Here is a 237,999-nt window from a genome sequence, read left to right as displayed (position 1 = left end):
CAGATAGGTGCATAGTTTTTCAAAACTTTTTTCTTTAGTTTGCATTATTGTTTGTATTCTGATTATTCCTGGGTTGTGTATTTTGTGTTAAATAAACCAGGGACACTGCACAGCTTTTGCATTCGTCAAGGATTTGGATTGTTTACACCAAGACTAAATTGTTTTGATTACCTACAATATATATATCTAGAATACAGGCATCAAATTAACATCTAATTGTGTGTTAAACTGAAATCTAACAAAGGTCTATTTTAAACTGCAGATCATTCAATGTCTGTTATTACCCGTCCTACTGCCTCCTACTGGCTTGTTTGTTCCAGAGAGTTTCCATGAGAGATTGATGAGCTTATTTATCTGAAAAATCCTGTACGCCTTAAAACCCTGCTGATGGAGAGGAGGAGCTTTGGATGGTCAGTGTATTGTGAGCTGCAGAACTCTGAGTGGCTCAACTTGGTATCAGTCCAACCTTTATTATGGGCAAAACAGGAATCCTCCCTGAAGCCACAACCCATTTTAATACTTAAGGATAAGGAATTTAATTTAGATTCTGAAAGTATACAGAATTGGATTGGTAGCTATAACAACAACATTTAGATAAAAACAGGTGGATCAAAGATTTGGATGACATAATGGGAGTTGTGTTTATGTTAGGTTTAAATTACCTAAACACAGACACAAAGAAGAGACAAGAGTCAGAACTTAAGTTTTACATGCAGGGAGAACACAGTTGAAACCCAGTTACAGATTTCGGCCTATGCTCTGAAGTTTCAACTGAGTCTTTCCCTGCTTTTATTAGAATTAGGGTCTCCCTAGTTACATGTCAGTGTGCAGCCCAGAAGGGAGGGGCAACAAAAAACAGCTGCACACTCACATGAACACAACTCATTCATCCAACCTTCAAAAGCATATTTCATAAGATAAGAGTGCCAGTTTGCAGTTTCTCTAGGCCATCACCGCTGGAACGTCTCGTTCATGGTACCCTCCTCTTCACTCCTCAGCAGGCTCGGTCCCACAGTTTCCTGCAGACGTCTCTCACAAAACAGACATAAATTCCAACAGTCCTCAAATATAATGATTAGTATTTATATAGGTTATTTTAATTCTATCAGTTTATTTTTCCAAAATTTTCTCAAAGTAATGTACATGAGAAATGTTGGCAATACTATTAATACAATGTCAAAAGGACGTTAGATCACGCATTCATTTATCCAGATTTAAGTTCATCATCGCAAAGTAACATTCACTCAGAGGGGAGATATTCTACAATAGAACACTGTACAGAATACAAATGGGGATTGAAGTAATATTTTTGTCTATACCAGTACATATTGGTATAAATGAAAACTGCAAAACATTGAAATATTGGCATGGAAATTAATTTCAGTATATAAGAAGTTAAACGGATCATCAAACAGAAGGTGAAGGAAAAGTGGCAGAAGTAACAGGAAGAACAAAAAGGAAGACACAATGGAAAGTAGATAAGATGAGAGGTGGTGGTGGTGGGGGAGGGGGGCAGGAGAGAAGATATGGTAGACTCACATTTGGTCACCCTGAACAGCACATTTAGAATGGGGGGAAATAACACAAGAAATTGTGGACTTTAGCATGAAAAGACAGTTGAACTGCACATTATGTTATACTGTAAGAAATACAATGTTGCCAGTCCTGCAATGGAGTGGTGACTGGAGACCTGCCTTTGACCCGTTGACCACTGGAGACAGGCATCCTGCAAGGATCAGCATGTTAGATAATGGATGTAACAAATATGACAAGGAAAGATACTGTATATTTCTATTCAAAACCTTAAAAATATTTAAGCAATGAAACCATTCTGAACTATTTGCAGCATTAGAATACCAAATAGGATTTTCAGGCAAAGACTAATTTTAATGGTTCCAAGTTGACAGTAAAAGTGGAAACCATTATTCATTATTATCTAACAGTTATTGTTAGTATTATTGATACAACGGTTGATGAACATTTATCTGACTTCCTGAACAGGTATGGGGAAATTATAAAACCCTGAAAATAGATGACCAACAAAAATGCCATTGTAGAGTAAGAGAATGGATCTGCTTTGACAGCACTTGAACCTTTACTTCCTTACACACCCAAACCAAGTCTCTTATCAGATCAGAGCCCTGTCAAGCGAGTTTGTATCTGATATCATAGACTGATCCACCCACTGATTTTTCTGTGAACTGCAAGAAATTGCCTAATTAGGTGAGAAATCTTATAAAGCTGTCCTCCATGAGCATCTGTCCAACTGCTCTCAATCAGTCATAGGCAACCCTGAGACACAAAGTGACCTAATGAGCCCAGTAGCCAGACCAACACAAGAAAATTACCAACTTTTTCAAAGTGAAAATTTAGAACAGTCTTAAACTACTCTAAGCAACTCTGACTCTGACTCAGTCAACCAACCTCAACCTAATCTGTCCTCCAACCTGCCACAGGGATGTGTGATGCAAAAAGTGATCGTAGAGGATACAGTCCGCAATAAAGCTCTTGTTTCACAGATAAGTGCCTCTTTTTGTTTGAGGCAGTTTTCAGGCAAACTGCATTGTCCTAGTCATGAGGCTGATTTCAATACTTTGCGCAACAGCTTTCAGCATACTCCTCTCTAAAGCTTAGAACAGAAGTGGTGCTATCCCTAGTGAAGCAGACCTGACACCTTATGCATCTGCTTCACTGGGGAAGTGAGTGTTGGGATAATGCTTCAGCTCAAAAACAAAAAGATAAACCACCTTCATTCACTGAGCTACTGCTATAGATGTGAGTTGCAGAGGACAATCATATTGCAAAAGAGAGCAGAATGAAAAAACACTTTGCTGCTGTCAGACCAAGAGTAGCCCCTTGCACTATTGCTGCAACCTCTGACCTCTCTGAGCCGACTGTGCAACAATCTGCATCTGTTCTAATGTAGAAACATTCTAACATAATTAATATGCTGTTTTCTGTAATCATAAACCCATGTGTAGAAAATAACTAACAAAGTTCTGGGTCAAACACTCAACTAATGTGGAAAATGAAAATGTAAAAGCTCCATGGTTTACTTCAGAATGAAACAGGAAACCACTGATTTCAGAGTTTCCTGTTGTCTTGTTTCATGCAGATCATAGAAACAACAGAATCACCCCACCTCTCACTTTCCTACTCACTGAAGAATCTAAGGTCTTACCAAACAGGTAAAGGATTGGAACTTTAACAGAAATCCTGTGTCACCTTGTTATACAATTACCTGCACAATGCTGGTACTTTCTTTTATTCCCAAAAGCATCACATCATGCTTTTTCAAATACATATGGGTTAAGGGGGATTACTGAAATATGTATAAATATAATTAGTTGTTTTTAGCCCTGCGACAACCTGTCCAGGGTGACCCCGCCTCTCGCCCGGAACATTAGCTGGAGATAGGCACCAGCAGCCCTCCAGACCCCACTAGGGACAAAGGTGTTAGAAAATGGATGGATGGATGGATGGATAGTTGTTTTTAATACATAGTTTTAAAGAGATCAGATTAAGAGATTCTTGCTCTTTTTTACTGTAAATTAAATTATTTCTGTTTCACACAAAATTCTAGAACTGAGAAAGGACAATTCAGTGTTTGCTGTCAAGAGATAACAGAGACATCTATGCAGTTTTAGTAGTTTTTTTTGGGTGGGTGAGGGGGGGGGTGTAAATATAACCATTAAGATCTCATTAAATCATTATTTTATTATTTTTCAGCTTTTGTTATATATTAGAAAATATGACACATTTCTTGACAGCAGTCAGCTTCTGTCTGACTGCTGCCACAGAACTGAAGAAGTCTTGTGACTTTTGCAGAGGAATCTTCAAAAAGTCTCCCCTAACTGTTTGTGCTGGTTTACACAAACATTCATGTGTAGTTTGAACAAACCCTGAAAGTTTCTCAAGCAATCTCTTATGAAGTCCTACTACACATGAAAAGAGTTTGTGGAAATAAACATACACATTGTCAATTTTGTCTTTTTCTTATGACTTACACATTGATGAAATATATGTTAGATCAAACTGACTTCTGTTTCATTACTAATCATATTAAGATTTAAGTATATTGGACTGGATGTCGTTGGAGTTGACATAACTGAGTTCTATGTCATTTGAATTCCTTGAAGCCAGTTTACTTCCTGTGTAAGGAAGTCAACAAATGATTCACTGTCATCTGGGCCATTATTAGCCCTGATATCTCATCTGGTATCTTGTGGGTGAAAAAAGTTGATACTATGGAGAAAAGCTTGACTGCCAAATTTATAATTCTGTGAGAAGCCTGAGGACAGATGTATAATTATTATTATGTCATCACTCTAATGATTATCTGCCTTATAAAGCTGCTGTCACCTTATGGTTTTGATCAGAATCATATTTTTTTGCTCTTTATTATTTCAAAGAGAATAAAATCTTGCAGGAAACACTTGGGGTTTTCCTTATCTGCACAGAAGTCTACACTGACCTGAAACCTTTCTTTGTCTGCTTTTATGTGGTTGGCATTGTTTCATGGTAAATGATTCATGACTGATTCCCCTGAATTGTCATTGGCAATGAGTACAAGGAATAAAATGTAAAATCCCTTAACCTGAATTAAAAAGGGCAACGTCACTCTGACCAATGAGGGTGTAGGATCAAAGAACCATTTTTACCTAGAATACCTCAGAGTTTCATTCAAACACTTTCTACATTTGAATTCCTGTTTCTCAAGATCCAGAGTTGCTTAAGCAAAGCAAAACAAAAGAAATGTATCATCTTGGAAGTTTTTGAGATTTTTGTTTTTTTTCTGTGCTTGAATATTTATCTGTGCTTAATTTTTTTGTTCGGTTTCTGCTTAGTTTATTTTCTTATTAGATTAGTTTACAGAATAGAATAGAATGGACTTTTCCCTCCAATGGGAAATTGTAGCACTGTTGCCTTGCAGCAAGAAGGTCTGGGGTCTTTCTGCATTAAGTTTGCATGTTCTCCCTGTGCATGCTGGGTTCTCTCCGGGTTCACCGGCTTCCTCCCACAGTCAAAAAACATAATTGCTAGGTTAATTTCTCTCTCTAAATTTCCTAGGTGTGAGTGTGGGTGTGCGTGGGTGTGTGTGTGTGTGTGTGTGTACATGGTTGTTTGTTCTGTCTGTCTCTGTGTTGCCCTGCGATCGACTGGCGACCTGTCCAGAGTGACCCAGCCTCTCGCCCGTTGACAGCTGGAGATAGGCACCAGCACCCCTCCTAACCCCACTAGGGACAAAGGTATAAGAAAATGGATGGATGGGCAAATTAAATTGTTGATTTTCCGAGTTAATGTTTAAAGCTCCAGTTTATTCTCCAGCTTCTTCCTGTAGCTACACCTCAATAACTCCCTCGTTCCCTAAAGGCTCTTTTGTTTTGCTTAACAGTTCCTTTGGTGATTCAGGGTTTGTTAATTGGGAAGCATCTCACTGTTCTGGTGGTTCTGTCCACAGAGAAGTTTATGTAGTCAGTCACACACTCAGTCATGGCATTGATGTCATCTCCATGTGGCTGGCAGAGAGTAACCCAATCAGTTGCTTTAAAATAAGCCTTGAGTTGCTCTTCTGGTTCCTGTGACCAGTTCCTAACAACCATCTTTCTAACAGGTAGATGCTTCACCAGAGGTTTGTATTCAGAGCAGGGGAAAATAAGATTATGATCAATCCAATCCAATTCTTGGATGTGGTGTATGAGTGCATATGGAAGTGTTGAAGTGCAAAAAGACAGACAAACTCAAATGTGCAAAAGGAGGGGAGCTGAGACCTGGCAACAAAACACCACAAGCATCAAGCGGCAGAGTGGACGCTGAAGGCGACCCAGAAGGTGGAGACGGCCAAGTTTAAATGTTCTGTGCTCCAAATTAACAAATCAGCAGCACCTGTAAAGGGGAGGAGAACAAAGACAGACAGCAAGACACCTACAACCCAGCCCATAGGGCCCAGGGCCGTAACACCCCCACCCTTAAGAAAAGGGCCCCAAAGGGGAACCTTTAAAAAACTCAAAACAAATATGAATTAAAAATGTTTGGGCTGGTAATATCAAAATTTAGTGTTCAGGATAACCGCCGTCACATTGTCAGCCTCCATGTCCCACAGCCATAAGTTGTTGTGTCCGTCATGTCTGTCACTGGTTAGGAAGACTGGCAGAGAATGGTACAGCAGCTGAAACAGGACTGCTTCAACACCCTCAAGGTACCTTAAGAGGAGAAAACCCACTTACGAACACAGACCTGACACCCAAGTTACCTACCACAGGTTCACAGCCAAATCAAAATGGATACACCCAATTACCACTCGCCAAAGCAATAACCAGCAATCCAACCAGATTTGAACTGGTGTTACCCGACACAAAAGGTCACAGCAACAAGTGGTCCACTACCACAAAACGTTGCTACACAAGCAAGTGACCAACACAATATGGAGATCGATACCCACAACACAATCACCCTCAGCATGGTCCAGCACCATACTTGAATTTACTGCTGTCTCTCAGCCACCAACACATCACTGCTTTACAAAGTTTCTCCAGGATTCTCCTCATCACATAATGACCAACAAAACATGGACAACCCCAGCAACAACACAACAACCACAACAACCCCAGCATGGTCCAGCACCATACTCTCATGGGATTCCAACAAAAACGTGGGCCAACTTCTCCACCAGAATGGTCATTTCACAACCAGGAACAAAACACACTTCTTCCTTCCACTGAACTTGAAGCTCGAACAAGTCCATTTACTGCCCACCGGACAATACAGTAACACTCGCCATTAAAGGGGGAGACGAATTTAGACAAAGCTTCAACACACCAACCTCAAACAAATTTAAAATTTCTAAAAGTGCCAATCACATTTCCATGTGACACTCAAGGCAAGATCTTAACTGCTGCTAGCACACATATCCAAGATGTTTTAACCATTAAAACCTCAACCTGATCCATGGTTTATAACAGCAAACAAGTGACAATTCAATGCACAATAAAAACTTCAAAAGCGACCATCCACAGTGTGTCCCCGCTAACTGCCTAGCGAAGAAGCTTACAAACTCATCCCTAGTCTTCGGGAGGCGTAGCTCTGGGTTGCTATGCTTTTAAAAACCAGTGGCACAATAAAGGTGACCAGCAGGCCGTCACCCCCTCGAAACCATGGAATGCTCCGAGCCGATGAAGAGAAAGGGGATAGGGAAGCTCTACCCGCCGTACCTCCACACTAGGAAATAACCAAATTAACAAATCAGCAGCATCTGTAAAGGGGAGGAGAACAAAGACAGACAACAAGACACCTGTAAACCAGCCCATAAGGCCCAGGGCCGTAACAAACATAGATATAGTTGTACGCCAAAAGTAAAAAAAACAAACAATAAACAAATTCAGCCAGTCCACCAACTTACCATCCAGTAACTAAAAATTCTTTAGCATCTATTATATGTTTTATGGGAGCTTCAATCCTTCAGTGTTTATAATAAGATGCTGCAAATTGTCTTTAATTTGTGGTGGAAAGAGGAATATCTTATGCCATTATCTGTTGGGTCATTAGAGCCAGTAACTTCAAAAATCTCAACAAACTGAAAAAGAGGGCAGGTTCTGTTCTATGGACTTTTTTTATCCTCTGGAGATGATTGCACAAACAAGGATTTTTAAATGTTTTTCATTGCCAAAATGCAAAATTGTGGCAATCTGTGGTTAAAAATGCACAATAATTAGTTTTTGTTTGTTGCCAAAAATGCCACCAGAGACTTCAGGATCAGTTAGGATACTAACTAACTAGCTAGGACTCTAACTGATTAGGATACTAAACAGTGAAACAGAAACAGTAGCATGTTTCAACAGACAAACTCTTCAGAGAAATGCGCATGAATATTCTAATCCAGGACCTCCTTCCTGCAAGGCAACAAGGCTAATGAAAGCCCCACTGTGCAGGTGGAGTATACAACAAATACTAAAAGACATGTTTACCTAATGGACTGTATGGTTGTCCATTTGATAGAACTGTTGCCTTGCAGCAAGAAAGTCCTCGGTTGGAATCTGGCTTGTGGTCTTCCTGGATAGCGTTTGCATGTGCATGTGTGCTCAACAACATAACTGTTAAAATGGATTGTCACTCTAAATAGTCATTAGTTGCAAAAATAAGTGGGGATGGACAATGGATCAATGGAAGTTTGCGTGAATTTAGATTTTAATTTTGATCCTCTCCCCAGAGCCACACAAGACGTAACAGGACATTCTCACTTCTTTTTATCTTCTTCACAAAAAGATTCCCTTTTTGGTCAATGTAAGGTGTCCTGAGATGATTTGCAGATAAGCTGTGAATTGTTTTTGTGAAGAGGATGATGAGAAGAAGAGAAAATCTGCTGCAATTTCCTGTGTGACTCTGGGGAGAGTATCAGGTCTTTTTTTTAAGATGGTGGGACTTTACTTGTACCATTTTTAGAAACAGGAAAAAGCAACATGATGTGGCACAACAGAAAGGGATTTTTTATCAAGTCAACTTAAATCCTAATTTAAAATAAGGAAGAAGCTGTGTTTGAAAGTGAACTGAGACCACAAGATGGGCAGATTCTGGAAATAACACATCTCTTTCACATCCTTCCTGTGTTGCTCTCAGGTATCCCCCCTCCTACTTACATCAGTAGGAGGGGGGCACATCACTGGAAAAGTATGTTTACTCAATTATACACTGACATTTGAATTCATACAATAAAGGAATACCAGTGTTTTATGATTCATTTTGATGGACTTCCTACACATCTTCTCAAAAAGCTCCATCTTAGTGTAACTTTCATGCATGGATCACAGCAATATATACTGTATATTTTAAAGCTTAAAATCAGTTAGGATTATGTGGACAGTGTGTGTGATTCCAGTTTACAGCATTTTAATAAACCCATTGATGTTCTTTGAAGAAATTTTTTTTTTTCATCAATAGGAAAGAATTAGTGCATTATCTTGACATTTTTGACAATGCTGATGGTGCATCATAAGATTTTACAGTGGGACATTTATGACTAAAATCACCAAACTAAAATGAATTAGCATTTATAACAGTGAGGTACAGTATGTATGGAAAGTATTCAGATTTTTTTAAATTTTTCACTCTTTCACTCTGTAAAATCCAGCTTCATTAAAAGCAGAACTCACATTATACTCAAAGGAGATCTGTCACAGGAATTAGGTAAATATGTTACACCACTTAATTTGATAAGAAAATAAATATCCAACCACTCAATATGAAATTTGTTAATTTTTAGCAACAATGATTTATAAAACAAATCACAACACTAAGAAATAATAATAGTTATTCTGATAAATACATCAGTAACCAAAAATCCCTCAAAAAATAATTATAGGTTAGATTTAAATCACTCAGTATATATCAGCAAAAACACCTAAATAATAAAATGTCCAAAATTTCCCGTTCTTTTTAAAGAGAATAATGTCCACAAAGGCGTTTCATATCCTCAAATAAACAAAACAAAGTCCTGGAGTATTTCTCAGTTTTAATCCAAAGTCCCAATCCGAAATGAAAAATCCAAGACGTCAACACGCCCCCCCAAAAAATTAATAAATAAAAAAATTTTAAAAAAGAGTGGTACCACCAAAAATCCCCAAATGGAAAAGTAAAGTCCTGATCTCACCAGGAGCGTCTTTCTTTCCCCTCGATTGCGTCCTCTTGCACCGGGCGGCGTTTCCTGGGTGCGAATCTAGGACAAACTTTGATTGCTGTTTTATCTCTTTTCTTTAATTTTTTTTAACTTGTTTTAAACATCTAATCAAGTTAAATCTCCCGCTGCACAGATCTGACAGTGTGCGTCTTCCTCTCCGGCCGACGCCACGCCCCTTTTTATTCACTCATTTCAACCACGTCTAAAACCAGCATGAAGCTGCACAAAATCAGTTTTAAACAGTAGAGATTTGGAATAATTTTAACAATGAAATAACAGCAACTGTTCTACAAAACAGTTCGATACAGTTTCTCTTTTATGTATTTATTCAGAAAAAAATAAACAAATTTTTTATCTTTTTTTCATTGCAGACATTTATTAAAATCAAAATATTCATATTATTTTCCATGAATATAGACTCAACATCCCATCTTGACAGAAAAAACAAGAAACGTAGAAATTTGCAAGGATCAATACTTTGCAAATTTGAGCAAAGGGTCAGTACTGACCTTCAGTCAATACTGACCCTGAGTATTGAGGGCCAGTCTTGAGTAGAAGCTCCCTTTGAGCTGATACAGCCATGAGTTTTCTTGGGAATGATGCAACAAGATTTTCCACACCTGGATTTTGAGATCCTCTCCAGTTCTGTCAGGTTGGATGGTGAACGTTGGTGGAGCCATTTTCAGGTCTCTCCAGAGATGCTTAATTGGATTTAGGTCAGGGATCTGGCTGGGCCAGTCAAGAATGGTCACAGAGTTGTTCCAAAGCCATTCCTTTGCTATTTTAGCTGTGTGCTTCTGGTCATTGTCTTGTTGGAAGGTGACCCTTTGGCCCAATCTGAGGTCCTGAGCACTTTGGAAGAGGTTTTCTTCCAGGATCTCTCTGTACTTTGCCGCATTCATCTTTTCTTCAACTGCAACCAGTCGTCCTGTCCCTGCAGTTGAAAAACATTCCGAAAGCATAATGCTGCCACAACCATGTTTCACTGCTGAGTTTGTATTGGACAGGTGCTGAGCCTGGTATGTGTGATTTCCTCCACACATAAAAACCACATGCGTGGAGAAAACCACACATACCACTTAGAGTTAGCACCAAAAAATTCAATCTTCGTCTCGTCAGACCAGAGAATTTTATTTCTCGTAGTCTGGGAAACTTTTATGTATTTTTTGGCAAACTATGCAGGATTTCATATGTCTTACACTGAGGAGAGGTTCTGTCGGGCCACTCTGCCATAAAGCCCCACTGGTGGAGGGCTGCAGTGATAGTTGACTTTGTGAAACTTTCTCCCATTTCCATCTCTGGAGCTCAGCTGCAGTGACCTTTGGGCTTTTCTCCCATGATTGCTGGGCGGCCAGGTCTAGGATGAGTTCTGGTTGCCCCAAACTTCCTTCCATTTAAGGACTATGGAGGCCACTGTGATCTTATGAACCTTGACTGCTGCAGAAATTATTTTGTAACCTTGGCCTGATCTGTGCCTTGCCACAATTCTGTCTCTGAGCTCCTTGGCCTTCCACCTCATGATTCTTACTTGCTCTGACATGACCTGTGAGCTGAGTTTATATATAGACAGGTGTGTGCCTTTCCTAATCAAGTCCAATCAGTTAAATTAAACACAGCTTCTTCATTGGACTCCAGCTATGGTAGAACCATCTCAAGGAGGGTCAGAAGAAATGGACAGCATGCGAATTAAATTTAAGTGTCACAGCAAAGGGTCTAAAAATTCATGACCATGTGATATTTCAGTTTTTCTTTTTAAATACATTTTCAAAACTTTTTACATTTCTGTTTTTTCTGTCAAGATGGGATGCTGAGTGTACATTCATGAGAAATAATATGAACTTATTTGATTTTAGCAAATGGCTGCAGTGAAACAAAAAGTGAAAACTTAAAGGGATCTGAATACTTTAGATACCCTATGTTACAACATGAACATAATATGTGTGTGTTACTTATGAACTGAGAACAGTCTACCATGTATGTGCCTGGTCACGTTTTGTAAACCATGTTTCTTGGACTCTCTTTTGACTTTTTAGTGTTACAGCTACTGGTGCATATCAGAAATCTGTCCGTCCTGACCAATTTCTTCCCGATATATTTTTTTATGACCTTTCTGTGTATCACTGTTCCTGCTGTGAGCCCTGCATTATAAAATGACAGATGTAAATCTCTGGATTGTGCAATCATATTTGCACAGCTCATTGTGCCTAAACTTTTAAAGTTGTGCAAGCAGTCATCAGCTGTTTTATTGCGGTTCTGAGTTATTTGGTAAAATTTCTGTTCTCTGATGGGGACTTTTGAAAGGTCATTTGATTCTTGGTTTCTTTTTTCACATGAACTAATAGAAAGCTTAATAATATGGTCACCTGAATCTTTGTTGCATGTAAAATGTTATTTTTCCTTTAACAGCAATGCTTTTGTAGCTTTTCTGGTAACAATCACCATTTTATTATCATATCCACTAAGAGTAAATTGTCTAAAATACTGACTGAAGTATGGCTGTAGAATAACAGTTCACCCTGTAGTCAGTAAGATTTGCATTCGTTCTGCAGACAGTTGTCATGGATGTAATGTGTTTTACTAGAACTATTTCCAATGTCTGTTACTTTTATCCATGTATTTATTTTATTCTAACTCTGTTTTGAGAGCCATGCAGTCCCTGTCAGTTAACAGTTTGGTATTCCATGTTTTACTGAAGGTGACTTTGACGTGTAGACATGAAGCTGACCAGAGAACCTGTGAGTGACAACTGTCTCTTCTTTAGATCTTGACATATTAAGTTAAATATGTCAGGACAGAGGCAGGCCTCGTGATTGATCAAATTGATCAATTATCAATTATGAAATGATCAATTATCAATTATCAAATTGATCAAAGTCTTGACAATTGCCAGTGATAATAAAAAGATCAGCAAAATACAAATTCTTATTCTTCAAATTCTTATTCTTCATGCAGACAGCATTAAAATGCTGTCTACATCGTTTTAAACTGTGTGATTGTGAGCGTGAGTGGGAATAAAAATAGCAATAGGTATTTTGTTCCATATAACACAGTAGGAGTGTAACAGGTAAACCTTCTATGCATGCAAACTCAACTAAAAACCCACCTGTATAGGATTGTATTTGAAATGCAGTCAATTACAAATTTATTGCTGGAATCTGACTTAATGTTGTGTTTTGATTGTTGATTCTGTTACATTGTGCTTCTGTGTTTGATATGATGTAAAGCACTTTGAAATGCCTTGCTGCTGAAATGTCTATATAAATAAAATTTTATTGATTGATTGATTTAAACATTTTATCTTATAATGTCTCCATAAATGGATTTATATATTTAAAAAAGCACAGACATTGGACCATAAATGCAGAAAATGATTGGTCCTACCTTCCAAAACACTCACTCCTGTGAATATGAAAGATTCATACTCACCTGATTATGATAGACTCATGACGTTTTCTGTCAAATATTTAAACTCCACAGCTGACCAGACCAATGATAAGAACTAAGTTTTGCTCATAATTGAGAAACTTTAGCCTGTACCCTTAAGTTAACCTTTCACAATGTAGTAATTTTATTCAGTGTTTGCCTGTTACACATTAAAATCAAATTGCTCACCTCACAAAATATTTGTACTTTATGGTAAATAAAGAAAAATAAATAATCATAAAATGAAGCACAACTTTACACTTTTGTTGAAAGTCACAGGTGGACAGATGAACTGTTACTTCAAATGTAATATCCCTTTTCTTAAAGCTGCTCTGATCCCTCAATATGCTGAGGAGAATCATGATACATTTGAGAACTTTTTTGGTCAATTATGAAAAATATTTTGATTGATAATATTATAGTTATTTCGTGCCATTTCAATGTGATTCAGATGGAATACAAGCGACAACATTAAGCACAAATTAAACTTAAATTGTTCTGTGATCACAAGTACCTGAGACTTCATGTAGCACTGACCTCACTGAGTTTCTATACAACCGTTCTCAGGGTGTTTCCCCCTTCACACACGGGGAACAAGTGCTTCCTACAATAGATAAAAGTATTTCCTACAATAGATAAAAGTATTTCCTACTATAGAAAGTACTTGTTCACTGTGTATGTGTGAAGGGGGAAACCCCCTTCACACATACACACACACAACTTGTATACTGTATACAGTACATATTATACAAATTGAAATGCTGAGGTTTTTTTTCTCAATATCCATATGATAAATAGTGGTAACTAAAATGTTGTTGTATTATCTGGAGGAGTGTTTCAGGTCTCTGAATTAAAGGAAGGCTCTAGATGAGTCACAGTTTTACATTGAGGTCTGTCTATTTTAAACTTTGGGGAAGTGACATATTTCTCTCTCTGAGTAGAACATCAGAAAGAGTTCATTTTTACTACTGTGATAGAATTTATGCAGACACGAAGTTTTTGTGATGTTTTTAAACACCTGTTGATGACGGTGTGCGTGTGTGCGTGTGTGTGTGTGTGCTCGAGAAAGAGTAAGTGTTAGATTCTGCTAATTGTGTGTGTCTGTTTTGTGGTGTAAAATGGTTGCGACACAGGTCTGTGTGTGTGGTTTAGGTATAACTCAGTCAGAGGTTTGTGTAGGCGTGTTCTGGTCCACATGAGCCTCCCAGGTTCTGGGTCTCTTCCTTATCAGCTCTCCACTTATTCACGATGAGTGACATCACTGGAGTTTCCACCAACAACAGCTTTTAAAAGAGAGTCTCACAATATCAGGTAAGTAGAAGAAGAGGAGTCCTGTTAGCATACATTTACAGTTTGACTTGGACTGAAAGCAATAACTTACTCAGAACAATGGAGAGTGAATTCAAGGTGTTACTGGATGCAGATGCCAGCACAGGGACAAGTGATCAGACTCAGACATCCACGAGAGTCAAAACATTTCAAGTGTCCAGACTTACCTTGGCCCTGATGGCTTTCACTCTCTGCCTTGCTACTGGTGGTGCTGTTTTCCTCTTCTCTAATGCTCGTGTCAAGGTGAGTGTTGTCTTCAAAAAGGGTCAGAGGCCTGCATCAAATAGTTACTACATCATCTGATCCCACCAAAGCTAACAGTGTCTCTTTCTCTGTCTTCTGACACAGAGTGAAGGATCAGACGAGGGAAGCTCTGGTGGGTAGTTCTCCTTAATTCTTTAACACATTGAACTTTTATGAAGTTGAAGTTAACAACAGCATCTATTGTCTAATCTATGTTTTACAAGTAAATATTATATACCTGAACTTTTATGTATTATTTTGTTACGTAGAGATTTGTTCCTTAAAGGGATAATGTCCCAGAAAAATGCTATTTTGCATCCAGAAGAGGGTTGACATTTTTTCCTTTGATTTTACAGCTTTTCATCACGCCTTAAGACAAATTTCAAACAGGAGAGCAGCCATTCATCTAGAAGGTAAGGACCAGGCACCTACAGGTGTGTGTGTGGGGGGGTGGGGCTGGGGGGGGGGTGGTCAGGGGGGCTGGAGGAGGCTTGATCCCATGCTGCTTTTACCCTTGATGCCCTAAGTGCTATTTGGGGGGGTTTTTGTTTTGTTTTATTTTTTGTTTTCTTTTCAATAATGTATTTATTTTTATTACATTTTTAATCTGGACAATAGTATTTAGCTAAACAGAGCAATTTAGCTAAACAAATTACTCTGGCTGCCATTGGTCTAATAATGACTGAATGGATTCTCAGTTCCTCTGCCTCCATGTTGTTATGACACCAGGTCAGAATGAGGGAGGGGAACTGTGCCCTCTGTCAGATTATGGGCAAGAATATATTTTTCAACATACACTTGTTTGTAAATTAAAACGTAGGTCTGATGTTGAAGTTTTCCTTTATTTTCATAATTGTCCTCACAATAGCAGGACAAAATCCTCGTCACCCCTAAACATAGAGATGGCTCAGCTGCAGAGAAAACTTCTGACTTTAATGTTATCATTCTGCTCCAGTGCTGGACCAAATGCCCGGTTCGCTCCAGGCAGCCTGAGTCAGTCTCACTGCTGTGGGTCAGAATCAGATATCCTGATATAAAGAAACAGTAACATGACCATCACCGCGAATCCGACGCACCTTTTAGTTCTCTGCTTCACTTTAATCTAACGTTACTATCAGGCAGGTTCGCAGTTTGCACTGCTGCTGAGAGATCATAAAAAATATATCCATGAAGCTTGGGCAACCAAAACAGTCTCTGTGGCACTTATTACAAACTGAACAGTCAGTAAACAGAAAAGCTTCGTCTGATGATCTGTCCCAGTTACTGCCTTATGAATGAAATCTCCATAGGTCCCTTGCATCCAGTAGAGAGATGCACAGCGCAGCGGAGCAGTTCTAGCTCCACCTTATTTACTGTGATGTATTTGTGAACAAACTGAGCTCAAACATAAAGATTAAAGATAGCATCAGATTGTAGCCATGGTAACACATCAATCAATCTATCAATACGATTTTTTTGTACATAGGTTAGGGTTAGACAAAGTAAACTTCCTAATTAATTCCTAAATGTATGTTTTTTTTCTCTGCCAAAACCATTAAATAAAAATTAATAGCATTGTCATTCTCAATAAACAAATGCTAAAGTTTTAGACCTACGATCTGTGTTACAATTCAAGCATTTATAGGGGCCCTAGACTGTACATAGACCTTTGACAAAATTTTTTTAGGTCGACCAATGAAGACACTGTAACAGAAATTTCTCTCAACCTTACAATTCTAGATCTCTTAGAGATGCCTACATAGAAAATTATGTAGAGTTAACCCCTCTGAGCTTTTTTTGATCTTTAAAGCAGCCTGTAGCAAAGTTGCAATGAAGATTAAACAGTCAGGTATTAAGGTCTATTAAATAAAATAGCAGTAAAATTACTTGTTTCATAACATGCTTCATAACCAGCAACCTTCTCTCCTATGGTCTGTCTCAGATCAACACAATCCTCCAGCACAGTCAGCAACATTATACCAGTCAGGGAAAACATAGACTAAATTTGCTTTGATTATCTCCACATGACATTGACATAATATGATCCAAATAAATATTAGATTCTTGATTAATATGGGTTGTTGTTATTTTGTTGTACGGTGTTTTGCTCAGTGTGCTCCTGCCCATCTAGGTCAAGGGCAGGGGCACAGCCTGGTAAGAACAAACTGCAAAGTGCAGTCTATAGCTACATTAAAACCAGAGGCAAACAATATGTATAATTCTGTTTGTTTATTTATATAAATGATACAAAGGGATTTTTTTATGGTTTTATCTCCATAATTAAATTTATCTTTGGTAGTTTTTCACTGTCTACAGGAGGGTATTATAAGTGCAATTACCTGATATTCATGTTCATTTTCATGCCTGTGTTTTAAACAGGAGAACACGACCCCGCCATAAATACGTCAGTGAAGTGGATGAGCAAAGTGAACCAGGCACACTCTCAAGGAGGTCTAGAACTAAAAGACAATGAGATTTTGATTCCTCATAATGGCCTCTACTTTGTTTACAGCCAGGCGTCGTTCAGAGTAAGCTGCAGCAGCAATGCTGATGACCTTATTTCCAATCACATGATCCACCTGAGTCACACAGTGAAACGCTGGTCCAGATCATTTGGCTCTAATGATGAGAGTTCCTATCGGACCCTCTTGCATTCAGTTCGTACCGTGTGCCAGGGTACAGCCAGTAAGGATCCAGACTCAGCTGGAAGCCGGTTCACTGCAGTATATATGGGAGCAGTATTCGACTTAAAGAGTGGGGACAGACTGAAGACGGTTATGGAAGAGAAGATGCTTGAGAAACTTGAGGAAGATGCAGGGAAGACTTATTTTGGTGTCTTTGCCTTGTAAAGAGAGCTTAAAGAGGGCAGTAAATTATGACATGAACATACATGTGGTGGTAGAGTAGAACTGACCCTGTTGCATAGTACCAAAAGAAACTTTTGTTTTGTAAGTTTTACATGTACAGATCAACCAGTGAGTGACAAAAAGGCCTATTAGAAAAATAATGACTGATATGTTCAGACATCCAGGCTACAGAACTATTTATTAAGATATGCCATTTTTGTATCACTTATGTTGTGTGTTTTTGCTGCTAACTAATTGTTTCACTACAGCCTGGCAATAATGTGTAGACATATTTATTTATTATTATAATTATTTTATTTATTTAAGTATTTATTCTTTTTTCTCTTATTTTTGTAAGTTGGTGTGTTTTTCTGTTGACTAAATCTTGATATATATTATGGTGTTTGTGGTGCAAAGCACTTGAATAAATTTTTTTTTTAAGATTACAAACTCTGATGATTAGACTTTGCAGTAGTAGTCTTGTTCTCACCTGTTTATCGCTTGATCAACCAGTCAGGATGAGGTTTTTGTGCTTTTTTAAAACAGAAGGATTTCTGGGAAGACTGCAGAGGCTGCTCTTTTCCCAATGAAACCACTAAGCTGTCAGAAGAAAAATGCAGTTAACAAAACACCAGCTAAAAATACATAGACATATAACAATACACATTTAACTTTGAAAGCACTGTGATCAGTTGTCTTATGCAAACAACACTGCACTCGATTGGTCAAAACATGTAATACAACAGACAAACAATGTCATGATTCTCGTGGTTGGCTCTGTATATTTCTGAGTTTTTTTGCCTTCAAAACGTGTTTGATAACATTTGACAACAATAATTAAAACTTCTGACCTGCCAATATATATATATATATATATATATATATATATATATCAAAAAAATGGCGTCGGCTCAGCTGGTTGCCTGCAGACATAGCTCCCGTCGTGTGCTGTAACTGCGAAATAATTTCCCTGCTGGGATGAATAAAGTAAAAATTATTAATTATTATATATATACAGTGGTGCCTGTGGTCATTGGGGCCCTCGGGGCAGTCACCCCCAAACTGGACCAATGGCTACAACAGATCCCAGGAACAACATCAGACATCTCAGTCCAAAAATGTGCAGTCCTTGGCACAGCTAAGATACTGCGCAGAACCCTCAAGCTCCCAGGCCTCTGGTAGAGGACCCGAGCTCAGAGGATAAGAACCACCCGCGGTGGGTGAGAAGGGAATTTGATATATATATATATATATATATATATATATATATATATATGTGTATATAAATTGGCAGGTCAGAAGTTTTAATTATTGTTGTCAAGAGTAATAAACACAGTTAAAGACTTGTTGGTGAATTAATTTGTTCCCATGTTATGGAGGGGGAATGGTTTATTTCAGGCAGCTGAAATATCCATTTTCTCTCCTCCTTCCCCCATAACTCTGGCATATACAGAGCAAATGTTTTCGAACTTACTTGATTTATTGTTGATGATGAAAGGAATGAACACAGTTAAAGACTTGTTGCTGAATTAATTTGTTCCCATGTTATGGAGGGGGAACAGATTATTTCAGGCAGCTGAAATATCCATTCTCTACTCTCCTCCCCCCATAACGTTTGGGAATAAAGAGCAACTGTTGCCAAATTCTCAAATATTGTTATGTGTGATAGCCTGTAGTATACTAGAAATTTCCTTACTACAGTAATCTGTCATATTTTACATTATAATGGGATTTACCAGAAAGTCCACGCTCTCGTCTTTTCAGGAAGTCTTAATTTTTGTGCCATGCTTTCAGCCATCCTCTTATATCAGCAATGAAAAATTATAAATACACACTACGTGTTGAAAAACTGTGTTTTGGTGACTGATTTTTATCTGTGTCAGTCGTAAGTGACAAAAGTTGGAAAAAGACCGATTCACTTTGCGTTTAAAATAACACAAAACAGCGTAAAAAGACCTCGCTTATTTAATTATTTTTCAATTTTGTAAACAAGAAGAGATGATCCTCCTCTCTGGCTCCAGTGCGCGCTCCCGACACACGGGAACAGAATTTCGCAGGAATGTCGCTAGGTTAGCTCACGTTCAGCTTCCGTAGCTCCGTTTAACCACCTGTTCGATTCGCTCTAATGGGCAGTCCGCTCCAACTCACGATATTGATGACGTTGCTAATGTCAGCTCAAAATAGGCTGTGACGTGGCTAGATACGTGAGCGGCTTTACATTGTGATGTCAATTCTAATTTGTTATTGCAGTTGGCAACATTTGCATCGACTTCTTCACCAAGTGAGCAACTTGGGTACATTTACTTTGGAATATTTAAGATAATTTTCTCTGCCCCAGAAAGAATTCCTGAGGTGAATTTAAGCCAAAGATCTGACAAAATGAGTTACATATCTGGAGCTATAAACCTCATTGGAGCTGGACTGGGATTTTACAATGCCACTGAGTTCAATCTAAGACTCAACACTGACTTCAGTGCCTTAAGGAATTATGGGGTTCAGCAGAAAATTGGAAGCTTGACCTCTTTCTGTCCTAACACGCAGCAGGATAACTGCTCCACAATAACCAGGATGGGCTTAGTGGAGAAAACCAGAAGATTTGCCCCAGGAGGGCCAATGACTGACATAGAGAATCAGAATAGAGGACATATAGGATCTGAAACTAGATCACCTTTGACACAAACTGAACTTAATGCTTTTGAGATCAATTTGCCTCCAGTCTCCTTGGCAGATTTCATGAATCCAAGCTGGAACCGGTTTCGATTCAGACAGAAGCAGGCATGTCCACTGTTATTGGTTGTGAACTCTGCAGAGTTCCTTTCTCAACAAGGAACCAGGACATGTCCAAACCAGGCTGCTAGATGCCCTATCACTTCTCAAACTTACAAAGAAATAGATAGTGGGAATAAAAAAATAATGGGTACTAGTGTCAAACCAAGGGATGGAAGAAGTTCATCAACAGATGATGTTGTGGTGATTAATTCCTCTTCTTGTGAAGTAAATAAAAAATCAGGAAAACAGAAGGACCAACAAACTACAGCAAAGACCACAAACCACAGGGATGAGCAAACTGACAGACTCACAGTTATACAAAAGGAAAATGTGAAACAAGAGTATCTGGTGTCCAACCTTTCTTCTAACTTTATGTGTGCTGCTGTTTGTCTAGATGAGTCTCAAAATGATGATGATGACCAGCAAATGTCCAGGGATCAAACTGAACCAGAACCTCCTGCTCAGAACTTGAAATGGCCATGGAAGATTTTCAAATACATTGAAAGTATTTTTGGCAAAACTTGCAAAGAAATGTCACAATTTTTAAACCGAGCAAGAAACATTATTGTGGCCACATTTCAAACAACAAGGATCAGATTTGCAAGTTTTTTAAACACATCTCAAATGAGAATCAGAAATGAGTTGCTTGAATGGACCGTCTCTGCTGCAATAAAAGAATATTTTTCTTTTGTAGTTGAGAGAATCTGTCACCTTGGTTCTGAGATCGCTACATCATTCATTTCTTATTTAAGGATCGTTTTCAATGACATAGAAGAAAGATATTCAAGCATTCAAAACAGAGTGGTACAGTTCTTAAGCAGAGTCAGAGATAGAATAGATGCTGTCAGAACAGGACTCATTGCTTATACTAACATTGCCCTAACAAACATCATGGAAATTTCCCAAGCAGTCAGAGACAGAACTGAATTGATGTTCTTTAGGCTACAAGATGAACGAGTTCGTTTACTTGACAGAGTCCTTGAGCTAAGTTTTGACTTCAGTCTGGCAATAGTTCAAGGTTGCCAGGATGGTTTCGATGTCTCCTTCACATTTGTTGCTGAAGTATTTCAGTCAATTGGGAGATATCTTGCATATTTTTTAAATCAGACCTCAACAAGAACCAGGATTGCCTTTGACACAACCAAAACAAATATTTCCACCTGTGTCAGTTCATTTCGAGCAAAAGTATATGCTGCTCTGTGCACACTTAGTGTTTTGAGCAGCTGGGTCAAATTAGTTTTCAGTAGGCTCTACAGATCCGTTTTAAATACATATCTTCAAGTTAAGGCGGCCTTTGACACAGCTAGAGGGAAACCTCCAAACACAGATGAAACGCTAAATGATGACTCTCCTGAATCCTGAATTTCTTTTTCCAACAGTTCTTTAAAAGAACACTATATCTGGGGGGCAGGCTATATATATATATACATACAAACATGCATACATACATACATACATATAGATATATACAGTACACACATATATAGACATATATATGTCTATATATGTATGTATGTATGCATATATATATACATATATGTATGTATGTGTATATACACGTACGTGCATATACAGTATATATATATATATATATATATATATATATATATATATATATATATATATATATATATAAACATGCATACATACATAGATATAGATATATACAGTACATACATATATATATATATATATATAAATTCCCTTCTCACCCACCTCAGAGGTTCTTATCCTCTGAGCTCGGGTCCTCTACCAGAGGCCTGGGAGCTTGAGGGTTCTGCGCAGTATCTTAGCTGTGCCAAGGACTGCACATTTTTGGACGGAGATGTCTGATGTTGTTCCTGGGATCTGTTGTAGCCATTGGTCCAGTTTGGGGGTGACTGCCCCGAGGGCCCCAATGACCACAGGCACCACTGTGGTCTTCACCTTCCAGGCCCTCTCCAGTTCCTCCCTGAGGCCCTGGTATTTCTCTAGTTTCTCGTGCTCCTTTTTCCTGATGTTGCAGTTGCTTGGTATTGCTACATCTACCACAACGGCTTTCCTCTGTTGTTTATCCACTACGACAATGTCTGGTTGGTTCGCCATTACCATTTTGTCTGTCTGGATCTGGAAGTACCACAGGATCTTAGCTCTGGCGTTGTCCGCCACCTTTGGGGGTGTTTCCCACTTTGATCTCGGGGTTTCCAGTCCATATTCTGCACAGATGTTTCTGTACACTATGCCTGCAACTTGGTTATGTCGTTCCATGTACGCTTTCCCTGCCAGTATCTTGCACCCTGCTGTTATGTGCTGGACTGTCTCAGGGGCCTCCTTGCACAACCTACACCTTGGGTCTTGTCTGGTGTGGTATATCTGGGCCTCTATTGCTCTGGTGTTTAGGGCCTGTTCCTGGGCGGCCAGGATGAGGGCCTCTGTCCTGTCCTTGAGTCCAGCTTTTTCCAGCCATTGGTAGGATTTACTGATATCAGCCACTTGGGTTATTTGCTGGTGGTACATCCCATGTAGGGGCTTGTCCTCCCATGATGGTATCTCTGGCACCTCAACCTCCGTTCCCTGTTGTCTGAGACATTCACTGAGCACATTGTCTGTTGAGGCTTTGTCCCTGATGTATTTATGGATCTTAGTTGTTTCGTCCTGGACTGTGGTTCTCACACTCACTAGTCCTCTGACTCCTTCCTCGCGGCTCGTGTACAGTCTCAGGGTGCTGGATTTGGGATGGAACCCTCCATGCATTGTTAGTAGTTTTCTAGTCTTAATATCCATGGCTTTTATCTCCTCCTTTGGCCAGCTAATTATTCCAGCAGGGTACCTGATTACTGGCAGGGCATAGCTGTTTATCGCACGGATTTTGTTCTTGCCATTGAGCTGGCTTCTCAGGACTTGCCTTATTCGTTGGAGGTATTTAGCTGTGGCTCCTTTCCTTGTGACCTCATCGAGGTTGCCATTTGCTTGTGGTATACCTAGGTACTTGTAACTGTCCTCTATGTCTGCTATTGTTCCTTCTGGGAGTGAGACCCCTTCGTGCGGATGACCTTCCCCCTCTTTGTGATCAGCTGACCACACTTCTCTAGTCCGAATGACATCCCAATGTCCGTGTTGTAGATCCTGGTGGTGTGGATCAGTGAGTCGATGTCTCACTCACTCTTGGCATACAGCTTGATGTCATCCATGTAGAGGAGGTGACTGATGTTGGCCCCATTTTTGAGTCGGTATCTGTAGCCAGTCTTGTTGATAATTTGGCTGAGGGGGTTCAGGCCTATGCAGGACAGTAGCGGGGACAGAGCATCTCCTTGGTATATGCCACATTTGATGGACACTTGTGCAAGTGGTTTGCAGTTGGCTTCAAGGGTGGTTTTCCACAGCCTCATCGAGTTTGCAATGAAGGCTCTCAGAGTCCTGTTGATGTTATACATCTCTAAGCATTCAATGATCCAAGTATGGGGCATTGAGTCATAGGCTTTCTTGTAATCAATCCAAGCCATGCACAGGTTGGTGTGTCGGGTTTTGCAGTCTCAGGCAACTGTGCGGTCTACGAGGAGTTGGTGTTTGGCTCCTCTGCTATTTACACCGATACCTTTCTGTGCCGTGCTCATGTGTTTATCCATGTGTTTGCTTATCTTGGCCGCTATGATGCCTGACATGAGCTTCCATGTTGTGGAGAGGCAGGTTATTGGTCGGTAGTTGGGTGGGACTGGACCCTTTGATGGATCCTTCTGGATTAGGATTGTCCGCCCTTCAGTTAACCATTCAGGGTGAGTCCCACTTTGTAGCAGCTGGTTCATTTGGCCTGCCAGTCGCTCATGGAGGGCAGTGAGTTTCTTTAGCCAGTAGGCATGGATCATGTCAGGCCCTGGTGCTGTCCAGTTTTTCATACCTGTTTTTTTAGCTAACTGGATAGCTCAATAGATAAGGCATCAATATATAACCCGAGAGGGCGGGGTTCGAATCCAGTCTGGGTCCTTAGGCAAGACCCTTCAAGCTACTGCCTACCTTATACCATGAGAGATACTAAAATGCATAACATGCCAGCTCAGACGCCCGGCCAAACAAGGTCTGCGTCAGGTGTTGGGGAACCAGAGCACCTTGATGACAAATGGCCTACTGGAACAAGACGGAAATGGGCGAGAGATGAAAATGTGGATCTGTTGGAATGCCACTACCCTAATCAGAGAGTTTACATGCAAAGACTGGTGAAGGAATGGTTACTTCGACATCCCCAGTCAAGCACTAAGCACTAAACAACTAGCAGCTCAGTGTTCCAACATCCGCAAACGGCAACTGCTATCACAACTTGAGATTGACGAGATACAACACAAATGCTACGGCAAAAAGGAGGAACCTGGATGTCAGAACTGTGGGGACTTAACTACAAGTCCCCACCCAGTCAGGGGATACACGGCCCCATTGAGCGAATCAGAGCTGAACTCCCATCTCCGGCAAAACTTCGAACACGTCCCGGGGGAGGTGGGGGACATGGAGTCTGAGTGGACCATGTTCCGTGCCTCCATTGTCGAGACGGCCGATCGGAGCTGTGGCCGCAAGGTTGTCGGTGCCTGTTGCGGCGGCAACCCTCGAACCCGTTGGTGGACACCTTCGGTGAGGGAAGAAGGAGTCCTATCGGGCCTTTTTGGCCTGTGGGACTCCGGAAGCAGCCGATGGGTACTGGCGGGCGAAGCGGAATGCGGCTCGGGTGGTTGCTGAGGCAAAAACTCGGACGTGGGAGGAGTCTGGAGAGGCCATGGAGAAAGACTTCCGTACGGCTTCGAGGCAATTCTGGTCCACCATCCGGCGTCTCGGGGGGGAAGCGGTGCAGCACCAACACTGTTTATAGTAGGGATGGTGTGCTGCTGACCTCTACTCGGGACGTTGTGGGCCGGTGGGCAGAGTACTTCAAAGACCTCCTCAATCCCACCAACATGCCTTCCATTGAGGAAGCGGAGCCTGGGGACTCTGGGTTGGGCTCTCCAATCTCTGGGGACGAGGTTGCCAAGGTGGTTAAAAAGCTCCACGGTGGCAAGGCCCCGGGGGTGGATGAGATTCGCCCGGAGTTCCTTAAGGCTCTGGATGTTGTAGGGTTGTGTTGGTTGACGCGACGCTGCAATATCGCATGGACATAGGGGGCAGTTCCCCTGGATTGGCAGACTGGGGTGGTGGTCCCCCTGTTCAAAAATGGGGACTGGAGGGTGTGCTCCAATTATAGAGGGGTCACACTCTTAAGCCTCCCTGGCAAGGTCTATTCGGGGTTCCTGGAGAGGAGGGTCCATCGGATAGTCGAACCTCGGATTCAGGAAGAGCAGTGTGGTTTTCGTCCTGGTCGTAGAACACTGGACCAGCTCTACACCCTCGGCAGGGTCCTGGAGGGTGCATGGGAGTTCGCCCAACCAGTCTACATGTGGACTTGGAGAAGGCGTTCGACCGTGTCCCTCGGGGAGCCCTGTGGGGGGTTCTCCGGGAGTATGGGGTACCGGGCCCTTTGATATGGGCTGTCAGGTCCCTGTATGACCGGTGTCAGAGTCTGCCGGCAGTAAGTCGGGCTCGTTTCAGGTGAGAGTTGGACTCCGCCAGGGCTGCCCTTTGTCACCAATTCTGTTCATCACTTTCATGGACAGAATTTCTAGGCGCAGCCAAGGTGTTGAGGGGATCCGATTTGGTGGCCTTAGGATCTCATCTCTGCTTTTTGCAGACGATGTGGTCCTTTTGGCTTCATCAGATCGTGATCTGCAGCTCTCGCTGGAGCGGTTCGCAGCCGAGTGTGAAGCGGCCGGGATGGGGATCAGTGCCTCCAAATCCGAGGCCATGGTCTTGAGCCGGAAAAGGGTAGAGTGCCTTCTCCGGGTCAGGGGGGGTGTCCTGCCCCAAGTGGAGGAGTTTAAGTATCTCGGGATCTTGTTCACGAATGGGGGAAGAAGGGAGCGGGAGGTCGACAGGCAGATTGGTGCAGCATCTGCCGTTAAGCGGGCATTGTACCTGTCCGTCGTGGTGAAGAAAGAGCTGAGCCAAAAAGCGAAGCTCTCGATTTACCGGTCGATCTACGTTCCCACCCTCATCTATGGTCATGAGCTTTCGGTCATGACCGAAAGAACGAGATCGCGGATACAAGCGGCCGAAATGGGTTTTCTCCGTAGGGTGGCTGGGCTCTCCCTTAGAGATAGGGTGAGAAGCTCAGTCATCCGGGAGGGACTCAGAGTAGAGCCGCTGCTCCTTCACATCGAGAGGAGCCAGTTGAGGTGGCTCGGGCATCTGGTCAGGATGCCTCCTGGACGCCTCCCTGGTGAGGTGTTCCGGGCACGTCCCACCGGGAGGAGGCCCCGGGGAAGACCCAGGACACTCTGGAGGGACTATGTCTCTCGGCTGGCCTGGGAACGCCTTGGGATTCCCCCGGAAGAGCTGGAAGAAGTGGCCGGGGAGAGGGAAGTCTGGGCCTCCCTTCTGAAGCTGCTACCCCCGCGACCCGACCTCGGATAAGCGGAAGAAGATGGATGGATGGATGGATGGATGGATGGATGGATGGATGGATGGATGGATGGATGGATGGATGTGGATGGATGGATGGATGGATGGATGGATGGATGGAGCGAGCTGAACGAGACAGCTGCTGACCTGAGAGAGAAAATCATGACCCGAATGACAACCAGACCTCCTCGGTGCCAATTACAACGGCTGAGTGAAGTACCATCAGAAAGCCTCATTGAGAATGTGAATGCAGCATTGAGAACGATCCCTACCAACACCATAACAGAAACCAATGAGCTGATCTACAACTCAGCATCAGTGATCCTTGAGATACTTGGCTATAAGAGCAGCCATGAGACCCAATACCCACCATGGAAAAGACGGTTAGAGGCTAAAATCAAGGTAACAAGGAGGGAGGTGAGCCAACTGTCAGAGCTCCACAAGGGTACAATGAAAAGACCAGTACCCAGAAAGTACTTCCAGTTTGCAGTTGGCTTCAACCACCCTTGAAGCCAACTGCAAACCACTTGCACAAGTGTCCAGTTTCTCATATATATATATATATATACACGCATACATACATATGTCTATATATGTATGTATGCGTATATATATGTACGAACGTACATACATACATACATACATACATACATTTATTTATTTATTTATAGAGTCCATCCCCCAGCAGTGAGGAATGTGTACAAAAACCATAAATAGAATTTACACCTGTAAGATAAGAAACTCCTGACTGAAAATTAATGCTATATTGTCAGCCTAACAGCATAATTGCCTAAGTCTTTAGGCAATTATGCCGTTAGGCTGATGATAGTCATATCATCATGTTCCATAGATTTGGTTGTGGTGTTTTTTTCATTTGTCTTTGTTAATTAACATTTTGATTTAAAAAGTAAGAATGTGTGCTTATGTAACAAAACAAATACATATAATTAAGAACGTATAAGACTTCTCATATAGGGAACAATGAATGCAAAAGGATTTACCATGCAAAACATTGATATTTGCCAAATTATAGTAAAATATGAGGCTGCAGATGATAAATTAAAAGCCCAAAGACTTCTTCGGCTCCTAAAGAAGCTGAGTCAGCTCTCTGAGAAGAACCAAAATTCTCATCAACACAATAGAATTGCTCCATTAGCTCTATGTTGAGGGCATCCCTACGGTGGTCCTGAAGTTCAAATTACTAAACACAACTACAAATTGAAAAAGTCCAAGTAGAAATTAACTGGAATGTTACTCAGTGGTCCAAAAGTCTCCACAGTTCCTGATGACTGGGTGACATTTTATTTAGTGGTCTTGGTCCACTGGGATTTCTGAAGTCAATGCAGCTGTCCTAAGACATTTCAGAGCACTTCATGCTTCCCTCTGCTGACAAGCTGGATGGAGATGCTAATTTGATTTTTTCATACTGGCCCACACAGTGACCATGGTGTTCCTGTGTTTGGTTGGCCAGCAAACCCCAAAGAGAATCTGAGGTATTGTCCAGTTGATGTGTCCGTGCCACTCCAGCCACGTCACTGTGTGTAATACATGTGAACTTCATTTTTTAAATAACACTGTGAATATTTCACATTCTTAGTTTGGTTAGATTAAGAATGTGAAATCTTAATCTAATCAGACTAAGATTAGATTAATCTAAATCTTAGTAAGGTCAATTGTAAAACTGTTTAATGACAATAATTTGCTTTGCATCACAAGTGCCAGATTTTGTTTAACATGATTGCAATATAGTTTTGAAACGGCCAGAGAGTTTCTTTATCAAATAGAGGCACGATTTAATAATAGTGCAAAATTATTTGCTCTATTAAAAGCAAATAAATTGTCATTAAACAGTTTAACAATTGTAAAATTGTACAACTTTACAATTACCGTATTTCCCGCACTATAAGGCGCACCACATTATTAGGCACACCTTCAATGAATGGCCTATTTTAAAACTTTTTTCATATGCAAAGTACACCGCCTTATAAGGCGCATAGAATAGACGCTACAGTAGAAGCTGGGGTTACGTTATGCATCCATTAGATGGAACTGCGCTAAAAGGAATGTCAACAAAATAGTCAGATATTTCAGTCAAACTTTATTAATAGATTACAAACCAGCGTTCTGAAAACTCCGTTCATTCCCAAAATGAATAAACAGATGTTTTATTATTTTCCCCAAGGTAAAGTAAGTGACGTGGTATTTTCTTGACACAATTTATCCTTTAACAACAGCAAGGTATAACATATAGTGGAGGGGAACTTTTCCTCGATTCAATAAACACGTAAAAAACAGTCTGATACTGTTACGGTAAATCAAACGTTAGTGCAATCACAATATATATCCACTTCCGAACCATTGATTCGTTCATGTTAAATTCTCTCGCTGCTGCTCTATTCCCATGTTCTACTGCGTGACTGATCGCCTTGAGCTTAAACTCTGCGTCGCAAGCTTGTCTCTTAATAGGAGCCATTTTAGGGTCTTTACACAAAACCCAGCATGCACCGCGCGCTTCTTCTTCTACGGGGGAAAATGAAGTCGGCGGCTGCTTACTGTAGTTGCGAGACCTGTTGTGGCTCAATATTGGTAAATATATAAGGCGCACCATATTAAAAGGTGCACTCTCGGCTTTTGAGAAAATTGAAGGTTTTTAGATGCGCCTTATAGTGTGGAAAATACTGTATATAGTTTTACAATTTTACAATTGTAAAACTGTTTAATGACAATAATTTGCTTTGCATCACAAGTGCCAGGTTTTGTTTAACATGCTTGTAATATAGTTTGAAATGGCCAGAGAGTTCCTTTATCAAATAGAGGCACGATTTAATAATAGAGCAAAATTCCTACAACAGAAATCCACAAAAATAAATCAACAAATATGATTAATTTATTTAATAAAAAAAACGTGAGAGAATGTACAAGATTCCAAACTGACAGTAGTAAACATATGCGGGGTCACTGCTCGATGAGCAGCTTCCTCTGGCTATATGTGAGACCTCTGTCGTTTCCAGAACCTCTTGACCTCGCTGTGTCCTTGGGATGTCACCACCATCACCCTGTGAGCCACATCCTGCCACACCAGACAGCCCAAACCCTGCACAATGACAGCTTGATTAAACAGCATCAGAACAGCAGAAAACCAGGATGTTACAAATCAATCACATTCAATCAAATTGATTATGAAATGGTTTTATGAAAAATTTACAAAAAACCCTTAATGTCAAAATGAAAACTAATTTCATTTAGTTTTCAATATAATGAAACTGACAGCCATTTTTTCTATTGCATTCAGGTCTGTGCTTTGACTGGGACATTACAGAATATATACCTTGCTGTCTCAAATCATTTCTGTGTAGTTTCAGCTAAGTTTTGAGATTGGAATAACTCATTACAAACAGTATGTTGGTCTGTGACTATGGGGGAATTTTTCTGCCATTATTTGAGAGTACACATTTTCAGTCTGAAAGCAGGATTACATGTCTTTTGTTCTCAAAACTTTTAATACTATTGCTTACATTTTCATTTTGAAAGCAGGATTTCATGTCTTTTTTCTCAAAACTTGTAATGTACTCAAAACTTCTCATACTCTTGCAAAACTCTCTGCTTGCTTGCGAAACATTTTCTGCTTGCTTTTGGAACAAAAATGCACCGTCAACTGGGAACCTATCAACCAATAGAATGAAAGTGTTGCACTGGGTGAGTTTGTTTAATTCTAGCAGGTGTGCGTGTGTCGCTACTAATAATTGTAGCAACCTGCGCCACCCACTGGAGAAGAGAGAAACAACAATCTCAGCTTTCTGCTCCGTAGGACACTAAACATCTGCCAGCAGTGTGCTACTGTTAGCTACTGATCGCTAACAGCCTTCTGATCATCCAGGTTACAACATCTATCTAAATATATATATTTATATTTATGTAAATATAAATATCTAGATAAATATCATTTAAAATTTATCTGGATAAATATAATTTAAGCTTACATTTTCATTTCCTGAAATGAAAATGTAAGCAAAGTATTAAAAGTTTTGAAAAGAAAGACATGTAATCCTGCTTTCAGACTGAAAACGTGTGCTCTCGAATTATGGCAGAAAGATTCCCCCATATGTGACAGTTGACTAAATACCCAGAGGAATACTTGTCAGCTGCTGAATATTTTTCAAGCTGAAAAAGGGTGGCATTATTTGTCAGAAAGTACGTTCCAACCTGAGCTCTGTCTCGCAGCACCTCAAAGTCTGCTTGGGACAGGAACTGATTGTAGAGCACTCCTGAAAGAGAAAAAAAACATTCTGAGCTAGTTGTGTCCAGGTTATGAGCTCAATACCATCCCTTGTTCTCTTACAAGAACTTAGAAGAGGAGTCAGCATACAGTTGGATAAATAGTTACTCTGATAGTTACAAGTTTCCCCATTAAAAACATAATGTCAAGGGTAGATTTATTTTACCTGCCTTGAAAGTATTCTTAAAAGCTTGTCTTTTATTCTGCAGCTCATGTGACCATACCAAGTGGGGAGTTGAAAAGTTAGAAAACGCTCAACAATTGTCTTGTACACAACCTCTAGTTGGCATACTCCAAGGTCCCAGGAGAGGAACAGAATTTCACACAAGACCAGAGTGCAACGGTCCCATTTCCAAATATGGTATTGGTCAGCCATGTGCTCTAGCCCCGCCCCTTACCGTTTGCTGCAGCGAGGTGTACTTGGAACTCCGTGCAACCAGGTAACAGCGGTATGGGAGCTGCAGCTGCCATCACACTACTACGTCTACTATATTACTATGATAACTAGCTAATTCTAGAATTAGATAAAATTAGCTAATTCTATCTGCAATAGAATTGGTTCAGTTCAGTCCAGACTGTAATCCAATTTCTTCTTTGTTTTTATGGCGGTATAGCCCTATTTGCCTTCATCTTTACAACTACATCTTTACTAGCAGGTTTTTGATACCAGTATCATTGTGAATGACATAATGTGGCCCAGCCCTAGAGCCCAACAGGGCAGAATCACGATTACAATTTTGTCCTGGCTATACAGTATGTTAACTTAAAAAAAATCTTTTTATCTTTGTGTGACTCTACATGCTTTGATTATCTGTCACTTTTCTGCTGTTCCACTGAATTTTCCAAACTGTGGAACAGTAAAGAATAGTTCCATTTTGTCTAACAGTTCCCTGGGCTCAGACAGGTCTCACACTCACCCTCTGTGAATTGCAGCCGATCTCTCTCAAGCTCCCACAGTCTGATCTGGTCTGTTATAGTTGGAGGCAGCACTGGGGTCTGAAACATATGCATGCAAAATAAAGGGCCTGTGTGGTGCCTTAAAATGTCAGCAGGACATCATTTCTTTCTTGAAAAGTGAGCCAACAATACCTGTGTGAGCAGGACAGGGTGAGCTCTGGTCCTTAGAAAGTGGATGATCTAATAAAACACAAAGTACAACACATGGTACAAAAGATGTCATGTGCAGCTGCATGTTTTTTTCTGGTATATAAATTATACATATATTTTTTATTAAAACTAAAAATATTTAATCACATATTTCATAATATGCACAAATGCAATTTTGAAAAATAGAAAAATGCCCCTCTAATGTGGAAAAATATTCAGATATTTTGCGAATTTATTAAAAATAGATATGAAAGAAATCACAATTTTCTAAGCAGGGTTTCTCTGCAAGAAAACTTGTTAAGCCCGGTAGTTGGGGTCCGAGGCAGTCCACTGGCAGCCCAATGTGTTTTTGTATTAAAAGATGTTAAGTAAACAAGAAATGTAAAATATTACCAGATAACATCACCAGTGAAATACTATTTAAAACCACAACTGTAGTCTTAAAAACAGCCAATCAAAAAAGTACTATTAAAAAAATATAAATTATTTGCATTTCTGTTAAATCCAACTTGAGTCAGCAGGTGCTTAAGGCCCCCAGGCCTTCAGGGGCCCCATAAATGGTAACATTTTAACACAGGTATAGAAATTTAACATTTGTTTATTACAGATACCAATGCTGCTAAATTTGATTTAGATTTAATTTATGTGGCTTTAGTAGCTTTCCATTTTGTGCCCATTGAATTTTTAATAAACGCCAAAGAGACCGTTTTGGTTGGCTGAGCTCTATGGGACGAGTTTTTCTGATCTCTGCACAGCAAGCATTTGATATGTCACAGTTTGATGCATCGTGTCACCGCAATAATAATAATAATAATAGTAATAATAATAAAAATAAGAATAAATAAAAAAACCATGTTGCTGCGTGACTACAAGCGCAAAAGCTCCTCCACAGGCTGAACCATCGGTCGACTAACGTACTGCCTAACTGAGGAACACATATATAAACTTTATCAGTGCAGACACAGAGCCACACATTGGGCAGGATGGTTAAGAAACCTATACATTATAGGTACTTTTTGTTTAGTACAGCCTCTATTTCTTTTGGATTATGATCATCTTAAATTATCTACTAATTAAAAGTCATCAGTGTTTTGTGACTATCTATTTTCTTATAGAAACATAAGTGATAACCTGATAATATGTAGGAAATTTCTAAATGCATCATTTTTAAAAAAAAAAATTTAAAACCATTATTAAGTGTATAATTCATATGCAACAATAAATTTTATTTCCTGTTTATTTAGTTTATTAGTACATTAAAAATGGAATAGAATTCAATCTATTAGTGGGTGCATTACCAAATTATGCCAATAGAAAAAGGATTATGAACTGCCTTGTTTCTGAAAATGTGCTATATAAATAAAATTACCTCGAGAACAACTGGCAAGTAATAAGTAAAAAAGGGGAGAATATGGAGAACTGAAGGGCTTTTGGTTTGGTTCTGCATCTCTTCTGTTTAATTTCCCTTCCCTGAGTCATTACTGTGCAGGTCTGCCTGACAGTCCACACACCTGCTGAGCGGTAATTCCATTAGCGATGGCCTGCTGAACGGATTCTCTTGTAAGCTGAGCGACCACCACGTTGGGAAAGCGATACAACATTTCACTGAAAAGAGCCACCAGAGCAATTTGAAGTTCTGAATCTGAAAAACAAAAGCAAGCGAGAATATATTCCGTAGGGATGAATGAAGTTTTATCACTTGAAAAAAAGCAGCTGTGTTACTAAAGGTCTGGACCTATTGCTTCCATATTAGTGGTGTGACATCTTCAATATGTTCAGTTGAGAAGTAAAAAAACATTTTCTTTAATAAAAATGTATTCGGCTAAAAAGAACAGCTGTGGCAAAAGTGTTGGGTGAATGAATTGGATTTCTATGGCATGGAGTCTTGACATGGAACATGGTGTTATGAACTCAACAGAAAGTCCATAACTTTATTCACTTCAGATTGTGTGACTGCTTATAATCAGTTTGAATATATGTAATGTTGAATTTAAAGGATTGTTTGTAAAGTGGCATGAGATGATGTTATGAATTGGTTCTTTATAAATAAACTGAATTGATTGCTACATATGCCAGTACACTATAAAACAAAAGAAGAAACAAACGCATTCTGGAATGAGGTGGCCTTTTTTAACCAACCATCCTATACAAATTTTGTTCAGTCATACCTGTGTAGGCGTAGAGACGATAATTGGTTTCCACAACAATGAAGCCACCATCTTTAGTTCCAGGAATGGAAGCAATGTTGGTGGAGGAGGTAGAGGCAGAGCTGGTAGTTACTCCAGCAGCCAAAGTAATTGCCAGTCTGGTGGGATAGTACCGCCGGGACTTCCTCTGAATATACATAGTGGAGGAATTATATTCTAAAAATATTTTTTACACTACTACAGACAGATTACACTTATTTCTTTTCTTTCACGTCACCTGAAAACTATTTAAGCAAACACTACCAACTCCTCTTTGTGAATGTAGAAAATGATCATTACATTCATGACAATAAATGACTTGTAAATATCATAATTATGTAGTTAATTAAAACGATGACACCTCATCTGATATTTTCATTCTCCTTTTTGCATCAATGGATTAAACTGGGGAAAAAAATAAAGAGCTGGTGAATTAAGAGGTCTCACCTTCCTCTGAAACACCAGTCCAAACTCCCGAAGGTGCTGCAGGAAAGTTAGCAATGACTCACTCATCCCCTCCACTGAGTAATCCTGAAGCACCGGCAGTACATGGTGAATAACAAGAAAGACAAAAATCAGTCTGGAAATACCAGGCCACAAGGAGGCAGATCAGAATGTGTCAGTTCCAGCAGGACGGTGAGTTTGACTGATGCCTCTAAAGCCGCAACTACTAGGGCTTAAGGAGAACCTGTGGTACTACGGGCCAACAAACAGTTGCTTTGATAAAAAGACACTAAATATGAGAATCCAAGCAAAACGTTTCCACTCACTCTCCCCAAAGTAGAAAAACTGAGCTGGAACAAGAAGGATAAGATCTCCACAAGGTCCATCCCTCTAGACTGCAAGACAAAAACAAGAAAACGGCAAAAATGTATGTACATATACAAGAGAAAAAGAGAATTATCCAAATTGTTTGTCGCAGTAAAACTAAAAAGGTTGAAGGACTTGGCCAACTCTACCAATTTTTTTTTTTTATTTCTTCAGATTTTCATTACAGGATAGAGCATGTTGCGTTTTCCATCTTATGGATTTGAACTTGGATGAGAGTAAACAAGGCAGTAATGGAGTACAATAAAAATACATTTGGAACTTTACTTTGCAATGTTTATGGTTAGAAATCCCTCAGAATAGAGTACAACAACATGACTATAACTATAACCTGAATACTAAACATTCAACACTTCTATTATCCAGCTCCAAGTTTAGTGTTACCTGAGCAGTTTTGAGGTACTGCAAAGTGAAGTACCAAAGCTGAGAGGCTGTGTCCAGAAGGAGGAACTGAAAACCAGCGGAAGTGATGTACGGTGCTTCCCCTGCCTCACTTATATTGAAAGAAAATGAGAGAGCAAGATGAGAAACAGTTCTTCGTCTTGACCTTTAACATGACCATTCTGCATGAAAGGTCTTTCCAGTTGACAATCTTGTGTTAGCGTCCGCTCAGACAGTAATTTATTGAACAGAGTATCTATTTGAGTCACTAAACTAAATGTTGAGAGCTTATTCTAGAACAAGTGAGCATATGGATGGCCAACTACAACTTCATATTAACCTTTCCCACTGTAGCAATGAACCTTTTAGTTAATGAAATAATTTGAACTTGAAGTCTACAACTAAAACAACCACACACTTACATTCTTCATGGGATTCATTCAGCCAATGACTTTGTTAAAATACACCAAACTCATTAACGTTACAGAGATGTTTTTTGAAGATTTGACTGATGGCTGTTGATATTTTCTGTTATGAAGATTACACCAGAAAAGCTGTTTTAAACACTACCGTTTCAATTATTGATGGTTTGTATTATGAGTAAGTAATTTTTGTTTCTGACTTATGCATAGATTTTCAATCCAGTTAAATGTCCATTAGCGCAGTGGAGATAAAATATGTAAAACTTAACGGCCACTGATCTTCAGCATTCGCTGGAAGTCCTGGCAGTGATTTTAAAATAAACTCAAATCTCTTCTACTAGTTTCTTTATATGTTGAAGTGACATCCAGGCTTTCAATACTTTCAGTATTCTGGCCTGTTTGTGGTAACAGACGGCCCCTTCTGCTACTTTTGCCTGTTTTCTTATCACTTTCTTATCACTGCAAAGCAAATATAGTAAATGCAATTTTATCATATTGACATCATCGTCCTGTTCAGTGAAACCTGAACAGGCAATATGGCAATTACAAAAAGTCTACATAAATTTCACAGTAATTGGGAAATTAAATTGGTTACCATCTGATTTACAATTAACTCAGGTATTTTTCTTTATATGGTGGTAAAGCATTAAGTGAGCTGGATTTGTCTGTACCTTCTCATGAGGCCGGCTTGAATCAAGAGCTGAGCCAGGTCTTGACTAACAGCACTAGGTGAACCCACCATGAACTGCAGGATCACTTCCCAGCGTTCCATAGCATAGCGGTCCAGGCTCTCAATGTCGCGTGCATGGCGGTCAGGCCCCAGGCTGCTCCCCTCGTCCGCCCACTGTGCACCTCTGAAGAGCAGAACAGCATCCCGTCATTTAAAAGAGCAGAGAAATTCTAATATTTTGAAGCCCATAGCATCAGCCAGTCAAGTTCTGGCAGAATAAGAGAGAATTTTTTATTTTATTTTTTTTACATAATATGACATTGGTTGGATTACAAAAGAAATTCAAGCTGATAGATGAAGCCGTTTCTCTCACACAAAGACCCTGCAGACATGGTGCTGTCAGAGCTAGCTAGACATTAATGTAGCCCAGATAAAGAACTAAACATGTTAAAGGCATCCACCCTTATGATTTTAAAGTGGAGCCAGTTTCACCAGCTGAAACTGTGGCAAATTTAAAATATCAAAGCTTGTTTCTGGATGGTCATCTTATCTTTGCTGAAAATACTGATTCAATTTTTAAGAAATCTCAGAGACTCCATCTTAAGAAAACTGAATGGCCTTGGGGTGAGAGTTTATTGTCATTCAATTGCACACTTAAAATGTACATATTGAGCAAAATTTCATAAGAAGACCTCAATTATATCAGATTAGGGATGCGATGGTGGCGCAGTGGGTAGACCCCTGTATGGAGGCCTCAGTCCTTGTCACGGGTTCGAGTCCTGGCCCATTGACCTTTGCTGCATGTCTTCTCTCTCTCTCATTACCCACTTTCCTGTCAATCTACTGTAAAGTAAAGGTCACTTAATTGTCATTGCACAGTAAGCAGTACAACAAAATCAATGATACAACTCTGCTTAGGGCATTTATAAACAGTCAAAACGAATAAGAACAGACAGAATTATGATCTGTGGAAGTAAATGTGTTTTTCGGTCTCTGTCTGGCTCTATACTCCGGTGCCGTCACCACGATGTCAATAGAGCCGGTCAGCCTGCAGACAGTTGACTTCTCTTGTTTGCCAGTTTGTACTTCTGAGCTCAGTGAGGTGCTGTAGGGTTCCTCATGGCAGCTAAACCATCTATAAGAAGCCATTCACTCCAGTGCAATAACTTTTTTTTTCTGTGAGTACAAACTGTTGACATTGTGATTGTACAAATGCATTTTATTTAATGTTTGGAGAGTCAAAGTAAAACTCTCACCTCAGTGGAGAAAGTTTTATCTCTTTTTACATATTTTTACACCAAGAGCAGAAAAGAAATCAAAAACATAATGTCAACTGACAGCTTAATAAATCTGAGATTCACTTTAAAGGGTTTTGTGATGAAACAGCATATGTAATTTGTCATATGCAACTTGTAACGCAAGTCTTCTATGTTGAAATAAAAAGGTCATAACTTATAAAAGAACTTATTAAAAAGCCATTAAAATGTTTAGAAACTATCTTGTTGCAGCTACTTTGGAGAGGACATAAAGGTGGTAACTTTATGATAATCTAAGAGTTTTTCTCCACAGTCAAATACGGCATGTATTTAAAGATTGACTTGTAAGTCAGTTATTTTAAATAAACTGCATCCCGATTTTAATTCTGTTAAAATTCTGCTACATATTTATGTAGCAAAATGTAGGCAAATATTTCTATGCCTAAAGTTAAATCAATTTTTTACAAGTGAGGTCCATCGTGCCATACGGCAACATGTTGTAAAAAACATTCCAAACATGCCAGGCAACTGCACAGAATGACAGTAGCTTCCTCTTTTATAAGTTAAAACATGTTACCAGAGAATATGACCTGCAGTGGAGATTAAACTAAGATGACTGAAACATAATAATTCAAAAATTTTACTAATCCAAAATGTTTAAGACTATCTCCACTGTGCAGCTCAAGGTAAATCAGGGTCATTTTTAGTGTACATTTCTAACATAACAAATCTTATTTTAGCCTGGTAGATGCAGTGACAATGTGCCTACATTAGCCTCTGCCACGTCACCCAGTCTGGAGTACAAAGAATGAGTGAGGCCATAAAAATGATGATGCTTTTTCAAATGCAGACATACCCTCCAAGCAATGCTGTTCCCAGGTTGTCTTTGAACACTGGATTTAAAATGTATCCTTGAAGCCCACCTTGAAGGTGCTGACTGTGCCAAAGGCGAAGACCGGTCAGCACTGTGACACAGTCATCATGATCCCTGCAGGAACACATAAAATAACAAATAAATACAATCAGTTCAACTAAAACCAGTGAGAAACACAATCAGACAATCTTTGTTCTGTTGAGAGGGTGATAGAAAGGCTTCGGGTTCCCAGAGTCATCTTATTATTTCCACAATCACAATGTTTCATAAAACTTGTCCATTTGTCTACATATGAATAAAAATAAACAATGTTAATACATTTCAACGACTTTGGACTAATTGTTAATTGATAAGCTAATTTGAAAAATGTTCTCTTGGAAGAAGAGAAAAAGCAGAAAAAAATTATCTCCAACAGGTGCAGTGTTGTGAAAAAGCTTTTACCTCTTCACAGATTTCTGTTTGTGATTTTTACACTTGAATGTTTCTGATCAACAACAAGGACAAAAAATACCTAAGGAAATAAAAAAGGTTTTCACATGATGGTTTCATTCATTAAGGGAAAAGAGAAATACAAACAAATAGGAAAGCTGAATTTAATTCTTAACCACAACGAGGGTTAATTAGTCGTTTAGTACTCTCTGTCTGAATGGTTTGATTTGCAGAGCATGTTTATCTCCAGGACACAGAACCAATCTCCATGATGATAACTGGATGTTCCCATATTATACTTGTTTATACTTATTATACAGATGAAGATTGCATCTCCAAGAATTTGTACCCAAGGTGGGATGAAGCAGACTTGTGGAGATCCACAATTCTCTTCCTGATCTCTTGGTTGATTATTAAGATTTTTTTTATTATTATGTCACACAAGGAACCAGTGTTGGATCAAATATTTTAAGTACAGTTACCAGTTGCAAAGCCATCATACCATCATCCTCTGAGCATTCTGAAAATGTTTAAAGGTGGTGTACGCTTAGTTCTGTATTCTCAAAACAAATTCCCTTACTTTTCTGACACTGAGCATATAAAATATACTGGGTCCTATTCAACCCAAAACAAATATAGTCTACTTTAACCCCAAACAGTAAAAAAAAAAAAGCCAGTATATCTTTTTATAAATTATAAATATGGAGTCAGCTTAGTTTGTAAGGAGTAGAAATGCTCTTTGTGTGGTAACACTTTTACTAATGTAAGATAAGGGACTCGCTCACCTCTGACTATTTTTTTGTACCCAAAGTGCCACAGCTGCCTGGGGGAGAGGCTGATCCAGGAACAGCATCCGCATCACATAGTTCTTAGCTAGTGAGGGAAGCTCCCTGGAAACAGAACATCTTGGATTTAATATTACAGGCAGAGGCTGGGTATACAGAATACAAGTCCAACACAGGGTGGTACATACCTGTAGACAGCCAGACATGTTGCTGGGTGGTTATACAGTCTGTCCAGTATCTCAGGATTCAGTTCTCTTAAGTATTCATGGAGATTCTTACACTGCAACTGGACCCGCAGCTTCATGATCTGCCACAGAACCGAAATATTTCAAAAATCATAACTACATGCTGCTGGTCGTCTCTACATACTACTCACCTCTAAAATCTGTTAACAGCTGCTCTATCTTCCTTGCATTAGTATAATCAGAACATATATATTCTGTAAAAAAAAAAAAAAATTAAGGCAGGATGACCCTGTCGACCTGTCTTAAATTGTGTTTAAATTGGTTGTGTTTCTCGTCTGGATCGGACGAGAAACACAACCTTGTCAAAAAAAACAAAAAACACACAAAAAAACCCTTCACGGTTATTTGGCAACGAACCGTGAAGGAGAGTAAGACAGGACGACAAAACTCTTCGTTGTAGAAATTTACTTTGAACAAAATAACATGGTCACAGTCCTCTTTTTCCTTTTACTTCTTCTGCTCTTTGGCGGTTTGTAACCTCCTTAAAGGAGCATTACCGCCACCTACAGCATTGATGCTTTCTAGCTTGTCTGTTGATTTCCCGCTTACAGTTAACGAAACTACATTTAAGATATAAATATTCTTCTTTTGTATTTTATTGGCGGATGGCAAACTAAGGCAAGAATTTTACATGTAAGCAATAAATATGTGTCTATTTAAACACTATAGAAAAAATTATTTTCATTAAGCCCGCAGTTCAGTACAAAATGTCTCCCCCAATATAGTTGTCATGTTGCGTGTTTTTTTTAAAGTGGACCCAAATGCAGAGAGGTAAAGGCAGCAGGTGATTTTGAAGATTTAATAAAGAATGCTGAGAAAACAAACATACAAACACACAGGACACAGTCAAATAAAAATAAGACACAAGTAGAATGCGGCGAAACCAGGGAAAAAACAGAAGGAGTGAGGAGAGTATGAAAAGGGTGAGATCAAATACTGGGAGAGTGAATGCTGGGACAATAGACCTGGGCTGATTAGCTAACAGGTTGCAGATGTGAGGGGAAAGAGCAGAAGGCAAACTGAGAAAGAAGAAAAAGAGACTGAGAGAGAGATATGAAGGTTTGGGCACATGGGGCCAGAGACAGTCACAGAGGACTAGGAAATGAATCTAGCAGTCCTGCAAACTAAACATTATTAAACTAGAGTAGCTAAAAATAATTAGACATTCTTGGTTCAATTGTATTTTTCATTTAGACCTCATCAACTGGACAGGTTGGCCATCCTTGTCCAGTGTTTGTCCCGTATCAGTGACTGGCTCTCCAGTAACTTTCTGGTTCTAAACACCAGTAAGAAAGAAACTATGATTATTGCTCCCAGTCACTTTCATCAAGATATCAGCCAAACAATTGCATCCTTCTGCCTGCTAGTGAAATCAAAGGTAAAAAATCTAGGTGTCACATTTGATTCATCATTAGGCTTCGACTCGCATATTAAGGCACATTCTTTCGTTTAAGAAACATTTCTAAAATTAGACAAATAATCTCCAGAGAGATTATTTGTTGACCTAGAGAAAATCATTCATGCTTTCGTGTCATCTGGTCTGGACTGTAATGCCCTTTTTAACTGCCTGGATAAATCCTCAATTTCACATTTGCAGTCAATACAAAATGCAGCACCCAGACTTCTCACCAAATCCACTAAATTATGTCATCACTCCTGTTCTAACTGGCTCAGTTGATTTTAGAATTTTGTTTTAAAGTTCTTGTGCCGACCTACAGAGCATTACATGGCCAGTCTCCTGATTATCTTTGTCATCTTTTAACTAAACATTCTGCTGCTTGTGGTCTTTGTTCTCAGACTCTGAATCTCTTGGTTGTTCCACGAACACGGTTAAAACCTAAAGTGGACCGGGCCTTTCAGTCGGTGGCCCCAAGGATGTGGAATAGCTGGCCCTTGCAGCTCCGTTTTGCTGACTCTGTGGAAGTTTTAAAAAAGCAAACTAAAAACATTTTCATTTTCCCAGGCTTTTATCTCTAGATTTTATTGTGCTTTATGTTTTGTATGGTTTTAAGGTTGATTTCTATTGTACAACTCTTTGTGATTTTATGTCTGTGAAAAGCGCTTTATAAATAAACTTACTTAGGAACAGAATATGCTTTGGATCATTGTAGATCCAAAGCCCCTTTAAAGGGGTTTTGCATATTTTCCTTATTTAAAGAAAGGCAACTACTTTACAAATTTATTTTGGGCTTGACTGAAGAAAAAAGAAAAAAATATAGTCTTAGATTCTGTATAGTCGGGAAAACTATGTAATACTGGCAAATACTGGTTACCAGCCATAACAGCAAATATATTATAAGATGTTGATATTGCCACACATTTTTATATCTGTACATCTCTACATTTTTGTTTATATTAATTGACCATCTTTACTAAATGTTCATATTTAAAACAATTTAGGAAACATCATGTGAATTTTAACTAACTGTAAACTTTATTTCCACCACAAACAAGTCATACAAGAAAAGTAGAGTTTGTTGAGTCTGGTTCACAACAATCCTGACAGACTTCCTCTGAAGTGAGATTCCAGGTACAGAACCCAACTTGGATCTGACAGCAGTGTTTTGTAGTAAATAGATTTGCCTGTAGACACTTGGAATATTTTTGTCAGGAGTCTTCCTTCTCTTGATACCTAAAACATAAAGATAGAAACTGAGGAAAGTCATCACATAGCTGTAAAGAAATGTAAAGGTCTCTTGAAGTCACCTGCAGTTTATGCAGGTGAAGAACACGGTCTGTCCTTCATCTGCAGATCTCATCTGTCTAGTGTGGTAAATCATCCCTTCTTTATTGCAGCGAGCACATCGTCTGTCAATCTGGAGGATAGCAGAACGCCTCATTATTAACCATTTCCAACCATTAGCACCACATGGAGCTCTATGAACTGGCTGGTCTTACCACAGGTCCCTTCAGCTCCGAGCCATCATCATCCTTTAGAGCCACTAATGACTGCTGCTCAGGGTTAAACACCACAGCTGAACACACTTCCAGGCCAGAGAAGTCTGGGTAATGAACACAAGGAAGCAAAATCAAGTCTATTTTTCTCTCTTTATATATACATGTATATATAGAGAGAGAAACGAATGTATAGATAGATAGAATGTAGTTGGTCAGAATCAGGAGGACAGTACCTGTTACAGGGATGCTGAAGGAGCAGCGAGGGCATCGGACTGTGTCGGATATTCCGGGGAGCGGGAGAACATTCCCGCATTCTTGACAGAAGTTTGGGTCACCAGCAGAACAAGACATGTCTTTCTTTGGAAAGATAATGCGAAGTAGCTGTTTCCAGGAATCTAGGGAACAGAACCAGAGCTCCAGGTTTACAGGGCAGGAGCGCGTTTGTTCAGTCACAAGGCCAACGTTTCCAGAAAACACAACTGTTTCTGTTTTAACAGCTTAGAATCAAGTTAAGTTCTGCTGCTGAACCACTGAAAGTCTTCTTCTTCTACTATACTACAACTACTACTGTATTTTATGGGCGGATGGCAAACCGACTTAAGGTGCATTTACCGCCACCTACCGGACTGCAGTGTGATCGTAAATGATAGTCAGGGAATTTATCAAAGCACACATCAAAGGTGTGTGTGAGCGTGTGCATAAATATGTTTAATGTTTAATACGATTAAACAACCTGGGTTTTTTTAATCTAACTGATTTCGAATAGATTTCGACACATCTAATAGATTGATTATAGAAAATACTTTTCTTCTCTGTTTAACTGACTTTAAATGCTGACGTTCCTCTAAATATTTGTTACATTCTAATAAGACATGTTCCACTGATCGACAATAATTACAGAACCCCGTTTCGTTTCCCAATCCGAAAAAAAACAAAACACCGGAAGATGTCTGCTAATCTAACGTTATGCTACCATTCGTGGTACATTTTCTTTCAGACTGAAGTTTGCATCATTATCTCTTTAGAAGATGTATAACATGAGAAGGTGACAGGTGTTCTCTCTGTGATTTTGCTATAAACTTGTAAAACTTACCTTTTACACTCAGCAGCCGCGCACAATCACAAGTTTCTGCTTTCACATGCCGGACGTCTTCTTCTTCGGCGTTTAAGACCGGCTAGCTTCCCTTGTCCCGCCTTACTGCCTTCTTCTGGTTTGCAATACTATTGCAGTTACTCTAAAGTTTTTCCCATCTTTAACGGGCCTAAAACGTCACATAAATAAAAACATTTACTTGAAATTTACAAATGAAAAGAGTATTACATATAGTTAGAGTTTTACAGCTTCTTTTGAAGAACTAATATACAAAATGATAAAGTTATATGTGAAGTATAGTTTTAGATTCATGGAATTTAAATGTATTCATGGAAAAAAAGAAAATAATTACATTAGGAAATATATATATATATATATTTAATCAATCAAAGAGCACCAATCATAATATCTTTTTAGAGAATCCTGAGACATGAGGAAACCTGACATTAAGGAAATTAGATAATCTTAGAAAGCTTACTGTACATTCAAATTCAAAAATACTTTATTAATCCCAAAGGGATTCACTGTATTACAGTGAATCTGAAGAAGCCTCTGACTGAAGATACTCTGTTTTCTCAAGACAGTCTCATAAAGAGGATGATCTTCATGAGACTGTCTGATCTTTCTTGATTTTATGAAAAATCCTTCATTGCATAATCATCTTCAGAGGCTCCACAGTCATCCCCAGAACAGAACCAGCCTTCTTTATCAGGCTGTTGAGCCTTTTTAGGTCTCTGGTTCTGATGCTGCTGCCCCATCAGATGACGGCAGAAAAGATTAAACTCAACAACAGACTTATGACTCAGCCTCTTGTCCATCAGTACATCAGTACAGTTCCCTGTGGTGCTCCTGTGTTGCTGACCACCTGGTTAGAGACTCAGTCCTTCAGTTTCACAAACTGTTGTCTGTTTGTTAGGTAGTCATATATAGATCAACGCGATGTTGAGGCCTCCTCTTGTGTCTTCTAGAGTTTCACCCAGAGAAGATCAGGCTGCATTGTGTTAGATACACTGGAGAAATCAAAGATCATGATCCTCATGGTGCTGCCTGCTTTGTCCAGATGACAGTGGGGTTTGCTGAAGAAGGTGTATGATGGCATCATCAACTCCAACTCCAATTTGATAAGCAAACTGCAGCGGGTCCTTGTATGTGCTTGTCTGCTTATTCCGATGGAACAGAATTTGTTTGATTGATTCAATGACGTGTCACAGGAAAAAATATCAGTAATAAAACAGCAGTACAGAGAGCATCCTAAAATAAAATACCTTAGCTTTTGGGAAAAGGTGGGATAGAGACGGATTATCAGTGCTGACTTATCCTACATCCAGGACTTGTACAGGTCAAAGTTCAGGAAAAGGAGCAACTGAAATCACTGCAGACCCCATACATCCTGGACACAAACAGTTCAGGCTTCTGCCTTCATTTTAGAGCTGGAGATTACTATTTATGGAAACCAGCTTTGACCAACAGAGTTTCTTCTCCCCAGCTGTTTCTCTGAGCACACACACAGAACGGGATGGTCTCCTGCAAGCTTTAGATGTCTCTCTGCTTCAGCAGCTCATTAGCAAAGCTCTGCAGAGTATTACCAGTATACCAGTATTACTAGTATACTAGTAATACTAGTGAAGCAGTTTCATCACTTAATATAAAACAAGGGACTTATCAAAATGTTGCAGGACTCTGGATCTCAAGGAATGCAGCTCGAGACCACTGCTCTAATGTAAACATTAGAACAGTGACAGTGTATCTTTGGTTTTCTTTACCTAAATCCAATAATCATTAAAACTGCAAAGAACAGTTTAAAATGTGAAATTAATCTCTATAGTGACCTCTTCCCTTTCTGAAACAATTGGCAATAAATATTGCATTTAAACATAATATATATAGATAAATTTGCCTGTATACTTGCAAAGGAAGAAATACTCTGCTGCATTTGTTTTTTGCTGTGTTGACATTGTATTGTTTGCACAAGGAACTGATCCTCCCAGTTTAAATTATTTGCCAAGTCACTGGTTAGGACCGTGTGACCTGAAACAGGCAAATTTAGCACTTTTGTGAGCCTTCCTGAACATGTTTGTGAAACAGGATGTAGAAAAGGAAGCAACTAATCAACGAGGAAGCAGAGGTATCTGCTTACTTTGCATAACAGAGATAATCTTTTCCACTTTAAGAAACTAATGTGTATATTCCAATCTTTCTGGGAACACATCTTAAAAAAATAAATAAATAAAAAATAAAAAAACCTTAGATTTTACTGAACTGCCCTTTGTTGTGTATGGCTGCTTGCTATACAAACCCAAGACAGAAGCCAGTCTAACATGTCCAGTAAAGTCACACTGCTCTGAATTAAAGCCTTATTCATACATTGAATAACTTCACTTGTAGCTGCTATAACAAAAACAATTTCCCCACATGGGATTAATAGAGCATTTATCTGTCTGCCTGCGGTCTCCCTTTATTCTCCACACCCATTAGGAGGTAATTAGGTGCCAGGTGTCCTCAATCCTGGGGCAGGCTTCATCCTGCTACACTTGTAATGTGTTTGTATAAAAGATCAGTGATTTTCTTGGCTACTGCATCTTTCATTCAATGCTGATGTTTCTGAGTCATGGGGTAACAAAAGGGAAAATGCAACTGAACTGTATAAAACAAGAAAGGGATATAAAAAGACATCCAAGGAACTGAGAATACCAACCAGCAGTGTTCAAACTCTAATTAAGAAGTAAACAGTTGCTAGGATCATTGTTCAAGAGGAAAAGAAAACCCCACAAATAACTTCAGCTGAAGTAGAGAATTCACTGAAAAAAGTGGTGTAGCCATTTTAAGATGCATACTAAAGAGGCACTTGAAAAAAATCGGTTGCATGTCCGAGTTGCCAGAAGAAAGTCATTGCTATGCAAATGCAACAAAGTATCCTGTTTACAATATGCAAAAACAGTACAGAGAAAAGCCTCAAATTTCTGGAGCAATGTTACTTGGAGTGATGAGACCAAATTAAACTGTTTGACCACAACCATAAACATTACAATTGCAAAGGAGTCAACAGTGAAAAGTGCACCTACTGTGAAGCATGGTGGTGGACCACTGATAGCTTGGGAATGTGAGAGCTACTGAGGCACAGGAAATACGATCAAAAATTATAGTAGCATGTCATTAGAAAATACTGGAAGAAAATTTGCACTCTTGAACCCAGAAGCTGCACATTGGATGTACATGAAGTTCCAACACATTTATATGTAGGAATGACAATGATCCAAAACTCAAGGCCAAGTTGACTTGTAACCAGCTACAAAAGAACAAAGTGAAGGTTCTGGAGAGGCCATCTCAATCTTCTGGCCTCAACATCATTGAGCCACTCTGGGGAGAGGTCAACATTGCAGTATAATCTAATCCATTCTGCTCTGCCTTCTCAAATCTCCAGCCCATAGTGGCAGATGGCTGATTATACTAAGCCAGATTCTGGTTCTGGTTCTGCTGGAGGTTTCTTCATAGGCATAACTTTCTGAAGTGTGGACATGCCCTCACCTGTTTCAGCCTGACAGAGACAGTCCCCACCAATATTTAGTACACCTTTCTGCCTTAATATGCCTGCATCTATTTGTGGACACTGTGTTCAAACATTAACAGCCAGTGAACGACCACTTTTTTAAATTCCTTTGTAAAATGTAAATGGCAAGTCCACTGAGTGATCTATATTAGTGACTTATTGTGCGCAGCAGTGCGCCACATGCACTATTGCTTTGGGAATATCGGCGACCTGGAAAATGGCACAAGCAAAGAATCTGAAAAAGGGACACAATGTTTTACTAGTAACTGTCAACGCTATGACAGCAAGGTAAGGTCCAAGAGATCCACATTTCACAGGTCAGGAAAAAGTTTTAACTTAAAAAGAATGTATAAAGAAAGTGGGGAGTAGACTAACTACTCCTCAGTGGCTTAACTACTTTGACAACCTTAATACCTGTGTCACAGTTTGGTGTGTTTCGGTTCAGTTAACACAAAAATAAGGCGACCCACACATTTACTTTCTGACATTTTATCATTAGAGCAGGTGTTTATTAGATAATCAACCACCACTAGTGTTCAGGCTATCACTTATTAGTGATTACAAATAAACATTAAGTCTGAAAATTCAAAAAACATAAAATTGTAAAGGGGTGAATTTTTTGAGTGTATGTTTATGTACTTTAGGTGTGGGAAATATTTTTGTGTTTTTTAATATTAATTTCTGATACACTTGAACGTAATCTCTGCTCTGTGGGCACCTGGATCTGTTGTTTGTCGGTTGCCAAGGCAACGGGTCTGCGTGTGACATTAAGCTGACATGCACTAAGAGAAAAAAAGAGAAAACAACTGGTTTTGTAAACTTTTGACAAGGGTCACTTGGGTAGTTTCTGTTATTAATATGATTAAAAACAAGTAAATACAGCAAACACAGTTGGATAATAAATGGCTCCATCCAACCAACCACTAGCCACAGGTTACCAAACAACTGCTAAAAAAAGAGAAATCTGGACAAATCACTACTCAATCTAAAACCTCCCATTCATCAGCAAAATTATTGAAAAAGCTGTTTTAAAAGTTAAGTAACTCCCTGCTCAGACTGCATGAAAGTAAGCTTCTGCTCATCTGCATTTATGTGGAATAAATCAGTCTGATCTTTTGTTTTTTTCACCGTGACAACATATGAATATGACAAAAACAGAACATTAAGTTCAGTAATATTAATTAGATGAGACTTCTTCAGTAAGTACACAAATATCAAAATATTTGATTTAATTTATTCTGTAATAAAGTTATAAACAGTTCCGGCAGTGGTTTTTCACATCACTGTACAGAAATGGTATTCTAATAACCCAAAGTTAATTACAGTACAGTGATAATAATCTCCAGTTTGCTGCAGGACAAACATAACATTTGTTGGATTTACATGTAACCTAAAACAGCAAAAACCAGAGTTTAGATGTCATTGTTAAAATTCATCCCATTCCGGGGCCTCAGGATGTACATCATCAGGATGATCTGATCCAGCTTGGTTCAGTCTCATGTGCAGTTTTAAAAAATGTATTCAGGACATTAACTTAAAAACTTATTTCCAGCACCTCATTTAATTTATTCATCCAGTGACACACTCCTGATCTAATATGGTATTTCATTTCAACAAATAATTCCTAATGATCCATCTCAGTGGTTTGAAATAGATTATCACTGCACCAAGAACATCCTTTCACTTGCTGCTGGTCGAGTGAAATACATTTGAAAAAAAAAATCCTTGTAATTTTTATGGCATAAGTATCTATTCCAGTAGTTCTCAACACTACTGCTTAGGTTACCGCATTAGTGTCCTTTGTGTTTTTTAAGTTTGCCAGCTCCAACACAAAGGTATCAAAACAAGCTTGTCATCAGATCTTAAAGAAGTCTCCATCACCAACTAAAGTCATGCTTGTTGAAGCAGGAAAACATTTGATAAATATTTGGGAGTTTGTGCTAAGAATCAGGGCTGATTCTCAGGGGCTGGCAGAACCCCTGGTCCTGGATCTTCCTGCTTCAACCTACCTGATTTGAATGAAGGTGGTATTATCTGTCTCCTGTAGAAACTGGTAACAGGCTGAGACAATGTCCATTTGAAAAATAGGTCTTCAGATTTGGAACTACTCACTAGCTCAATATATGAATGTGTAGGCCTGAAATAGGATCAGATACTTTATATTACAGTGTTGTTTTCATACTGGAATCTGAGCAAATTAACACAATTTTGGTCAGACATATTCATCAAAGGCTATGCCTTTGTGTTTTCAATAGTTACATTTTAAAGTACTACTTGCCTCGTGTGTAGAATTCCAGAAGAGTGCAATATAGGCCTGTTGAGTATTTTTAGTCCCAATTTACTGCTGCTAGATGTGATTAGTGTTACTGCTTCTTTAACACATTCCTTTATGTCTGGATATAAGTAGTGTAAACTAGTGGACTTCAAAAGGAAAAATAGCTTTGCTCAACACTGAATTTTTTTATAACCTAAAACCTTGCTGAGTTACTCCATTTGATTTTAAATTAAAAATTTTTATAATTATAGTTAGTGTCAAGGACTCCTGAAGTAACAGAGTCTTAATTGGATCATTCTGTCAAGAGAAAAAATGAGGAAAATAGAAGTCATTTCAGATATTTTCCTTTTCCAAATGCTGACCTTTGAGTTTACCTCTCGTGTCTCTTCCCACATCAAGAATTATTTGCGCTGACTTCTTCCTTCTACCTGCAACTACTGCAAATAATATTGGTAAGTCTTGCTGAAGTTCCCATTTAGAACGGAACACAAAAACAAACAGGGTCCAAAAAGCAAGGCACATTGCCAGTAAGTGTTTTTAAACCAGTTTAGTTTTTTTCCCCTAAAGGTTTTCCCTTATTGAAAAGGATCACCACTACCTTATTTCATTGATGAGCAGTCCCATTTGTGTTGCCCTCAATGTGTCAAATATTCTTTGGTCTCAGAGAGCATTAGTCTTTAATAAAATTTACTGTACACTTTGGGCGACTCTCAGCTCCAGCTGACGTCATACTGCGTCCAGCCCTCTGGTGGGGCCAAGAAGACCCTTCGGCCACGGTGTAAGAAGCTGACTACTCCTCTGTAACCTGTGCGAGGAACTCCAGATTTTAAGTCATCCATCACCCCCAAATTTCGAGCAAAGACTTTAAAACTATCTCTGCTGGAGTACTGCACCCTGTACGGTCCAGGTCCTTTTAAATTACCCCCGTGCTGAAGATCTTCAATCTTCACCAAGGTGGCACTATAAACCTCTTGAACAAAGATTTCATCGTACTTCTCCTTTAGCAAAAAAGACAAATCCTGTTTGGTGAAAGGCACAAACTCAGTGTTTAGCCTAATATAGCGCAGGTATTGGTCAAAGAATTGACCTAAACTGACCCCTTTCCTGCCAAAGGTAATAGTCCGGGAGATTTCCGGTCTTATACAGGAGCGGTTTTTGCGCTGTTCAGGTTGACGCATCCAGTCATCCCAGAAGGCTGAAGGCCATTTTGGTTCTAGTTCATCCCACAACTCCTTCAGCAGCATCCAGCCCAGACCAGGAAAGAAGTCTGTTCTGTAAAGGAGCTCAGCTTTGGAAGGATCAACCAAAGCGTCTCTGCCATTATCATTCCAAGCAGAAACACACCATAGGGTGGGGTCAGAGCGTAAAATGGGATACAGGGCTTGGAAATATTCAAAAAAGTCTGGTGCCACCTGAATAGGAGAAGAGATACACATTAGCTTTCTCAGTTTAGGAATGCAGTACAAACAGATAAATACAACCAGCAAAAGATTCTGTTTAACCTCAATAATTCTAAAGCAACACCAGTTCTACTTTTACAATCAGTTAAATTCTGAGACTTTCTTCAATGATCATAATTACTATGGCATTAACTTTATATTTGTATTAGTTAGATACACTTCAACTATGTAGGTTATTTTCAGTAACTCCCAAATAATCAATACAGGGATTGCTTGGGCTTCAATTTGGTCAGTAACATTAAAGTTGTACAGAAGTAGTTTGGAGTATTTTTTCCAACAGTGCTTGTGCAGAATGTGCAAGTTGCAGAGTTGAATCATTCAAACATAACGTCTACTGTACCACACCTGTAGGTTATGCGAAAATATGTCAAAATGCTCACCTCTAAGTCATCCTCCACTATGACCACTGTAGACTGGGAAAAGGTGTTGAACACTTGGTTGAGTGCCCATCGATAATGTCTGGCGATTTTGTAGTAGCCCTGGAACTTCCTGTGTTCTGGCCTGACCTTGATGTCAGCAAGGTCTGGCTGTTTTATATGCGTCACTTGATCTCCATATGAACCAATCACACGAGCTGTGTCTGCATGGCCGCAGTCTTGACTAACAATGATTGGATATAATTCTGTGGAAGGACGGTACGATATGAGTCGGTCAAGGCTCCGCTTCACTGTGACTCTGTCACAAGCAATAACCAGGATGGGAATAATGAATTTTGGGCTGGGAATGGGAGTTGTCACTTTAATGTTTCTGATTTTCTCACTAGGCTCTTCCAAAGGTAAGCTTGGTGCTACCTCATGAACAGGCCTCTGTGTATTAGTTTGGTCCACAGCATCCACACTGTTTCTGAGAGGTCTTAGAGTTTTCTGAGGTTGCTGTTGGTCTCCTGCTTCTTTGATATTAGAACCAGTTTCCCTTTTCCCAAGATCCTTCTGCCGAGCCCACACTTCTCTGTGAATTTCAATCTGCTTCAGTAGCTTTTTCTGGGTATCAAGATGAACTTCAACTTCTTCTGCCAGCCGAATCATCTCTTCTGCAAGGTTGATTTGGCCCATTTTACCCCTTCCAGCACCCCACTCCTCCTTTCCCCCCGGTTCGACTCCTCCACCATCTCCAAGACGGCCAATGGGAGGTCGACCCCAAAGATAAAGCAGAAGCAACGCATTCCAGGCAACAAACAGGAAAGCACCACATAATATGAAAGAACTTTTCTTGCGAACCATGGCCTACAAACCAGACAAAACGGATGATGTTGGTAGGGAATCTGATAACAGAATAGAAGTTCAACAACCCAAGGTTACAATACTACACAAACAGGGATAATATTTCTGCTCACATGGTTTTCATTTCATTCTTTTTTATTATTTGTCAGGAGTGTATCAGGAGGACAGAAGGCCAAATTAAAACAAACTTGCATGATGTTTCTCTGGAGTTTCTGCAATCCATGAAATCCTGACGAGCTCATTGAATGAGAGGAAAAATGACTTGGCTTTCAGAAAAAGGGAAAGTGGGTTCACTTAGGTTGAAGAAATGTCAAAAGGTAGAGGTTATCTGCTCCCCATCATCCTGAAAAACAGAACAGGAAGAGGACAGTTCATATCACATTTTAATATTTGACTACAACAGATCACAAAAAACAATAACCGGTTCTAAATAGTGTCCTTTTGTTTTTATGATCCGATTAGTAACTATGATATTTTTGAATGTAAAAACTTAACATTTTGTCATCAATTAATGCATGCCTCAGGGGAAGGTTACACCCTGCAGGAAGTGGGAGTTCTCAGAGAATTCACACATGCATAGGAAGAACATGCAAACTCGAAGCACAAAGAGTCCTGGCCAGTTGAAACGTTGGACCAAATGTTCCAATGATTGAACATCTAATGATTTGTTCTCCAGATTCCCACACAGTGGGAGCCAAACTCGTGTCTTGCAAATAATATCAGCTAGTCATTCAACTGTACAAATCAGAATACTTAATATGGATATCTTTCTTTTAATGATTATGCATTAGTGGCATTCATTCACCAGTAATTTCAAAAGATAAAGGACAAGGATAGAGTAAAAGAAGCAATTTGCCTCATTTACTCTATGAGTAAATGAGGCAAATTGAATATTCAATTCAATTTGAATATTCAATTCTCAACCACAGGTGCATGAGGATGCACAGGAGGAACTGGTGCATCCTCATGCACCAGTTCCTCCTGCAGCAAAAATGTTCCAGAACATGATGATGCCACTGCCTCCACTCAAAAAAAAGACATTCTCACATTTAAATAATAAAATAAGAAAGAAAATACAAGAGATTGCTTTTATTCCCCATCAGACACTACAATAAAAAAATACCAGAACTGATCATCTGTTGTACCTCTTCAGGATTTTATTGTCCAAATTAATGATGATTAATTGTCTGCCTTGACCAATGCAGATGAGTCAGTTCCTCCTGATTAATACAGATTCATCACAGAATCCCCATTTCATTTACTCAGTAACAGCTGATGTCTGCTTTCTCGTTAGCCCACTGGAGCCATCCTTTCTTTTTTCAAGGTGGTTTTCCTTCTTTAGTTAATCAAACATTGTTGCTCCTGTTTCCACTCTTCTGGCTTTTGTTTCTTGTTGCACATTTTTGACATGACATGATAGCACACTTGATTTACTTGGAAGTCACCTTTAACATTCTTCCCATTTTGTTTGTACTTACCCAAGTTTTACAACCAGCTGATGGGGAAAAATACTAACTAATACCACAAAGAATTTTCCTTTTTGAAAGTAGTTTTACAATTCTATTATTTCAACAAAGAGCTCTCTGTTATATGCTATTAACAGCTGTGAAATTTGAGGGTTTTTTCCCCAAAACTAGAAAGTTGAGCTGTTAAATAAGTTTATAAGAACAGATTCTATGCAACGTGGAACACTGGCCAGTAGATCAATAAATCAAGCCCCAGTAAGTTATCATTGAAAATATTTGGCTAAAATAACAACTTTAGGACATGGCACATTAGGCTTTCCAACTTTACATAACATTCAAGACATACAAACCAAAGGGTTTTTTATGTGATAATGCTGACAAGCAATGGCACAAATCTTTTTTAAAATAAATTTTTCCTTTTGTAGCACAATTCCAGCAAGAAGACTCAAAACAAAGCATGTAGAACAGTCCTGACTCAAATCTGCTTTTACCTAAAATGATTTAAGTGAGTGGAGGAACAGGTTAGACTGACTACCACAGAAAGCCTCTCAGCATTAGAAACACCTAAACCTATTACTGTTGACAAATATAGGACAGCAATAATCTTGTACAGAAGGACGTTCGGCAAGAATAATCACTGCAATCAGAATATGACAACTGAAGTGTCTTGCTTCTGTGATAGGACCAATAAAATTATCTGTGAACCATCAGCCAACAATATCATTGTCACTTCTTCACAACCACAACTTACTTTCTGTAGATAAATTTAACAATTCAGAGTTTGGTCTGTTAAACATGACGATTTCCCCAAAATTCACATCAATTACATGATTAACCAGTCCTTTTTTTTTTTTAGATTTTCGTTGTAACAGAAATTATCCGGACATCCAAAGAGAAGCTCATGCTTAAACACTCTGGTAGGAGTTGCTCTTTTCTACTTTCTCGCGGAGAAACAATCGAGTAAATAATTTCTATCTAATGTAACAAAAGCGTCTATAAAAACTGACGGACCAGAAAGTAATTTTTCCTACATCTTTCCATACATTACAGTTGACTTCATGTTGCTTAGACCCATCCACATCTAATTTATTAACACGAATTGCCAAATTGAATCGTTGGGTGAAAATCAGTCTAAAACCACATGTAACAAAGAACAACTTTGTTTAGCAACAGAGCATCTGAGCAATTTGAAGGCAAAAACACGTCAAAACCTCTTAAGGTTAGGGGAAGTTTACGGCTACGAAATAATAGCTAGCATACCTGAAGTCTGTAGGACAGCTCTCTCCTGATGCTAATAAAGCTTCGCACAAAACAGAAGACAACCGTGAACGGGGTAGGATCATTACTCCTCACTCAAACTGTACCAGCTGACACTGTTGTCTCCAGTCCGCTCCTCCCTCCTTCAGACAACAACGTGGACCTGACCGGTTGGATCCCACAGCTGAGTTCCAGTTAGTCGCTCACTAACAGTCCTGGGTGATTAGTACTGACGGCCGACGTTGCTCACTTTGTTTGCTCCACTTATGTACCATAGCAAGCAGCCCATCCGCTTGCTATGTTAGCCTCAAATATAGAACTGGGACTATCACATGGTTCAGTCAAACACACATTGACTGCAGCGCTCTTTTCAGCAGGTATGTCAGGATCGTCAAACCTCACCTGCTGTTAGCTTGATAAGTAGCAGTGAACAGAGAGGCAGAATTTTCTTCCATTCCAAACCTGTTCAAGCTGAAGACATGAATGCAGCAAACTCATCCCACTTACATCTGGCTTGTTGTTAGAGAGGATTCTGGAGCTCGATCTAAGGCTCATTCAGCTGAAGGACCAAGAGGCTAGCTGTTTAGCTAGCTATCAATGAGTCGAGCCGCCCCTTCCCAATGTCTGCCTTCAAATCACAGCACATATCTGTACGTTGTCACGGAAGCTTTCAGGTCACTCGCACCTTCACAGCCCAACACCATTATTGCCCGAGGTTCCTGGTTCCTCGTCCTAGAACTGTTGCTACTACAGTGTCTGCCCAGGGACTGACGCTCCACTGCTACTGTGTTTTAAATCCAAAAGGACGCAATGCAACAATTTAGATATATTAAAAAAATGTTTCCCGTTCTCTCTTGCACCGGTTCCTTTGCTTTTCTATCCTAATGCTCTTTCACAGGCGCCTGTCGCTGATGTATGGTGACAGCATCTTTCAGTTCTTCCTAGCCGAAACTACACTTCCGGATTGATGACTGGTTAGTACCGAATTCACCCGAGTAGTCCCGAATGGATGAATCCTTAAAAAAAAAAAGAAGGAAAAAAAAGGCCAAAACAAACAACAAAAACTCACAAAATTAAACACCAACATAACACATCCTAGAACTCGAACATTCTCGAGTTGAAAAACTTTATCAACAGTGGAATTGATTGTGAACAAAAATGATCAAAAATCCTAAATTATTACACCATGGAAATCTGGATTCATACTCAATATGAAAGTGGAAAATAACATGACTCAACGTTACTGAATAGTCCTCAAGACAAGTCTAAATGAGGCTCAGTAATATTTGTAACCTCTATGTGTCTGTATAACCTCCCGACAATGCCTGGGCATGCTCCTGATGAGACGGCAGATGTTCTGACTGATTTCTTCCCAGGAGACCTGGAGGCCCCTCTGGACACAGAGGGTCCTCTGTCCAGGATCCTCCACAGAGGTCCTGGACAGTCTGTGGTGTAACGTGGCGTTGGTGGATGGACTGAAACATGATGTCCCAGATGTGCTCAATTGGATTCAGGTCTGGGGAACGGGAAGGTCAGTCCATAACATCAATGCCCTCATCTTACAGGAACTGCTGACACACTTCAGCTACATGAGACCTAGCACTGTCATGCATAAGAAGGAACCCAGGGCCCATTGCATCAGCATATGGTCTCACAATGGGTCTGAGGATGTCACCTGGTACCTTTTGGCAGTCAGGGCACCTCTGGCTAGCACACAGAGAGCTGTGCAGCTATCCAAAGAAATGCCTCCCCATACCATGACTGACCCACCACTAAACCGGTCATGCTGGAGGATGCTGCAGGTAACATAATGTTCTCCACGGTGTCTGCACTGTCACATGTGCTCAGTGTGAACCTGCTTTCATCTGTGAAGAGCAGGGTGCCAATGGCGAATCTGCCAATTTTGTTGCTCCCTAACAAATGCCATTTGTCTTGCATGGTGTTGGGCTGTAAACACAGGCCCTATATGTGGACGTCAGGGCCCCATACCACCCTCACGGAGTCTGTTTCTGACAGTTTGAGTACAAACATGCACATCATTTTGTAGGGCCCTGGCAGTGGACCTCCTGTTCCTCGTTGCACAAAGGACAAGGTAGCGGTCCTGCTGCTGGAAGCCCTCCTATGGAATCTCTCCACGTCTCTTGGTGTATTGGCCTGTCCCCTGGCACCTAATCCATGCTCTGGACACTGTGTTGAGAGATGCAGCAAATCTTCTCACCACCGCTCGCATAGCGGTCCATCTTGGATTAGTTGTACTACTTGAGCAACTTCAGTGGGCTGTAAAAAACACCTCATGATGCCTTGATGCCAAAATGAAAATGTGACTAAAAGTTCAACAAGAAAGGATGAGAACAGAGAAATGATCTTTGGTCACCACTTGCAAAATCACTCTTTTATAAAAGTTATCTTGCTAACTGACTCTCATTTCCACTTGTGTGTTCCATTTGCACAGCAGCGAGTTAAATTGATTCAAAAAAAGTGTTACTAACTATCTGGTGACATTGATTCCACAAAGGTGTGACTGATTTGGAGTTGCATTGTTTTGTTTAGGTGTTCCCTCATAAAATTGTTTGTTTTTAAATCAAAATCCAACTGTGTTTATGATTCTCTGCAGCTGATCATCTCATTAGCATGCTTCTTTAACATCTTTGACTTAAGCACTTAGTAAGTTGATGCATCATCATGAAATCTAACTAACCTAGCAGAAGGATCAGTGCTGTTTTTCTGGAGTTTTATTTTATATGTACACATTAACATATGATTTCAATGTAACTGACTAAAATATTTTATACAAAAACTAGTAAAAGCATAAGTTCAGGTATTGTAAACTTCAAAAAGTGCAAAGCACAGACAAATTTGACTTCTCCACAGTGATGTGAGAAAAAGTAATTAGTTACTTTCCATCTCTGCATAAAGGCCATGTTCAGGCTCATCCACTAGCTGCAATAGGCAGTGAAGAATCTAATTACAATGAAGAATGACAAACTTTTACTATACCATCTAGAATGGATTGGATATTTATATTTATTTACAACTTATAGTAAGTTCCTTAGCATGAGAGCTGTTTTTTTACACAGTATCACATTATAATTGTACGAACCCATAATTTTCTTGCTGTATTTTGCAGTGCTGAAATGCAAGATGCTTTAGACATCTTTGACTCAAGCAGCAGTATCAATAAATAGACAAGCTCTGATGTCTCCAAGGTTCCAGTATGGCCTTCAGTTGTAGTTATCCCGTCGACTGTTTCTCCTGTAGAACTTTTATCTGATCTTCAATGGTCTTTAATTCCTGCTTCAAAACTGAAACCTGAACAGACAAGGTGATAGAATATACATAAAATTAACTATTATCACAATCACAACTCAAGTACAGACATGTCCACATGATAGAAAACAAATTATTTTAATGTCTAGGGTTTTAGATGTTAAGAAATTGACAAACAAATTAGGTGTGAAAAATGTACGCACTTTTGTGCGTACATTTTTTGCGTTTGCAAAAAAATGTGTGGTGCAAAGTTTTACCCACAACTTGGGATGTATAAAAATGAACATGACGTGACAGTAAATGTTCAGAAGCTAATTACCTTCTTCTTGAAAATGTGTGGTGGCCATGCAAAAGTTTTCTGTGGGCAATAAACTACGAAGCTCCGGAACTCACCTAAGTACACTGAACGCTGACTCCATTCACTGTTACTTAACATCAGTATCATCAAAACCAATGTTTTTTAAAATAATTTTAATCTTTTACTATTGAAACTTAGAAGATTAAACAGCCATATTTATCCTAATACAAGTAACACACACATACACACAAATATATAAATAAGTAATACAATGTTTGAAAAATCTCACTCAAATGTAAATGGTAATTTTTTTGTCACAAAAATGACCATTTAAAAAAAACAACAACAAAAAACTGTTTTTTTATTTTACATGTAAACATAATGAGTTCAGTTTTGTTTTTGTCCAGGTGGAGAAAGTCATGGCACATCTACACATTTATCTGTTCTTAGCATCTCTTTGGAGCATGGATGTGTTCAGAGTCACCTAGTGATATTGTAATAAAGAGCTGTGTATCATCTGCATAGTTATGGTAGCTAATCTTATCTCCTGTTGAACCTGAGCTAATGGGAGCATATAGATTTTGAATAAGCGAGGTCCTAAAATTGAACCTTGGGAGACCTCACATGTGACTTCTGTCTGCTTTGATGAGAAGTTTCCTATTGAAACAAAGGAATCCCTCTTCTTTATGTAAGACTCAAACCAACTGAGTACTGGACAGGAGAGTCCTACCCAACTCTCCAGGAGTTTCAGTAATATGTCATGGTCAACAGTGTCAAAAGCTGCACTGACGTCCAACCAACCAACCGAACCAGAACTGTGGTTCTTTCACAGACCACATTCAATAAATATCTTATTGGTTAAGATATTTATTGGTTAATATTTTAACCAATAAATGCACAACAGTTTAATTCTAACATCTTACATTTTATTTGTCAAATTTTCCTGTTCTGTAGAATTAGGCAAATCTTAAGATAGGAAGTAAGGAAAATAACCCAATTTAGATGAAGTGGATTTTTTTTTGTCCAGTTCTCACCTTACTTTCCATCCGTTGCCTGATATGTGCTGGAGTCTTGGTTTGATTGTTGGAAGACTGAAGTTTGCAAAGACTTTCTTCCATCTTCGGAAGAAGCTTATCTTTCCGCTGAGAGAGATGCAGGATCTGTTGCTCAATGTCAACTCCACTCTAAAAAAAAAACAAAAGGAAAAAAAAAACAATCAATCAGACTATCTCTGTTAGACATATGGTAATAGAGAGGGGTGAACATATATCATATTGTCATTTATTGTGATCAATTTTTTATTATGATACAAATTTGTATTTATCAATGTCACAACAAATTCTAGGCTACACAGTGGCGCAGTTGTTAGCCCTGTTGCCATGCAGCAAGAAGATCCTGCCTTCTGTGCAGGTGTGGGTTCTTTCCAGGTACTCCAGCTTCCCTCCACAGTCCATAAACATGATTGTCAGGTTCATTGATCTCTCTAAATTCTCTTTACGTGTGGGTGTGTAAATAGAATAGAATAGAATAGAATTCAACTTTATTGTCATTGCACTGTTACAAGTACAAGCAACGAGATGTAGTTTGCATCCATCCAGAAGTGCTCTACGAGATATAAATATTTATATACAGATGTACAAGACTATGTATGTATGGACTATAAGGGGTTATAGCAAAGAGATATAAATATTGTGTATAAATATATATAGATATAAATATAGATATTGTGTATAAATATAAATATGGGAGCTATATGCACAGATTATACAGAATATACAGCATATACAAGAATGTTAGGGAATGGATTATATACAGTATGTATATAATATAATACAAGATAAATAATGGCAGATAAAATTTACAGGTTGTATGTGTGTGTGTGAAGAAAACAGTCCGTGATGTGTGTGTGTGTGAGGATAGTCCATGTGTTATTGTTGTATGAGAGGATAGGGGAGTACAGTCCTTATAGTTTATGTTTTATGTCAGGAGGCGTTCAAAAGCGTGACAGCTGTGGGGAAGAAGCTGTTCCGGTGCCTGGTGGTTCTGGTCCGTAGGCTTCTGTAACGCCTCCCAGAGGGCAGGAGGGAAAAGAGTGTGTGTGCTGGGTGAGTGAAGTCCTTTGAGATTTTCCCAGCCCTTTTCAAACACCGCTTCCTGTAGATGTCCTTGATGGCAGGGAGCGGTGCCCTGGCGATATACTGGGCAGTTTTCACCACCATCTGCAGCGCCTGCCGGTCGGAGACAGAGCAGTTGTGCAGCAGTAGAAGTTCGTGAGGATCTCTGAGGACAGGTGGTTCTTCCTCAGGGTTCTCATGAAGAAGAGGCACTGATGCGCCTCTTCTTCAGGACAACCAATGCATGATTGGTTGTCCTGTTGACCTGTTCAGGGTGACCCCGCCTCTCGCCCGTTGACCGCTAGAGATAGGCACTATCCTTTGCAACTCCATTAGCGATAAGGGTGTAAGATAATGGATGGATGAATGTACAATAAAGTCCACCTAGAAAATTTCCTAAGAAATTTAAAAGGGGCCCGTTAAAGTGTGCCTGTCTGTTGGAACCCAGTATTCTGATCTGACACAAATCAGGGGTACAGATGCTGAAAATTAGCAACAATGCTAAGATTAACCAAAATGTAGTCATTGTAAAGACACTGTTGCAGTAATCAATCTGACGAAAGATAAACACATGGATGAGTTTCTCTAGATCTTGCTGAGACATTAGTTCTCTAGTCCTGGAGATGTTCTTCAGATGATAGGCCGACTTTGGAACTGTCTTCATGTGGCTATGAATATTCAGGTCAGAGTTCTTCACTACACTCCGATTTCAGGCTTGATTGCTGGTTGTTAGTTGTAATAACTGAAGTTGTGCATTGATTCTAGATTGTTCCTCTGTAGATCCAAGGATAATAACTTCAGTTTTGCTTTTGTTCAGCTGGAGAAAGTTATGGCACATCCACACTTGTATCTGTTCTAAGCATGTATTCAGTGACTGATTGGGTTTGGAGTCACCTGCTGACATCGTAATGTAGATCTAATGTAATGTATGCATCATTTGCATAGTTATGGTAGCTAATCCTATCTCCTGTTTAACCTTAGCAAGTGGGAGCATATATTAAATATTTATTTAATATTTTTAATATTAAATAAGAGAGGTCCTAAGATAGAACCTTTGGCACCCTACATTTGACTTCTGTCTGCTTTGATGAGAAGTTTCCTATTGAAACAAAAAAATCTCTGTTCTTTATGTAAGATTCAAACTCTAATATGTCATGGTCAACAGTGTCAAAATCTGCACTGAGGTCCAACAGAACCAGCACTGTGGTCCTACAACAGTCTGTGTTTATATGGATGTCATTGAACACTTTGACAAGGGCAGCCTCAGTACTGTGGTGAGTGTGAAAGTCAGACTGAAAGACATCAAAGTGGTTGGTTACTGTTAGGGAGGTAATTAACTTTTAAAACAGATTTTTCAATAATTTTGCTGGTGAATGGGAGGTTGGAGATTGACCTGTAACTTTGAAGTAGTGATTTGTCCAGTTGGTTCTTTTTTATCAGTGGTTTCTAAAGCCTGGGGAGAGCACCTGGTGAGAGGGAGTAGTTTACTAATTTAATCCAATAATTTGCAATGACAGTGAGGACTTTCATAAGAAAAGGAACTTGAGCTTAATTGATCTATAATTTCTTCTAGGCGTTTATGGTCAAGTAGTTGAAATCGAGCCATTTTTTCTGCCTTTTTTTTTTTTTAAATGTTCTCTGCAAAGAAGTTGGCAAATTTATTGCAAGCCTTGCTTGATTGCAGGTCAGGTAGTTTAGTCAGGAAAATTTGTGAGCCTGTAAACTGTTGCAAACATTAATGAAGCTCAAGCATCATTAATGTTTTTGTTTATAATTTCTGCAAACGTTATCCTTGCACGTTTTAGTGTTGAGTGATAGCTACGCAGTCTTTCTCTATAGATTCCATAATGTATAATTCCATAGATTATTATAGATTTTTCACCCTATAGCGAAGTTGTCTCGCAGATCTGTTTGCACATTTCTCCACGCAGACTTTTTTCTACCAGACACAAACCTTCCCTTTAATGGGAGCACTGCAATCAATGATATCTGAAATTAGAATCTATCTATCTATCTATCTATAAACTCCTCTTCTCCCTCTATGTAGGAGGTAGAGTAGATTTGATTAAATGTTTCTACTGTGTTGTCTATGAAAGAACGTTTTGTTATAGTCGCTGTTTTGCCAAATGAGTCAACGGACATTGTAGTTTCCAAGATAATAGCAAAATGATCCGACAGGGCGACATCAGTTCCAGAGACATTGGAAATATTTACACCCTTACTGATAATGAGGTCCAGTGTGTGTCCTAGAGTGTGTGTTGCTTGTTTCACATACAGAACAAAATTATCAAGACACAGCTTTTTTGCCCCTCTGTCTTCAGGCTTGTTAACCTGGATGTTAAAATACAGACAATTATTAAACAATTCTAATCAATGCAGCTGAGCGATAGAAATTAAAGTCAGTAAAGAAGTTTTACACATATATTGGAGTTTTGTACAGAGTTAATGTCAGAGTTTGTTTATGGCCTTTTACTTTAACTCCCAGATATTCAAAAGAGTTAAAATGACCTAAAAGGATTTGGAGGCCACCCCTCCTCTTATGTTTTCTAATCTCACTTAAAACATTGTAATTAGGAGGCACTGATTCGATTAGTACAGGTGATTCAGTATTGTCATTTAACCATATTTCTGTCAGAAACATAACATCAATATTATGCTGAGTGATGAAGTCATTAACTAATATGGCTTTTATCAGATAGCAATCAGATATTTAAAAAGAGCCAGTTTAAGTGACTTGGTGCAGATGGTTCATGAGTCTGAGGTTGCTTTAGACAAAGGAGATGAGTGTGAGGTTTGGATTAAGACTGCTGTATTTTGGATTTCTGTTTTTTATTAATTTTCTTTTGGTCATGTCATGTGCAAAAGGTCAATATCACACAACAACTGCACTGGTCACCATCTTGGTCTCTAACCTTTAGCTCTATCCTCCTCACTGTTCTATTGCTAAGGTAATTAATCCTCTCTACCAATTGGGTATTTTGTCTTTTTACCAAAGCCGCATATGAATAGTCCTGAAATTGTTCATACTAATGCAAAAGTTAAGATTGAAGTAGCTTTGAATTTTACCAACATGTTTCTTCTGCCTGGAGTTAATATTAATGTCCTTAATTAATTAATTTATGTCAGATAGCTGGAGATAAAAATTAAGGTAATTGCAAGAAGGTTTTCCAAACTCTTAAGACTTGGATTTCAGCATCCAAGATAAATAATCAAAATACCAGCTCAAACATGCAAAAAGCTGTTCGGCCATTATAAAGGGCTTGATTGCTGTAGCTTTAATAAAGTTTATATAATATAAGATATATCAGAATGAGTATGATACACACTTGGATGTGGAGGTGTAGCTGACATGTGTGGTCCACCACAGCAACGAGGCATCCCGTAGGAGGAGGAGTGGAGTGGATGGAGGGAAGGTGACCATCTTGATCTGGACAGTAGATCTGGAGGCTTAAGATTCGACTTAAAGTCCAAACAGCTGAGCCAAAGCGAAGAAGTGTCTGGGCCTGGCTTGGTGAACACACTGCCCACACTGAAACCATGTATAAACATGTAGATATATTAGCTACTGTTTTTTACCCTTTGTCAGGAAGGGCTTGAATTGAAACATACCAAGGTTTACATGTAGAAGTATGCAAGTAAACAACCACATTGTTACATGATTATTAATCTGTTGACTTACTGACAGGTTTTTCTTTAGTTAGGCCACACTGGGCTCGCAGAGAACGTGCTACTCGGATAACATTCTGAACCAGCAGGAAATCTTTTTCCTCCTCCGGAAAATACCAGTGAGCCTGGCAACATGGAGAAGTTAAACAAATAAGAAAACAGTTGAACTACATATTTACATATACTGTAAAAAAAAAAGACATTTCGTCTTTTTTAGACATTTTAACTTCCTAAAAGTTCTATGTTTAAATACAATACATTTTCACAGTATCTGAAGAAATGTATTTAAATTTTATGACTGGATCATGTCTACATAGTTTTTAGAGTAATACATTTTTTTAGAGTGGCCTGAAATAGCGATACATCCCAATGGTGTTTATACTTGAGTATCAGATGTCTATCATTTTCAAAGCAGTGTTTAAGGTGTGCAAGTGTGGAGAAGTTGTGGCTCATGGGGTGTATAGTCATCTTGCAATGAGAAAGTTGTGGCTTTGATTCCCGCTTCCTTCTTTGTCAGGTGTTGATTTACCCCTGAGCAAGGTACCAAAGGCCAAGATGCATTTTGCGTGCGAGTTTGTGAAAGCGGTGCTAGTGTAAAAGCTTTGAGTAGTCTGTATGACTAGAAAAGTGCTACACAAGTTCAATCCACCAATTACCTTAAAATACATTGACAGGTCTGGGAATTAGCCTTTCAGCAGCAAACAACGCTATGGTATCATCATCCGGCCTGTTTGAAGTTGGGGTGCACCGATTGCAGTTTTCTGGCTGATCGCCGATTACTAATCTTTTAAAATGTCTAACTTACCTATTCTGATTTGGGCCGATACCATTTTTTTGTCTGAAATGTTGCTCAATATATCAAGAAAGTTGCTGAATTGGCAACAATGGGGTGACTGTTGTTAACTGTAAATGTGCAGACATGACCTGGTCAGTCAGTTTGTCAAGTCAAACCTCTCTAACAGGAGAAAAGAAAGCACAGTGGTTGATTTTTAGACTTTTGCAGAGGTTGATAACATCAGTGGATAGGATCACATGTGAAAATCGTCCAATCACCAATCTCCCAAAATTAAGGAAACTGGCACTGATAAATCAGCTGGCCGATAAATCGGTGCACTCCTAGATTGAAGGTGTAGTAATAAAAGTTAATGTAAACTTCTACATTTGAAGAATGTAACAAAAAAATCCTGCTTTCTCATTACTCAGGCTTTTAGAAAATATAAATGATTTTATTAATCCTAAACAGAAAAGGTTTAATCTGATTTAATATGAGACTTTTATGCAGTTTAAGTAAATATCAAATTTTAGCTGCACAGTTAAGTCCAAAAGTATTCACACCAATGGCAAATTTAAATTTGTAATTATTTTATTACAACCAAAAAGTTTCTTTTTCATAGGAAATGATACATTTCTCAAAAGTAGTGTTTTTATTTTTTGTGCTTTATTAAAGAATGTCATGTTGGAAATGACACATTAATCAAATTACTCACTGGCATTACAGCAGTCAAAGCTTACTGAGCAGCGTTTTGCATGCTTTAATGAGTATTTGGATGTTTTATCTTTGATGATGAGCTCCAAGACTTCAAGGCTGGAAGGCATCCTTGCTATCACCCTAATCTTTAGCTCTGTCCACAGATTCTCTATCAGATGAATGTTGGTACTTTGGTTGAAACACTCCAAAACTTTGCAATATTACTTCTAGCCAAGAAAAAACATGTTGGTAAAATGAAGGCATTATTTAAACTTAAATCTGCCAGTGATATGAATAATTTTGGGCTTTACCTCATGTACCGTATTTACACATCAAAGCAAGTTGTCCTTCTTTATTAAACCAGGTGTTACCAGATGTCTGAAAATACAATCAGTAAGATCTCCAGCCACTAGCATTTACATTACATTTAAAAGATAATGTTCTTTTCTTGCAAGCACTGACTTAAACTGTTGCATATAACTGCATCCTCCCAGGCTGCAGAGATAAACTCTATTGCAACCATAAATATATTATGTGAACCATGTAAAATGTAAGTATTGATTTTGAGGCAAGAATAATAATTAAAGTTTCACCAGCTGAGTGGATCGGGGGTAGGGTTGCAAACACAAGCTGGTTTGGGCCATAGCTCCTGGTCTGAATGGTTGCAGTCTCTGCCACAACTCTTCGGTGATGAAGGGCATGAAGGGAGAGAGCAGAGCAAGAGACAAAGACACACAGTGATAGAGAACAGTGCTGGCCACCTGCGTCGTGTTGCTGCTGTGGTCTTTGTCTGTCAGGACCTCAACTCCCTCATTCTGCTTCAGCAGCACTGGCTTTACATATTCCTTCAGGACAGAAACACAGAAATGACAAAGATTACATTGTCATTCTGAAACAATGTGTAGACATGTTTGCTATACCATTTTTAGGGAAAGCAACATGTCTCAGCATTGATTACCAACAACCATAACAATATTAGTTATCAATCTGGCTTTTACAAGCTAAGCACACACATCTGTAATTGGTCGATGTCACCCTGTTTGGAAACAGAAGCAGAGTGGTTACACTCTTCAGCCTACTTGGCAAGGTCTATTCAAGGGTCCTGAAGAGGAGGTTCCAGCAGATAGTCGAACCTCGGATTCAGGAAGAGCAGTGTGGTTTTTGTCCTGGTCATGGAACACTGGACCAGCTCTACACCCTCAGCAGGGTCCTGGAGGGTGCGTGGGAGTTCGTCTAACCTTAGTCTGCATGTGCTTTGTGGACTTGGAGAAGGTATTTGACCGTGTCCCTCAGGGAGTACTGGGGAGGGTGCTCCGGGAGTATAGGGTACCAGGCCCTTTGATATGGGCTGTTAGGTTTCTGTAGGACTAGTGTCCTACAGAAACCTATTTTCCGCATTGCCGGCAATAAGTTGGGCTCGTGTCTGGTGAGACTTCGACTGCCACCGATTCTGTTCGTTACTTTTATGGACAGAATTTTTAGGTGCAGTCAACATGTTGAGGGGATCCGTTTTGGTCGTGATCTACAGCTTTCATTGGAGCAGTTCGCTGTCGAGCGTGAAGCAGCTGGGATGAGGATCTGTGCCTCCAAGTCTGAGTGCCTTCTCTGGGTCAGGGAGGATGCCCTTCCCCAAGTGGAGGGAGGGAAGAAGGAATGAATGAATGAATGGGTGGGTGGATGGATGGAAACAGAAGTTGAAATCTTCTACCAGGATGAATATCAAAAATATAAATATGCCTTCATTAACCATACCCTGTATTTAGCTCTGCAATGCTCAAATAACAGGGTAGATTGTGCCTCACATAGTAAAAGTCATTTCCATTCACCTGTTTCTGATAAACATAATAAGACAGACCTGTTCTCCCATATGAAAATCGGCTCCTTACCATGTAAACATCACACAGGTTGTGCACCCAGAAGGAGTAGAGAGCAGATGTGACAATATGCAGCTCATAAGCTTCAAACGCCTGCTCACATTCTACAATTGTGCTGTAGAGTCTGGAACAGATCCACCGCTCCATGCTGTTCAGAGGAGTTGTCTAAAAGAAGGAAAAAGAGAAACATTCTGAAGGCAATGTTAGCACAAGGGTTATTATCAGCTCCATCTCACTCCCAGTTGACCTTTATCCATTCAGTGTCCATGAATGGAATGGAACACCAATGGAAAACCTTTTCCATTAATAGACACTGAAAAGATGGAGGAATGAAAATTCCTCAATCCTTGCTAGAAGGTAGCAAGGAATTACAAAAGTATCAATGAGTGACCTGCAAAATCCAGCACACACACACATCACACACAAGAAAGAGCAAATATGTGCATGAGAACTTATCATCTAGTTTAAATTCAGCACAGCAGTACATAATTGGTTGAACATTTTAGAAGCCATTTTCAGAAAATTCTCCATTTTTCTGAAACTCTTCCTAATTTCTATTACCTAGCACAGGAGGTTTTATGTAAAATAGAACAACACCACACTAAATATGAGCTGAGAGATGTTCTCAAAATATATGATGAAAATGCTTAATAACTGTTGCAGTAACAATTAAGAATAACTATTTCTGGAAGCCAGTCAAAAATATTGGAAAACATATTGGAAACCAAAAAATATTCCGAAACCTGAATACACACAGCAGTCTCTTTCTTAGTCTTTTGCCAATGAAAAACCTTTTGCTTGGTAAACAAAGTATTGATCAACAGATTGCCACACCGGGAACTGTGCTTTTCTGGTGCAAAATGATAGACACTTCCATATGATTGTTGGGATAAATTAAATGTTTTTCTAATAGCATTTTATTCATCTCTGAATATGGGTTTACCCATAGAGTTTGACATAGCCAGGGTTTTTTAGACACACCACAACAGGGACTGAATTGCTGTTGCTCCGGTCAATATCATTTTTAAAAACTTTTCAGCAACCAAGCACAAGGGAGAGGAAAACAGGAACTATGATTGACATTAGGTGACATAAACACAAAATTTAGAAATCACCATACCCCTTCAAGTGTTCCCACAGGTGTTATGTTATCACCAACAACTCCCAATGTGAATCTCAGAGTCTGCCACATTTTATTACAGAAGTGTCTGAAACCAAGAACTTCAGATATGGACAAACTAATGTCTTCACCTAGTAAAGAAACAGACAAATATATTTATTAGTCATTAAGAAAGCACAAACTTTATATTGTGTATGTCTTCCCTCCTCGTGTTATTAGAGTAGTTTCATGCAAATGGACATTTGTGCACCAAGTTATCCTTACACCAAGATGAATACAGTTTAATCTACTTTGAAACTGAAACAGTTCTGAAAAACAAAAGAAACAATATTTTGTAGAAAAAGAAACTACAACTATTCTTAATGCAGGTTTGCATAAATGTAAGCAATATAGTATATATTAAATCATAGTTTCAAAATGTAAAGACATCCACAATTCAAAAGAATGAAAATGAACAATGGAAAAAATATTTCAGAAAACTGTTCCAAAATTTCCAAATTAGAGACACACAGGTGGCTAATCTTTTTAAAACAACATGGAGTCATGTTGTGTCTTTGAACCAATCAGCTGAAATTAAGAAAACTGCATTAGCACAAGTAAAATCCAGATGTATGACATTGTGTGCCAATGCCAATCAGTGTGGAATTATGAGCAAATGTAGGATTAACAGATTTTTCATTCACACATGAGGTTTTTCTGTCTGCACAGTCAGAGTTATATATTTTATCTGGGGATAAGAATTTCCCACATGTCCTGTTGTGCACTCTTCAGCCATTTCTTACAGAGAAGATGGTTGACAACAAGTGACAGGGAGGCTTTGAAAAGAAAATCTCCAGAATATTTCCTAATTTAAGATGACTGTTTGTATGACCCTTAACCAATTGGATTAGTTGTTTTGATGTGTGGGTGTAGCCCTGTGTGTGTAGGGGTGTGCGGGGGTGTGTCTGTGTATGTTTGTGCTTGCTTGTCACTTGGAATTGAAAAATGTTGCAATGGTGACAAGAGAAGAAACACCATAGAAGACAGGAGCAGAGAGCCTCAGCTCATTTGTTCTGGACAATGACAAAACATATTAAAACACTAAATTTTAGTAAAAGTCAATCTCTTGTGACCCATTTGAAGTTTGAAAGGTGTGTACTTAAGAAACATTCTTTTTACAAAATGCTAAATCTCTAAATGAACAAATGAATAAACAATAGGATTGATAGCCACTATTTCGTGAATGCCTTCACGAGGTGTAAAAGTTGAATGACAAAGTTTACTGAAGTAGTTTTACTTCAAATACATGGAGTATCCTTTTAGAGATAAGGATTGGGAATTGAAAGCGTGTGTTCTACCTACAATGTGTGTACTGACATGCACATAGTGCATAGTGTGTCTCTGAGCTTTCAAGGACATGACTTCTTAGGACTGAGGTTATGGATAAAGAGTCCAACAACAGTCAAAATACATTGCTTCACCTGAAGAGATTCATAACCTGCCTGTCAGCCAGTGAAAGTATTGACTAAGGTTTTCACTATTTCCTTAAAATGTGACTTTATCTCTCTAGTCAAAACAGTTTTTTCTTTCTGTAACACTACCTTAATTGTGATGACGACTCTTGAGAAGAGATGAGCAACTTACCCTGCATCTTGTGGGAGCAAAGGGCAAATCTCAGAGCATCTGTCCCACACTGGGGTATTCCATTAGGATAGTCTTTACTCTGTAGGGAAGCAGATAGATCAGACAAGTAAGAAAAAGCAATGACTGTACCCAGCCAGCCAAACAGACTGAAGAGTATAGAACCTGTGCTTTCATAGCAACTAGTTGCTCCCTTGGATCTAGGTTTCCTTCCTTCACTTTCTCCTGAAGTCTCTATAACAAAAACAAAACGCAAGGTGAGTTTTACATTATAACACCTTAAGAGAAATGGTAAAGACCTGTTTTCTGTGATAACCTCAATATAACATCATTGTTATCATGTTGATAACAATGAGAAATACAAACTGCATTTTCCTCAGTGTGTATTTCTCATTACAGAGTCATTTATATTTAAATAGAATTCCAAAATTAGCACTCAAGGGGAAAAGAAAATACAGTCCCAGAAGTGCATAAAATTGCTGTTTGTGGCTCATTTTTATAGAAAATATTTTATTTTACTGGATCAGACCAGAAAAAGGATAAAAGGATGGATGATGACCAATTGAAAGACTGGCAATGTGACAATATGTGTGGAGCAAGTTTAACAATTCTAGTTTACCACTTAAATAAATTCCTTCAGCATGTTCACACATTTCTGAAACTATATAAGAAAAAAAACAGTAGAGTTATATTAACAGCAAAATCTGGAATGTGTGTCTCACCTTGAGAGTGACTCCATGTATTACATCTAATGGGTCAATGACATTTCCAAGAGATTTACTCATCTTCCTGCCATATTTATCTCGTACTAAGGAGTGAAACAGAACCTGAAAGGCATGACAGAAAAAAAAAAAAGTGAATCAGTCAAGTCACCTCATCCGTCACAGTTAATACTAGGTTTGCTTTGAGTAACTCAGTATTCTTGTAAAACCAACCTGTTTAAATGGTAGTTGTCCAGTCAGTTCAGATCCCAACATCACCATCCTAGCAACCCAAAAGAAGATGAGGTCACTGCCAGTCTCCAGAACAGAGTTGGGGTAGAAGCGCTGGAGGTCAGGGGTCTGTTAACAAATGGGATTTCCATAAGAGATTTAAACTTTTCAGGAGTGTATGTTTAATTCTGTTGAGTGGTGGGACAGGAAGTACCTTTTCTGGCCAGCCAAGCATGGTGAAAGGAAACAGGGCTGAGGAGAACCACGTATCTAGAACATCTGGGTCTGATTCAGAGATTAATTCCATTGTGAAAACATTAAGGATTAAGGAAACAGCTGTATGCTTTTAATTAATTTGTTAAACTTCACTTAATATAGCAAGCTTTTATAAAGCAAGAGTGGCCCAAATCGTGTTCTTGTTGCTGAAAACGGAGTGAAACTGGGCCCAAAAGAAGTATCTTTTAAGAACGTGAACAACTCAAAGGTATGGATCTACAGTGATTTACACTTTCCTTAAAAGTTGACTTCTTTATTTGTTTAATTATAATTATTGTATGCTTAGCTCACTGTTGAGCAGTGAAAAACAATTCCTTTTTTTGTGGTTTTAAAAAAATTTTTTGGTCAGTGAGTACTTATGACTTGATGATTTTGGCCCATGTGACAAAAAGTTTGGACTTAATTTTCAGCATTTATACAAAAAAAATCTAACAAATGGTTGTTGGTGCAAGACAGGCTAGTCTGTATACTTCAGAAACTTTTGATCTATTGTGATTTAAAAAAACATCTTAGATTTGAGGGGACATGATGTAATGAAAAAGAAAGAAAACGGTCAGAAAATGTGAGATTATTCATTTTCAACAATAGCATCTTGATTACATACTGATCTGATATTGTGATATCCTACAACAAAGGTACACAGAACAAAATCCCTGAACAACAAGCAGAATCTTAAAGCAAAACATCACAACAAACCTGATGCGTCAGTATGTGTCATGCTTGTTTACAAGCAGTGACGTTTTTCCATCCCCCCAATAGATTATGTTGTGTGATACAAGAAGTGTTGGCCTAACCGTGCTGACTGTCCTATGGGCCTACATGTGAAGGGGGCCCAGGTATAGGCCTATTCCAGAGTGAAACCTGGAATAGGCCTGCTGCTTTTACAATGGAAACAGACAAAATGGGGTGGTGTGCCGATTTCAGTAGAAACAGGGCATAAGAAGTAGATGAAAAGAAAAAGCCTTCAATAATCATGGGATAAACTGAAACTTTGGGAATGAATGTAATGCTTCATTCAAAGCTGCTAAAAAAGCAGGAAAGTAAAAGGGTGTTACCCTGTCGCAAAGTGATGTGTTCTGGGTTCACTCCATATTTTACGGCAGCTCTTTGTCGGGCCTCCTCTTCACTCTTCCCCCAAACCCAAAGCTCCTACCACAAAGTAACAGTTACTCCAGCAGGAGACAGACTGACACTGGCAAGAAATATGGCAAATGATTATACTATTAACACAGAAAAACATTACTACGGCTTTTACAAAGCTGTTGTTTTCTGTGTGTATGTGGGCCAAATCATACTTTCAATATATTAGTGCCATTTTTACAAATAAATCACAGACCTACCTCTTCTTTAGTTGTTGAATTGGGAAGCTGTACTTGGTAAGCAGGGATCTGATGACCCCACCAAAGTTGCCTGGATATGCACCAGTCACTGTAGTGTAAATAGCAAACAAACAGTTACAAGGTGTTCAATTGTTCAGTTACCATCAGAGTGGAACCATTTCATGTACATCAGCACGTAGACCTAATGTTTTCCAAATGTGTACTGGAGTTCATCAAACTTAAAAATCAGGACATCTGACCTGATGCTGGACAGCCAGTTCTTCCACGTCTTGGTGTAGGAGTGAGGAATGATTTCTAATTGGCCATCCTCTACAGCCTGCCATTAAAATACAAATCGTTCTTTTTAATATTTAAATATTAAATGTTTGTAAATACTTTCACATTATGATGACACGACCTCATTATCATAAACATAATCATCAGAGGCTTAGTAAATTATCAGCATTTCACATTCACAAACCTACCTCTATAGCTTTCATAGCCATTGTATCACAACGGACAAACCACTGCTTTTTTAGAAGTGGTTCAATGATGTCTCCTGAGCGACTAAGGATCAGAGGACAAGAAATAATAGGCACAAAAAGTTAGGGACATTATCACATTAGTGATGTTGATATGATCTGATAAAGCTTCACTTGTTTTTGGTCAGCTGCAATTGCAATATTTACTAAATCTCACCATAAGAAGAAAAACAATATGTCAGAGATTTATCTAATAAAGTCTTCAAAATCAGATGTTTACTGGCAGGGGGATTACTATCTCTTTAAATAATGAGAGAAAGTACAGATGATGATGTCATGGCTTTGGAAACTTCTGATAGGTTTGAGTCAACTGGAAGAGAACAGACTGTAACACACTGCTTTGTTTTGCCCTATGGGAAAGACAGAAGAAATTAGCACATATATCAGGAAGAGAATCGTGGAGCTCCAACAGTCTGGTTCAACCTCAGAACCAGATGCCTGAAGGTACCACATGTATGTCTTTAAGCAATTATAAGTAAGTTTAATTGTGATGGGAATGTCCAGCCATCATGTCACTTAGGAAGGAGATTGGTTCTCCATCCCAAAGATGAGCAAGTTTGGAAAATGTTAAATTTGTCTCCAGAACAAAAGCCAAAGACTTTGTATAGATGCTAGCTGAAGCTGGAAAGACAGTCATCATCCACAGTGAAACACGTAGGCTGAAAGGTCACTCTGCCAGGAAGAAGACATTACTTCAAAAAAAAAAAAACATGAAAAAGGTAGATTCATATTGGAGACATGTCCTGTGGTCTGATGAACCAAAAGTGGAAGTGTTTCCATAATGACCATTGTTACATCTGGTAGAATAAGGGTGATGCTTGTAGGCCAGAGAAATATTGAAGCAGTATCTAAAGACATTAGCCAGGAATTAATGCTTACAAATTCAAACTCAGCATTCAGCCAAACTGATTACAAAGTGACATTGACAACAAAATCTATGTTTTAGCGCGGCCATCACAAAGCCTTGATCTCTATGACTTGTGTACAGATCTGAGAAGGTGTGTGTGAGTGAGGCATCCTACAAACCTGACTCAGTTCCATCACTTCTGTCAGGAGGAGTGAGTAAGAATTCCAGCAGACTATTAGAAAAAGCTTGTAGAAGGAAACCCAAAACATCTGACCCAAGTTAACTTGATCAAAAGCAGTGATACTAAATTTGTAGGGAAATGTGTGTTATCTTCTAATTTTGAAGACACTAATAAATAATTCTCTTGTTGTTGTGCCCCCTCAGTGTTTAGTTCAGGGGAGGGACGTCCTGCAGCTCTGTGTCCCTGATTAAAGACAACTGAAAAAATTGGCTATACTGCCTCCCTTAGCGTGTAGTAAAGTTTTTCAAAGACCTTCTATTAACATTAATATTTTTTTCAGAAAAGAGACATCTAAAATTTCTACCACACCAGCCCTCATGGACTGGAGCTTGGCACCAATGCTTTTGATGATCTACTGAGATAAGACAGCATTGTCTCAGGACCAACTTTCATGTCAGGAGTAATAAATCCAGACAAATGTTCAGACTTGTTGAGCATCCTGTCTTTTCTACTACCTGCAGATGGGTAAAGTCATGGCGTGATTCTTCTTTCCTCTGAAAAGGTTTTTTTCAACAAGACCATTCACAACCAGCTGCCTGGCATCAAACCGCTTCACACCCTTTAAAGAAACAAAAAGGAACAATGTGTGATATGTGACAGAATAAAAATAAAAGTGAGATGTTCACCACTTCTTTGGAAGCATGAACCTAAGGTGACTCAACATTTTCTAAGTCTTAGTACTTCATTATGTTTAAACTGAGATAGCTAAGAAATTAACAATAATCATACATGCTCAACACTGGTATCGATACATATCTAGCACACTGATTTTCCTGCACCTCCAACCACTGTCCACACAATGGCTCCATAGTTCCATCTCCTCTAATAACCGAAGGGCGGGGCAGAGAATGCTTCTGTGACAGATGGAAGTCCATAAAGTCATGAGCAGGAGTCACCTTCACAGCACCTACAAAGTTAATACAAACAACAGATATTATTCCACAAAAGCATACATATGATTTAATGCTCTTAGTTTGATGAAACTGTTAGGGTGTTTTTACACCTGGTAGACTCAGTTTGATTGGGGACCAAAATTGCAACATCTGCTACATTCTTACCTGGTGCGGTTTGTTTTCACACTGCACTGAGTCAAACAATCCAAATTAATTGGAAAACTTGTTCACCCCCTGACATGTGGTGGCGCTGCACCAAAACTACTGAAGGAAATGACATAAAAACCTACCAGGTAAACTACTGTAAATTTCCTCTTCACAAAATGTAAACTAAAATGGAGTGGCATCAGATCTAACAGTGTAGGATTTCTCTTTTGTCTCTGGTAAGAAACCATGATTTCTCTCTGTAGCGCTAGATTTGTGCATTTATTTTGGCTCTAGTGACCCAGAATGCCCTGTGCTATAGTTTACTTCCTGCTTTTGGAGTGTTCTTTGGTTCACTTGCATCCACATACCGTATAAACATTTGAACCGTGCCAGATTTCACTTCAACCGAACTGAGAGCAAGGTTTTGAAGTTCGCTTTTCTGGTCCATATCAGAGTTCAATTACGCATTCACACCTCCCCCCAAAAAACTGGACTTTAGAGACAATCGAACAAGAGTTATATTGAAACGGACTAACAGGGCTGGAGTGAATGCACACTGGTACCTGTTCCCATATCCATGTCCACCATTGTATCTGTGATGATGGGGATGAGTCTGTTGGTGAAAGGATGTTTACACCTTAGTCCATGGAAAGTCTAAAACAGAGAGAAAGATGTCCATTGTATCAATTTGTCAATAATGATTAGGAACTCCTAGCTTGGATTCAATACACATAAGGCAGGCAAAAGACTAAAACAGGGGCAGAGTTCAGACTGGTCCAGCCTGGAGAGTCCAGGCATGGCCCAATGAAGAGGGAATTCAGAAAGGTTTCAAGCAGTTCATCAGGCAAAACAGTTATTGCCTAACAACAATGTCTGTCAGAGTATAGGTGAACATGGACCACATCAGCATGCTATAGATGCAAGTCATCTGAATTTTATTTTATCTATTACAGTGGGAGCATAGTGAAAATGTGGCTTTCAATTAATGCCAGTTTTATCAAATTTGTGTTAGACAAATCAAATTTGGAGAATAAGAAATAACTGAGTCCAAGTTAGTTTTAACTGCTGTGCAATTTAGAACCCATTAGACATATCATTTAAAAAAACTGACTGTGTTGCTTACTTTCAGGAATAGAATAGAATAGAATAGAATAGAACAGAATATACTTTATTGTATATCCCAAGGGGAAATTGCGTATTCGTTGACAAGCTACTCCACTCAAGGTGTTAAATATTAATATTAAGTGATGTAAGTATTTCAATATGACTGAAAATAAATAAATAAATAAATAAATAAATAAATAAATAAGCATGCACATGCAGATATGTTCATCTATAAAACTATAAATAAGTGCAGATAAAATGCGATTTTAGTTTAGTTTAGTTCCCCCGTCGCTCTGTGGCGCATTTTGGTTTAATAAGTTTCTGGTTGAAGGTGCTCCTGCAGCTAGCCAGCACATTATGAAGTGGATGAGACTCGTTGTCCAAGACGACCTGCATCTTGGACAGGATCCTTGTCTCTGACACCTCCACTGCACTCCAACAACGTCACTGGCCTTGTGGATCAGTCTATTCAGTCTGTTGGTGTCCTCCACCTTCAGCCTGCTGCCCCAGCACACCACAGCATACAGGATGGCACTGGCAACCACAGATTCATAAAACATCCTAAGCAAGGTCTGGCAGATGTTGAAGCACTTCAGCTGCCTCAGAATGTAGAGACCAGTTTATTGTTAATGTGGAGACCCAGATATTTATAATTCTCCACAAAGTCCACACTGACCCCCATGATAGTAACAGGAGTCATTGGCGTCTTGGTCCTCCTCCTCACATCCACCACCCGTTCGTTTGACTTTGTCACATTGAGCTGCAGGTGGTTCAGCCCACAGGTCTCAGTGCAATAAAAGTCAGATGGATAGAGCATTAAAGTGCACGAACTGTGGTCTACCAAGGGGGAATCCACCTGCATCACTGTCAGTAGAGCCAGACAAATAGTGTTGAATGCACTGGAGAAGTCAAAAACATAATTCTCACAGTGCTCACCGGCTGGTCCAGGTGAATGTATACATGGGTGAGCAGGAAGATGATGGTGTCCTCAGCTCCAAGTTTGGGCTGGTAGGCAAACTGCAAGGGGTGGTTGGACCAAAGGCCAGCGCTGCTCCAGGACAAGTCTCTCCAGGGACTTCATGATGTGGGAGGTCAGAACCACAGGGCTGTAGTTCCTGGAATCACAGGGTCTTTGGCACCGGAACAAGGCAGGATGTTTTCCACATCATAGGGACCTCCTGTAGGTGCGAGCTCATGTTGAAAATATGCTGGAGGACTCCACAGAGCTGGATAGCACAGGCTTTGAGCACCCTCAGGCTCACACCAACAGGGCAGCCTTGACAGGGTGGAGTCACACTTGCTGTCTTCTAACACCATCAGTGGTGATGTTTACCACAGAGGTGGCCGGCTGAGGGATGGGGGCATGGTCACTGAGTAGAAGAGGAGGTGTGAAGGTGAAACTCACATGGGGATGAGGAGCGAGAGGGAGACTGAGGCGCGCAAACTGTGGGTGGAGAGCAGCAATAGTATTGATAGGATATGGGAGGCAGGTGAAGGGACCACAATGTCAAATCTGTTAAAAACAGGTTGAGTTCATTGGCTCTATCAATGTTGCCCTAAACCACACTACTGTCTGCTGACCTTAACTCAGTGATATTCCTCATCCCTCTCCAGGCCTCTCTGGTGTTTTCCTTCTGGAGTTTCCTCTCTAGCTTCCTCTTATAATGCTCCCCAGATAGCAAATAACGGTAATTCAACATTGAATTATGGTCAAAAAGGTTGATTATTCATTGAGGTCGACAATTGATGGTGGATCAACCATGAAAAAATGATATTGTCCATACAGGACAATATCATTTTTTGTCATTGGTCATTCTTGTTTGAATGACCAATGTAGTTCTTTTATGGTTTTGTTTTCTTGAATGACTAAGTTCATATCTGTTGCTAAAGTTTAGCTGTGTCTTGGAGTGAATTATTGAATGTCGGAGTTTTTCAATGTGATTATGTGTGAATTCCAGACTTAACCAAAGGTCTTTTATTTCGTTGCATAATGTAACAAGAATATTCATTTTTTAGAGAGAGAACATGCAAAGTCCACACAGCAGTGACACCAATGATACTGTATTCAGCAACATAACTTCATATATCTTGTAAGTACTCACCTGATATCGAGGATCATCAGGGTGAACAGCTACAGCCACATCTCCAAGCATTGTCTCAGGACGAGTCGTGGACACTGCCACTTCACCATCTGATACACACACACACACATATATGTATATATACATATATATATACTGTATATGTATATATGTGTATGTAATATTAATGTAACAATATTATAAATGTGAAGTTTGTCAAAATTTATTTGTTCTTTGAATTTATTTTATATGTTTCTTCAGTCATCTATTTGTGTTTTAAGTTCTGTTATGTTGCTCTTGACAGTGGGTGGTTACCATAGTAACCAGTAACTGACCGCTCGTCCCCTTTTTCTGTTGCTGCCTGTAACTGTGGGAGTAGAAGCTGCTGGACTGACAATAACCACCAACTTGATTTTCTCTATTCTTAGAACAAATACAATGAACCTGAATGTGTCTGTCATGAAGTCAGCCTACTGGATCTGAGACGAGCAAAGAAGGGTTACATCTGGTGCCATGACCTTGTGACTCCTGAAGATCAGCCTTGAGCTAATTAACATCCTATCAGTTGAAGTCAGTCTTCACATGAACATTCAGGTTTTACTGCGTACAGCAATTAGTGGATCAGATGATTAGAACAGCATTTGAGCGTCATTCTGCTGACATTTATTGATTGCTGTATTAGTTTATATATATATACATATAAATAAGAAGATAGATAGACATATAGACAGAGTCTATTTTCTGAAAAGGTTGTTATTACCACCAGGGAGAGAACTACAACATACAGGATGCCGTCAAGAACTGACTTTGGGCACTCCTGCTATAAATGTACTGAAAATCTGCCTCTTCAAACAACTTCTCAGTTTGTCTGGCCCAAACATACCTATTTGTGAAATTTCAAAGGAAAATGTGTTTTGTTAATCTATTATCTGGCATATTAATAAAACTTATTCCACAATCTGACCATATCTACGATATATTTAACTTCACATGGTTCCCAACCCATATCTCCATATAACATAATTTTAGGAGTATTTCTGTTCACACCTTTATTTATTACTGAACCTCATGCTCTTCCAGTCTGACTGAACTTTAATACCTTCTTCAAATGTAACATATTCATCCACAGTAAATCAAAAATATTTATATGTTTTTATAATAGACAAAGTAGTAGACCCAAAACTAAAAGTAAATATTGTCAATACATGACACTGTTTTCTGAAATGAATAACTTGAGTTTTATCACAATTTATTCTTAACCTTATATCCCTATGTATATGTATGTATAGAGATATACAGTATATGAGGTTAAGGATAAATTGTGATAAAACTATATGGATTTCATGTATGTATGCATACATATACATACACATATATCCATACACATATCTATATCGATAAATCGATCGATCGGTAGATCAGTAGATATATTGATATTTACAGATATCAATATAACACAAAGCAGATGAAATTAAAGACCATTATTAATGTTTCCACCCACCAATACTCACCAATGCCTTCAACAGTATATGCAAAGGTGAACATTGTTCCAAATTCCACCTTATTCTCATATCCAGGGACAGACATTAAGGTTGGCCCAGACACATCCTTGGTCTCCACCTAAGACAAATGAACAACTTCAAGTTACTCTTTGGATAGAAAATTACAAAAGTGTTCAATCTTAACTGAAAATGTGCACCAGATGAGCAAAATAAAATATGTTAACTTATGAATGTAAATTATAAGTTTGGGTGTTTTCCCTGCTGCTACCTAAAAAAAATTAAATTTTATAATGACAGCACAGTTTCCACAGTTCAGCATAACTTGCCATAAACATAATAATTCTGCATTCTGAATTTGTCAACCTGAAAGAAATAGTTTTCTTTTTAGTAATTTTCTATATATATATATATAATTTTCTATATATATATATATATATATATATATATATATATATATATATATATATATATATATATATATATATATATATATAATTTTTAATATATATATATAATAATTTTCTTTCAACTCATTTGTTATTGACTAAGACCGTGAAACGGTCATTTAGGCATTTCAAAAATCTTTTAAACTTTCAAAATTGGGTTTGAAGTTAATATTATGAAACATCCAGTTGAAACCATAAAACTTAGGCAAAATAAAGACAGAGCAAAACGTCTGATATAGGGAGTTTCTTACCTCTATGTCAGAGATTGCAGACTGAAGAGCACAGCTCCAGTTGACCAAACCCTCTGAGCGGTAAATAAGACCAGAATCACACAGTCTGACAAAAGCCTCAGTTACAGCTCTGCTAAAACCCTGAAATCATACAAAAATAAGACAGTGAAATATGTTGTATTTGATAGATATTGAAACAACGTACAAATAGAAATTTCTATAGTAAATGGGTTTGCTGCTTCCTACACAAGGAAGAACAAACACCTCTCAGTAAGCTGACTGAAAAAAAACCCAGAGAGCTGATCAACCCTGTTCATGACACAGCAATTGAATCAACTGAATTGAAGTCAGCAGAGCCGCAGAAAATATTTGCATTTACAGTAAAAATCAGTATTTGCTATTAGTAGGAAGGAAAAAAACTGTCTACAGGCTCTTACTATTTTTGTTTCTCCAGGTTGCCAGACAGATGCAAATTTTACACACAAACATTTTAAACAGTGGGTGATATCACAGGGTAGGAATAAAATGTCATTAAAAGCCTCACTGGATCCATAGTGAAACAGGCTCTGCTCCAGTCCAGAGAAGCACCAAGCCTCCTCAGCTGGTGATAAATCTCTTCTCCTTTCCTGGGACATAGGAGAAGAGGTCAGGGAGACTGAAGCAAACGCTGAGCACATCATTCAACCAAACTGGGTAACACTTTATTTGAAGGGGTGGCAATAAAGGTGGCATGACACTGTCATAAACAATGCACAACACCTGTCATGAACATGAAAGAGTGTTCATAAATGTTTATGACTGTTGTAATTTACTGTCATTCAGTAAATAATGACACCTTTAATGCAAAGTTGACATTGTTTAAAATGTGTTTGCTATCACAACTTGACACTAACCAAGAAATCATATGTCCTATCAGAGCTCGTGTTAACGGAATATTTTCCGTATTTGACCGGTTATTTTCTTAAACGACCGGAAAATTTAAAGCCCGTCCATCATTTGACAGATTATAATTAACATCCGACTGGTGCACATGGGGAGACATTACAGACTTTACGCAAAGATTTCATCCCAGAGGCAACTAAAATCAATTAATAAAAAAATCCTTTCTGAATATCATCTCAAGGACTCTGAACTAAATGCGTCTTTCTGACTGGGAGTTGACAGCGCGTTTTAGAGTTATGGACCGGACGCTTTGGAGAGTCTGGTTCAAACGCGCATTCAAAACCTTTGGTAGAAATGGCACGTTTAATTCCAGTCTTCAGTACATACAGATCAGAGAAAACAAAAGAGAATGCAATGTTGAGCTAATCCATTTATAGTCTAAACAGAGGAGCCGGCAGTTTAACTTGAGGAAATAAATAATGATGCAGAAGTTACAACATGGGCAGTGTGCTGCACAATCAATGCGGACGCGACTCCGCCGCTGCGAAGAATTAAACTTAACTCATCCTGTGGTTTTAACAAATGGAGCCTTCTCGGTGCACGTTACCCTCCCGCACCCAGGAGAGCGGCGTTCTGCAGGAGCTCGGCAGACGCAACATCTGTCTTTTTCAAAGAAGCGAAACGGCGCAAAAAATAATTCAGAAAAGGGCTCACAGGTTAAAAAACTTGCAGAGTTCAATTGATCGGTTTGGATCAGACAGATCCAACTGACTGATTTCTCTGCGGATGCAACCAGGAGGAATTTGTGAGGCACTGTGCGTTCAGACCCCAGTGGGTGAAGTGCTTGTAATTTGTGGAGTCGTTTAATTTCATTTATTATAAGTTATTGGGGCCACAGTCAGTGGTTTTTGTCACTACAGAGAAAAAGTTAGATGCGTTCATCTGCTTTAAGTGTGATGGGATCTGGTTGTGATGTTCAACTAGGTTAATATTAACCAAAGCGCATAAATATGCGGCTGAATAGCCGATGTTAATATGATTATAATTTGACGGGTAAAAATAGGACATGACCGATTTTTAAAAATGTTGTCGGTCAAGATGACGGATAACAAAAAAGTCTAGCGCGACCTCTGTGTCCTTCATATATTGTGACATGTATTAATGATCAAACTTTACAAATTTATGTAACTTTATGTGTTTATATTAAATTACTGTGTCATTTGTTGTTAGTCTTAACTTTCTTCATCTAATTAATCCTGCAGTATTCCAGCAAGATGTCTACAAAGCACTTATGAACTTTGCATTTGAAACATGACATTATTTAAGGCTGTCTCGCCATGTCCACCAGACAGAGGCAACAGTGCACCAACTTACATGCAGTCTGCCAAAAATATAAAGAAGTCTTTATCTTGCCCCCTACCTATAACAAGTTACAACAGCCATCCCTCCTTAGTAAAAGGAAGCAGAGGTATTAAGAGATATGAGTATGCTTTGTATTAAATTTAGATTTTCTTTTAGAAGAAAACATTGACTATATTTCTATTTCTACGTAAAGTTAGCTTTAAACAATTTAAGCTATTGCTAGCTGTCCTGGATTCTGATCTACTCCGTCGGATTTGGACCTCCTGGCTATTGACCCTCCGTCTGACCCTGAGATCTGGACCTGCCTGACCTGGATTTGGACTCCCTGCCTCTGATCCCCCATCTGTCTGACTCTGAGATGTGACAGGGTCAGACAGACAGGTCAGGAACTGCCTGACCTGGATTTGGATTCGCTGGCTCTGACCCTGGCCTGTCTGACTGTGAAAAAGCCGATCCCTCAATAAACACCAGTTCTGAATTCACTGCTCAGTCCCTGCATCCATCAATGCCTGAAACATGCCAGACGTAGAAGTTAGATCATCATACACTTTGTTATCAACAGCTAGTTGTATGACATCCCGACTTAGCGGTTAACCAGTCAGACCATCATAAAGGAACAGGAAGGCAAGTTTTAAACGGGGCTTGTTTTGCAGCTTATGTTTGGGCCAGCAATGCAAACAAAGTGAAATATCTCGGTTTATCCGAGTTCATCTGAAAAAGAATCTCAAGGTTCTCCTTTGTGTCACTGCAAACATCAGCAAAGAATTGACCACAGTTGCTGCACGGTCACGTTACGCCCGCATTAGCGAGGAACATGTGGACTATATGATGGAAAAGCTCACTATCTGGGATAAAACCGAACCGGATATTAACCAGTTATAACGCGACTTGCCATTGGAAAAGTGCCTTTAATTATAACAGTCATAAACATTGAAGACTCCACGTTCGAGACAGCTATTATGTCATGTTTATGACAGAATCATGTCAGACTTATGCACACCCCTTCAAAGTAAGCGTTACCCCAAATTGGTTTGAAGAAATATAAAAAAATAAAACTCACTCATTTTTCCATTTCCAGACTTCCTGTAAAAATTCTTCTCTAGAAAAATCTTGTCTCCGCTTCCCTTTTTCCCTCAGAAGTCTTCTCTCCACCACTGTCTAATGCACAAAAAACACTTACTGGAGTGAGAAAAACACTGCAGCATATAGTACATGTTTCAAATGTTTCAACAAACAAAGATATAGCAAGCATGGTCAAGGTTTAGAATATGATGAGTTATGTCAAGCCAAATTTCAAATGTAGTTTGATTTCAATTGCCTCTTGTTATTGTTTCCCTAGTAATTGTGTCTCACATGATAAATTTTTCTGCCTCCTAGATAGCACAAGGAGAGATATAGAGCTAACAATTTATTTCTAAGAATATTGTCCATTCCCTCTCAACAGAAATCTGGGGAAAATCATACAACCTATGACCTATTGGACAAACTGAAGTACGCCAAGAGATCTCATAACAGAGACACCATGTTCCAATTTAAAAAATAATAGCGCATAAACAAAATCAATAACATCTATAAGTTTGTCTTAGGTTGCCAAGACATTTCTAAGGCTTTATGATTCAATCAAATCACAATGGAATGCTTTATCCAAAATTGGAGAAAACATGGAACATTGGTAACCTTTCCTAGGTGTGGCCAGGATACCAAACAAAAGTATTAGTTGGTTTTGTAAATATCATCATATTTATGTTTATATTTATTATATGGATATATTTATTTATATGGATATATTTGTTGTTGGATTGTACATGTTCAGTGACAAATTCTAATTCTATTCTTAAAATCACCTGACAAACGCCATGCGACAACTGCTAAGACACAAAAAGTCTCCAGGCTGCAGACATACAGTCTTGCTTCTACTAGCACTACTGCCACTTCAATATTTGAAATTTCCTCCATTTTCTCAGCCTCAGAGTCTACTTCTGTAATAATCTGTAACTTTTACAGATTGGATGGGGTGGAGACAACAGACTGTACAAGTAGCGCAGTGTCTTAAGGAACATGAGCAAATCCTACATTTACAATCAAAAAGGACAAAAACAACTCTTAATTTTTTAAAAACACCAAAATTATCTATAAAATGATGTCAGTCTTTGTCATAAATCTCGGTGTAGGATAATTTTCGCCCAGGCTTATGCCATAGGACAAAAAAAAAGACAAAGAAGACAAAGTTGTCATACCTGAGTTGCGATTCCTGCATGGTCACATCCAGGCACCCACAGAACTCTGTGACCCTGCATCCTTCTCCTAGCAAATGGCAAAATGAAAGCTTTTCAAAAATATTTTTGACTAAATGTTAAGCATCAGATTGTTAATGAAGCCTGTTTTTGACTGTTACCATCGAACCAGAGCGTCTTGTACAGCTACAGTTAGAGCATGGCCCAGATGAAGAGTACCGGTCACGTTTGGCGGAGGAATACATAAAGAAAACGTCTGATCCACACGATGAGACAATCTCTCCTGACCAATTTACATACATCATAGATAGAAATCAATAACAAAGATTAATGAATGTATTAACAGGCAGAAATCCAAAACTCCAATATCACTAAAATACAAAGTTAGTCCAGACTAAGTTGTATTTGGATCATTTGTTGTTGTGAGATAAGACTGAACAGCCTAAATTTATGACTGGAATGTGCTTCTAGCAGTGTCTCTGTGGATACAATAAAGTCTTACTGAACTGATTTGAATTACACACGTACACAAAATTGTTGGTACTTCCTGGTTAATGAAAGAAAAACCCAATGGTCTGACAAAGGTAATAATGAATAACAATTTTATGAAAATGAACAAATGAAAGTCAGACATTGCTTTTCAAACATGCTGCAACAAAATTACGTTACAAAATAAACTCATGAAACAGGGTTGGACAAAAATGATGGCATCCCTGAAAATAATGTGACCAAAAGGATATTTTAAATCAATTTAACAGGAATTAGCGGGTTTTTCTTTCATTTACCAAGGGGTACCAACAATTTTGTCCTTGTGTATATTAAAAAAAAAAACCTAAGGTTGCACCTAAACTGTCACAATATAATTTAGACAGACTGTAGTGTAAGGAAACTATAAGAATTTCAAGTTTAATCATGCTTGCCTGTAACCATTGGGCTTGCAAAGTGTTGGATAAAATTGTTTTTGTCATAAGCAAGGAGTGAGTGTGAAAATTTGTTCATGCCAAATATAAAACAGGCATCCTTGTGAGTGTTATGATGTAGGACTTATTTTTTTCCTAACAGAAGAATATTGTGTTGTCATCCCATATAGACTCAATATTTGGAAGGAAAATCAAATTTGCTGAAAAGAAAAAAAGGTAACTTATCAGAATGTGTTTATGTTTATGAGGTATCTGGATTGTTCTTGGTAGGATTGAGCTTTTATTTTTCAAAGTAACCTCAGCAAATATATGACATGGACTTGTGTTTCTACTTACTCTTCCCTAAAACTCTTCTTTTTTTGTTCAAGTCTGTATGATCATGGTCACATAACATCAATGTGTACTGGTGGGACTATTAAGGAAATTATGTTTTCTGATGTTACTTCACAATATGAAAAATGAAATTACATATCCATTTTCTAAATACCCAGTCACAGTTAATAATATTTCTGATAATTACTTTGTTGTACAATGGAATTTTAACTTCTAACTGAAAATTGTTTGAAGATACTATGAGCATAGATCAAAAATTGGGGAAATCTTGAACTCTACTCGGGTTTGCTTTGTTATATAATTATTTTATATACTATTAGCCATTTGTTGGGCATGTTAATAGCAAATTTGAACATTTACAAAGATACAGTTGAAACTAGAAGTTACACTATATAAAAAGACATACATTTTTTTCAAAGTGAATTAACGTATCTGTTTAAGTCAATTAAGATTACCATTTTTTATCTGTTTGTTAAATGCCAGAATAATGTGATGTGAGATAATTTTTTTAAGGCAATTTTTATTACTTTCTTTAAAGTCAAACGTTTATATGCACTTCATTAGTATTTGGATATCCTTCCACAAGCTTCTCACAATAGTTGGCAGGAATTTTGGTCCATTCCAACTGTAGGTCACCTTGCTGGCACATGTCTTTTCAGATAAAAAAATATCTCTCTTATTATCTGCCATTGTGCAAGTAGAAAAAAATTTTTGGTAATCCAACTTAACTTAAAACAAGAAAAGTTTATGTTAATTTCACATCACAGTGTGAAAAAAATGCAGACTTGTCTTTCTATATTGTGTATGTAAACATCTGGTTTCAATTTTGGAGGGTACAATAAAACAACGTACAAGTTAAATATTAGATTGTGCCACCTGGGAATTATAAGTAAACTTAGAATTTTGGGCTGCTTATCTTTTGGGTCATCTCGACAGGGCCACAAATAATCAAAAATTATATACAACTGCAAACCAACTGATTGCATACAAGTAGTTTACGCAACAGGTTGCCTCACCACACATTTGTCCAACAATTTTTCCTTTACTTGTGCACATGAAAAATTGTACAGAAATTATGTTTCTCGTCCAAAAGTCACCACTTTACTTAACTGAATCAATACTTTTTTCAAAAAAATATTTTAAGATTTCTCACATGTTGGTAAGGATTGAAAAATCCCTCTTTCTCCCACCACTGATACCAGCAGGACTCCACATAATCTGGACTGTATGAAGATGGGAAAGGCAAGCTGGTATCTGAAAACAAGTGCATAAATTGCCAAATAACTACATACAGAACAAATTACTACATAAACTAATACAATGTGTGCATAAAGTCACCTTTCTTTGTCCCAGGAGGTGTTTGAGCCGTGTAAGCTATTTTCTGTTTTTCACTCCAGTTTAATGTTTGATCTCCAACTTTCTGAAAGTAAAAACATGTATTCAGCAGCCACTATTCCTTCTGAAATAGTGATCATATTTAGGTAGCAATCATGTATCCATCAATTCATGCATGAGAAGTTTAAACAGGGGCCAAAGAGGGGCTAGTTCCCTTGTCGAACTGTCCCTTGCCTCTACACAGAAGACAATATAAAGTCAGTTTGTTACATTAGATAGATAAATAAGATCGATAGATTCAGACAGACAGACAAAGTGAAAGCACCCAGTGAGAGAAAGCACTGATATCTTGCTCTAAATTATCTAATCACTGTCAAGTGAAAATACTTTTATAAAGTAGTTTATTTTTTCTGGTCTGTATGTATGTCAGTTTTTTGAGTATGTCAGTTTTGCAATAACACAATGCTACAAAGGAATGAAACCACCAATGACATTCGAGAAGCAACTGTAGTTTGAAAAGGGGTATAAGGCAATTTCTTGACAATTTGAAGTCCATTGTTTTACACCTAGAAAGAAAATAATTAAGACTGTGGCCATTATTGTGTGTTTGCTTATTTATACTGTATATATTTGACCTTTTGCACGGGAGCTGCAATGGAAATTTCGTTGAATTCTGTTCAATGACAATAAATGCTATCTATCTATCTATCTATCTATCTATCTATCTATCTATCTATCTATCCTTCACACGAGTGTGCCAGTCTGATACTGCTAGGTAGTGGCACTTTTCTCCTAATCTATGTTTTTTAATTTATGTGTGGCACACACCTGGTTCTCATTGCCATTCATTACACCTGCCTTAAGTGAATAATTTGACCTTCAGTGAAGTTTTTCAGTTGCAGCATTGTTTTAAGCTTGCCAAGTTAAAATAAAGTTGGGTCATCTTGACTCCTGCATCCTCCCTACCTGGTACCTTCTGCATTTTGGATCCTGCTCTCAATAACCATTACATGACTAAGATTTTAGATTCAGAATACTTTAATAACCCCAATGGACAAATCATCTGTGAACTAAGGTCCATACATACACCTCTAACAGGCATCTCTTAACTAGAGAGTAGCTGTCTCTGTCTGTACAGCTACCTCATATTAGTGCCACTAAGGGTGCTTCCATAAACTGTTAAATCATTGGGATGCAACTTGTCTATTAGCATAGACTAAATTTAATCTGTTGTGCATTTTATGCACTTAAAGTTAGTTTTCTGACTATTTAAAAATTTGATAGACTAGATAATATTAGTATTTCATCCCAAGAAATGACACTTTATAAAGTCTTTGCTTTTTAGTAGTTCAATCTGTGTGCTTAGTCTGCTCGGCTTACATTATGTTGAGCTGACAGAATAGTCTTTTCCCGTTCTTGCCTGCGTCTGCGTTTTTGGACTTGTGGCCGCGGCTGAGCAGAAGGGACAGGGCGAGAAGGTTCTGGAGGCTTGCTGGACCACAGTTTGGTGGCTGTCTTCGCTACCAGCCTCGCCTTTGGACAATGACCTTTAGTCCACATCCTCAGCTACGAAACACCCTAGAGATGAAAAATATAAAGGCATAACCTGATCAATTCTAACGTAAGTTTCATTGTTTAGAGGTTCGAATTTTTAGTTAATATACACGGAATTAAGGTCACAAATTTAACTTCGTGAATACATGTATTTTCAAAGTACACTACCTTTAACTTAGCTGACTTAGTATTGTAATACCCCTTCAACGTCCTTAAAAAAGGTCTGAAATAGTAGAGCTAAACATAAATCAATATCGTAAGGCTTCTTCTTCATACTTTTAATTGCAAATGTAATAAATACCCTCAAACTGTCAGTTCACACCATTGGATTGAGATTGACGGGCTGCTTTAACCTGACGGACTGAAAGGAAGTCCGTCAGTTAATATCTTCCGCAACATCCGCCGCAAACCGGAACCATACACAGGAAGTTGAATTTCATTATTATTATTATTATTATTATTATTATTATTATTATTATTATTATTATTATTATTATTATTTATTTCACAAAATGTGGCAGGGGGAGCATACATTAAAACATAGGAAGAAGAAAATGACAGTCACATTATTCTTGCACAAAGAAAATAATAGTACAAACTGTGACATATGTGCCAGAGAGTCTCATGTCATAGTAAATTAAAACAATAAATCGTCCAAAATTCCAAGTTGGGTGCAAGCCCATATTATTGTTTTTGCTTTTTGATTAGTTGAAGGTCGAATTGTAATTATATTAAGTTCAATAATAATAAAAAAATAAATAAAATGTTCTTTTCTCTTGAAAAATTTGCATTTCTGCAAGTGAAATTTGGCTGTAGTGATTAATAATTTTATAAAGAAACCCTGCAGATTTATTTGTCAATTTTCTTGAAACCCAAACAGGATATTTTCCCAATGTAACTGGAAGCCTGCTGATATTTTTGAGTCAACATAGCTACAAAAATGTTGCCAAAATACTTGAGGACACTACCAGAACAAATGAGTGATATACTCTGGGCAAAGGTCACAAACGTACAGCAATGCTAGAGTTGAACTTTTTAGGTAGACCTTAACTGGGTAGATTCCTAGTTTAAAAGACATTTTACCTTGTGGGTGAGAAGAAAGCGATTTGGGAGCGACCAGGTACATTTCCATGACATATTAATATAAGAGTGATTCCATTATGGTACAACAGCAGAAATAGAGGTCACGTCCTTTTGAAAAATGGATCTAATTGATTTATTATTATTACAAGGAAGAGAGTTAGAACATATTTTACCAACAGGAGAATGTATGGTAATAAGAATATGGGAATAAAATTAACTCTTGAAAATAAAATGAAGGAATATCAGTTATTCCAAAAAATAACTCATGGCTCCAAATAGACCTTTCTAATTTAGGACCAATTTACCCATCAAAAATGGAAAATTTGTCTAGAATAATATATTCAGCTTGTAGCATTGCTGTCTCAAATAGATTAAATAAAACTATCAATCAAATGAACATAAACTTTATTTGGAGAAACAGAGCACACTACCTAGGAAAAAGTCACATGGTCAAAGAAAGTAGAGATGGTGGTCTGAAAGTAATTGACTTTGAGTGCCTTATCAGAACTCTTAAGATTCAAAAATTCTCCCGAACCCAATGGGATAAGGGCATAAGGAAATGGATGGATTCAAAAATTCTCAATTGTTTTGGTATTGTGTTCCCAATTATATATTTAACAAATAAATATATAGTTTTGTTAAATGACTTCATAAACTGCTACTTCTAGCCGATTTCAGTATATATAGATTGCCCATTTAGCTATCATGAATGATAGTTGTTATAAGCAAGTGACACTTGTTTATGTGTCACTTGTTTATAGTGACACATAAACAAGTGTCATACTAGAAAATGAAAATGTATATAAATACTCGCCAAACTCCACTGTCATATGGAATAACAGATTACTACTTCACTATAAGTCATTATTTTACAAAGAATGGATGGAAAAGAACATTTGGTCTTTTCCATCCATAAGCATACACTTAATGGATCATAATGGCTGCATGTTAAAGTATGAACAATTCTGTGCAAAATATAAATTGTTTTCCCCCAAAAGTTGAATTTACCAGATTGTTTAACAATTTATTATTCAGATTAAAAATATAATATCCTATAACCCCACAATTACCAAATCTATCTATTAATGGAATATCATTCACTGATCAAAAATTCAATAACTACACAATTAGAAGCTGTCTAAACAAAATTTTATTCCCTGGGAAAACAAAATAAAAATAACATTCTTATTATAATAACTGCGATGGAATGGCGACCTGTCCAGGGCGACTCCGCCTCTCACCCCGTGACAGCTGGAGATAGGCACCAGCACCCTTCTTAGAATAGAATAGAATAGAATAGAATAGAATAGAATAGAATAGAATAGAAGTACTTTATTCATCCCAGCAGGGAAATTACTTCGCAGTTACAGCATAGAGACAAGACACAATAACAACTACCACTGAGTAGTAGTTGTAGATAAAATAAAAAATGAAAAGTAAAATATAAAATGCTATAAATTATAAAAATATAAAATGCTGTTAATATAAAAAGCAAAAGATGCAGATATGTATATGTAAGTATATGTACAGCAAGTGTGCCACATTGCAGTTGTGCAAAATTGGACTGATTAGTGCAGAACAATGATTTAGCTTTTATTGTACAGTGAGATGTGGCAGGAAGGATTTCCTGTATCTGTCCCTACCCTTCTTCTTGACCCAATAAATGGGATAAAGGTGTAACAAAAGGTGTTGATGGATGGATGGATGGATGGATGAAACATTTATTGCAAATTTGAAACAAAAAATCAATTGAAAGGTTAAGAACTCTATATCTGAAACTCCCCATACAACTAAAGGCTAAAGAAACACACTTTAAATTTTTTAATGCAATTTCCCCCTCTAAAGAGCTACTAAGAAGTTGCTTTAATATTAATGAAAATAAATGCTTATTATGTGAAAGTGACATTGAAACAATAGACCATGTCTTCTATGAATGCAATTAAACCAAAATATTTTTGGAATTGCTTAGAAAGGTGGATCAAACCGAAAATTGTACTTCCTGCATCTATTTCTAGAGATGTGGTAACTTTTGGAGTGCTATTAAAAAACAAAACAATACAACTCTGTTGTAATCTGACATTTAGTCTGGCAAAATTCTTTATTCATAAATAGTGCTAAGATCCCCCCAGTTTAAACATGTTTTAAATCTGAATTCCAATTATATTTGAAATCTCTGAAATGAGTTGAAACATATGAATGCCTGACTGAAATATTAATGGAATTGCCCACCAATGCATGTTAATCCATCCATCAATGTTCTTACACCCTTATTCCATTGACATCGGGAGGGGGCTGGTGCCTATCTCCAACTGTCGACTGGCGAGAGGTGGGGAGATGTGGTCCACACTCCTTACCGGTTGGTGGCGGTAATGCTCACCTAATGTTTTTTTGCCAACCGCCAATAAATTTCAAGAAGAAGAAGAATCTACATCCGGTTCAAGTCAGGTTCTTCTTTTTTTGCAACTTGTGTAGTCTCAAACGTATATCTGTAGAAATCCATAGTCTTCGGGTTCATATTAATCGTTTAATTGGCATTTTGTGAGTTTACCAAGTAGGGTCATTCCCAACTTGCCCCTTACCTACAACTTCCACCTCAGAGAGGCCGGATTCCAGTTGGTTTGGATCTTAAAATAAGCTAACGGCAGCGTTAGCAGAGCAGCTAAAAGGATGGCGGAGGTTCCCGGAACATCCAGTGAGACGATAACGGAGACAGTTCAGACAAATACACCGCCGCCTCCACAGCAGGTAAATGCTTAAAAACGCATTGGGTAATTGATTTGTAATGTACCTAACCACCCATTACTGCTAACAAGGCCCGTCTTCATGTTAGAAGGTGACAAAAGAAGCCATTAACTCGCCGCTCTTTAGTAATTTACGAAGCCTGATGCTACCGTTATTATTTAGTCCTAATTACTAAACGCTAGATACGTGTTAAAACCAGTGACCATGAATTAAGGTCGGTATGCAACATAGTGAGGGCTGCACAGTGGCGCAGTTGGTAGCACTGTTGCCTTGCAGCAAGAAGGTCCTGGGTTCGATTCCCGGCCGGGGTCTTTCTGCATGGAGTTTGCATGTTCTCCCTGTGCATGCGTGGGTTCTCTCCGGGTACTCCGGCTTTCTCCCACAGTCCAAAAACATGACTGTCAGGTCAATTGGTTTCTCTAAATTCTCCCTAGGTGTGAGTGTGTGTGTGCATGGTTGTTTGTCCTGTATGTCTCTGTGTTGCCCTGCGACAGACTGGCGACCTGTCCAGGGTGTACCCCGCCTCTCGCCCGGAACGTAGCTGGAGATGGGCACCAGCAACCCTCCCGACCCCATTAGGGACAAGGGTGAACAGAAAATGGATGGATGGATGGATGGATGCAACATAGTGGGCATGAGCAGCTTTACAGGTTGCTCATGCGGTTCTGTGGGTGTGTTCGGACGGATTTCATGACTACCCTGGTCATAATATAAAATTCTGGTACTGATACAATTTTGTCTAATGGTATCTGTACCCAGCTAGCGATACCTCAGTCCACACGCCTTTCAGCCGAACCGCCAGTAAGAGAAGGCCTATAAGCACTGTTGTTGCTAACGAAAGATGACTTTTTACTATTGGTCAGTTAATAAAAATATGGTCTCTCTCATTGTTACTCTTTATTAATATATTTTCAATGTCACTGTGTGATAGTCTGTTCACAACATATTAAGATCACAGTTAAATTGCAGCACAGATTGATCTAGTTAGAAAGAAGTGTTATATTACCAAGTGATTAACGTTTTAAAGTATCTTTTACTAATCTATTTTAAATTGCATTGACACTTATGTAATTTTAAAAAAACTAGCGACTATTCCTTACCAAAGTAATATTTTGTTTAAAATATTGTTTCTAGTTTGAATTTGTTGCCTGATTTTAAAAATTAGTACTGGAGTAACTGGACATTAATATGGAAGTTTATTTCTTTTTTACAGGAAGGACGAAGCTTGACAATCAAGCTGAGGAAGAGGAAGACTGAGAAGAAGGTGGAGTGGTCCAGTGACACAGTTGACAATGAGCACCTGGGAAGACGATCTTCTAAGTGTGAGTTTAAATAGCTTATGGGAAACAGCAAAGTGTTATTTGGCAGAAATGAAGGATTTGATGGTCTAGTATAGTCTAATGGTCTAATATAGATTAACATATTTCCATGTACAGACTTAATATTTTATTTGATTTATTTTTGTCACATCTAGGAAATATTTAAATTACATATATCAAACTAATGTATATATATGTATATATATATATATATATATATAAATTTATACATTTTACATCACTTATGGTTAAATTTGTATTTGCTTATACATAACACTTTGGATGGAGTAGATAGACAACAAATAAGCAATTTCCCACTGGGGATCAATAAAGTATATTCTGATTCTCATATAGAAGAATGAAACGAAGGAGAGCAGTGTTAATTTTGACAGCAAATGTTTTAGTTTTAGTCTTTTGACTAAAATGTAAGTTAAAAATATAAAAAATATGGTACTCAGTTTTTTCCCAAGGGCTTTGGCTCACCTGTTTTAACCTCATTTTTTGGACTTCTTGGTTGCAGAGGATTATGAAATTCTTGCTTTGTAATTAACAAATGCACCGACTGTTTTTTTTGTGCCATTTCTGGACAGAAAATTTCTAATTTTAGCAATATTCTGGGTGGATTTGTTGATGCATTTGAAAAGTGTGTTACAGTTATCTAGGTAAAATAAAGTCATAAATAACCATCTAGAGTTTCTGTTTTGAAGCCAGCTTTTCCATCCATCCATTTTCTAACACCCTTGTCCCTAGTGGGGTCAGGAGGTGCTGCTGCTGTTTTTGAATAAATATTTAAACGTTTTGTGAATGGCTCCTATATAAATGTACTCAACATGTAAATAGATGTGATGAGAGACACCAGAAACATGTAGTTCAAATGTGATGGTTATGAACAGTGGAGCTACATTCCAAGTGACGTCATTAATGTGGACGATAAAATCACCTACAATTAAACTGTTTTTTTTATTTAGTAAATTATAATTAAACCAATTACAAACTAAGAAAGAAAAGGCCTAGCTGGACCAGGGCATCAACAACTTAGACTGCATTATGATACATTTTGCAAATCTATTTTTGTGACATTCAAAAGTAAATTAGTCATAGTCCACCAGGACGCAGATGTATTTATGCTTAAAGGCCAGAACAGGATCTCCACCACAACCTGGCAGGAATAATATTGCAAAAACAGGAATTTGAAGAACACATTCCATTAAAATGACAATAATTTCCATCTTTTTACCATTTCTCAGCAAGAAATAAAAAATCCCAAATCCCCATGATTTAAAAAGTGTATTTATAGTTAAGGACTTAAAATGAGAACTGGAGCATTTACTGGCTGCACTAGTATGTCATTTCAGTGATTAGTCAGAGGAAGATGTTGGCATTTGATTCTCTGAACACATACAGATTGTGGGCGATGCCAGCATGAAGGTTGTAGAAGCTGCTGGCCTTCTGACTGATGTGTTTAATGTGTGATGAGAGAGGTGTGGAGAACCAGGATATCATCTGAACATGTGTAGCCATAGAAAAACCACTAATCAGTGAGACTAACTGGAGAAAAAGGCTTCAATTTGCAAGGAAGCATAAAGATTGAAAGAAAGTCATGTGGTCTGAGTTCAGATTGACCTTCTTTTAGAATCTTTGGTACATCAGGGTAAGAAGAGAGGCAGATGAAGTGATGACCCATCATCCCTAGTGTCTACTGTAGCAGCCTGTGAAGGCAGCACGCTCTGGGGTCACTGCACTTGGTCAGGTTCAGCTTCAGCAACATTATGAGGTCGTCTGACTACCTGGAGATCAGGAATGCCCTGGTTGTTCCGTCAGTGGTTTTTCTTTTGCCTGATGTCATGACCATGTTCCAGGAAGGCAGTGGTTCAGGGAGCAGGAACATCAGACTTCACACCTTAACCCAGTGAGAATCTCTGGGATGTGCTGAAGAAGGTTTTGTATTGTGGTCAGACTCTTCCATCACCAATATAAGACCATGGTGAAAGATGAATGCAACACTAGATGGAAATAAATCTTGTGATGTTGCAAAAGCTTATCAGAACAATACCACAGTGAATGTTGTCCCAAGAAATTAATGATCAACCTTGGGGGGGCTTTTTGGAGAAGGTGAGGGGTATTTATGTTGTAGTGATGCTAAATTTGTCACTTATTGAATGTTTATATGAGCACATCTTGGCTGTAAAATGTGGAATGGTTGTTTTTTATATCCATCCTGATCCAGCTGCATGTTGTGTTCCAGGTTGCTGTATTTATGAAAAGCCCAGACAGTTTGGAGAATCATCCTCTGAAAGTGAGGGAGATGATGACGACGAAGGGTGTGGAAGTGCCAACTGCATCCTGGGCCACGGCAGGAAAGGACATGGACAGAGGCCTGATGAAGGAACCAGAGCACCTCCAAGTGCTGGAGGGACACACAACCATTAACGTGCAACACAAAGTGTGTTTGGGAGGGTTCCATATTACAAACTGCTCTGTAGTTTTAGTTTAGTTTCCTCAGAGAGTTACAGACAAACTTGAAGTCAGAAAGTTCCAGCTGCTGGAGCACAGCTTCAACTTCTTACTGCTGTTCTGCTCAAAAGCAGAGAGCATCCTGAGTGGGGCGTTACTATTAAATCATCTTTCCCTCAGCAGCTCAGGGGTTTGAAATGAGCTACTCATAAAATAAGCAGCTCATTTTATGAGTAGCTCAGAGTAAATAAATGTTCCATAATGGATTGTTTGTGTTTCTGTATGATTTCACTCTCGAAGACAAGATTCCTGAGACTTGCTCAGTTTAAACCAATGTCGGCAGGAACAAAAGGCACATCAAAAACTGCGGCTGCTGCATTTTCATTGCATGAATATACTGGTAGAATGTTTTTTTTCTTTTCATTCCTTTTCTTGTTAGATTCTCAATCCACTGCTTTTAAACATACATTAGCCTCAAATGTTGTCATGTGGATGGATATAAATTGAGATAATGAGAAGAAAACTTGTTATTCTGGCAAACTTTTATGTAAAGCAGTTGTTCTGACTGTAATATGTTAGAAAACAGAGAACGTTCAATTGCTGTTCAGCACATTAGTGCATTCAGTAATTTACTTTTTACTGATTAAACTGTTATAAAACTGCAGTTGAGTGCAAAAATGTTGTTTTTTCAGAGATTTAGAAACAACTTTTAACACTAATGGAAAGTTATTATAATAAGATCCATGCAGATCGAAAAAGTCACTTTGTCATTTCAGCAAAATATTGAGCTACGCTGCATATCTCCAGCAGCTCATCGGACTTTCTGACTGTAAGGTGTCTGAAACAAACCATGAAGAGATAGATGGGCTGCAGGTTGCATTGTACACTACTGATGGCATTATAATTCTATTTATTTGCTGGTCTCAGTTTATGCTGTTTTTTCTTGGGTTAACACATGCAATCCATTATATTTTGATGTGGATTTGCTTTACTATCTTTCCGCAAGTACGGGAAATTTAACAGACTGGACATACACAAATCTATAGTATTGTGAGCAGTATTTACCGTTTCTCTGATTGAAACCAATGATAGCTTCTGTTGTCTCCACCTATCATAAAAGCATATTAAACATAATTAAAAGTCAGTTTTTAATAATTTATTTTTGGTTTTATTTTAGAAAGCACTTTATATTTACCTACACATACAGTTATTTCATATCTTTAGTTCATTTAAGTTCATAAGATGACAATGAGCAAAGTTGGTTTGTTTTTCTTCCCCTGGTCAAACCCGTCTGTAGAGCTCTCACAACATGTAAATCTTAAGTATTCTTTGTTCCACAAGGCATGATGTAGTTTGACAATATTTACTTGATTCATTTCTTATTAAAATCAGATTTTCTTGGACATTTGTCATAGCAGCAAGACCTGAGGGGAAAATACCTTCTGACTCAAATAAAGGTCGCTTTTTATTCCCATTCAACCACTGCACTGAAAAAACACACACTTTCCATTGGCATCAAGCAACTCACTGCAAGCTTAAATTTTGAACTGCAACTGAAGAACTTTCAGAAAATCAAAATTATGTTGGTAAGTTGGACTTAATCAGACCGGAACACTGGCCTTCCCATACCTGATGACAATCTATTTTTTAGTTTTGCAATAATAAATAAAATTGTTTTTGGGAGAGAAAAATGATTGAAAATATCTTTTTTCTTTTTGATTGTAAGCATATATTCCTGTGATTGTAAACTGATAAAAGCTACCGTTAATTCCGTTTTACCTACTGCCATATAACCTCTGCTCACAGAGCTACCAAATGCACACATCAGTTTTTATGTTTGTGTTTTATTTTTTATGTAAATCAGTTTTTATTGAACATGGCATAAGCTTTGTATTTATGAAATTCTGAATTGTGATATGCATTGATCCAGAAATATCCAGGGAGTTTCTGAGCAGTTTTCATTTTTTCCAGCCCTTGTGCTTAATGTATGTCTTGATTTCAATTCTCAACTAGTGGTCGTTATATTTCTAATAAAGTTCAAAAAGAATTTAATTTGAGCTCCAGTGCTCATGTTAGTTTCAGTTGGGTGCAGGACGATTAGTTGAATACTTCTGTTTTTTTAGTCCAACTGTTTCTTAGGGACATGCAGTTTGGGCTTTGAGTTGTCATTTTGGCTCAATTTCATCAGATGCAGATGAACGGATCACTGAGACGAGCAGCTGATTGCTTTTGCTTACATTCTAATAACCATTATTTCTATGTTTTAGTTTGTTGATAATAGTTCACTAAACATAGTGTATATGGCTCATCTCTTTCGAATATGAAAAATGTTTTAAACTAGCATGAAGAAGGGAGGTCTGACCTAATACATTTAAACAATGAAAAATTCTAACTGTAAGGTCTGTCAGTAGGTAATCATCAATAAATTCATGTTGAATTTGGATTAAATCTTAGGAGAACTCATTGTGTCCACCAGTTTTACAGGATTTTAATGGAGCAGCGATTGTGAGAGGGAGTTTGGATGTTTACAAATAATATAAAGAATGGGTGACCAGGAAGTATCTGTCGTGTTTGTTTCACTTCTAAAATGACAAACTTGCAGGCTGCCATCAGAGTATTTCTCTACCACCAGCAAGCAGTAGAGAAATACTCTGCACTTGTGTTTTTAGTGCTGGGCTTTACAGGTTTTCTGAATTTTATTACTGTGACTTGAACAAGCAAAGATCCTTCACTGAACTAGTGGAACTCTTTCACAGATGTCTGCATTTAGAACAGAAGGAAAGGTCTGACTGCTTCTTTGTTTCTCTGCTGTGACTACTGTCATGACTCACCATTTTCGTCCTTGCACAGTTTGATATGTGAGGCTATATCAGCTCATTTATATCACTTTGTGTACCATCTCTACAAACTGACTTCAGTGCATACATCGTTCTTGTACTGGTGACTCACCTTCCTGTATATATTGTTAGTATAAAGGAGGAGATATAATGTGAAATCAAGTTTTGAACTGTGATTAAAGTTACAACCTATGTATCAACGTGTTCCCTCTGGTATCATGACATAAGTAAAACATTTTCAACTTATCCTAAAATGGTGTGAAACATGATGAACCATAATAAAATTGTTTCAGTCCTCTGACTTTTAGTATCAATGTTACAAAGCTTCTGCATAAGATAAAAATACAGCAGATAAAACTCTTTATAGAGGTACTTACTTATTAAAACTAAAATCATCTCATAATCAACAAGGCTTAAGTGTTTACATTTTTTGGTTCCAAAAGAACTTGTCTAGTTCATTCCTGAGCTGAAATAGTTCCACAGCATATACAGAAGTATTCACCTTTTCACTTACATTCAGCATAATTTCTGTTGTCCGGTTTACCTAAATACAACATCATCGTACCATGAAAAGGAATGGTGAAGATCTTCTCACCTACACCTACATTCTATAAACCACCAGTTTTATGGAGGGATGCTCCAGTAGGCTTGCATTCTAACAACACGTTCATGCTATAAATTAAGTCAACTACCTAATGTGTACCATTTTGAGGTGTTCCTGTTGTCAGTATTACAACATACAGTGAGTACGAAAAGTCAACACACCTCTGTTCAAATGCCAGGTTTTCATGATGTAAAAAAATTTCCGCAAGACAAATAATTTCACAACATTTTTCCACCTTTAATGTGGAAAAGGTACAAAGAAATAGAGAAACAAGCTGAAATCTTTCAAGGGGAAAAACATAAAATAAAAAAATTTAAATAACCTGGTTGCATAAATATGGGTGCTGGTCATAAAATTAGAATATCAGAAAAAAGGTTGATTTATGTCAGTAATTCCATTCAAAAAGTGAAACTTGTATATAATATGTATTTATTACACACTGACTGATATATTTCAAACGTTTATTTATTTTATTGTTGATGATTACAACTGACAACTAATGAAAACTCCTTATTCAGCATCTCAGAAAATTAGAATATTTTGAAAAGGGGCAGTATTGAAGAGACCTGGTGCCACACACCTAATTAGTCCAAAACACACATAAATGCCTTTAAATGGTCTCAGTCTAGTTTTTTAGGTTATCGTGGGGATGACTGCTGATTTGACAGGTGTCCAATAGACGGCCATTGACACCCGGCACAAGAGGGCAAGTCACAAAAACTCATGGCTGGCTGTTCACAGAGCTCTGTGTCCAAACACATTCATAGAGGGCGAGGTGAAGTGAAGGAAAAGGCGTGGTTGAAAAAAATTTCTACCAGCATTAGGAGACTGCATTCTGAGAACTTTGAAACAAAAACATTTAAAAATGTGGAGAAGATTCACAAGGAGTGAACTGCAGCTGGAGTCGGTCCTTCAAGAACCACAGGTATATGCAAGACATGGGTTTCAGTTGTCACATTCCTTTTGACAAGCCACTCTTGAACAAGAGACTGGACTACTGCTGAATGATTCAAAGTTATGTTCTCTGATTAAAGTAAAGTAAATTAGAGTCTGGAGGAAGAGAGGAGAGGCACGGAATTCAAGTTGTTTGAGGTCCAGTTCAAGTTTCCACAGTCAGTGATGGTTTAGGGTGCCATGTCATCTGCTGGTGTTGGTCCACTGTGTTTTCTGAGGTCCAAGGTCAATGCAGCCATCTACCAGCAAGTTTTAGAACACTTCATGCTTCCTGCTGCTGACCAACTTTATGGAAATGCAGATTTAATTTTCCAATAGGATTTTTCACCTGCACACAGTGCCAAAGTTACCAGTACCTTAAGGACCATGGCATCCCTGTTCTTAATTGGCCAGCAAACTCACCTGACCTAACCCCATGGAAAGTCTCTGAGGTATTGTGAAGAGGAGGGGTTTTTTTCTGCGTTATGTAACTTTAAAAGCTATGAATTTGTTTTTTTTTTAAAAATGGTCTGAAATATAATTTTTTCCACTTTGTGCATAATTTCAATAACAGAAAATCAGAAACCAGAAAATAAGTAAATCTAAAGCAAGATTGACTTTAATTACAAAGTATTCACATCTTTCATATGCAGATATTACAGAACAACATAAAGCACATATTGTACTTCTCTAAGGTCCATCAGTTAACTTCACAGTGCAGCCAATAGTGAGGCTCTCCCTATAGTGATCTACACTTGCAAGGTGCAATGGTGCTCATTTAAAAATATCTTGGGTCTTAGTTTTACTGTAAAAAAAAAAGTTTCACAACCACAAGCAAACATAAAAAAAGGTTAGTATAGACAGACCCTTGGATGTTGTCGGTCCTAAATGTACTGAAACAGTTGGGAGAAATTTAGGTGGAGAAAAGGCTACAATAGGCTTATCTGTGAGACAAATTTAAAGGTTTACTTTAAATTTTCCTTCCAGTTTTACTCAGGAACATTTACATTCACCTTTGGAATATTTATAGAACATGAAAAATACACTTTCTATAAGCAAGCCTTTTTGTGATTAAAAAAAAAAAAAGTCCAACAAAAATTCAAGGTACAGTGTATAGCTAATAGTTTGCTACCACACATTACAATAATTTAATCCAATTACTTTTGTGCTCAGGAAAATACTGAACACTAGTTTTTATTACCAACTTTATTGTGTATTATTGGCCCTGAAAACAATGACGTATAACTTTCACTGGACAGGCTTCAATGTCTTGCAAGCATCAACACAGTTCTAAATAATTCCATATCCTCGGGCTAAACAAAGGAAAAGTGCTAAGAGTGGAATCATGCAATAAAACCAGATTATATTATTAATTTCCATTTTGGTGCCTTCGAGTCAACATGAAGAATCAACAATACTTTACTGTGCTGCTTGTTAGTTTAATAATTCTGAAAAAGACAATTGCTTTAACATTCAACAGTAAAAACCTGTTTTGAAAAAACATGTGAAAATGAAACATTTAAGAACCAATACTTTAATATATTCAAAAATTAAGTTCAAGGCACCCTTTAAAATGTTGAGAAAGCAGAATTTATTTCAGGTAAAGCTAGTTTCTCTGTAGCTTGGAAAACAATGAACTAATCATGTATTTCCACATAATCTATATTGTTATTATAATCCAAATATGTAATCAATGGAAAATAAAAGACATATTTAGATTATATGAACAGTATGTTTTGGAATGTATGTACTAGATGCTCCAAAAGCCTCATAGGTTTTCAATTCCTGAACTAAAGTCTGAAATTCACAACAGCAAAGGTACCTTTACATGAAACCGCAGTCCAACAAAATACATCACAAGAAACAAAATCTAGTTTGAAGTGTGTAGTGTTAAAGTTCTAATACCAGAGTGTAATAACAGGAAAAAACAAGATGTTCAAGACTAAGGCTCTACTGGATTGTCGCCTTTTGTTAAACAGACTTTTAAAGCAGAAATATGTAACTTTCATTTTTTTCTAAAAAAAACAAAAAGTTTTGTTTGTTAAAATAAAATAAAAAAAGTTGTACATGTCATGACAGTAAGACAGATAATCTGTGAAAGAACTGATCTCCTCCACCTCCTTCCTGTACTGCTATTGGCATCTGAAGAAATGCACTGCTTTCATTCAAAACCAGAAAGAGGAGTGTTTTAGCACTGTCAACCATGCTTGTGTATGCGCAACTCAATGTGCAAATGGTGGAGAAACAACTTAACATTAAAGGAAAACTGTTTATCTGCTGCCATGAATGCTAACAAGCCTTGGCATTCATGGCAGGCTGTGCTCTTGAGAAGAAGATATAGCAGAGAGCATTACATGCACATGTGTGATTGACAGCACAGAGACCCTCATCCAGGCTGATTGCTTGTTTCTGACAGAGTGGTGTTGGAAACATTAGGAGAAGGCAGAGGAGCTCGATATTTTCAGATTATTTTAAGATTGTAGTTGTACAAGTTGTGGTGCTTGTACTACAATTTGTACAAAATACTCAACTTGTAGTGAGTATTTAGTCTCACTACAAGTTGTAGTGAGTCTAAATATGCAGTTAGTGCTTCCCAAATTCACCTTCAGTAAATCCTTTGCTTAGCAATCCTAAAATGTCTTAATTGCATGTCACTTTGGGGAAAGTAAGATTAATAAGAGGCAAGGTGATGATTTACATTTGGAGTGTATGTTGGCGTCTTATGAATTTTTCCTGTTAATTTGTTTCAATTTCAAATCTTACAGCTGATTCATCACAGTGGCTCTTAAAAGTCTACAAACCTGTTACATCAGCAGGGTTTTGTGATGTAAAGTGAGACAATGATAAATAATTTCAAACATTCTCCACCTTTAGCTAAAGCCATAATTTGCAGAGGAGACAAAGGATTTAACTGTGCAAAGAAAAAGGTGAAACAAACACACTTCTGCAACTGGGTTATTGCACCTTTTATACTTTTCCTTTTAACACATTTGTTTATTATCCACTTGAACTGTGCAGCACATATGTCATTATGTGGAAAAATTTAAATGATTTACCATGATCATATTTTTCACATCACAATAACGGTATTTTAATAAGTGGGAGTAGACTTTTGAGAGCCAATGAGAATAGTAAACGGCAACAAATTAAATGTAAATATCAGTACAAGCACCAAGTCCTGGCTATTTTCTAGACTGTTATTTGACATACAGTAGCATCTCCTCAACACTCATATACCCAGCATTCTCAGCATTTACAGTTGGATTATAAACATTCACGGTGATGAGTAGATGTTTGCAGAATACAGACACTATTTCAGGCAAAACAAAGAGAAACAACTTCTCCAAACTAAATCAAAGTGAACTATGATTATAACTAATGAATTTAGTGGTATACACAATCTGTCAGTGTCTGTGGAGTCAAACATTTAGAGAAAGGCTGAAGCAGCTGGATTCCTGCATCACCTGTGGAAAAGACAAATTTCATGGATGAAAACCCAATTAGTCTGCAGCAAAGAGTCCAGAAGAGTTCAAGACAGGTATAAAAGTGAACATCCTTTTCAGCATTTAAATCAGGAAACCTAAACTGATCACAACCGCTGACAGACTTCAGTTCTCTACATATTCATTTGTTGCTTTTGGTACATTAAATAAATCAACAAATGGTTTGCAGAGTCTGGGTTTAAAATAGCTTCCGTAACTAGAACCATACCACATGGTTACAGCTAAAAGACAATAAACTGAAGGACCGTATATGTTAAACAAATTTATAAGGATTTTAGAAGCTGAAGTTTAGAAAACTGTTTTAATAAACGTTTACTTAGTTGTTCCTTTGTTTTTTAGACCAACTGTTACTAAAATGACCACTTTTCTGTAAACCTTATAGAGAATTTCCAATTCTTTAAATTCTTGATAGACTGTCAATTGCTCTTTATAGTGGGAAAACATGAGATAAATATAAATTATGTATAACATTTCCACAGATGTTTGTAAAGTGGTACCTGAATGCACTATGATAAGCAACTTGATTTTTACTCTGTTCAACGTTTTTGCTCAATTTAGTTTAATAATGCCATCTGTTACGGTTCCACAGTAATAAAGTGATGATCATTTTAAGGTGTTTGGCCACACTTTTTACTAATTTCTGTTGTAACTTAAATACTTTAAAAATATCAAATGATCTGGGCTACAACATGAGAGAGACTCTGCCCACAGTGATTATGCAAATATGATGTATTTCAAATACATAGGGGTGGGATAAACCTCAAAAGCATCTGTATAAGCCAATCAAGTGAAAGAAATCATGTACCTGGAAAAATAGTTGGACATAATTCTGTCTGTTTTCTTATCCATCACTGAGCACAACTGATTCAACAAGAACTACAGTTGATATGTTTCTATCAGTTTATCAACTCCACAGGTGCTGGTCATAAAATTAGAATATCATGAAAAAGTTTATTTAAATCAATAATTGGATTCAAAAAGTTAAATTTGCTTATTCATTCATTACATACAGACTGATATATTTCAAATTTTTATTTCTTTTAGTGTTGATGATTATTACAGACAACTAATGAAAACTTCAAATTCAGTATCTAAGAAAATCAGAATATTGTGAAAAGGTTCGATATTGAAGACCACTGGTGCCACAACCTAATCAGATAACACCTGCAAGCACTTTTAAATGGTCTCTGAGTAAAGTTCTGTAGGTTACACAATCATGGGGATGACTGCTGACCTGACAGCTGTCCAAAAGATGACCTTTGACACCTGGCACGAGAGGGCAAGATTCAAAGGTCATTGCTAAAGAAGAAAAGTGTGTACAGAGCTCTGTGTCCAAGCACATTCATAGAGAGGTGAAGGGAAGGAAAAGATGTAGTCGGGGGGAAAAAAATGGACAGGCAATCTGGATATGACCGCATCCTGGAGAGCATTGTGAAAAAAAAAACATTTAAAAATGTGGGGAAGATTCACAAGGAGTGAACTGCAGCTGGAGTCGGTCCTTCAAGAACCACAGGTATATGCAAGACATGGGTTTCAGTTGTCACATTCCTTTTGTCAAGCCACTCTTGAACAAGAGACTGGACTACTGCTGAATGATTCAAAGTTATGTTCTCTGATTAAAGTAAAGTAAATTAGAGTCTGGAGGAAGAGAGGAGAGGCACGGAATTCAAGTTGTTTGAGGTCCAGTTCAAGTTTCCACAGTCAGTGATGGTTTAGGGTGCCATGTCATCTGCTGGTGTTGGTCCACTGTGTTTTCTGAGGTCCAAGGTCAATGCAGCCATCTACCAGCAAGTTTTAGAACACTTCATGCTTCCTGCTGCTGACCAACTTTATGGAAATGCAGATTTAATTTTCCAATAGGATTTTTCACCTGCACACAGTGCCAAAGTTACCAGTATCCAATAATTCAGAAGAACTGAAGGTCACAATTAAAGCAACCTGGACTCTCATAACACCTTAGCAGTGTCACAGACTGATCAGCTCCATGTCACACAGCATTCCCACAGATCCTGGCACAGAAGCTCTCTTCTCTCCAACTGAGTTCCACTCTGGGGAACTGGATTCTGGACTTCCTGACCAACAGTCCGTCAGAATCCATAACACCGTCTCCTCCTGGGGAGAAGCCCAAATTCTCCTCCTCCAGGAAGAGACGGTGCTGTGGATTCTGATTCAGCTGCACTGGAGCACTGGGAGCACAGTGTTCCAGTGCAGCTGAGTAGGGCTCAGCACGCAGCCCTACTCAGCACGTAGGGCTGCGTGCTGAGTCCCCTCCTTTTCACTCTGCTGACTGGCGGTTAAGGCTGCACAGAGGACTGTGGGGAGCACCTTCCCTCCACCTCGGACCTCTACACAGCATGATGCTGGAGGAGGGCCCTCATGAAGGACTCCATCCATCCTGCACACAGACCGTTCCAGCTGCTCCCCTCAGGCAGGAGGCTGAGGTGCAGACCGAGCAAGACCACCAGGCTGAGGAACAGGTTCTACCCATCAGCCATCAGACTGCTGAACTCAAGCTGCACCTAATTGAGTGTCATCTTATAAATTATTTACCACACACACTTTCTTTTAATAGACATATCCATATATCACATAAATTACTTTATTCTTTATTTGTGTAGTATGAATTTCGTACCACAAACAAGCAAAGGTAATAAAAACTCCTTGAATTGCTGCAGTAATCTGGGGACAAGGAACCCCAACTAAGTACTGAGTGCTGTACATGCTCCTACTTTTCAGTTGGCCAATATTTCTAAAATTCCTTTTCTTTGTATTGGTCTTAATATTCACATTTTCTGAGATATTGAATTTGGGCTTTTCATTAGTTGTGAGTTATAAATGTCAACATTAAAAGAAATAAACAATTGAAATAAATCAGTCTGTGTGTAACAAACATCCAAGTTTCACTTTTTGACCAGAATTGCTGACATAAATCAACTTTTTCATGATATTTTAATTTTATGGCCTTCACCTGTAATGTCTTCATGTCTGATGACATGAAGGCAGACATTAGCTGCTACACACGTTGCTTGTCACACGAGTCATGTGTCACATGAAAGTTGACTGGTAAGTCTCACTGAAACAGTAGGGTGTGATATATATTTCTTCATGTGAGAAAGAAATGATAGTGTTGTACTGCTTCAGTTTTACTCTGTGTATTAAAAATAGACCGATAGGTAACATTTATTATTAGGCAGGATTTGAAGATTTCAGAAGAGGCTCACCTTAGGCTAAGCTTGTCTTCAGCAGTTCCTTAGAAAAAAGCTTATCTCCATTGTCTGCAGTGTCTTGCTTTTCACCAGTCTCTTTCACCTCCTGGCTATTTTCTTTGTCTTCTTCCACTCCAAGGATTACACTTTGTCGTACACTGACAGAGATCACCAATGCTTGTATGATGCCATAAATCAAAGCAAACTGAGGGAGATACTCCTGAATCAACCACAGCAATCCTGCCATTCCAGCTGTTGAGACAAAAAACATGGCCATGCCATGAAACCACAGCCTCAGAGCTCCCTGGACACCAAACACCTCCAGGATCAGTTTGGCAGGAGGGGACACAGTCCACAGGAAGGCAACTACAAATAGGTCAAACAAATGCCGAAGGAAGTTGAAGCAAATCTCATAGTGCTCTGGTATAATCTCCAAATTCCAGCTATCTGTGAAAAATCTGAATGGAGAGGTCAGCTGAGAAGGAGTGGGAGACGGGGGAGGGGTTCCATAATCAGAAAAGTCCCCATCAACATCACCTTTCCTTTGTCTCAGGCTGCTTTGAGGAGGTTTTCTTGACCACAGATATGACGTGGGGAGATATTTGCTCCACCAACTGGACACCTGTAGCTCCGTCTCTGGTTTTCCTGAGCCAAGATCTTCTATTTCCATGGGTTGCAATTTCTCCTGTGCTTCCCAGTACTCCTCTCCTAGAGCACTCTGGTCACTTCCTTTTCTCCACCCTCCCCATATCCAAGATCTCCAGTTACCTTTAGCAAGCTGCTTTTGGCACAACGTTGGGGTATTTTGTGAGGAACAACTACCCCAGAAGCGCACCCACCCCCACGCTCTTCCCACTATAGAAGACATTACTTATTAAAAGTTTAACCAAAACGAATTGGAGAGATAATCGCCCCCTGCAGTTTCTCTAATGCCAATATACCTCGAAGATTCAAGCCAGGACAAAAGTAACGTTCCCGGCTAGACACACCCGTAAGGCGTGTTGAACCCGTTCAGCAATTCAAGAGGCGACTTGGCCTCTGTACATTGCTAAATCTGCCCTTGACAAGCAGTATCTCTCCTATACAAAGCCATCCGTCATCAGTTATCAGTTATAAACCTAGCATTTTGCTATGTTTATAGCACTGTGGGCTCTCCAGGTTGTTTTCAGTAAATCAGTATCACACCTAGCTAAGCTTATTTCCAGCTACTGTTCAATTTTGGGGTCTCGAGACGAACTTCCTGGACTCCTGGTATTCCGAAAGGCATTACTCCGAATCTCACACCTGGAAAAAAACAGGAAATATTTGTAGTTTTAATAGTTTTGTTGTCTAGTACCACGTCAACATCAGAGCTACCAAGCTAGCGGCGTAAAAGACTTAATACCAACTAGCAAGAAAGTTTTAACCAAAAATGTCGAAGTTATGTCAAATTTCCTCTTAAACTTTTTTCTCTCAGGTTTTTATGTTCTTTAAGTGTAGCTAATATGTTTATAAAGCGCCAAATCCTTACCTTTTCAGCCAGGTTAGCTTATCACATCTGCTGCTGCCCGTGTACGCTTTCCCTCAGATACCTCAGTTACATTCTTAACATATGGGGCGTGTAGTTTTAAAGTGCCTGAAGTCGAAGAGAAACTAAACAGACAACCTGAAGAAGACCGATGCCACGCATTTCCAACTAGAGGTCTACTGCCTTACAGCAGAAAGGCTGTAAGGCAGTAGACAGATTAACCTTCAAAATAAAAGTCACCGGAAGACTGTGTGGCATGAAATCCAGAAGACAAAAACCCTTAACCCCAAATACAAAGATCACAATTTGGCCAAAGGTTGCGTTGAAGTCGCTATTGACATGACGTCCTACAGTTTTACCAAGACAGCCTCTCATGAAGAGGAGGGTCAGAGTTGTCTATAATCGCCTTGATTTCATGAAGGATTCTTCTTTTTATCATCATCTTCAGAGGCTCCAGTCATCCCCAGAACAGAACCAGCCTTCTTTATCAGGCTGTTGAGTCTTTTTAGGTCCCTGATTCTGATGCTGCTGCCCCAGGTAGTTAACTGCATTTGTAGTTTACTATATTGCCTTTGTTCAACTTTATAAGTTTGTGAACATTTAGGTAAATGCATCAACTACATTCCAAATCACACACAGAGAAGAAAAATATAGACTTTAAATTATGTCAGGCTATATTTCAGACATACTTTGCCTTGAGCAAAGTATGCACTGTGTGGTATGGACATTTAAATAGTGTTTATTTGACATACAATCAACATACACTGAAAAACAATTATGTTGCTTCAGGGACAACAAACCATTAACAACTCTGATATAGCTAAGTCAACCTGATTTTAAAAATTTCCTTTTCATTTTTGTTGCTTGCTGCCTGAAGGTTGTTTCACAAAGGTAGGATTCAGAAATCCAGGAGAAGAGAGATAGCTAGGCCTGACATAGCACTATCAGTTCATTCTGGCTCTATCCGTTTCAAAGACCAAACCAGGCTCAAGAGGTGCAGCTGTTAAGCCAGGCTTAAATAATTCAGGTGAATGTTTGTCAACAGATTTCTTCAAGAGACCAATGAAATCCATCACAGATCCACTAATGCTACGCTAAATAAACTGCGTACACCAGACCTCACACCAAACAAACAGCATCTTTTTATTGAGGTTTATGAGGAATTGAAGTACATCATACAAAAGAAAAATTGCCGTTACAAGAGCAAACGATAGCAGATCAATTGAATACGTAACTATCCTAAAATATATATTTCCCAATTATTCTCATAATCATACATGAGATTTTCACAAATGAAAAACTATAAACCTAATAAATTAACAGTGAAAGTCAATATTATAACATGTTCAACTAACAGCAAATTCCTTTGTGTTTCTCTGTTCTGTTCCCCATTCTAGATATTTATACAGACCAAAATGAAATATAACAATGTGCAATATCTGGGAAGTATTGTCTTTAATTTGACCTGTAGTTAACTGCTCCTTTAAGTTGTGATCCTTTTGTTCTGCGTTGTCACATATGGCCTACATGTGATGAGGTCGATTAGCAGTTGTGCCAGTCTGTTAGAAACAAACTCTTAAACGGCCTATAGTTCGATAATGGATATTGAGCCGTGCAGCTACTGCTCTGGTGGACGTTCCTACATCCAACATGCCAAAGGTATGCCCCGCATAACTTGAGACATCTGAGGCATTATGACTTGTGACAAAACTTTCCATTTTCGGTTGGCGTTTTATTGTCCCCAGTCCAAGGATTGTCCAGCTGTTGCTCATTTTGTCTGATCACCCACTGGACATGCCTCACCCATGCACTGGGTAATGCTCACTGACAGCAAGTTGGATTAAAAATTATACACAAATCAGGAGAAATATTACTTTTGTACAATAAAATGTCAGCAAATGCTCATTTACAATTGTTAACTCCACATGTCAACAATATTTGACGTTTATATTTTTGTTTCATATAGAACAGCAGTCTTTAGAAACTCTTTCTTCAGAAACACAGTTTGACCCATGCAGAGTCCGTATGGGTCATTTTAAAATTGATAATTGTGTTTTCTAATGGTATACTGTAAAAAATAATAGTACCTGACTGAATACCAAAATGAATTAGAGGTGTTTTAATGCAGGGTGATTAAAAAAAAGAATCAATACATGCAGATAAGAAAATGGAATCATGGACAAAACTCCTTGGTTTCCGATTGCTGCGACTGCTGACTGAACAGATACGGTTCCAGGCTTAACTAAGCCTAGCTACTAGCCTGGTCTGGAGCAGGCTAGCTTCACAAAATAAATCACCATGGTAACTTGTGTGTTATTTCTTTTGTAACACTGAATTGAGGTTTAATTAAGACAGGATATCCAGAAAATCCCAGCTTAATCCGCTATCCTGGATTTGTGAAACAGCCCTCTAGTTTGTATATAACCAGAATGACGATCAGTGAAGCTTTAGCTTTCATTCAGAGTTCACTTCCTGTGAGAAGACAAGAAACATTAAGGTTAACGTATTACTTGGAGATGTTTGGAAACTGAAGTTACAACTTTGCAAAACAATATTCTTATACCCCCACCTTAAAATAAGAAATCTTGTTTGGTTGCGTACATCCCTCTGTACAACAAGAACTGAAACTGATCAATGTGTGCTAATGTCTATTCCCATTCTGCAGCCGATCAGGAGACTAAAGACATGTTTAACTAGCAGTTTCCTCTAAGCTCCAGCGGTTTTGATTGTCTCAGTGCGCTGCGAGTAAACTTCAGTTAACATCAGTCGAACCGAATAAGTGCATCATCATTGACCAATCAGACCCATGGAGCAGTCGCTGTTTCATAGATGCTTTGCATACCATCCAAAGCATCCAACACAAAGCTGATTTACTTCAACCCTTTTTTAAAGCACTGTATAATTTTGTAGTGTAAAACAAAAACTCAAATATTGAAATTTTTAATTCAATTTATTACTCAGAATTGATGCAGTGTTGTCAAAGGCCACTGTCCTGTATATTTTAGCCACATCCCTGTTCCAGAACACCTGAATCAAAGATCTGCATGACCTCATCTGTATGCCATCGAGTGCATACAATTTGATGATCACAATATTTTTCAAAACGAGTGAGCTTCACTACCATCACCATGTTTGTCAGAGGTTTGCTCTACTTCCACATGGGGGGAGCAATCTGGCCTTGGTGTCAAGTCTATTGCAGTCAATACTGATTAAATGTTGATTGCCGTAAATATAACAATGCATTAAATTCTGATTTAAAAGTTAATCAGAATTTAAAGCTAAAAGTGACCATGACTGCACAGGATAACACAAGTTCTCCACACAAATTGTAATTTTATTCTACTATTAAAACAGATTTTAATGTTAACATACTTACCCAAACATCCCCACGGACAACAGCAGATGATCTATAAGGAGAAACTAAAATCGGTAAATGTATTCTAATTAAAAAGGACTATAGTGATTTAAAATGTATTTTAGCCCATTTACTGCAAGCTGTTTGTAAACGCATGCTGAAAGATTGCCAGCAGTGATCTACACAAGCAGTTAATGGATAAAGCATGCAATTAAGCTGTGGTTATGTGGTCAGTGTACTGTGAAAACAACTTCATGTTTTTTTCAGAGACTCTAGTCTAAAATCATCATTCCACTTAACCCAATAGAATAAAGGCTTGTAGATTCCAGAGTTACCTGAAGCAAGACATTCCGTCTATGGCTACATCACCGAACGGGTGCCTGAAAAAATAATAATAAATTAGTATAAATTTTTACTAAATCAGTTTTGATTGCAAGTTTGCAGGATGCATGTTCAGTGCAATCTCAAATAGCATCACCATATTATCAGAGACTCTAGTCTAATGAATCATCACTACAGCATTTTAATACAGTACATAACTCAGTGGTAGGGCTGGGCAATATATTCAAATCCAAATGTACAGTTACATTTGTACAGGACCTTTTTCCAGTAACCATGGAAGCAGTCTTGGAAACTGTGGGCTAACAAACAAGAGCAATTTGCATGACATGGCATCAGTAGATGTGATTCTCATTCAACACTGCAGCTGAAATGCATGACAAAGAGGGGAGAATAAGGCTTTAGGCTCCAAGGTTCAAGATATAAATGTTCAGAGTAGCATTATGATAATCCACCTCAATTTTGTTAGTGCTAGGGCAAGCACTGAAAAATAGTATAAATTTGTCTTAATTTATAAATTTATGTCTTAATTTATAAAAAATTATCTGTTTTATACCATACTATTGTGACAAAGTGACAGTTGTAACAAACATATAAAAGCCATATTTTTCCTGTAGCTATAAGTAGATTTCACTAGAAAAACAAAACCAAAAATTTGAGTGTACATGGATTTTCTCCAGACACAAAAATGTAATAGGAAGGATAAAAACCAACAAAATGCCTGCAAACTACGGGCAATAAAAACCCCCAACAAAGAAAACGTATTCTATCTATATAATGCAGGGTATAAGTATGAACAGCATGACTATTGCCCAGCCCTACTGAAGTTGAATTTCATTGTAACTCACCATCACCTAATAACTACTGACTTAACCAGCAGCCATTCGGCATCCATCTTGATGCTGTAAAAGAAAATATGGGACAGATTAGATATATTAGTTAGCAGCTACAAAATTCTCGTCAAATCCCACATTTTATTTACAAAGTCAGATTTATAACTGAAAGCAGTTATATAAAACACAGAAAACTTTCTGAAAACAAAATAGCAAAAATGTAGCTTTACAATCTGAAGTAAAGCCATTTTTAACGATTGGATCATCTGTTGCAACACAAAGGGGAGGTTGTTGTTTCAATTAAAATCCATGTTGCCGTTTAGTGAAGTAGGCTTGCTCCAAGTATGAAGGCTTTGTGAACGATCCAGTTTAAGCACTAATTAACTAATGTCATAGACGTGAAGTGACGTGAGCAAGGCTTTCCGTACAAACACGTGGGAAAATAAGTTTTCTAAAGGATAAAGTTCTCTACTATTAGGAATACCTCATGATCGTTGCTTTGTTCTTCAAAATCAGCCGTATTGTATGAACCGATTATCAACTAACCCCCATTTGGTCAGCCTCCATTTTTTGTGTCCTTGCCAGCCCACGTGCTCGGACCGCGAAGCCGGTGCACATGGTGCAATTTTCTTTCAGCTAGCAGTGAAAATAAATAAAAACCCGAACGAGGGTCCTTGTGTTTTACACAAGCAATGCATCACACAGACTCACACAGGATTGGAACTCTGCTTTGGCTTTAATCTTGAACAACCTCTCCGTACGTATCCTTATCTCGCACCAAAGGACAGAGACTAAAACATGGCTGTCAGCAGTTTATATACGGGGGTCCTCTCAGAGCAAAAGTCATAGGTGTCCTAAGGAATGCCAGGGTCTTTTTTTTTTTTTTACAAGGCTCTTTTTGTCTTTTGTGTAACTGGGGTCTTCAAAACTATAAAACGTCACATAAATGACATAACCTAATCTAGTTTCTTATTTACTATTTTACTTTTTCTGAAAAGTCGACTTGCAGAATTAAAACACGTAACCTTGTGACGCCCATAGACATGAAAACGGGGACGCCCGACTCCACCCAAGTACACCAGCAGGACCTTTTTTTTAAAAAAAACAAGCTTTATTTTAAAAACTACGGAGCCCTCTAAGGGACATGGGGAATTTTTTTTCTTTTGCGTTCCCTCGCAAAACTTTTGCGTTACCTCGCAATACTTTTGCGTTCCCTCGCAAAACTTTTGCGTTCCCTCGCAATACTTTTGCGTTCCCTCGCAAAACTTTTGCGTTACCTCGCCCCGAGGTAAGGTACCCCTTACCTCGTTAAGGCTGAGATGGAACGGCACTGAAAGCAGCTCTTTAAACCATTCAGACTAGAACAACAGAGACACAATCAAAACTGTCAGATGATTTATTACCCGCGATAATAACTCAGAAATAGTCCAAATTATAATGTGTTTTTATTTCTTTCCTACTTATGGAAGGTTTCTGTTTATATCGTAGGTTTGCGGTGCCTTTCTATCCTAAAGAAAGATATAAAACTTCAGATATTTCACAAAAAGATATTAACATTCATGGAAAAACCTCACATAACCTTATATTAAAGCATAAAGTACGGTGCCCACCGTAAGAAAGGCTTACAGTGTTCAATTATGCTGCATAACTGACCAGTACAGTATTGCGAGGTAACGCAAAAGGTTTTGCGAGGTAACGCAAAAGGTTTTGCGAGGTAACGCAAAAGTTTTGCGAGGTAACGCAAAAGTATTGCGAGGTAACGCAAAAGTTTTGCGAGGTAACGCAAAAGTATTGCGAGGTAACTGTAAAGGAAGAATAATTATTAAAAACTTTAGACAAATCGTTTGGCTCGTCTTCTTCCTTAAAAACCCGGGTCCTCTCAGCGGGCGGGGCAGCCGCTAGAAAGTGGAACCGCCACACTGCGCGTTGACGTCACAGATCACAGAGTTTAATTCTATATGAAGCAACACATGAATCAATTAACAAAGCTGCAGAAATACAGAGATATACTCATTACCTGTAACAGGAAAAAATAGAGAAGGAAGAACACGAAAAGACAAAGACGCGTCTTTGGAGAAAGCTTATGTAAAAAGCAAAATAGGGGTAACTTTCTGAATTATTACTCCTGTGCACGAACTCTTATACTGAAGGTGTGTTTTCCTTTTTAATATATTCAATTAAGGCGTACCTCTGGTTGACCAACTGGAAGCTACCTTGGACACTCAAAAAAACTTAGAACTCCTCCTAATTTACGCCAAAGATCAAAGGCCATTTGCTCTCTGGTTCACAAAAGAGCGAACAGCTGCATCCTGGCCTCCTGGTTTCTATGGTCATTTGGGTAAAGAAAAACATAAGATAAGATTTCACAGATACTTGTGGAATCCGGAGTCTCTCGCGTTATCTCTCCTTACATAAATTCTCAGGACAAACTTAAATCCAGTAACTTGGTTCAAGGAAAGGTTATCTTCACAAAACCCCATTTAGCATAAATCCTGAGCAATTTTCTAATAGTAAAACAAAACATTTCATTGTAACAATTTCCATTTGCTTCTAATATTGTCACAGATAATACAGTTTTCAAATACATTCATCATTTTGTAGTTTAAAAATGGAATAATACAATCTTCAGTAAAAACATGGTATTAATATTTAGAAATTAAATGTTAGGGTTTCAATCTTTTATTTTGCATTTATTTTACACCATCCCAAATGCTGGCCTCTGCAGGTCTCCCCCACTGCCTGCAAGAATGTTAATTTTATGGCTCTGTGCTCTGGCCTCTGCGGGAGGCCCCATTTGAGTGATCTGCATTTTGACCCCTGTTTGTCTGATTCAAAATAAGAGTGTCAAATGTACCTTTTTCCGCCTGCCGTCAGATTAACTATTTTAAACACTAAATAATAATTTTCCTCAACATAACGCAAAAGAAAAACAATTCCCCATGTCCCCTAGAGGGCTCCAGAATAAAAGAATATATATATGTAATTTATAAATATGTATAAATATATATAAATAATATATGTATTCTTGTATTTTAAAATACAAGAATAAAAGCGAATGAAGGTGTGTCGCTGTAACTGTCACGGTAACGTAACTTTATATCAGGAGATATCTGATTCTGACCTACAGCAATAGGACCAATTCAGGCTGCCTATAGCGAATCGAGCATTTAGTCCAGCACTGGAGCAACCTGATAAAATTAATTTTATAGTCAGAAATTTTCTCTGCAGCTGAACCATTTCTGTCTTTAGGGTTTTTTCCACTAATGTGAGGACAATTCCGAAAATAAATAGAAACAGTTTTTCTAACTTCAACATCAGACCTACGTTTTTATTCACAAACCAGTGTATGTTGGAAAAAAAGGTTTGCCCATAATTTGGCACAGTTTTGCACCCCTCATCCTTACCATAGGCCCGATGTCTTAAAAACATGGAGGCAGAGGCACTGAGTATCCATTCAGAGTCATTATTAGACCGAGGGCAGCCAGATCAATTTATTTTGCTACATTTTTATTTTTAGCTAAACACTTCTGTTGAGAGGCACAAACATATGGAGAGCCGTGAGGCACAAAAATAAATAAATGGGGGAAAAAAATCATGAAAGGGCACTTGGTTGTTAATCAAGGATTAAAGGGGCAGGGGCTCAAGCCCCCTCCTACCATCTCTCTGCAGGTACGTGAAGGATCAGTCCTGACAAGTGACACTGGGAGTGCCACCATATCATTTAAAAAACAAACAAATAAACAAAAAACATTGAAATATACCTCAATCTTCAAGCAATCAAAACATATTGTAAAAAATGCAGACTACATCAGTATACCTTGTGCCTTTTAAAAATCATTATTAACTATTGTAAAAACATTGACATAATACAAACAAACAAACAAAACGAAACAAACTTGCCATGGGGACTTTTTATACATACAGTGACAACATGAAAACCAACAAAAAGAGGTTACAACATAATCAATTTCTTACAAAATTTACAGTTTCTCTAGCTTTTGAATTATTGAATGAAACAACAAGAATGTCGTACCAATTCAAGTCTTTCATGAAGATATATGACTGAACTTGCATTTTTGTATATAGTATTTAACAAGAAGAGGTTGATGATAATGGAGTCACAGTTCTTTTTTGCCAAACATTTCAGTCTCATATACGTGTAACCCTTGTGTCACCATGTGTTAAACATGCGGATCCTGCAACTCACTAGAATCCATGATGAGTTGTAGTGTTCTAGTCGCATTGAACTACAAATACCAAAAATCCTCACACCTTGTGTGGATGCCAGGTTGTACTGGGCTGGACGGGAAAGCTGCTTTCAGACACTTAACTGGCAACACAAAGGAAAGCAACTATATATGCTGTCGTCACTGAGGTCAACCATTCTGAAGGAAAATGGCGACTGCCTATGAGAGATACAATTTGTAAGTAATTTTCGTTTAACTTTGGTAACTATCCTGGTAGCAGTTATTGTTCTAGTCTGACTTTAATAAAAAACGAAGATTCCAACGATAAGAGCTTCCAACGAAGCTAATACTGAAGCAGAAGTTCAGCAGAGCAGTCTGAAGTTTGCTGATAGGATCGAAATTCAGAGCAGGAGTCATCCGAGCTTCGCATTTCACTTATTTATAATGAAAAGTACACACAAGGCTGAGATCAATGAAAGCATTTGGTGTGTGCGGTGAACATGGTTGCTATCAATCATGTCCATAATCTTCATCACACCGAAAAGAAATGAGTGTCATCTTGCTTAATGTTCGTGTTAAGCTGACTTTCGTGATTTGCCTATACCCACTCATCGCTCATAAAACAAAAGGCTTTATGAGCAACTGTCCGTTGACGGTTAGCCTTGTTTTTTTTTTTGATCAAACAACAGTGTTATTCTTAAGACACACCTTTGGTATACACCTTCATTCAGTGTGAGTCATCCAGCCCTACCTGTTATCCCTCATTTTCTGCCGTCTGCAGTAGGTTAGACTTAGGCAACCTAAAGAAGTTGAATGTTCGGACCTCATGTCACAGATGGTATGGACTGGAGGATGGAGCCACCAGTTTAAAGCTAAATGTTACCCCCTTTTAAATAAATAATCGATTATTAGTTGGTTGGAAATGAGCGATTCTGGGGAAATACTCGGTTTAGGAGAGTGTTGTGACGATTTTAGTGCATGCTTGTGGAGACTGGTATAGATTATGCAAGACCAACAAAGAGTAGTTGTGCCACTGCAACAGCTAACTGTCTAAAAATGGCTGCTTTAGGAATTTCCACTGTTGGTTGCCTTGCTTGTTTTCTTTATCATTAACTCAAAATGGTTTTTATTTCAATTAGCTTTTTCCAATTGAAAAAGCAAATATTTATTTTTAAATTAAAATATTAAGTATTAATTTTTGAAGTCTTAAAAAATGAATACTTATATTGTTAGAAACATAAAGCTAGAAGTAAACCTTTTCAGCCATGTTTTCTGGTTCTCCTGATTTGTACAGTGATGAGAAACAGATTTCTGTGATTGTCTACTACACAGTCAAAAGAAAAGATAGGTGCACCCCACAGTTTACCAGATAGTGGGATGGATACCTTTAGTTGCACTTCAGCAACAGTCTTCAGTCTGACCTTACCAGACTCTCTCATAATTAGAAAAAATAATTTAGACTCACCTTTCCTCCTAACATTGCTAATGTGGCAGACATTTTTTTCATTCACATCTTAAGAGGCAATATAGCACTGCTATATTCAATGAATGCTAAACAATTCAAAATAGAGACAAAATCTTGTCTCTTTATGACAAACAAATTACTTTCACAATAATTCTCTTCTTTTTCTTTGTTCTTCAACTTCAGTAGTCCTTGCTGTTCAGCCTTTGGCTGCCACCACTCCCTGAAGGCCTGTACCCAGTTCAGGCATGCTTAGCTCATGTTTTTGCCAAAATGGTAGAAGTTGAGGTCTCTGTGAAAGGATCATACTGTTGTTCTGTGTGAAGAAGAAGTTCTTTAAGGTTGCTATAAATTGAGCAGATAACTGTTAGGACCTTTGCCCTTTACTCGTAATAAACACTCATGAGAGATTGTTTAGCTCATGAGCAGAATGGACAGACTATTATTACAGGTTATTACATGAGCTCATAATCTGCTTTGGTATTTCAGCTTTAGTGGCATATCTACTTTAACAACTAAAAAAACAGAATTTTAATTTGGTCAGGAAATTAAAACAGAACTTGTTAGATATTTTCTGGCATTTTTGTCAGTCTTGTTAAATCTCAAATCATCAGTCACCAAACTTGAACATAAAATGAAAGACAGAAATATTCTAGTTAATAACGTATGTTATAAGCTACTTTCTGTTCAAATTTTCTATTTAATCTAACCAGGGCCTTTTGATTGTACTACACAAGAATTTTGGCATCTGTCATAAATGTCTTTAAGGTTGTAATTTTGTGCTGCTCATAACATCAATTCAAGTTCACAGAATAAAGGACAAATTAATCATGTTATCCAGTTGGCTGTTATAGTTATACAATAAAATCTCATTTAGATAAAAATCCATATGTCAAGAGAGTTCATGTTTATTTAGAATGAATTGAGCTGGTTTGTGAAAAAGAATTTCCCATTTGGGACAATAAAATCTATGAATCACAGCCTTTAAATTAGTTAATATGACTTAAAAACTTTAATTACATCTATTTGGCCATATATGCAGCTTGTTTTAGTCAAGTTGAGCTTCTTCCAGTCAGTTAGAAATACGTTACTAATACTGCTAACCTGCTTTGGTACAGCATACAAGTTCAGCCTGTTTCCCCAGTGAGCTCACTGGACTCAAAGAGGCCCACGTTCTTTTGACACAAAATTTGCCTCCAATTTCACTTGCTGGTATATCTCTCTGGTGGTGAACCACCAAAACGTTTGAGACCGCTAACTTACTGCAAAAAACAAGCATTACCTAACTCCTCATTTGTGTAAACAAGATCTCCTCTGGGAAAATCAAATCACAACCTTATTTTACTCTACTCAGAATATAAACCCCTTATTCACAGACAACTTGTAATGAAAAGCTCTGAGAGAAAGTGGTCACAAAAAGTTGAAGATGTCCTGCAGGGTTGTTTTGAGGCTACAGACTGGGCTGCTCTTTGCCAGCCACATGGAGACTAACATCAATGACTAACTGGGCGTTTGACCTTCTGTGTAAATTTCTGTGTGGATAACACCATCCAAACCAGAACAGTGAGATGCTTCCCTAATTACGAACCTAGGATCACCAATGTTCTGACTGAGTAGTTAAACAAAAAAGCCTGTGCGCAGGAAGATAGGGAGTTATTGAAGAGTATCCACAAGCAGCTTAAAGTGAAGATTACCACAATCATGAGGTATTTAGGGAGAAGCTGGAGAATAACCTCCAGCTGGAGAATAGCTGGAGAAGAATAATATTATATAAGAGATGGGCAGGGATGAAGATCACATCATAGGCTTCAACTAAAGGGAGAATCACATAGGTAGATGTCTGGACAGAGCAAATGAGTTGAACACATTTTTCAACAGATTTAGTTAGGGAACAAGCTCATCATCATCCTCTCCTGACCCCACACAGACAGACATCCCACCTTCCTCTGACCCACAGCTTTCCTGTCAAACCTCAGCTGTTCCATCTTCCACCTCAGTCGTGAACTCTTCTGCTTCCACAAGTTTGTCTTCAACCAAATCAGGAGATGTTGCTGTTCCCTTTGCCTCCCCATCCCACATTTCTGTATCTAGATTATGTTAGATTTATTGTCATTTATTAGCGATAAGTCAGGTGAAGAGGCAGCTGGAGAGACTCAACCAGAACAAGGCTGCAGGTCCAGATGGTGTCAACCCCAGAGTTCTGAAGGCCTGAAGCTCCATACTAGCTCTGTGGGACTCTGCAAGATCTCTTCAACCTTAGCCTGACCTCCAGCTCAGTTCCAGTATAGAAGAAAACTCATTTTTGAGTTATTGACTGTAGACCAGTTGCCCTGACATCCCACATCATGAAGGTCCTGGAGAGACTCCTGTTGACCCACCTGAGTATGCAAGCAAGCACATATCAAGACCCCCTGCAGTTTGATTATTGCTATGGAGTTGGAGTTGAAGATGTCATCATATACCTTCTTCAACAAACCCACTGTCATCTGGACAAAGCAGACAGTACTGTGAAGATTATGTTCTTTGATTTCTCCCAGTGTAGCTAACACAATTCAGCCTGGTCTGCTCTGTGAGAAACTCCAGAAGACACAAGAGGAGGCCTCAACAATCACTTGGATCAGTGACTATCTGACGGACCACAGTTTGAGACTCTAGGGTGATGTCTTGTCATGAAAGGCCATGGAGCACAACTGGCGAAATGCCAGACAATATTAGCTATAGTGCTTGGTGTATACCAGGGTTCAGCTCCAGCAATGAAGCCTAGTAGAGATTTTGTAAATCTTAAAAAGTTTTAATTATTCTCTAACAGTGATTTAGTTTATCTGACAAAAGATATTACCTTTGAAATAAAATAATATCATATATATTATTGTAAATATATTATTATAATATTGTATAACATTCACCAGTTTACACAGGTGGAAAAGACTATTTTTATATTTAATTCTTTTACACTATCAAAAGTAAGATACCTCCCAGATCTCCCATTTTTGTTTTGATATACATTTGTATTATTTTGTGCTATATAAAAAAATTGAGTGGCAGTGTGCTTTGTAAAATGCTCATCATACATTGATATCAGAATATTCTGTTCCTATTCTATTTTGTTTTCCCCATTAAGAATATTTAAATATGTTCAACCATGTGTCATTTGAAAAATACTTAAATTATGTCCTTGTACATGTAGTTGTGATGGCTGTTTGAATAAGATTTCCAGCAAAAAAAGCATGAAAATCTATTTAGTATTTAGTGAGATATGATTAAAATCACTGCGCCTGCCAAACATATAATGCTGAGTAGAGCTCCAAGATGGCGGCCCTACGTGACGTCAGCAACAATAGGCAAGAGCGGTCCGTGAGGCGTCTATTCTTTATATATGTCTACGGTGGAAACTATTATCTTGAAAGTAAACAAAAAAAAGGAGAGGATTGTTTTAAATCCTTTTTCCTTCATGGAAGTGGAGGTGGTTGAGGAATATAAATTCCTCAGTGTTCATCTCAACAACAATCTGAACTGGAGACTCAACAGTGAAGACATCCTTAAAGAACAGAGCAGACAGGAAGCTAAGGTCCATCAAGGTTTTCCACATGTCTTCTACAAGTCTGTTGTTGAGTGTAATCTCTCTGCTGTCATCTCTTGGGGCAGCAGCAGAGCCAGTGATTTAAAAATAAGTTCAACCTCTACCAGACTCATAAGTACTATATCACATAACTTATGAGGAAATGCAACTGTATCAACAAGATGGACTCTTGTATTTATACTTTGTGTAAATCTATGTTGTATCTGTTTTAAGGTTTTGTGATGTAGCGGCTATCACTGGAGAGAAACATCTAGATAAAACAGGTCTGCTCTGTTACCACGGTAACAGAGCTGATTCCCTTTTTCTTCACATAAAATTGAAGACAAGCTTGGAGAAGGGAATGTGAAAGTTCTTTCTGACTATATTTCTTCCTGTTAAATGTCAGTTTATTGATTTCTGTTTGTACTTCTGACCATCTAATTATTGTGTTTTCTTGATCAGATTACATTTATATAGGTTTATGTAATGTAAATTATGGGCAGGTGAATAGCTACCAACCTGTAAAAACTGTATAGTTGGTTATTGGAGAATCTTATACATTTCATTTGATGAATTTGAAGTCTTCAAATATTTTCAACTTGTTTTCGTAGGCACACGACCCCTGAAAAGTTCTTCATTGAGGCCTGTGATGAAGGAACTGATGCTGTCCTGGTCATTGACCGGGTTTCAAATGAGATGACCCTCACAGGTAGAACATCTGAATAGCAAGCACTGTACTCGCACTGATTTCATAGTATTGCTTCAGGATGTTTTATGGTGGGAACGTAGTTAATGATTAGCTGCTGTTGGCCATCTCTTCTTTGCTAGACCTCTGTGATTCTGTGAACAATTTTTTAACAGCAAGGAATAGAAGGACATAATATATAGGAAGATGTATTTCTCTTCAACTTCTTCCCTGTTGTGTTCATGGTTTCATAGGTAGAAATGATATTCCTCCCTCTGCTGTCACCAGACCTATTTGTGGGATCATGGGAACTCTTCGTCTGGTTGCAGGTATGTGACTAATGATAACTACAGTATGCATGTTGTAAAATGTCCTGTTTAGCATGTCTTTAAAGTTTTCAAAAAGATTGCGATTTGACTTACAACGTTCACTGCACAGGGATGTACCTGATTGTCATCACCAGGAAGAGGAATGTAGGCAACCTCCTAGGCCATGCTGTGTGGAAGGCTGTGGACTTTGATGTGATATCCTATAAGAAGACGGTGCTACATCTCTCAGAGATCCAGGTTAGCAAGATTGTTCCTTTTGTAGTCTACCAAAACAACCTCTTGTTTTTAGACTCAAAGTTTTGACAGCAATATACATTTATGCAGTTGGAAAAACTGCAAGTGTAGAAAATTGTTCCTGTTTTATAAACATGCATGTATTGTACAGCATGATATACATGCTGTTTGTATATCAGCATGTATATCATGCTGATATGATGCATGATCATATGCATCATATCATGCATATGATCATGCCTGATGCCTATATGCACATCATGATCATGCATGATATGTATCATATATGCATACAGTACAAACCAAAAGTTTGGACACACCTTTTAATTCAATGAGTTTCCTTTATTTTCATGACTATTGACATTGTAGATTCACATTGAAGGCATCAAAACTATGAATAACACATGTGGAAATATGCACTAAACAAAAAAGTGTAAAACAACTGAAAATACCCCTTATATTCTAGTTTCTTCAAAGTAGCAACCTTTTGCTGTGATTACTGCTTTGCACACACTCTGCATTTTCTTGATGAGCTTCAAGAGGTAGTCACCTGAAATGGTTTTCACTTCATAGGTGTGCCCTGTCAGGTTAATAAGTGGGATTTCTTGCCTTATAAATAGTCATGAAAATAAAGAAAACCCATTGAATTAGAAAGGTGTGTCCAAACTTTTGGTCTGTACTGTATATATATATATATATATATATATATATATATACTGTATGTGTGTGTGTGTACTGCTGCTACTCCTGTGACCCAAAGAAAATGGATATGGATGGAAATTATTTACAGATTTTCTTTTTTTTTTCTTATTTATTTTTTTATTACTTATTCCAGAGTACAGAAGTGTATCCTGAAAACATGTTTGTTTTTCTGCTTTAGTCTCAGGAGAATAAGACCTTCCTGGCTATGATTAACAATGTGCTGAATACAGATGGCTTCTACTTTTGCACTGACTTTGACCTAACACACACGCTGCAGCGACTGGCCAACACCAGTCCTGACTTCCAGGAGATGAGTCTGCTGGAGAGGGTAAATGGTTATTACAAATCTTAGCCCTAATTGCTTGTACATTTTTGTTAAAAGTAAGTCAAGCATTTGAATTAATTTAAAAATGCTTCTATAGGTTGAATTGAAATGCTTGACTTTTTTGTCTTTGTGTATTGTGTATAAACAGGACAGACCATCATACTATATTCTCAGGGAGGCAAAAGGTCACTTTAAGGATGCTTATTGTTCTCCCAAAAAACGACAAATCCGGACATTATTCAATAAAATCCCTCGGAACCAACTTTAAAATTAGATATTATGCTGCTAACACTCAGCCGTTAGTGCTGCAGCATAGCAGCAGCTCACAGGCGGAAGTGAGAGCGTTGCGCAACATAATCAATCAACCGGCTGTAACATGGTGCGGTAAATAATGAGACATAATTTAACGAAGCTTCGAGGCAGATAATTTGTCCTGAGGAATTTTAATAATTGAGAAACTTGAATCACTCAAGGAATCAGTACAGCCCTACCTTTTAGTAATTTAATCAATTTATGACATATGCGACTATAATATCAAATCTACCTAGTATGGATACTGAGGTATTTGGTGTTTTGGCAGCTCCAAGAACATCTGAGAAAATGAACACACTATGATGACTATTAAAAATGGAACTTTAATGGTAATAAACATAAAATATTTCTGCTTGTTTTATGCTTAAAAGCTTTTCAGATGAACTCTCATCTGCTGAGCATGCTAATAAACGTTAGTTCAATAATCTTCATGTTGTTGAATAAAACATTTTTTATTGTGAAATGAAGTAATAATGATTTCTCATGCAGGGTTTCCCCCAGAAAACTTGCTAAGGCCAGTGGGGGAGTTCACCAGTCACCCAGTGTTTTTATTTGTGAAAAATGTAAGGGTTGACAAGAGATTTTTTAAATAAAACATTAACAACAAAGAAAATACTGAATACTGGACTGAATAAATCTAGTCTTTCTGTAGGTTGTGTGTGTATAAACAAATCCTATTGTCTTTTTTAATAGGTAATTATTCACTAAATATTATTGATGTTTTATTACCCAAAAATAATAGGTACAGTGAGCTGAATGTTAAACCACATTTTCTTAAACTGAGACAGGAGCAGAATAGAAGCTTTGTGTGTTTTTGCTGATTTTCAAAATATCGATGATCTTTTGGTTATGTCTGCTCTTCAAGACGATGATTAAATATGCATAAAACCCCACTCCATGTTATTTACACCAGCACGTTTTTTTTATGCAATTGTAAGTTACTGTATATAATCCACTGTGTGTTCAGGTTCATTTGCACCAAAAAAAAATGGAGCATTTACAGTTTAGAACAGGGCATTAATATACGTTTCATTATTGATACTATCAGGTTGTCAGGCTTTGATATTTGATACATAAGTTGGTACAGTATTCTCCATAATGAGCTTCCATATAATAATATAAATGCCATTACAGGCAAAACTGCTCCTCCAAACGGGTAATTTTGAATGAATGGTGGAATGTGTGTTGAGATCAGTGTGTCAACTATACACCTAACTTAATCAGTCTTTGCTATTGTTACAGGTGTATTAAAAAACCATTTAAAATAAATATACAGTACAACTCTTAGCCTGGTGGGAAAGCAAGTAATTCCTGGTGGCCCATCAGGCTTATAATACCCTGGGAGATAACCCATGTTTGATAGAACACTTTCCTTGTCTAAAACCACAAAAATGCTATTTCCCCCTAACATTTTGTAGATCCATCCATTTTCTTATCCCTCTTACCCTTATCCCATTGGGGTCGTGAGGGGTGCTGGTGCCTATCTCCAGCTGTCAACGGGCGAGAGGCGGGGTCACCCTTCACCCCGCCTCTCGGGGTAAAGGTTGACAGTCCGTTGCAGGGCAACATAGAGACAGACAGGACAAACAACCATGCACACACATGTAAGGAGATTTTAGAAAGACCAATTAATTTAACAGTCATGTTTCTGGACTGTGGGAGGAAGCCAGAGTACCCGGAGAGAACCCACCATGCACAGGGAGAACATGCAAACTCCGTGCAGAAAGACCCTGGGCTAGGAATCGAACCCAGGACCTTCTTGCTGCAAGGCAACAATTCTACCAACTGCGTCACTGTGCATACCCTAACATTTTGTATTCTGCTTAAAAATGACCCACATACATTAGCTAGCAAAGGCAAAATCAGGTGTCAGAGTAGAAGCCTACTTAATTTGATTCATTTACTTGCAGCAGTCAGATGGAACTACCAACTGTTTTTTTGTTGTTGTTTTTTTTTTTCATATAACATCTTGCAACATCTGACATGTTTTGGAGGATAAAGGTAAAAATGCAATTAGAAATTATTCAACACTGTGAAATATCATTGTAATATTTTAAATATATTGTTCCAAACCCCAGAGATGTACATATGTTTTCCAATTAACTTCAAAAATACATTTTTGAAAGCTTTGTTTGTCGGGAATGGTACTTCTAGAAGTACGCACAGATTTGCCAAAATTAACTTTTCTAGGAAATATTTCATTTTAATCAGAGATGCTCCTAGCCTGTTTGGCAACCTGGGTGAACCACCTTTCCAACTTCCCAGTGAAACCTCCCTGCAAGTTCAAGGGGTTGGAGGGCTGCCCATGTTGCAAATATCAGAAACTGCTACTGGTCTTAATGTCACTCCCAGGGTTTACAATCATACAATGCTCACCGCAACTATTCTCACTCCTAATTTACCTCCAGGCGGCGTGTGTTTGAGTAAGATGATTTTATACCTGAACACAGGGGTGAGTGATAAATTGCTGTACTGTTTTAAACAATAAGAGAATTCAGTGCTTTCAGTTTGAACAAAAGAGCCAGCACTGAGACTGTTTTAGGCAAAATAATATGGAACAAAACACATTTACACCAAAATGTCAAAAAATGTGCACAGAAACATAAAGGTTAAACCCTAAATAAGGTATTTAGAGAGTTTGCCAGCAAAAAAGTTGATTCTTGTGGAAGCTGGCAAAGATAATGAAATTAAGATCAAACAGGGTGCACCAGAAATGATGCTGCTGCCTCTAATGTCCAGGCCAAACTGACAAATGTATCCTTTGCAGTTGTTTAAAGTTCAAATTTGTTGTTATATTTTCTTTAAATGTGCATGTGGACAAAGGTTTGAAATGGTGGTTGATATTAAAATATATTTTTTGCATGTCATATAAGAAGTGTTAAATGGTGAATGGTATAACAATTAATTTCTTGTGGTTTACAGGCAGACCAGAGATTTGTCTGGAATGGTAACCTTTTAAGAGAACTTGCTGGACAGCCTGAGGTAACTGCTGTCACATGACTTCACTCATCTTAACTACTTTTATACTCACATTTTCTAACTACCACTGTTTCTCTGTAGCTTCACAGATTTGCACTACCTGTTATTCATGGATGTATCCTTTGCACCAAAAATCCTGAATGTTTTTGTTGAAAGATGACCTGACTAACAGAAGCTCAGAGACAAAGCTTTTCTTTAACCCTCTTCTTCCAGTCATTGTTATGAAGCCATGCCGTATAAATGGGAAGATCTTTGAGTGGATCCTCATTTCCAGGAGAAGCTGCTTCCGGGCTGGTGTGAGATACTATGTTAGAGGTGAACATGCAAAAGCATTGCTTGGCTGGATTAAACTGTGAAACATTTGGACTAATAAAGGGAAGGCAATATGTTCCTGTCGGAAATGCCTGAGTTTAAATGTAGGTGTCATAGTGACATGACATTTGTCAATCAATCCAGTGGGTTTGTCAGCAACTGATCAATAATAATAAAAATAGCAATAGTTGTTATGCCTTAGTTTACCTGTGGATATGTATTAGATGGTCCTTGCTGGCTCTATTTCTGCAGTTATGCCTTCATATCGATGGCTGAAGTTCAAAGCTTCCTATCTATGGGATATTATTACTATAATTATTATTCGCTGCACACTGGCCAGACATTGTGCTCCACGACGAGAACAACAAAATGTGCTACTTGTTTGATGTGTCTAATCTGGATGACGATAACATTTTAAAGAAAAAAGCAGAAACTATCTCCAGAAACAGATCTGGAGATAGAAGTTCAGTGCAGAAACTAGCTAGCACTGAATCTTCGCTACCACTGCTGTGGTGAGCAGCAATGGGAAGGAGATACTCCATTTTCTATCCTCTCCTCTATCCTTTGACAAATGTTTCTGTCTCAGGTATTGACTCTGAAGGCCACGCTGCTAACTTTGTGGAGACTGAGCAGATAGTTCTGTATGAGGGAGCAAAGGCTTCCTTTGTACAGGTAGGCTTGTTCTCTGACTGTTGTAATGCCTCATAAATACTTTAGAGTAATTGCAAGGTACTTTCATCCACAGACACGAGGCTCTATGCCGTTTTACTGGAGCCAGAGGCCCAATCTGAAGTACAAGCCTAAACCTGTAATCAGCAAAACCATGAATCATGTAAGAGCTGCCATTCTCTCATATGCCTGATTTCTTAGGCTCTAACTAGAATAGAAGTCAGAATCTGATGTTAACCATTTGATAACTGTACACAGATGGATGGTTTCCAGAGGCACTTTGACTCACAACTACTCATCTATGGAAAACAAACTGTTCTGAACCTGGTGAGGACCTTTTATCAAACACTGAGCTAAGAATGATCCAACTGTACATATTTGAAGGCAATTTGGACTCTTCTTGTCCAGGTGAATCAAAAAGGATCAGAGAAGCCACTGGAAGAGGAGTTTGCCAAGATGTCGTCTGGTCTCAACAATGGTATGCTCAAGTAAGTGTCGACCATTTTCAATTTTTACATTCACTTTCAATTCAATTCAAATTCATTTCATCAAGGACAGCACATTAAACATTAGATGTTGAAAACACAGCAACTGTTTGTACATAGGTTTTATAGAGTCAGTCAGTGTCAACAGAATGTCTAATGAAGCAATTAAAGTTACCCTATTTTTTTCTAAATATAAGATTACCTGCGTTTGTAAATGAACATTTAACTTTTAACATTACATCCTTAGCTACTTGGCCTTCGATTTTCACAAAGAGTGCAGTCACATGAGATGGGACCGTCTTCAGATCCTAGTGGATGCTGTTGCAGAGACACAAGATGAATACAGGTAGCTGAACTAGCACCTGTTGGTAGCTTACCTCAAGGTGCCTACTGGAAGGAGTACTGAGCATTTTTTGTCTGTCTAGCTACTTTATGGTGAACTCAGATGGAAAGACACTGACCCAGCAGAAAGGAGTTTTCAGGAGTAATTGCATGGACTGCCTAGACAGGACCAATGTCATTCAGAGCCTGCTGGCCAGACGTTCACTTCAGTCACAGCTTCAGGTATGTTAACCTTTTTTTTTTAAAAGAGGAAAACAAACTTGGTGATAGGGGCACTTGTTTTCAGCAAATCAATTAATCACATGATAAATTAAAACAAGGTCAATAATTGCCATTTGCACAATTTATTGTTTTTTCTCTCTGTCTTTCTACCAAACACTGGATGACAAAAGTCTGGTGCATTACTCTCAACTGGGCCACTTTGTGAAGGACAATTTTGTTGACAGAGACTTTATAATTCATTTTATTTTTTGTTTCTGTTGTTTGGTTGATTTTTTGGGGGTATTGAAAATGTATTCCAGTTCCATCCAGTGTTTAAATGTTCTTCAGTATTTAGAATTTATTGGTCTTTGAGAATGTGTTCTTACTTTACTATGCCATTATTATTATTATATTACTGTAAAATGGTCTCAGAACAACAATGCCACTGTTTATTGCAATCATTTCTGGGGGAATTTATCACCTAGCAAAATTTATTATCATGACAGGTCTGCATCTAAGTTTAATGGGGAAAAATTAAGCTGAAGCCCTGTGGATGATTTTGGTCCTTAAATGTGTGAAAAACCGATTCTGTATAGATCAGTAGTGATGGTAAATGATTGAGTCCATACTTTTTCTCTCTTTAACAGAGAATGGGAGTTCTAAATGTGGGTCAGCGCATTGAAGAGCAGGCCGAGTTTGAAAAAGTCTACAAAAATGGTAGGACAAAGCATGCTCTACTATCAGCATGCTTTGTGGGATTAGTAGATCCTGTACAGTTTTAGTGTGTCCTCATGTATTTTATTTTTGCTTTCTAACAGCTTGGGCTGACAATGCCAATGCATGTGCTGTGCAGTATGCTGGGACTGGAGCTTTAAAAACAGACTTTACGAGGTAACACAAACATCTGTCAACAGAAACATCTTCTGTCTGATTGAATATGACAGCAATGTTATTTGTTGAGCAGGACAGGGAAGAGGACCAGGTGGGGACTGCTGATGGATGGCTGGAACTCCATGATTCGCTACTACAAAAACAACTTTTCAGATGGATTCAGACAGGTACCTCTGTGACACAATTTCTGATGGATCAAAGTAAAGACGCCTTTTATAACACTTTTCTTCCAAAAAGATTTTAAAAATTAATCGTCACCTAAGACAAATGCTATGTGTTTTTGAGTCAAGACTTAAGTATTGATTTATACATAAAGAAAGACTAGGATATCTCCAGCAGCTGTTTTTTCCCATTAGGATGCTATTGACCTTTTCCTGGGTAACTTTGCTGTTGATGAGTCAGAGGGACCCACTCCTCTTCGTATGAAGAAGGACTGGAAGTTCCTAACGGTGAGTTCATCAGTGTTTTCACCGAGTAATAAAAAATCTGAGTGATCTAACACACTGAATGTTTTATTTTGTCTTTGAAGCTTCCCATCGTCATGCTGGTTGCATTCTCCATGTGCATTGTTTCTCTTCTTCTGGCTGGTAAGTAATAGCTCAAAGTGAACATTGCTGTCATTTTGTTGCTGCTGTTTAACATTCGTACTCTTGTATTACTGGGGATGAAAATTGACATCACGCCATGGCAAGATAGGTCCACGCATGCAGAAGTGTCACTTTGGTGGATCGAACCACCAAAGAAACAAACATGGTTGTAATAGTGAAAGTAGTGAAGCTCAGCATTACCAAAGACATTTGATGAGACATATCCCAGATAGCAAAATATGAGTGAATCAATACTGAAATATAGTCAGACAGAAACATTGAATTCACGTTGAAGCCTGACATTGAAATGATTTTGAAAGTGGTCGGTGACTTGCATGTTTAATCAACGTTAGGGTTTCAACCATAACTGACACTGTATCAATGTTGATTCAACAATCATCTCAATTTGGATCTATATGCATGTTTGTGTTGATTCTGTATTGAATCAAAGTTAAAGAATGAATATTGATCCATGTACATTTTTTGGTCTGATAGGTCTACATCAGTGGTGCCCAAAGTCGGTCCTCGAGGGCCGGCATCCTGCATGTTTTAGTTCTCTCTCTGGTTTAACACACCTGTATCAAATAATGGCTCATTAGAAGGTCTAAGACAGGGGTGGCGAACAAGTTAGACACAAAGAGCCGAAATCTTTAACTGTGAAAGTCCAAGAGCCACACCACGCGCTGACCTGCCAAGACAGACACACACACATGCGCACACAAACACACATAATTAAAACCATATATTTTTCTAATAACACACTCCTCTTCTTACAACATAACCCTCAAGTGTCCACCCTCAACACACACATCAAATGCAGCTTAGCCAGAGGTAATACAGCAACTACCCTGGAGGTCAGACACCCCTCTCTCCACACACACACAGGCACTGCTCTCTCTATCCCTCGCTCTGACACACGCAACTAATGAACACACTTCAGATACATAGATAGGGCCTGTATAATGTAAATTGATCAATATTGAAATATTCACACAGGCATGTTTAGTCAGATGGTATTTTTTTCAAACTACATCACAGAGTTTCTTACCTTGCTGCAGGTGATGGGGTGATAATCTCAGTGGGATTTCTGGCATCTCTTGTTTCTAGTAATCCTCTGCAAATCAGGTTGGTATTCAGTTGTAGCCACTCGGAGCAGTTCCTTTACGTGAGTGTCAGTCAGAACGGACCGATGCTTGGACTTCACGTGTTTCAAGGTAGAAAACAGGGATTCGCAGACATATGTTGAGGAGAACATCGACAGCAGTTTGAGGGCGGCTCTTTTTACACACGGGTATTTTTCAGTTGGCACAACTCTCCAAAACGCAACAGGGCCTTCTTTCAAAAGAGATTTCAGTCTGTCATCCTCGCGTAGCTCAATCATCTCCAGTTCACTCGCTGCCTCATCAGTGACAAGCGGGGATTTGAGGCAGTCTGCCTCTGCATTAAAAGGGTTGATGAGAAGAGCGATCTGTGGTCTTTTCTGCTGCAGGTCCTCAAAACGCGAAGTAATGCTCCCGTACAGTTGCGCAAGCATTTTCACGTACTGACCCATATTCATTCTAATGCCAGCCTTCTGCTGGGCGCTGCGCAATGAAGGAAAATGGGACAGATTGCCATTTTGAATGTGCACTTTGAACAGCTTCACCTTGTTAACAAAGGAGAATACACTTTGTGTCAGATCAGGAAGAGTTTTTAATTTCCCCTGCAGGTCCAGGTTTAGTTTGTCCAAGTGTGAAAGCATGTCCACTAAGAAAGCCAAATCCATAAGCCATTTGGGGTCTGAGAGCTGAGGGTAACTTTTGTTCTTTTCTGCCATAAACAATTTTACTGGTTCCAAAAGCTCCAAAAAGCGTGAAACCACTTTACCTCTTGAGAGCCATCTTACAGCGCAGTGCAGTGGCAAGTCACCTGGCAAGTCTCCGTCTAGGTCAGCAATGAGATTTTTGAACTGTCGGTGAGTAAGGGCATGCGTGCGGATGTAGTTCACAATCTCCATCATAGGTTTCATGACGTGGTCTAAATTCAGTGTTTTAGACACGAGTTGCTCCCGGTGGATGATGCAGTGAAAATTCCAAAAATCGGGGAAGAGGTCATCACCCTTACAAAGGCCCACAAGGCCGTTCACAGAACCAATCATCGATGGCGCTCCATCCGTGGCTATTGCGGTGAGTTTTTCTAAAGACGTATTCGCTGTTTTGAATACTTCCATCATTGCTTCTTTTACGTCAGTGCCGCGAGTTCTGTCTTTTAATGGGACAATATCGAGAAGCTCTTCTTTCACCACGCAGTCCTCAGAAATCATTCGTACAAATATTGCCAACTGTGGCTTGTCCTGTATGTCGCATGACTCGTCTAATGCTACACTAAAATAAACACATGCGTTCAGGTCTGCATGTAGATCAGATTCAAGCGCATTATTTATGTCTGATATTCTGGTTTCAACTGTGTGTCGTGACATCTGGAGATCAGTGATGGAATCTTTGAGTTGTTTGTTATCTGGAGCCAAAATGTCAATTAAATCTACAAAACACTGTTTTAAAAACTCGCCTTCGTTGTATGGTTTTTTAGCACAGGCAATATTCCATGCCACTTTATAGGATGCAAGTGTCACAGCTTCTCCACGCTTGGTCAATTGCTGAAACATTTGAGACTGTCTTTTTACCTGGCTTTTCAATGTGCTCAATTTTTGCTTCCGTAGTTCAGTACCTTTGGGGAAATCCTTGTCAATATTAGCATGGAGTGTGCTAAAATGACGCTGAAGGTTTGAAGCCTTGTAATGTGATATCGTGGTATCGCATAATAAACAGAGCGATTTGCCATTCCGTTCAATAAAAAAGTAAGCATCTTCCCATTCTTCCAGAAATGTCCTGTGTTTATCGTCATATTTTCGTTTAGCTTTGCATTTTGCCATTTTTACAAAGAAGGTAAGTCTGCGGTCTGCATGCATATAAAATGTTTACCTAATTTCCCGGCATGAGACTTAATCCGCGCATATGATTGGTGGTCACTTACGTCTCTTACGTCTTACGTCTCATAAAAAACACCCAATCTGTCAAATTAATTTATTAATTTTAAAATATTATTATTTGTTTTTAATAACCCCTGATGGATTTAAGTGTGTTTAAGATATATGAAGAAAAGAAACATGAAACGAGGAAAGAGCCACAGTATATAGAAAATATGGTAACAGGCAAAGAGCCGCATTCTTATTGGTCGAGAGCCGCGTGTTCGCCACCCCTGGTCTAAGAGGAACATTGACATGCTGAAAAGGTTGTTACCAGCAGGGAGAGAACTAAAATATGCAGGATGCCGGCCCTCGAGGACCGACTTTGGGCATTCCTGGTCTACATCATAACATACCATTAAAAGTTTCTTCACTGGTCTGCCACACAGTTTTGTTGGCAGACGATGGGTATTATGTTGTTCAAAATTATCTTTTCGGCTGACAGAACAAAATTCTATTGTCCATGGAAGAACAGCATCCATGATGTTAAGCCTGGTACTCTATGAACCAGGGAAACAGTATGAGTTGTGGTAATCCAAGTTTGACTCTGGTTGGTGTCACTTTAGATCCTTGATGCCTTCCTCCTGTTCTGAGCATAACGAAGCCAGTTTTACTGTTGTACTCGGCAGTTAGCTTTGGATCAAACTGTAGAGCAGCAGCTGAAAAACACAACAATAAGAGTGAGGAAGATGATGGTTTTGGCCAATTAGAAAGATGAAAAAACCTTTGAAATATTAATATACTGGTTATAAGTCTAAGAACAAACATAGAAACTGTATATAATGGTTCCACTTGTATGGTCACCAGTTTTCCCAACCCTGGTCCTCAAAGCACACTGACCTGCATGTTTTAGATGTTCCTCTGCTTCAACACACCCCATTCAGATTACTGCAAAACTCTGTTAATCAGCCATCAACTGAAATTATGTGTGCTGAAGTAGGGGAATGTCTAATATTTGCTGGGCAGTGTGCCTTGAGGACGTGTGTTGAAAAACACTAGATGAGACGTTGGCATTTCAATTATTAGAATTTGACCATCAGACAACATTGATTCAATGACATCTTTTCAACGTGAGTTAACTGACTACAATTGGATGTTTGTTTGATTTTTGATCCACCGTCAATCATCAACCTAAATCAAAAATCAACCTTTTTGACCACAATTCAAAATTACCATCGCTTGCTGTCTGGGTTTTGCCTTATCAGCCAACATGAAGACAAGCAAAAACATTTTGAACAAGTCATACATCAGGTCAGTGAAGTGACTTCTGAGAAACCATGGAGAAATTGATTTTAAAAGATTCCAAATAAAGAATGCTAAAAGTTACTGCGTTACAAAGAAATGAATGAAAACAGATATGTAGCCTGAGCTCACATTTATTGATTTGGACCCAACTTTATGCATTAATCTTTGATTTAACCTTTGGCATACACTGTAACAGTAATTAGAATAGGAGATTTGCTTGCAGTTACCTTTATGTAGATGAACATGTTCTAGTTATGCTGTCAATCACTGTTGTATTATGCTGTTTATAAGGTCAGTCACAGGCATTTATCTTTTACATTTTCTAAACTCCATTTGAGTAAACACTATTCTACCCTCTTAATGCTCTAATTGTGACTTAAATGTTCTCCACTCAATGTTTAACCTTTTTTTCCAATTACTTTTCACCAAATCTCCATGCAGATTTGTGTTGATAAACTCTATTAACTTTGTAGGACATTCAGTTCCTCCAGGTAAGTGGACAAATGAGACCACTGACTGGTCAGTTGCTGACAAACTACTGCTTTGATTGACAGGTGACTCGAGGACAGAAAAGTAATTTCTCTTCAAACGCAAATTGAACCCTCTTATTGAAAGATTTATTCCTAAGCAAAACCTTTTGTTAATTTTTTTTAAGTATTTTTCTCAGATTTGCCCCTTTTACCTGGACTGGAGTCTGTGCTAATTTAAACATGCTGTGGTGAAGCCCTAGATTAAAAGAAAAACTGATCTTAACCCCATAGAGTTGGGGAATTTTAGGCCCATCTTCAAACTTTCCTATTGTCAAAAATTTTGGAAAAAATTGTTTATTCACTGTTAAAAACTTTCCTTGATGATCATAACATCATGGATATGTTCCAGTCTCAACAAAGTCAGCTTTGTTGAGAGTTTTCAATGACATTCTCCTGGCATGTGATTATGTGATCCTTGTTTTACTTGACTTAACTGTGGCTTTTGACACAGTGAACGACAGCATTTTATTGTCACGCCTACAGTAGGCATTAGTTACACTGCTCTGGAGTGGTCAAAGCCCTATCTGGAAGACACAACATTTTCTGTAATAATTGCACGGTTTGAGGCCTCTGTCATGTGAGGTTCCCCAGGACTCTTAGGACCTGTTTTTTTTTTTCTTTTTTGTCTCCGTCCTCTAGGTTCAATTTTTAGAAAACATTACATCACCTTTCACTACTATGCTGATGATTGCCAGATCCAAGTGCCTTTAAAGTGAATTGATGCCTGGTCCATTAAACCTCTTTTTTCGTGTCCTGAGGATCTTAAATTCCTAAACTTCCTGGATTTTAATAATAATAAAAAAGACTTAGGTACTTGATTTTGGACCTACTGGAGCATGTCAGATCCCTACAATTAAATCCCCTGGCAACATACCTTAAGTCCACAGCTACAAACCTTGGTTTTAAGATAGAGAGTGATTTTAAACTTTATGGTCAAATATGGGCCACAGTTGAGTCTAGTTTTTATAATTTATGGAAATTAGCAAAGATAAAATCTGTTCTTACAAGGGAACAGTTTGAAATGGTAATCCATGCCTTCATTTCATCACTGTTGGATTACCATAATTCCCTCCATCTCAGAGTAAACCAGTCCTCACTTCCACATCTCCAGCTGGTACAAAATGCTGCTGCACATCTTTTAACAAGAACTGTTCTGGCTTCTCTCCACTGGCTGCCCGTGTATTTTTGAGTTAATTTTATAATCCTTTTGCTTGTTTTTAATGTTTTAAACAGCCTTTTCCCACCTTATTTTACAGACCTTCTCCACCGATACGCTCCCTCTCGGTCACTCAGGTCTGCTGACCAGCTGCTCCTGGTCAGCAGACCTGAGTGTCCTGTAAATGGAAGCTTAGAGGGGACAAAAAGTATTCTCTGTTTGTGTTCCTAAAAATGGAACCCTCTACCTTTGCACAGTGGACAGACCCTTTAACTGTCCACTTTTAAAACCCGTTTAAAAAGTTATTTTTACCCATTGGTCTTCAACCCAACTGAGATTTGATTTTGCTCAAGCTTTATTGGTATTTTTAACTGTGTCAACTTGTGTTTTGAAGTGAGACTTTGGGTAATTATTTTAAATTTTGTGTTTTCAAAAAAGTATGCATTTCCTCTGCACTACTTCAACAAACAAAAATAATATTAACAAATAACGTTATTGAGGGAATCTCCTCCATCGGAGAATGGCTGATGTAAATGCTGTTTGTCTTCCAGGTGACACATGGACAGAGACTCTTGCTTATGTAATGTTCTGGGGGAGCGCCAGTGCAATCACAGCCACTGTCATCCTGTTTAACGGACAAGACTTTGTTGATGCCCCAAAGTTAGTTCACAAGGAAAAGATGGACTAAGTGTATATGTGTGTGTGAGGGGGTGAGACATAGTCAAATAGGAGCTCCACTACTTCATCTTCACCGATCTGATGTAAACTCATCTGGTGTTTGTGTGGTTCTCCATACTTTAGCTTTTCTAATGTATGTTGATGACAAAGTCAACTTTCTTCAAATATGTGTTCATAACCGTGAATCATTCTGTACATTTATGTACCTATATTAATCATTATTAATCATTCCATATTCTTGTTTCACTAGATTGTTATATTTGTCTTGGTTTGTCCTTTGATAAAACAAATAATTCTTGTAATTCATTACTGTTTCATTCCTTTTGGGTAGGATTTTCTGTTGAAATGCTACCAACTTTTTACTGGGATATCATGTTGTCAACCCTGAATTGTCAAGGTGTGGGACTCAAACATGAAGATATTTAAATGTATTTGCTGTATTTCATTTAGAACAACACTATATAAAGTATGCACACAGAGGTTTGAATGTAACAAAATTTACAAAATTGTGTGTGAAATATAAATACGTGGTCCTACTATATACGAGTAAAAGTCTTCCCATGACGTTTCATTTAGAGGAAATCTGATCTTGTCAAAGGCCTCACTACCATCTTAATTTGCATAGCCATAAATTGTGCTGCCTGCATAAAACTGAGGTTATTCATTTATATTTTAAACGTTGCTTTCTTGTGATATTAAAGTATTCTTGTCTTCCTATATTTTTTATGAATACATATATGAAACATGAAGTAAACTGAGCAGTAATAGTGTAAAAAGAGGCCCAATAGATTTCTAAACAACATTTCTCTATATGCTTACTAAAAATTAATTTAGAATCTTTACAGATTAAAGAAAAAACAAAAATGTCTGCTGCTTTGTCTTTAGCATGAGATTGCTGGTTAAGCATCATTTTGGAAATGAACAGCATAGGATGAATGTCTTAAATATTGTTTCAGTTTTTGTTCTTTCACAAGAAACAAAAATAAAATATGCCAGAACATGCCGGACAACGTTTAAACCAGTATGATTAATGTGTTTTCTTTCACATTTAAACAAATATATTTTGTTTAAAAAAATATTTTTTACAATGCATTATTATTAATGTCCCTATTTTTTGCTGAGATAAAGGGGATATATATATATATATATATATATATATATATAAATTATAATCAGGTTTTTAGGAAAACAAAATATGAATCGATAATACATGTATAAAGTAAGACGTTTTCAGCGACATTTCATACCAGTAGGTGGCGGTAAGGCATACCAAATGTTTTTTTTTTTTTTAATCAATAAAGGCCGAGAAGAAGAAGTCTTGTATGAGTGGAGCTGTGTCTTAGCAGTGTCCATTTTTCAGCGTCAGTGAGCATTCCAGTTGAGAATTTTTATTCTGAGGAAAATTATTGCGGATTGCATCATGAGCACGTTATGGATGGGGAACGTGAGTTTACAGTTGCTCTATTTTGTTTCCGTGTAAACAACAGTAGCATCTAGCAGTTATCACAGCTTGAGTTCCATGCGGACAATAGAAACTTAGCATAATTTTACTAGCGGTACCTTGAACTACTTCGCTATTGAATATCTCCCACACTTGGTTCACTTGTGGTTAGAGACGAAACGGTCTGTGTTTATTTCCATATAAAGCACTGTTTAAAGTTTGTTCTTTATAGATAGTTTACATCCGGTGTTATGGATTAACTGGTGGCGAGATTCACTGGCTGAAACCTATGCGCACCGCAGATGTTTCTAAATTGTAGGTGGCTACGTCAATGCCTTTTGGGGGAAAGAAACGTGTGTATCGAAACCCTTTCCAAAACTCTGCTTCAAATCCTTGACGCATATATTTGTAATATCACGCGTAAAAATTGTTTAAAAGTTATTCTTTCTACATAACAGCATTCAGGGCACTTCGAAAACAACGCATTTGACCATAACCAAATCAATGAGCAACGTAATCCCATTCGCTTTCAGGTTCACCAGAATAAATGTATTTATGCTCATGAATTGCAATGTACGCCTAAGTGGATAGTTTCTGCTTTTTGTAACCAGCAGTGATCAGAAAATATTAGAACTGGATAATGTGCTCTAACTTCCTGGTTTTAGTGAGAACGCAACCAGCAGTGTTCTGGATCCGCTGCAGCTGTTTGATTTGTTGGACAGACCAGTGAAGACACTGTTGCAGTAATCACTGCGACTAAAGATAAACGCCTGGATGAATTTCTCTAGATCTCTCTGAGACATAACCATAATCCTGGAGATGTTCTTCAGGTGACAGAAGGCTGACTTTGTAACCATCTTAATGTGGCTCTGAAGGTTCACTACTACTGTAGTTCAGTGATAATTTTTTATATCTAATATAGAAAGACATAATTATGATATGATTAGACATAATATATATGTCTAATATAGAATATTCTACCAGATCACGTGATCAGTAATTAGTGATATTGACTGCATGCCTATCACGATAAATATATATTATTAATGTATGTTCCAGCTCTTCTTTTAACTGACCAAATGGAAAGTTGTGGTGAAAGGAACACCACAACTTTGAACATTGTGCTCAGCAGACTAAATCATTAATTCCTGGAATGCATTTCTGTTTTATTTGTTGTTGTTTTTTTCACTTCAGCTTGAGACCTACATGGATGAGAAGTTCATCACCAGAGCCTTTTCCACAATGGGGGAACAGGTGGTGAATGTCCGAATCATTCGGAACAAGATGACAGGGTAAGTGTTGAGCCCACAGCCAGCTACAGCATTTGCAGTGCTTTCATTTTGACGTTTAACAGTTCTCCATCTCCCAGGGGGGCTTTGGGTTACTGTTTCGTAGAGATGTCGGATGAGGCCACAGCTGAAAGATGTCTGCGCAAAGTAAATGGGAAATCCATGCCAGGAGCCAGTCCGGTATTTGAAATTTTTCCTGAACACATTTTCCTTTGTGTGTTGTTTGATGGAAATCCTTTTGAAAATGTAACTATATGTCTTTGATGTAGCCTACAAGATTTAAGTTGAACAGAGCCACATTTGGGAAACAGGAGGCTGGGTGAGTCCATTTAAAGTATCAAAAAACTTACGAGATTGAATTGGTCTCAAATAATGCTTTCTGATGTCTTGCTGCCTTTTTCTCTCCTTCAGTCAGATGTTTTCTCTGTTTGTGGGAGACCTGACTCCAGAGGTGGATGATGGGATGCTTTATGAGTTCTTTTATAACCGTTACCCGTCCTGCCGTGGTGGGAAAGTGGTCCTTGACAGCATGGGGAACTCTAAGTATGACTGAGGCACAGAACTGATTTATGTGCAAAAAAAATCAGCCTGTCATGCCTGCCAATCCATCTTAGTGCTCATTTTTACAAAGCTGCACTTATTTTTTGTTTCAAATACTGTGTCTCAAGACATAAATAGATAAATCAGAAATGGTTTAAGTCCATAGAATTATTCTTTAAGTAATATCCTCAGGTTTGGTTTTTGTCACGGTTTTTCATGAATGCTGATATGTACATGCAGTGCAGAACAGTGTTGCAGCTGTTGTCCAGATTCTAAAAAAGACAACATTTAGATACAATTTGAAGAAAACCCTCTAATTAATCTTTGTTTTTTACTTTGTTTTTCACAATGAGAACCCAATCAGCCTTTGTAGCAGCTCCACCTAGAGGAAGTTAATCTCTGTAGAACAAATAATGATTTATCTTCATTCGCTGAAAGACTTAAAGCTTCCTCTTTTCTGTGCTGCAAGTTAGATGATAATATATTCTAACTACACAAAGCTACTGAAGAAGCTGCCACTAGATGAATGTATACTTTATTTATCCATAGATGGCATCTTTTTCTCAAAGGTTAATTCAATTCAAAACAAACATCATCTCCAGGGACCTTGCAATTTAGTTACTGCTGTCTCCACATGCTTGCAATCTAGTTAATAATGAGATGTAACCCCCTGCATGGATAGCTCTTTAAAAAATATATTATTGTTTTTTTTGTGTTTGGTTGTATTTGTCTAGCTCATTACCGTGAGATATTTGTTGTGAAATGGTGCTGTATGAATAGGAAAGAAAGAAATCAGTGAAGCTGAGACTAGTTGATAATTGAGAGGCAGAGCAATGTGTCGCAGTTTGCTCTAAAACAATTGTCTAAAACTCCAATTGTCTAAAACTGGCATTCAAGGGCCAGTGTCCAACAACCTTTAGATGTCTCTCTGCTTCAGCACACCTGGCTCCAACATTAGCTCATTAGTAAAGCTCCGTAGAACTTGACTGCATGCTAGTGAGGCAGTTTAGCCATTTAATTCAAGTGTAGGCCAAGGAACGCATCTAAAAGTTGCAGGGCTCTGGCCCTTGAGGAGTGCAGTCTGAGGTTACTGCTCTAAAATCTTCAGTATACTCATGCTCAGCATATTGTATAGGATCAACTGGTTCTTGTCAGGACTCATGCTGATGTTTGCTGTTAATGAACATGTAAACTCTGCGCCTTCCTCATAACATACTGAACTCTGCCCTTATATTTCACTTCAGGGGCTGTGGCTTTGTTCAGTTCCCAGATGAGCGGCTTCAGAAGCGGGCATTGGATGAGTGTCAGGGTGCTGTGGGACTCGGGGGCAAACCTCTGAGGCTGAGCCTGGCTGCTAATAAGTGAGTCATTTCCAAATGAGCCACATCAGCGTGCAGATGGATATGTGAGTAGAATCAATGCCCATCAGAGAAATTCAGCAGTGTGCCTTTTTTTCCCCTCTCCCAGCTTAAGAAACAAGCTGCAGCAACAGCAGTCAGAAAGCAAACAGTCATGGCAGTCCAGCTCAGGATACAGATACGGCTACGACCAGTATGACCAGTACCAACAGCAAGCGTATCCAGGATATTACTCCTCATGGGGGTATGATCAGACTGCAGGAATGTATGGTTACACTTATCCTCAGTATGATTATTCACAGTATGCCCAAGTACAGGTGAGCTCTCTGTGCTAAGCAACTTCTACAGCAACTGTTTATAGACAGCAGTCATTCTGATGTTTTGTGCTCCTTTTTTGCTTCAGGAAAGTGAAGCAGTTCCAGAGGAAGAAGCAGTTGAAGGTAAGTTTTTGTATTATAGAGTATTTTGACTGAGTTGAGAGTGAGCACAAAAACCCCTCATCAATGGAAGGCAGACAACACAATTCACCATGGCTAAAAGTGTATACTTCTCTCATCCATCTTCTTTCACTTATCCGGAGTCGGGTTGCAGGCATAGCACCCCGAGTAGGGAGGCCCAGACTTCCCTTTCCCCACCCACTTGTTCCAGCTCCTCTGGGGAATCCCAAGGCATTCCCAGACCAGCCGAGAATCATAGTCCTTCCAGCATGAGAGCCTTCTCCTAGTTAGGATGCCTCGGACATCCTAACTAGCCCGAGCCACCTCAACTAGCTCCTCTCGATGTGAAGGAGCAGCGGCTCTACTCAGTCCCTCCTGAATGACTGAGGTTCTCACCCTATCTCTAAGGGAGAGCCCAGACACCTCACGGAGAAAACTCATTTTGGCCGCTTGTATCCATGGCCTCTTTCTTTTGGTCATGACCCAAAGATCATGACCATAGATGATGGTAGGAATGAAGATCAACCAGTAAATCAAGAGCTTTGCTTTTTGACTCGGCTCTTTCTTCACCATGACAGATCAGTGCAGCGCCCGCTTCACTGCTGATGCTGCAACAATTTGCCTGTCAATTTCCAGCTCCATTCTTCCCTCATTTGCGAACAAGATCCTGAGATACTTAAACTCCTCCACTTGGGGCAGGATATCATCCTTGACCCGGAGATGATCGGGTTCTTTTCCAGCTCAAGACCATAACCTTGGACTTGGAGGCACTGATCCTCATCCCGGCCACTTCACATTCGGCTGTGAACAATTCCAGCGACCCGATGAAGCCAACAGGACCACATCATCTGCAAATAGCAGAGATGCGATCCTAAGGCCACCAAAATGGATCCCCTTAGCACGTTGGCTGCACTTAGAAATTCTGTTCGCAAAAGCAATGAACAGAATCAGTGACAAAGAGCAGCCTTGGCGGAGTCCAACTGTCACCGAAAACGAGCCCGATGCTGGCAATGCCGACCAGACTCTGACACCGGTCATGTAGGGACCTAACAGCCCATATCAAAGTACCCCACACAGGATTCCCCAAGGGACATGGTTGAACACCTTCTCCAAGTCCACAAAGGACATCTAAACTGGTTTGGTGAACTCCAACACCCAGCTGAAGGTATAGAGCTGGTCCAGTGTTCCACAACCAGGACAAAAACCACACTGCTCTTCCTGAATCCGAGATCCAACTATCCAACGGATCCTCCTCTCCAGGACCCCTGAATATCTCCCATCACTCTGGGAGATGGGAGTTAAAGGTCCGTCTCACAGGAGACTCTGCCAGACGTTCCCCACAGACCATCACAAAACATTTGGGCCTGCCAGGTCTGACTGGCATCCTCCCTCACTGTATACTTCTCGCCAATGGATTAAGAAATCTTAATGATGGCACAAGAAGAATATCAAAACAATATGCTGCAAAATAGCGAGAGATAACTTCTGTCTGGCTCCTGTATTGTTCTACGTTTAAAAAAAGAGAAGACAATATGGTTAATATTGAGGAAAAAATAGAAATGGCTGCTTCTCATAACTTTGAGTGCTTTGTATAAAAACTGGTGCTGTCAATCGATTAAAAAATGTAATCAAATTACTTACACACCAGTCCTGTGATTGATCATCATGTTTAAACGTAATGTAGAAATGTTTAATAAGATGGTTGTGATTTGATGGAAGGATAATAGTTAGGCTACATACTGCCTTAGTTTTAACCAATCATCCATCACTTTTTTTTTGTGCTTTTTTTTTAAGAACTGTTTTAGCATAAGTGGACCTTATTTGACAGGAAGAGGGAATAGATATGCTGCAAAGAAACGGAGGATGGAATTCTTTGCTGGGATGGTTTCATGGAGGTGTCCTCTGTATATGGGGATGCTCGCTCTAACCACTATTTATTTTTTTTGTGAAATTTGCCACTAAGCACACCGGTCTGACTCCTCACTTATCTTTTTCATTCACCTTTGTGTCTTTGCATTGTTGTGCTGAATACAAGACTATGTAAAAATGCACTTCTTTTATCTGGGTAACCCTCCACAGGAGAAAGAATAATATGATTAATCTGCGCTATACAATATTTCGTTAAACTTTTTAGATTAGTCACACCCGTTAACATGTTAATATTGGTAGCCCTAATAAAAACTGTGAAGTGGGAGGTGGCTGTTCAATTTGTAACACAGGTCTTTGTTGCTTGTGTTGTAGATCCCAGCCTGGTGGTGGACGTAGTGGAGACTAACAGAAGCTTTATTGACCTCAGTGAAGAACTGTACGATGCGATCATAGACTGCCACTGGCAGCCTCCAGAGTTCTCTGCAGAACAAGACTATATTGTTTCCAACCTGCCTGACCCCATTTCCATCTAAAATACATTGTTTTCAATTCCTTTTTGTTTTATTTTCTAAAAACTGAGGAAATAAATAGATTTTTATTCATAAAAGGTCTGAGTTGAGTGAAATCTCAAAAGTTCAGTAGGTTAGCTTTATCTCTCCAGTCACCATCTCTGCATTTTATTGAACACATTCAGGAGGCTAAACAATGGAAGATGAGAAGCTTTAGTGTGTAGGTATAAAGTCTGAGCAAAAGGATGATTACATATTTTGAACTGAGGTTGTGAATTGTGAACATACATTTGTCATAGTATGTTACCAATATTAATGCAATAAATTACAGAACTGAAAAGTTTGCTGAAAAGTTAAAACCTCCAAGTTATTTTTAGAGCAACAAAAGGAACAAGGAATATTATTGGTACATTTTTTATGTTAAAACACTTTCTGCTAGAACACTGGACAAACACACACACACTTTCTCTGCCAGTTTTCATTTTCCCATGTAAGCAATACAAATTTACCTACCAGGTTCTGGTCCTTTGAACAGATGAGACAAAAGATGAGCATGAGCTCGACAAAATAAAGTTTTTTTTAACGGCTTGCCTTGGTCCAGAATGTATAAAACAAAACCCTTGAAGTTTATTGACCAAATTAACTTTTTTTAATCCTTGAATGCAGTTTTTTATTTTTTTTATTTTGTACTTTGAGAGTCTAGAAATGCAAAAAACTTTACATTTATTATCTCCTGGTGCTGTATATATCTTTATATTCTTTTTGGGGTGCATTTTTTTCAGCCTGTTCATCTTTCTCTATTGCCTATAACATTTTCTTTGATTGCTAAACAAGGTTATGACTTCCAGCTAATCAGTTTTGTGAACCCGTCATATTTTTCCCCTTGGAGTGATGTAGTCCAAGTTCAAACTACAAAAATAGCCGAACGAGTTGAAGAATAACACTCTGCGACCTGGGGGGAGCGTGGCATGACATGTCTCATTCACATTAACAAAAAACAAACAAAAAAAACCCCCAGTAAAAACAAGTTGCTCCAAAACCTCAAGTCAGAACAGACGTAAATGCACTGTGGTTGTGGAGCTACTATAACCAGGAATTCAGACCAGATCAGTTCTACTTTATATAGACCATAAGTGAATCAGCTACATGTGAAAAGAAAGAATTTAAAAGCATATGTAAACTTTAAATTTATAACCCTTCAGACTTGATTATGCAACACTGGTTCTCTACCACTGGGTGGAACCAAATAGCAGTGTTCATGACTTTCTGTTGTACAAAATCAATCCCATTTAGCCCAGGGTTCCCTAGCAATAAGTATACAGAATGATGCAATAGGTTTATGTTGAAACTTATTGTTCATTATGTCCCTAGGACAAAATTTCTTTCAAGGCCACAACAGAATTTTCAGATGGCACCCCTTTTATAATGCCTTTTTGGGGACTGACATGTCCCCATCCTTGCTCGACACCTTGTTCACATGGTACCTAATGTTGACTTATCTTCCTGAAGTCCTGAGCCAATGTGTAGGGAATTTGTGGATGCCACTTGTTTCTAAGAAAGGCTTCTTGTGACTGAGGAGCATAGCATGTGGTCAATTCTACTTTAGTAAAGAAACCCATCAGCAGCGGACTGCAGCCAAAAGGAACAAGTAACGACAAGCTTACAGGAAATGTAGAGAAGTCGAAAGTATAATATTTGTCTTTGAAATGTATTAGAGTGAAAGTTGTAAATCCTCCAAAACGGGGGAAAAAATACTGAAATAAAGATACTCAGAAAATATACTTCAGTACTCAGGTAGATGTACTTTGTTACTGGCCACATTTTTATAAAAGTAAGCAACACTACTGGGTTTTGGAATTTTATAAGTTAATGAGATCAGTACACTACAAAATAAAGATTTTGATTCCACCTGAATAAACTTAAAAGTACTGTCTTTGCCAGACATTTTCTTCTGTTAATGATGTGGTAATGGCTAAGTAATCAACTACAGAAGATGAGATGCCCTTGCATAAATAAAAGTGCTAAATTCATGCTGAGTTATACCATTTAATTTTCGTTTGATATCAAAGTATTTTTTTAATTTGAATAGGATTAACCCATTCATCTGTCCTGAACAATTGATACCTAACCATTAACTAATTAATTTAATACTTAATGTATTCACCCAAAATATTTTCTCATTGGCTAGACTATGTATTCCCATTTTTTCACAAGTTCATAAATGATGTCTCTGATTTGTTTCTTATAATTCTCAACACATAGGTTCTGCTTTAAGAACGCTTGCTGCATTTTGAATGAGCGTTGTGCTGCAAACCCTATTTCGAAAATGTTGTGCACAGAATCAGGAATGTTGTTCAGTTGACTGCTGGATCATGCAGGCAACGGCCGCAGGCACTCAGTAGAGCGGGAGGGGCAGCTCTCTGTGGGGTACAAGGAGTTGGCAGACACGGTGCTTTGTCCTTCTTCACTCTCACACTGATGAGGATGTATTGGAATACGGGCAACAGTTGGAATGACTTTAGCCTGGGCTTTATGTATCGTCATTGATTTAGATGGATTCCACAAGCTATTAGTCAGTTTAGATCGGAGAGGGGCACCCAAGTTTTCTCAAGTGACCGGCTGCTAATTGAATCGATCATAATTTCTGGAAGAGAGATTCCTCTTTTATCAGCAAGTAGAGTGAGAACTGCAGTCAGGCCAACTCGCTTGCCGAGGATTATGCAGAATTGTCGGTGTGTTCATTGAGCTGCTGGAGGCAGAAGTATGGGAATGGTGCAACCCGGACAGCCTGTCAAATTCTGCTCGGTCTCTAACAGGAGGAGAAACCCTAGCACTGCACGTCGCGGTACGACAGTGTAAGATTGGTCATCGCTAAGGTAAACACAAAACGATTTTGTCCTTTCAATAAGAAACTGTAGACTAGTTTTTATTATGGACTTTATACAGTAAGCTAGTTCCTACGGCGTCGCCGTCTTTCTGGTGTTCAGGCAAGCTTGTGAGGCTTTTGCATTGCTCACAACTAAATATATAAGTATTATTACGTTTTATTGACGTATCCCACCCAAGAAGGTCATCAGACAATGGGCTCTCCATGAACATTTATTGCCATCATGTAACACAACTTGTGGCTTCTTTGGAGCGAGCTGGCTTTTAATTAACTGCCTCACATAGTAGGAAGACAATAAATATTAAAGATGAACATAGCCACACTCAATTCTGCCTCCCGCAGAACAATGGGGGTCAAAGTGTCTGGACACTGCTTTCAAGTGTACTTGACGTGTTATTGTCAAGTGCGCTCAGCACCCATGACAATTCTTTATAGCATAAAGTTGTCTGCTCAGATAAACAGTGTGATGTGAAATATATCATCTTATTAACCCTGCTGCAACAGACATGTTTATGTTACAGTCAGAATGTAAGGGCATCTAAATGTCATGGAACTATTAAAGAAATATGCAATATATAACCATGGTTATGTACACTTATGAAAAAATGTTGCACCTCAGATTGCATTCTTGATCATTTTAAGTGAAAATTGGCATACAGCGTCAAAATCAGATTTTGATAATCAATATAGATGAGAACCAATTAGTGCAATTAAAACATATCCTTAGTCTCATAGTGTGATGATGTAAAAAATCACTTAAACCTAAGATTAGATTAACTTCTCAAACAACACAATCAAAGGCATTATATACACACCACAAAAGTATGTGTTCAATCCATTTATGTTTTTAAGAAGCCTCAGAGGCAGGGCTTGAAATAGAGCCACTGCTTCTCCGCCTCGAAAGGAGTAAGTTGAAGTAGTCTGGACTGATCAGGATGCTCTGAGGTTTTCCAGAACAGACGGATGGATGGAGTGGACCAGCAAGAGTCTCTACTTGATTTGAGAGACAAAACATTTGTGGTATTTAAAACTTGAGGCTGAGGGCTTGACCATTTTTATTATTTTCGGTTTTCTGATCTGATTCTAATTGATAAGTTATAATAAATCAATCAATACATTCCACTAAATATCTACATTAGTCTGTGATATATGTTGCTTTTCCTAGCATAAAAAATTTAATAAATCACCAAAGAAATCATATGCAGTAAGATAAATCTGTAAAAAAAGTGATGTTTCTGAAAATAACATTTTGAGCTGTTATGAATGCATGATTTAATCTGACATCTGTTTTTGTCATATGATGTGCAAAAATTTTATGAGCTCCATAATTATTCAAAAAGGTACATAATTGTTGCAACAAATAAAAAAAATATTACAATAATTTTATGATATCTAAAATTTGAGGTTGTCAGAAAAAAAATATTGCATGACAAATATGTGGATCACCATAGATAAAATACTGGGATGGGATAAGTTAAAAGCCTGGAAGTATGCCTAACTCAGATGCTGTAAGAGCAAATGCAATCATGTTGGTTCTTTTAGTTTTACACAGTTGCTTCAATAAAGGTGAGTGGCAATGGTTTCATAGATATACACCGTGTTCCAAATTATGATGCAAATTGGATTTAAGTGTCATAAAGATACATTTTTTTGTTGTGCTATTAAATTTATAGATGGTATTGTGTGTCAGGGCTCTTTGAATTACTGTAATTCATTAAAGAGAGCTGGTTGATTAGTTTGTCTTGTGAGCTCAATTAAAGGAAATCTACTTAAGAAGGATGTTCCACATTATTAAGCAGGCCACAGGTTTCAAGCAATATGGGAAAGAAAAAGAATCTCTGCTGACAAAAATCATCAGATAGTGTAGTGCTGTATGACAAGGTATGAAAACATGAGATATTTAACGAAACTGAAACGTTATCGTACTGTGAAGAGATTTGTGGCTGATTCAGAACAAAGATGGGTTTGTACAGATAAAGGCATAATGAGGAAGGTTTCTGTTTGACAAATTCATGGGATTAAGAGAGCAGATGTTAAAATGCCCTTACAAAGCAGCAAACAGTTATTTGAAGCTGCTGGTGCCTCTGGAACCTCAAGGTGGAGGATCCTCCAGAGGCTTGCGGTGCTTGAACCTACTATTGGGCCCCTAACCAGAGCTCACAAGCAGAAACGGTGGCAGTGGGCCCAGCCGTACATGAAGATTCATTTTCAAACAGACTTGTTCACTGATGACTGCTGTGGAACCCTGGATGGTCCAGATGGACGCAGTAGTACATTGGTGGTGGATGGCCACCACGTCCCAACACGGCTGTGACGTCAGTAAGGAGGTGGTGGAGTCATTTTATGAGCTGAAATCATGAGAAGAGAATCTTTGGTTGGCCCCTTCAGAGTCCATGAAGGTGTGAAAATGACCTCAGCAAAGTATATGGACTTTCTGACTTATCACTTTCTTTCATTTTCTTGTATTTTCAAAAGAAGAGCCGTACCTTCCATAGAGAAATCATCTTCGTGCATGACAATGCACCATCTCATGTTGCAAGGAATACCACTGTGTCATTGGCTGCTATGGGCATAAAAGGGGGAGAAACTCATGGTGTGGTCACCATCCTCTGACCTCTGACCTCAACCCTATTGAGAACCTTTGGAGTTTCCTCAAGCAGAAGATCTGAGGGTGGAATGCAGTTCATATCAAAACATCAGCTCTGGGAAGGTATTCTGACATCCTGCAAAGACATTCAAGCAGAAACTTTCCACACACTCGCAAGAATTGTGCAGGTGATATCAAAAAAGGGCTCCTATCTTAACATGGAACTCGGTCTGTTAACATGTTTTTGATTGAAATAACTTTTGATTTTAATACATGTGACTAAAATGTAACCATTTTAGTACATGACCGTTTGCAGTTCTTTATAATCCACAAAATGTTTAGAACATCTGCTGTGCATAATAATTTGGAGTTGGGCTGCACAGTGGCACAGTTGGTAGAACTGTTGCCTTGCAACAAGAAGGTCCTGGGTTTGATTCCAGGCCTGGGGTCTTTCTGCATGGAGTTTTCATGTTCTCCCTGTGCATGGTGGGTTTTCTCCAGGTACTCCGGCTTCCTCCCACAGTCCAAAAACATGACAGTTTGGTTAACTGGTTTCTCTAAATTCTCCCTAGGTGTGTGTGCATGGTTGTGTGTCCTATCTGTTTCTTTGTTGCCCTGCAACAGACTGGCGACCTGTCCAGGGTGTACCCCGCCTCTCACCCAGAACATTAGCTGGAGATAGACACCGTCACCCCTCCCGACAAGGGTGTTAGAAAATGGATGGATGGATGGCATTTTGAGTTTTTTATTTTTGAAAAAAATACTGTTCTTATGAGGAGCTTTGTTCAGTAAAATTTTATTTATACTGTAATAGTTCATTACTTGAAAATTATACTGACCATCATTTGCATTAACCATTTAAGAAAATTTGAGAAAATATCACTTGCATAATAATTTGGAACACGTTGTATGCCTAATCATTATGATCAAATGTTTCTATACTGTGTGTATTTTCATCCAATTTTGCATCCTTATCACCAGAGTTGTGTTTCCAATTTGTACTTGGAAAAGACACTCTGATAAATTCTATTATAATTAATCTTTATGTTCTGCCTGGTGGATTAGGAGTTAGCTGTATTAATTTTTCAAATGTACTTTTCTCACAGGCTTCTGGCAGAGTTTAAGCAGGACAAAACTGTGCCATGAAGACTGAGATGTGCAGAGGTATTAGACCACCATCTCCTCCCTGCAGACGGAAGCCGCGTTTCTGTCTACGAGGCAGAATGAAGAAGGACAGGATGATTCAAGGCAAGCTTCGCATCCGTTCTATGCCCGGAGCATTCCTGGTTCTGGGGGTTATTGTGGTAGCTGTTGGCACTGCCCTGGCTGTAGCTGGTTACTGGCCCTATCGGTTGTCAAGGTCATCCATAATAGAAGATACAGAACCGGAAAGCATTTCTGATCCACAGCCATCCAGTTGGAGTCTGAGTACCAAGGGGCTCTTTTCTTCAGCCAGTCTCCTCCATGGTGACCGCATGAAGCTCCTGGGGCCAGTAATCATGGGAGTCGGACTATTCATCCTGATATGTGCAAACACTGTCCTATATGAAAATAGAGATAGAGAGACTCAGATGCTGCTAGCTCAGATGCGCAATGTTATCTGTTCTGTATCAGCAGCTGTGCCCTCTGCGGGTCTCAGAGACTTGGCAGTAGCCAACTCTATGACCAAACACTATCAGTGGGTAAGCAGTCTGCCTGCTGCTCATCTCAATATAATGTGTCTGCAGCAGCTGGCATGTTCTGAGCCCCTACTGCAGACCACCTACATCAGGGATTCACATCCGGAGGAGGGAAATGTGGAAGGCATCTACCAGCAAACAGACCTGAAGACAGAAGCTCTGACTCATCACAAAGAGTCAGAGCCTGTACCCTCACCCCCTTCAACCTTGTGTAAGTCATGTGATCACTGCCAGGTAGACGGTAATTCGCAGACAGGGGAAGAACTGTGGAAGAAACACTGTTTCAATTTACAGACTGCCCCACTCCTCAAGCTTAATTTTTGCCTTGTATCTGCTAGCTCCATGTCCAACCTTAAGCTGGAAGAAGTGGATGTTCCAGCTGCCCAACACAGACGTTGTCAGAGTATGAGCTACAGGACTAAGCCTTACAAAGCCCAAATTGGGCTGCACTTCGAGAAGGAACTCTTCCCATGCAAAAAGAACATTCAGACAAATCAGCTCCAAATCAATAAAAAAGAAATAAGTTCCCAGGGTTGTGTGAGGATCCCTGTAGAGACGACAGATGCAGAAGAGGACCAAACCGGTGGAAGCTGGCCTCGACTAGAACTGGGAACGGGGAGACGATACCTGAAACTGGAGAACAAAGAGGACTCTGTGGACAAATTCCTGAACCAGTTGGAGCATCAGTGTTCCTACTGGGATAAGAGTTTTGGCTCTGGGCCATTCCAGTGACAGATGTTGGATTAAAAAAAACTTGAAAAATAATCAAATGAAATATTTTTCTATTTTTAGTCTTAAATTATTTGGGATTAGATAAATGATGTCATACAATATAGACTAAATTATTTACCAGCAGAATTATCAAAAATTACTTTGTTGTGGGTGAAGTGTTGAAGAGCAACTATGACTTTTTAATTTGGATAGAAGTAATTGAAGCTTTACATCTTTAAAGAAGAGGAGCATCACAAACTGCCTGCTGAAGAAAAGTGGAGATATTGCTTGCCTTTTCAATTTGGTTTGGCAGTAAAACAAGAAACTACCATTTCTTGCCAAATGAATGGGCTTGTTTCCCATACAAAAATTGTGCACTGGTAGTAATGACACACAGTAGTGTTACTTCTCTATAAACATTTCTGAACCAGTTTATCAGGGCTTATGAGGCCATAAAGTGCTGACAGCTCTCAAAAAATGGAACTACTATATAAAATGGGACATCTTTTCTTATGTTTCTAATGACAAATGCAATGCATGTTACAATAGGCCACATATGCAAACTAAATGTCAATGAAAAGTTCTGCTATTTGTCCAAAATAATTGTAACTTTTTCTACAACTTGGATCTTATTTTCTTGTTTGGCAAATATTTATATCAGTTCTGATTACATTATTTTGTCTTTTTGTCCTCCCTTATTGCCAGTTCACATGGCATGCTGTACTAATAACTTGTGACATCAATGTTTTGACTTAACTTTGAGCTACTCCTCCAAGTATGCACTCATAATGTAGTTTTCTCGTAACTTGCACTTTGTGAAACTTATAATTTTCAACACATCCAGTAAACGGTGGGATCTAAGTTCTATAAAGCATCTTCTTGATGTTTATGGATATAAGCTGAAATGTCTATACCATAAAGAAAACTTGGCTTCTTCAGGCATGTTGGTGCTTCAGTATTTTACACTTAATTTAAGACTAAGTTTTGAGCAAGCGTTTTTATTATTTTTCATAACTGAAACTAACCATCAATGACATCCTGGACCTCCAGAGCCACCCAAGCCAAACTTTCACCACGTCGCCAGTCGGGGTAGGCTGGTGAACTTCCTGCATCACCCGGGTTGGTTTCCCTATTGCACATCATGGGCACACCACCAGGATCACCACTGGCCTTGACCTACAACTTCTCTCAGTCAGATTGCGACACAACGTGCATCATTAGGGTACGCGTCCAATATTCAGGTGACCTGGACATCCAATACATTTGCCACAACTGAATTGATGGAATGAGTCTTTCATGCCTCAGCACGCCCAATCCGCCATTGCGGGTATGTGAATACAGCAGTCCATGTATTGGGATCATGTGGATAGGAGTTCCACCAATCTCCCAGGCATCACAGCCATTTTACACACCCTTATCTATGTAGAACCTGTGGCACTTCCTGGACTGAACCCACAGCAAGACTGTGTTTATTTTTTCTGACCCATGACATCCACTATAATAATGAATAATAAAGAAAAGTTAGTGTCTTCCACAAACTTGAAGTGAATGCGATAAAATTGCACTTCACTTCAATTTTATCACATTGAAGTGAATGCGATTTTACTGAAGTGAATTTTATCGCATTCACTTCAATGCGATCACGCCATACATGACGGAATGGTTGCTAACTGGTTGAAGGCAGCAATGCAACCTGTGCTGCTAATCAACACAAAATCAATCAGTTCCATGTCAAACATACCTCACCAATTTGTGGTGTCTTCTTAAGCTGTCAACTTCGTGCATCAATCAATAAGTCGTACTGCCTGTTTATTTGCTGCTTTTCAGCCCCGGAGTCTTCCCAGCATCACCCCATTGCTTCCACGGTCATGTATATAACAATATGACTCTCATTTAAGGGAATGATAACTGGCTATCATTCCCTTTAAGTGCTGACCTGTTGAACAACAGTGATGTTGTAGTGTAGTGATGAGATTGGAATGTAGATGGTAAGCCCAACTTTTTTCAATATTTTATAATAAAGGTGGACATATTTAAACATGTCCACGTGAGTTGGCTGAACTATGGATTTGAAAATTGTACAGTTAGCTGAAATAGTGGCTCTTAAAGTGATCCACGATTAGTTGTAACGATAGACTTTTATTGACAAATATTTATTTTACATGTAAAAACAATACACGAATAATACTGCAGGTTGAATAGTTTTTATAAATTTTAATCAAATATTGTCACACATACATCACCATGTTGTTCACGCTGCTATACATTCTGGGTAAATGAAGTCTACTTGGTGTACTACTTGGTGTAGCTCTGTCCAACCAAAACAGTGATGAGTAATGTCATTAAGTCTTTTCACATTGAACTGAAGTGGATTGAAATCAGTGGGACTTTAGAGATGAAGGTGAGGAGGAGGAAGAGGAAAGAGTTGGTGTTTTGCTGCTGCTGCCACCTTCAGCTTTATAATTGAAACACTGAACAACACTTACCTCTGGTTGTAACTATGTGATCCAGTAAGTAATTTTATAATTCTGTATCCGATCTTTGGTCTAGTGTCAGAATGTCGTTTCACATTCAGTACTGGCAGCAGTAGCAATAGCTCCATTATCATCTAAAGGAGCTCCCTAAAAGAGACCTCTTGTCTCTGATGTTTCTCCCAGTGTCTGTAGTTCTATGTCCGGACTCTAAACAGCTGTTTAGGATCCGGTCTTAAGTCCGGTGTCAGTCCATGGTTTCACATTCAGTACCCGCAGCAGTATCCGTAGCATTTCAAAATAGGTTCCAGAGCTGCACGTCTGATGTTTCTCCCATCGTCTTTAGCTCACTAGCTTGTGGCAGCAGGGTTTAGGCGCTTTTTTAATAAAAAATGTCGGCATGGCATTTGTTTTTAGCTTGCGAAGGTAACGACCACCTGTTAGAGCCTGTGCCAGTTTTGCTCATACAAATGACTCAGTCTTCTGGAGAGAAATGCACTTAGGTCCTTTGGAAATTGTGTCTGATATCACAAACAGCAATTTTGTATTTAATAAGAAAATTACAATATATCTAGACGAATATGTTTGACTAATCATGGATCCCTTTAAGAATGTTTTTCTCATGTTATTTATCTTAAGCCATTCAATTAAAAAACAAACAAATCTGTTTGGAGGGAAAGCTGAAATAATGAAAAAGTGCAATAGCCTAGTTGCTTAGGGATCCACAGGCTTAAAATAACACACTGTTGAAGCAGAAACTATTTAAACACATTTTAACATGTGTAGACTTTGAGTGCCACTTTACGAAACATGCGTCTCTTTTGTTTCATTTTTACTTCAGTGAAGCTACACAACTCTCCTGACCAAACATACTTCACTGAAGGTGTTTTCAGTGAATGAATGGTATATTTTTACCTCTGTTAATGCTCACATTTTTACGTCCTGTATAAACGTGAAAAAGTTCTGTTTTGATTTTTTTAAAAAGTAACTTGACATAATTTACTTTTACTATTCGGTCACTGGAAGGGACAATTGTTTTCTATATGTCTTTCAAAGACAGTTGTTCTAAAGGTTTGATCTACAGCATATGTGTCAAACTCAAGGCCCAGGGGACAAATCCTGTTCGCCATTGCTTTTCATGTGGCCCTTTAGATTCCAAATTACATCAATAAGTCCTTCCAGATTTTAACAAATCTCTCAAAATTTTCACAAAATCAACAGATTCTCCACATTTTGTTCAGATTTTACAGTAAATTTCCTCAAAATTGGCGTTCAAGTGACAGCTGCCTCAGCCTTACTTGATGTCACGTTATAGTGTGTAACTGATGCAGCGAGTAACAAAAAGTCACTTTTAATACATTAGAGCAAATATCATAAAAATTCCTTACAAATGTTTCTAAATTGGCACCACAACATCTGTAATGTGATTGCAAAAAAAAAAAAAAGAAAACCCACTAAGACAAAAAACAACAATCACAAAATCTTGGAGGAACATCTATTTATTGACAATTTAACAGTTTATTTAGTTTTATCAATACATTCTGGCACAACCGGCCCTTTAAGAACATTCAGATTTATGATGTGGCCCAAAATGAAAATGAGTTTGACAGCCCTGATCTAGAGGTTTTGTGGTTGCTATCTGACCTTCAGCTTTAACGTTTACTGTTAAAGTTGGAAACTGGATGGAAATGAGTAACAGTGTTAAGCATTTATATATCCTGTGATTAAATAACACGGTGCCTCATCCTGTGATTAACGTTGTTGTTAAGGTCCAACGTTTTTAAAAAAGACCCAAGTCGTAAAAAGACGACCATTTTTGTGCCATCAGTATTTTCTTATTATTAATATTAATGGTTTTTAATTGATTCTGAGTGTGTCTGTGTTTATGTGGTCACCACATTCACAAACATCCTTTACTTTCTCAGCCCCTGATCTCATCCTCTGATTTCAAAGGAAGATTGGTTCACAAGTCCACCTGGATCTTGTGTAATTCTTAGTGTCTGGGTGAGTTCCAGCATTTTGCCTTTCATGTTTTAGTGTTTGTGCTGTCTGTTGTGTTATATCAAACTCTTAAATGTATACCAAGCAATATGATCAATCTGACAGAACAGTAAATAGTAGTGTCTTGTCCTGTGTATGTAGTAGGTTTAAATGTAATGGTTATGCCTGTGTTGCTAATATTAAACATTCAGTTAGTAGGAGATAAAAAAAAATATTATAGCACTCTCCCTGTCATGACAGATATCAGCTTAAATTAGAGCTGTGCTGTTGATGTCTCAATTAAAACTGTCCAAAAACTGTCCCTGGTGTACATTTTTCATGCATATACTCATCTCTCTGTATAAATGAATCAGTGATGATACTTTTTCCCTCCTGTTCCACAGTAAGAGCTTCTTCAGTTGTAAGATCAGGTAGTGGTTGGAGGTTCTAGTTGTAGTGTAAATGCTTTTGTGGTCATTATCCTGAGCTGGCCAGTATAATGATTTATTTTTCTAGTATAAGACAGTATAAGACATATAACTGATGATATTCTTAAGAATTTATCAAAATTTATGTATCAGAATAACAAATATCATTTACTTGTTTATTCATTGTAATATTACAAATATTGTCCAGTAGAGCAAACGAAGGACCACGGCGCATCAGCTCATGAGACGAACAATTGGATGGAATGCCTCAGTGCTTCATGAAGTTTCATCTCGCCATCACTCGCTTGGTTTATGTCATCTTGATTGAGAGAAGGTTTCTTAAGGTTTAACTACAGAGACTTTAAAATCTTGTGGTATGTGCCCATTTGCTAAACGTAGATATCTAAAATAGGGATACAAAAGAAGGGGAACACTTCTTTAAATAATTTGATTGGGTGGTTTGGTCCAACATGCAAGTTGAAGGTATGGAAGCAGCTAATATTTGTGATAACTCAGAAAGCTCAACTGACTGAGCAAACCTCCTTTGAATATTTACCTTGTTTTTTATAGGCTAAATCAGGGGTAGGAAATCCCAGTCCTCAAGGGTCGTGTCCTTTAACTCTTAGACGTATCCCTGGCCCAACACACTTCAATAAAATAGCCAGATCACCTCCTAAGTGCAGTTAAGTTCTCCAGAGTCCTGTCAATGACCTCATTATTTGACTGTGTTTAAGTAAAGATACATTTAAAGGCTGCCCACTCCTGGACTACTCCTGTAGCTATTCCCTGGGCTAGATTATTTAAATGCTATTACATCATTCTTTGCCCTTAGCAATAAGTTCATTTTTATGTATTCTTGAGTACAATTATATCAAGATCATGTAATTGTAGTATACTGATATAGTATAGAAAGTATACTAATTAAATACTTCTACCTAATTTGGGGCATTTTTAAGTTTATAAAAAATACTTAAGTGTGCATTTATAAGGACATTTTAAATGGACCAAATTATACATTCAAGTATGTCTTGATGACATTAAAGTCTGGATAAACTTTCTTCTTTTACATTCTGACAAAATGGAAGTTGCTGTTTTTTGACCAGAGCCCCTGAAAAGGAACTTGCTTAATGTCATCACTTGATCTGGATGACACAGCAGCTGACAGATGTGAGGCGAAGTGAGCTGCAAACAGGTGAAATGGCACAGCAAATGGCAAGACAAATTAAACATGTAAAAAACAAAAAACAAATGCAGCAGAAAACTGAAAAAATGCTGAATAATAGAAAATAGAAGCAAAAGCCATCAATCAACAAAACAAATGCAAGCAAAAAAGGCTGCAATCACAAACAAAGCACTGCAATCACAGGAAAAAGAAGCAAGGGGGAGAAACACTGCAAATAGCAAAAACATTTGCAAACTCACTGCACAAAATGGAAGAGCGCCGGAGGAGAATCAAACAAAAAACAAATCATATCGGACCAGATCCTCAGTAAAAATAAGAAATGTAAGTGGTGAGTACAGGTGAGTACATTATTAATTTATCACAAAAAGTTGTTTTAAGATGATTTTAGGTGAGAAAGTAATCCTCATAGTGGAATGTATCACTCAGTCCATCCAAAATGAGGCTTCTTTGAAATGTACACCTGAATATTTAGAGCAGCATAACTCCACTAACAGGGCTGGCGGCTGCAGGCTCTTCAGGTAGCCCAGCGTGTAAGTGTTTATTGTATTTGCATGTGTCGTTTAATACTTGTATCAAAATATAAAATTACTTTCTGGAGATTTTGATACTGCTCAGTATCTTTTAAACTTTGCCACAATTAACGTATATTCCCTTCCTTGGAATTTTTTAGTATGTAAAGTCATAGCAAGACAAATATTTTAAGACAGTACCCCTTAATAATCAAAGAGAACATGTTTCACTTCTGCTTGTATATTTGTGTGGTTTTATTACATACCGTGTGAACCTTTTTATTTATTTTTCATTGTTTTATGAAAAACAATGAAAACAGATCTTCAGGAGTTCCACAGTTCCAGGTTTGGATGCAGCTTCCCAGAAGTTCCCAGTGATCCGCTTCCTCCTCCTAACCTGCCATCGACTTCTTCACTGTCTCCTCATCATTTATATACTTAAATTATTGGAATATCTTCTCATGATTCCCTGAACACATCAGCTGATTAACTGAGTGTTTGTTATTCTAATAAATACATTTTTATGAAATCATTTTTGTCCCACTTATTTTGTAAGATATGAGTTTATAATGCTGATGATGATAATAAAAGAAAAAAAAAAGCTTGGTTAGCATATAGTAAGTATTGTAAATAAATCATCCAGCTATAAAGCAACAATTCTGGCTAGAAGCAGGTTGGTAAAAAATTAAATACAAAACAATTCTTTTAAGTTTTTTTGCTTATGAATCCCAGACCAAATGAATAATGGAAAGAATTCAAAAGCTGTTCATTATGATTAGGCAATTGAGACCAATAATTAATAATAGTCTCACGAAGGGAGCAAAGGTTTTCATTTCTTAATGGACAGTTATGCTTCACTGGTAAAAGGTGTGTGAAAAGTATTATGAGGTGGTAAACCATTATTTATTTAGTTAATCTTTTTATAATCTATAATAATTATTTCAAACATTACCTACTAGATAGATTTGGGAAATAGCTAAAATTTTTATTTTATTGTATTTTGGATAATCATGGATAAATACTTTTCTTTATAACTGTATCCTGTTTAATACATGACAGAATGGTAGACTAATGCTATTCAGAAAGAAAACTTACAATAAAAAGAAAGAAAAAAGATCTACAGGGTTTGAATTCAGACTATTCTAGTTGTGGTTAATGTCTCTTAGAATTTGTAGTTTTTAAGCTGGAGCACTCAAGGTGAAAAATTGGGTGGACTGGCCCTTTAGCCATTTCCCGAATCAGAATCTACAATCAGAAGCCAACTTTAGCTTCGTATACAAAACAAAGTCAGTCATTTTTGAGTGAAGGTCTCATAATCAAATTAAATGTATGCTGCATTGCTCTTTGTTTACTCAAGTAAAAATGTTTATGTGGTTCTTTTACTTTTACTAGAGTACATTTTTGTCTGTTTATTTGTACTTTTATTTAAGTACATTGTTTGAGTACTTTTTCCACCACTATCTATAAGAAATATACATATATACTGCCCAGTATCACAGTCTACATACAGTGGCTACACCTATGTAGTCACAGTAGGCATTTGATATAATGAGCATTATTATTAAATTAAAATCTTATATGATCCGATAAACCCATTCAGGATCGATTTATTTATTTTTTATGATTTTATGATATTTTTTCATTTTTACAAGAGTAAGTAGAGAGAAATTGAAAGGGGGGAGACATGCAGCAAAAGTAATGAGGACTGGATTCAAACCCTGGACAACTTTTAAAAAGGGCTATAGCCTCCGCATACAGGGGGCGCTCTCTACACACAACTACACCAAGCAAGCCTCATGCAAGGTCTATTTACACTGAATGAAAAAGAAATATATATAAGGTGAATACCAAACAAAATATCAAAAACAACAATTCAGTCACTTTTTTGTGGTTTCAGGTAAAAGCTAATATTGTTACTTTTGTTCTCTTTTTGATCCCTAACCTAAATTCTCTGTACACTCTGTGAATCTTAACTTACCACATCTAATGAGTGGATGTGCACACCTCTGCAGTCTTACCCCCCCTCACCCCTTTCCAAAAAAAAATTAAAATCTCTTTTCAGAATTACTGACTTGTTTACCAATCACCTTAAGGTAGCAGTCCGGAATCTAGTCCAGAGCTACTGCTGCAGAATGGAGGACCAAGCAGAGATGAGGCAACCCTCTATGCAATTCAATCTCTCCCTCAGCCAACTTACATAAGGCCATACATTTTTAATTAAAAATGAAAAGATTGCACGAGAGCCTGTATTTTACCTAAAACAGAATAATTTCTAAAACATTATTTTTCTCTGCAGATTTTTACATTTCTCTTCATACTTAGGTCTCTGCAGTCTGTAGGGTAAGAAGAGAAGTTACCAGCCCTTACAGTCCATATGTTTAATCACAAATCTAATATTATGTTTTACAAATTCCACAGTCTGAAATTCATTTATGTTCAAATCAAATCTAATTTTATTTGCATAGTACTTTTCAGCAAGAAGGCAGTTCAAAGTGCTTTACACCATAAAAACACAAAAATACGAAATCATAGAGCACAGTCAACAACAGAAGGTTCACAATTTGTCAAGTGCCATCGTTACACATCAGAATGTTAATGTTTCATTTATAATGTTTCAGATGCAACTTTAGATGGATTTTTGGTCTATATATAAAGACACTCAGTGTTTCAGCTATTTTGCAGTTTCTGGAAGTTTATTCCAGATTTGTGGTGACGAAATCTGGAATAATTCGCCTTAAAGTAGCAGTCTGGAATCTACTCCAGAGCAAACATGGAGAAGCAGTGGAATGCTGCTTCTCCATGTTCTGGGGATGCAAAGCAAAGCATCCCCAGAACCAGAGGTCTGGAAGGTTGATACAACAACAGCAGGTCTTTGATGTATTGTGGTCCTGAGCTGCTCAGTGATTTATAAACTACCAGCAATATTTTAAAGTCAGTGAAGTATGTTTGGTCAACAGGTTAAAGTCTTAGCTACAGGGAGCTAGTGTAAGGACTTTAGAACTGGGTGATGTACTCTAATTTTCTGGTTTTAGTAAGAATGTGAGCCGCAGCGTTCTGGATCAGATGCAGCTGGAAGACAGATTTTTTTTAAGCAGACCTGTAACAACACTGTTGCAATACAACTAAAGATAGACACATGGATGAGTTTCTCTAGATCTTGCTGACATTAGTTCTCTAATGTCTAAGGAAACAAAGAAACCTGAGTTCTTTATGTAAGACTCAAACCAGTTGAGTACTGGGCTAGAGAGTCCTACCCAACTCTCCAATCGTTTCACTAATATGTCATGGTCAACAGTGTCAAAATCTGCACTGAGGTCCAACAGAACCAGCACTGTGGTCCTACAACAGTCTGTGTTTATATGGATGTCATTGAACACTTTAACAAGGGCAGCCTCAGTACTGTGGTGAGTGTGAAAGCCAGACTGAAAGATATCAAAGTGGTTGGTTAATGTTAGGGAGGTAATTAACTTTTAAAACAGATTTTTCAATAATTTTGCTGATGAATGGGAGGTTGGAGATTGACCTGTAATTTTGAAGTAGTGGTTTGTCCAGTTGGTTCTTTTTTTATCAGTGGTTTGATAACTGCTGTTTCTAAAGCCTGGGGGAGAGCACCAGGTGAGAGGGAGTAGTTTACTAATTTAATCCAATCATTTGCAATGACAGCGAGGACTTTCATAAGAAATGTGTAGGTAGGATGTTAAGACAGCAGGAACTTGAGCTTAATTGATCTATAATTTCTTCTAGGGTTTTATAATTAAGTAGTTGAAATTGGGTATAACATTGGCACTGGATTTAGTGTGGATGTGCAGATTAAATGTCTGATTTTTTAAATTTTCTCTTCAAAGAAGTTAGCAAATTCTTTCCAGGCTTTGTTTGATTACAGCTCAGTCACTGAAGGGTTTGTGAGCTTTTCAACTGTTGCAAACATTAATGACGCTCAAGCATTGTTAATATTTTTGTTTATGATTTCTGTAAAGAACGTTTCCCTTGCATGTTTTAGTGTTGAGTGATAGCTTCACAGTCTTTCTTTATAGATTCCATAATAATTGTGAAGCTGAATTTTACGCCATTTACGTTTGGCTCTATGGCGAAGTTGTCTCGCAGATCTGTTTGCGCAGACTTTTTTCTACCAGACACAGCCTTCACTTTAATGGGAGCACTGGAATCAATCACTTTATGTATGCTGATGACCTGGCTGTACTCTCACCCAGCAGTGCTGGTTTTCAGCAGTTACTGAATATCTGCTCTGATTATGGGTTGAGATTTGATGTGCAGTATAATGCTAAGAAAACAGTTGTACTAGTATGTAGGACTAAAGCAGAGAAACAACTTTGCTTCCCTGATTTTTTTCTGTCAGGTCAAAAGTTAAATGTTTGTTCCAAAACTAAATACCTTTGTCACTATATCACAGAGCAGCTCTGTGATGATGATGATATTTATCGGCAGTGTCGAGTGTTGTACATTCAGGCAAACATTCTGGGGAGGAAATTTCATATGTGCACTAATGAGGTAAAAATAAGCCTGTTTAAAGCTTACTGTGCACCCTTGTATACAGCTCCTTTGTGGTGTAAATTTAAAAAAGCTAGCATGCAGAAGCTTAAGGTTGCGTATAACGACTCTTTGAGAATTCTGCTTAAGAAATCCAGGCTTAGCAGTGCAAGTGAGATCTTTTGTAACGCACATGTCACAACATTCCAGGCTCTGTTGAGAAATCTGATATACAAGTTCATGTGTCATTTAGGCAGCTCATTGAACAGTCTTATTGTAATGTTTTCACATCCCTCTTTCAGTGCGCTAAGATACCAATCGGCTCTGTGGAAACATTGGTATGCAAGTCTTTTATAAGATTTTTATTTTATTTTATTTTATCTTTTATTCTTTATATGTTGTGTTGTCTGTGTATCATCTTTGTGGACCACGAGTCTGTTGAATAAAGTAAATCAATAGTATTTGAAAGTGGAAGCCATCTACCAACTCATCTACATTGTTACAGCTTTAAGGCAAGGAAGAATAGATTTGTTTAAATGTTTCTACTGTGTTGTCTATGAAAGAACGTTTTGTTATAGTTGCTGTTTTGCCAAATGAGTCAACAGACATTGTAGTTTCCAAGATAATAACAAAATGATCCGACAGGGCGACATCAGTTCCAGAGACATTGGAAATATTTACACCATTACTGATAATCAGGTCCAATGTGTGTCCTCGAGTGTGTGTTGCTTGTTTCACATACAGAACAAAATTATCAAGACTATCACACAGCTTATTTGCCCCTCTGTCTTTAGGCTTGTTAACCTGGATGTTGAAATCTCCCATAATTATTAAACAGTCATATTAAACGCATATTAGAGATAGAAGTTCATTAAAGGCAATAAAGAAGTTTTCCACAAATGTTGGAGTTTTGTACAGGGTTACTGTCAGAGTTTGTTTGGGCTTTTAGGCTTAACATGAAGTCTTTGTTCATTCTAAGATGAATCAGCGGTATTTTAATGCAAGCTGATAAAAATGACCAACAAGTAATTAGTGTGCATGTGTGTGTGTGTGTGTGTTTTGTTTATAATACATTGTGGGGACCATTTCCCTGACACATACTACATTGTGGGGACCAAAGCCTGGTCCCCACAAGGGGAAACGCTGTTTTTAGGTCAGGGGTCAGATTTAGGACTAAGGTGTGAATTGGTTCTTGGTTAGGGTTAGGTATGTAATGGGTATGGTTAGGGGTAAAGGTAAGGTTTAGGCAGTAGAAATGAATGGAAGTCAATGGAAAGTCTCCACAAAGATAGCCATGCAAACATATGTGTGTGTTGGGGTGTGCATGCGTGTGTGTATGTAAATTTAGACATATATAAGTAAGTGTATTTATAACGTGTTTTTTTTTTTTTGCATGGTGATGTCCAACTAGGAAATATAGCTCAGCACATTTTCTGCAGACTCCTGGCAGCTACACTTGATGAAACATATGTCACTGTATCCAGTTATGACTCACATTTGCTATTTTCAGTACTGTCCCACAGTGCACAGCTAACACCCTGTTCTTTCACTGAATTAAGTAAGAGAGGGAGGGGATTATTTAAAACAAATCTTTTTTGGTTTCAGAGTGGGAGTTGGTGTCTCAGCTCAGTTTCACCTTCATTTTGCACTGCATGTCATGAGCTTGCCTGTGAGAGTTAAAGTGCATGTTTCACTTTAAACACAAGTTGAAGCCTTTATATCATAACCGGTCTGAAATTCACATTTTCAATGAAAAAATGTCCTATATTTCAAAACAAAAGATACTAGTACCTCCTCTACCCAGCCTGCTTGCTGTTCCACCTAAAAATGGCGCCCCTAGCGATGACCGTTAATGACATAGATTGAGGAGAATGTTCCTGTGCAGCTAAAAACATCGAATAAGACCTGGAGGAGGTGACCAATCCTCAGCATTAAATCGGTCACAAGTTTCAGATTGAAGGCTAGCAGTGAGCCAGAAGCTACAACGGTTGACTACATAGTAAGACATCATTTAAATGATAGAAGAGCAGATATTGGAATGGAAAGCAACATGCACACAGACCTGGAAATGCTAACTGCAGTGTTAACTGCTAAGAGAATTTTAGAAATGTATCTTTACATTTACAGATCTTTAGATATTTCTATGGGAATATACCAACATAAGATAGATAAATAATAAGCATGAATAGGCTCAAAAATATTCATATCTCTGGAAGACTTAATAACTCTTACTTTCTCCACTGACTCTCTTCCAAAGTTTTGTTGTTTTCTCTGCTTTCCATCAGCATCGTTCTTCAGCCCACTGCCTTTGCTGTGTTGTGGTGTTACTGCAGTGGATTTCAGTCTGATTTGGTCATTATTTTTCTGTTGTTTTGTCCCCACACCATGTCCAGATCAATTGCAGCCTGAACAGCCACACAAACAAGTTTTAACCAACCTGAACAAACAAAACCTCCTTGAGCTCAGGAGTCAGACCACAGCTGGTGGGCTCCATTCACCTCAAGTAACGTTAGGTAAACCCTGCGTTTTTCCTAGAAGAAGAGCTTTTTGGTTGATTTAACACTTTAAAACATTTACTAGATAATTAGAGAAAATGTGGAGGAAGACATTCATGTTCCAGATGTGGTCATTGTACATGCCAGATGGCAAGGACGTTATTCTGTCTCTTCTGTGTCCAGTCTTGATTCATACTGGGAAGTTTTTGAGTAGTTCAGGAGGTAGCATGAAGTAAGTTGATTTTTTATCATTATATATGGACATGCTCAAAATTTTCAGTGGAAAGTCTTTTATATTTGTTGTGACTATTTTTATGCTCCTCTCCAAGTTAAACTCCAAGATTCCTTTTTGATCGATTTTTGCGTTATTTCTAGGATGTCCACTTTTAACCTATATAGACAGAACATCAAATAGAATGAGAGCTGTTTGGATCATGGCCATAGTAGCAGCGAAATATTCCAAGTTTCAACTTACGGTGGTCTTGTGTCGCCCCTGACGAGATGTTGCCCTGGGTGTCCATATCAGAACCCTCTACTGTTTGTAGTTAAATGAAATGAGTTAAATGAATTAATAATATAAACCTTTTAAGCAGTATCTGATTTAAGCTTTAGATTTTGGGTAAAATGTAAGTCTTGTCAAGAAATCAGGTTGAAATCCAATTCAAATCCCAACTTATGACTTGGGATATGTAAATGTCAAGTCACATGTCAAGTCTAAAGTTTTGAGTCTGAGAGACTTTCTGAATGACAAACTTCCACAATTTTTTTTCTTTTGTTATTTTATAAATGTTCATAGGAACAGAGGAGGTAATTTCTTCCTTCTCATCTGTCTGTGTTATTTTCCACATAGTAAAATGCCATCTGTGCTTAGTGCTGTTGCAAACTGCAGATACCTCTGGGATGCACAAAATAACAAACAATTTTGGTTTTGTTTATGCCTTTGTCAATATCTATACAGCGAGAGTGTGAGAGAAAGGAGTGAAGGAGAGAGAGATATTAGTCACAGTGGTTGAAACCCAGCAGGGTTGTAAAATGGTGCTGTACTTCTTGATCTTAGTAATATCTTACACTATAGATATGCTGTAGCATATCTATAGTGTAAGATATTACACTATCTGTAGATTGAGCTAAAATGTATTTATTTGTTAGCATGACTCAAACGGGACCAAATTGGCAGTAAAAGGGATTTCCTGGTCAGTTTTCCAGAGTCAGATTTCTTTGAGGCTATCTGACCCCCGCCCCCATTTATTTTGGAAGGGTGGGTTTTTTCTGATTGCACAAACCCCAGAGGATCTTAGATCTTAGATGTCTGGATCCCCTAAGAACTATACGTTTAGAAGGTGTGGATTTTTATACATGATAAATGAGAGAAAGGGAGTGTGGGTGAAAGGAGACCTATAGGCCCAACTACAAGTAATCTCATTTGGTTTGATTAGCAAATAGGTTTAGTTGACCAATTCTAAGATAGCTGAACTAATGTGGACAAGCAAGTTTAAATTGGATCTTCCTTATTTATTTGAACCCAAAATGAAATATCTAATTAAAAACTGACTTTTAATTAGAATAAAATCTAACAATGAAGCTTTATTGATGCAGGAGTCTTAGACCATGGGATTCCACGACTGTGCTAAAAGTCAGAGCCACATATTGGGAAATGTTATAATAGCGACTGTATTCAAAGTTCTTTGGAGATTCTGTCTGTGTGCAACTCAGAGATCCGTGTACTGATCTGTAACTTGGATATTAATCTGGTTGAAATAAAATTTTCCTTTAATTATGTGTCAACAGTCTGGATGGATGGATGGGTGGGTGGGTGGGTGGATGGACCTTATAAAGAGATCAGATTTTTGGAGCAAATCAAGCAAAAGTGTTGAGATGACATTGTACAATTCTGGTGTTGTGGATTTAATCACCTTTAAAATGCCATTGGGGGAATACCTCATCCGTCTTTCGCTTATTCTATTCTATTCTAGTAATCATCAGGTTCTTTAGACAATTCTCAATCAATACTACTGTGACATTCCATCAACTAAAAAAAAAATCTTCTTTGTGTATTTGTGACAGAAGCAGAGAGGAATTTCATGATAATTGAAAACCAAAACAACTGTATATACCTACAAAGTTCTTTATTTTATGCATGGTGCTCTTTACAAGTCTTCATCTGGTGTTGAAGTGTGGATTCACATTAAAGAAAATATTAAAAATGCCCATAAGACAAAGAAGTGTAGTGATGAATTAGACAGCTAAGTGAAGTAACTGTAACATGCAATACTAAATGGAGTAAGGAAATAAAGCATCATGTACGAATATGGACAAAATCACAAGTCATACCGATAACAACATATGTCTAATCTGACTGGGCAGTGCAAAATTAAGAGGCTCATTCTGGTACCCCTGAATTAAACTAACAGTTTTATATGTTGCTGAACAATTAATGTAACACTGAGAAAAATGCAGTTATGCTTCTAGTCTTAGTTCCTGTAAAAATGGTTGTTCTTAAAAGGAGAACATGAGTGATAAAAACTGACCTGGATTTCAAAGTTTTGCTGGTTTGTTACTTTTCAAACTACTTGTTTGGGTTTTGTTCTAACTCATTTTACTGTAATCACCCATTTTTTTTTCTGTGGACATTATGCACTGTTGGGCAAACTGTTTTCCCCTTTCTCTTGCTTTACTTGATCTTTACACACCTCTGTCAACAAAACTCTGTGGAAACATTTGGAGAAAACTATGTGCTCATATAGAAGTGACAAAGATAGTAAACAAACTGTTGAAAAAAACTGTTGAAAAGGTCAAAGACATTGAAGGCAGGTCGATCAGCATTTCGGTTTTGAGCACTAATAATAGTTATGTGTGTCAGTTTCTGAACTTTTCACGTCTTTAATTTGATAGAGTCATTACTACAAAAGAGTATACACTGTCCATTTAGAAGAGTAAATGTGAATGAAATTCAGAAATACTGAAATTATACACTGCTCAATAAAAAGGGAAATAGGTGTATTTGACAGCTAGGAATGATCTATAGTCAAACATTGTTCTGAATCTAAATTTGAACTATAAAACACACTAAAAATACAATGATGGTATTAAATAAATGAAGGTAGTTTCAATACACTGTGATCTTAATGACCCCCACATCTTTTGTGTGACACAAGCACTACAACAACTGAAACAGTCAAAGGATGTCAAAGCCAAATTTCAAATGGGGGAAACAAGTAATTCCACCAGCAAATTCAATGCCCTGCTTTGATAAATCAATCTTTTTGTACATAAAATGAAAAATATCTTTTCACATTGAGAGGGAAAATAAAGTATTTACTGTACAGAAAGTATCAACTAATTTGAAAACTTTGAGAGGAATGATCCAGTCCCAACTTGTAGAATTTCACAATCTTTGTTCAGTGCAGTTTCAAAACTTTGTTAAAAAACTTTTAACTTTTCAGATTTTGGTAACCAATTTTGATGGTAAGAAAAGCTGTAGAAAAATAAAGTAGGATTCTCAAGATTAAAAGACCAAATGTCCTTAAATGTTTTTTTTTCTTAAAATCTCCACAAAATGGGAGAGAAACAAATTCACAAATATTATACCCCTATAACTATGAAAAAGTTTATTTTTTGAATTTCATTTTTATTCAAAACTTTAGGATATGCGCTGAAGGCAGAAAATGGAATAGAAAGGGTGTTGTTGGGAATTCTGGAAACTTGGGAACTTTTTAGTGACTGTCTCCTTCAACCAATATACAAACTTTTGGAGGAAAACATATTTTCCCGCTGAGGCCTCTTCCCTCGGACAAGGTCTGGTTTATCATGCCGAAAGCAGGGCAGCTGGATGTGATGACTGTGGTTGCTGAGGTAAAATGTTGTGATGGAGACATAAGGAAAAGAGGGAGGGCATCCGAGTCAGCCGTGGTGCAGCTAGAAGCATTGTGGGTGTGAAAAAAACAGAGATAAACATTAGTGGAGCTGAACAGATTTTACATTCAAAACTGAAGCACCAAATAAATGTAAGCTGAATTAGATAATATATTTTTGCAGAAGGATAAAACATAAATATTCCATACACATGTGGTGAAAATGTTATTTCAACACCTGTGAGCTTCCATCAGTTTGAATATTTTCCTAGCAGAAGTGCTATGTTAGTATACCAGCAGCTTAAAAACTACAATGAGCACCAAAGTACAACAAAATAACACATGAAAGCAAAAGCTCTTCATTTATCTTCATTTCCATTAAAAATATATTATTCAACTCAAAGGGAAATGAAACATTGTTGTAACGCATGTCATGTAAGATAGTTATTTAAAAAGTTGTTGTAAATGAAGGAGCTCTTGTTGTGGTCAGTATTACAGTGGTTCTGAAGAAGCCTCTAACTGAATACACTCTGATGTTGTATGATCATCTCATGAAGAGTATGCTCAGGTTTGTCTGTAATGTTCTTTATTTTATGGCATGGTCTTTCCCTTTAGATCTTTTGCTTAATAGGAAAAAGGGTTTTTCTGTTATGTTTTCCGATTTTCTCTTTAAAAAAGTCTTTATTTAAGCTTTTATTGAGCTGTAAATAGAAAGAAAGACATAAAGCAATCAGAGCCCAAGACAACTTGGGTTTATTTACATGGTTTTATTACTCCTGGTAATAAAGCTATGTCATTTTATTACATGATTTTTATAATGACAATAAAGATTCTGAATATGATTATTATTATTATTTATAACTTCGTTGAGGACTACAGCCTCTGCACATGGTGCATGTGCTCTACCAAGTCAACTAAGCAGTGGTTTTATCTGCAGTCGATGTCTTTAATACTTCAATAAGTCTACATGAGTTTCTGTTTGAAAGTTAATGTATCTACCTAAATCAAATTTCCTTTCCCAGAAGTGCATGACATGACTTCAGGGAAATGGCATGACTAAATTATCCATTAGTGAAATGCCTGAAATACCCCTTTTATTTACACCTTAGATATTTTACAGCTATAATATGCATTTCATTAGTGTTCAAGGACCTTTTAGGGAGACATTCAGGGCTTGAGGTATCTAGGACCTCTCAAATAAAGTGAATGCAAAGGTAAACACATTATGTTAACTCCAATGCAATATACACTATATTGCCAAAAGCATTTGCTCACCCATCCAAATCACCTGAATCAGATGTTCCTGACTGGAGCACCTGACTCTGATAATTTGGATGGGTGAGCAAATACTGGGTGCTTAATTTTACAGGTGTATAAAATTAAGCACAGAGGTATGCAGACAGTTTTTTACAAACATTTGTGAAAGAATGGGTCGCTCTGAGGAGCTTGGTAAATTCCAGTGTGGAAGTGTGATAGGATGCCACCTGTGCAACAAATCCACTTGTGAAATTTCCTTACTTCTAAATGTTCCACTGTCAACTGTCAGCAGTATTATAATAAAATGGAAGTGTTTGGGAAAGTCAGCAACTCAGCCATGAAGTGTTAGGCCATGTAAACAGACGGAGCGGGGTCAGTGGACGCTGAAGCGCATAGTGCAAAGAGGTCACCAACTTTCTGCAGTCAATCACTACAGACCTCCAAACTTCATGTGGCCTTCAGATTACCTCAAGAACAGTGCGTAGAGATCTTCATGGAATGGGTTTTGTATGGTGACCAGCTGCATCCTAACCCATACATCACCAAGTGCAATGCAAAGTGTCAGATGCAGTGGTGTAAAGCACACTGCCACTGGACTCTAGAGCAGTGGAAGCGCATTCAATGGAGTGACGAATCGCGCTTCTGATGGATGAGTCTGGATTTGGCGGTTGCCAGGAGAACAGTACTTGTCTGACTGCATTGTGCCAAGTGTAAAGTTTGGTGGAGGGGGGATCATGGTGTGGGGTTGTTTTTCAGGAGCTGGATTTGGCCCCTTAGTTCCAGTGAAAGGAACTCTGAATACTAAAGACATGGATGGCAGGGTCTGGTGTGGATGAACTTGACTCGGAGACTGAGAGCCAGGCCTTCTTGTCCAACATCACTATGTGACCTCACAAATCCACTTCTGGAAGAATGGTCAAAAATCCCCATAAACACTCCTAAAGCTTGTGGACAGACGTCCCTGAAGAGTTGAAGCTGTTCTAGCTGCGAAGGGTGGATCAACATGATATTGAACCCTCTGGACTAGTAATGGGATGTCAGTTAAACTCATATGTGAGGCAAGGCAGGTGAGCGAATACTTTTGGCAATATAGGGTATGTAGGCATTTGAAACACAGGGCAAAAATTGCGTGATCACAGTAAATTATATTGAGGAATTGAAGTTTTTGTCCAAGTCTTAAGTCATAAGTTAAAAATCTGGCTCTACTGTAAACGGTGCAATGGGTATGTGTCTTAAAGATGACAAAACTAAAGGACTGGACTTTAACTTGGATGCTTAAGGGCTGAGTCCACTCTGGGACTCCACTCTAACTCTTTCAGAATGTCAGTGCCCAACATTATGTATTTATACTTTACATACCTTCTTAATCTGGAGTTATCTCTGTTTCCTGGTGTACAACAACTTTGGTAACAGACATATCTGGGTGCTGCTCCTTTGCCTCTTTAATAGCCTGAGCCAAAGCCTGAAGAGTTACATGAGACAGAAAAAGCTGGATTAGTAAAACACAACATATAAAATTCATGTTAAAATTACAATTCTGGTGTCCAAGTTAAAATTAAACAGTGCTGTAAATATGATATATTTGGACTATCACATCACAACATTCATAGTTTATTTTTAAAAGACATTTTAGTTCCATTAGTCTTTTTAATTTTCAATGCCTGAAAAATTTTCAGGCACTTTTAAAAATATTTTTTATATATGCCGTTTATCCTCAACTTGACTTTGTTAGCACATTAGCTCCACTTTATACCAAACAAACTTTTAGCTGCATAAAAAAGATCGTTATATGAGTTTAAAAAAACTCATGTCTATATTTAGTCAAATTAGGCAGACTGTTAAATTGAATATTAGTACATTTTAATGTGCATTTTTTTCCATCTTGGAAATATGGCAAAGTTAATTGAGCAAGCTCTGTCGACAAAAATAGAATAAAATCAGTTTTCAAAAGTAAAGTATTGAAATAGATTTTGTTTCACTGAACATGTGTGATTACATAGAATTTTCTGTATTCAACAAGACATAACAAAACACATATCTCCAACAATGACTTAGGAAAGCAAACTGTACATTTAAAATAATCTGTTTTGTTGTAGTTGTACTTTTTAGCAGCACAAGTGCCTTAACAATGACCAGTGCCGCCATTTTGGATGTCGAAGTTATAACACAGGGTTGTACTGTCCCAATTCTCACAGTTTTACATGCTTGTAAACCTGAAAACTAGAACCCTTATGTGCACTTGACTGATTCCACACTTCACAGAGGGGAATACACACTGAGCATTGGGACCGGGCGTAACTTATTAAAATTTTCATACAGCTTCAGGACCCACACCGCTACTCAGATACACACATAGGCATAACTTTCTGAAGTGTGGACATGCCCTCACCTGTTTCGGCCTGACAGAGACAGTCCCCACCAATATTTAGTACACCTTTCTACCTTAATATGCCTGCATCTATTTGTGGACACTGTGTTCAAACATTAACAGCCAGTGAACGACCACTTTTTAAAATTCCTTTGTAAAATGTAAATGGCAAGTCCACTGAGTGATCTATATTAGTGACTTATTGTGCGCAGCAGTGCGCCACATGCACTATTGCTTTGGGAATATCGGCGACCTGGAAAACGGCACAAGCAAAAAATCTGAAAAAGGGACACAATGTTTTACTAGTAACTGTCAACGCTATGACAGCAAGGTAAGGTCCAAGAGATCCACATTTCACAGGTCAGGAAAAAGTTTTAACTTAAAAAGAATGTATAAAGAAAGTGGGGAGTAGACTAACTACTCCTCAGTGGCTTAACTACTTTGACAACCTTAATACCTGTGTCACAGTTTGGTGTGTTTCGGTTCAGTTAACACAAAAATAAGGCGACCCACACATTTACTTTCTGACATTTTATCATTAGAGCAGGTGTTTACTAGATAATCAACCACCGCTAGTGTTCAGGCTATCACTTATTAGTGATTACAAAAATAAGCATCAAGTCTGAAAATTCAAGAAACATAAAACTGTAAAGGAGTGAATATTTGTTTTTGTGTGTGTTTATGTACTTTTGGTGTGGAAAATGTTTTTGTGTTTTTTAATGTTAATTTCTGATACACTTGAACGTAATCTCTGCTCTGTGGGCACCTGGATCTGTTTTTGTCGGTTGCCATGGCAAAGGGTCTGCGTGTGACATTAAGCTGACATGCACTAAGAGAAAAAAAAGAGAAAACAACTGGTTTTAAGTTGTTTTCCATCTATTTTTCTACGGGTTTTTTCCCTGGTCAAATTGTATCATTTATTCATATTCAAAGCAATCATCAAATAGAATGAAACATTTCATGAAGCATAGGAGCCAAAGTTTGTTAAATTTTAAACCATGGCTCCTACAGCGGCAATAAAGTTAGATTAAATTATTGGCCATTATAAAAGAGAAATTTGCTTTGTTCTCCATTGCTTCTTGACAGAATTGAAACTGTTAATAGTTTTATATCTGGAGAGAATACATATTTTACATATCCAAACATCAGCACTTTTATCAGATTTAATTTAACCACATTTTATAGAAACTGGATAAGAAATATGGGGGCTACAACCATTTGACAGATTCCTGCTCATCCTGCATTAGAACAGTATGGGTTTTGTGGACATGACTCAATGCATAGCAATGGCATCTGCAGGTACACGTCACTAGCTGTAGTGGCTAATAGGTGATGTGCAATTCAGTAATAATGATGGTCACTCTACTCCCCAGCCAGCCCCAAAAAAGTCCCAGTGAAAATATAGACAAGACCAAAGACATAGTTGTGACTTGGAAAGTGGTTCCACTAGCATCACTGACATTTGTACGTTATGTGCTTTTCAGCAGCGTACAGAACCAGGGACAGCTGCAGAATCGCAGGTGAGACAGGAAAGGATATGAAAAATTAATTAAAACCTGTCTTATTGTATAATTTGACAGTAAATAAATATGTTTGCTATATTAAAGACACTTCAAATCTCATCTGCTATGTGTAATTCAGCAGGGCACAGCTTCATGCCAGCCAATTCAGGGTCAGCTGTGGAATCAGAATCACGTGATTGAAAACAACGAAGTTTGTACTGACAAGGATTCATTTAGCTTACACAGAAGTTATTTATTCCGTTTTTTGAATTCTTTAGTAACATTTTGACTGTTACGGACAATTGCTGATGTTGTTGAGCACGTCATAAAATCAGGCAATAAATGGCAGCTATATTATTGTGATAATTTTTCACAGAAATTTCTGAATTTTGTAACTGTTTTCAACTGTAAGAAAGCATTGAGCAAATATACAGACCCATTCCATAAAATAGAATTTGATTGAAAAGTTCAATATTTAGTAATTCCATCATCAAGTGAAACACCTTATATAGATTATAATGACTATAGATGACTGATGTTTTAACTTTTTTTTATTTTTTATTATCAGTAATGTTTTTTTTAAGGTTTTGTTGGCTCTAGTGGCCTTTATTTGAAAGTAGTTTGACAGGAAACATGGTAATGAGAGAGGGGGAAGACAGGCAGCAAATGTCACCAGGCCGGGAATCGAACCTGTGACCGCCGTCACGAGGACTAAGGCCTCAATACGTGGGTCATGCTTTGCCCCTGCGCCACCCCAGCTCCCCCTATGTTTTAGCATCTTTATAACTGTTAGTATGTTTAACACCTTCTAAAAGGTTATTATCAAAAAGTACCATTAATAAGACAAGCTTATTGAATAAGGCTGCATGGCATTCACATTTAAGTTTTGACCTTTCTTAGCACTAAAAAAGGCTTTCCAGTCGCATAAACTGTGGCCAATAAAGAATGTGAAAATTTGTTCAGCCTATCACCTCCCACCCCCACAGTCCTCTTCTTCACAATGCATCCCCACCAACTTTAAACACAAAGCTACATCCTTGGATACACATATTCAGGCATGCGCATCTGTAGGTGGTGCTACGGTAGGAAAAAAAATGTGTTTCACCTTATAACTCCAAAACTGCAAGAACCGTTGTTAAAATTTATGTGGGCAATGTTTCCTAGAAAGATTCTCCAACAGATGAGCCACTGTGCAAAAGTTTTTGTTCTGGACTATTTCTCAACAGAGAGCCATGAACATTGCATTATCCAAAACCAATCTCACCCTCAAGGATTAACTCTGAGCCAAATAAAACCTATTACAATATATGTGAAAGAAGAAACAAAAAAGTTATCACAGCAAATGTTTAATTTTTTTGCCCAATTAGAACTAATTAATTAAATATCGCTATGAACATCACTGTGAAATTCAATTGTCCATAATTTTGAAACCGTAAATTATTCTGCAATTTCCTTTGCACCGACAACTACAAACATGCCAACACGTTACGTCTAAGGAGACATGAGTATTGTTTATGTAGCTGTTAATTTTCCACGTTACCTAAGCTACTAAGTTGTCTATTATTTAGTTTGCAACTTATTATTTGATTGAGCTGATCATAAGTTGATGAAAGAAGATTAATGAGTATGTGGTACTCTCTGCTCTCGGTGAAGGCGGACACTTTTTTCTCTGTTCCCTTCTCCCTTCCTTTCTTCCCCAACTTCTCTTGCTCTGTTTTCATGCTGCTTTTTTGGGGCTTTTCTTTGCACATCCTCCGAATCTACAAATTAAGGATCTGATTAACTGCAATTAATCAAACTTTCAGGAACAGGAAGACTGGGCACAGGAGAGCCCACTTGTCCTGCTGGGACATACCCAGCGGGATTCATCCTGGATTTATTTGGAGTTATGATAACTGGATTTCTGCTGTGTGGAGCTTGTGGATACCTGGCAATATGCACAAATTTGTGATGGACTGAGCCAAACTAGCGAACACTCAGACTGACGTGCAGTGAGACAAAGGTGCAAGTTGGATGCAATTCTTTCGTAGGCAAACTTTGGACGCTAAAACTCACTCGCTAAAAATTGATAGAATCGATTTTGGAGAAGTTGCTAGTTTTCGGGCCGATGGGAACGACCAAACTAATTTGGATGATTGGAAATAAAAGATGTACCGGTCGAGACCTTGGGGTGGACAGAAATGTTAAGTTTGCCCATTCTACAGATAATTTGTTTATTCTGAATCTGGCTCCCTGTGTCTGCCACCCTTGGCTCGCTGACTACCTTAAATCTCCTGGAGTTTATCTTCCCACCATAACTTAGTTATGCTATCTGGCCACAGATAGCATAACTAAAGTGGAACCAAATCCACACTTATTTTGGCTAGTAACATGTCTGAACTTTATCTACAGGGAAATCCAAGTTTAAATGAACTATATAAACCGTTGTATCCAGTAATGTTTTTTCCACCACAGTAAGTTTTGTGTACTAAGTATTTTTCTGTGTTTTGTCTTGTTTCAGTTTCACACTTTGTTGCACTAAATCCTCTTTAAATAAAACACCAGCCTATTCCTTGAAGGAAGGGATGCAACACACAGTTTAGCTGACACTGAACATCAATAAAGGACACTGGCTCACATTGGGTGGAACACTACATTTATTTTCAGGACTCATGCATTTGAAACCTTTCGGGACAAAAAAAACCCTCCTGAAAAATTGCCAATTCAGTAGACGCGCACAGAGAACCAAGGTTGGCGAGGGAAGTTCATTGGGAGATGTGTGCAGAGTTGTTCGTGCGGAAGGGCGATGTAAAGGGAATGGACCTGTTGGGTTGGGTGAGGAACCCATTGTAACGGTTTGCAATTCTAGTTGAATTTATTTTCTCTAGGATTATTGTCAGGTCTTTGTTGTTTTCTAGAGTCTGAGTGGCTTTTGTGTTAATTAGTCTCCCATCTTTGGTTTTTCCTGCTTTCTCCCTGTCACAGCTTTTTGTTTTTCTTGTTCTGTTTTAAGGCATTTAGCAGACCAACTGTGATGGTGTATTATCGCCACCATCAATGAGCTGGAGTGTGGACAAGACACACAGCTGTAACAAATTTCTTCTTATTAGTTCATTTGGTTCTTTGACATTTTTTACCCCTGCCTCTGTATTTAAGCTCCTGATTTCCACTCAATTACTGGTCTTACTGATCTTACTCCATATCCTGTTTTACATATATCAAGACCTGTAGATTTCACTTATTTAAAATTCAGTCTTTGAAATATGTATTTTAGTGGGCTTTCTGTATCTTGGCTTTGCCAAACAAAACAAACATTCCTCTTTAAGGATGAGCATAATTAGCTTAGATTGCATATTAGAACCTAAAGCAGAAATCTGTTGTGATTTGTGAGCTAATAAATATTCTTTGCACTTTCTGAAAATATCAAGTCAACTCTGTTCTACATTTTCAAACTACAATCTGTTCTTTCATGATTTTTACCTTGTCATGATCAATTGCTGTGTCTCCAGTGATGACAATTCTCTTCTCAATTCGAGTCTCAGAAATTCCTCCTTTCACCGTCTACAACAACAGATAATTTACACAGACTGAAACACATATACTTTTACAGACATTCATCTTTATTGTGTCTCTAAATTGTCTCTTTGAAGATATAAAAATTCAGTCGCTGGTCATAATGTAGATATGTAATTTTTCCAGCAGGAGCATAATACTTTTATGAGGTATTTTAAAGAATTTGTAGATTTGCATGAAAACAGCTAACAGTAAAAAATGCTTACTCACGCTTTGTGTACCTATTACTGATGTAAATTTAAGAAAAGGTTGGTAATAGAGTTATGCCGACTAAGATTTAAAAATTAACAGACTTGTATCAGTCTATTGCATCAGACTGAAACCTGTGTATATGTGTTCAATAATGCCTTTTTTATGTTTAATAAAACCATTTTACCCACTTTTAAATGTTATGAAAAATTATGGTTTTGCTTTTCCATTTTTTGACTAAAACAAATCTGATCACTCATGAAGAAAGTCAGATTTATAAAGTTTCTGTTGATGTGTATTATCCATTTATATTTACATAATAAAAATGGGTATAAAGATATTGGTATATAAGAAAACCCATACTTTATTTGGAAATAAAAGACACTTCATCTCAAAGTCAGGCAGACATGTGGAGGAAATGTAAATGTTTTAATTGTGCTTATAAATAGAATAAATCATACAGTATATGTGCTTTTCCCACAGATTCTTTATGCACTGGTGAATTTAAATTAAGTCCAATGTGCAACCCATAATAAAGAGTAAGATTTTTTAGATATACTGTATATTTTAAAGCAAGTTTGTGTAAAGATTTCATTTGCAGAATAAACTAAATGTGTTAATGCTCTGAATTTTTGAGTGCAACAAGGTAACATCTTTCTTTGCAAGAACAGCACAGATACAACCACTAAATGAATTGTCTGTAGAAACACTGCAGCTGATTATTTTTCTCATCTTATATACAGTATATGTGTCAGAATTCAACATTTGTTGTGTCCCATAAAGGGCTATGTTTGGTTGTCTTCCAGTACAAGCAGAATATTTGCACTGCAAAAGGAATGGAGATGGAATATTCTCCCAAAGCAAAGTGGACTTTTTCCAGATTAATGGTATGACAAACCTTATTTGGTTCATCCTCATCTTGGTGCCAAATAAGCTTGGAGGGTGATGTAGGGCTATCAAAACACCTGTGGTTATTATATTGTTTTTATTGTTCAAATGAAAACAAACTCAGAGTTGTGTAATTATAAATTTGGTTAAATTACTTTAGGAGATCATACAGTGGGCTCAAAAAGTAAAGTCGGTTTGGTGAGCTTAATGATTTTAAACATTAAATGTGACTAAGGCAAAAAGCTGAAGAAATATGTAACTGTATTTTAGAATTTCCCATCAGATCTTTCAAATAAACAACCACAATCAAATGTAAGTTTGACACAGCAGATAAATACTTTCAGGGTCTAAGTTGTAATAGAAATCCAATTTTATAACTGCTCTCAATTCGATTTTTTGTGTTGTATGTAAGAAACATTTTCTAGTCAAGAATGCAGGCTGCATTGTTATTTATGAACCTAATTTTTTTATGAATGACTTATTTGAATCTCTAAAGCAATTTTTTTTGTGAAATCTATTTATACTTTGAGCTAAACTAGAAAAATAAATAAATAAATAAATAAAAGTTGTCATTGAGTCACCCAGAACATGTTTTAGTGAATTCTGTTGATGTTATTGCCTGTTTGCCTGTTAGTGACATGCACAGACCTTAGTGATCTGGGTTGTGGTGGTGGTGCTGATAGTCTCAGAGGTGATAGTCTGGGCACTCAGCAGCACTCCTGAATCCTTCTCTGCTAGGGTTTCCACAGGCTGTCGGAGAAATGCATTGATTATTAACTGTTCAAGACCATCATACTGATCTCATTTGTGTCTACAATTTGACTGCTGGTCTCAGACAGTACTTCTTATTCTTACACTGTATTCTTGTGTTGTTTTGAAAAGTTAGTTTTGTTTAAAGGCATCACTTACTGTGTATTAACTAAGATTTCAATGAAAACAGTATTTTATTAGTAACAATAATATGTTAGTTTGCCCTGCGACAGACTGGCAACCTGTCCAGGGTGACCCCGTCTCTCGCCCGGAATGTTAGCTGGAGATAGACACCAGCACCTCCTTACCCCACTAGGGACAAGGGTGTTAGAAAATGGATGGATGGATGGAATATGTTAGTTTAATTTAGTTTAGTGATTTTCTTTGGACTGTAGCTCAACTGATTTATTAATGAAACTTGTGTCTACTGTTAACATGCAGCTATTTATACAAAATTTTCAAGAATCATCCTGTGCAAAACAAGTAAAATAAATTTCATCAGCTAACTTAAGACAAATTGTGACCATTTCTGCAGAGAAGCTTTGCACACAAAATATAACTATTTGTTTTTACACACCTATGGTTTATTTAGGACAGTGTTTCCTAACCCTGGCCCTGAAGCCAAACTGCCCTGCATGTTTAATATTTTTCCCTGCTTTAATGCACTTGTTTCAGCTGATTGCAGTTCAGCAAACACCCATTAATCTACCACCAGATTAACGGGTGTTAATCTAGTGGTTAATCAGACAAACTAATTTCACTAATGAAATTAGTTTGGCTGACGAAAGGACACACCTGAAACATCAAGGACCATTGTTGGGGGAAACAGAGAAAGGAACAACTTTTAATTCATTTTCAGTGTAGTCCTTTCTCCAACTTGTTGACGTGACCTTTGATTATGCAGAGTTAAGAATCAGGGGACGTAGGGATAAGTCAGGGTCCTTCTAAAGATTCTGCTTGAGGCCTTTGCTCCCTTAAGCAAGTTGCTTTTTACTTAGTATCAACCAGATCCTTCTATTTCACCTTAATTTGGCAATATTTTTTATTCACACTTTTCAAAGTCTTATTTTTATACATTTTTTTAAAAAAAAAAAAGAGTACACAATGCATTTCCATATTTTAATAAAACCTTCAATCATTTTTTCAGTTTTTCTTAATGAGCCTGGTTGAATGTCTCTTCCTTGCTCCAAATTCCTGTTAGGAGGCTGGGGTCTGTTTCCACCAGAGGGAGCCAGGAAGCTGCTGTGGAGGTTGGACCTGCTGAGTAAACTCACACGCCTGCTAATCAACTAGGCTCATCAGGCCAAGGACAATAGGAGCTAGTTGCCAGTGCTTCAGAACTTGAGTGGTTAACCTACATGATACTCTGAGCCCTCTGATGTCCCAACGATACTGTGTTCCATGTGCTACTTTTGATATCTCCTCGACTTACCTATTTGTGTTCTTCTGTAAAAATTCCACTGGTGATTTCTTGGATTCTGGTCTTTCTGGTTGCTCCTCGTGATCTCAAGACTCCAGAGAAAAACGTGTGGTTCATGTGCCACGACTGGCAATGTTCCACTCCTCTTCCTTGATTCAAGCACTGCATAACCTGTCCATACTCCAAGGTCTCCACCATTCTGCATCTGCCCTCTGGTCCTACACAAGATCTCCCTAAGATCCCCTAAGATCCCCCACATAGGTTCAATTCAAGTCTCTTTCTGTCTCCCCCTCATGGACTTATCATTATGAGTAAGATATTCATTTCTCATCTACATTCTACCCCGTTGTTCGAAGTACTCACTGCTTTCCCACTCTGTTCCAGTGTTCCCATTCCTGTTTACTGTTAATTTATAAGTTTATTGTTATTCAATAAACTTTATTAATCTTTTTATCTGCCTCCTGAGAGTGTTATGCATATGGGCCAAAGGTTTGCCTAAAACCATGAGATAACAATGGGGCCAGATTGACCCAGCAGACCCTCAGGATTGTGCTTGCAGAACAGAATTCTCTCATTCAATCCCACGATGCCATCCTAAGATCCCTTTGCTAACAATAAGATACCCCTAATCAACATCAGTTCAACTCTAACAGAATCTCCAACCACTGCAACCTTCTCCACAGCCAGCAGAAACCTCCAACTTTGTGCCAGTTTCTCAGATGGTTCTGGTTCTCCAGCTGTCCCCCTTGTCCTTCCGTGACATCAGTTAACCCTAGCCCTACACCAGACAAATATGAAGGTGATATAGATTGTTTCGGTGGGTTTCCATTACAATGCTCACTAGTTTTCAATTGATCACCTTAAAGTTTCCCTCATGATGATGCCAATATTTCATAAAAATGATCACTTCTCACCATTCAAAGCTCTAGAATGGTCAGAGCCCCGTTTTCAGGACCAGAAGAAATTTTGGCTGTTCATTTAAGGATTTTTTGCTGGAATTCAAACAACTATTTAGTTAAGAGTCTGACCACACAACCCTATCTAGAAAATTGTGGACAGTAAGACAAAAACAACAAACCGTAACTGACTTTGCTATCGAGTTGAGAATTAAAGCTTCAGCCTCAGGTTGGGATTTGGCTGCATTGAAGAGTGGATTTTTCACGCTCTTCTCAATGACTCCCTAAAAGACGATTGAGCTCGCTTGGATGAACCCAGCACCTTGGATTGAGCTCACTGCCAATCCATTTAGATAATTGGATATGTGACCAAAACTGAGAGAAATCCAAACGACATGTCTCCAGATTTGTTTCCTTACCTGTTACATCTAGTCATTCCAAGATTTCTCCCCACATTTCTCAGAACAATCCAGAAACTTTGCAGATAGACAGAACCAGATTATCCCCATAAGGATAGATATGAGCTGGTTTTTTCTTTGTGGGTAAAAAGAATGGTTCTCTTTGTCCTTTCCTACATTACAGTGGTTTAAATCAGATAACTATAAAAAAATATATCCATTAGTCTCTGGTCTCTGATTTTCTCTCGCTTTAATCTCTCCATTTCCTATTGCCCAGGTTGTAAGAACACCAAAGCGGATGCCCTGTCTCTTCTGATAATTACAAGACTCAGGTTCCATCCTTCTGCCCGATTGCACCATTGGTGCAGTTTCATGGGACATTGAAGATGCCATTAAACAAGCCCACCTCACTGAAACTGATCCTGGAGCCAGAAATCAGAAATCCTAACTAGAAATCCCAACAGAACATTCATCCCCACTTCAGTCTGAGCTCGCCTCATTCATTGGATTCACTCAGCCAAGTTCTCTGCACACCCTGGAATAAGCTCTGATTTACCATTGCTTCTGGTGGCTGTCTAGAGTATGTTCTAGCCTCTCCTGTCTGTGCACGTAAAAAGCCCTCCCATACACGTCCAGCCGGACTCCTCTAGCCACTAACCAGACCAAAATGCCCCTGTCTTGGTCGATTTCATCACTGTACCTCCACATTCTAAAGGTATGACTACCATCTTTACAATTATCGACTGTTTTCCTAAATATTGTCATCGTATTCCCTACAGAAAATTACCCACTGCCTTTCAGACTACTCAGCTAATAGTCAAGCATGTTTTCTGACTCCACGGCATTCACCAAGAAATACTATAATATTGTCCACAGTTCATTTCTCAGGTCTGGAAACATTTTTTCTCTGTTCTGGATACCAAAGTCACACTCACATCTGGTTACCAACCTCAGTCCAATGAGGATGGTCCAATTCTTTCAAACAGAAAGAATGAGCCAAAAATTAAAATCTACACTCAGATGTCTCACCTCTACCAATCCTATTGACTGGATCCAGTACCTTCCATGGGTTGAGTGTGCACATAACTCACATTTTTGCCTCCACTGATCTGTCTTCATTTGAAGTTTATTATCTAGGTAATCTACCTCCACTTTTTCCTGCAGATGAAAAAGAAATTTCGGTTAGCTCAGTCCACCATCACATCCGCTGCTGCAAACTCATCTGGTGCAGAACCCTTGGTGCACCTCATAACAGAACCGCTGTTTTGCCGACCACAAAACAATCCCCGATCACAATACTCACATGGTCAGAAGGTTTGGCTTGCATCATGTGAAATTTGCCCCCATTGGTACCATTTCATATGGACCATTGGTCCATATGAAATCGACACGAATCCCAAAGCTGTCCGTCTTCGCCTCCCCTTCAGTCTTCACCCCATGTTCCATGTATCCCAGATCAAACCCATCCAGACAAGCATGTTATGACCTCCTTCCGAACTCCCTCCACCCGCCCTGGTCAATAATTGCTACCCTGCCTATGATGTCCGCCCAATCGTAGACTATAGTCGACCCGGTCAAGGTTGACAGTACCTCGTTGATTGGAAGGGTTACAGTGTGAGAGCGCTCATGGGTGCCCTTTTCTTTTATTTTGAATGACACTCATTTCTGATTACCAAGTTGCTGTGGAAGTTGGATCTGTTGAGTAAACTCACACACCTGCTAATCAACTAGGCTCATCAGCCCATAATAAGAGGAGCTAGTTGCCAGTCCTTCAGAACTTGAGTGGTTAACCTACATGATACTCTGAACCCTCTGATGTCCCAGTGATACTGTGTATTTTGTGCTACTTTTGATATCTCCTCGACATACAGTACCTCTTTGTGTTCTCCTTAAAAAATTCCACTGGTGATTTCTTGGATTCTGCTCCTCAAGTCTTTCTGGTTGCTCCTCATGATCTCACGACTCTAGGAAAAAACCTGTGGTTCATGTGCCACAACTGGCAATGTTCCACTCCTCTTCCTTGATTCAAGCTCTGCATAACCTGCCATACTCCAAGGTCTCCACCATTCTGCATCTTCCCTCTGGTCCTACACAAGATTTCCCTTGCTCCGGCAGTTCTAAGATCCCCCACACAGGCTCAGAACACAGGTTAGCTCAGGAAGCCGCTGGATCTTGAGCGGGGTCCAGATCAGAAAGAAGGTTCTGTACCTGAACTCAGGGAAGAAAGTTTCTCTTTGTCCCATCATAATGATGAACCGGGTCCAGTTCCATCACAGGATGGATGGTGTATTCATAAGGAAAACTACGTTTTTTTACATCCCTTTCCCACTCTGTTCCCACATTAGTATTTTCCCATAAATATCCCCTCCTCCCCCCACAGCTCTTACGTTAGTTTTACCCCCCCCTTACAGTAGTATCACACAGACATTTCCCATATTCTCAAATCCAAAATTTGATAGGTATAAGTGTATTTGAACACATCTATGTTGGGAAATTATATTGACAATAAATAGATCATTTACTGCAGTCAGTGCATTAAGTCTACTGTTTTTTCAGTTATAACTCTTCAAATGGCGGCGTGATGGCCGTTGCACAAAACCCATTTCCAAGTTGTATAATTTTGCTAGAAAAACAAATCAAAATCCAGTAATTTTGCTATCCTTCAGAAATTGCTGTAAAAGTAAAAAATTGTACAATTGTAAGGATCCTGAACGTAACGCTGTGGGGTAGTTCTGAGTGTTTCTGGATGATAGTGCAGCACATTATTTTGTGTCCTGGTTAGTGATTCTGGCAAGTTTGATTCAGGCAACATGTTTTTATCAATACTGAGATGTGAAATCGGTTGTAGATTTAACCCCACTTGGACTGACAGATATTTATTTTACCATCACATCCAAATTCAAAACCACTGTGCTTTATTTGCAATGAGTGCATTGCGTGTTTGATTTTAAAAAGAACACATGGTGTATTATTTACATTTAGCATAATTGGAACATTGTTAAAAAAAAAAAACAGCTCAAAAGAACTTGAAATTCCAAGCTCCCGACTTGAGACTTGACACGACTTTTGCCTGTCTTGACTTGAGACTTGACTTGACTTGACCGTCTATACTTGAGACTTGACTCGGACTTGAGGACAAAGACTTGAGACTAATTTGAGACTTGCAAAAGAGTGACTTGGTCCCACCTCTGGTTCAGTGTAAATATGGATGTGTGCTTTTTGGTCTGGGAGGGGTAACATTTAATTTTTACTGCTAAAAGAGGCAGAACCTTACCTGTCATCATGAAAAAATAATATATAATAATAAAATAATTTATATTGTTATTTTCACCCTGTGGTTTGTACTATAAAGCAGTGGTCCCCAACCACCGGGCCGCGGACCAATTGGTACCGGGCCACGCAAGAAATAATGAACTACTTCCGGATGTTTTATTTTGAAAATCCTAAACCGAATTTTACCGGTTACGTCTTGCGCGTCAAAATTGAGCCAACTTGCAGCAGAATGAGTAACACAACAACATCGGAGTACTGCAGCCCCCAACAGCATCGCACTCGATACTTACCACGCGCGCACCCGCACCCCCCCCGTCCGCAACAAAATTGCGAAGGGCTGACCGGTCCGCGTGACTAAAAAGATTGGGGACCGCTGCTATAAAGTACCTATATATACAGGGCCGTGCAGAGACATATGGAGGGGCAGGGGCTCAAATTTAACACAGCAACAACCCATATTAATCAAGAATATAATTGTTTCCTACTATATCATTTCCATCATGTGGGGACAATGCAAAGCAAATATAGTCTATATTTTCCCCAACAGGTATAAAGTTTCTGTTTCTGCTGCTGACAGTCCTGGGGGGGCTGAGTTGATCTGAGACTGTAGCTGTTAAACAGATCAGAGGAGAGAAGGTCTCTGGTTATAAAGTTATGAAATAAGCAAAATTGCTGCCATTTTACTAATTAAGCCCTAATAATATCTATTTAACCTCTAGAACAACCTGGCTGCAGATTGATTTATAGATCAAAATTCTCAAAGGGGTTAACTCTATATAATAGTTTGATGTTAGCATCTCTGAGATCTAGAATTATAAGACTGAGATATCAAGGCAAAGAAAACTCAGTAGCTGCTGGTAGAGGCCATTCAGGGGCCTCCCGACATTCCGGGGTCCCTAGAAATTGTTTAATTGTAACACAGACCATAGATCTAAACCTGTAGCATCATTTATAGAGAATGACAATGTTATTAAATTTTATTTAATGCATTCAGCTGAGAAAAATAAATAGTACATTTAGGATTTAATTAGGAAGTTTACTTTGTAAAACTTTAGACAATCATCTTGATAGTTTGATTGTTGTGTTACCATGGCTACAATATGGTGTACAGTAATCTTTGTGTTTGAATTGGGTTTCTTCACAAATACATCACAGCAAATAACCAATAATCAGTGATTGATTTTAAACTCTGCCAATAAACCTGGTCGCCCTCTCACAGACTTCACCTTATCAATATTTAAACATGTTAGTGATGCTGAGGTTCTTAGTAGGACGGGATCCGGGGGCAGGGGGGTTCTGTCTAAGGCCCCATAACAGCTACTAAGATGCACATCTCTGGAATCTACCTGGAATTATTAACTGATAGTGTTTTATGTTGCATCAAGACCTGCACTGGCAATATTACTGTGAAAAAACATATCTGTGTCTTCCCCAACTATATGGTATGGATGACCCAGGAAATCCAGCAACTGCTTAAAGAAAAGAACATCATGTGAGAACAAGCGCCTCTACAGCTTGGAAATCTAGAGAGGAGTCACTAAGGCTAAAAGGGACTTTGAGAGGAGGATCGGGGAGAACCTGGACAACAACAGCAGGCAGGTTTGGGTGGGAATCCAGCACATCACCAACTACAGGACCAGTCAGTTGAAGATGACATCTCACTGAAGTGGTTCAGGAGAAGATGGACCATTTCTTTGCTCTTTTCGAGGCTGAGCCTTCAGTAGCACCTGTTCCGAATTAAGCAGTGGTCAAGGTAGAGGAATGTGAGGTGAGACGCTTGCTACAGTCTGCCAGCCCCAGAAAGGCAACAGGACCTGAGGGTGTTCCTGAACCTGTGCTCTGCTCAGCTGCAGAGTAGCTGGCTGGGGTCTTAACTAAGATCTTTAATCTATCCCTATCTCAAGCAAAAGCCCCATCCTGCCTGAAATCCTCCACCAAAGTTCCCACTACTAAAAAAATCACCTATCACCTGCCTGAACGACTACCAACTAGTGGCTCTCTCCGCATTGGTGATGAAATGTTTTGAAAGACTGGTTCAGAGTCATATCTTGTTCATATTCCTCTCACCTTGATGCATACTTGTTTGTATGCCTACTCATTGCTGTCTGTTTACAGAAACAAGTTTGCTTACAGAGCTAACAGGTCAACTGAAAATGCTGTTGCCACTGTCCTCCATATTGTCTTGTCCCACAGCACCAGGAGAGATATGCAGGCTTAGTCTTCATTGATTTTAGCTCTGTATTCAAAATCATCCCCCCAGACAGACTGGTGTGCAAACTGGGAGACCTGGAAATACCCCTTTCCACCTGTTGCTGAATTAAAGGCTTCCTGACAGACTTAGAGAGGGACCCCATAACTCCTCAGTTATCAGCATCAACACTGGCTCTCCCCAGGGCTGTGTTTTAAGCCTTCTGCTCTTCATGATGCGCACATATAATTATGTTTCAGTCCATCAAAGTAGCACTCTTGATAAATTTGCAGGGGACACAACTGTAGTTTCATCTCATGGGGAGATGAGTCTGCATACAATAATGAGGTGGAGCGACTAACAGCGTGGTGCACAGATAACAACTTGACCTTAAACACAGCCAAGACCAAGGTGCTGATACCTGGCCTGGATGGGATAAACAGCAGAACTGATGAATAAAGCATGATAGATTATTTCTTCAGGAAAAACAACATTTTTCAAAAACTACTGGTTTCATTCTATTGGTGCTCTATTTATTGAAAGCATCATCTGCTATTGTGTCTGTGTGTGGTTCTCCAGGTGCACAACAGCACGAAGGAAGATCATCAGCTGTGCTCTGTTTTCTCTCAAAAAACTCCACAGGTTTGCCTCAGCAAAGTCAGGAACATTTTAAAAGACTCCTCCCACCCTGGGCACAATTAGTTCCAATTGCTGCCAAATGGCTACAGATACTGGAGCATTAAAACAAGGACAAAACAGGCTGAGGAACAGTTTATACCCAGTAGCCATCAGGGCATTAAATGCCACCTTGTATTACATCTAATCCCATGGTTATGTTCATGTAATTTTATGACCTGTTTTTATAATGACACCAAAGAAAACATGCACTTTTACTTTCTTAGACATTCGTCTTTGAGGTCTAAAAAGATTTTAGAATCAACCAACAGCGTAGTGGGATAGTCTGGGTTTAAGACTTGGCTAATAATTGTGCAAACAGTGTCTGTTTTAATTATCAAAATGACAAAAAAAAAAAAGCTGGGGATGTTTCATTCTTGGTGAAATTAATCTATGAGTTGGAGTCACATCCAACAGTCACAATTTCCTTTAAACAGTGAGTGCAGTGTGTCCTGAAACATTTTCAGAACAAAATCTTAAAATTTGCTCATCTGTAAGTACCAACATTATAGCCCATTATTGTTCAGTATTTTGGTATAATTTTTAGAAACAACTTTACACTACATATAACAATCGATTCAAGATAAATACTTTCTTAAATATCTGCTGAATCTGTGGAGTTTCCTTAATTTCTCTTACCTGTGCTGACTCATATGTGATGGTCTTTGTCTCAGTGTGAACTAAAGGAATGTCCTTGTAAGTCACAGTTCCTCTTAGAGAGTTGGTAACATCTGAGATGGTGACCGTTTGGGCCCTTAGAACTGGAGACTGCAGGAATGAGAAAAACACCAGAAAAAAACCCCACTGGGGCTTAAACTAGGCTTAAAGAATGGAAAATTATTTAACATATGTATACATTAGTGTGTATTATAAATAAATAACAAGAATTCTGTCCTTTTGGTACACTCATCAATTAATGTAAATAAGATGGAGTAATTGTGTGTCAGCTCCTTTTAAAATAAGGAACAGGGAAGCATTCTTCCTCTTGTTTTTAATGTATAGGAGGATTTATCGAAGTGGCTATAAAACTGAGAGATCGGGTGTGTTGCTGGTGGGACCATGCATGCAGATGATCAGGTTATTTTTTGTCCTTGTAGTGCTGGTCTTCAACAATTACTGAGGATCTGCTCACAATATGGTCAGGTGTACAACATTATGTACAATTTAATGAAAAGTAACATGATTATAAAAACCAGGGAAGATCAGAAATGGGAACTTCGCGATTTTTCCTTATCTCAGGAGTGGGCGATCCTGGTCCTTGAGGGCCGGTGTCCTGCAACTCTTAGATGTCTCCCTGGTCCAACACACTTGAATCCAATAACTGAATCACCTCCTAAGTGCAGTCAAGTTCTCCAGAGTCCTGCTAATGACGTCATTATTTGACTCAGGTGTGTTGAAGTAGAGACATATCTAAAGGTTGCAGGAGACCGGCCCTCGAGGCCCGGAGTTGCCCACCTCTGTCTTATCTGGTGTTCTTAAAGTGTGTGCTGCTGTGAAATACCTGGGACATTATTTAACTGATGATCTGGCTAATGACATGGAAATTTACAGACAATATTGTTTAATGTACAGTACGCACAAGCCAACATTCTTGTACGCAAGAACAGTAAGTGTTCTGCCTCAGAACACTTACTGTGACTCTTTTTATAAATCATATTGCACTTCTTTGAATACTGCTCACTTATATAAGCAAAGCAAGTATATATGGGGGAATTTTTCTGCCATTCCCCCATAAGTATACAGAAACTTAACGCAGCGTAGTGACGGAATGAGGATGCTGCTTAGTCTTGATGCTGAAGGGGGAATAGCTAATCCTGCTCTCTCGTCCTTACATAAAACACTGACTGCTAGTTATTCCACATATCCAGTTTTTATAATTTTATAGCTTTTACAATGTCACCTTTTAATAATTTTTTAGAACTACTCTTACATTGACAACGTCATAGCTGAACTCCTACAAAGCTAAGGACCGTGGGATTCTCCTGTTTTTTACTTTTACTTTAATTTTTTACTCAATTATTATTATTATTATTTTTATTCCTTTATTTAATCAGGTAAACCCCGTTGAGATCTAGATCTCATTTTCAAGAGGGACCTGAGCAAAAATTTGCAATACATAGCAACCTGGTTGCAAGATAAAAACAATTAATACATATGCACAAGTATAAAACAATAAAAACAATTTAAAAACAATGACACTGTTTCATAGAATCTTGTTGCCTATCTTTAAGAACTGCTCGAAATAAGTCCAGTGAAATCATTTCCGACATCTTAAGTTCAGACTGCAACTGATTCCACGCTGTGGGGGCAAAACACACTGAATGCCTGCTTCCCTTTTTCAGTTCGAAAGCGTGGAACATGCAGAAGAATAATGTTATTGGAGCGAAGAGAACGAAAACTGACAGTTCTATGTAGGAGAGTGGATAAATATGCTGGGGTTAGACCGAGTAAAGATTTATACATCAGGATCATTAAATGATTGTTTCTCCGTATACTTAAAGGAGGCCATTCAGCTTTTGCGTACAAATCACAATGTCAGACGTCTACTACCGGTTATAAATCTTAAAGCGCAATGATACACAGTATTTAATGATTGAAGACATTTGGTCGAAGCATTCATATATAAAACATCTCCATAATCCAAAAGTGGCAGGAATGTCGCTGCTACCAATTTTCTTCTAGCTTTGAGTGTAAAACAAGATCCATTTCGATAATAAAACCCAATTTTCATTTTCAATGTCCGTAGTAGATTTGCTATGTGATTTTTAAAAGAGAGTTCATTATCTAGAATAAAACCAAGATATTTATAATTACTGACAAACTCGATTTATGCTCCTACAGCAGTGGTGAGCAATAGGGAAGTTTCTGGTATTTTTCTAGCATGTGAGAAAATCATTGCTTTTGTCTTGTCCACATTCAAAACCAACTTCAGAGTTTGTAAACGTGTTTGAACTACATTAAAAGCAGACTGCAAAACTCAAAATAAATACACAGAAAACACAGAACATGACAAAATTTTGTTATTTAATTTTACCCTCCATAAAATTGCGCAATTACTATATGTTTGATGTCCTTTTGGAGGAGGGGTTCTCATTGGTGTGGCAACTCTATGAGTAAAGGTAGGGGAAATACTGAATTCCATACTCTTCTATGCTTGCTTCAGATTTTTTTGTCTTTTTTACAAAAATGATTTTTATATTTTTACAAAATAAAACAACTGAATGAACAACAACTGTGAATGGTGATTTTAGGTGATTTTACAAATATGCAGATAATTTCCTCAGAACTCACCACTGGTTGCAGCTGGCCATTGAGGCTCACTGAGCGGAGTGGCGAGTTGGTAGATAGGCGTTTGTCCCACTCACTGGGTCGAGGTTCTGGTACTGACTCCATAAAACTTCTCTTGAGCTCACTGATACTAGTGTGGTGACGCATGATCTCAGTTTGGGTCTTATCAAGGTCCTTCAAAAATGAAAAAGTTACATTAATATAATGATAGAGCAAAAGGTCAAAAAAGATGATCACAGACAGGAATACAATGAGTTGAATGTTGACCAAAACGAGTCAGAAAAAAATACTGAAAAGAAAGGATCATAGTGAACTTACACTGCACAGTATGAGTGAAAGGACAGGTAAAATGGATAAGTGCGTAATGATTTTTCTGTAATCATAAAGGTGCGTTAAAACAATGTCAATGCCACATTATCACTAGAGTAAAAATAGTTTTTTTAACAAGCTGAATTACTATGTGCTTTTTCTAAGATATGTCCATAAACATATCATGCTTATTTCTAAAAAAAAAAACCCAGAAACCTTCACAGTACCAGGTACATGAACATATTAAGATAAAATAATTTGTAAAAGGATCTGCCAACTACTGTATTCTGAGAAAACCGTCAGACAAGAAAAAACAACAGACAGTCCTATTTCAAATTTTCTGGTGTCATTCTTTTTTTTAAATTGGACTTACAAAATATGGTGTTCTTACAGGATTCTATTTGACTACTGACAATCCCTTTTTTTTTAAATCTATCTCTGGATGTTGTAGGGTTGTGTTGGTTGATGCGACTCTGCAATCTTGCATGGATATTGGGGGCAGTTCCCCTGGTTTGGCAGACTAGGGTGGTGGACCCCTTATACAAAAAAAGGGGAAGGGTTATCCACAGAGTGTGCTCCAGCTATAGATAGTCGAACCTTGGATTCAGGAAGAGCAGTGTGGTTCTGGTTCTAGTTGTGGAACACTGGACCAGCTCTACACCCTCAGCAAGGTCCTGGAGGGTGTGTGGGAATTCACCCAACAGGTCTACATGTGCTTTGTGGACTTGGGACCTAACCCTAACCCTACCCTAACCCTACCCTTTTTTACATTGATGTACATTTAGATTGTAAGGTGGAGGGGAAAGGGCAAATCAAATCCATGTAAATTAAATGTCAATCTCTTCATTGTAAAGGGTTTGAAAATCTGAAATAACAATAAAAACAGTTACCAGGACAGCAGAAAGGGCACAGAGACATCAGCTTGAAAAAGTACAGATCAAATGAAAGAGAAGAAAGCTGTCTGAAAAAAGTGACAAGGAACTAAAGTATAGTACTGTAGATCATAGAACTGATCTTACATACATGACTGGGAAATGGTCACCAATGTAACGTATACCATTACCATCCAATGTAACGTATGCCATTACCATCCAATGTAACGTATGCCATTACCATCCAATGTAACGTATACCATTACTATTTTAACTGTTAAAAAGAGTAGATAAAATAATAGAGGAGCTTTTAGTAGATGGTCAATCACCACCATTTTTATTATGTTAACACACACCTCCCTTTTTCTCCCTATCCATTTCCTCACTATCAAATATGAAATTAAGGTCACTAGTGGCACATGAATAAATAAAATAAAGCTAAATCAAATTGTGTAAAATCTTCAAGATTGTAGCTTCAAAACTGTGTCTACGGTGGACAGATGCTGTTAAAATTAGCTATAAGTATGGAATAAAGAAATTAATATGCCAGGATTAGTTACACAGACAGACAGTTTGTCTATCCTTGTCAACAGCATTAATGGAACATTATCACTATTATTTAATCTTCCGTCTAATTTCCAAGCTTAGTTTCCTTTTTTATTAGTTGATTTATTTTTTTCTCATTATTTTATATTCTGTTACTCAATAACTTTTCAGTAATTTCACCTTTTTAATATGATGATTTATTTTATCCACTATTATTGTCTTATTACATATTCACTCCTCCTGTTTTAACTTTGTTTATTTACAGATTTCTTTTTTGTTTCTCCCTCTGACTCTTTGTAAGTGGTAAAGTACAAAAGTGAGTTAAACAGACAGAAGCAAAGACTCGGTGTGGGTGACTTGGAGGGGAAGATATTACAAGAAATATTACAAGAATATTACAAGAAAAATAAATTATTGCCGGATTTAAAAAAAGTGATAATAAAAAAATTTCTTATATAAATACAGATTTTGATTTGCTTCAAAACTTGTGTTAGTTGGTCTTGGTAAAGTCCGATTACAGAAAGCTGTTTTGTAAACAAACTTTTGGAGATTAATGAGAAAAAGTGGTTCATCCTTAGACTTACTTCATTGTCATCTCACAAAGTCACGATAGTGAATTTGACAATAAGATGTCGTTGTTTGGCTATCGGAGTACAAGGAAAATTATAAGTGTGACTTATAAGTGTGCACACACAGATATATATACCTGCACCAGTATTACTGGTGCAGGTAAAAAAAAATCCTAATGTAATTGCTAATAATATTACTAATATTAATTTTGTACCCGTTCTAAAAAAAAATTAGTTGATCTTTCCATCTAAAAATAGAGATACAGTTTTATGTTATCTTCTTCAGACATGCTCTCACAGCTCATTAAAAGTCATCGTCTGACAGGCAGCATAAAATGAGTCCATCATATACAAACCCTTTTCAAAAACAGATTATTTTTTAACTTGTTAAAACAAGATAGATAGAAAGTTTCATGTTACGGTTAAGCAAACAACTGTGCCCTTGTGGCATTGATGAATAAAATGATATGATGGTTTCTTATGCGTTGTGTTATGATGGTTTGAATGTCTAACAATACTGCCCAACATCTGCACACAAAAATATAGTTTTCATAATCTTCAACATTGTCCTTCAGTTTCAAAGAAGCTTTTGTATGTGAACCGTGGAGGATATACTAAGAGATGTTTAAGTCTATGGATGATCTACTACCATCGGTGATACCCACATGTATTTCATGCCTCATATGATTTTGTAAGGCAGGTTTCTTTCAGCATTAGAGACTAGCTAATCCCATGTGAAAGCCGAATCCCACAACCTGACAAATTTTGAAAAGTTCCAGTTAAGTAGGCGATTAGGCGGAGCCAAGTGTGGGGATGAGTGGTGATATTAACCAGACCTGTGGTTAGGATAAAAAAAAAGGGATTTCACTAACTTAATACATTTTGTAGCTTTACTTAGTGATGTTCCAGACTTCTCTAGTGACTTTTTAAAACAAAATAACAATGGGTGGGCAATCTAGAAACTTTCTTTCTATGTTGCCGGAGACCTTTTATAGCGACGATACTCTGCAGCTTTGCAGCAGCTCCACTCTGTCCTGAGTGAGCAACGAGTGCTCCTGTGAGCCACCACCCTACTTTCAAAGCCCTGCAGTCAATCTGACACAGTCATCCATCCATCCTACATCCGTGTGTGGCCAGAGAAGGGGGCAACGATAATAGCATCCTACTCCATATCAACAGTGCAAGTAAATCACACATTTCTAAAGCTGAGGAAATGTGTGATTTACACATGCTGCAGCAAGCATTGATCAATGCTTGCTGCAGCCACACTCACTATTCTAAGTCCGGAGTCACTATCGGGTGGGTCTGTATGTCTGAATGGATTGTTATACAACTCTGAGTGACCTAAAGTCATACCATTTTAAACAATAAGAAGAATTCAACTGCTTAGGCAATGCTCAACCTAAGGACACCAGGACTGAGACTGTTTTAAGCAAAATAATGCAGAACTATACAGATTTTCAAGAAAATGTAAAAATTTACATAGAAAGATACACCTTTCCAAAAAGATTTGAATATCATGGGAACGTTGTTGAATTCCTATAATTCCATTCAAAAGGTTAAACTGTCACAGGTTATAGATTTAGGGCCCAGAGGTTAAACAATGTCAAGTATTTGTTTGTTTATTGTTACATAATTTGGGTTTCCAGCTCATAAAACCCACACACACAGGAATTCAAAAAATTTGAATACGCTGAAGAAATCAGCCCAAATTTTGCAGGGCATGAATGTTGTAATATGAGTGTGACACACTAATCATCTACTAAACTCAAAGCACCACCAGGCGTCATTAAATTGCTTCAGTTCGGTTCAATGTGTGGAAGACTTGATACTCTCTATAGAAGGGGTAAGCCAGAAAAGTTTATAGCTAAGGAGGCTATCTGTCGGCAGAATGCTGTGTTCAGGCCAATCAATTGAATGTCTAGTGGCAGGGCAAAATGTGGCAGGAGAAGATGCATCAGCCAAAAAGATGACCGTGGACTCCAACGGGTTATCAAACCAAGAAGATTCAAGAATCTTGCAGAGATCCAGAAAGAGCGGAAGGAGACGGGAGTCACAGCTTCAAAAACCAACACAATCAGATGCATCCAGAAGATGAACTGTCAGGTTCCTCGGGTCAAGCCACTTCTGAACCTGAGACAACATAAGAAGCGACTCAGCTTCCTAAAAGAGGTCCAAGGTCCTCTTTTCCAATGAAAGTAAAGTGTGCCTTTCATTTGGTAATCAAAGTCCAAGGGGGAGGGGGACGAGTGAGGAACTGAACCCAAACTGCTTGAGGTCCAGTGTAAAATATCCACATTCAGTCATGATTTGGTGCATTGTCTGCTGCACGTGTTGGTAAACGCTGCTTTCTTAAATCCAAGGTCACTGCAACAGACTACAGAATGTTTTAGAGGACTTCATGATTCCTTCTGGATCTCTATGGAGATGCAGATTTCATCTTCCAGCAGGACCTGGCCCCTGCCCATGCCAAAACCTGGTTTGGTCACAGCTTGACTCCCCAGTCAACTCGATGGACCTAAGCCTCATTGAGAATCTATGGCGAATTCTCAAGAGGAAAATGAGGGGCACCAGATCCAAAAACAACAAAGAGCTGACAGCAAGCATCAAGGAAATCTGGGCTTCCATAACTCCCAGGCAATGCCACAGGCTGATTGCCTCAATGCCACATCGCATCAAGGAATTGATTAAGGCAAAGGGATTCCCAACCAAGTATTGAAGACTGACATATAGTTTTTAAACAATATGTTTAAAAACAATATTTTTATTTTTATTTCTTTCTTTTTTTCTGCAAAAACTGAGAAGTTGTTTAAGCTGACTTCCTCAGAGTATTAACATTTTTTGAATTCCTGTTTTTGTGGGTTTTATTAGCTGGAAGCAAAATTATATAAGAATAAACAAACAAATATTTGACATCACTTAAACTGTTGTCCCTGAATCTATAACTTATGAAAGTTTAACATCTTGAATAGAATTATGGTAATCAAACAACTTTTCCATGATATTAAAATTTTTTGGAAATGGTTTGTAAAGATAGAATCTTAAGTAACCTAAGATTCTAAGATGACAGTTTATCTGCAAAAAGAGTTATTTTGGGAATTAGTTACACACTTTAAGGACAAACTGGGCTGCAGAGTTTGTTGTTTAACAAAAAGAAAATGTTTCCCAGCCATATATTTCAGAAAGTGAAAGCTTAAATGACAAACAGAAACAACTGATGAGAAGCTACTTGCATGACAATCAGAGAGGAAAATGGTGCATGCAAACCATTTCGGGTTGAGCTACAGAGAGAGAGAGAAAGAAAGAAAGAAAGAAAGAAACAAACAAACAGATCAAGCAAATGGAAATCAACATTACGTTTATGCACACATAACTGTTACAGAAACTACCAAAACTGGTAACACTGAAAATACAAACCTCCAACATTAAATTGCTATGTCTGATATAAATAGTTTCTCCCTCAAGTCTCTTGGGTCTCTTCTGTGAAAAATGAGGGAAAGGAATAAAACTGGTTGTAAGCAAGTTAGAATTAATATCTATGTTTCAATCTTCAAATAACAGCAATGGCTATGGTAGCGAGATAAAGCATTGGTGCGCAGAAACATAGAATGCAGCATGCAATTCCCAGTTTGTCAGCTCAGCTAATAAAAGATGACGAACCTATACAAACTGGGTGGGTATGTGTTACAGCCACGCAGATACATGAAAATACCAGAATTTTAAGTCACATGCTATGCATGCATAAGATGCTACTGCATAGGATGTTGCATGTGTCTATTTTCTGGATTTGTAAAATTTCAACAAGCTCATGTTATATTGTGCCAAGTCCTGAAAACAGATATTTTCTCTGTTTTCAGGAAGACAGTTAAGGGGTTAATTTATAAATGATATTGTTTGTGGATGATAAAAAATAAAATACAGAATTATACAAGAAATTTAAAAAATCTCATCATTAATGAATTCTAGTTTTTCATTCACAGTACTGTACAAATTAAATGGCTGTTTTTTTCTTGGGGTTGGAAAAAAAACTTTATTACTGAAATTACAAAAATAGGGAAAATTGTAAGACTTAATTTTAATAACAAATGTTTTAAAACCTCAATTCACCATTTAATATCTAAATTACACTCTTGCCTGACACTTATGTTAACATTGCAGGGTGTTGCAAAGAATAGTGGTTACTTGTACTTCACTAGAATGTTATGCTCGACTGTTGTAATGTAATGGCAAAATATACTGCTATTACTAATATCATCATCATTATTATCAATGGTAGTAGTAGCATTAGGTTGCTCTATTTCTAATCAAAGTAACCAGAAAAATGTATTTATGTCTTCTTAATGAAATGCACAAGCTTTCACAAAATAGGCATCCACAAATCACAATACAGTAGTCAAGAAAATATAGCATCATTTGACTCTGCAATGGAAATGAAAAAGTGTCATTAAATTACTGATGATAATGCAAGTCGGCAAAACAATTTTGCTAACCTTCCTTACTCGAACCATTTCCATCTTTTTATCCTGAACGGAGAGCTGTTTCCCCATCAGAAAAAGAAAATTCTTTTGTAACTCTCTGTAAGCCTCTTTTGTAAATCAAACATAAAACAGCAAAAAATGACATGCATTTACGGAGATCCAGATTCTTGTGACAATGCTACTTTACATAGCTTGCTAGGTTCAAAAATTAAGAAAAATTATTCTGGGAGCACCGACTGCAGTTTTCTGGTCTATTTCCGATCAGCAGTTTTAAAAAAACACTGACCTTCCGATTGCAATTGGGTCTGAAATGTCGCTAAATACATCAAGAAAGTCGCTGAGCTGGCAACAGTGGGGTGACTATTGTCAACTGTCAACATGCAGACATGACCTGGTGGGCAGGTCTGTCAGTCAAATCTCTCTCATGGCAGAGCAAAAGAGGACGCTCGTTGATTTTTAGACCCTTCCCAAGGTAAATAAAATTGGTTGATAAGAATATTGATCATCAATCTCCCCAAATTAAAGAAATCAGGGTTGATTTATCGCCTGGCTGATATTTCAGTGCACCCCTAAATTATACTTAATTATTTCCTCTTGAGTGATGTTAGGTAAAATCCGCAGTATGCAACTTTAAGAAAAATGTGTCTTGCATATTTCTTAAAACTTTCATTGTTGTACGGATGTCCATGTCACTGTTTACATCCTTATTTTTTCACAGATAATCTGGTAGTAGGACAACAAGGAGAAAGATCCTATTCTTTCTCCGTGTTGTCCTACTATCATCACCTCAGGTCCTCGTTCTGATTGACAGCATTAAGACCCTCCTCCTGCCTCTGATTGGTTGCTTCTGACCAAACAGGGATTTTCTGCAGGTAGCAGTAGGACCACAGGGAGAAGGCAGAGAAGCTTGATTTTTCTCACAGATTATCTGTCTCATATTGCACAGGACATAGTAAAAGACCTTAGTGGCCAATCAGTCAATGTTATTCAATTTCTAATGTATCGATATGAGTCCCATAAGAAAAATTGGGCGAGTATTACCAAGTGATGTTTTTTCAGCTTTTTCCCATTTGTGCAAGTGTTTCAGGAGCAGAGGGGATTGACTATCTTGTATATGTTTGAGCATGTGACAATGGTATGGTGTTTAACTGAAGTAGAGAAGCAATTTCAGATGTGGTGGTTATTGTCCAGAAATTAACAGCAATATTAATTTCCAATATTCTCAAATTTTCATGTCAGTTAATCATTATATTTGTCAATATTCGTTTGGTGTACAAATATTGACAATATTGCCAGTGTTTTAAAATATTTTAAAATATTACTATGCAATAAAATAAATAATTTGCAGCATTTCATTTCCAAATATTTTATTGGAATATGCAAAAAATACTGCCTTTCATTCTTTAAAACTAAATACTCTCTCTTAACCATAAGAGAGAGTATTTATTAATTCTTGCTTTGTCATTTAAAAACTTTAAGGAAGTGATGTAGGTCTAAAAGAGTCTGCATTGATATTCTCATGCTGAGTGATCATGCATCAGGCAAACAAACCTGGCTCTTTTTTTCTTTTGCCCTATTGGTCATGGATGAGGAGTTCCTTCGCTCTCTCTTGGCAACAGTCTAGCAGCATAAAGCTCATAATATTAGTTAGTTTCAGGGAAACCTCAGGCTACAATCTATACATAGGTACACTAGCCATGTCTTTTTTATGATATATGTATAAGTTTTGGTACTTTCTGCACATTATTTTTAATGAAAGATATTTTATTTCATTACCTATATTCATACTTTCAAAACCGAGACATGATAATATAGAGCACACTTGCAGTTTATCATGCAAAGTTACTGTAAATATGAAATATTACTATGCAATAAAAATAAATAATTTGTAGCATTTCATTTCCAAATATTTTATTGGAATATGCAAAAAAAATATCCAATTTGTATGACCTTTCATGATTGTCTTTGATAATTATTTTTGCACAGTAAGCTTATGCAGTCCTAGATTCAGTAAAACCATATTGACATTGAACTGAATCGCACAAAGTCCATGAAATGTGCCTTACCTTTATCTCTGAAGCAGACTGTGGCTTTGGGCTATGACTCTTGGTGTGCTCTGGCTTACATTCTGTCTTTAGCTCTCTCTTCCAATCTGTATGGTGTTGACTTTTGGGTGTAGAGCCATCAAAATGGCTATGGCGAGGCAGTGTGGGTAGCAGTGGTGATGGCTTTGCCTCACCTGGAGATACTGGTGACATAACAGGGGCACTGACTGGACGATTAGATTTGTTGTCTGGTGTAGTGGCCATTGCTGAGATGGGCAAAAAGGAGATGCAGTGACCTCACTCTCAACTTCCAATGAAATAACAAACACATTATTCTTTGTAATATCATAAACAAAAAATTTTGTACATTTCAATATAGTTTATTTTAATTAGTGCCAAATTAAAACAAATGAGACCTCCAAGTAAACAGTTTATATCCACTTAAATAGAATCCTATTTATTACAATACAATCATATGGTCTCATTCTGATTCATTAAAATACTGTCCAATTTTCCTCAAAACATAATGCAATATAACTAAAGTCTGCTATATTGTTTGCATAATTATCATAAAATTAAAGTTGGTTAGAAGGCTGAACTGACCATAAACATTTGTCTGCTTCGACTATGGGCTGGGTGGATAGAAAGCAGAGAGCCAGAAGTTTTTTTTATGGAAAGGAAAAACTAAGAGAAACACTGGCAGTAATAAAGTGTATGTGGGACAATATAGGCTGTTTCTATTCTATTCTGTCAAAGCATGTACTAGCATGTGAAGTTGTAAAAGGACCCCTGGTAACACACTAACTAGATTGCCAGTGTTTTAAACATGTACAGCACTTTACCTCCATCCAGACTGCGCGAGTTCCTCTTGCTGGAAGAGCGCTGGAACATGGGAGCTGGTCTGTCAATCAGAGAGCTGGCCTGCCTGGTCTGAGCCTGAGTCCGTCCACTGTAACGAAATTTGGAGCCTAGTGCCAGGAACTTTCTCGGGGTGGTGGCCATCTCAGTGGAAGTTAACCTGTCCACAAAGAAAGGATATTATTTAACAGTTTATTTAACACAGAAAACCGTTAAAGCAAAGCTTTGGAAAAGAGTAAAAAAAAAAAAAACATACTCTACCTAAAGAAGGTATGATGTTCAACACATACTTTCCACAGCTTCTTGGCGGCCTTGTAATTGGGAAGTTTGAAACCAATTGCACTCTCATACTGTTCTGTCTGTCGAATACAAAACAGAATTTTAAAAGTTAATTGCTAATTTTTTTTTTATTTGTAGGGATGGGAATAAAGAACTGGTTCTTGTAGAGAACAGGTAGTTAATTTTGTCTTGACAAGTGTCATTGACAGTGGAATTGCTATCTACTTAAAAAAATTAAGGCAACTATTTGCATAATCTATTTATATTGATCAAACAAGACCGTTCTTTGTTTAAAGTACTTTCTTATTTTGTTACATGAAAACGATAACTCCAAGTAAAGTGAACTTAATTGTGTCAAGTAGATTAAGCAAAACTAAACTTTGTATAAATTACTGAACTTTTTATTGTAGTAAATGAAGTTTGCAAGTACACTCTAAAATCTAAATAGTTCACTTCACTTAATAAATGATGCAAACTTGTTGCCTCAAAAAAAATCACGTTTTTAAAACATAATACTTAATTGAAACAGTTCCGGGCTCCTGCCTGCTTTCTATTTGTCCCTCTGCTCAAACTTTGACAGAAAACATAGAAAGCAGTAATAGTTTGTTCTCTTTTTTTCCTAGACGACACCATGAAAATAAGCATACAACTCATGGTGCAGTTTAATGTATGCAAATGTAAATGCATGAAACTACCCAATAAGCACTCTACTGCTCTGAAAGTAAACTCCATTACTGAAGCTTTGGAGTCTACGTTTTGACCTTAAACATCTTAAAACTAAATTTTGTGACAAATTAAAAAGTGGCTAATCAGTTGCTGCTGCTGGTGGCACAATGCATTGTGGGATACCTTGCTGGCCAATCTCTACTGTCACATACTGTATATCCTACGTGCTAAAAAAACAAACAATTATTGCAACATATAAAAACACATGAAGTTATGTTGTGCGATTTAAGTATTGCAAACTTGATCAATTTTATTTAGCAGTACATAAACGAAATAACAAAGACATCTTGACATTAAAAGTTACATACAAATAAGGAATTTGATCTAGACTTTTCCATGGTAAACAACATTTTTAAGCTCAAGTGTTATTCTCATCGAAATGATTTTTTCTGCCTACATCACCAACAACAGCATTACTTTGTTAACCTACATATGGTATATTAAAAAAACATTGTGTCATCAGTGCATATTTTATTTTTCAACACAGAAATCAGTTGTACAAATGTCCTGAAAGTTAAGCACCAACTTACTTGAACTTAATTTAATTTTAATTTTTTAAGTAGATAGAGCAGAATATTTTAATCGGTGTACTTCAAATCACTGCTGGTGCATTGGTGCTTGGGATTTCTGATAGCTTAAGGGGAGTATTTGGTGTTTTGAAACACTGAATAAAACACAGTAGATATAAAAATATTGTTTTTTGTTGTGTGGGTGAACTTAAAAAGACAGACGTAGTACTTGAGCAATTTTCTGAAAAAAATTACAATGTCTTGTATCTTGAACACATATTTTTGACCTCAATACTGCATATACTTATGTAAAGATGCTAACTTGATTTTTTTAATGTTGATTTCACAGATTCATCCAAATTTACTTCACCACAGATTCATTTTCTCAGTGTAGTTAGAATAAGTCTGGTTATGAATAACAAAGGTTATCTACCTCCGATGGTCGTATTTTGATAAAGAAGCTGCTGTGCTTGTAGGACACCTTAAGGACTTTGGGCCATGGGAAACGGTTGATTCTCAGTTTGTCTTTGTAAACCATGAGGCCACTTGAGCAAACTCCCAGCATGATGTCAACACCATCCAGGTCCTGGCAGAGATAGTAAAATGAGTCTTGCATTCTAAAACTCCTTCCAGAAATTCAACATTAAACAAGTAGACAGTCAAAACTGCGTAGTAACTATACTGTAAATACAATCATGGTATTTAATTAAAAGTAGTAAGTTGACTTAAATTAGTTGTCATCAAATTGCTATCAACACTTACTGTTAGTAAGCTACTTAGAATATGTGGTTGAAAAGTCTCTCCAGCCCACTCTAATTGAACTTGGTCATAAACTAGGTTGTTAGCGCTATGCTAACTCTAGTTGCCAACAATAAAAAATGTTTTTGTCAAAGACCGGTCCACTACTGTGTGTACACCTATGATAGAGAATATCACCAAAGTCAACTAACTTAATGAGTTTTTGTTTTTTAACATCATTAGTTGCATCATTAATTGCATTTTTTTACACGTTAATTGCATTCTTTGTATTGTGTTCCTGTATTCCTTCAAATCTGATGTACAAGTGACACCTGCAAACGACAGTGATGATCAAGAGTGAGAGTGAATTCATCTTTATTGTATATTTTATCAGTAGAATATTTTTTATATATGTTATGTATTTCAAATATTTGATGTAATTAGACATTCTGTCAAGTGGGAGAGAGGGTTGCTGTTGTGGCGCAGGAGTAGCGCACAACCCATGTATGGAGTTCTTCGTCCTTGAATAGAGTCCTGGCCGGACGACTTTTGCTACATGTCTTCCCCCTCTCCCAGTACTGACTTTCCTGTCTGACTCTCAAAGGCCACTAGAGCCAATAAAACCTTAATAAAAAAAGAAGTGAGAGAGGAGGGACAAGAATATGTCCAAGAATATTGGTTTGTTTAATTTAAGTAGGAAGCAGTATGTTGTAGGTTTTTAGTAATTCTAAGCGGGGTTAAATTTGTATCAAGCAGTTCACACAAATTAAAGAAATTAAGTTAAGTTAATGCATGATAAGTTACATAAACTTAGTTTTTTTTGTTGGTTGTGCTACTTGATTTAGTACTGCTTATTTAAACTAAATGACGTTTTTCTTACTCACTGATCTTAAGCTTACTGTGCTTAATTTTGAGGCAATGAGTTTTGCATAATTTTTTAAAGTAAAGTGAAATAATAAGATTTTACAGTGTAATTACATTTACTCAGTTACATTTATTTGACTAATGTTTTTTAAAAACTTTACTTTTAGGAGTATTTTTTACCACAATGTACTTTTTACTTTTGCTTGAGTATTTTTATTTATGAAGTATTGCTAGTCTTACTTGAGTACTATTTCTGGATTCTCTACCCACCTAATGAAAAACAAGCCCGTTTTAATCAAACATTCACCAGACAAAGGCACATACCTAGAGTTTTTGTAAAAATTTTCTAAGTTTTATATTGAAAGAAATGGATTTGTAAAAATTTTCTTTTGTCTGATTTTTGTCATTTGTTACTTACATGAATTACTGTTATTCTGCTACTTAAAATACAAAAATTTCCACTTAGTTTTATATTTTGGTCTATGAGACTATGTAATTTTTAAATATTAAATGATAGATAATTTGATCAGCTACTCGATAATTGAGTAGCCCTTTTTTTAAAAAAGAATACTTGGCTTCATTTTACTTTTACTTGAGTAAAAATATGTTGAAGTAGTGCTGCTTTCACTTGCGTACACATTTTGGATACTCTACCCACCTCTGTAGACAATGAAACAAAAATGTCAAAACATAAGTTCTTAGAACTTACTATCATTAGAATTATAATTTTCTTCAACTGTTAAAGTTTATATGTTCTTATTCGTTATGTAATTTCTAAGAAATCTTGCTGCAAATTATTTGTCCATCTTGTGCTTTGCATTAGAATATTGTAATAACTTAAGTTATCCATAAGGAGGCAGTACAGTAAAAATAATACAATCTTCTGAACAACCCTGTTAGATTGATCTGATTGTTGATTAAAAAAACATGTCAAGTCAAATCTATTCCCATTGTTAGAGAGAAAAAATATGTTCCACCACCTTGCATGTCTTGGAGATTTATGCTAATGCAGTAAATCACAGTCAGAGCCTACATTAATCTTCAGCCTGGAGAGATTGATGTAGATCTGACTGACCTGTGATCACCAATGACATACAGTTATTGATTAAACATGTCAATGCAGCAGTTTTTGTAATGACATTAAGCAGTCGAAATGGATTTAGTTATTTCTACCTAATAACTACATAAAACAGTAAATTTTTCTTTTGTCCACAGCCTTTTCCTTTAAACTAAAAATATGTTAGCACAAATTTAATATCAATAAAACCCAAAGCGGTGAGCCTGTAAATAAATAATGAGAAATATTATAATAATCTTTCATAGCCCAAGGTAAGCCTACTGAAGTACAACATTTTGATGCCCTCTGCGTGACTTAATGCAACATTTTTGGTTCCCAGAATTCTGATTCACAACACAAAAAAGAAAAGATCAATATATGTCATGGAAAATATTTAAATGCGTCTTATTTCTTGGTATTAATCATTAAAAGTGTTTTAGCAAATAGTCAATTTCACTTGTTAAAACAGAATTTGTCTAGAGTCCTTATATAATTGTGGGGACTAGTGTGGAACCTCAGAAAAATGATGATGAAAAGAATTAATTTACATGAAGTTAAGAAAATGATGTACTACCCTGACCATCCTCTTTATGAGACTGTCTCAGAAAAGCAGAGTGTCCTTAGTCAGAAACTCCTTCAAATTTGATGCAATATAGACAGGAGATCTTTCATGCCCAAAGCCATCACCAACAATAACGCTTTGAAGAGTTTTGAATTAATATCACATACTGTCATGAAGTGCGGGGTGTGGTGGTGAGGCAGACGCTGTAGACCCAGGTACGGAGTAAAAATGGTGGTTTTAATGCACAGAGTTACAAACAAATATCCAACACAGTCCAAAAACCGAGGCAGCACTGCTGAGCAGAATCCAGGGCTCAATGCAGGTAGCAACAAGGCATATGAATGGACTAGATGCCAACACACGACTGAACAGATGCCAAAAATGAGACGAGGACCCGACAAAGACACAGACACACAGGTGACACTAAATACACAGGAGGTAATTAGGGAACGAGAAACACCTGGGAGTAATCGAGGGGAGAACAGGACAACACGGAGACACAGAGACACAGAAAACTCGAAATAAACACACAGAAAAACACGGAACATGACACATACAACAATATTTCATTTCCTTTTAGGATTAATAAAGTATTTTTCAATTTGAATTGAATTTGAATTAGGGTAGTTTTGATACTTCTACCATCTAGTGACAACTCAACCATTTTGTTGAGCAGGTTTTTAAATGTTGTTCATTTATTAGAGTTGATTAATATAGCACTGATATCAAATGACATAATTATGTTCAGTAAGTACTTTGACACCATTATATGGCAAAAATTATAATGCAAATACCTTTAAAAATACTAGCCAAAACAGCCTGTAGGTGCAAAGTAATTTTTTTTATTTTGATTGCCTGATTGAATAGTGCCTAAAGAGCCATGTAGATTTGAAAAAGAGTGACATCTTGAGTCCTGAAGTGCCTGCCAAATGGTCAAGCAGGCATTTAAAGTGGTATTTGGCTTTGGTGTGAAGCAGCCAGGATAAGGATCAGGGTCTCCAAATCCAAGGTCATGGTCTTGAGCCATTGTTACGTCAATTCGTGTTTCCGGTATCTGATGGGTGAATTATGGCCATCAGATATTGTTATAGCGTATCTGGGTTCTCCCTTAGAGAGAGAAGCTCAGTCATACGGGTAGGGACTAAAGAGTAGGGCCACTGCTCCTCCATGGAGGAGCCAGTTGAGGTGGCTTGGGAATCTATTTAGGATGGCTCCCTGGTGAGGTGTTCTGGCCACATCCCGTGAAACATTCCGTGAAAGAGGTGTACGGAGCCTCGTGCCGGAAGCACGTTGAAAGGCTGTTTACATCGTTTTAAACTGTGTGATTGTGAGCGTGAGTGGGAATAAAAATACCAATAGGTATTTTGTTCCATATAACAAAATACCTATTATAGGAGTAGGAGTGTAACCGGTAAACCTTTTATGGATGCAAAAGCAAGAACCCCCCCACTTGATGACTTTGTGTTTCTGTGTTTGATATGATGTAAAGCACTTTGAAATGCCTTGCTGCTGAAATGTGCTATACAAATAACATTTGATTTGATTTTGATTTGATCCCATCAGGAGGAGACCCAGAGGAAGACCCAGGACACACTGGAGAGACTATCGCCTGGCATAGGAACGCCTTGGGATACTTCAGGAGGAACTGGCCAAAGTGGTTAGGGGGAGGGAAGCCTGGATGTCCCTCCTTTGGTTGCTACCTCCGCAACCCGGATGGATGGATGGATGGATGGATGGATGGATGGATGGATGGATGGATGGATGGATGGAGAGACATCGGGTGTTGAATAAAGATGCTCTGATAGACTTTTTTTGGTGTCCTCAAGGTGGAAAACGGCACAAGGAAGGCATTATATTGAGTCATGTGAGAGAGGAAGTATACAAATGTTGTGCAGTTGTTGCACGAAGGAGTGGGAGCGATGGTGAGATCAGATTGTTGGAATACCATTTTAGGGAGAAAAATTTGCAACAGGAACCTCTGTGGGTGCAAAGGTGACATCCTAGAAGTCCATGCTGTTTTAAAGTTGTGGTGAGGTCTGCTGGTAAAGTTGTGTGATGACTGAGAAGAAGGAGATTCAAAGAGGTGTACCAGAGAGTCGTGGCCTTGGTGTTGGATGGAAAACACTACAGCAAGGCTAAGAGGCAAACCGAAGACAGGAACTGCATCATCGGTTATAGGGTGGGCAAGTGTTCCAAGGTAGTCTCGATGGAGTGAGACAGCAGGGAGAGCAGAACATGCCAGGTAAGCTAGCTATGCACAGCCGTGGTAGAAAAACCACACCTTAATAGCAAATAACCAGACTGAGGTAAAATTCAGAGGTAATGTAGCTTCAGAGAACACCAAAAACAGTTAGGAAAGCAAGGCCAGTAATGTTAAACAAACTTTTGACAATCTTAATTACATGGGGAAGCGGCAGCCAAGTGGGCCAATGTCCTCTTGCATCCTTTATTGTATGACTTGTACATGAATGTTGGGGAAATTAAACTGAAAAGCCCACTTAAGCTTACCTTAGCCTGGTGAAGGTCCACCCCATACATAGAGAGTTTTTTGGCATTCTCCAAAAACATCAGGTCTGCCTGAGCTGGACACATTATCCTGCCAAAAGAAGGAAACAGAAATGTAACAATTTATGCACTGAAAAATAGTAAAACCAAAATATATCTTTCTACATTATTAATGAATGAGCCATTCATTAATAATGTGCTGCTTTGTGTTAGATACACTGGAGAAATCAAAGAACAATGTTGAACAACACAATTAAAGTGCCTCAGATAATAAAATACAGTCCACAAAACATAGAACTCTATTAATAAAGACATAGATCATAATTTGGGAATGTAAAAACCATTTCCATCACTGGTTGACTTAGACTGTAATCTCACCTATATGTACGATGCAGCTCCATCATTTTGTCCTCCAGCTCTTTTGTCTGACCTGAGGCCATTTTCATCTCCTTAGCATAATCATTGCCATGCACCTCAGGGTCGTACTCACCCAGCTCTGACTGCAAGGCATAAGAACCTAGCAGAGCCAGGGTAACAAATGAGCAAGGAAGGCGGCCCTGTAGGATATCCTTCCGCAGCTGCAGACACAGGTAGTACCTTTAATGTACAAAACAGAAATAATTTAACAGTTACAATTTTTCAAGTAAAATTGAAATGGGCTTTTAATGGAAGTCTGAACTTAAGCAAAAGAGCTGAACATGTTCTACAACAGGCTCAGTTCGGGGACAAGCTCATTATCATCCTCTCCTGCACCCACACAAACAGACATCCCACCTTCCTCTGACCCACAGCTTTCCCGTCCATCTTCCACCTCAGTCATGGACTCTTCTTCCAAAGGTTTGTCTTGTGGAAGCAAAATTAGGACCAAATCAGGAGATGTTGCTGCTCCCTTTGGTTCCAATACCAAAGAAAACTCACCCTTCTGTCATTACTGACTGATCAATGACCTGACATCCCACATCATGAAGGTCTTGGAGAAACTCCTGTTGGCCAACTTGAGAACGCAAACAAGCAAATATCAAAACCCCCTGCAGTTTGCTTATTGTCATGGAGTTGGAGACACTATCATACACTGGTTCAGCAAACCCCACTGTCATCTGGACAAAGCAGGCAGCACCATGAGAATCATGCTCTTTGATTTCTCCAGTGTATCTAACACAATGCAGCCTGATCTTCTCTGGGTGAAACTCTAGAAGACACAAGAGGAGGCCTCAACAATCGCCTTGATCTATATATGACTACCTAACAAACAGACAACAGTTTGTGAAACTGAAGAACTGAGTGTCTAACCAGGTGGTCAGCAACACAGGAGCACCACAGGGAACTGTACTCTCACTATTCCTTTCACTCTATACACTTCACACTTCCAGCACAAGTCCCACTTCATCTACAGAAATACTCTGATGGCTCTGCAGTTGTTGGGTGTATCAGAGATGGACAAGAGGCTGGGTATGTGATCTTGAATGTGAACAAAACAAAGGAGATAATTGTAGATATCAGGTGAAACAGGGTTAGATCAAATCCTGTTTCCATCATGGGAGAAGAAGTGGAGGTGGTTGATGAATATAAATACCTCTGTGTTTGCCTGGACAGACTGGACTAGAGACACAACAGTGAAGCAGGCTGTAAGAAAGGACAGAGCAGACTGGACTTCTTGAGGAAGCTAAGATCCTTTAAGCTCTGCAGCAAGATGCTGCAGAGCTTCTATAAGTCTGTTGTTGAGAGTTTCATCTCTTCTGCCGTCATCTGTTGGAGCAGCAGCATCAGAACCAGAGACCTAAAAAGGCTCAACAGCCTGATAAAGAAGGCTGGTTCTGTTCTGGATCTACTGTGGAGCCTCTGGAGAAGACAATGCAAAAAGGGATTCGATGTAAAATCAAGAAAATTGTGAACAACCCTGACCATCCTTTTCATGAGACTGTGTTGGAAAAACAGTGTCTTCAGTCAGAGGCTTCTTCAAATTCATTGTAATACAGTCCGCAGTTCTTGGCAGATCTTTCCTGCCAACAGTCATCACTATCTACTATAATTCTTTGAAGAATTCAAATTCATATGAGTTACAACAACATTTAACTTCCCTTTGGGATCAGCAAAGTATTTTTGAATTTAAAATGTCTGAAAGGGATTGTTGAAACTGATTCCAAATTGAATTAAATTAATCTCTTTCCTCAATTCTACACACAAATACTCCATGATATCAACATGAAAAAATGTTTTTTTGAAATTTATGTAAATTTGTTAAAAACAGAAAACCAACAAATCAAATTTACATAAGTATTCACAGGTTTAATGCTTTTTTGATCAACCTTTGGCAGCAATTCATGCCTCAAGTCTTTTTGAATCCAATGCCACAAGTTTAGCTCAGCTATCTTTAGGCAGTTTCACCCATTCTTTTTTTGCAGTTCTTCTCCAGCTCCATCAGGTTGGATGGGAGATGTCTGTGAAGACATGTTCAGATCTCTCCAGAGACTTACAATCGGATTCAAGTCTGGACTCTAGCTTGGCCACTCCATGACTTTCAGACTGGGGTTGGAGCCACTCCTTTCAGATCTTGTCCATATGCTTTGGATCTTTGTCTTGCTGACAAATAAATCATCATCCCAGTCCAGAACAATGAGGTTGTTATACAGTATGTCTCTTTACATTGCTGCTTTCATTCTTTCTTCTATCAATAAGAACAGCCATAAAATATGTAGAGACGGCAGTCCCTATAAGTATTTCTGCAATTGGTTCCAAGAAGATGAAGCAGAAAACTGAACAAATTTATTTCCAAGTTCAGTTCGGAGTATAGGCAAATAGATTGAAGAAAGTCATCTGTTCCTCCAAATTTGAAATTAAGAGCCCAAAAGCAATGACTCTCAATCACACTTGAACATAATTAGAAGTTTTCGCAAAACATGTACTTCTAGAAGTACTTTTTACTTCTACTTGAGCAATACTATTTTAAAGAGTATATATCATGATTTTAAATCCTAGCTTTTTGCATGTGAATTATGCAAAAAGCATGATTTACGTGATTTGCAGTTCCATAAAAGGTGGAACTGTAATGCTTTGATCTGAATCCCTTGTGATTGTAGCACCACACACTCTTTGTTTACCCCTGTTCTGAGGTGCGTTTTACAGCAACTTGTTTTGCTGTGTTTTTTTTTTAAGTGAATGAGATATTTCATGTCCTGCCCCCCTAACACAATTACAAATTTTGCTGGGCGATTAATTGTCCCAGAAATTATTGTGATAAATGATAATATTGTTATTTTGAGACCATAGCATAAAAATTGTCTAACAATGCAAATACACCTCTCTCAAGGATTTTTATTTTTTTAATTTTCTTATATCTGATTGTCCTTACAGGGGCACTATTATGCATCTTCCAGCCACATATACTGTAAAATCTAAGTAGTTCACCTTACTCACAGCCTTATAGGAGGATCAGTGAATAGTAATGCTTTCATTAACAGAATTTTCACAGAAAGTATTTAACATTACTTGAATATTTGTGTAAGACTAAAGAAACGGAAAATAAATACAAACTCATAATCAAAGGGTCAAATCTAACAGTTCTACTGTAAAAAAATAACTGATATTCCCACAGCATGGACCTATCTTGTCATAACTGTCTTCATAACACACTACTTGCTGTGCTATTTTTCAGACATTAATGTTAACTCATAACTTTCATTATTTTAAGTGTAGGTGTTAAAGAATACAGCAGTGAAATTGAACAGGGTTTGAATTTACACGAAACTCATTAAATGATGGAGTGGAAGAAATTAATAAAAACACCACTAATGAGACAGGAGGTTTTTTTTCTATGTATAGCTGGAGCCAGTGCTGCACATTTTAAGATTATGTCATCAACACCTGAAACTTATCAACCAGTCCTTTTTATGTTCAAATTTATTTCACTTGTTAGCATAATTCAAATTTGACTTGCAGCTCCATTTCAAACTCTAAAGAGACTTTTTGTATCAAACTCTTACCTTTTAATTTGTTGCCGTTTGAAGTCGTGTTGTAAATTAAATGACAGAACTCATAAAATCACTAACATTTACCTCCCTTAGGGCAAAACTGGGAAGTTTAAATACAATAAAATTCCAATTACTAAACAGCAGGATGCATGATGTACCTTGTTATGTCCTCTGACAACTGGGCTGGATCCGGTGGGTAAAATTTCACATTAAAAGTGAAATTATAATTGGCCCCTGAAGAACAAAATCCAGAGTGATTTGGAATAAGTATATAATAATGCAAAGAAGTCAAAACAGAATCTGCAATTTATTTGTATATTTCGCTCACCTTGCACCTGCCTACGAATCTCTTTGGTCAAATCCATCCAAGTCTGTCAGAACAAAAGAAGAATGTATGATGTCTATTAAATCTCCATGAATACAATAATCTCAGGTTCATTTATTCAATACATTTTTATAAGATACTCTTTTGTATGAATGGAGTAGGAAGAAAATGTTAGATTTATGATAAGTGCTCTTACCTTCATAGTGGGGGTCTCCCAGATGGCCAGGCCATAATAGTCTTTTTCCAGAAGGTTAAGGTGATCACATACTTTCATGAACAGCTCCTGGCCTTTGGCATGTTTCTAACATATTTGCAGACATGGAAAGACAATGAAGTTCACACTCACATACATCTAATCTCATTAACAAATTAGATTGTGTGTACTGCAAAGCATTAAGAAGACTTCATCAAGAGAAAGAAATATTTTAAATTTAATCAGAAGAGTTTAAATTTAAACAAAAATTTTGCTCCAATTTTTGCTAGATATGCTTTACTTACCTGGGTGTATATCTGCACTTTGCACTACTTGTTATGAATCACACTGGGACATAAAAGGTCATCCAATTTGTGATGGAAAGGAGAGGATGTAATCTCATTGAGGAGTTTTCAGGTATTTTTGTGCAAATATACTGTATGCTGTCATAGTGTCCCAAGTCAAAAGTAACCAATCAGAGCCAGGAAGAGGGTCTTAATGCAGTCAAACAATGCTGCTCAATGTACTATTGGTGGAGAAAACAACTCTGGAAAACCATTTATCCACCATCATCGGTGGCAATGCTAACAAGCCTTAGTTCTTGAACCATAGCAGAGAACAAGTGGATGGTGGAGCAATGACTGACAGCACTAAGACACTCCTCCTTGCTCTGGTGACTGAGGGGTGTATTTCTGCAAAACATTTTTTTTCACAGATTATTTTCTTATATTAGTCATGACATAATGGTCAGCTTAAGAAATCTGTAAAATATATATATATATATATATATATATATATATATATATATATATATATATATATATATATATATATATACATGTATATATATATATATATATATATATATATATATATATATATATATATATATATATATATTTTTTTTTTTTTTTTTTTTTTTTTAAATAAAAGTTACTGCAGTTTTAAATCTTGGTGTTCTTTAGTAGTAATTATCTAAGTCTACTCAAAATAACTTTTTTTTATTTTTAAAAACTTTTTTTGCATTAAAAACATTTTATTTTTGCTTTTATGTTTTTACGGTTTAGGCACATGACATCATTGGAAATCAGTGCTGCTCACATTCCTAATGCTGTTTGGTGTTCCCTATAATTGAAAAGTCACTGTAGTGAAGGGATGTTAGCTGTTGTACTTTTTACATTTACTTGTTTATATAAGGTTTAGACAACATGTGTTTAGAAATGTCAGAGAACAGCATGACAGCCTTTCTGCACTGAAGTATAACCCAACTAACAGAGATAAAGCATTTTTTACATAGAAAAGTTAAAAATCCTTACATCCAACTCGCACTCAAACAGAGCGTCATCCAGCAGTGTGACTTTGATCTGCAGTGCCTTTGGTCGACGTGGAGCTCTGGGTGTCTTGGCCTCCTCCTCTGTTGTCTTCGCTTTATCTTCCTTGCCCCTTCTTTCAGAACCAAATTCCTTCTCTTTGTCCTCCTCCTTGTCCAGAACCACTGCCTCTCCCTTTTGGTCATTCTTCTCCTCCACCTTTCCAATCATGTCCTCAGTTGCATCTTTCTTTTCAGCCTGAGGAGCCTGACAATTAAATTTTAATGATGGTACCACACTCTGTTCTAAATTCTTTAAGAATTTGTTTGGACAGTAGGCAGCTTTACATTTGTCTTTAGGGGCTGAGTTAAACTAAACTAATGAAGTGTAATAGGTGAACATATAGATACAATTAAGCTTATGGCTAATAAAATGCATACTTCCTCCAAGGAGAATGTTTCTTCTGGAATAAATTATATAAATGGAAGATACAGAAAGCAAGAGGGTCAAATTAATGTTCTACCTTTAAAGAACAATATTTAAAAAATCTGTATTTTAGTCAGTTTCATAAACATCTGGTTTATTTTGGCAGAAACGTATATTGTCACATTTTCTAAAGGATCCAGATAACAATTAATTTAGCTAATAAATCAGAAAAACAGAAATCAATTTAAACTTAAAGTGCTTTATAAGTTTTGTTTTATGAAAGTTAAATGTTTCAGATGAAACAAATTTTATGTTTAGACAAAAAAAAACTATGTAAAAACAAGAAACAAATTTTATCACAGGGAAAAAAGATATCCAAACAAGCTGGTCCTACATAAAAAAGGAAATGACTCCAAAAGCTAATAAGTGGTTGTGCCACCTTGGCAGACACAACTACCATCAACAGTTCACTATTGTGTAACAGACTCATTGCCAGAATTAATACAGTGGTGTATTAATTCTGGCAATACAGTGGTGTATAAATTCTGCCACTGCATGGTTTTAGTATAAGTGAGCAGTTGCCACTCCATGTCAAGGGGAGTCCAGACTTTGACTAGGCTAGGCCAATCCAAAACTCTCTTTTGTTTTTCAGAGATGGATGTTTGCCACACTAAATAAGCTACATAAGTCAGAATTGAATGCCAAATCTTTTCCTTCAGAGTTTTCTGCTAGAGAGCAGAATTCATGGATCTGTCACAAGATCCTGACACAGCTAAGCAGAACCACACCATCACTCTATCATCACCATGTTTGATTAGTGGTCTGATGTTCTTTTTCTGAAATTCTTCACGTGTTTTACTCCACCTACAAAGCGCAAACAAATTCTCCAAAAATTCTAGATTAGTCCTACCAGCCTACAGAATATTCTCTAAAACACCTGTGCTGTTTTATGGAACTGTGAAACCATTAGATCAATTAGTTCTGGCCTTTCAATTTCCCCGTAGATCACATTTTTGTCCAATCTGGTTCTTTTTATTATTGAGTCATGTAACAGTGTTCAACAGAGGTAGGGGAGACATGTCCTGCTTTAAATGTTGTTCTGGGTTCTTTGTGTGACATCCTGAATGAGTTATCAGTATAGGTTCTACCCTGTTCGATATTGTCTGCAAAGTGACAATGAAACCCTCAAATTGTGTTCATAATTTTACAAGGGTAAGGCTGGTTGGAGTAGAACCATTTGATCGAGAAACTAAATCATTATAAAAAATTGTTTTGTTCCTTATATTAAAATTTAAGATCTAAAACATCTGTAAGACAGCAAATGCATTTTTACAGCTTACCTGAACCTCTGCACTGCTGACTGAATGTTGGTCCAAGGCAACCTCTCCCTCTATTTTCAATTCAGGTTCAGGATCAGCAATAGGAGCTTTAGCTTCATCTTCCTCATCCTCTCTCTGTCCTCCTTCACTGTCATACTGTGAACGCCGTTTAAGGAGGGAAGAGAAGAGGCGAGAGAGACCACGGCTGGTAGAATTTTGATTTTGAGGCTGGAGGTTGCCATCCTCATGACAATGCAGCTGAGAATCTTGGCCAGCTTCTTCCTGCTGCTGCTTTGGCTTTTTCTGGTGACTTTCCACTTCATCTGTGGTCATGGCAACAGCTGTTAAATTACATAAAAGTATGAAATTAAAACCAACAATATTTATAAGATAAAACATAAACATACTAAAATTAGTTTACATCACTTTTACAGACATCTTCTAAACTCATGCAGGAATGCTCTAATCTTTCTTTTAAGTCTTAATAATTGACCAAATTAATTAATAATATAAACTTAATAATAAGTTTCGTTTCATGGGTTTTATTTAATCGAAGATTACGGTAATCTTTATTTAATCTATTTTATACCTGACTTTCATTATGATCCTATTACTGAATGTTTGTAGTTTACCTGACAGGCAACTTGTCAACATATTTATAACCTTTAGTTTGCTGTCTGCAATGTCGTTACTACTGTAATTTGTTTGGCGGTTAATTAGGACAAAATACGTTGTTTTGTGGGCTATTTTGTCCCTATACTTTAAAATATCTTAGTTTAATTACACTTTTTTTATTTATTAAACCTTGCTAAATAGATTGGTAACGATACTATGAGGGATTGAAGCTGTGTAATAGTAATATTAGTGTACTGTATAGAATATCCTATCATATCAGGAGCACAGTAACCTGCGCAGTTCGGTGGACACATTGTGGCTGCGCTGCATTTGATAAAGTCTGTCATACAATGTATTAATGTGCAAAAAAGAGTTGCGGTGATTTGTTTGTAGATGTCTGTGTTTAATTTCAATAAAAATCTGTTTTCCCTGTCTGATACCGTTTTATTCTTACAAACACCTCTGTATTTAAAATACTTTTAAAAACGTAGGATATTCGAATAAAAGGATTAGTGCATACATCTATAGCTTTTCATTTTAAATGGGTAGGATATTCAGATAAAGGAAGTGATCTTCTTGTGGTTTCGTCATGTATATAAATTGTTCCAATGCTATGCTAAGCATAACTCTTAAGCTTCCACTTCAGTCCCGTCACTCAAATAATGTTATCCAATATATTTAACATTAACACAACTATAACTATAGTTTTCGGTTTGTAAACATGACGGCAGCAGTTTTTTACGGTGGCCCTGAGGTGCAAACCACTACAACATTAACGAAAACACTACAACATTAACAAAAGCACTACAACATTAACGAAAACGGAAAGGGTATGTCCCAGTCGGAGACCTGAGAAATCGCTGACAGTGCTTTTGAACAGGAAGTTATCGCTTGAACGGGTCGGCCCGTTGTTGCGATACGTTATAGCGTCCTCCATATTGAAAGTGGCTTATCTACCAGCAAGCTAATACAAGTAAATGGACCGAACTTCGTAAAGTGCCATTCTGAAAAATATTTCAAGTTAATGAATGCCAGTGACACAATCCTATACATTATTATATAGGAATGGGGAAAAAAAGCAAAGGACAACGTTTCAAACTTTTTGATGTGATTATTTCATTGTTTTGGGGCACAATAATTACATTTGATACAGCTGATTCTGATAAATCGTTTTTATTGATGGACACACACACATACATTTACAATGATGTATTCATGAACATATTAACACAATTCCATAATTCAATGTGCATTTGCTATTTCAAGATATGAATTAAAAAACATAACGTAAAGGCAGTGGGTCCACTTTGTACAGTAAAACCGTTGAAACTAGTCCACACAGCAGGTTTTCTCCACTGCCACTTTCAAGATGGCGGTGACGTAGGTAGGACTCAGCGAATACGTATTCATGCCTATTGTCCAATCAGCGATTTCTCAGGTCTCCAAATGGGACATACCCTTTCCGTTTTCATTAATGTTGTAGTGCTTTTGTTGATGTTGTAGTGTTTTCGTTATACGTTAATGTTGTAGTGGTTTGCACCTCAGGGCCACCCACCGTAAGTTTTAGATGTGTAGCACCGACAGATAGACTTAGCTATCTATCCGTGATACGGTAGGAAAATCTGACGCGGTAGCACTGATAGTCAGAACACCTGTTTACAAAGACTCGAGGTGGCGGTGCACGAGGTGCTGCGACACGCTGCGTGAGCTGGGGGTTTCGGCGCGTGCCGCTATGTGTCCGCTTCAACGTGCACTGCTGCATACCTGGTTCAACACATCAACAATAAACCTAGCTTCAGCAGTTGCTAGCTGCTCCAGGCTCTGAGCTGAAATATAGTGTCAAAATTATCCAGATATTATCCAGATAGTGTCAAAATTATCCGATCGCTATCCGTGGTGCTGAACTGCTTTGAGTTTGTGTTGTTTCATCATTAGTGACCACGGAACCTGATGTTTCTGTTGTTCTCTTGGTTTGCTATACTTTATGTCTGTTTTATGGACTTCAGAGTCGCTGTCTGTGGTGGTGAAGCTTGTAAGCCCTGCTGTTGCAGGCATGTCTATGTTGTAAAGTTATATTATGAGCTTTATTATTTATAAAGGGCCCGGTCATTAGCCCCGGCCCAACGGTGACTTGTTCCGCTAGTGCCGAGAGCGCTGTAATTGTTAAACAATAAAATTAATTCTCAGAACTACAACTTGCGTAATTATTGTGTACACAGTGTACACTGTAAAAAAAAAGTCCGTAAATTTTACAGTGAAAAATGGTAAAATACCAACAGTTTCTGACCGTAATATCCAAAACATTTTAGTAGCGTGGAAAATACATGGAATTACCGTAAGTCAACACTGTAAATAAAGTCCATAAATTTCACAGTTAAAATATTGGAAAATATCAAAAGTTTCTGACCGTAATATAAAGAAGAACAACCTTACCGAAGAAAATACATGGAATTACAATAACTCAATAAAAATATATTTCAAGTGATTTTGACGGTCATGAAATGAAGAAAACACAGAAATCTATTGTAAATATCTAAGTAATTGTAAAATTCATATAAAAAATATGGTAATGTTGCTAGCAGCTAATTAACCTAAAGTTAACGGTATTAATCAGCCAAAATTACAAATTTTGCTGATGTTAATATTAATTATGTAAAACCTTAAACCAGACTGCAAAAATAATTTACAAAGAATAGAATGCTGGTGTGATATTTTGGTTTCTTTTCTTTTTTAATTATTAAATGTATAATGCCTTTCATATATCAAACTGAAATCTCAAAGGGACACCAGGGATGGAACTGGCGATCCACCGATTGTAGGGCAAACTCCTACAGCCGATGCCACCATCATTTATGAGAGGATTTGATTAAATGATGTATTTGGGATTGTTTAATTTTATGTCGCCCATAGATTTGTCATACATTAAGAGAACTGTATGTTAGGCCCTGCTGCTTGGACCAAGCTGAAGTTGGTTTCCAAATGCAGCTTCTAATTCAGGAAATGGCTAAAGGGCATTTCCACCTAATTTTTCACTACGGTCAGCATCTTTAATTTATTCTAGCTAAAAAACAATAACACCTAGACTCTTCAAACCTGGACTGGATTATTCTCAACTAATAGCAGAATATTTAAAACCAAGTGTCGGATTTGTGAAACCTTTATCTGATTTGTGAAACTTCAATAAAGAGCTATTCTAGTGTTATTTAAAAGCATAAAAATGGTGAAATCAACTTTTATTAGTTGAGAATAATCTGGAGAGTTTTTCATTTTGTTATTGTGTTAAACAGCATGGTTTACAGTTAATGGAGTTACTGTTATTTGTCATGTAAACAAAGAATTATCTAGTTTGTATTTCTGCTTGATCCAGCAGCATCTGCAGCAAGATTCTTTTAACTCTGATCCTACAGTTGAGCAATGCCTCAGGATACTGTGGTGTCCTGAACTCACCACAGTATAGTCCCAGTGCACTAGCTAAGGCTGCTAACTAGCAAGTGCTAGATCATGGTGCTGAGAGCCCTGTAGGCCTGGTCCTTATCAGGATGCGGCTAGTCTTTGAAATCAAATTTCTGCTATTTTTGCGCGTTCAGAAGGAGAAGAAGAAGGACAACACATTTCTGAATCACAGGTGAGCTCCTTTCACAGTTTAACTGTGATAAAGAAATGTTTCCCTGTAATTTCTGAGCCACACTGCATTAATTAATTAATGCATTGCAGCTAGACATTTTTGCTGTATGGAACATTTAATGCTAACTTTCCCAGAAGCAACACTTCCATTAATGTTTCTGTAGGAACAACTGTATGGATATATTTAGATGCTTCAAATATTATTTCAGGTCTACTTTAGATTGCGTATATATATATACAATATAAAGTTATTGTTAAGAGCTGTGAAGAGCTCTGGGTAGCAAGCTCAAAAAATACATAGTTGAACATCTATGAAATCCTGACTTGGCACAAAAGAGGAGTATCAACCTGAAATAATAATATTAATTTTAAAAAAAGCGTCCAGTGAAAACGTGTAAGATAACAGTCAAGAGAAAAATAACAACAATAATGGCTAATAGCAATGCTAACAAAAAAGCTGAAAAGGTTCTGCTAACACACATCTACATCTACTGACACCCACAAAATATGGACACCAATACCAAAGGGCCTAAAAATGCCTTAACATCATGGTGCACACCCCCAGTACCACACAAGAAGACATTGGGAGACGAGGTGGTTAGTTCAAATCCATCTAATGCCAAGATTTTAGAAGCAGTTGAAAATCTACAGAAAATGATGCTGAACTTTGGTGAAGAAATTAAACGGAACATGCTCTCCACTGCAAATATAGCTAAAGCGGTGGAGTTTAGCAGCCCCAAAATCCAAGATTGTAAAGCTAGAAACGAAAAGATGGAAAAAGAGATAACACAACTTAAAACCACAAATGCGAACTGACAAAGAAAGCCCAAGCTTTAGAAAGAAAAGCTGAATAATCAGACCACTATAAAAGACGAAGGAAATTTGTATATTAATGGCTTAAAAGTGAAAAAAGATGAAGACACACGACAGAGAGAGCTCAAAATCTGATTCGCTGAGGATCTCACCAAAGAAGATTGGGAAGCACGACTGGCTGTGTGGCCCAAAGCAAGCACGGAAAGCTGGGATAAAGGTGGCGTTTAAAGATTCATACGCATTTATCAATGGAAAACGAATTACTTTTCCGGGTTCAGGTAATTTTGTAATTTTAAGAGTTTTGTTACCTACACTTCAATTTCTTCTCAGGTACTTGTGCATATGTATTAATTAGTTTTATTTTGTAACCAGGTTGCTGTGTATCGCAAACTTCTGCCCAGGTCCCTCTTGAAAATGAGATCTAGATCTCAACAGGGTTTAACTGCTTAAATAAAGGAAATTTAAAAAAAAAAAGAAATAAAAAAGCCCATCCAAGTACTGTTCAGATGTTTTTCTTTTTTTATTATTATTCATTTTCTATGTTTAACTTGATAAGTGAACTTTCACTGTTAATAATAAGTGAACTTTGTGAATTCATTTTCTATGTTGAACTTGATAAGTGAACTTTTCACAGTTAATGCAAGAGGCTTGAGAGACTTAACTAAAAGGAAAAGTTTACATTTGTTCTGTAACATAATATTACAGGAAGCTCATTCAAAGCATGAAGACAGCAACTTTTAGTCTAAATCACAGGTGTCAAACTCCAGTCCTGGAGGGCCACTGCCCTATAACTTTTAGATATGCCTCTGCTGCACCACACCTGAACAGAATAATTAGGTCATTAAGGCTCTGGAGAACTGATCTACACAAGAAGGAGGAAATGAAACCATTTCAATCCAGTGTTTTGTACCTGTGGCACATCTAAAAACTGCAGGATACCAGCATTGAGGACTGGAGTTTGACACACCAGGTCTAAACAATGGGGAGATTAAGCTTATTTTTGTCATGACTCCTTAAGATCAGCAGGGGTCGCTATTCTTCTAAATAGCAAAATTAACTTCCAGGGTCAGATAATTTAAAGTAAAATGGATGAAAATGGTCACTGGTTATTCCTCACTGTCTGTTCGGATAGCATCCTACTTATTTTGTTTATATATTTATATATGGTTACAATAATCTAAACCAGAACAAATTATTGCTAGAGAAACAAATTATTTTGTTCTTGTTTATGTATGCACGTTTTCGCTGTCCTACTGATTTGCTTGTTTTCTTATTTTTGAAAATCTGTTTGAAATAAATAAATAAAATCAAAGTTATGGATCAGATGTTGATCTAAGTATGGATCTAGATTATAAAACTAGAAATGAATTATTGCTCTGTGATTTAATTACAAATTTGGTCAGAATTGTTCAACACAGAAGAAAAATAGTGATATTTTCAAGCTCTACTTTGCACATTTGTATTTCTAGCTGCATGTTGGTTTGCATTAAGAGTTCTGACACTGAGTTTAAGCTCTAAAAGCGGCTTTAAAATTAATCTGGCAGTGTGTGGGATTAAAGGCTGTTGTGTGCAGATGTGGAGGCTAGATGAAGCCGGCTGTCTCATAGTCTGTACTTTGTGATTCACCAGGTTTGTACCTCTCCTTCCCTTCAACCTTTCTAGGCACTACGTACTGAAGTACTAAGTTCTAAAACGTTCTAAACCAAGTACTTGTGTTTAGAAAGGCCAGTGAAGGTCACCGTTTACTACACCTCAAGACACAAGTTGTTCACAACAGGCAATTTGCATTCAGTGTATTGACTAACTTAATTTTTAACCTTTAAGGTCTGATTAGGTTCAATTTTTTATTTTTTTTATTTTGTGTTTCTTTAGCTAATCTTTGTCCAAACAATCATCATTAAGCAAAGCAGTGCTGTTGTTGTGTTGGATACTACTTCGCTAGATTACTCAAGGTTTTCTTACCAGGATTCAGGCTTCAGCATTCAGTTTACTGTGTGTATTTCTTACACAAAGAAAAACTGTGATTCTACCAGATGTGCATATACATGTTGTAAAAAATCTGAAATAAACAGTTTCTGCAATGAAAGTAAAATAAGGTAAACTGCATGAAATGAATATGCTTGCCAAATAACTACTATGTTATTAGTAGTTAATACAGTTATTTGCAACCATTAGGAAAATGGTTGGCTTCCATTTTCTTAAAAGTTCTGCATTCCATGCATGGATAAACTTATTTTTAAAGGAATATATATTTTTAAAATATATTATTTTTATTAAATATATTTAAAAACCATCTAGTGTCAATATGATTGATAAATAGCCGAATGACAATATCCTCTACAATAAATTCACATTTCTTAGCCTTCTATTTCTCATTTGTGTTTCCAGTAGTCGATGACTCTTGAACACTATTAGGTGTGGGTATTTACTGCAGGGAGATTTCATCCAACAGACTCCAGGACTTACTGGCATACAAATTCCAATTTGCAATAAAATAGCCAACAATTGTGCTCTAATAATAATAATAATAATAATAATAATAATCATTATTGTCATTATAGAAACCATGCAATAAAATTACATGGTTTATAACGAAATTGGACAGACTGTAGACAGTCCTTCGAAAAAACAGATACCGTGATGATTATTTAGTCACAGAGTCCTGCTGTCAAATCATTTTTGTTTCCAAAGCTTCATCTTCATTCATCTTCTTTTTCTCAACATAGCAAACCTGCCGCTACCCAGCCACACCCCCAAGATCATAATGTTGCATAGCGCTTTGGAATATGATGTCACTGTTGTGGATATAGTCTTTGGCGCAGTGGGTGGTGGGATAAGACTGCCATCTTGAAGGCCATAAACATAACAGACGAAAACCAAACTTTCCCGGAGATTTTTAAAAAATCTAAGTAAGCTAAAATAATTTAGCAATGGTACGAAGTTGTTGTGTTGTTGGATGTAATGTGGTGGTGATGGCAATAGCGCTAGGATCGGTGGATCGCTGGTTCAATTCCCGATCTGCCCGCCCTTGTTGTTTGATCCCTGGGGAAGACACTTCACCCACCTTACTTGTCTGCTGACCATCTGACCGACAAAAAATTGCAGCTTCGCTTCTGTCAGCCTACCCAAGGGCAGCTGTAGCTACAATCCATCAGATAGATAGACAGACTGATATCATGTCATGACTATGTTGTAACATGGTTGATCAGAAGGCTATTAGAGATCAGTAGCACACTGCTGGCGGATGTTCAGTGTAACACAGAGCAGAAAGCTGAGATTGACGTTTCTCCCTTCTCCAGTGGGTGGCGCAGGTTGCTACAGTCGATAGTGGCCACACTGGCACACCTGCTAGAAGGAAACAAACGCACCCAGTACAATATTTCATTCTATTGGCTGAGAGGTTGCCAGGCCACGGTGCATTTTTGTTCCAAAAGCAAGCAGAAAATGTTTCGTAAGCAAGCAGAGAGTTCTGCAAGTGGAGATTTGCGCCGAGCAGAGACAAGCTCTGAGTGCAATACGTTTTGAGTACAAGCATTAAAAGTTTTGAGAAGAAAGACATGAAGTCCTGCTTTCAGACTGAAAATGTGTGCTCTCGAATCATGGCTGAAAAATTCCCACATCATAGTTCCTGCTAAGTTCATAGAAGTGGGTCAACCTAGTTTAGGTCGGGTTTATATTTTAGCATAGTCCGAGTTTTCACAGAGGGGACATCAGGGTTATTCCATTATTGTGAAATAAACTGATTAAATGTTCTAGTGTTTTACAATAGCAATACTGATCTGTGTTCTGATCAGGGGTTGCATTTATTTTGAAAATCCTTTAACTGTATTGTCTCGGTTACGTCTTGCGCACCAACATTGAGCCCACAAGCAGCAAAATGAGTAAGAAACATTTTGGAAAGTTTCTTTGCGAAGGGGAAAACCCCAGAGAAGAGACATGAGAGTGGCTTTATCCCAGTAGGTTATTCCCACATTCCAAGCCAGCTCTGCATAATATGCGGCGACCGGCTCGGTAATGAAGCAATGAAGCCTTCAAACTGCTTCGCCACTTCAAGAGACCAAGCACCCTCTGCATAAGCATTTGGGTGTCATTGTGTGAGGATTTGTGTTTTCTGTGTGTTTATTTATGTTACTGTGTTCAGTTGAGTCTCTGTGTTGTCCCGTCTACACCTTGATTGCTCCCAGCTGTGTCTTTTGTTCCCTGATTACCCCCTGTGTATATAAATCCACCCGAGTCTCTTGTTCCTTGTCGGGTCCTTGTCTATTCTGTCGTGTCGTGTCATTGTCTTTGTCTACTACCAGACAAAAAATGACAAAAGGTGAGCAAAGGCTAGGTGCTCAACCAGAGATTGAGATTGCTCACCTGTGCTGCATGGATTTTGTAATCTTTGTCATATTAAACCATCATCAACAGCTCAGCAACCTGGGTCTACAGTGTCTACCTCACCACCTCTCATCCGCACTTTAACACATTGTCTCTCATCACTTCCAGATGGAACAGTCTTGTTGCAGAGAAACAAGCTCAGGGCCCCATTGATTTGTCATTATTGTGAGTTAAAATTTTGATGAAAATAAAATGTTAGTTTTTGTGGCGCATCTGTATCTTATTTTGAAAAGATGTGTAAACGTTGCCATAACGACCAGAGTCAGAGAGCGTTAGGGCAGTGAACGAGATGAGAGGAGCTTCTGAGTCTTAAGTCTGGTTCACACAGCATGATTTGAGAATTGTAGGCAGATTTTCTTAACCTCTGTCACCACACGAGCCAATAAAAGTACAACAGGTTCGATCGGTTCGTGCATCCGACAGGAGCAGCTTTTGTACACATGAACCGATTTCACTCACGAACATCCCGGTTCCTGAAAATAATCTCGTAAAACATCCTCCATACCAAACGTGAATTTAGAGTAAACAACCACAGATGATGATGTAGAAGCAGTAGAGATAGTTTGTGGACTCGATTTAAAAGACCCAACAAAAAGAAAAGGCATTGGATAAAAGACGGTGGGAGCAGCCGCTCTATTTGCTGCACTATGGTATGGAGGTGAGATGATTTTTTGTAGTTAACATTTTTCTTACACTGTGTTTAGACTGTTTTCTGTTCTGTCGTTTCATTTAGTGTCTCCAATTAATTATATGATTATATATTTACTGTTTTGAAGTTTACATTGAAAACAATGACTACAAAATAATAGATAAGTACACTAATTTTAAAATCTTGCCTTGTAAACCAGGCTTTTGTACAAAATAATGTTTTTTCGAGTCACAGCTGTATCGTGACTAGTGTCAGGGCCAATCCCTGGTTGAATGAATAAACTTATTGTTATAACTGTCAGCTTAATGATAGCTGAAAAGTTACAGGGTTTATCAACTGCGTTAGCAATTTTGCTCCAGTTCCTCTCCTTATCATTTTTGTTGATATTCCTTGTATGAAATGTTGAATAAACATTCATGTTGTTTCGACATATCATCTCTGATGTCCACCGGACTCTCAATTGTGTCATATCAGCTGTTTGGGATTCCTCTCCGTGCTTATGTCACTGCGCTTTCTGATTGGCTACCTGTCACATTCAACAGTGTTCGCACCCAGTCAGGGAAAACCACACACACTATAAAAGAGCCAAAAAAATCCAACATGATGAATATGTCTGATTTTAGATCGGAGCAGTCCTGACGTTCTACTGACTGGGCCTGATCAGTCGTAACTCATCACACAGGCAGGATGATCGGTTCCGATTATCGTAAGTGATAATCTTAGAACTCAGAACGTTCTAAAATTGTTGTAAGGGGAACATTGGGGCCAAAAATTTTAAATTGTGCCACATGAACTAGGCATTAGAGGCCACACCAACATTCAGAAGCCTTGTCTAACGTACCCTCAGAACGTTATAGCATCGTTTAAGATTTGCAATCATGCAGCACTGCATGATTGCGCAGTGTGAAGGAAAGAGGAGATAAGCTACGCACACAGGCTGTGAAGTGAGATGCAGGTCTGTTGTGGCTACTCTTGCATCATAACAAGAGTAGCCAGAGTAGTTGCCAAACTACCAGCCAGAGTAGTTTGGCAACTACTCTGGCAAAAATGCCAGAGTACTGTTTCAGGAGGAGGTTTTCGACTCACTCAAAATAAAAAGCACTCGCGGAGAGTTTTCTGGTTTCAAAAAGAGTATTTTTTTTACTTACAAAAATAACAGAAATATTCTCCGAGTTTACTTCATACAAACAATTTTAATATAAACGTTAATTTTATAGTAGAAAAACTGTTTCACTCCTCACTCCTTCACCAAACAATCAGATCAATCACAGCAGCTGCTTCTGCTTGTTAATTAATTTTAATTGCAAAATATACTTCAAGCTTAAAAACATACTGTAGTACTGTAATGTACTGAATGTTTTGTTCTTTGTGTGGGAAATGTCTGAGCGTCTTTTGGTGTTGAATCCTAAAACATACAGCGGCGTTGTTGGCTGTTTTTGTCCTGCTTTTTTGGCGCTTCTCTTTGCACAACCTCTGAATCTACAAATTATGGATCTGGTGAACTGGTCTCTCAATGCAATTGATAACATTTTCTCAACAAGACTGGGCAAAGGACAGCCTGGCAGGATACATCCTGGATTTATTTGGATTCATGATAACAGGATCTCTGGACTTGGCATGTCAACAAATTTGTGATGAATTGGGCCGACTAGCGAACAGACTGACGTGCTATGGGCGCAAGTTAGATGCGATTCTTGCCGAGATTCACAGATCGGCTGTGGACCCTAAAACTCAATAATGGGATGGAACCAATCTTGGAGAAATTGCTAGTTTTGGTCCAGCGGGAACAGCCACACTAAATTTGATGATTGGAATCAAAAGAGATGTACCGGTGAGACTGTAGGGAAGACTGAAATTTAAAATCTACCCAACCTAAAGCATATTGTGTGCATCTGAACTGGCTCCCCTGTGTCAGCTTTGGCTGGCTGGCTAGCTCAAATCTCCTGGAAGATATCTAAACAAAGACACTCCTTCCCATCTCCTCTCCCTTTCTGAAGACATAAGTGCAATTGTCAAGCACTTGCTCTTAGATAATACCACAGTATCAGAGACTGTGCCTCGATTGACTTATTGCAAACACATCTCGTGACCACAGTTACACACTCCCTAACCACACTGCCTTTTGCTGGCTCATGTTTGCATGTTGCTGTCTAAATGCTGCTACATGTGCCTATTTTTTCTGATATGTAATTTATTTGCCCTGTCTGTCTGTTTAGTTTATTGCTTTTAGAAATTGTGGAGTACTCATTATCTTAGACCAAAATTTAACTACTTTTATAAACTATGAAGTACTTATTACTTTAGACCAACATTTAGCTTTATACTTCTAATATTGGAGCAAGACCTAAAGAACTCCTATTAGTTTACAAATCTAGAACAAACTAAGAAAGTACCATATACTTAACAACCCAGAACAAGAATCAAACATGGAAAACCAACATTTAGCTTTATATTGTACAAATCTAGAACTCAACCCAGAACAACTGGAACAAACATTTAGTTTTATACTAAAAAACTAATCTTACCAAACATGGAGAGCCATCATCTAGTTTTATCAGAACAAGAATCCAGATCAACTAGTTTAGAAATTATGGACTACTTATTGTTATTAAATATGGGGAACCAATATGTAGTTTAATACTTTTACCTTTTTGTTTTTCTTTTGGTTTGCTTTGTTTGTATTTCATTCTAATTCATGTAAAGCAGTTTGAACTGCCTTGTTGCTGAAAATGTGCTGAATAAAATGACTTTACCTCGCTATGGTAACAAGTCTGCGTGTAACATCCTACACAGAGAGCGATAAAAAAGTGGTTTCGAGTTGTTCTTGAATGTTTTTCTGTGCTGTTTCTCCCTTTGTTTTGGCACACTGCACTAAATTATTCACACCTAAATCTCCAGGCTTCATTTAGTTAACAGAATTGTTCTACTGCGGCAGCGCAGGTATGGATGGCATGTAAAAGAATAGTCTGTTTGCCCTCTAGTGTTGTGCGCATGCTTGAAACTTCCACATATAATCAATAACATCAAGGGGTACATAGCAAAATAATTTGCCACTCTTTACTGCCATGGCCACTTTGCCCGAATACCCATCCAGTTTGGACCCACAATGAATCATGGAATAGTGTAGGCCATGAAGGATACACCTGACCCATCCTTTAAATCTGGGGAAAAGAAGGATGTATTAGTCGGCTGCATTTGGAGGACTCTTCGAATTTGGACAGGCCTTGTTGCCGCACTATGATATAACCCGCCTACAAATCCGGCCTCCGAAGGATGCAACCCCTGAGTTCGGACAAGGCTGTAAACACCGGAATATAGTTTGTTTTGATCTGCGGCCTTCAAAGACTTCTTCTGAAGCGTCGCTAGCCCATGTTTGCATGTCTACTTGTACAAGCTAGAAATTTCACATGAAAGAATTACACTGTTCTCTTGTTGGGATGAGTACAAGCGACTGTCTCCTCACCGCGCAAACTCCATAGAAATGAATGGAATGCAGTGCTGTCTCCCGTCACCATGTGACATCTTCAGTTACCTGCTGGGCTCCTGGTCTCCAAACACATAAAGCCCTCTTGCAATTTCTTTCAAAAGAAGGCATTCTTTTGAAAGAAGGTCTGCTTCTGAAACATCACGTTAGTAAAAGAAGAAAACACAATGGCATTACCAATTAGTAATGGTAGGACTTTGGTAAGAGGGTATCTTAGTGTGTACAAACAACAAGTATATTGGTTTATCGTACTAGTCTTTAAATGTGAACCACATTAAGGAGACCTCGATATTTCAGCTCGTTTCAGCTCGATTATTAGATGTTCTACTCTTAGAAAAAAAGGTGCATAATGGATAGTGAAAAACAATTTGGGGAAGTTCTGCTCAATCTATATCAAAATACCAAACTATGTATTACAATTCTGACTTATGAGACAGTTAGCAAACACTAGCAAACTTAAAAGGACTGAAACAATAAGGTTATCGCTCCACTTTACTAGGCTTATAGAAAGCTATTCAACTTTACAAAAAAGTGGACCAGAAATGAATTTTTTTTTTTACCTTCTTTCTGTTAATATAACATGTTATATATTGGCTCCCATTGGCTCCTGGTAGTTTGCAATTTTGGTGAAGATTTCTTCACCAAAATTAGACAATGGGATTTTGTTTGCATTACACAATTGTCTGTACAGTATTAAATAAAGGTACAACAGACTGCATCTGCTTTAGACAATGTGTAAAGATCATAGTTTTAAAGCAGGGGTGTCCAAAGTGTGGCCCGGGTGTCATTTGTCACCATTGAAACAATTTTGGGCGGCTCTTCATCACAACTTAAGACCAGCTTAAACTTGGTTTTCCAGGCAGTTGATGCAGATTCACATTTAAAAACAAAATTAAGGTGCAATTCTCACAGGTCAAAGGCCTTTCAAAAATGTTAAAGGAGGTTTAACATCCATACCTTGTGGATCCATACCATACTTTGTGTTCCAACAATGGAACACAAAGTATTCATCCAGGTTTTTGCTTTAAATTTAATTTAATATAATAGTAAAAGGGACAACATATATCCTGTGATTTTTACTAAACTACTGACCTGGACAAAATCAAACAAGAGTGAGCAATAACACATAAGTAGATAAAACATAATCAACCTGAAATATTTATCAAATGGCTTGTTATTGATTTTAAATCTGACCAGACCTTTTTAATGTTGTAAATCTACAATGATTTACAGAAATATGACTTACTTATACCATTAAAATATTGTGAGTTCAGTTTATATTTGAACAGGTAAAGACAAAAAAGTAAGTTTTGCAATTATATTTAAAAAACACAAAAAATTATGTGGCCAGTGCCATACTTTCCACCTGACATTTTTAGCCCCAATGCCAGGAAGTTTAGACACTTTTGTTCTAACGACACAAGGATGATAAAGGTGAAATAAAGGCTATAGGATTTGGGGAAAACATTAACAACAATCACAATAACAGGCAAATAAAATAACATTAAAATCAATTTAAATTAAAATGGTATTAGTATTTAAACAACTTTTCTTAATGACTTTACCTTGTAAAACGTACTGTATTAGACAACAAGATATAGACACACAGAGCCTGAATGCATTTGAATATAATTTAAACGTAAAACTTACCACAACACATACTGTAACTATAATATGCAGCTTTGGTGATCAGGCAATTGTGTGATTGTATCTGGGTCTAAAATCTCATCCATGAAGATGTATACATTATTGTTTAAATCCCAAACTTAACAAATCAATGACAAAAGAAATGGATGACAGGATAAACTACTCTATACTATATATATATATATATATATATATATATGTCACAACACTACCATTCGAAGAGACTAGAATGAACTTTCAGCAGAGACACTGCTGCTGGATTCACCCAATCACGTCTCCATGATTAATCTGTGCTGGAAAAAGACATCATATTGCGCCGATGTATAACGGCTTCACTACAATATCTACTGTAACAGCCATGTAAATGTGCAGACTGCTGTTGCACAGTGCGGCCTGGGCAAAACATCTTTGCAATGATGGCTAAGAAATAAAAATGGCAACAATTCAACACGTCATACGTTTTTATGACACTTCTGTTTCACTAATTTAAGGCAACATTCATATAACTGCGATAAGCCATATAGCTATAAATCACCGCTTTGTTGGACGTTCAGTCTAGCAAATAAAAATAGATTTTTCTGGATAAGTCCAGCGTTTATGCTGGGACAGTTGGGATAGCTACCTGTCTGCAAATGGCGCTGAATGTAATAATGTCAACAACTCACCGTCTTTGTTAGGATCATCCAGTAGAATGCAAAAAAATAAAAAATAATAAAAATCGGATCTTCACCCCTTAAAGTCCTTTTCAGCACCAGACAGTAGAGATGAAGAGTTAATACTGCAATGGCAGAAAACGAGCGGCTTTAACAAAGCGTTTGGGTATCAGGCGCGTCCCGTGTATGTATGTATTCAATTTTCCCTCAGTGTTGTCTGACAGGAAAGGATTTCAAGTTTACTGTGATGATGGTGCGTAGGCAACCTTCTGATGGCATGTAGGAAGCAGTGTAGCATGTGTTCGTCACTGGAGCCGGGGAGAAGGAAGCACCAGACACCTACATTGTAACTCAAAATACAGACTACAATGTAAGCAGAGAATGATATTATGAACCAGCCTGTAAGACATTACGCAGGGCAACCTCGACATTTGTCCCCCATTTTTATTGAAAGGACTTTAATAACAGAAATGCATATGTGAAAGCATCCAATGTGAGCTGTGCAGGAAGTACCCCGCTCCAATCATAACTGTAAGAGCTCATATCCAACGAAGATCTATCATCTGTATCCAACGGCCCCAGTGCTAAATATGAAATTATTTTCATTCAATTTCACTTAAGGAGGAAAGAATGTGCTGTAAAATAACAAGTGTATCTAAATGCACCACGAAAGAATGTATAAATCAAGAAATCAGTGTTTTTTGAATGTTGTGTAATCAGTTGTGGCGGTTTCTTTCTGATGTAATAGGATGTTTTGTTCTCATGGATGTCCCTGGGACTGCCACATGAGTTATATAACAGAGTGGATAAGGCTAACTTTCAAAGAACATCCCGTTTTATGAAGAGATCATTTGGGGATAAAAAGGGTTGCGAGATTATTTTTAAAGAAATTTTGTATTCCCAAAAAATAAATTAAATAAATAGCATGGCTAACAGGCCGTTAAAAGTCATGAACCTCATGTCTACTTTCTGGTGCTTCTGGACAAATTCCCTGCTGCAAAGTAACATGAATGAAATGTGCAGCGATCAGTAGTTACATTCAATCAGAATATTTACTTGAGTAACCTTGTTGTGACGTGAGCGGTGTCAAAAACTTAAATTGTGAAACACTATGACCAGTAATGCCACCTGGGGGCTATAGCCGCAGGACAATTCAGCTTCTCAATATTTTAAAAAAGGGATGCGCGAAGTCAGGACAATACAGAGGTGGATTTTTTTTATTATTATTTTCACAAGTTTAAAAATAACCGTACAACAATAGAATATATGCGTAAAAGACAAATTACAGACTGCACCAACACAGTGTGTATATATATATATATACACAGTACAGACCAAAAGTTTGGACACACCTTCTCATTGAATTCAATGACAAAGTGTGTCCAAACTTTTGGTCTGTATTGAGTACAGACCAAAAGTTTGGACACATAGTTGTATCCAAACTTTTGGTCTGTACTGTATATATATACAGTGTATCACAAAAGTGAGTACACCCCTCACATTTCTGCAGATATTTAAGTTTACCTTTTCATGGGACAACACTGACAAAATGACACTTTGATACAATGAAAAGTAGTCTGTGTGCAGCTTATATAACAGTGTAAATTTATTCTTCCCGCAAAATAACTCTATATACAGCCATTAATGTCTAAACTACCAACAACAAAAGTGAGTACACTCCTTAGTGAAAGTTCCTGAAGTGTCAATATTTTGTGTGGCCAGCATTATTTACCAAAACTGCCTTAACTCTCTTGGGCATGAAGTTCACCAGAGCTTCACAGGTTGCCATTGGAATGCTTTTCCACTCCTCCATGATTACGTCACAGAGCTGCTGGATATATGTATTTGTACTGTATATCGATATGTATCGATGGAAGAATGTTCCTCCTGTCTGTACGATGCCAGTAAAATGATTAAAAAACATTTAATATATAAGTTGATTTACATAATTTTGCTTATTTATATAATGTACAGTGTTTTTTGCCACCAACTGTGTGTGTGTGTAACGTGATTCGTGTGCAGAGGAGTGATCACAATCGCCAGAGAACTGATTCAAGGTGAGGCAGGCGCTCATGATTCCAGACATTGGTCTTGTGACTCCACATCTGCAGAGTGAGAGACAGTGAGCAAGCAATACAGTAAATAAGTAAAGTGCAGCGATATATTTATTGTTTTATCCTCTCTTCCGTTGTCAACATGGAGTACTACATTATTTCAGCTAAACAGTTTTCTAAAGTGGATTTTCAATTGAAGCAGGAAATGATACTAAAGGAAGACCAACACCAACACAGAAGGGTACCACTCTTCTCAAAAAGAGTCATATACAAGAAAAGACTGGCTTTATGGATGTCCTGCTAGAAACGGCCTTTTCTGCTTTCCTTGCATTCGTTTCTCAATGTGTGGCTCTGTATGGAGTGCCACATGTCGATCTGATTTCTATGTCATTATATCAAAAACACAATTTCATTATGAAGTGATTTGTTTTTACAATAACATATATTTGATGATGCATGTAGAAATCTTTATTTTATGTACAAAAAGAAAACAAATGCCCTTCGGGCCCCCCTGGTGGCCGCCGTAGGTCATGCACGCTTCGCTAGTGCGTATCCAAACGTCCAAAGCTCCGGTAGAAGATAAGTAAGAAAAACAATGTCTCAAAAAATGACTTATCCTTCAGGGAGAAAGAAAAGAGGAAGAATAGAAAAAAAACAAGATAAAGGTATGTTTTATTATG

The 237,999-nt window shown here is 38.0% G+C and overlaps 10 protein-coding genes, 2 long non-coding RNA genes and 2 other non-coding genes across 34 annotated transcripts; 5 read left to right on the top strand and 9 right to left on the bottom strand.

Moving 5' to 3' along the window:
• The first annotated feature begins 14,233 nt into the window (after positions 1 to 14,233).
• tnfa (tumor necrosis factor a (TNF superfamily, member 2)) lies at positions 14,234 to 17,931 on the top strand. Of its 2 annotated transcripts, XM_028036920.1 has the most exons (5): positions 14,235 to 14,404; positions 14,517 to 14,665; positions 14,771 to 14,798; positions 15,022 to 15,078; positions 17,024 to 17,931. In XM_028036920.1, exons 2-5 carry the CDS (start codon positions 14,600 to 14,602, stop codon positions 17,491 to 17,493), a joined length of 621 nt encoding a protein of 206 aa, XP_027892721.1. In that variant the 5' UTR covers positions 14,235 to 14,404; positions 14,517 to 14,599; the 3' UTR covers positions 17,494 to 17,931. The 2 variants fall into 2 exon arrangements, with proteins under 2 accessions (XP_027892720.1, XP_027892721.1); XM_028036919.1 differs by having other exon boundaries at positions 14,234 to 14,665.
• An 11,646-nt stretch (positions 17,932 to 29,577) lies between these two features.
• gtf2h4 (general transcription factor IIH, polypeptide 4) lies at positions 29,578 to 40,648 on the bottom strand. Its single transcript, XM_028037017.1, has 14 exons — positions 40,303 to 40,648; positions 40,115 to 40,233; positions 39,927 to 40,031; positions 38,695 to 38,826; positions 36,584 to 36,766; positions 35,494 to 35,602; positions 35,052 to 35,120; positions 34,729 to 34,812; positions 34,264 to 34,429; positions 33,607 to 33,737; positions 32,078 to 32,125; positions 31,906 to 31,984; positions 30,916 to 30,977; positions 29,578 to 29,806 (listed from the first exon to the last, which is right to left on the bottom strand). The coding sequence occupies exons 2-14, from the start codon at positions 40,228 to 40,230 to the stop codon at positions 29,696 to 29,698; spliced, it is 1,395 nt and encodes a 464-aa protein (XP_027892818.1). The 5' UTR covers positions 40,231 to 40,233; positions 40,303 to 40,648; the 3' UTR covers positions 29,578 to 29,695.
• A 1,934-nt stretch (positions 40,649 to 42,582) lies between these two features.
• Positions 42,583 to 44,311, bottom strand: polr1h (RNA polymerase I subunit H). 2 transcript variants are annotated; one of them, XM_028037018.1, is made up of 5 exons: positions 44,163 to 44,311; positions 43,303 to 43,464; positions 43,070 to 43,173; positions 42,878 to 42,987; positions 42,583 to 42,803 (listed from the first exon to the last, which is right to left on the bottom strand). In XM_028037018.1, exons 2-5 carry the CDS (start codon positions 43,418 to 43,420, stop codon positions 42,779 to 42,781), a joined length of 357 nt encoding a protein of 118 aa, XP_027892819.1. In that variant the 5' UTR covers positions 43,421 to 43,464; positions 44,163 to 44,311; the 3' UTR covers positions 42,583 to 42,778. The 2 variants fall into 2 exon arrangements, with proteins under 2 accessions (XP_027892819.1, XP_027892821.1); XM_028037020.1 differs by having other exon boundaries at positions 43,303 to 43,483; positions 44,163 to 44,258.
• Positions 44,312 to 48,923: 4,612 nt separating this feature from the next.
• Positions 48,924 to 56,358, bottom strand: mgat1b (alpha-1,3-mannosyl-glycoprotein 2-beta-N-acetylglucosaminyltransferase b). 4 transcript variants are annotated; one of them, XM_028037021.1, is made up of 3 exons: positions 55,895 to 56,358; positions 51,825 to 53,007; positions 48,924 to 51,396 (listed from the first exon to the last, which is right to left on the bottom strand). In XM_028037021.1, exons 2-3 carry the CDS (start codon positions 52,662 to 52,664, stop codon positions 50,695 to 50,697), a joined length of 1,542 nt encoding a protein of 513 aa, XP_027892822.1. In that variant the 5' UTR covers positions 52,665 to 53,007; positions 55,895 to 56,358; the 3' UTR covers positions 48,924 to 50,694. The 4 variants fall into 4 exon arrangements, with proteins under 4 accessions (XP_027892822.1, XP_027892824.1, XP_027892825.1 ...); XM_028037023.1 differs by having other exon boundaries at positions 56,073 to 56,358; XM_028037024.1 differs by having other exon boundaries at positions 55,790 to 55,899.
• Positions 56,359 to 58,388: 2,030 nt separating this feature from the next.
• Positions 58,389 to 90,409, bottom strand: vars2 (valyl-tRNA synthetase 2, mitochondrial). 4 transcript variants are annotated; one of them, XM_028036676.1, is made up of 31 exons: positions 90,296 to 90,364; positions 90,163 to 90,217; positions 89,821 to 90,018; positions 88,444 to 88,525; positions 88,259 to 88,359; positions 86,014 to 86,135; positions 85,856 to 85,922; positions 84,679 to 84,776; positions 81,919 to 82,000; positions 81,396 to 81,515; positions 80,708 to 80,816; positions 79,218 to 79,306; positions 76,575 to 76,665; positions 75,751 to 75,878; positions 75,427 to 75,530; positions 73,827 to 73,908; positions 73,602 to 73,678; positions 73,363 to 73,450; positions 73,078 to 73,171; positions 71,961 to 72,031; positions 71,750 to 71,875; positions 71,537 to 71,641; positions 70,980 to 71,048; positions 70,818 to 70,896; positions 69,195 to 69,325; positions 68,087 to 68,239; positions 66,794 to 67,045; positions 64,746 to 64,857; positions 64,393 to 64,595; positions 59,987 to 60,136; positions 58,389 to 58,696 (listed from the first exon to the last, which is right to left on the bottom strand). In XM_028036676.1, the coding sequence occupies exons 3-31, from the start codon at positions 89,998 to 90,000 to the stop codon at positions 58,619 to 58,621; spliced, it is 3,243 nt and encodes a 1,080-aa protein (XP_027892477.1). In that variant the 5' UTR covers positions 90,001 to 90,018; positions 90,163 to 90,217; positions 90,296 to 90,364; the 3' UTR covers positions 58,389 to 58,618. The 4 variants fall into 4 exon arrangements, with proteins under 4 accessions (XP_027892477.1, XP_027892476.1, XP_027892475.1 ...); XM_028036675.1 differs by having other exon boundaries at positions 90,163 to 90,231; positions 90,296 to 90,338; XM_028036674.1 differs by lacking the exon at positions 90,163 to 90,217 and having other exon boundaries at positions 90,296 to 90,409.
• Positions 90,410 to 93,487: 3,078 nt separating this feature from the next.
• On the top strand, positions 93,488 to 100,730 carry ppp1r11 (protein phosphatase 1, regulatory (inhibitor) subunit 11). Its single transcript, XM_028035688.1, has 3 exons — positions 93,488 to 93,822; positions 95,033 to 95,141; positions 97,384 to 100,730. The coding sequence occupies exons 1-3, from the start codon at positions 93,745 to 93,747 to the stop codon at positions 97,566 to 97,568; spliced, it is 372 nt and encodes a 123-aa protein (XP_027891489.1). The 5' UTR covers positions 93,488 to 93,744; the 3' UTR covers positions 97,569 to 100,730.
• Positions 100,731 to 102,563: 1,833 nt separating this feature from the next.
• On the bottom strand, positions 102,564 to 111,265 carry LOC114155686 (uncharacterized). Its single transcript, XR_003597805.1, has 3 exons — positions 110,186 to 111,265; positions 108,691 to 109,959; positions 102,564 to 105,430 (listed from the first exon to the last, which is right to left on the bottom strand). It is a non-coding gene; the product is annotated as an uncharacterized LOC114155686 (long non-coding RNA).
• Positions 111,266 to 112,349: 1,084 nt separating this feature from the next.
• On the bottom strand, positions 112,350 to 115,513 carry LOC114155685 (uncharacterized). The gene is made up of 5 exons (XR_003597804.1): positions 115,194 to 115,513; positions 114,725 to 114,778; positions 113,873 to 113,917; positions 113,559 to 113,589; positions 112,350 to 112,654 (listed from the first exon to the last, which is right to left on the bottom strand). It is a non-coding gene; the product is annotated as an uncharacterized LOC114155685 (long non-coding RNA).
• LOC114156703 (small nucleolar RNA SNORD52) lies at positions 113,765 to 113,831 on the bottom strand. Its single transcript, XR_003598013.1, has one exon. It is a non-coding gene; the product is annotated as a small nucleolar RNA SNORD52 (small nucleolar RNA).
• On the bottom strand, positions 113,988 to 114,055 carry LOC114156702 (small nucleolar RNA SNORD52). Its single transcript, XR_003598012.1, has one exon. It is a non-coding gene; the product is annotated as a small nucleolar RNA SNORD52 (small nucleolar RNA).
• A 3,467-nt stretch (positions 115,514 to 118,980) lies between the features above and the next one.
• sacm1la (SAC1 like phosphatidylinositide phosphatase a) lies at positions 118,981 to 140,604 on the top strand. 2 transcript variants are annotated; one of them, XM_028035680.1, is made up of 20 exons: positions 118,981 to 119,133; positions 124,529 to 124,626; positions 124,857 to 124,931; positions 125,041 to 125,168; positions 126,046 to 126,195; positions 129,427 to 129,486; positions 129,565 to 129,598; positions 129,697 to 129,798; positions 130,382 to 130,467; positions 130,541 to 130,627; positions 130,723 to 130,791; positions 130,873 to 130,952; positions 131,197 to 131,295; positions 131,375 to 131,513; positions 132,140 to 132,209; positions 132,311 to 132,383; positions 132,457 to 132,550; positions 132,740 to 132,832; positions 132,913 to 132,970; positions 139,457 to 140,604. In XM_028035680.1, exons 1-20 carry the CDS (start codon positions 119,105 to 119,107, stop codon positions 139,591 to 139,593), a joined length of 1,761 nt encoding a protein of 586 aa, XP_027891481.1. In that variant the 5' UTR covers positions 118,981 to 119,104; the 3' UTR covers positions 139,594 to 140,604. The 2 variants fall into 2 exon arrangements, with proteins under 2 accessions (XP_027891481.1, XP_027891482.1); XM_028035681.1 differs by lacking the exon at positions 126,046 to 126,195.
• A 266-nt stretch (positions 140,605 to 140,870) lies between these two features.
• On the top strand, positions 140,871 to 147,385 carry LOC114155683 (tRNA selenocysteine 1-associated protein 1). 4 transcript variants are annotated; one of them, XM_028035684.1, is made up of 9 exons: positions 140,871 to 141,027; positions 142,219 to 142,316; positions 142,394 to 142,493; positions 142,583 to 142,632; positions 142,725 to 142,856; positions 144,098 to 144,214; positions 144,321 to 144,528; positions 144,615 to 144,651; positions 146,890 to 147,385. In XM_028035684.1, the coding sequence occupies exons 1-9, from the start codon at positions 141,004 to 141,006 to the stop codon at positions 147,048 to 147,050; spliced, it is 927 nt and encodes a 308-aa protein (XP_027891485.1). In that variant the 5' UTR covers positions 140,871 to 141,003; the 3' UTR covers positions 147,051 to 147,385. The 4 variants fall into 4 exon arrangements, with proteins under 4 accessions (XP_027891485.1, XP_027891484.1, XP_027891487.1 ...); XM_028035683.1 differs by having other exon boundaries at positions 142,379 to 142,493; XM_028035686.1 differs by lacking the exon at positions 140,871 to 141,027 and adding an exon at positions 141,732 to 141,854 and having other exon boundaries at positions 142,379 to 142,493.
• A 368-nt stretch (positions 147,386 to 147,753) lies between these two features.
• tmem200b (transmembrane protein 200B) lies at positions 147,754 to 159,663 on the top strand. The gene is made up of 2 exons (XM_028035682.1): positions 147,754 to 149,902; positions 153,607 to 159,663. The coding sequence occupies exon 2, from the start codon at positions 153,643 to 153,645 to the stop codon at positions 154,909 to 154,911; it is 1,269 nt and encodes a 422-aa protein (XP_027891483.1). The 5' UTR covers positions 147,754 to 149,902; positions 153,607 to 153,642; the 3' UTR covers positions 154,912 to 159,663.
• Positions 159,664 to 170,553: 10,890 nt separating this feature from the next.
• On the bottom strand, positions 170,554 to 235,486 carry epb41a (erythrocyte membrane protein band 4.1a). 9 transcript variants are annotated; one of them, XM_028036120.1, is made up of 21 exons: positions 235,278 to 235,481; positions 219,419 to 219,738; positions 217,659 to 217,919; positions 216,346 to 216,450; positions 216,153 to 216,195; positions 215,983 to 216,058; positions 212,235 to 212,453; positions 211,860 to 211,947; positions 206,564 to 206,716; positions 204,878 to 204,975; positions 204,601 to 204,776; positions 203,780 to 203,961; positions 203,265 to 203,333; positions 201,726 to 201,770; positions 200,653 to 200,715; positions 194,943 to 195,113; positions 192,291 to 192,419; positions 182,700 to 182,801; positions 180,882 to 180,962; positions 174,912 to 175,014; positions 170,554 to 172,359 (listed from the first exon to the last, which is right to left on the bottom strand). In XM_028036120.1, the coding sequence occupies exons 2-20, from the start codon at positions 219,728 to 219,730 to the stop codon at positions 174,916 to 174,918; spliced, it is 2,472 nt and encodes an 823-aa protein (XP_027891921.1). In that variant the 5' UTR covers positions 219,731 to 219,738; positions 235,278 to 235,481; the 3' UTR covers positions 170,554 to 172,359; positions 174,912 to 174,915. The 9 variants fall into 9 exon arrangements, 8 of the variants coding, with proteins under 8 accessions (XP_027891921.1, XP_027891919.1, XP_027891922.1 ...); XM_028036118.1 differs by having other exon boundaries at positions 203,780 to 204,024; positions 235,278 to 235,480; XM_028036121.1 differs by lacking the exon at positions 200,653 to 200,715 and having other exon boundaries at positions 203,780 to 204,024.
• Positions 235,487 to 237,999: the final 2,513 nt, after the last annotated feature.

Source organism: Xiphophorus couchianus, chromosome 13, assembly GCF_001444195.1.
Source record: "Xiphophorus couchianus chromosome 13, X_couchianus-1.0, whole genome shotgun sequence".
Classification (NCBI taxonomy): Eukaryota; Metazoa; Chordata; class Actinopteri; order Cyprinodontiformes; family Poeciliidae; genus Xiphophorus; species Xiphophorus couchianus.
This window is presented reverse-complemented; position numbering and strand designations above follow the sequence as displayed.

Coding starts and splice junctions, on each gene's coding strand:
- tnfa (XM_028036919.1), top strand. CDS start 14,483: ATGGAGAGTGAATTCAAGGTGTTACTGGATGCAGATGCCAGCACAGGG. Junction 14,666..14,770: donor TCTCTAATGCTCGTGTCAAG/GTGAGTGTTGTC, acceptor CTTCTGACACAG/AGTGAAGGATCAGACGAGGG. Junction 14,799..15,021: donor ATCAGACGAGGGAAGCTCTG/GTGGGTAGTTCT, acceptor TTGATTTTACAG/CTTTTCATCACGCCTTAAGA.
- gtf2h4 (XM_028037017.1), bottom strand. CDS start 40,230: ATGAAGCTGCGGGTCCAGTTGCAGTGTAAGAATCTCCATGAATACTTA. Junction 35,603..36,583: donor CAAGCCGGCCTCATGAGAAG/GTACAGACAAAT, acceptor TTTCAATATAAG/TGAGGCAGGGGAAGCACCGT. Junction 35,121..35,493: donor AGTACCTCAAAACTGCTCAG/GTAACACTAAAC, acceptor TTTGTCTTGCAG/TCTAGAGGGATGGACCTTGT.
- polr1h (XM_028037018.1), bottom strand. CDS start 43,420: ATGTCTTGTTCTGCTGGTGACCCAAACTTCTGTCAAGAATGCGGGAAT. Junction 43,174..43,302: donor CTTCAGCATCCCTGTAACAG/GTACTGTCCTCC, acceptor TTCATTACCCAG/ACTTCTCTGGCCTGGAAGTG. Junction 42,804..42,877: donor TTCACCTGCATAAACTGCAG/GTGACTTCAAGA, acceptor TTTATGTTTTAG/GTATCAAGAGAAGGAAGACT.
- mgat1b (XM_028037021.1), bottom strand. CDS start 52,664: ATGGTTCGCAAGAAAAGTTCTTTCATATTATGTGGTGCTTTCCTGTTT. Junction 51,397..51,824: donor TAGTGGAGGATGACTTAGAG/GTGAGCATTTTG, acceptor TCTCCTATTCAG/GTGGCACCAGACTTTTTTGA.
- vars2 (XM_028036674.1), bottom strand. CDS start 90,000: ATGTGGACTAAAGGTCATTGTCCAAAGGCGAGGCTGGTAGCGAAGACA. Junction 73,909..75,426: donor ATGACTTTACCCATCTGCAG/GTAGTAGAAAAG, acceptor TCTGATCCTTAG/TCGCTCAGGAGACATCATTG. Junction 60,137..64,392: donor AGCTACACCTCCACATCCAA/GTGTGTATCATA, acceptor TTTTTTTTTTAG/AGTGGAGTTGACATTGAGCA.
- ppp1r11 (XM_028035688.1), top strand. CDS start 93,745: ATGGCGGAGGTTCCCGGAACATCCAGTGAGACGATAACGGAGACAGTT. Junction 93,823..95,032: donor CACCGCCGCCTCCACAGCAG/GTAAATGCTTAA, acceptor TCTTTTTTACAG/GAAGGACGAAGCTTGACAAT. Junction 95,142..97,383: donor GGGAAGACGATCTTCTAAGT/GTGAGTTTAAAT, acceptor GTTGTGTTCCAG/GTTGCTGTATTTATGAAAAG.
- sacm1la (XM_028035680.1), top strand. CDS start 119,105: ATGGCGACTGCCTATGAGAGATACAATTT. Junction 124,932..125,040: donor AACTCTTCGTCTGGTTGCAG/GTATGTGACTAA, acceptor TTCACTGCACAG/GGATGTACCTGATTGTCATC. Junction 131,514..132,139: donor CACTTCAGTCACAGCTTCAG/GTATGTTAACCT, acceptor TCTCTTTAACAG/AGAATGGGAGTTCTAAATGT.
- LOC114155683 (XM_028035683.1), top strand. CDS start 141,004: ATGAGCACGTTATGGATGGGGAAC. Junction 141,028..142,218: donor GCACGTTATGGATGGGGAAC/GTGAGTTTACAG, acceptor TTTTCACTTCAG/CTTGAGACCTACATGGATGA. Junction 142,857..144,097: donor GACAGCATGGGGAACTCTAA/GTATGACTGAGG, acceptor ATTTCACTTCAG/GGGCTGTGGCTTTGTTCAGT.
- tmem200b (XM_028035682.1), top strand. CDS start 153,643: ATGAAGACTGAGATGTGCAGAGGTATTAGACCACCATCTCCTCCCTGC.
- epb41a (XM_028036118.1), bottom strand. CDS start 219,730: ATGACCACAGATGAAGTGGAAAGTCACCAGAAAAAGCCAAAGCAGCAG. Junction 217,920..219,418: donor TCAGCAGTGCAGAGGTTCAG/GTAAGCTGTAAA, acceptor TTTAATTGTCAG/GCTCCTCAGGCTGAAAAGAA. Junction 204,976..206,563: donor TCAAAATACGACCATCGGAG/GTAGATAACCTT, acceptor TGTATTCGACAG/ACAGAACAGTATGAGAGTGC.